Genomic DNA, 288358 nt, shown 5'->3' with positions numbered 1-288358 from the left:
TACAACGGTTTTTTCTGTTCTCGCGTTGATGCCACTGCTACAACGAAAACTGACATAATCCAAGTCAAAATCCTGTTTGTGGATATATCCGAAATAGCACATTGATGTGGAAAAGAAAAGACTCGCGCGAGCTTCGAAAATTTTGTTTTCATCCCTCTAATAAAATCGAAATCGTTACAGTAAACTAAGAAGCGATTGTATAGACAGTGCCAATGCTCGCCCAAACCCCGGTAATCCGCAATAACCAAATCACTACAGCGTGTCTTTACAATACACTGATTATAGCCAGAAAACGCAGAAAAAGTCCACGAAGTCACCGAGTCATAGAGCAATAAAAACTCGACCGTACGCCCCAACATTATTACCATCGTCGAACTCGCACCCGGACCGCCTACCTGCGTATACACAGTAAATTGGTGCCCTACCGTCGAAGCTACAGAGGTGGCTTGGAATCTAGGTGCTATGATCTGAATTACAAGATACGTCAACAAATTTAAATCAAAATATCTGAAGTTTAAGTAAAGCACGACATATTCGAGCGTTCAGAAACGCGGTTTCCAGACCACATAATATGACTGTAATTACTCTGTCCAACAAAATCAATCTTTTTTCATGTTCTACAATTATTGTTGGGTGATTCTTATAGAATTTTTTGCGCTGATTCTGAATCTGCCCTTAATTTTTCCCCCAGATGCACAGTTTTTGAGAAACATGACTTTGAAAAACAAAGGTATTTGTCAACTTTAAACAAATATTGTGACGTTATTATAAAAGATATTGAATTGTTCTTTACAGCAAAAGATTCTATAGACTTCCCGAATCCAGTGATACCCAATACTAATATATTATGATTGTTTAAACATGTTTAAACAATCATTAAAGACGGGGAGACGCCACTTTTGCACCAATTTATGAGGATATTTACCCCTAAAACGAACTTTCTCGTATCGATATCTAATATATGAACATTGCCTCCCAAATGTCCATAGACCTCGGAAATGAAGAAAATAGTACAATTTAATAAATATTATAGTTGTAATAAGCATTGAAAGTTGGACGTTTCAAGAGGAGTATTTTTCACGAGAAAAATTGCTTCTCTTTGATGCAATGCCTTGACGTTGCTATTTAATATTTTCTCTCGCTTTTGTTTTTTAAATTGAAGAGCAGATTTTTGCGATAAGAAATTGTATCTTACATTATTAATTAGTCTGCATAATATATTAAAAAAGTCAATGCTGGACTAAATGTAGAAAATTTTAAAAATTCTTTATATTCGGTAAGGGAGATCTTTCAGGTCCCAGGATATCCCAGTTTCTAACAAATTGGACTATTTTTAGTACACCTTTCTATACATAATCGTAAAGGAATTACTGTCCAGCTCAATCCAGTTCTCAAATTATTCCTGTTTGGAGCTATTGACGTTGGAATAGCGAGCGGAGTGTCTGTCGCGTAGCGAACTCTCTTTCACCTCGTAAAGAATTGTAGGAGCAAGATTTTGAATGTTTTCTGTATGCGTGTTATAATATTTGTATGTGTATGCGTGAGTCAATCGATACGATATCTGGATACTGCGTAACCAATGTAAATAGTTAGACAAACAAAACATCTCGTCGAGAAATCATTACGAAAGACGTGTTCACGCAGTTAGTTGCTCGAAAAAACCACGAAAAAGTTAAATACGATACGATTACGGAAAAAACGAATTACAGTTACGATTATTAAGTTTACATTCATATTGTTGTTTTCAATTGTGTTCAATAAATATTTAAAGTTTCTAATATCCTTCACTCTTACAATTGGGGGCTCAGCCGGGATAACGACTCAAAAGTGCGCGACGGGAATTAACAGTGAAAATAAACGTGAACAGAAAGTGAAATACGTGATCTTTAGTGCGAAATGGCGGACAGAAATGTGCAAAATCTCACCATGTCACGATTGAAAGAGATTTTGTGAAAGAGAGGTCTTTCCACCAGCGGAACGAAGAACGAATTGGTCGCAAGACTGCTCCAAGACGGCGTTGTAGAGAACGACGTTTTCAGCGAAGGCGAGGGCTCGAGCGACGGCGGTTCGAGGAACGAACCGACAATTGGTTTCACAAACCAGACTACGGAGATGGAGATGATGAGGCTCCGGATCGAACTTTTAGAGAAAGAAAAGGATTTGGCCATTCGAGAAGCGGAGCTGAGCAGACGATAACTGGAAATGACACGCCTAGCACCAGGAAACTATAGTCAGCAGACAACGAGTACAGGGGTCACGAGTACGGCTACAACGAGTACAGGGGTCACAATTATGGCTACATCAAACACAGGTGTCACGGGGACGACTCGTGAACCAGTCACAGGTACGACTCGTGAACCTCTCCGGATGAGCATCACAGCCATTGCAGACCTTTTAAATCATTTCGATGGTTCGGAAAGCGCGTTTGAAACATGGGTGAAGCAGTTTCGACTCCTGCGCAACAATTACGAATTACGAGAAGACGCATGTCGAATTCTCATCGCATCAAGGCTTCGGGGAAAGGTACTTGATTGGTTTCATTCTTGACCTGAGCACATGACGATGGCGATCGAGACACTACTGGAGAACATGGAGGCCATGTTCTATTGAGGGCCGAACAAACTGAAGGAGAGGCGACGCGACGGTTTGAGGAGAGGACTTGGCATCGAGGAGAGACCTTCACTGATTTCTTCCATCGGAAGGTTATCCTGGCGAATCGCATCGCTATAGATGGGGAAGAATTCATCGACTGCGTCATCGATGGGATACCGGATCAGACCCTCCAGAATCAGGCACGCGTCCAGAGGTTCAAGACGAATGCAGATATGCTGGAAGCCTTCGGCAAAATCGAGCTTGGGCCGAGGACAACCAACACGATGTTCAAGGGAGGAGAGCCGACGCCGAGGACAACTTACATGACGTTCAAGGGAGGAGAGCCGACGCCGAGGTTCAGAGGTGACTCGAGTTCAGTGATGACAACGACAACGAGGAGGTGCACCAACTGCGGCGATCGAGGACACCCCACATTCAAATGCCCCGTACAAGATAAAGGTCGTAAGTGTTTTCTCTGCAACGAATATGATCATATTTCACGCGATTGTCCGACAAAGAAAGAAAACGTGAAAAACGTCCTCGCTGTCGCGGAATCTTCGGAAACAAAATACCGAAAAGATATTCGCGTTAACGGATACGCCGCGGTAGCCGTTCTTGATACGGGCAGTGATGTATCGCTGATTCGCGAAAATGTATGCCTTGACATCGGGGCACCTCCGCTAACCAACGAAGAAATGCGACTCCGTGGAATAGGCTCTCAAGAATTCAGAACTCTCGGGAAGTTCAACGCGGAAATCATAATCGACGGCGAAATACGCGAAGCCACATTACACGTTGTGGAAAATTCAATTTTAAAATACGGGGTGCTGTTAGGCTACGATTTCATTAACGTCGGGGAGTGGTCGGTAAAGGACGGTACAATGGTACTAGCGAAACGGTCAAACGCGCAAATCATCACGTCCGAAATTCTATACGTGGGCCACGAGCACGAAAACAACGCGATAGACCTTTCCCATGTTAAAGATGAGAATCTGCAACTTGAATTAGAGACGGCCGTTCGCGAATACAATCCCGACGGGAACCGCGATGTCGGGGTAACGATGAAAATTATTGTCAAGGACGACGTACCGGTATACCAGCGACCGAGAAGATTCTCTCCCGTCGAGAGAGAAGGGGTTAACCGACAAATTAACGAGTGGATACTCGACGGTATTGTACAACCCTCTCTCTCTGAATACGCGAGTCCAATTGTTCTAGTTAAAAAGAAAGACGGCACCGCTCGTCTATGCGTCGACTATAGGCAGCTAAACGCGAAGATAATCCGAGACCGATACCCCCTTCCACCAATTAGATTTTCTACGCGACGCTATCATTTACAGTACATTAGATTTACGAAATGCCTTTTTCCACGTTACAGTCGAGCCAGAAAGCCGTAAATATACATCTTTCATAGTACGAGATGGGCAGTACGAATTTTTGAAGGTTCCGTTTGGCTTATGCAATTCACCTGCAGTTTTTCAAAGATTCGTAAACGTCGCGTTTAAAGATCTAATCGAAAAAGGTGGTTTTATCATACATTGACGACTTAGTGGTTCCTGCAATGAATTATGAAAGTGCTACGCAACGATTAAAAGACGTTCTTAAACGGGCGGCGGAATGCGGTCTAGTAATAAATTGGGCAAAATGCGATTTCTTGAAAACGCGGGTGGAGTACCTCGGACATATACTGGAAGGAGGCACGGTGCAGCCGTCAGAAAATAAAACGTAAGCGGTAGCTCGTTTCCCAACGCGACGACGTGCAAGCAATTGCACAGTTTCTTGGACTGTCTGGATATTTTCGAAAATTTATCAAAGAATATTCCACGATCGCACGTCCATTAACGAAATTGTTAAAGTCCAATGTATCATTCAAATTCGGAGTGGAAGAACAAAATGCATTCCAGTCACTCGAGGAAGCTCTACTCGAAAAGCCAGTTTTGCGAATTTACAGGCCCGAGCGGGAAACGGAGCTTCACACCGACGCGACGCATCTATGCACGGCTACGGAGCGATACTTTTACAACGTGATAGCGAGGTACTGTGTACTACGCGAGTGGAATGACAACCACAGCAGAACAACGATATATAAGTTACGAACTTGAAGTATTAGCAATAGCACGAGTTCTAAAGAAATTTAGAGTTTATTTGCTCGATATTCCATTTAAAATAGTAACAGATTGTCGGGCGTTCGCGTTGACCATGCGGAAAAAAGATCTTTGCGTTCGAGTAGCTCGCTGGGCATTGTTGCTCGAAGAATTCGAGTATTCGATCGAACATCGACCCGGAACCTCGATGAAACATGTTGATGCGCTTAGTCGTAACACAACGTCGACATGTCTTACGATCGAAAGCGAGGACAGCATCACGGCTCGCATTCGCAAAGCTCAGGAACGCGATGACGACTTGCGAATAATTAGAAACGGCGTAAACGAACGAGGGATCGATGGTTACGCGATAAAACGGGGGCTTTTACTACGCGAAACAAACGGCGAATTATGTATCGTGGTACCGAAGGGAATGCAAACGCAGGTCACTCGCAAGGCGCACGAGAACGGGCATTTCTCTATCGCGAAAACGGAGGCACTGCTGCGACGCGATTATTGGTTCTCTGGCATGCGAGCAAAAATTGAGAAGGCATTTGAGGCCATATGCCCTTTTTCAGGACGGCCGAGTGTAGGAGCGAGATTTTCAAAATTTTGCATGTGTTTGATTACACTGTCCAACAAATTTCAACTTTTTTTATGATTTCAATATACTGTTGGGTCCTTCTTATAGAGTTTTTTGCGCTGATTCCGAATCTGTCCTTAATTTTTCTCCTATACGCACAGTTTTTGAAAAACATGGCTTTGAAGAAGAAACATATTTTTCAACTTTAAACAAATATTGGGATGTTATTATAAAAGATATTGAATTGTTCTTTACAGCAGAAGATTCTTTAGACTTTCCCGAAAACAGTGATATCCAATATTAATACGTTATGATTGTTTAAACACGTTTAAACAATGATTAAAGACGGAGAGACACCACTTTTGCACGAATTTTTGAGGATATTTTTCAAGTTATCTCAAAAAATTAGGGTCCAGCGGAAAATCGAACTATACCACGCGATAGAGCAGACTTTTACCTTGAAAAACCCCCGTTTGAAGTTTGCGACATCGACGTTTTTTTCGAACCAGAAAGCAAAATATCTTCGCCCGACATGAGTTTCCGCCAGTGGCGCTCGGGACGGGATACGGCGCACGGTGGGTAAAAGTGACTTACCTCGCTTCAAAAAGGAATAACTTTCGATAGAAATGAGGTAGAGCGATGAAATTTTTTAAAAATTAAAGTTGAAACTTGGCAGAATATGGAAAAAAATAGGGAGATTATGATACGAACGTTTTTTAACGTTGAGAAAGTTCGTTAAACTTTCACAATTTTCAGAAAATGTGGTTTCTGCGTTACCACGGGCAGAAAAAAATTTTTTTAATTTTTGCTATACATATATCATTTCCCGTAGATTTTTCACGCTGATTTCAAATCTGATCTCAAAGTTTGTCTACGACCTCAGGATTTTGCAAGAAATCGGTTTTTGTGAACAGAATTAATGTAATCATTTTTTCGTTGAAATGATTTGATAACCCACTAGTTTGAAGGGGTATATTGTATTCTTATACATATAAAACACAATAAAATTAAACATAATGAAGTATTTGAATCACCCGGCGTATCGCCGCGATCGTCGCTGGCACTCCTTGTGGGCTATGTGTGACTGTAATGTAATTTACATTAGATATCTATTTTCCATAATTATATTTTCATTTACACAGAAAGTAAGGTAAGTATTCAATTTTTTTAACTAACTTCTTATCAACGAATTCTTTAACTTCTGGTGATACCTTAGTCTTATTTTTATCACCAATGTCAGTCGATTTCAGGAAAACTGGTACGTATCTTAGAGTGTGCTTGTGATTCGAACGTTAGGTTGTTGGAGGCGTCCCGGGACGTTCTCTCTAGATGTTAGGCTCTTGCACCCTGGTGTCTGTGTGAAGATCGTGTTGCGAATGTGTTGGAGAGCTTGTCTTTTTCCATTTTTTAAATATAGGGCTTGAAAGGTAGGTAGCTTACCTTCTTGATGTGACTGTTTGTTCTAAGTAGGTAGGGGCCGGGGCTAGCTACCGTTTTCTCTTTTAGGTAGGCCGCGATTCGTACGGTAGTTAGTCACTGGAAGAGCACGAAGTTTCGTCTCGAAGCTAAATCGAACAAGGCGTGACGTTCGAATTGATGCTTCGTGCACGATACTTCCTGCTTGTGTAGTTTTTCGCGGACGCGGACGCAAGCGCGCGCGAATTAGGGTTTCGAAACGTTGCGTACCTGCTCGATCGTACCAGGGGAACGATCGGCTTCTCTCGAGACTTGTGATTCGTCTCGGAAGTCGTCGATCGTTTTCACTGCGAGCACGTTTAGGATTTCAGATGTTTGGTGGACCGCCGAAGAAAAAGAAGAGGCAATATGCCGAAGTGTCCCTGACAAACTGTCGCTCAAGAGGGCAACTACAATGGCCTCGCATCTTCGTATGCGAAGTTATTTCATTCGTTACTATCATGTCACTATACTCGTCTGTAGAAGTAGTAGTAGTACAACCCCTGGCAGAATGTTTCCGATCGGAGGCATTGATACGGATTTTAGAGAAAACATTCACAATTTAGAAGTATAAAATATTACTTTATGGAGTTAAGACTGATGGGAAATGAAAATGGGACTTATTGAAGAATGAACAAATTTAAACAAATATTCTGATGTTATTATAAAAGATATTGGATTGTTCTTTGCAGCAAAAGATCTTGTAGACTTTCCCGAATACAGTGATATCCAATATTAATACATTATGAATGTTTAAACAATTAATGAGGATATTTTTCAGTTTATCTTAAAAAATATGGGTCCGGCGTAAAATCTAACTGTATTACACGATAGAGCAAGCTTTTAGCTTTAAAGCTCTCCTTTTGTAACTCCTCAGTTGAGCATTGCTCCTCATAGATGAGGTTGGTGGAAGTTCAACAGATTTCCCTCAATCTTCGCTCAATATACCAAGTGGTAATACTTCCGGATTAAATCGACCTGAGAAGACAACTCCCTAAGAACACTCCCACTCCACAGAAAATTGTACAACAGTTTATCAATCCCTGTGACTTCAATCTTTTTTTACTTTGCCTTTTGTTTTTGTTTTTCATAAACCTACATGATTATATTCAACTATGTAAATAAAAAGCTTACCTTAATGTTATTAGTATGCGTAATAACATAAAAAAAGATAATAAATAAATAATAACCTATGTAACCTAAATACATAGACCACATCGAAGAGTGCAATGCACTCAAACTACAAAAAATAATGGCCAAATTATTTAAATTACATGAACTGCACAAACTTACCTCCATGAGTCGCGCGAATCGTGCGCGATCCACGCGATTTTCCAACTTCGCTGCCGATCGCACGCGATTAGAATCGCGGCGATTTCAATGTGCGGCTCTTTATTTATTTTCATTGGAAATCATGTGGAGGGGGAATCGCATGCGACTGGAATCACGACGGTCGACGATCGACGATCGACCCGTGTGTGGACGGTTCATGCGACGGACGCGTTTCAGTCGAGCCGATTTCAGTCGACCACGAATCGACCCGTGTGTGGCTCTCCATTCATTTGCATTGGAAGTCACATGGAGGGAGGAATCGCATGCGACTGGAATCGCGTCGACCGAATCGACGAACGAACCGTGTGTGGACGGCCTTAAAGTTCATTTATAGGTCTGTGACTACATATTAGTGAACATCAAAAACAGAGGAAAATTAATCGATCCAAATATTTTGTTATACATTTTATTTTATGAAATTCAGAAGTATTTTGAAGAAACAATAGAATGAAAGTTCTGTAACATTTATAAAACTTAAATTAACTTCTGTAACACTTACAACTTCTAACACTTTAAATTTTAACAATTACAAACTTGAATTTAAAAATGCGATACATATACTATACATATGTTCTACGTATATGTATATCCCCAGTTAGCAATATACTCGATTTCGGACGGGCATCTAAGTATCTACAAGCGCATAGGTCGCGCTTTCTGCCGCCAGAAGGACCGAGCATCTGCCCGAGCAGCCTGTGCCTGGGCTGCGCCGGGCCGGGCATATGCCCGGTCTTCTGCCCGGCTTATGCGCGCGTAGATACCCGTCCAAAATCGAGCATCCCATGCTTCGAGCAGCTTCGAGCGACGTTCAGCCAGTATAATGCCCTTCACCTGCTCGCCAGGATGGCCTTGATTTCTGCTCGAAGTAGGCCAGGCTGACTGGGTACATATACATAAAGAAGAAGTGTTAGCACATCGAAAATATTACTATATAAATATGCAAATGCAAGATAGCACTATATACCATATTAAAATTATTATAAATAATAGGAAGTAATGTTTTCGTAAATTTCCGCTGAATCTAAGAATTAGGAACCGGCTTTGTGAGAGCAACTACTACTTGCTCCTCAGATGGCTGTTCTACATTAATGCTACATTTTATTTAAAAAAAGATTCAAAAAACTCCATGGTTAATTTATGTTGATCGTCCCGAATTTTAATATTATTTTCATTTACTGAGCATTTATTTTCCATTACTTCTTTTCTGGATTGACTCAACATTTCATAACTTACATCAGTTTCTCTTTTGTGTAGCAACTTGGCATCTATCAAATGTATTTCACATACTATTAATTCATAACTACCCTTATTATCTTTACGCGCGGTTCTCCCCTTAATCTGCGTCTCTTCTTTTATATGAAGTGACATAAACATCTGTATAACATGCAGTCCGCCTTTCTTTTCCACAGCAACACTTGACTTGAAGTCAACACCACGACCCATACCTCTTGTTGCTAATGTTACTGTCTTTGTAATGCCTGCTTCGTTAATGTACTTCTGTTTGGTCTGCTCTTCCGTATTTTCGTCTAACGTATGTAAGCGATCATATTTACTGCAGAATTTGTTTTTAAATTTATTTATTTCAATATCTGTATCGAAAAATATTAATACTGATCGTCCTGAGGCAATCTTAGAATTTGCATGACTATCAATTTTACTGAGCCAGTGTTCCTCTAACGTTTCACATATAAAATCATTGTGTATATTGAATTGTAACTTGGTATTACCAAAATAGGATGGCATTATAGAATTCTCATGGATACTATACGTATTTCTTACCGCTTTTTTTTCATGATAATTGAGTGTAGTTCAAGTACCGGTCACTCCTAAGATAAGAGGATATTCCTTAGGTAAGTTTGCATAGGAAATTGAACCACTATCAATCAAAAAATAACCATAATTGAAAAATCCTTCAACACTATAGTTCACTTTCTTTAACCTGAGGTAATTAAACACGTTGATATAGCCGTCTAATACATTAGCGTTATAAAATCCATTATTTTCTCTGTAGGTTATCTTTCCAAAGTCATTAATTTGAAAGCGGTAACGATCCCTATCTGTGTCACTTGCCTTTGCAACACGTATTGCATCATCAATCATTCTGTTGCGATGCTCTTCGTAGAGAGATTGATTCGTATATAATTTTTTATTAAGAACATGTTTAGGTCCTTCTTTCAAAAGATAGTAATGTCCAGGTTCAGTCTGGAATTTCTTAAATTCGATGAAATCTTCATTCCTTTTTCTTATTCGTTTCTTAATAAACTCTTCTACCTCGTTCAAGATAATACTTCTTTCATAATTTTTGCTGGCCATCTCCGATATGTATTCCTGGATACCAGCTAATGCTGGCATACCTATTGTCCTAAGTGTAGAATAACAATTTCCATAGAATTTCGGAGAAAAGAAAACGTCTACTTCGTCTATGAATAATATAGTCTTACTCCTATCGTCATGGTTTAGCTGTCCAAATTGCTCTGTGCTGTGATTTAGTATACGATCTTTAACTAATTTTCTGAGGCTTTGCCTCGTACCATTTACCATAGGATTAAGTACTTCTTCTACCATGTCGTCAAATGTGCCATAAGTTATTTTGTGTCCAACACCAAACACCATAAAAAAATTAGCAAACTCTTCTTGATCTCGAGTTGCCAAGTATTTACTATAACACACAGTCTGGACCCTATAACCCATCAATGCAAACAGCGTAGCTGTTAGACCTATTATAAGCGATTTCCCTTGTCCTGTTAAGACTTGCGCCAAACGCTTCTCCACACCTGTATAATCTTTGTCAACACTTAATAACAACAAAATGCACAATATTTGAATACAATGTGGCTTTAAGGTTTTTCTTGTACTAACAATATCTTTTGACGCCTGTATGGACCACACAGCAGCCAATCCAGCCAGAAGTTCTGGTAGAGTTTCCTGTTTGAAGTTTTCCCTCCATTCATCATAATCAACCAATTGCAATTGATCCTTCACTTCTTTAGTAATAGATTCAATCTTATCTACATAATTTTTATTGGAAGTCAATTGAATGTGGGAATTAAATTTATCCAAGTATTTGTGGTAGCAATCCATCAGTATATCCTCTGTTTCCGTTGTCATATTCTCGTTTTCTTGTCTGTATAGCATTAGAGCCTTCCTTATATCGATCTCATCTTGTTTTCTTAGATACCAAAAAGATTCCCCCACGATACTAACGCGATTTATAAAATCCTCGTAAGAGCTACTATTCTCTACTACACAAGCAAATGGCTGTGTACTCTCTTCTTTGAATGTATCAAAAGATATGTAATTGGGTTGTTCCTTCAGATAAAGCAATGACTTTTTAATTGCCAAAACTAACTCACTTGCTGCATTTATATTATCACAATTAGACCATTCATTTTGTCCAAGTAAGTTAGTCACACTATTTAATAGATCATCAATTATTTCAATTAAGTAATGACCAGGAATATCCCCATGTTATTTGATAAAATTTTCAGGATCTGAAACCCTATATGATTTTTTATCTGTGTTAACTAACTCGACTTCTTCGGGAATTACATCACTACTCTCTTTAATAAACCAACTAAATTCTACAGCACTTATATAAGTCTTCTAGAAACTCATTAAACGATCTAAAATAGTTAATTAATTCTTGGGGTTTTACTTCTTTGCTAAGTACAGTATTTACAGTACTGTATAATTTTGTACGTATTGATTCCATGTCACCCTTGAACTTTCCATAAAGGAATTTATCGGGAATTTTTTCTACAAGAGATTCTCTATTCTTCCAATATTGATTATATACATCCACTAAATCTCTAAAATCGATAAATTGTTTATTTGAGATTGTGTTCTGAATAGATGCTATTTGATTTGTTAAAGTAATTCGATCAATTTCTGAAGCTTCTTCCGAGAGATAAAGGATTGACTGTGCGATAAACCTTACAGTATTGTACATCACTATTCGAAACAACTCATAATGAACATCTTCTGTCTCTTGAATGAAACACGTATAACCTTCTAGCAAAGGCTGAAATAATTAAAGACTCTTTTCTGTCTCTCTGGGAAACAGCTCAGCAATGGAATTGTCAAGAACATACATCCATACTAGACGCTCCTCAGGTATATCTGGAGACTTATCACTGACAAACAAGCCCTTGAAAGAGTGCCAAAATGATTTACCACCATACCTTTTTGCCAACTTGAATTGGTACTTAAATTTTTGCTTGACACTATAAACAGGCTCAAAATGTTTCATCAACTTAAAAACAAAGCGATATTGTTGCTCAAGAGATTGGTTAAGAGGGGAAGCTGGCCAGTTTATACAATTTGCCAAAACCATTCTACCGTTTTCATCTATTTTAAGCAAATCATTAACAGACATATCTGTTTTGCCACTAATCTCTAAACTTAGCTCCTGAATGTGTTTACAAAGATGGAAATAAATAGGATGAGTTAAAGGTGCTACCGCCTTCAAAGATACGTGATTCTTCACTTTCATTATTTTATTAAATAATAAGCTCTGCAAATTACGCAAGAATATTGAAAGAGACTCGTCCATTTTATTAGCAAGGTCACAAAATAGATTTATATCTTGCTTGCTTATGTAAAATACTTGTTGTCCAGATAGAGCATTTATATTGGAATCCATTGAATAATCTGATTGAGAAATGGAGGAAAAACATTTCTCAAGTAAGGACGTTTTATGATTTTTTACCGCACTCTCATAAATTTTATATAACTCCGCGAATACGTTCTTGGGTTCAAATCGATCAACTTGAGAAAAGTCTTTTCTTCTTACATCTAAAGCTTTTTCTCTATTTATCAATTCTCGACAAGTGTCTTTAAAGTCCTTTGAAATATATTCATTGTTAACTATAATATTATGCAACATCGATCCTATAGGGGAAAGTCTACAGCCTTCTAATATTATAGAAAGCTGAAAAATGTCTTCTGCACACTCGAGATTCTCAACAGTTTTACCACTCCTATCTTGCAAAAGTTGAATGAATTGCATATAAACAGCATCCCTGCAATTGATTGCTTCGTCTCTTATAATTTCAATGATTATAAGCTTTTTAAGGAAATTTTCCTTGGTGTTCACAACAGGTAATTGGTCAAAATCCAATTCTTGAAGCTTGTCGAAGCTTACTCTTGCAATAAAATCATCCTCATCAAAAGTAAATAGATAACCTGGGCGTTGGTTCCTAATATAAACTGTTTGATTACTATGTGGATGAGTAAATTCGCAAGAATATAACTCTATCAATCGATTTTTCTCCCACTTTCCATCCACATATCCATCGTTACCAAATGGTATTTTTATTCTTCCGTTTTTATCATGCCTGAGTTGATCCTGTCTATCAGGTCGAGTACCTCCCGAAATATGCCTCTCTGATAGTCGTTCCTTTGAACTTCTGACTTGCGAACAAGGACCTGTCTCCGGTTCTTGCTTGTGATCTACTTTAGGATGATGGTTATCAGAAGGTTCGAAATGCTTTTCCTTTGTCAGCTCGGGAATTTCTGAATTAATTTCCTCTCTATTTTGAAATAGTTGCGCATCTTCCTCAAAATCAGTACGGGCTCTTTTCATGTTACTTCCTGTTACATCTGATAATCGTTTTCTTGGATTACTGACTTGTGAAGAAGGACCTGTCTCATGTTCCTGATTCCGGTCTGATTTAGGATCATGGTTATCAGAAGGTCCTAAATGTTTCTCCTCCGTCAGCCTGGGAAATTCTGGAATAATGACTATATCATCATCTTCTTCGTCTTCTTTTTTCTCTAACTTGCCTCTTGCCTCTTCCACCTAGATAAAAAGGGATATGGAGTCTTTAGTTATCAGAACACAGTTAGTATCTAAATGTATTGAGGAAATTAAAGGAACTGATTTATTCAATAAAACATAAATCCTTGAGTTACTTTACATAGAAACTTAACTTTGTACAGCTTTTATCGTACTAACAATAAAATGAATAACACTAGCAATTTTTATGTAGAGCTTACTATCTTGTTTTTGGTTGCTTTTTCCGTTATTAACACGTTCGCTGCCGAGCGACATTTTCAAAAACGGTCCCACCACGCCAACAAATAGTATACTTGTAGTTGGCGTCTAAACACAAACTTCGACCTACGAGATAACTCGTTGTTGGCAGCGAACGTATTAAGTATGAATCTGTACTGTAAAAAGCTCTAAAATTCTATTTCTAAATTCGGTTTATACATATTATAAATTTGTTCATTATTAAAAACCAATTAGCATTAACTTAGTAATACATATCATTGATTTCCTAAACAATTTAGCTATTTGCAACATCAAAAACCATCTAGCGTGGGAACATTTTGTTTTGAAATTCTGAGGTCTACCGCTAGATATGTGAGAAGTTTTATATGTATGTACACAGGGTGTCCCAAGTGGATTTATTGCTGAATAAGAGAGTTTTTAATTCAATCAGTTTTTGCTGCTTCTCTTGTTCTTTGCCGAAACGCTTCTAGGGCGCGCTCTGATTGGTCCGTGTGTTTTCTGTTAATAACTCCATAACAAAGCCGCGGTGAACATTTGTCCAAACGAAATTTCGCTTCCATAGACTGCAAAAACCGCCCATTTCAGGGAAGCTGAAGAGTTTGAGGCCCCTGTATAATGTTTTTCTTTCTGAATCCTTTTATATTGCAAACCTAGCTGCACTAGTCTACTTTCACGAGCTTCATATACGAACTAATTTGTTTAATTTTGTTGTAAAAATTTTATTCTCCTGTACTTTCACAAACCAATTTCTACGCAACCTGTCCTCACAACTATATGTACAGTAATGTCCCAATCTAGGCCGGGGGGGGGGGGCACCGCTCTGTGCCACGTAGCCTACGCCTTCCCCTGGGGGCAAACACCCCGAGGGTCCAAGAAGCTTGAGTTGTCTCGATCGCCGAACTGTGTAAACATGCCGCGTAAGGGTACGGGCACAGTGGAGCCGACATCGGTCGGAACTATGACGTCAGAGGCATCGGGCCCGACCTTCCAAATGTGTGGGTAGGCTCGTCTGTGAGACCTTTCTAGCTTCGACCGACGTCGACCGACAGGACCCCCGCCGCGCGCTTGTATTTCGGTGCAGCGTTCACTTTAAATAATTTTCATGTCGCCAATTTTCAAGTATCAGTATTTTTAAGAACGGGTCCGCAAAGAGGACACTTGGGGCTATATTATCATTATTTTTATTTTTCCAATTTCCTGGCGGTATGATAGCAATGCGCCTGTTTAAAAAACAATTGCAAAATAAACTATGAAAATAAATATTTTTTCAACTGAAATAATTTTTATTAAACACTCTTATGGTTTCACTATGGGCACCCAAAACTAAAATTGTCATTGTTTTGTTAGTTTGGCCGTTATAATTTAATGAAAAAGTTGTGACACCTCATATTCCACCTCCGCGTAGAACCATCAATTTTCAAGATTTCAAAGAATTCTCTTTGAGATACGTTCATGACTTTTTCGGATTATAACGTTCATATTAACGTCCAGTTCTAAACGAAAAAAATTAATAATTAGTTTTGTATTTTTTATAATTTAGAGTAATGCACTCACCGCACTGAATAATATCTACACTATAAATGTTTAGAAAATCAAGGAGTGCATATACATTATAACAACAAAGAAAGTAGAAAAAATTTTTTCCTTCAAATGGATGTCGCAGTTGTTTCCAATGTCAGCGTTTGTGCTTAGGCTCTATCTCTTATAATCTACATATGATCGATGTATTAATACTGTAATGTATTAATATTTTAATGTATTTCAGTACATATAGATTTTTGAAAATGACGTTACCATAGTAAACGAATTATTGCCACGTCTTGGGGATTTTGCACCACTGTGCGACGTACGATAGCGTAGCGGCTATCGGCACGTGCAATAAAACATTTGGCGCGTCCAATTCATAATTCTTTACTGTAAAGAAATTTTTAAATTACTTTACAACTGAGTTAAGTAAAGTACAACTCGTGTTGTCCGAGAAAGTGCCGACTTCCAGCTCAATAGTAATGATCTGTCATAAACCTCTTCATTGAGAACAGCCCCGGGAACGGCACATAAACAAATCGAGCCTATCATCTGTAGGTCTGCCTATCCCCCACCACAGCCGCGCCCGTGGTCCCAATGTTTTGACTTCGACGCTGTACGCTAGATAGTATGTGTGGCCGCCGTAGCCAATATTTCGACAACAGCCGAACATGCCTGTGAAACGAGGCCTGCCTCCTCCACTCTAATCCAATCGGGCGCGCATCGTACCTAGAGACACGTCACTGTGGTCCCGCCTGGGAACCTTCTTCTCACGCTCGCAGCAATACAATGTCGCAAAGTCAGACCCATACGAGATGGCGCCTTGCCACCCCCTACAATCGTGTAGTAGTAGGCGGTAACGGTTTAATATCTTAACCCACTCAGAGTTGTGCTAATTCAATTACACTATTAAATTACATTATATTTCAATTATACAATAGTAATTCAACTACGTCATCACTGAATTACATATTACATGAAAATACAGCTCTTCAAATTATAGTCCAGAACTTTGAAGAAGTGCGGATATATTTTTATGTTTTTCTTTCATATGCTTGTTGGCTGTATATGCGGCGTAGTTTCTATTCCTCGTCCTCTATCCATTTCCTCTGCAAATGGTCGAGCCATTATAGAGCGATGGACAGCGAAGCTGTTTTTAAGAAAGCTGTTTATAGCTCGTCCAATGAATATTGTTGGGAAAAGTATGTTCCGTTCTGAGTTTTCTGCTGTAACTGTAAATCCTGGTACATATCATAAACCCCGAGTTTCCAAAAGGCTTCGCTGAACGTGGTTCGGCGGCCTACACAACTGTTCCGCGAGGGAAACACATCTGTTTCATTTATGATGTCAAGAAGCAAAGGTCTTGATTTATATGTCAAAATTGCGGGCCGGTTCCGAAATCTTTTTAACTGCTTTATGCCCACCGTAGCTCGACAACTGCATTCCAAAACGTCCTATAACCCGGACCTGCAATAGACCAGTGAACGACGACCGGCCATTAATCACGACATCGTCAACACGTGCGAATACGAAAAGTTTTTTATGACATTTTCCCACTGGCGGAAACTCATGTCGTGCGAAGATATTTTGCTTTCTGGTTCGAAAAAAACGTCGATGTCGCAAACTTCAAACGGGGGTTTTTCAAGATAAAAATCTGCTCTATCGCGTGGTATAGTTCGGTTTTCCGCTAGACCCTAATTTTTTGAGATAAATTCGAAACTATCCGCAAAAATTGGTGCAAAAGTGATATCTCTCCGTCTTTAATCATTGTTTAAACATGTTTAAATACTCATAATGTATTAATATTGGATATCACTGTATTCGGGAAAGTCTACAGAATCTTTTGCTGTAAAGAACAATTCAATATCTTTTATAATAACATCACAATATTTGTTTAAAGTTGAAAAATATGTCTTTTTTTTAAACTCCATTTTCTCAAAAACTGGACGTATAGAAAAAAAATGAAAAACAGATTCGGAATCAGCGCGGAAAACTCTATAAGAATCGCATAGTGGGAATCGAAATACTTTTAAAAAGTTGAAATTTGTTGGACAGTGTTATTATCTTGTTCAAAGAGACAAATTCTTCACTACTTCGTCTATGTGTATTAATATACCTATCCGCATTTATAATTCCGCCAATTTGTATGTGCTAGCAAATATTGCCCCGTTCCCGGGGCTGTACTCAATGAAGAGGTTTATGACAGATCATTACTATTGAGCTGGAAGTCGGCACTTTCTCGGACAACACGAGTTGTACTTTACTTAACTCAGTTGTAAAGTAATTTAAAAATTTCTTTACAGTAAAGAATTATGAATTGGACGCGCCAAATGTTTTATTGCACGTGCCGATAGCCGCTACGCTATCGTACGTCGCACAGTGGTGCAAAATCCCCAAGACGTGGCAATAATTCGTTTACTATGGTAACGTCATTTTCAAAAATCTATATGTACTGAAATACATTAAAATATTAATACATTACAGTATTAATACATCGATCATATGTAGATTATAAGAGATAGAGCCTAAGCACAAACGCTGACATTGGAAACAACTGCGACATCCATTTGAAGGAAAAAATTTTTTCTACTTTCTTTGTTGTTATAATGTATATGCACTCCTTGATTTTCTAAACATTTATAGTGTAGATATTATTCAGTGCGGTGAGTGCATTACTCTAAATTATAAAAAATGCAAAACTAATTATTAATTTTTTTCGTTTAGAACTGGACGTTAATATGAACGTTATAATCCGAAAAAGTCATGAACGTATCTCAAAGAGAATTCTTTGAAATCTTGAAAATTGATGGTTCTACGCGGAGGTGGAATATGAGGTGTCACAACTTTTTCATTAAATTATAACGGCCAAACTAACAAAACAATGACAATTTTAGTTTTGGGTGCCCATAGTGAAACCATAAGAGTGTTTAATAAAAATTATTTCAGTTGAAAAAATATTTATTTTCATAGTTTATTTTGCAATTGTTTTTTAAACAGGCGCATTGCTATTATACCGCCCGGAAATTGGAAAAATAAAAATAATGATAATATAGCCCCAAGTGTCCTCTGTGCTGACCCATTTTTAAAAATACTGATACTTGAAAATTGGCGACATGAAAATTATTTAAAGTGAACGCTGCACCGTCCGACGTAGGGCGAAAAACGAAATGATTTGATTCTCCACCGGCGTCGGGACCCCATGGGGTTTGTCCATTGTTACCCTTCTCGAAGGTCTCGAAAAGGTTCGGCTCCCCGCTGAACTTGACCATTTTGCCCGATGTCGGCTCCACTGTGAGCACTTTTCGGTCGAAATCGGTCGAAAAGACACCAACACATGCTTCCCGAACGCTCGTCTGTGTGGGCAAAAGTCGGTCGTCGGGCGAAAACGGGTCCACTGTGCGCGTACCCTAATGCGATACTGGGTCGGGTATACCGATGTGAACCACTTCTAATCCAATTACAAAACTTCTCTTTTTTCATTATTTTTTCACAGAACTTTTACCAACGTATTTGTGAGATTTTTCTAATAAAACTGATTTAAAGTGTGACAATAACTATTGAAACTCTTTCGAGTTTGGTCTTTTTTAACCAAAGAAATCTCACAAATCTATTAAGAAATAATGAATGAAACTAACAACGTCTTGTTCAGTGATCGGTTCTTCAAGCAGTCCACATAATGCGAAGCCTAGATGCGAGTTCGGGTCTTTAAATTTAAATTTAAACAGCTCGATATGCAAAGCCTGGAAGCGAATTTTGACCGCTGAACTTTTGATCTACGCCGGCTGCTGCGACTCTGCTCGTCTATTTCTTTCCACATGCTGTCCTTCTTTGCGTTCGAAACTGTCATTGCTTATTAATCAAATAAGAATTTAAGTATAATCGCAATTCTATCGCGTTTGGTCTCGTTTTAATCAGAAAAAATTCACCAATCCGTTGGTACAGGTTTTGTGACGAAATAACTAAACTTAAGAAAGTTTCATCATTGCATTAGTATTACCTCACACCGATATCCAAGCTTCGGATCGTGTTTGTTTGTAGCGCGATCCACCGCCCAAGGGAGAACCCTCTAGTAGTGGGGATAAAAAAGTAACATCATCCGCATAGACGAATGTCACATCATCCGAAGGAATACTGTATTGACTCACGACAGCCCATTTTCGATGGCTACGCCCTCAAGAATTGGCCGCGTGTCTCGCTCCCCGTGGCAGTCCAAGTGCTCGGAGCTCCTCAGGCTCGTACCATAGGCGCTATTCGTGGCACATTAGAGACACCCGTATCAATGGGTTACGGTTACAACGTTACCGTCGAAGTACTATTGTCAATGCGCTTTTTTGTCAGTAGTGGTGTCCCCTGTAGGCCTATCTCACTATGTTGCACGATAATTTCGGACAACAGCTGTAGAAAATCCAGTAGGAAAATAAATTCGGATAAGTTTCGAAATCAGTTTTTACTTGTATTGTTCAAATTTTGTTAACATCTGGAATAACCTGATTTTCGCGTACGTTTAGACGTGCTTGAAAAATTGGTAAGATATACAGGAAGTTTAGACGCAGCTGTTCGCATCGCAGACGCCAGCGAAGAATCATTGAAGGATGTGCGCTGTTCCGATTTAATGTAGCGCATTTTAGGAAATGAATTGAAGCTGCGCGAAAAAAGATGCTCATTCTCTAAGTTACAATGTAAGCATCGGCGATACGAACAGATACGTCCAAACTTCCTATAAATCTTACCAATTTTCCAAGCACGTCTAAACGTGCGCGAAGATAAAATTATCCCGAACTTTAATAAAATTTGAACAACACGATTAAAAACAATTTTTTAAATTTATCTTCCAAATTTATTTTCTACAGGTATTGCCCGAAATTATCGTGCAACATAGTGAGATAGGCCTACAGGGAATACCACAGACTAGAAAGACCGCATTAGCAATAGTACCTCCTGGGTGATGTGGAAATCAATTAATGCGAGTGTCTCCCTAATTCGCCACGAATAGCGCTTGATGAGCTTCGAGCACGTAGCCTGCGAAAATCGGTCGTCACGAGTCGACAATTCCGAGCGCTGCTTTAAGGGAATGGTAATAAATTATCCTTGGCTAGCTGGTAAAGAAGAAATAGGAGAAAGTGTGGACTATGGCGATTTGACGAAAACTTATACATTACAGTCAAAACTTCACTTACTAGACATGATAGCGATGGTGATGCTTCGAAATCCATGCTTGGAGACCCTGGTGTAAGTGGTTGTTCTGGATGTGGTACGGAGCAATCTTTTTCATGCAGTTGGTTTGTTGATGCTTCACAATCCATGCTTGTTCTGCTCGTAGCAAACAGGGAAACGTTTTGTAGCTTTAGTTAAAAGTTCAGTGGCTGCAAAAAAGGATTAAAAACTGTTAAGACATTCAAAGTGCCTGCGTAAGACGCGTGAGTTCATTTGTTTTCTGTGTGCGGACTCTCGAGCGCACAGTAGTCCAAGAACGCGATTTAACTTGCCAAAAGTCAATTTTCGATGTTCAACATTTTGGAAAACTTTTTCGAATACAAGTAACAACACGTTAGACGTTACTAAGACGTTACATAAGTAAGTAAACACTAACGTCTTGGTACGACAGTAATGGTATTTTAGAGTGATTTAAATTGAAATATCTTCTGAACTACTAACTTTTCGACATACATAGGTTAGTACTTTTTTATAACGAATGTCCAGCTGCATCGATTGATGTATTAAAAAATACCGCATTCCATTTAAAAAAGTGAAGTTGACCTTCATATGGTCCTTTACGCGTCCACCTAAAAAAAGCTACTAACATCAGATTAATGCCCCCTCGAAACCAAGCAAGTTCCATCTGATGCATTTCTTCCTAACACCAATAGCAGCCGTGTTATTCAGGTGGCCTGTTTCTGGCGCATCACCCTGTATACAATGTATTATACATATTATACATACATATACATACATATAATACATATATGTATAACTAAGTTATATGTATATAATAACCGTTAACCGGGATTAAGTTTTTAAGAAAGTTGCAAATTGCAAGGAGACAAATAACCATTGGGCCATGTCCCAGATGGCCACCAAATAACGTGGTTGTATTACTCTTTAGAAAGGTCTCCTAGTCACACACTAATCATAAACCCAGGTACGACGGCAGACCCTCTGTACCGCTATTCCCTCCGCGAAGGCATACGAAAAGCATACGGAAGGCAAAGAATACGATTTCTGCCGATAGACTACAATCTTGTCATAAAAAAGTACGAGGACAAATTCTTTACGAGGTGAAAGAGGGTTCGCTACGCGACAGATGCTCCGCTCGCTATTCCAACGTCAATAGCTTCAAACAGGAATAATTTGAGAACTAGATCGAGCTGGACACTAATTCCTTTTCGATTATGTAGAGGAAGGTGTACTAAAAATAGTCCAGTTGGTTAGAAACTGGGATATCCTTGGACCTGAAAGATCTCCCTTACCGAATATAAAGAATTTTTAAAATTTTCTCCATTTAGTCCAGCATTGACTTTTTTAATATATTATGCAGACTAATTAATAATGTAAGATACAATTTCTTATCGTAAAAATCTGCTCTTCAATTTAAAAAACAAAAGCGAGAGATAATATTAACTAGCAACGTCAAGGCATTGCATCAAAGAGAAGCAATTTTTCTCGTGAAAAATACTCCTCTTGAAACGTCCAACTTTCAATGCTTATTACAACTATAATATTTATTAAATTGTACTATTTTCTTCATTTCCGAGGTCTATGGACATTTGAGAAGCAATGTTCATATATTAGATATCGATACGAGAAAGTTCGTTTTAGGGTTAAATGTCACACCTAGCCGAATTCGGCCCACTGTGCGCCGCGCCGTCTATCCTGCGTCGCAACAGAATGCCTACGTATCGCCACGGGAAAAGTGCTCACACATACCCGACCAGCGCCGACTTTTGACTTTCTTCTATGTAGTTTCAATGGGGATGCACTCACTAGACCGGCAACGGCACAGCACCGATACGACCCTGCAAAGCCTCGACAAAAGGTACATTCTCGGCGAGAATGTTTTGCCGGTTGCTGGATGTGCTGTTCGTACGGTATTCGAACGGAAAACGACTAAACGACTAAAATGAAGATTGTAAACAATAGAATTGGTTCGTCGGTTTCGTATATTTGTCAATTAATGACAATTTTACTTATACTATATTTAGTTATTTATAGTTTTAAATATTTATAAAAGAAATTTTAATCGCATAACTTAAACATACTGCCAATTTCGCGATAACTGTTATCCAGACACCATAAACAATAGTCTCTTTTTAATTTAATAAAAAAAATCATTTGTAAAAAGTTCATATTTTATCACAAGTAATGCAGTAATTGTTGAATTTCACAGAAGTTATTCGGGAAATCTAGTTAATTGAAAATATTAAATTTGCATATGTTCTAGTTACAAATAATCATTATCGATGATAGGCCATTATCTTTGACTGATAAATATCCATTATAAAGGACAACAATTCTTTTTGTTCATAATGAACCGTTATCGATGATGGAAATAATTTTTGGCTATTAGCATTAGTAATTATTGTTGAGGACAAAAATTTTATTGGCCTACTAATTATACTAGTTTACGAAATGAAATTGATTTCATGTACATTTGATGAGAGGTAACTTTTCTCATGGATTTTCTCCCGCTGAATTCGAAAATAAAGGTCAAAATTGTTTTTAAGGAACAGTTTTTGAGGTATTGCGATTTTTTCCATTTTTTTACCCCTTTTCATATTATAAACTATATATGGAGCTAGATGTATCCGATTTGGTCGTTCTTGGTACCAAATGAAAGACATTGAAATGATGAGCAAATACGTATACTTAATGAGATCTTCAATTGGTTAAGCGGTTCAAAAGATATCGATGAAAATAGTCCAGATTAATAAAAGAATTAAATTGTTAAGCATATTCTGTGGCCACGGAAAAATAGAAGCCGATAAAGAACGTCCGGTTTCTCTTCATATACGTAAAGCAAAAAATAACACCAACCAGAAGTAAATCGACCTATAAATGACAAAGTTATTAGCGATTGAGTGAATAAATCCAAACCCCGCATTTTCTGAATATATTAATTTTTTCGACAAGTGGCCATGCCTGCAACGGTTTTTTCTGTTCTCGCGTTGATGCCACTGCTACAACCAAAACTGACATAATCCAAGTCAAAATCCTGTTTGTGGATATATCCGAAATAGCACATTGATGTGGAAAAGGAAAGAAACGACTCGCGCGAGCTTCGAACATTTTCTTTTCGTCCCTCTAATAAAATCGTAGTCGTTACAATAAAATAAGAAGCAATTGTAGAGGCAGTGCCAATGTTCGCCCAAACCCCGGTAATCCGCAATAACCAAATCACTACAGCGTGTCTTTACGATACACTGATTATCGCCAGAAAACGCATAAAAAGTCCACGAAGTCACCGATTCATAGAGCAATAAAAACTCGATCGTACAACCCAGCATTATTACCATCGTCGCACTCGCGAGTGCGACTCGCACCCGGACCGCCTACCTGCGTATACACAATACACACTAAACTGGTGCCCTACCGTCGAACCTACAGAGGTGCTTGGCATCTAGCTGCTATGATCTGAATGACAAGATAGGTCAACAAATTTAAATAAAAATATCTGAAGTTTAAGTCTAAAGCACGACATATTCGAGCGTTCACATAATATGACAGTAATTACTCTGTCCAACAAAATCAATCTTTTTTGATGTTCTACAATTACTGTTGGGTGATTCTTATAGAATTTTTTGCACTGATTCGGAATATGCCCTTAATTTTTCCCCCACATGCACAGTTTTTGAGAAACATGATTTTGAAAAAGAAACGTATTTGTCAACTTTAAGCAAATATTGTGATGTTATTATTATATAAAAGATATTGAATTGTTCTTTACAGCAAAAGATTCTGTAGACTTTCCCGAATCCAGTGATACCCAATACTAATATATTATGATTGTTTAAACATGTTTAAACAATCGTTAAAGACGGGGGGACGCCACTTTTGCTCCAATTTTTGAGGATATTTACCCCTAAAACGAACTTTCTCGTATCGATATCTAATATATGAACATTGCTTCCCAAATGTCCATAGACCTCGAAAATGAAGAAAATAGTACAATTTAATAAATATTGTAATTGTAATAGGCATTGACAGTTGGACGTTTCAAGAGGAGTATTTTTCACGAGAAAAATTGCTTCTCTTTGATGCAATGCCTTGACGTTGCTATTTAATATTTTCTCCCGCTTTTTTTTTTAAATTGAAGAGCATTTTTTTGGCGATAAGAAATCATATCTCACATTATTAATTAGTCGGCATAATATATTAAAAAAGTCAATGCTGAACTAAATGGAGAAAATTTTTAAAGGTAATTGTGCATAAAAGGTCCCACCTCACCGATTTCGATGTTTTTTTAATATGTTGTCAGGGTGAAGATTCTGAACAACTTTTTCCTATACATGTAACCGCCGCTCAGCCTTAGTTTTTGAGAGATTTGCGAAAAACTGCAGCTACTACTGCATTTAATTTTGCCTATACGTGCACGCCCGTGCTGTGCGTATGCTTCAGCATGATGCGACCGCTCGTCGACTGTTTCTACAGATATATCACTACGATCGTCGGACGAGCCGATATACCGCGTGAACTTTTTAAATCATATGATGATGAAGAATGAGTACATATTATATTACGACGACACCACACACACCCACCCAGTGCTTAACACGCACCCAATGTTTCTAAGAAGGAGGTTTCCGTTAAGAAATTAACATTTGTGCAAATTTTCAATATCATGTTCGTAATCAGCACGTGAAAATACGTAAGAATCTAGAGTATAATTTAGAAACAGTGGGTGCGTGTTAAGCACTGGGTGGGTGTGTGTGGTGTCGTCGTAATATAATATGTACTCATTCTTCATCATCATATGATTTAAAAAGTTCACGCGGTATATCGGATCGTCCGACGATCGTAGTGATATATCTGTAGAAACAGTCGACGAGCGGTCGCATCATGCTGAAGCATACGCACAGCACGGGCGTGCGCGTATAGGCAAAATTAAATGCAGTAGTAGCTGCAGTTTTTCGCAAATCTCTCAAAAACTAAGGCTGAGCGGCGGTTACATGTACATATAGGAAAAAGTTGTTCAGAATGTTGAGTTTTACAACATATTTAAATTTTATCAAAATCGGTGAGGTGGAACCCTTTATGCACAATTACCGGACTATTTTTAGTACACCTTCCTCTACATGATTGTAAAGGAATTAGTGTCCAGCTCGATCCAGTTCTCAAATTATTCCTGTTTGAAGCTATTGACGTTGGAATAGCGAGCGGAGTGTCTGTCGCGTAGCGAACCCTCTTTCACCTCGTAAAGAATTTGTCCTCGTACATTTTTATGACAAGATTGTAGTCTATCGGCAGAAATCGTATTCTTTGCCTTCCGTATGCTTTCCGTATGCCTTCGCGGAGGGAATAGCGGTACAGAGGGTCTACCGTCGTACCTGGGTTTATGATTAGTGTGTGACTAGGAGAGACCTTCCTAAAGATTAATACAACCTCGTTATTTGGTGGCCATCTGGGACATGGCCCAATGGTTATTTGTCTCCTTGCAATTTGCAACATTCTTAAAAACTTAATCCCGGTTAACGGTTATTATATATAACGAAGTTATATATAATATAATATATATAACAAAGATTTTAAACAATTCAGAACGAGAAACACTAGAAAGTCTTCCAGAATTGAAACAAACACAGATATATTACACCACCTCCTTCCGACTTCAGATCCGTATATGAGCACTATTAGAATCAAATCGCGTATAAAAAAATGAAGGAATTAGATCCAGAAGCACGAAAATTAATAATTAAATAACAAGAAATGTAATAATAGTGATAATACTAATAATAATTATAACACTAATGTATTTTTTCTTAACACTTTACCTACCGGAAGCCTATTAATAGGATTTTCAATAATTATGCTGTACCAGAAGGAAGCATAGAAATTTTCTTTTACATTGCAATCTTAAATGAAACTATTAGATGACGTTATTGAGGGTGACTTGTTAGTTCACAATGGAAATTGCTGGTGCTGTGGAAGGTTCCATTAAAAGTGTTTAGCCTTGCACCATAGATTTTTCAAAATTATGCAAGAATCACCGGTCGGTAATGTGTTAAGTAATCCGTCATTTGACATTACTACATTGTGCAGTCAACGTTTCGCGTTCATATCTTTTCCGAATTAAAAGTTACGAGGAAATATCACACTTAACCCCAATCCGGCCCACTGTGCGGCGGTGCGGTCTAGTGTGCAAAGACCTCCACCATCACGGGTAACCGGTCAGCAGCAGTCGGCATCGGCCGGACGAGTACGATACTCGAAATTAACTCAAGAAGTCTTACTTGAAAATACGTTTTGTAGATCTGTGTCAATTATATGCATTGTGAAAGTTTCATCGAAATCGGTTGATGCGGGAAATAACGTCAGGCATTGAAAGATGTAAGAATCCTTAGATCTATTGCAGTTAAAGGCGGAAAATCGTGAAAATCTACAATTTTTACCATCTGTAAACGTTTGTAGCTCATTGCAACGTCGACCGATTAATAATTCATTAAATAATAAACTACATTTACCTTCTAAACTATTAGCTCTACTATGCCCTCCGCCTACTTAAGAGGAACTGTCCGTATCCTCTACAATTGATACGATATCAATTGATGATGATGATGCAGAAGATTCAGATCAAGAGGAATTTGAATTACCGACGCTTAAATATTTGGATAACTTAGAACTGACATCAGAAATATATAATAAACAATTAAATAATTATAATTATAAAGTACTATAGAGGGTCCGTGCGATCGCGAATTTGAGAAGCAACTGCCGTTTCGCGAAAAGTTATGCATAAACATCGCGATGTGTCGCGACAGACAAAGCGCCGCGCCGTGTTTTGGTAGAGGAAGCATGAAGAGTGTGCGTGTGAGTGAGAGGAAGAGCGCAAAGAGTGTGCGTGCGAGAGAGAAAGAGTGACAAAAGGACGATTCGAGGAAGACGTTTAAAAGACGTGGAGAATGACGACGAGAAAAGACGATCGCCACGTTCTTTGATTGCGTAAAGATAATTGTGAGAGTAACTTCAGACAGAGCCGAATTTCACCAATCCGAGCGCGAACTCAATTTATATAATTTTTGTGTTTTATAAAGTGCATTATTAAAGTTTTATTCTTCGTTCCTGTGAGTGGCCGGTATTTCCTACCACTTCTGTTCCCACAGTACCTAATTATAACTATATGTGTGAAGGATGCCCGGCGCAAGCGATATTGTAATTCGTAATTTCCGTTAAAGCAAGCGACGGTCAGCGTTGTTTCGGGACGCGCGAATAGATGAAAAACGCAAAGCGACGAGCGAAGAATGAACGTTAGAAATCACACTGTGATTATCACAGTCGTGTCCGATCGTCGCGAGAGCAAACATCACCTTGTAACCTCATCATCCCAAATATCGTTAAAATAAATACGCGTTTGTTACCCACATATTGCTGAATGCCATCTCATTCCAAACCCGATCCTACATGTATATGTATACATATTACTTATGATAGTTAGACTGAACTAAACTATAACTAAAATATATTGCGTTGCAAAATATCGATATGCGTGTCACTTTAATTATGACCACGAAAAACAAGTTCCAAAAATAAAAAATTTTCAAGTTTGATGCGGCAAGTTTTCTCATTATTTGATCGATCTAAAATTTCGTGTCGATTATTTTTTTAGCCAGTATCACAATCCTAGGGAGATATTTCGTCGTAACGCGACGCGATCGCGGATTCATTAAACGCTACTCCACGAAACGAACCACCACGAAATCATTCAAACGCGAAATGGAAACATGGCTGGCACTTACCAACAACAATAACAGGGAGGCGGCGGCTGTTCGGCAGCGATTTCTGTTTCCTGATTGACCCTCGATAACTGGCAGTACTGTTTCTGACACGGGCTTTATTTTCAAGTGCTCTAATCGCCACTTCATCCAACTCACGATTGACTTACTTCGTGGTGGCTCGGGAGCGTGGAAGCGGGGCGTCCCCCACTTTTACCTTAACATTTCCCCCACCGTTACGCTCGACCCAATGCGATTCGCTCGCGCCTAAGGGTGCGCCTACAGTGCATCCTACGACCGACAGACATGGTGACGTCAGAGCCGTCTGGCAGACATTTCAAATGTGTGGGTAGGCCCAGGTAGGCCCGTCTGTGAGAGGCCCTCCTAGTTTCGTCCTGCATCAACCGACAGGACGGCCCTTGCACCATACAATATTTCGGTGCAGCGTTCACTTCAAATAATTTTCATGTCGCCAATTTTGAAGTATCCGTATTTTTAAAAACGGGGCCGTAAAGAGGACACTTGGGGCTATATTATTATTATTTTTATTTTTTTTATTTTCTGGTGCTTTCATAGCAATGCACCTGTTTAAAACAATTGCAAAATAAGCTATGAAAACAAATATTTTCTGAACTGAAATAATTTTTATTAAATACTCTGATGGTTTCACTATGAGTACCCAAAACTAAGTTTCATCAATTTGCTAGTTTAGCCGTTATAATTTAATGAAAATCTTGTGACACACACCTCATATTACACGTCCGTAAAACCAACAGTTTTCAAGATTTCAAAGAATTCTTCGAGATACGTCTATATTTTGCTAAAGACTGCAACATATTCAAATTTGAACAAAATTCGAAACAGTAGTCCTATCTCGCATGGAAAGATTCATGTGCACTAATTGTATACATATGTATATGTAGATTAACTCTCATGGAAGTATGGATGTCCGAACTGGTGACATTGTATTGATGCGAGCTTGAGAAGAAGGGTCCCAGGCAGGACTACGGTGACGTGTCTCTAGGAACGAATGAGCGGCCGATTGGATCAGAGCGGAGGAGGCAGACCTCGTTTCACACGCATTTTCGGCTGTCGACGAAATATTGGCTACAGCGGCCACACATACCATGTAGCGTGCAGCGTCGAAGTCAAAACATTGGGACTACGGGCGCGGCTGTGGTGGCAGATAGGCAGACCTAGCAATGATAGGCTCGATTTGTTTATGTGCCGTTCCCGAGGCTGTTCTCTATGGAGAGGTTTATGACAGGTCATTACTATTGAGCTGGAAGTCGACACTTTATCGGACATGACGTGTTGACTTGTGTTAAATTAAAAAGTACTTTACAGTAAAACATTATGAGTAGGACGCGTTAAAAACAGCTTTCTGGAAAATAGCTTCGCTGTCGATCGCCCAATAATGACCCGACCATTTGCATGCCCAATGTTTTACAGCCGCTACGCTATCGTACGTCGTACAGTGGTGCAAAATCCCCAAAACATGGCAATAATTCGTTTATTATGTCATTTTTAAAAATCTATGTGTATTGAAATACATTACAGTATTAATGCATCGATCATAGATTGTAATAGAACCTAACCCAAACACTGACATTGGAAAGAACTGTGACATACATTTGAAGGAAAAAATTTTGTCTCATTTCTTTGTTGTTTTTGCGTATATGCACTCCTTGATTTTCGAAAGTTTCATAGTGTAGATATTATTCAGTGCGGTGAGTACATTACTTTAAATTATAAAAAATGCAAAGCTAATCATTAATTTTTTTTGTATACATATTATTAAGACCCTATGGTGCCACCGATTTTTATTTGGTTATAATCCAAAAATTTGCGACTTTATGTTACTTTTCCACAAATAAGGTCACAATGGTTTTAGAAAGTGCGAGATAAACGATTATTTCGAATCCACATTTATTAATATTAAGATTTTTAAAACTAAGAAAATATGAAAAAACTATCCGAATACCCAAAGTCACAAGTTTTTCATTAAATTATATCATAGTGTAACCATAAGAGTATTTAATAAAAATGATTTCAGTTGAAAAAATATTTGTTTTCATAGTTTATTTTGCAATTGTTTTTTAAACAGGCGCATTGCTATCATACCGCCAGAAAATTGAAAAAAAAAATTATGATAATATAGCCCCAAGTGTCCTCTTTACGGCCCGTTTTTAAAAATACGGATACTTCAAAATTGGCGACATGAAAATTATTTGAAGTGAACGCTGTTTCGTCCTACGCCGGACGAAAATCAAAATTATTTGATTTTGCTCCTACGTCGTCAGACGTCGATGCCCCATGGGGTTTGTCCATTGTTACCCTTCTCGAAGTACCTGAAAAAGGTTCGGCTCCCCGTGATTTTGACCATTTCGTCAGACGACGGGCCCACTGTACGCACATTTTCCGGCAAAGTCGGCCGTACTGGCACCAACACATGCCTCTCGAGGCGCTCGAAACTCTCGTCTGTGTGGTCGGTTGTAGGACGTAGGACGAAAACGGCTCCACTGTAGGCGTACCCTAAGTAGGTACGAGTGCGCGCGGCCGATTGGATCAGAGTGGAGGAGGCAGGTCTCGTTTCACACGCATTTTCGGCTGTTGTCGAAATATTGGCTACAGCGGCCACACATACTATGTAACGTACGACTATACAATGTATGTATACGGCGTATTCCCGGAAGAATGGAAGGCCGCCAAAGTAATTTCTATAGCTAAAAAAGGCAAAGATCCTACAAACCCAAACAGTTACCGCCCAATCAGCTTACTCCCGAACATAGGAAAAGTATCATTAACTAACATAGTTAGGATATATTATATTATATGATCTCATTAGTAGTGTAACCAAAAACAAGCAGACATCTGCACCCTTATTCTATATTCTTGTTCTTTCTTCTTATTCTCCTCGCTCTGTAAATAGGCTCATTGCATCACTATCTCACCTGTAAATAGCATCATATCATTATCTCACCCATATCTCACTTGTAAATATACATCACCTCACCGCCCATACCAATCACCCTGTACTATCATTCAAAAGTAAGCTCGTAGTTTTATAAGGCGTTTTTCGGGAGCAATACAAGTGCAAGATAAATTAATACGGCTGTGAACCGAATAATGTATTACTGTGATACGCAGTAATTACTACGAGGAGTACAGATAAACTGCTCCTCGACGTACAAAACCGTCACAAGTAGACCTCTAATGTGCCTTTACAATAGTATAATAATTAGAAATTTATTTAGCAGTATGATACTTTTCGTTTATTTCTTTTAGTATTCAACCATTGTTAAACATTCTTATGCCTGAAATAAACAATTTTTAAACAGCAAAACAATGTAGCGTGCGACGTCAAAGTCAAAACATTGAGACTGTTGTGGGGATAGGCAGACCTTGCAATAGGCGCGATATGTTTGGGTGCCGTTCTCAGGGCTGTTCTCTATGGAGAGGTTTATGACACAGGTCATTAATCTATTGAGCAGAAAACCGGCACTTTCGGACAACACGTGTTTACTGTAAAGTAATTTGTGAAGGCCCCGACTTCTTCGGCGAGATATAAAAATGCTATGTCCGAGCAATCTAAAAACCACCACGTTCAGTCGTCCCTGCTATGAATGTTCGCTGTTTCTAATGTATGTATACCTGCACAGTAAATTGTCAACCTTTTTTTATTGCATTATGACGGCTGCACATTTGCCGTGCTTCGAGTTGTTTCAGTTGAAAACCCAAAAAATGAAAATCCCGGCAGAAAATTTCCCGCTACGGTAAATGAGAGATAAGGTACCAGGTAAGAAGAATTACTGCTGGTTTTCCCTAGTTATCACCCCATAATAAAGTATGCCCCCTCGATCTACAGGGTCTATTTGCGATAATTTGTACCAGCGTTTTTTCCGTAAACGGTAAGCGTTAGAAACAAACGAGGAAGAAAAAATGAGTTAAAAAGAGGAGGAAGATGTAATTAGGGATTGCAGTACCGGTATACCGGTATTTCGTGCTATTTTGCAATTTCGTGAAACCGGTATTTGCTAAGGCAAAATACCGGCATTTTCGGTATTAGCTATGAATAATAAATATTTTTTGGGGCATCTACTCTTTTTGAAATACGTTCGCCGCTGAACCAAACGACCTCATCTTTTATAATCAATTAGAAGCATTGGTTGGTTTATGAAATGATATACAAAAAAGATTTTTCAAAAAATTATAATTTACAAGGTTACATACAAAAATAAAAAAGGCATTTTTTTATTCTTTTATTTCTGTCCTTGTACGACCCTGAAGACCATGGTAAACTACCTGGTTAAACTCGTCTTAAGATGCCAGGTTTCATTTGATGTAAAAAAATATGTAGGATTTCATTAAAAAAAATATAAAGGTTACCTTTGTGGTCTAGAAAAATATTTAAAATTTGCTACAATTTCCTCCTCTTCGGTTTTTTTGGTAGTGTTTACCGTTTACGAAATAAACGCTGGCATAAATAATCACAAACACCCTGTAGATCCACACTACTATTGCGGGCACTCCAGTAGTTATTGGCACTTTTGATTTAAACGGCACATATTAAGAATTCTTGGTATAGAAAGTCATTTTATATTGCTTCTTATTTATATTTCAAAATAACGTTGTAAGTTTTCATAACAGAGTTCCACATATGTATGACTGTTAGCAACGATCTAGCAAGACCGACGGATGACCACAGTGCAGTGTAAATACTATTTTATTAAAATTGTTACGAGCAAGTATACTTTATCGCTTTCTAACGTAATTTCGGACTGTACTATTTGTCTTACGATTGTTATTCACTGAATATATTCTATAATAAAAGATTTATCACTCGTAAAACTGTTTGATTTTGCTGAAACATCTCTATTAGCTTATAGTAATAGCAAGTTAAGCTCGTTTAAACATTTCAAAAAAAGATAAAAAGATTTTTACTACGATTTTGGCTTAGGGTGCCAATCATTGTACAGTTTACCTTACACCTAGAGAAGTTGCGAAATACAACTTTCTAACCAGTTGTAATTTTGCACAAAACTTTTTTCGCACAACAACTTTTAAAAAATAGTCCAAGTCGCAGGGTTCAATATTAAACGAACAAGCCATCGCATAGTGGTGGTTGTAGAAACGCTTGCGACTCTTCTGGCATTTCCCTGACCTGGGAAATTCCACCCTCACCCCAGACGTCATTAAATACGGAGTTGCCGGGTATTTAAGAGACTGCGAAGCTAGATTTTCGCACCATTTTTGGCCTACCTCTCGTCTACGAGTCTACAGTCACTACGCGCTCGTTTGAACTCTCGTTATCGACATCGATACGGATATGGATGGTAGTAGTGTGGTACAATTGACGAGCTGTGCCTTGATCATGAGTTCACTCGGAATCGCGCTCGAGGAGCAAGTGAGAGCAGGGCCTACAAGGAGACGGACAAGACTTCGTCGTCGCTACAGCGTCCATCCCCTGTGGAGAAATCGAGGTGCCGAGGGCGAATTGGTTTTATTCCGACAGATGTTAATGGACCACGAGGAGAAATTTTATGGCTATTTTCGCATGAGCAGGGGGTGCTTTAATACGTTGCTAAGCCGAAACGAAGACAAGCTGGTGAAGAAAAGCACGCGATTACGAAGTCCAATTGCTCCGAATGAACGATTGGCAGTTTGTCTACGGTAAGTGATTTTTCAACTACTGAGTGACCGAGTCAACGACTGAGCTTCTTATGTTTTGCCATCGGTGGCAGCTGCAAACCGAAATATTTTTTAATTAATCATCTATCATTGTTTTAGATACCTAGTAACGGGAGACTCGTTCAAGAACTTAAGCTACAGTTTTCGGATGGGGCATACGACCGTGCGTCAAATTGTGCACGAAACATGTCGAGCAATTTATAGTACGTTATTCAAGGAGGTGATGAGACTGCCCAACAGGGAAAAATGGGAAGCCATCAAGCAGAAATTTTGGGAGAAGTGCCGGTTCCCCAATTGTTTAGGTGCGATTGACGGAAAACACGTGAACATTAGGAAACCACCGAACTCGGGATCCCAATATTTTAATTATAAGAAAACCCATTCCATCGTACTGATGGCCCTGGCCGATGCCAGTTGCAATTATATTGCTGTGGAGGTAGGCGGGTATGGCAGAAACAGTGATGGGGGAATACTGGCAAATTCAAAACTCGGCGAGAAACTGGAAGACGGCAGCATTCAATTGTTGCCCGACGCGGACTTGCCGGGCACAACCATTTCCGCGCCCTGCGTAATTCTCGGCGACGAGGCGTTCCCGCTGAAGCGGTATACATACATATAATGAGGCCGTATCCAGGCAATCAATCAGAAGGACACGCTGATAAAACTTTATTTAATCATCGGCTTTCCATGGGGCGGCGCGTTATAGAAAATACTTTTGGGATCATGTGTCAAAAATTCAACATTTTTTACAAACGGATCAATGCACTTCCCGAGAACATTGACTTTATTATTGCGACCGCTTGCATCCTACATAATTATATGTATAAGAATGTACGAGAGATCGACGGTAGGATCGACGGAAGAATCCACGAGCCAGGAGGAGGAGGAAGCGCCGAGTAGGAACTCGCAGAACCCGCAACGAGGCAACGCGGCGGAGGGATTTGAAGCGAGGGAGAAATTAAAAAATTTCTTTTCTGTAAGGGGCCAGCGCACCGAACAATAATTGCGCATGACGAAAGAAGATGCGTTGCGTTGTAGTATGTGTGTGTAATTGTTTTTATCGTGTGTGTGTGTGTGTGTATGTATGTGTGTAAGGAAAGATCTAGAAGGAATGAGAGTGTGTATGAGAGGGAGGGATGCGCGGAAGAATAGAGTATAGAGAGAGCTACTGTGGAGCGCGTACAGAGTGTAAAGAGAGTGTGATTAATAGAGTGAATATAAGAGAGAGAACATTACTTTATGTACTTTATTCGTAATATACATATTGTTAATCATTTACTCATTAACCACACGAGTCTCTTGAACCCGGATCCAACATTGTTACCATCTTTTTATACAGGGTGGTCCACGCAACTTGCACACCTATAATAACTTCGAAAATATGCGTTGCACGAAAATGTTTTGTATACTGAAGTTGCATGGTCTGAAGGGGTACATTATGTAGTGTATTTATTTTTTTTACAGGCGGCCGCGTAAAGGACATATGAAGGTCAACTTAATTTTTTCAAATGGAATGAGGTATTTTTTAATACATCAATCGATGCAGCTGGACACTCGTTATAAAAATGTACTAAAAAAATACCTAGTACTTAGTTTAGTACGAAGTACTAAAAATACCTATGTATGTCGAAAGGTTAGTATAGTTCAGGAGATATTTCAATTTAAATAACTCAAAAATACCATTACTGTCGTACTAAGACGTTAGTGTTTACTTACTTGTGTAACATCTTAGCACGACAGTAATGGTATTTTAGAGTTATTTAAATTGAAATATCTCCCGAACTGCTAACTTTTCGCCATACATAGGTTAGTACTTTTTTATAACGAATGTCCAGCTGCATCGATTGATGTATTAAAAAGTACATCATTCCATTTGAAAAAATTAAGTTGACTTTCATATGTCCTTTACGCGTCCGCCTGTAAAAAAAATTAATATACTGCACAATGTATCCCTTCAGGCCATGCTACTTCTGTATACAAAACTTTTTCGTTCAACGCGTACTTTCGAAGTTATTATAGGTGTGCAAGTTGTGTAGACCACCCTGTATAACTTCGAGCGGCGAAGCCTTTAGAAGACTTAAAAAAGACTTGCTTAAAAATACTTTATTTGTAAAAGGTTGAATTTGATTTGCAGAAGGGAGAAAGTAATTTGCAGACGGGTGATATGGAGTTGCAAAAGGATGAAATTAATTTACAGTATTTAATATATTGTCGTATTTATTTAATATATTAAAATTTTTAATTAATTTTGCACAGGCGCTTTATACCCCTGTTTCGTCACTGCTTGGTGTGTTGGCATCTAAAACGAAAATATTAATATAAATTTAGTGATTCTTTTAATCATTAGTAAAACAACTATTTATTATAAATATAAAATTATACTCACTGTTGGCAAGTGTTTCGTTGTAGATTTCCTCCTGTAGTTCGGACACTTTTGCCAAGAGTGCAGATTTGACGATGTTTTGACGCCTCACGTCAAACTGACAAACCTCCAGCGCCATGCTCTTAAAAAACAGGAGCATTCTGGCTCTTACCGAGTTCTCGGTTTCGCCGCTGCTGACTGTTCTTTCGATCAGCCCGGTACATCTGCTTATGCAGTCTATTAACCCTGCTTGTTTTGTCTCCTCTATTCTGCTTCTTTTGGGTGGTGGTTGACATTCCACATCCTCGTCAGTTTCCTCAAACACAGTGTCCGTCTTTGGGGTGGGTGCACTTGAATTGTCGTCAGTGGAGGCTTCCTGTGAGCATTCCTCGGCACTAGATTTCATTCTCCTCTCTTGAAAACATGGATCTAAAAAATCCAGGGTGTTGCCGAATTTATGAGGTTTGACGGTGCCTGCCGCCTGCCCGCTTCGCGTTTGGGTGCGTCCTCGATGCTTTCTATAGCAACTTCTGATGTTCTGCCACCGCCGTTTACATTCTTCAGAACTGTTAGCTGCAAACGGAAAAATTTTTTAATTAATCATCTGTTATTGTTATTGAATTGTTGTTGTTGGAAATTAAGGTCTACCCTACGTGCACGTGGCGTATTGGGCTCTATTAGACTGTATTTAATATTCGGACACTCTTCAAAAGATGATTTGGGCCCCATTGCACATTAGAATATTACATTTTGTAGATCAGTTTGAATTTTCTTTGCGGTTCCGACCAATTGCAAGTGTTTTTATGAACATTTTTTACTACTTAACTTCTGGATTCTAAGTTCCAGCTTCGCCAAAAATATCCACTTCGCAGAGTCGGACATTACAAATATTGTCGCTTTTTAAAGAGTGTCCGCATATTCAAAATAGGAGCCGCGGCTAGCAGTAATGTAAACGTTTCTATCCAGCCCCCCCCCCCAATTGAGCTATGTCACCATTTTTTAGGACTTTCCGATAATGCAATTAAAAAATGTTTTAGACAAAGGTTTGTCAGTACTAGGCGAGGTAGATGTTCGCATATTCTGAAATCTAAAAAAATGCTTTTTACGTAGAAAAGTAAAGGTCACCTTGAGTTTTTTAAGTGGCACCACATGTTTTTGACATCGTAAGATTGTTGTTGAGATTGTTGCTGACGTCGAGACGAATTCAACAGTGTATTATACTATGACCTTGAAATGACCTCAGACTCGAAAATTTTGTGCAAACGTAACTTTAATGAAAAATGAAAAAATTATTTCTTGCAAAACAAAGCAAGTTACATTAGATGTTCGAAATGCGATCCACCTTCTACGATACAGAGCTCCGCTCTTTGTATCAGACTTTTCGTTGTCACCATAATTATTATAAGGCGTCTCGGTTTATGTTATTACAATGCAGTTGTTATGCGATTCCGAAGTTCTTGAACATTATTGACTTTTGTGTCGTATACAACGATTTGCAGATATCCCCAAAGATAAAAATCCGAGACAGATCCGGAGAACGGTGCACAGTGCGGTATTGGACCTGAAAAGCTGGCCAAAAATCAATATTGTAAATATTTACATAGAATGTTGTAATTACGCCCCAATATAGATAAATAAACATGCCATTACGTGGTGCACTCCTTTTTTTTTGTTTATCCAAACAGTCACCCGTGTCTCCAATTAAAACATAGCACTTGTTCGATACACACGCCTTTGATCGTAGCATTCCATTCATACGCATCTCTTTCTTGTTATAATTTTTATGTTGAAAGTGATGTTTGTGACGAAATTTGGAATACATGTTGTTACAAGAAGGTATCTACATTATATTAAGCATATCTGTGTCAATGTTAAAATTTTTTTATACGTATTTTTACCGATTTCCAATCCCGGTTAAGAGCTCTTAGATTTTCATGACGGTTTTTTTGCATAAATTAGTGTTTTTAAACATATGCAACTCATCGCAACGGCATAAAAGTTATGTGGTGTTAAACTACAGGATATCTAGAATTAGTATACCGCAAAAAAGTTTTCACATTAAAAAAAAATAAAGCTCCAAATATAGCCCCTTTTCATTACCATGGTTTTAGTAACTCGCTTAAGAAAATTTATTAAGAAAATAAAATAATTGTTAAATAATAATAATAATTACTATTATTATTATTATTATTAATTTAATCATTGTTCCTAATTTGGAATCAGATTTTCTAAAAGAAGCGAAATGGACCTACTACAAGGTCTGAAGAGCTTCAAGTAAAAAAAAAAGAAAGATTTTCTAAAATCTGAAAATCATAAATACATTTTATGTATATAACAAAATATAGCAAAATTTGTACCGAACAGACACAAGAAAGCGAGTTACTAAAACCATGGTAATAAAAAGGGAGGCTATATTTGGAGTTTTATTTTTTTTTAATGTGAAAACTTTTTTGCGGTATACTAATTCTAGATATCCTGTAGTTTAACACCACATAACTTTTATGCCGTTGCGATGAGTTGCATATGTTTAAAAACACTAATTTATGCAAAAAACCGTCATGAAAATCTAAGAGCTCTTAACCAGGATTGGAAATCGGTAAAAATACGTATAAAAAAATTTTAACATTGACACAGATATGCTTAATATGATGTAGATACCTTCTTGTAACAACATCTATTCCAAATTTCGTCACAAACATCACTTTCAACATAAAAATTATAACAAGAAAGAGATGCGTATGAATGGAATGCTACGATCAAAGGCGTGTGTATCGAACAAGTGCTATGTTTTAATTGGAGACACGGGTGACTGTTTGGATAAACAAAAAGAAGGAGTGCACCACGTAATGGCATGTTTATTTATCTATATTGGGGCGTAATTACAACATTCTATGTAAATATTTACAATATTGATTTTTGGCTAGCTTTTCAGGTCCAATACCGCACTGTGTGGTGTGGCCAACGAATTGGACCATACGTTCTTATCCAACGATTTCTAAACTTGTTATTAAGATATCCCCTAATTATAATAGCATTGTGGGCAGGACACCCGTTTTGTTGAAGGTACGCCCTAATTATGGCGACAACGAAAAGTCTAATACAAAGAGCGGAGCTCTGTATCGCAGGAGGTGGGTCGCAGTTCGAACATCTGATGTAACTTGCTTTGTTTTGTAAGAAATAATTCTTCATTAAAGTTACATTTGTACAAATCTCTCGCCCGCGGACGACCCAGTACAGTAAACCCGAGATTACTGCAATAATAGCAAGTTAAGCTCGTTTAAACATTTCAAAAAGAGATAAAAAGATTTTTACTACGATTTTGACTTAGAGTGCCAATCATTGTACAGTTTACCCTACTCCGACTCCGTGTGGAATGACCATCAGAAATGTATAAACGAAGTTGTTAATAAAATATAGTGAATACTGACCTGGCAGACCCAATTCATCCGCGATCTCCCTCCAGATGATCGCCTTGAACTTGCTATCCACATATTTTGGATGCTGCAAATTATATAAGCACTCTATATGTGTGTATGTATATTTACAAGTGAGATATGGGTGAGATAATGATATGATGCTATTTACAGGTGAGATAGTGATGCAATGAGCCTATTTACAGAGCGAGGAGAAAAAGAAGAAAAAGAACAAGAATATAGAATAAGGTGTGCAGATGTCTGCTTGTTTTTGGTTACACTACTAATGAGATCATATAATATAATATATCCTAACTATGTTGGTTAATGATACTTTTCCTATGTTCGGGAGTAAGCTGATTGGGCGTTAACTGTTTGGGTTTGTAGGATCTTTGCCTTTTTTAGCTATAGAAATTACTTTGGCGGCCTTCCATTCTTCCAGGAATACGCCGTATACATACATACATATTGTATAGTCGCACGTTACATAGTATGTGTGGCCGCTGTAGCCAATATTTCGACAACAGCCGAAAATGCGTGTGAAACGAGACCTGCCTCCTCCACTCTGATCCAATCGGCCGCGCGCACTCGTACCTACTTAGACCCGTCACCGTGTCCTGCCTGGAAACCTTCTTCTCAGGCTCGCATCAATGCAATGTCGCCAGTTCGGACCCATGCGAGATAGCGTCTTGCCACCCCCTATAATCGCGTAGTAGTGGGCGGTAACGATTTAATATCGTAGGTCTTAGCCCATTGCTGTTCCGCAATCGTAACAACTTGTTGTCAACATTCAGGTAACCTGTCAATTCCCGTATCTCAATGACTAATTAGCAACATGTGTTTTCAATATACAAGTAAAATTACTTGCTTATTTAAAATGCGCCATAACTCTTTCCTTCCAACCTAATACACACATGATATCAAAAATTATTTCGGATACACCGGAAAATAATAAAATGTTCATTTTAGGGAAACCAATAGTGTCATTTCGCCCACTACGATACTTTGCAACTGTACGCATCATGTAAAAATTTCATACGATATACATGAGATGTGAAATACTCCAGTAACTACAAACAGCTGTTAGGTTTGAATTGTTTGTTGTTTCGGGTGAATAAAATTGCTGAATATTCTTTAGACATTACACCTTCGACGTAGTGAAAAATATTTTCAATTTGTGTATGTCCAACAAGTAGTCCAATACACTGCCCCGTAAGTACGAGCGATGGGGGGGAACAGCGCAGTGGGTTCAGATATAATAAACCGCTACCGCCCACTACTACGCGATTGTAGGGACTGTCAAGGCGCCATCTCGTATGGGTCCGAACTGGTGACATTGTATTGATACGAGAATGAGAATAAGGTTCCCAGGCAGGACGTGTCTAGGTACGAACGCGCGGCCGATTGGATCAGAGTGGAGGAGGCAGACCTCGTTTCACACGCACTTTCGGCTGTCGTCGAAATATTGGTTACAGCGGCCACACATACTACGTAGCGTCCAACGTCAAAGTCAAAACATTGGGGCTACAGGCGCAGGGCTGTGGTGGGGATGATAGCAAGACTTAGCGATAGGCTCGCTTTGTTTATGTGCCGTTCCCGGGGCTGTTCTCTATGGAGAGGTGTATCACAGTTCATTACTATTGAATTGGAAGTCGGCACTTTCTCGGGCAACATGTGTTGACTGTAAAATAATCTGTAGGTGCCCCGACTTCTCCGGAGGAAAATAAATGTAAAAATGCTACATACAGAGAGCGACTCCCACTAATATTCGGACGCTCAAAAAAAGACGATGACTTTTTAAATATTCTACTATACGATTTTAACTTTTTTGTGAAGCTAGAGCAATTAGTTTACTACAGGATGGGAAAAGAAATTTTTTTAAAAATTGCAATTGATCGGAGAATTGTAGAAAAAATACTAAAAGTTGCATTTTACAATTTTTTTATGTGGGCCTATATTGAAAATTTAAAAAGTACGTTTTGTAGGTCTGTGTCAATTGTGAAAGTTTCATCGAAATCGGTTAAAATTCGTGAAAAATTGAAATTTTCAACATCTTTGAACGTTTGCAGCTTATTGCAACATCGACTGATTTTGCAGGAATTTTCAGAATTGACACAGATCTACAAAACGTATGTTTTAAATTTTCAATATAGGCAATATAGAAAAACATGAAAGAGGAAAAAGTAGTACATACTGTTTTTTATACGCACAACGCAACGACATATGTAATTTTTTTGTGTTCATGATATTTTGTTAGATATGAAGGTGACCTTCAATTTTTTTAAATAGAATGCTTTATTATTTCTTATGTCACATGAGAGCGCGTGTCTAGTCGAATTCATTCGTATACTGTGCAGTAACCATCAAGGTCATGCAAGGTCAGAAACGAAAGAAGCATTTTGAAATACTTGCAAACACATTGGTATTAAATATTCAAAATGCTTCTTTCGTTTCCGAGCTTGCATGACCTTGAGGGTCGCTGTACAATATACGGATTTACATCTAACAAAATATCATAAACACAAAAAAATTACATATGTCGTTGCGTTGCGTATAAAAAACAGTATGTACTACTTTTTCCTCTTCCATGTTTTTCTAATAATTTGCAAGAGAAACGCTGGCCAGGAATAGATCCACACAACGTGCTCTTCAAATTTTCAATAAAGAGCCACCCCAAAAAAATTGCTAAATACAACTGTTAGTATTTCCTCTGCAATTCCGACCAATTGCATTTTCCACAAATCTTTTTCCACGTCATGTAATCAATTAATAATTGTACTAACTTTTCAAAAAAATCAAACTCTTTGTTATAACGTTTAAATTCCTTAACAACGTATTCGCCACCTATTGACACGACAAACTCTGACAAGTTCTAGTCAATAGCTTTTTAAATAAATACAGCATGTTATATTCTGCCTATGCCACGCCGGAGCGGCGCCGGAAAAATTTCGGAGAGCTTGGAATTTCTCCGGCGACCGGACCGGCTCTAGCATAGGCATCTCCTGAGGTGTAGAGGGGAGTAAAAGATTCAGGGCACCCCTGGGGTTTGTCCGCGAACCCCTGGGGTTAGACACGATCCCCAGCGCTTGACCTTTGTGCGAGCCTCACGAATTACGACCAGCCCACCGGACACAAAACTAAAGGGTCCAAAATGTCCGCGCGCCGGAGACGGTGCAAACTAAAGAGTCCTTTAAGGGAATGGTAATAAAGCATCTTAGACTAGTTGGTAAAGAAGAAATAGAAGAAAGTATAGACTATCGTGATTTGGCGAAAAAATTATTTTATAAATTATAGACAAAACTTCGCTTACTAGACATGATGACGATGGTGATGCTTCGAAATCCATGCTTGCAGACCCTGGTGTAAGTGGTTGTTCTGGACGTGGTACGGAGCAATCTTTTTCGTGCAGTTGGTTTGTTGATGCTTTGCGATCCATGCTTGGAGCACCCCGTCCAATGTGGGTGGTTGTTCTGCTCGTAGCAAGCAGGGAACGTTTTGTAGCTTTAGTTAAAAGTTTAGTGGCTGCAAAAAAGGATTAAAAACCGTAAAGACATTCAAAGTGCCTGCGTAAGACGCGTGAGTTCGTTTGTTTTCTGTGTGCGGACTCTCGAGCGCACAGTAGTCCGAAAACACGATTTTACTGGCCAAAAGTCAATTTTCGATGTTCAACATTTTGGAAAACTTTTTCGAATAAAAGTAACAACACATCAAACCTTCAAAATCCAAAATTCTAAGAACTCGTTATTATACAGCATTATATTAGGCGAAGTAAAAAGTTCTGAACGTTTTTCGCTTTATCAATAAAGCTCAGAACTTTTTACTTCACCTTATATAAGAACAAGTTTAAATAAATGTTTTTTATATATACAATATATATATATGTATATAATATTAAAACAGACGTGTTATCATTATTTAATTAGTTTGTAAGCATTATTTAATACATGTACAAATGTTGCAATGTTGTTGCAATGTTGTTAACAATTTCTACTTTGAGAAGGCTTTTAAAAAAAATGGTTAAGAGTGATAAGCACCAGACTTGTTTTATATAAAATTTTAAACTATTGCGAATAAGAGCATATAAATTTTAAGTGTCACCTCCTGACGCCTTGTAGTTTATACGATAATTATATGTATAGGCTCTTGAAGCGTAGGCTCTTGAATAGTGACTTGCACTCTGATGTAATATAAACTGCGCGAGTCATATCTGCTTGTTAATATTACTTTGTCTAGTCTAAAGTCCAAACTGTTACATAGTATGTACACTCCTCAAAAGAATTAAGGGATCACCTCTGCGAACCCGAAAAATTGCAACTAGTTTACACGATCATAACTCCGGCCAAAATTGCCGTATCGATATCGTTAAACAATGGTTTGAAAGCCTGAAACCTCTAGTTTCAGATGTTCTGTTTCAAATTGTTGCTATGTTGGTTTTTTACAAAGTTATAGCGAGATGAAGACAACATTGACGGTTAACAAAAATTTTGGCAACTTTGTAACATCACACGGGGAGAAAAAATTTTTTTTGATAAATCGTGTTAATATCATTTGGAAGGGCTATCTTTCCTGTGTAAAATGTGTGGTTGTTGATTATTGTGCGACTTTTTTTGTTCGAGTTATTCAACAATGAAGTAAATATTGGCTTTTTAAGTTTAGCTGGCTCCAGAAAACCAAAAAATTATTATTATATTAAAATTATATTATTAAATTGTCATTGATTGACAAATATACGAAATCGACGAACTAATTCTGTTGAAGGCGATGTTCATTTTAGTCGTTTAGTCGTTTTCCGTTCGAATACTGTACGAACAGCACATCCAGCAACCGGCAAAACATTCTCGCCGAGAATGTCCCTTTTGTCGAGGGAAAATTGCGGAAAAAAATAAAATACGAAAAACGCGGGAATTTATTACACAACCCAATAGTTACAAATAATTATTATCGATGATAGACATTATCTTTGACTGGTAAACAACCTTTATAAATGACAACAATTCTTTTTGCTCATAAGGACCCGTTATCGATGATGGAAATAATTTTTGGCTATTAGCATTAGTAATCATTGTCCAAGACAGAAATTTTATTGGCCTACTAATTACACTAGTTTACAAAATGAAATTGATTTCATGTACATTTGATGAGAGGTAACTTTTCTCATCGATTTTCTCCCGCTAAATTCGAAAATAAAGGTTAAAATTTTTTTTATGGAACAGTTTTTAGATTTTGGAACAGTTTCTAGATGTATCCGATTTGGTCGTTCTTGGTACCAAATGAAAGACATTGAAATTATGAGCAAATACGTATAATGAGATCTTTAATTGCTTAAGCGGTTCAAAAGATATTGATGAAAATAGTCCAGATTAAAAAAAGAATTAAATTTTTAAGCATATTCTGTGGCCACGGAAAAATAGAAACCGATAAAGAAGGTCCGGTTTCTCTTCATATACGTAAAGCAAAAAATAACACCAACCAGAAATGACAAAGTTATTAGCGATTGAGTGAATAAATCCAAACCCCACATTTGCTGAATATATTAATTTTTTCGACAAGAGTGGCCATGCCGGCAACGGTTTTTTTTGTTCTCGCGTTGATGCCACTGCTACAACGAAAGAAAGGAAAAGCTCGCGCGAGCTTCGAAAATTGTCTTTTCGTCCCTCTAATAAAATCGTAGTCGTTACAGTAAGATAAGAAGCGATTGTGTAGGGAGTGCCAATGCTCGCTCCAAACCCCGGTAATCCTCAATAACCAAATCACTACAGCGTGTCTTTACAAAACACTGATTATCGCCAGAAAACGCAGAAAAAATCCACGAAGTCACCGTGTCATAGAGCAATAAAAACTCGACCGTACGCCCCAACATTATTACCATCGTCGAACTCGCACCTGGACCGCCTACCTGCGTATACACAGTAAACTGGGGCCCTACCGTCGAACCTACAGAGGTGTCTTGGCATCTAGCTGCTATAATCTGGGTTACAAGATACGTCAACAAATATAAATCTAAAGCACGACATATTCGAGCGTTCAGAAACGCGGTTTCCAGACCACATAATATGACTGTAATTACTCTGTCCAACAAAATCAATCTTTTTTCATGTTCTACAATTATTGTTGGGTGATTCTTATAGAATTTTTTGCGGTGATTCTGAATCTGCCCTTAATTTTTTCCCCAGATGCACAGTTTTTGAGAAACATGACTTTGAAAAACAAAGGTATTTGTCAACTTTAAACAAATATTGTGATGTTATTATAAAAGGTATTGAATTGTTCTTTACAGCAAAAGATTCTATAGACTTTCCCAAATCCAGTGATATCCAATACTAATACAAAATCGTTGTCGATCAAATTCGTTGTCGGTTAAAGGCGTTGTCGGCTAAAGCTATTGTCGGACAAATCTGGAGTCGGAGAAATGTTGTCGGCGAAAACCGTGTCAGAGAAATCTGTGTCGGTGATTTCCATGGGACCCGTGTCAATTATATGCATTGTGAAAGTTTCATCGAAATCGGTTGATGCGGCAAATAACGTCAGGCATTGAAATATGTAAGAATCCTAGATACTCTTGCAGTTAAATAGAGGCCAAAAATCGTGAAAATCTGCAATTTTAACCATCTGTAAACGTTTGCAGCTCATTGCAACGTCGACCGATTAATAATTCATTAAATGATAAACTATATTTACCTTCTAAACTATTAGCTCTACTATGCCCTCCGCCTACTTAAGAGGAACTGTCCGTATCCTCTACAATTGATACGATATCAATTGATGATGATGATGCAGAAGATTCAGATCAAGAGGAATTTGAATTACCGACGCTTAAATATTTGGATAACTTAGAACTGACATCAGAAATATATAATAAACAATTAAATAATTATAATTATAAAGTACTATAGAGGGTCCGTGCGATCGCGAATTTGAGAAGCAACTGCCGTTTCGCGAAAAGTTATGCATAAACATCGCGATGTGTCGCGACAGACAAAGCGCCGCGCCGTGTTTTGGTAGAGGAAGCATGAAGAGTGTGCGTGTGAGTGAGAGGAAGAGCGCAAAGAGTGTGCGTGCGAGAGAGAAAGAGTGACAAAAGGACGATTCGAGGAAGACGTTTAAAAGACGTGGAGAATGACGACGAGAAAAGACGATCGCCACGTTCTTTGATTGCGTAAAGATAATTATGAGAGTAACTTCAGACAGAGCCGAATTTCACCAATCCGAGCGCGAACTCAATTTATATAATTTTTGTGTTTTATAAAGTGCATTATTAAAGTTTTATTCTTCGTTCCTGTGAGTGGCCGGTATTTCCTACCACTTCTGTTCCCACAGTACCTAATTATAACTATACATATGTGTGAAGGATGCCCGGCGCAAGCGATATTGTAATTCGTAATTTCCGTTAAAGCAAGCGACGGTCAGCGTTGTTTCGGGACGCGCGAATAGATGAAAAACGCAAAGCGACGAGCGAAGAATGAACGTTAGAAATCACACTGTGATTATCACAGTCGTGTCCGATCGTCGCGAGAGCAAACATCACCTTGTAACCTCATCATCCCAAATATCGTTAAAATAAATACGCGTTTGTTACCCACATATTGCTGAATGCCATCTCATTCCAAACCCGATCCTACATGTATATGTATACATATTACTTATGATAGTTAGACTGAACTAAACTATAACTAAAATATATTGCGTTGCAAAATATCGATATGCGTGTCACTTTAATTATGACCACGAAAAACAAGTTCCAAAAATAAAAAATTTTCAAGTTTGATGCGTCAAGTTTTCTCATTATTTGATCGATCTAAAATTTCGTGTCGATTATTTTTTTAGCCAGTATCACAATCCTAGGGAGATATTTCGTCGTAACGCGACGCGATCGCGGATTCATTAAACGCTACTCCACGAAACGAACCACCACGAAATCATTCAAACGCGAAATGGAAACATGGCTGGCACTTACCAACAACAATAACAGGGAGGCGGCGGCTGTTCGGCAGCGATTTCTGTTTCCTGATTGACCCTCGATAACTGGCAGTACTGTTTCTGACACGGGCTTTATTTTCAAGTGCTCTAATCGCCACTTCATCCAACTCACGATTGACTTACTTCGTGGTGGCTCGGGAGCGTGGAAGCGGGGCGTCCCCCACTTTTACCTTAACATTTCCCCCACCGTTACGCTCGACCCAATGCGATTCGCTCGCGCCTGAGGGATGGATCGCCGGAGTCTGCGCCCTGGCTTCAGGAGAATGTCTGTATACTCCACGGCAGGTTTGCCAGATGCGGCCCCTTACGTTTCCGTCCCTCGCCAACAAGCTGCGTTAAGCCTACCTTCACTTCCCCCACTCTTACCACTGCCGGTGCCGCGTACCGCGTGGAGCATGCTACCGAGTGGCGCAGAAAACACCGTACGCTTATACAAGCTGATTTGCTTCGGAAAGGTAGGCTATACTGCTATAATGAAATAAATTTATTCGTGTATTGTTAAATAAACACACATTAAGGTTTGAAAAATGTATATTTGCGACCTGCTAATTACAATCACTGCTATTGCTTTCGCTAGTATTCTATCCTACCTAAAGGTAGGCTATACTGCAATAACGAAATAAATTTATTCGTGTATACATATAACAATATACAATGTAGCGATTACATTATAAGCGACGATTTTGTACAAAATTTTAATAGCGATATGTACAAAAAAGAAAGTATACCGCAAGAATTTGCAAATTTAATTATAGAAAGCGAAAGCGAATTTATCAGCGAAAGCGATGATTGTAATTAGCAGGTCGCAAATATACATTTTTCAAACTTTAATTTGTGTTTATTTAACAATACACGAATAAATTTATTTCATTATAGCAGTATACCTACCTTTCCGAAGCAAATCAGCCTGTATAAGTGTACGGTGTTTTCTGCGCCACTCGGTAGCATGCTCCACGCGGTACGCGGGTCGGGTACGCCGTACATCTGGCAACCCTGCTCCACGGTCGTCCTGGACGCGACCTACAGTGGAGTATTTGACCGAAAATCCGGAAAGAAGTCAATTTCTATATTTTTCCGATTGTTGCACATGAAATTTTTGCTGGTGTCTTGTTCACTAAAAATTGCACCAAATAACCCGTGGCAGAATGTTTCCGATCGGAGGCATTGATAGGGATTTTAGAGAAAACATTCACAATTTAGAAGTATAAAATTTTATGGAGTTAAAACTGAGATGGGAAATAAAAATGGGGCTTATTGAAGAATGAAAAACAACAAAATAACACAAGCTTCCATTTATTATAACAAAGAAACGAGAAAATAAACAAAATGTTACACGGAAAAAAGTTCCCGTTGGAAAAACAATTACTGTTGGATGATTCTTAGAATTTTTTGCGCTGATTCCGAATCTGTCGTTAATTTTTCCCCTAGACGCACAGTTTTTGAGAAACTTGATTTTGAAGAAAAACATTTTTCTACTTTAAACAAATATTGTGATGTTATTATAAAAGATATTGGATTGTTCTTTGCAGCAGAAGATTCTGTAGACTTTCCTGAATACAGCCATATCCAATATTAATACATTATAAATATTTAAACATGTTTAAACAATCGTTAAAGAAGGAGAGACACCACTTTTGTCTCAATTGTTGAGAATATTTTTCAGTTTATCTTAAAAAATAAGGATCCGGCGTAAAATCTAACTGTATCACACGATAGAGCAGACTTTTGGCTTTAGAAACCACCCTTTAAAGTTTGCAACGTCGACGTTTTTTCGAACCAAAAAGCAAAATATCATCGCCCGACATGAGTTGCCGCCAGTGACGGGATAGGGCGCGGCGAACGGCAGCCGTACTAATGGCGAACGCCACTGGCGGCAACTCATATTACACGTCCGCGTAGAACCATCAATTTTCAAGAGTCCTATTTTGCATGGAATGATACATGTGCATTAATTGTATGTAGATCAACGTTCACGGTAGTATGGATACTCGAGAATAATTAAAAACTAAAACAATTATAAGATACTGCGATTTTTAGATCAATCGTAAGCAGAATTATTATCTTTAATGGTTGTTTATTTTAATTATCATTTCATTGATCGTCTGATTTTTTGAAAAAACTGAAACACGCCACATCCGGATAGTGTTTTCATTTTCTTAGTTTTAAAAATGTTAAGCTTAATAAATATGGATTCAAGAAAATCGTTTATCTCGCTGTTTTCAAAACGATAGTGACCTTATTTATCGGAAAATTAAAAATGTCGCAAACTGAGTTAAGTAAAGTACAACTCGTGTTGTCCGAGAAAGTGCCGACTTCCAGCTCAATAGTAATGACCAGGGTTGCCAGATGCTGCCCCTTAGGGTACGCCTACAGTGGAGCCGTTTTCGTCCTACGTCCTACAACCGACCACACAGACGAGAGTTTCGAGCGCCTCGAGAGGCATGTGTTGGTGCCAGTACGGCCGACTTTGCCGGAAAATGTGCGTACAGTGGGTCCGTCGTCTGACGAAATGGTCAAAATCACGGGGAGGCGAACCTTTTTCAGGTACTTCGAGAAGGGTAACAATGGACAAACCCCATGGGGCCTCGCCGTCTGACGACGTAGGAGGAAAATCAAATAATTTCAATTTTCGTCCGGCGTAGGACGAAACAGCGTTCACTTCAAATAATTTTCATGTCGCCAACTTTGAAGTATCCGTATTTTTAAAAACGGGGCCGTAAAGAGGACACTTGGGGCTATATTATCATAATTTTTTTTTTCAATTTTCTGGCGGTATGATAGCAATGCGCCTGTTTAAAAAACAATTGCAAAATAAACTATGAAAACAAATATTTTTTCAACTGAAATCATTTTTATTAAATACTCTTATGGTTACACTATGATATAATTTAATGAAAAACTTGTGACTTTGGGTATTCGGATAGTTTTTTCATATTTTCTTAGTTTTAAAAATCTTAATATTAATAATTTATTTTCCACTTATTTGTGGAAAAGTAACATAAAGTCGCAAATTTTTGGATTATAACCAAATAAAAATCGGTGGCACCATAGGGTCTTAATAATATGTATACAAAAAAAATTAATGATTAGCTTTGCATTTTTTATAATTTAAAGTAATGTACTCACCGCACTGAATAATATCTACACTATGAAACTTTCGAAAATCAAGGAGTGCATATACGCAAAAACAACAAAGAAATGAGACAAAATTTTTTCCTTCAAATGTATGTCACAGTTCTTTCCAATGTCAGTGTTTGGGTTAGGTTCTATTACAATCTATGATCGATGCATTAATACTGTAATGTATTTCAATACACATAGATTTTTAAAAATGACATAATAAACGAATTATTGCCATGTTTTGGGGATTTTGCACCACTGTACGACGTACGATAGCGTAGCGGCTGTAAAACATTGGGCATGCAAATGGTCGGGTCATTATTGGGCGATCGACAGCGAAGTTATTTTCCAGAAAGCTGTTTTTAACGCGTCCTACTCATAATGTTTTACTGTAAAGTACTTTTTAATTTAACACAAGTCAACACGTCATGTCCGATAAAGTGTCGACTTCCAGCTCAATAGTAATGACCTGTCATAAACCTCTCCATAGAGAACAGCCTCGGGAACGGCACATAAACAAATCGAGCCTATCATTGCTAGGTCTGCCTATCTGCCACCACAGCCGCGCCCGTATTCCCAATGTTTTGACTTCGACGCTGCACGCTACATGGTATGTGTGGCCGCTGTAGCCAATATTTCGTCGACAGCCGAAAATGCGTGTGAAACGAGGTCTGCCTCCTCCGCTCTGATCCAATCGGCCGCTCATTCGTTCCTAGAGACACGTCACCGTAGTCCTGCCTGGGACCCTTCTTCTCACGCTCGCATCAATACAATGTCACCAGTTCGGACCCATACGAGATGGCGCCTTGCCACCCCGACAATCGCGTAGTAGTGGGCGGTAACGGTGTAATATCTTAACCCACTCAGAGTTTTGCTAATTCAATTACAGAATTGAATTACATTGTATTTCAATTATACATATATTCAGATAATAATATAATTCCGACTTATTCTATTGTATTTAGAGGATGGGGAAGAGGAAAGGAGTGCTAAAATAATTAAGCAAGATAAATAATAAACAACAAAATATTTTATTTGGCAAATTCAATACACGACTTCTTCAGCGGCAATATTAAGTGGACACGCTTAAAATTCGCATAACTTTTTAGAAATTGGTCCAAAGGACTTGAATTCTTTTAAGATGTTAGACCGGTTAGTTCGCTAGAGAATAAGTAAACAAAAATTTATTACGATTGCAATTGGTAGTAATTATACAAAATATTAAAAAATGATGTTTTGACAACTTTTTTATCTGGGCCTGTAACGATAATTTAAAAAATGCGTTTTATAGATTTCGGTAACTTATATGCATACTGAAAATTTCATCGAAATCGGTCAACATTGCAATGAGCTACATACGTTTAAAGATGAGAGCTTAAGGGTGAAAGTCGCAGATTTTCAGCCTTGCCAGGGCATTTCGCCCTTACGTGATCATCTTTAAACGTTTGTAGCTCATTGCAATGTTGACCGATTTCGATGAAATTTTCAGTATGCATATAAGTTACCGAAATCTATAAAACACATTTTTTAAATTATCGTTATAGGCCCAGATAAAAAAGTTGGCAAAACATTATATTTTAAAATTTTGTATAATTCCTACCAATTGCAATCGTAATAAATTTTAGTTTACTTATTCTCTAGCGAACTAGTCGGTCTAATATCTTAAAAAAATTCAAGTCCTTTGGACCAATTTCTAAAAAGTTATGCGATTTTTAAGCGTGTCCACTTATTATCGCCGCTGACTGTAGCTGCCTCAGGGCTCTGCTACATCATCGCATCGGCCGCAACATAGCTACGTTACTGGTTTGACTGGCATGCGCGAAAAAAAACGTGGAATCTGGGCACACTGATGCGCGGCCGATTGGGTCAGAGTGGAGGAGGCAGGCCTCGTTTCACACGCATTTGCGGCTGTGTCGTCGAAGCATTGGCTACAGCGACCACACATACCATGTAGCGTGCAACGTGGAAGTCAAAACATTGGGACTACGGGCGCGGCTGTGGTGGGGATAGGCAGACCTAGCAATGATAGGCTCGATTTGTTTATGTGCCGTTCCCGGGGCTGTTCTCTATGGAGAGGTTTATGACAGGTCATTACTATTGAGCTGGAAGTCGGCACTTTCTCGGACAACACCAGTTGTACTTTACTTAACTCAATTTGCGACATTTTTAATTTTCCGATTAATAAGGTCACTATCGTTTTGAAAACAGCGAGATAAACGATTTTCTTGAATCCATATTTATTAAGCTTAACATTTTTAAAACTATGAAAATGAAAACACTATCCGGATGTGGCGTGTTTCAGTTTTTTTCAAAAATCAGACGATCAATGAAATGATAATTAAAATAAACAACAATTAAAGATAATAATTCTGCTTACGATTAATCTAAAAATCGCAGTATCTTATAATTGTTTTAGTTTTTAATTATTCTCGAGTATCCATACTTCCGTGAACGTTGATCTACATACAATTAATGCACATGTATCATTCCATGCAAAATAGGACTCCTGTTTCGAATTTTGTTCAAATTTGGATATGTTGCAGTCTTTAGTAAAATATGAATGTACCTCAAAGAGAATTCTTTGAAATCTTGAAAATTGATGGTTCTACGCGGACGTGGAATATGAGGTGTCACAACTTTTTCATTAAATTATAACGGCCAAACTAACAAAACAATGACAATTTTAGTTTTGGGTGCACATACTGAAACCATAAGAGTATTTAATAAAAATTATTTCAATTGAAAAAATATCTATTTTCATAGTTTATTTTGCAATTGTTTTTGAAACAGGCGCATTGCTATCATACCGTCAGGAAATTGGAAAAATAAAAATAATCATAATATAGCCCCAAGTGTCCTCTTTATGGACCCGTTTTTAAAAATACGGATATTTCAAAATTGGCGACATGAAAATTATTTGAAGTGAACGCTGCACCGAAATCATACGTACTTCATAATAAGTACCGCTATTTTATAATTGTACTCCAATTGCAATTGCGAATTACATTGTACTTTAATTGAATGAAGATATGAATTATAAATTACAATATGACTGAATTACGATGTAATTCAATTATTTTGTATTAGGTCGGAGAGAGAGTCCTTACGGTTTTTGTTATTTTGATTTTAGTTAAAAACCGTAAGAACTTTCGATCCGGCCTAATAATTTTGATTCCTGGAGTAATTCAATTGTAATTCTGCACAAACTCTGAACCCACTGCTGTTCCTCTACCGCCTCGTACGGCGCATCGTATTGGACTACTTGTTGGACATAAACAAATTGAAAATGTTTTTTCACTATATGAAAGGTGTCTCATCTCAACTTGGCCACAAGTGTCTTCCAGGTGGAAGACAGATAAAAGAGTCGCTGCACACTGTGTTCGGGTTAACGGGAACCCCAAAAATGAATAGCTGCAGCTTACAACTGACCGTGGAGGTCTGCAAGGTTTATAGCACATAATTGCTATTGAGGCATAGGAAGATGTCAGAGTCTTCCTTCGTGGCTCCGACAATAAAGTAATAAAGAACTAAATGTATTTAAGCGAGGCTTTCTCTAAAAAATAGCAAGGAAGTCACGTCCGTAGAAAAAGGTATATTTGCAATGTATATTCCGGTACGTTGTCGAACTTTCGATGCCGTGGGTGTGGTCACGTCGATAAAAACGACCTTGTTATTAGTGTGGTGTATGCATGAGTGAGTGAGTGAGAAAGGAAGTTGGTGAGTGAGAGTGAGCGAATGAGTAAACAGAATGAACGATAGGTCGAATTAGGAAAGAATGTGTGAGAGAATGAGAGAGAGAGAGAAAGAAAGTTCGCGAAGCGAATTCGGCGACAAGCGCGTCGCAGCAGACATCGACTGGTAGTCAAAACCAGCAGACGTACACTTGAAACATATCCTAAACTTGTAAAAGTCTACATACCTTCAATAAAAAGTTACAACAGTTCTCAGAAGTGGGATATGAGACTTCACGTGTCGCGGAAACATATCCGCGATTAAAAAGAAAAAAAAAAAACATCGTTAAAAGACGGTAGAGAGCACGTGGTGCGGCAGAAGTCGTTGTGATTTTCGGAGACGGAAAGCGATTACGAGGGATACTTTCGCGCAGTGAAAAGTAGTGGTCGTGAAGCTTCGTGTAAGTGGACGCGAAGTAGTGGTGCCGAGAGGAATTTCGAGGCCGATTAAGGGGCGAATACTCGATTTCGAAGCGGCGAAGAGTCCGGAATCAACATGGCGGTGCCATGCCAACACTTCCGCAACCTGGAAAACGTGCTACCGAAATTCGATCCGGTGTCCAAGCAGCTGTCTGTAGATGAGTGGATTGAAAAGATCGAGGAATATGGTGATTTGTACCAATGGGATGACATAGCGGTAAGACACTATGCCCTATCTTCACTCGAGGGCGTCGCAAAACGGTGGAGGGATAGCCTCCCGCGCCGGGAACGCACATGGGCAGAATGGAAAATCATACTGCGTCAAGACTTTCCGTGCAAAAGGAACACCCGGGAGATGCGAGTAGAAGCACAAGATTACAAACAAGCCGTTGGGCAGAATATTATCGAATACTTTTACGAAAAACTCGCAAAATGCAACCGCGCATTAATGACGGATGAGGAAATCATCGAGTGGGTTGTAAACGGGTTAAATAATCCGAGATATAAAGATTTCTTAGGTCCGTTAAGACGCTACAACAAACCAAGCGAATTGTTGGCCGATTTGGAAGCAGGGTCTGCATCTATACGTGAGAACCCCGTAGCGTATCAACGTGTAGCACATGGTGGGCCAGCACGGACGGAGAGCAAATGTTTTGTTTGTAAACAGCCAGGACACGAAGCACGACATTGTATGAATAGAAGCAGAGCGGTTACTTGTTTCAAATGTGGAAACACGGGCCACATATCACGTGTCTGCCCGACGACTAATCGAGACGGGTGGGGAAGCGAGCAGACGGTAACATCAACAACTTCCACCGGGGCAGCAAGAACGGGAACGCCAGCCCAAACGTCAGCGGTCATGCACATCACGGAAGACACGCATAGGAAATATTACAAGGATGCCTTCATCAACGGGCATCCGATAAAATGCTACATTGACCTAGGTAGCAGCGTGGTAGCAATGCGGCAGGATGCCGCTGACGAAATGCAGCTCACGTATCATGAGACGGTGCTGAACCCGTTCGTGGGATATGGAGCAGGACAGGTACGTCCGATTGGTGTATTTACTGCTAATATAAGTATCGATGCCGTAGAGTCCCGCGTCACGGTGCATGTGGTACCAAGCCGCTGCCAGGCAATACCGCTCCTCGTTGGACATCCATACACGGAAGCTGAGGGAGTTGTCATACTCAGCCGGGCTGGCGAACTCATAGTCGCCCCTTCATTAGACCAGGTGTATCAGACAACGGCAACAGTCACGGCTCCGTGTCGGGCGACACTCGTAGCAGAAGAACCGCGTGTGATTCCACGAAATTATCTAGGGCATGTGGTGGTGCGCAGCGAGTTACCAGCGCAGGACATTTGCGTTGAAGGAGGACTACGGGAGCGGTCTCTCAGCGTTCCGAGATGCCTCGTCTCAACAGATGCAGAAGGACGAACGGTGCTACCTGTCCTAAACGTAACACACACGCCGATCACCGTGCAAGGAGGCGAGGTGGTCGCTCGGGGTGAAACGTGCGAGGAAGTAGAAAACATCAGTGACTACCCTGACTTGGCACAGGAGGTCAACGACGACGAGGTCGACATCCATGAAGTAGACACCGATCTTGACGGTAAAGAGGCGGAAAAACTTGTAGTTCTGTTAAATGCAAACCGCGATCTTTACGCGAAAAACTTTAGACAATTAGGGAAAGCTAGCTGCGCGGAAATGAAAATAGAAGTAACAACGGACAAACCCGTCGTGTATCGGCCGTATCGTCTATCGTATTACGAACGAAAACAATTAGGCGATCTAACGGAAGAACTAAAAGACGCGAACGTGATCGAAGACAGTCAATCGCCGTTCTCGAGTCCGGTAATACTCGTCAAGAAGCAAAATGGAGATGTCCGAATGTGTGTCGACTATCGGGCACTAAATAAAATCACCCTGAAAGATAAATACCCGTTACCGCGGATTGACGACCAAATCGATTTATTACGCGGCTATCAATACTATAGCACGATTGATCTATTTAGTGGATATTACCAAGTCCCAGTAGAACCGGCATCGCGAGAAAAAACTGCGTTCGTAACGCCAGACGGACATTTCCAATTTCGTCGAATGCCTTTCGGTTTAACCAACGCACCGGCAGTCTTTCAAAGACTCATTAACACGGTTTTGGGATCGCTAAGGTTCGACACGGCAATAGCGTATCTTGATGACATTGTTATACCAGGTAGGAACGTCGATGAAGGGCTGCAGCGATTGCAGCAGATCTTCGACCTTTTGCGGGCGAACGGACTGCGGATCAATTTTAAGAAATGTCATTTTCTGAAGCGCGAAATTGAATATTTAGGTTATGACGTATCGGCGGGGAAGATTCGACCAGGGAAACGAAAGATCGAATGCGTAGTTAATTTTCCCGTGCCAAAGAATATTAGAGACGTTCGAGGATTTGTCGGGTTAAGTAGCTACTTTCGCCGATTCATAAAAAACTTTGCGGTAAGAATGCAGCCGTTAACTGTTCTCTTGAAAAAGAATGCGACGTTCGTTTGGGGGGCAGAACAGAATAAAACTTTCGATGAAATGAGACAGTTACTTTCCACCAGGCCAATTTTAGCTATTTATGAACACGGCGCCGAAACCGAAGTACACACGGACGCGTGCGCGGCAGGGTTAGGTGGCGTTTTGATACAGAAGCAGCCGGATAACACGTGGCGACCTGTTAGCTACTATAGTAGAAAAGCCACCCCCGAGGAGATGAAATATCACTCGTATGAGCTTGAAGCGTTGGCGATAGTATGTGCGCTCGAAAAGTTTCGCGTTTACCTCATAGGTATACATTTCGTTATTCGAACCGACTGCAATAGTTTGAAAATGCTAGCGGACAAACGTGATTTGAACCCAAGGGTTGGAAGGTGGTTCGTAAGACTCTCCGAATTCGACTATACGCTTCAACATCACACGGGCAAAGAGAATCAGGTAGCGGACGCGCTAAGCAGGAGTCCGTCGGGCGAAGCCGAAGATACGGCGGTGATAGGACTTCCGGTATTGGGCGTGCGCATGACGACCGATTGGATAGCAGCGATGCAAAGAGGCGACGCCGAAATTTTACGCGTACGCGATGCATTAGAGAGCGGCGACGCGAACGTACACGCGAAGTTCACAATGTATAACGCGCGAGTTTACAAAACCACGAAAGGAAGGTGGCGATTGTACGTTCCAGCGGAACTAAAACACGAAATAGTGGCAGAAGCGCACCGATCGTTAGCGCACTTAGGTATAGACAAAACCCTCGCAAAAGTGAAGCAGGAATACTATTTCCCAAAGATGCGCGAATTCATCACCCAGTACGTGAATAGATGTATAGCGTGTCTCTATCATAAAGCGCCAACAGGTAAGAAGCCAGGATTTCTACACCCATTGGATAAGGGCGACAGGCCGTTTCAAAGTGTACACATCGACCATTTAGGGCCATTACCAGTTACCGATAGGGATAATAAGTTTGTAGCGGCGGTAATCTGCGGATTTAGCAAATACGTAGTTTTGAAGGCGGTAGAAGATGTAAGCGCGGCCACGACAATAAGATTCGCGATCGAATTCATGGCGCACTACGGGAAACCAATGCGTATTATATCGGACCGCGGGACAGCCTTCACAGCAAACACTTTCGCCCAGTTTTGTAGCGAGCACGAGATACAGCACGTCAAAGTTGCAACGGGTACCCCGCGAGCGAATGGCCAAGTAGAAAGGATAAATAGCGTAATATTAAATTGTCTAGCTACCTCTACGGACACGGTAACGGGCGAAGATTGGGATGAGAAGCTGTACGAAGTACAATGGGCGATTAATAGTAGTTGTCATAGAGTTACTCGTCGTACACCGCATGAGATCATTTTTAACTATAAAATAAACGGATGGCGCGACAACCCGTTAACACTGGAAATTAGAGAACTGAATGACGAATTAGGAGTCGAGGAGGAAAAACGCGATGTTTCGGAACTATTATGCGAAAATAAAGAAAGTATGAAACAACAATATGATAAGAAGCGCAAGGAAGCGAGGAATTATAATAAGAACGACATTGTACTAGTTAGGTGCGAAGCTCCTGCAACAGGAGAAAGCCGAAAGCTAGCACCGAAATACCGCGGGCCTTATGAAATCGCGGAGGTCCTAGATAAAGACAGATATGTAGTGCGAGATATCGAGGGCGAGCAGCAGAGCCAGCGCGTGTATTCAAACGTGGTCTCAGTCGACCGACTAAAATATATATCTTCTGCCCGCGAACAGGCAAATCGAGCCATCACGCGAGCGCATAGCGGCTCCGCAAAGAGTAATACTAAAGATGTAAATTCCGATCGCGCAAATGTGGAATAAGAAAGATTTTGTTTTTGTAATTCGACGAGGACGTCGAATATGTCAGGAAAGGCCGAACTGTGGTGTATGCATGAGTGAGTGAGTGAGAAAGGAAGTTGGTGAGTGAGAGTGAGCGAATGAGTAAACAGAATGAACGATAGGTCGAATTAGGAAAGAATGTGTGAGAGAATGAGAGAGAGAGAGAAAGAAAGTTCGCGAAGCGAATTCGGCGACAAGCGCGTCGCAGCAGACATCGACTGGTAGTCAAAACCAGCAGACGTACACTTGAAACATATCCTAAACTTGTAAAAGTCTACATACCTTCAATAAAAGTTACAACATTAGAAAAAAAATCAAATTAAAAGTTAAATTAGAAAAAATTTGTTCCCTTTCTTTGTTGTTTTTATGTAGATGTACTCCATGTGAGCACATTACTTTAAATTATAAAAAATACAAATCTAATTATTAATTTTTTTCGTTGATTACACTGTCCAACAGCCAAAAAGTATTTCGATTCCCACTATGCGATTCTTGTAGAGTTTTCCGCGCTGATTCCGAATCTGGTTTTAATTTTTTTCCTATACGTCCAGTTTTTGAGAAAATGGAGTTTAAAAAAAAGACATATTTTTCAACTTTAAACAAATATTGCGATGTTATTATATAAGATATTGAATTGTTCTTTACAGCAAAAGATTCTGTAGACTTTCCCGAATACAGTGATATCCAATATTAATACATTATGATTGTTTAAACATGTTTAAACAATGATTAAAGACGGAGATGCACCACTTTTGCACCAATTTTTGCGGATATTTTCGAATTTATCTCAAAAAATAAGGGTCCAGCGAAAAATTGAACTGTACCACGCGAAAGAGCAGACTTTTATCTTGAGAAACCCCCCTGTGAAGTTTGCATGGTCGACGTTTTTTTCGAACCAGAAAGCAAAATATCTTCGCGCGACATGAGTTTCCGTCAGTGGCGCTCGGGACGGGACACGGCGCAGCGACGGGATACGGAGCGGCGAACGACCGCTCTGGTGGTGAGCGCCACTGGTGACAACTCATGTCGGGCGAAGATATTTTGCTTTCTGGTTCGAAGAAAACGTCGACCATGCAAACTTCACAGGGGGGTTTCTCAAGATAAAAGTCTGCTCTTTCGCGTGGTATAGTTCAATTTTTCGCTGGACCCTTATTTTTTGAGATAAATTCGAAAATATCCGCAAAAATTGGTGCAAAAGTGGTGCATCTCCGTCTTTAATCATTGTTTAAACATGTTTAAACAATCATAATGTATTAATATTGGATATCACTGTATTCGGGAAAGTCTACAGAATCTTTTGCTGTAAAGAACAATTCAATATCTTTTATAATAACATCGCAATATTTGTTTAAAGTTGAAAAATATGTCTTTTTTTTAAACTCCATTTTCTCAAAAACTGGACGTATAGGAAAAAAATTAAAACCAGATTCGGAATCAGCGCGGAAAACTCTATAAGAATCGCATAGAGGGAATCGAAATACTTTTAAAAAGTTGAAATTTGTTGGACAGTGTTATTGAGATCCTTTGAGTACCACCGATTTTTTTTTGTTTAGAACTGGACGTTAATATGAACGTTATAATACAAAAAAGTTTGCGACATTTTTAACTTTCCGATAAATAAGGTCACTATCGTTTTGAAAACAGCGAAATAAACGATTTTCTTGAATCCATATTTATTAAGCTTAACATTTTTAAAACTAAGAAAATGAAAACACTATCCGGATGTGGCGTGTTCCAGTTTTTTGAATTCATCAATGAAATGATAATTAAAATAAACAACAATTAAAGATAACAATTCTGCTTACGATTGATCTAAAAATCGCAGTATCTTATAATTGTTTTAGTTTTTAATTATTCTCGATTATCCATTTCAAAGAGAATTCTTTGAAATCTTGAAAATTGATGGTTCTACGCGGACGTGGAATATGAGGTGTCACAACTTTTTCATTAAATTATAACGGCCAAACTAACAAAACAATGACAATTTTACTTTTGGGTGCACATAGTGAAACCATAAGAGTATTTAATAAAAATTATTTCAGTTGAAAAAATATTTATTTTCATAGTTTATTTTGCAATTGTTTTTTAAACAGGCGCATTGCTGTCATACCGCCCGGAAATTGGAAAAATAAAAATAATGATAATATAGCCCCAAGTGTCCTCTGTGCTGACCCGTTTTTAAAAATACTGATACTTGAAAATTGGCGACATGAAAATTATTTAAAGTGAACGCTGCACCGTCCGACGTAGGGCGAAAACTTCTCTCGACAATTACGCCGCTAAAAGCCGGAATCACAGACCCGGATTTATCTCACATCCTAAGTTTCAGGAGGCAGGTTTACGTCGACCCAGAAGATCCCAAAATATACCGACCACTTTTACAATAACAATAGACAATATTACATATAGAATATTTGCTGCAACAGAGAAACAAACATGCTTTAAATGCCAACAAGAAGGACACATTGCAAGCCAATGCCTAAACACGGTAAACTCGGACACATCGAATCCACAAGCCTATACACAAGCACAGACACACCCAAATCCAACCCCATACCCCCCTAGCACCGATCCTATAACTGAAACCAATACACAAACAGAAACGGACGTCACCGAAGAAACTGAAATACAAACACATAATTTCCTCGGAACAGTCAAACCTAGAAATGAGGAAACAAAAGACTCAAAAAGGTATAATGCAGAGAGAAAACGACCACCATCCACAACGTCCGAGGAAAGCATGACGAATTTAGTGAAATTAAGTGATTTAAATCAAACTCCAGTAACAGTAACTACACCACAACCTTTCTTTCCAACATTGACGAGCGTGAAAACAAAATAAAAAAGAAACTTTGCTGCAGGGATAAAAGAAATAATAGATCCAGTAATAAACTCCAATATAAACATGAACGAATTAATCAACTGTCTTCAATTAACAAAAGATTCATCACCGGGTCCGGATAATATTCCTAACAGATTACTAAAAAACCTTCCCATATGGGAAGGAAAAAACTACCTACTCCAAATATACAACTGCATATGGACACATGAGGTTTTTCCTGATAATTGGAGGAAAGCCATAGTCGTTCCAGTCCTCAAACCAGACAAAAGTAAAGATAAACCAGAGAGTTATCGCCCAATCGCCCTAATTAATAACATGTGTAAATTACTGGAAAAAATTATTAATAAAAGACTCCGTTGGTTCCTTGAAAGCAATGACTTTCTATCGCCAATCCAGAGTAGATTTCGAGAATATCACTCCACAATGGATGTACTTACCAATGTGCACACAAACGTATGCGACGCTTTTCAAAATAACGAGTCTCTCATCGCAGTATGCTTGGATATTGAGAAAGCATATGATATGATCTGGAAACCGAAAATCATCAACACTCTCATTGAAGTAAATATCAACGGCCCTATGCTATCCTTCATCATCAACTTTCTATCAAACAGATCCATTCAGATAAGGATAAACAACATACTATCTGATCCGATGGAAGCTGAAAATGGGGTACTCCAGGGTTCAGTCCTCAGTTTCAGACTATTTATGCTTGGAATTAACGACATAACAAACGACATAAGACCACCTGTAAACGTCCATCGGTATGCTGACGACCTCACCCTAACATGTAGTGGGAAAAATACTTAAAGAAATACTGCAAGCATCGATTGATAGTCTGCAAGAATGGTCCCATAGATCTGGCCTCAAATTTTCACCCCAGAAAACCCAGTGCATCTTATTCTCCAACAAACCCAGTCAAGAAAAACCAACATTAACGATGGGAAATAATGAAATCAAATTCGCCGACAACATCAGGCTCCTTGGATTAATTTTTGATAGTCGGTTATCCTGGATCTCCCACATAAAACTCTTAAGAAATTCTTGCATAAAAAGGTTAAACATTATAAAAGTGCTAGCCAGCCATAAATGGGGCTCAGACCAAGAAGTCCTACTTAAAACATACCATGGATTAATCAGGTCCAAGATAGACTACGGCTGCATTCTGTACAACAATAAATACGGCTTATTCCTTACAAATGTCAGAAGTGGGATTGCCATCGTGTTCGACAACGTGTATTTATGGTGACGTGTCGCGATCGGAAATTTTGAAATGTATCGGATTATGTAGTAGTGTATTCGGTTTATGTTACGGTCTCTTGTGCGGTGATTTGATTTAAGTTGTGATATAATTATCTTGCAAATATGGTTATGGTGTCTGAGCTTAAAGAAATTCTAAAAGAAAATGGCTTGTCTACTACGGGGACGAAAAACGAATTGATCAAGCGGCTGTTGGATGCGGGGATTCCGGTGCCAACCCCGGTCGAAACACCGCCTATGTCCCAGATGCAGGCTACCACGAGTGACATCCAGGAAACAGACGTGTCACATCAGATACGAGAGATCGAGATTTTAAGAAGAGAAAGGAATTTAGCGGCTCGTGAAGCAGAACTGCTACGACGAGAACTCGACTTGCTAAGGACGACGCAGCAAGATCGTTCCGATCGTCAAGATTCTGATCGTCCTGTCCGAATCAGGGTGAGGAAATTGCAGGAACTTAAAGGTATGGCTGCCGAATATGATGGTCAAAATTTAGATTATGACAAGTGGGAGAAACAGGTTCTGTCATTGCTCTCCTCGTACGAGCTCGACCAACACGAGAGAAAGGCGTTACTATGTAGCAGACTCACCGGCAAAGTGTTAAGGTGGTATCATTCTAGAATTTATTGTGTGGATTTAAACCCTGATGACCTGCTACGAGAAATGAAGAAAATGTATGGTCTACGGCCTGATCCACTGGTACTACGAAGAGAATTTGAGAAAAGGATATGGAGAACCGGTGAAACCTTCTCAGATTACCTTCACGACAAAGTAATGTTGGGTAATCGCGTCCCTGTAACAGAAGCCGAAATGATTTCCTGTGTCATCGAAGGAATACAGAGTGAGACGTTACGTACACAATCGAAGATACAGCGTTATGAATCCATCGAGGCTTTACAAGAGGCATTCGCAAACGTACCAGCACCAAGGGAGACGTTACGTCGACCATTTATACAACGGGAAAGAGTGTTGCAGCTAAGCAGGGAGCAGCAGATAGACCAGCAGACGCGGAAACAGATGGAGCCCGGTACGCAGAGATGTTATAATTGTAACGAGAATGGACACATCGCTCGAACCTGCCCGAAGACAAAGAAACCGATGGAGCAACCCGGTACGCGAAGGTGTTACAACTGTAACGAGGGAGGACACATCGCGTACGATTGCCATGTTGTATTTGTATCGTTAGATATTTAAATCTTGTTTTAATTTAATTCAATTCATGTTTCTCTGTTAATTTAAGGACAAATTATAACTCTTATTTATGTTAAAACCTGTATTATATTTTATTTAGTTGTGTGATAAATCGGGACGATTAATTATCAGGATGGCCGAGCTATAGGGTTAAAGTCCGAATGATGTGTGTGTATTATATGTATGTACATGTGTATATTAACAAATAACCCTATGTATAGTTAAATTTATAAAATAGAGAATCGGAACAGAAGAATTCTAAAATTGTAATTGCCAACGAATTGTAAAATGAAGATCAGATCGAAACGAGCTTTCGCGAGAAACGCGTCTGTCAACGAATGGTTATCCGTGTGTCATGTTTTACAAATAAATACGGCTTATTCCTTACAGATAGTTGTAAATTGCAAGGAGACAAATAACCGTTGGGCCATGTCCCAGATGGTCACCAAATAACGAGGATGTGTTAATCTTTAGAAAGGTCTCCTAGTCATACACTAATCATAAACCCAGGTACGACGGCAGACCCTCTGTACCGCTATTCCCTTCGCGAAGGCATACGGAAAGATAGACTACAATCTTGTCATAAAAAAGTACGAGGACAAATTCTTTACGAAGTGAAAGAGGGTTCGCTACGCAACAGACGCTCCGCTCGCTATTCGAACGTCAATAGCTTCAAACAGGAATAATTTAAGAATAGGATCGAGTAGGTTACTAATTCCTTTACGATTATGTAGAGGAAGGTGTACTAAAAATATTCCAATTTGTTAGAAACTGGGATATCCTTGGACCTGAAAGATCTTCCTTACCGAATATAAAGAATTTTTAAAATTTTCTCCATTTAGTCCAGCATTGACTTTTTAATATATTATGCAGACTAATTAATAATGTAAGATACAATTTCTTATCGCAAAAATCTGCTCTTCAATTTAAAAAACAAAAGCGAGAGAAAATATTAAATAGCAACGTCATGGCATTGCATCAAAGAGAAGCAATTTTTCTCGTGAAAAATACTCCTCTTGAAACGTCCAACTTTCAATGCTTATTTCAACTATAATATTTATTAAATTGTACTATTTTCTTCATTTCCGAGGTCTATGGACATTTGAGAAGCAATGTTCATATATGTATTAGATATCGATACGAGAAAGTTCGTTTTAGGGTTAAATGTCACACCTAGCCGAAATCGGCCCACTGTGCGCCGCGCCGTCTATCCTGCGTCGCAACAGAATGCCTACGTATCGCCACGGGAAAAGTGCTCACACTATACCCGACCAGCGTCGACTTTTGACTTTCTTCTATGTAGTTTCAATGGGGATGCGCTCACTAGACCGGCAACGGCACAGCACGACCCTCCAAAGCCTCGACAAAAGGTACATTCTCGGCGAGAATGTTTTGCCGGTTGCTGGATGTGCTGTTCGAACGGTATTCGAACGGTATTCGAACGGAGAACGACTAAACGACTAAAATGAAAATTGCAAACAATAGAAATGGTTCGTCGATTTCGTATATTTGTCAATTAATGACAATTTTACTTATACTATATTTAGTTATTTAAAGTTTTAAATATTTATAAAAGAAATTTTACTCGCATAACTTAAACATACTGCCAATTTCGCGATAACTGTTATCCAGACACCATAAACAATAGTATCTTTTTAATTTAATAAAAAAAATCATTTGTAAAAAGTTCATATTTTATCACAAGTAATGCAGTAATCGTTGAATTTCACAGAAGTTATTCGAGAAATCTACCCAATTGAAAATATTAAATTTGCATATGTTCTAGTTACAAATAATCATTATCGATGATAGACATTATGTTTGACTGGTAAACAAACTTTATAAATGACAACAATTCTTTTTGTTCATAAGGAACCGTTATCGATGATGGAAATAATTTTTGGCTATTAGTATTAGTAATCATTGTCGAGGACAAAAATGTTATTGGCCTACTAATTACACTAGTTTACAAAATGAAATTGATTACATGTACATTTGATGAGAGGTAACTTTTCACCCGCTGAATTCGAAAATAAAGGCTAAAATTTTTTTTATGGAACAGTTTTTAAGGTATTGCGATTTTTTCAATTTTTTTACCCCTTTTCATATTATAAACTACATATATATGGAGCTAGATGTATCCGATTTGGTCGTTCTTGGTACCAAATGAAAGACATTGAAATGATGAGCAAATGCGTATAATGAGATCTTTAATTGGTTAAGTGGTTCAAAAGATATTCATGAAAATAATCCAGATTAAAAAAAGAATTAAATTTTTAAGCATATTCTGTGGCCACGGAAAAATAGAAATCGATAAAGAACGTCCGGTTTCTCGTCATATACGTAAAGCAAAAAATAACACCAACCAGAAGTAAATCGACCTAAAAATGACAAAGTTATTAGCGATTGAGTGAATAAATCCAAACCCCGCATTTTCTGAATATTTTAATTTTTTCGACAAGTGGCCATGCCTACAACGGTTTTTTCTGTTCTCGCGTTGATGCCACTGCTACAACGAAAACTGACATAATCCAAGTCAAAATCCTGTTTGTGGATATATCCGAAATAGCACATTGATGTGGAAAAGAAAAGACTCGCGCGAGCTTCGAAAATTTTGTTTTCATCCCTCTAATAAAATCGAAATCGTTACAGTAAACTAAGAAGCGATTGTATAGACAGTGCCAATGCTCGCCCAAACCCCGGTAATCCGCAATAACCAAATCACTACAGCGTGTCTTTACAATACACTGATTATAGCCAGAAAACGCAGAAAAAGTCCACGAAGTCACCGAGTCATAGAGCAATAAAAACTCGACCGTACGCCCCAACATTATTACCATCGTCGAACTCGCACCCGGACCGCCTACCTGCGTATACACAGTAAATTGGTGCCCTACCGTCGAAGCTACAGAGGTGGCTTGGAATCTAGGTGCTATGATCTGAATTACAAGATACGTCAACAAATTTAAATCAAAATATCTGAAGTTTAAGTAAAGCACGACATATTCGAGCGTTCAGAAACGCGGTTTCCAGACCACATAATATGACTGTAATTACTCTGTCCAACAAAATCAATCTTTTTTCATGTTCTACAATTATTGTTGGGTGATTCTTATAGAATTTTTTGCGCTGATTCTGAATCTGCCCTTAATTTTTCCCCCAGATGCACAGTTTTTGAGAAACATGACTTTGAAAAACAAAGGTATTTGTCAACTTTAAACAAATATTGTGACGTTATTATAAAAGATATTGAATTGTTCTTTACAGCAAAAGATTCTATAGACTTCCCGAATCCAGTGATACCCAATACTAATATATTATGATTGTTTAAACATGTTTAAACAATCATTAAAGACGGGGAGACGCCACTTTTGCACCAATTTATGAGGATATTTACCCCTAAAACGAACTTTCTCGTATCGATATCTAATATATGAACATTGCCTCCCAAATGTCCATAGACCTCGGAAATGAAGAAAATAGTACAATTTAATAAATATTATAGTTGTAATAAGCATTGAAAGTTGGACGTTTCAAGAGGAGTATTTTTCACGAGAAAAATTGCTTCTCTTTGATGCAATGCCTTGACGTTGCTATTTAATATTTTCTCTCGCTTTTGTTTTTTAAATTGAAGAGCAGATTTTTGCGATAAGAAATTGTATCTTACATTATTAATTAGTCTGCATAATATATTAAAAAAGTCAATGCTGGACTAAATGTAGAAAATTTTAAAAATTCTTTATATTCGGTAAGGGAGATCTTTCAGGTCCCAGGATATCCCAGTTTCTAACAAATTGGACTATTTTTAGTACACCTTTCTATACATAATCGTAAAGGAATTACTGTCCAGCTCAATCCAGTTCTCAAATTATTCCTGTTTGGAGCTATTGACGTTGGAATAGCGAGCGGAGTGTCTGTCGCGTAGCGAACTCTCTTTCACCTCGTAAAGAATTGTAGGAGCAAGATTTTGAATGTTTTCTGTATGCGTGTTATAATATTTGTATGTGTATGCGTGAGTCAATCGATACGATATCTGGATACTGCGTAACCAATGTAAATAGTTAGACAAACAAAACATCTCGTCGAGAAATCATTACGAAAGACGTGTTCACGCAGTTAGTTGCTCGAAAAAACCACGAAAAAGTTAAATACGATACGATTACGGAAAAAACGAATTACAGTTACGATTATTAAGTTTACATTCATATTGTTGTTTTCAATTGTGTTCAATAAATATTTAAAGTTTCTAATATCCTTCACTCTTACAATTGGGGGCTCAGCCGGGATAACGACTCAAAAGTGCGCGACGGGAATTAACAGTGAAAATAAACGTGAACAGAAAGTGAAATACGTGATCTTTAGTGCGAAATGGCGGACAGAAATGTGCAAAATCTCACCATGTCACGATTGAAAGAGATTTTGTGAAAGAGAGGTCTTTCCACCAGCGGAACGAAGAACGAATTGGTCGCAAGACTGCTCCAAGACGGCGTTGTAGAGAACGACGTTTTCAGCGAAGGCGAGGGCTCGAGCGACGGCGGTTCGAGGAACGAACCGACAATTGGTTTCACAAACCAGACTACGGAGATGGAGATGATGAGGCTCCGGATCGAACTTTTAGAGAAAGAAAAGGATTTGGCCATTCGAGAAGCGGAGCTGAGCAGACGATAACTGGAAATGACACGCCTAGCACCAGGAAACTATAGTCAGCAGACAACGAGTACAGGGGTCACGAGTACGGCTACAACGAGTACAGGGGTCACAATTATGGCTACATCAAACACAGGTGTCACGGGGACGACTCGTGAACCAGTCACAGGTACGACTCGTGAACCTCTCCGGATGAGCATCACAGCCATTGCAGACCTTTTAAATCATTTCGATGGTTCGGAAAGCGCGTTTGAAACATGGGTGAAGCAGTTTCGACTCCTGCGCAACAATTACGAATTACGAGAAGACGCATGTCGAATTCTCATCGCATCAAGGCTTCGGGGAAAGGTACTTGATTGGTTTCATTCTTGACCTGAGCACATGACGATGGCGATCGAGACACTACTGGAGAACATGGAGGCCATGTTCTATTGAGGGCCGAACAAACTGAAGGAGAGGCGACGCGACGGTTTGAGGAGAGGACTTGGCATCGAGGAGAGACCTTCACTGATTTCTTCCATCGGAAGGTTATCCTGGCGAATCGCATCGCTATAGATGGGGAAGAATTCATCGACTGCGTCATCGATGGGATACCGGATCAGACCCTCCAGAATCAGGCACGCGTCCAGAGGTTCAAGACGAATGCAGATATGCTGGAAGCCTTCGGCAAAATCGAGCTTGGGCCGAGGACAACCAACACGATGTTCAAGGGAGGAGAGCCGACGCCGAGGACAACTTACATGACGTTCAAGGGAGGAGAGCCGACGCCGAGGTTCAGAGGTGACTCGAGTTCAGTGATGACAACGACAACGAGGAGGTGCACCAACTGCGGCGATCGAGGACACCCCACATTCAAATGCCCCGTACAAGATAAAGGTCGTAAGTGTTTTCTCTGCAACGAATATGATCATATTTCACGCGATTGTCCGACAAAGAAAGAAAACGTGAAAAACGTCCTCGCTGTCGCGGAATCTTCGGAAACAAAATACCGAAAAGATATTCGCGTTAACGGATACGCCGCGGTAGCCGTTCTTGATACGGGCAGTGATGTATCGCTGATTCGCGAAAATGTATGCCTTGACATCGGGGCACCTCCGCTAACCAACGAAGAAATGCGACTCCGTGGAATAGGCTCTCAAGAATTCAGAACTCTCGGGAAGTTCAACGCGGAAATCATAATCGACGGCGAAATACGCGAAGCCACATTACACGTTGTGGAAAATTCAATTTTAAAATACGGGGTGCTGTTAGGCTACGATTTCATTAACGTCGGGGAGTGGTCGGTAAAGGACGGTACAATGGTACTAGCGAAACGGTCAAACGCGCAAATCATCACGTCCGAAATTCTATACGTGGGCCACGAGCACGAAAACAACGCGATAGACCTTTCCCATGTTAAAGATGAGAATCTGCAACTTGAATTAGAGACGGCCGTTCGCGAATACAATCCCGACGGGAACCGCGATGTCGGGGTAACGATGAAAATTATTGTCAAGGACGACGTACCGGTATACCAGCGACCGAGAAGATTCTCTCCCGTCGAGAGAGAAGGGGTTAACCGACAAATTAACGAGTGGATACTCGACGGTATTGTACAACCCTCTCTCTCTGAATACGCGAGTCCAATTGTTCTAGTTAAAAAGAAAGACGGCACCGCTCGTCTATGCGTCGACTATAGGCAGCTAAACGCGAAGATAATCCGAGACCGATACCCCCTTCCACCAATTAGATTTTCTACGCGACGCTATCATTTACAGTACATTAGATTTACGAAATGCCTTTTTCCACGTTACAGTCGAGCCAGAAAGCCGTAAATATACATCTTTCATAGTACGAGATGGGCAGTACGAATTTTTGAAGGTTCCGTTTGGCTTATGCAATTCACCTGCAGTTTTTCAAAGATTCGTAAACGTCGCGTTTAAAGATCTAATCGAAAAAGGTGGTTTTATCATACATTGACGACTTAGTGGTTCCTGCAATGAATTATGAAAGTGCTACGCAACGATTAAAAGACGTTCTTAAACGGGCGGCGGAATGCGGTCTAGTAATAAATTGGGCAAAATGCGATTTCTTGAAAACGCGGGTGGAGTACCTCGGACATATACTGGAAGGAGGCACGGTGCAGCCGTCAGAAAATAAAACGTAAGCGGTAGCTCGTTTCCCAACGCGACGACGTGCAAGCAATTGCACAGTTTCTTGGACTGTCTGGATATTTTCGAAAATTTATCAAAGAATATTCCACGATCGCACGTCCATTAACGAAATTGTTAAAGTCCAATGTATCATTCAAATTCGGAGTAGAAGAACAAAATGCATTCCAGTCACTCGAGGAAGCTCTACTCGAAAAGCCAGTTTTGCGAATTTACAGGCCCGAGCGGGAAACGGAGCTTCACACCGACGCGACGCATCTATGCACGGCTACGGAGCGATACTTTTACAACGTGATAGCGAGGTACTGTGTACTACGCGAGTGGAATGACAACCACAGCAGAACAACGATATATAAGTTACGAACTTGAAGTATTAGCAATAGCACGAGTTCTAAAGAAATTTAGAGTTTATTTGCTCGATATTCCATTTAAAATAGTAACAGATTGTCGGGCGTTCGCGTTGACCATGCGGAAAAAAGATCTTTGCGTTCGAGTAGCTCGCTGGGCATTGTTGCTCGAAGAATTCGAGTATTCGATCGAACATCGACCCGGAACCTCGATGAAACATGTTGATGCGCTTAGTCGTAACACAACGTCGACATGTCTTGCGATCGAAAGCGAGGACAGCATCACGGCTCGCATTCGCAAAGCTCAGGAACGCGATGACGACTTGCGAATAATTAGAAACGGCGTAAACGAACGAGGGATCGATGGTTACGCGATAAAACGGGGGCTTTTACTACGCGAAACAAACGGCGAATTATGTATCGTGGTACCGAAGGGAATGCAAACGCAGGTCACTCGCAAGGCGCACGAGAACGGGCATTTCTCTATCGCGAAAACGGAGGCACTGCTGCGACGCGATTATTGGTTCTCTGGCATGCGAGCAAAAATTGAGAAGGCATTTGAGGCCATATGCCCTTTTTCAGGACGGCCGAGTGTAGGAGCGAGATTTTCAAAATTTTGCATGTGTTTGATTACACTGTCCAACAAATTTCAACTTTTTTTATGATTTCAATATACTGTTGGGTCCTTCTTATAGAGTTTTTTGCGCTCATTCCGAATCTGTCCTTAATTTTTCTCCTATACGCACAGTTTTTGAAAAACATGGCTTTGAAAAAGAAACATATTTTTCAACTTTAAACAAATATTGGGATGTTATTATAAAAGATATTGAATTGTTATTTACAGCAGAAGATTCTGTAGACTTTCCCGAAAACAGTGATATCCAATATTAATACGTTATGATTGTTTAAACATGTTTAAACAATGATTAAAGACGGAGAGACACCACTTTTGCACGAATTTTTGAGGATATTTTTCAAGTTATCTCAAAAAATTAGGGTCCAGCGGAAAATCGAACTATACCACGCGATAGAGCAGACTTTTACCTTGAAAAACCCCCATTTGAAGTTTGCGACATCGACGTTTTTTTCGAACCAGAAAGCAAAATATCTTCGCCCGACATGAGTTTCCGCCAGTGGCGCTCGGGACGGGATACGGCGCACGGTGGGTAAAAGTGACTTACCTCGCTTCAAAAAGGAATAACTTTCGATAGAAATGAGGTAGAGCGATGAAATTTTTAAAAAATTAAAGTTGAAACTTGGCAGAATATGGAAAAATAGGGAGATTGTGGTACGAACGTTTTTTAACGTTGAGAAAGTTCGTTAAACTTTCACAATTTTCAGAAAATGTGGTTTCTGCGTTACCACGGGCAGAAAAAAATTTTTTTAATTTTTGCTATACATATATCATTTCCCGTAGATTTTTCACGCTGATTTCAAATCTGATCTCAAAGTTTGTCTACGACCTCAGGATTTTGCAAGAAATCGGTTTTTGTGAACAGAATTAATGTAATCATTTTTTCGTTGAAATGATTTGATAACCCACTAGTTTGAAGGGGTATATTGTATTCTTATACATATAGAACACAATAAAATTAAACATAATGAAGTATTTGAATCACCCGGCGTATCGCCGCGATCGTCGCTGGCACTCCTTGTGGGCTATGTGTGACTGTAATGTAATTTACATTAGATATCTATTTTCCATAATCATATTTTCATTTACACAGAAAGTAAGGTAAGTATTCAATTTTTTTAACTAACTTCTTATCAACGAATTCTTTAACTTCTGGTGATACCTTAGTCTTATTTTTATCACCAATGTCAGTCGATTTCAGGAAAACTGGTACGTATCTTAGAGTGTGCTTGTGATTCGAACGTTAGGCTGTTGGAGGCGTCCCGGGACGTTCTCTCTAGATGTTAGGCTCTTGCACCCTGGTGTCTGTGTGAAGATCGTGTTGCGAATGTGTTGGAGAGCTTGTCTTTTTCCATTTTTTAAATATAGGGCTTGAAAGGTAGGTAGCTTACCTTCTTGATGTGACTGTTTGTTCTAAGTAGGTAGGGGCCGGGGCTAGCTACCGTTTTCTCTTTTAGGTAGGCCGCGATTCGTACGGTAGTTAGTCACTGGAAGAGCACGAAGTTTCGTCTCGAAGCTAAATCGAACAAGGCGTGACGTTCGAATTGATGCTTCGTGCACGATACTTCCTGCTTGTGTAGTTTTTCGCGGACGCGGACGCAAGCGCGCGCGAATTAGGGTTTCGAAACGTTGCGCACCTGCTCGATCGTACCAGGGGAACGATCGGCTTCTCTCGAGACTTGTGATTCGTCTCGGAAGTCGTCGATCGTTTTCACTGCGAGCACGTTTAGGGTTTCAGATGTTTGGTGGACCGCCGAAGAAAAAGAAGAGGCAATATGCCGAAGTGTCCCTGACAAACTGTCGCTCAAGAGGGCAACTACAATGGCCTCGCATCTTCGTATGCGAAGTTATTTCATTCGTTACTATCATGTCACTATACTCGTCTGTAGAAGTAGTAGTAGTACAACCCCTGGCAGAATGTTTCCGATCGGAGGCATTGATACGGATTTTAGAGAAAACATTCACAATTTAGAAGTATAAAATATTACTTTATGGAGTTAAGACTGATGGGAAATGAAAATGGGACTTATTGAAGAATGAACAAATTTAAACAAATATTCTGATGTTATTATAAAAGATATTGGATTGTTCTTTGCAGCAAAAGATCTTGTAGACTTTCCCGAATACAGTGATATCCAATATTAATACATTATGAATGTTTAAACAATTAATGAGGATATTTTTCAGTTTATCTTAAAAAATATGGGTCCGACGTAAAATCTAACTGTATTACACGATAGAGCAAGCTTTTAGCTTTAAAGCTCTCCTTTTGTAACTCCTCAGTTGAGCATTGCTCCTCATAGATGAGGTTGGTGGAAGTTCAACAGATTTCCCTCAATCTTCGCTCAATATACCAAGTGGTAATACTTCCGGATTAAATCGACCTGAGAAGACAACTCCCTAAGAACACTCCCACTCCACAGAAAATTGTACAACAGTTTATCAATCCCTGTGACTTCAATCTTTTTTTACTTTGCCTTTTGTTTTTGTTTTTCATAAACCTACATGATTATATTCAACTATGTAAATAAAAAGCTTACCTTAATGTTATTAGTATGCGTAATAACATAAAAAAAGATAATAAATAAATAATAACCTATGTAACCTAAATACATAGACCACATCGAAGAGTGCAATGCACTCAAACTACAAAAAATAATGGCCAAATTATTTAAATTACATGAACTGCACAAACTTACCTCCATGAGTCGCGCGAATCGTGCGCGATCCACGCGATTTTCCAACTTCGCTGCCGATCGCACGCGATTAGAATCGCGGCGATTTCAATGTGCGGCTCTTTATTTATTTTCATTGGAAATCATGTGGAGGGGGAATCGCATGCGACTGGAATCACGACGGCCGAATCGACGATCGACCCGTGTGTGGACGGTTCATGCGACGGACGCGATTTCAGTCGAGCCGATTTCAGTCGACCACGAATCGACCCGTGTGTGGCTCTCCATTCATTTGCATTGGAAGTCACGTGGAGGGAGGAATCGCATGCGACTGGAATCGCGTCGACCGAATCGACGATCGAACCGTGTGTGGACGGCCTTAAAGTTCATTTATAGGTCTGTGACTACATATTAGTGAACATCAAAAACAGAGGAAAATTAATCGATCCAAATATTTTGTTATACATTTTATTTTATGAAATTCAGAAGTATTTTGAAGAAACAATAGAATGAAAGTTCTGTAACATTTATAAAACTTAAATTAACTTCTGTAACACTTACAACTTCTAACACTTTAAATTTTAACAATTACAAACTTGAATTTAAAAATGCGATACATATACTATACATATGTTCTACGTATATATCCCCAGTTAGCAATATACTCGATTTCGGACGGGCATCTAAGTATCTACAAGCGCATAGGTCGCGCTTTCTGCCGCCAGAAGGACCGAGCATCTGCCCGAGCAGCCTGTGCCTGGGCTGCGCCGGGCCGGGCATATGTCCGGTCTTCTGCCCGGCTTATGCGCGCGTAGATACCCGTCCAAAATCGAGCATCCCATGCTTCGAGCAGCTTCGAGCGACGTTCAGCCAGTATAATGCCCTTCACCTGCTCGCCAGGATGGCCTTGATTTCTGCTCGAAGTAGGCCAGGCTGACTGGGTACATATACATAAAGAAGAAGTGTTAGCACATCGAAAATATTACTATATAAATATGCAAATGCAAGATAGCACTATATACCATATTAAAATTATTATAAATAATAGGAAGTAATGTTTTCGTAAATTTCCGCTGAATCTAAGAATTAGGAACCGGCTTTGTGAGAGCAACTACTACTTGCTCCTCAGATGGCTGTTCTACATTAATGCTACATTTTATTTAAAAAAAGATTCAAAAAACTCCATGGTTAATTTATGTTGATCGTCCCGAATTTTAATATTATTTTCATTTACTGAGCATTTATTTTCCATTACTTCTTTTCTGGATTGACTCAACATTTCATAACTTACATCAGTTTCTCTTTTGTGTAGCAACTTGGCATCTATCAAATGTATTTCACATACTATTAATTCATAACTACCCTTATTATCTTTACGCGCGGTTCTCCCCTTAATCTGCGTCTCTTCTTTTATATCAAGTGACATAAACATCTGTATAACATGCAGTCCGCCTTTCTTTTCCACAGCAACACTTGACTTGAAGTCAACACCACGACCCATACCTCTTGTTGCTAATGTTACTGTCTTTGTAATGCCTGCTTCGTTAATGTACTTCTGTTTGGTCTGCTCTTCCGTATTTTCGTCTAACGTATGTAAGCGATCATATTTACTGCAGAATTTGTTTTTAAATTTATTTATTTCAATATCTGTATCGAAAAATATTAATACTGATCGTCCTGAGGCAATCTTAGAATTTGCATGACTATCAATTTTACTGAGCCAGTGTTCCTCTAACGTTTCACATATAAAATCATTGTGTATATTGAATTGTAACTTGGTATTACCAAAATAGGATGGCATTATAGAATTCTCATGGATACTATACGTATTTCTTACCGCGTTTTTTTCATGATAATTGAGTGTAGTTCAAGTACCGGTCACTCCTAAGATAAGAGGATATTCCTTAGGTAAGTTTGCATAGGAAATTGAACCACTATCAATCAAAAAATAACCATAATTGAAAAATCCTTCATCACTATAGTTCACTTTCTTTAACCTGAGGTAATTAAACACGTTGATATAGCCGTCTAATACATTAGCGTTATAAAATCCATTATTTTCTCTGTAGGTTATCTTTCCAAAGTCATTAATTTGAAAGCGGTAACGATCCCTATCTGTGTCACTTGCCTTTGCAACACGTATTGCATCATCAATCATTCTGTTGCGATGCTCTTCGTAGAGAGATTGATTCGTATATAATTTTTTATTAAGAACATGTTTAGGTCCTTCTTTCAAAAGATAGTAATGTCCAGGTTCAGTCTGGAATTTCTTAAATTCGATGAAATCTTCATTCCTTTTTCTTATTCGTTTCTTAATAAACTCTTCTACCTCGTTCAAGATAATACTTCTTTCATAATTTTTGCTGGCCATCTCCGATATGTATTCCTGGATACCAGCTAATGCTGGCATACCTATTGTCCTAAGTGTAGAATAACAATTTCCATAGAATTTCGGAGAAAAGAAAACGTCTACTTCGTCTATGAATAAGATAGTCTTACTCCTATCGTCATGGTTTAGCTGTCCAAATTGCTCTGTGCTGTGATTTAGTATACGATCTTTAACTAATTTTCTGAGGCTTTGCCTCGTACCATTTACCATAGGATTAAGTACTTCTTCTACCATGTCGTCAAATGTGCCATAAGTTATTTTGTGTCCAACACCAAACACCATAAAAAAATTAGCAAACTCTTCTTGATCTCGAGTTGCCAAGTATTTACTATAACACACAGTCTGGACCCTATAACCCATCAATGCAAACAGCGTAGCTGTTAGACCTATTATAAGCGATTTCCCTTGTCCTGTTAAGACTTGCGCCAAACGCTTCTCCACACCTGTATAATCTTTGTCAACACTTAATAACAACAAAATGCACAATATTTGAATACAATGTGGCTTTAAGGTTTTTCTTGCACTAACAATATCTTTTGACGCCTGTATGGACCACACAGCAGCCAATCCAGCCAGAAGTTCTGGTAGAGTTTCCTGTTTGAAGTTTTCCCTCCATTCATCATAATCAACCAATTGCAATTGATCCTTCACTTCTATAGTAATAGATTCAATCTTATCTACATAATTTTTGTTGGAAGTCAATTGAATGTGGGAATTAAATTTATCCAAGTATTTGTGGTAGCAATCCATCAGTATATCCTCTGTTTCCGTTGTCATATTCTCGTTTTCTTGTCTGTATAGCATTAGAGCCTTCCTTATATCGATCTCATCTTGTTTTCTTAGATACCAAAAAGATTCCCCCACGATACTAACGTGATTTATAAAATCCTCGTAAGAGCTACTATTCTCTACTACACAAGCAAATGGCTGTGTACTCTCTTCTTTGAATGTATCAAAAGATATGTAATTGGGTTGTTCCTTCAGATAAAGCAATGACTTTTTAATTGCCAAAACTAACTCACTTGCTGCATTTATATTATCACAATTAGACCATTCATTTTGTCCAAGTAAGTTAGTCACACTATTTAATAGATCATCAATTATTTCAATTAAGTAATGACCAGGAATATCCCCATGTTTTTTGATAAAATTTTCAGGATCTGAAACCCTATATGATTTTTTATCTGTGTTAACTAACTCGACTTCTTCGGGAATTACATCACTACTCTCTTTAATAAACCAACTAAATTCTACAGCACTTATATAAGTCTTCTAGAAACTCATTAAACGATCTAAAATAGTTAATTAATTCTTGGGGTTTTACTTCTTTGCTAAGTACAGTATTTACAGTACTGTATAATTTTGTACGTATTGATTCCATGTCACCCTTGAACTTTCCATAAGGGAATTTATCGGGAATTTTTTCTACAAGAGATTCTCTATTCTTCCAATATTGATTATATACATCCACTAAATCTCTAAAATCGATAAATTGTTTATTTGAGATTGTGTTCTGAATAGATGCTATTTGATTTGTTAAAGTAATTCGATCAATTTCTGAAGCTTCTTCCGAGAGATAAAGGATTGACTGTGCGATAAACCTTACAGTATTGTACATCACTATTCGAAACAACTCATAATGAACATCTTCTGTCTCTTGAATGAAACACGTATAACCTTCTAGCAAAGGCTGAAATAATTCAAGACTCTTTTCTGTCTCTCTGGGAAACAGCTCAGCAATGGAATTGTCAAGAACATACATCCATACTAGACGCTCCTCAGGTATATCTGGAGACTTATCACTGACAAACAAGCCCTTGAAAGAGTGCCAAAATGATTTACCACCATACCTTTTTGCCAACTTGAATTGGTACTTAAATTTTTGCTTGACACTATAAACAGGCTCAAAATGTTTCATCAACTTAAAAACAAAGCGATATTGTTGCTCAAGAGATTGGTTAAGAGGGGAAGCTGGCCAGTTTATACAATTTGCCAAAACCATTCTACCGTTTTCATCTATTTTAAGCAAATCATTAACAGACATATCTGTTTTACCACTAATCTCTAAAATTAGCTCCTGAATGTGTTTACAAAGATGAAAATAAATAGGATGAGTTAAAGGTGCTAACTCCTTCAGCGATATGTGATTATTCACTTTCATTACTTTATTAAATAATAAGATCTGCAAATTACGTAAGAATATTGAAAGAGATTCGTTCATTTCATTAGCAAGGTCACAAAATAGATTTATATCTTGCTTACTTATGTAAAATACTTGTTGTCCAGATAGAGCATTTATATTCGAATCCATTGAATGAGCTGATTGAGAAATGGAGGAAAAACATTTCTCCAATAACGACGTTTTATGATTTTTTACCGCACTCTCATAAGTTTTATATAACTCCGCGAATACGTTCTTGGGTTCAAATCGATCAACTTGAGAAAAGTCTTTTCTACTTACATCTAAAACTTTTTCTCTATTTATCAATTCTCGACAAGTGTCTTTAAAGTCCTTTGAAATATATTCATTGTTAACTATAATATTATGCAACATCGATCCTATAGGGGAAAGTCTACAGCCTTCTAATATTATAGAAAGCTGAAAAATGTCTTCTGCACACTCGAGATTCTCAACAGTTTTACCACTCCTATCTTGCAAAAGTTGAATGAATTGCATATAAACAGCATCCCTGCAATTGATTGCTTCGTCTCTTATAATTTCAATGATTATAAGCTTTTTAAGGAAATTTTCCTTGGTGTTCACAACAGGTAATTGGTCAAAATCCAATTCTTGAAGCTTGTCGAAGCTTACTCTTTCAATAAAATCATCCTCATCAAAAGTAAATAGATAACCTGGGCGTTGGTTCCTAATATAAACTGTTTGATTACTATGGGGATGAGTAAATTCGCAAGAATATAACTCTATCAATCGATTTTTCTCCCACTTTCCATCCACATATCCATCGTTACCAAATGGTATTTTTATTCTTCCGTTTTTATCATGCCTGAGTTGATCCTGTCTATCAGGTCGAGTACCTCCCGAAATATGCCTCTCTGATAGTCGTTCCTTTGAACTTCTGACTTGCGAACAAGAACCTGTCTCCGGTTCTTGCTTGTGATCTACTTTAGGATGATGGTTATCAGAAGGTTCGAAATGCTTTTCCTTTGTCAGCTCGGGAATTTCTGAATTAATTTCCTCTCTATTTTGAAATAGTTGCGCATCTTCCTCAAAATCAGTACGGGCTCTTTTCATGTTACTTCCTGTTACATCTGATAATCGTTTTCTTGGATTACTGACTTGTGAAGAAGGACCTGTCTCATGTTCCTGATTCCGGTCTGATTTAGGATCATGGTTATCAGAAGGTCCTAAATGTTTCTCCTCCGTCAGCCTGGGAAATTCTGGAATAATGACTATATCATCATCTTCTTCGTCTTCTTTTTTCTCTAACTTGCCTCTTGCCTCTTCCACCTAGATAAAAAGGGATATGGAGTCTTTAGTTATCAGAACACAGTTAGTATCTAAATGTATTGAGGAAATTAAAGGAACTGATTTATTCAATAAAACATAAATCCTTGAGTTACTTTACATAGGAACTTAACTTTGTACAGCTTTTATCGTACTAACAATAAAATGAATAACACTAGCAATTTTTATGTAGAGCTTACTATCTTGTTTTTGGTTGCTTTTTCCGTTATTAACACATTCGCTGCCGAGCGACATTTTCAAAAACGGTCCCACCACACGCCAACAAATTAAAAAAAAATGTACTCGTTACGAGTATACTTGTAGTTGGCGTCTAAACACAAACTTCGACCTACGAGATAACTCGTTGTTGGCAGCGAACGTATTAAGTATGAATCTGTACTGTAAAAAGCTCTAAAATTCTATTTCTAAATTCGGTTTATACATATTATAAATTTGTTCATTATTAAAAACCAATTAGCATTAACTTAGTAATACATATCATTGATTTCCTAAACAATTTAGCTATTTGCAACATCAAAAACCATCTAGCGTGGGAACATTTTGTTTTGAAATTCTGAGGTCTACCGCTAGATATGTGAGAAGTTTTATATGTATGTACACAGGGTGTCCCAAGTGGATTTATTGCTGAATAAGAGAGTTTTTAATTCAATCAGTTTTTGCTGCTTCTCTTGTTCTTTGCCGAAGCGCTTCTAGGGCGCGCTCTGATTGGTCCGTGTGTTTTCTGTTAATAACTCCATAACAAAGCCGCGGCGAACATTTGTCCAAACGAAATTTCGCTTCAATAGACTTCAGAAACCGCCCATTTCAGGGAAGCTGAAGAGTTTGGGGCCCCTGTATAATGTTTTTCTTTCTGAATCCTTTTATATTGCAAGCCTAGCTGCACTAGTCTACTTTCACGAGCTTCATATACGAACTAATTTGTTTAATTTTGTTGTAAAAATTTTATTCTCCTGTACTTTCACAAACCAATTTCTACGCAACCTGTCCTCACAACTATATGTATGTACAGTAATGTCCCATTCTAGGCCCGGGGGGGGGGGCACCGCTCTGTGCCACGTAGCCTACGCCTTCCCCTGGGGGCAAACACCGCGAGGGTCCAAGAAGCTTGAGCTGTCTCGATCGCCGAACAGTGTAAACATGCCGCGTAATGCGATACTGGGTCGGGTATACCGATGTGAACCACTTCTAATCCAATTACAAAACTTCTCTTTTTTCATTATTTTTTCACAGAACTTTTACCAACGTATTTGTGAGATTTTTCTAATAAAACTGATTTAAAGTGTGACAATAACTATTGAAACTCTTTCGAGTTTGGTCTTTTTTAACCAAAGAAATCTCACAAATCTATTAAGAAATAATGAATGAAACTAACAACGTCTTGTTCAGTGATCGGTTCTTCAAGCAGTCCACATAATGCGAAGCCTAGATGCGAGTTCGGGTCTTTAAATTTAAATTTAAACAGCTCGATATGCAAAGCCTGGAAGCGAATTTTGACCGCTGAACTTTTGATCTACGCCGGCTGCTGCGACTCTGCTCGTCTATTTCTTTCCACATGCTGTCCTTCTTTGCGTTCGAAACTGTCATTGCTTATTAATCAAATAAGTATTTAAGTATAATCGCAATTCTATCGCGTTTGGTCTCGTTTTAATCAGAAAAAATTCACCAATCCGTTGGTACAGGTTTTGTGACGAAATAACTAAACTTAAGAAAGTTTCATCATTGCATTAGTATTACCTCACACCGATATCCAAGCTTCGGATCGTGTTTGTTTGTAGCGCGATCCACCGCCCAAGGGAGAACCCTCTAGTAGTGGGGATAAAAAAGTAACATCATCCGCATAGACGAATGTCACATCATCCGAAGGAATACTGTATTGACTCACGACAGCCCATTTTCGATGGCTACGCCCTCAAGAATTGGCCGCGTGTCTCGCTCCCCGTGGCAGTCCAAGTGCTCGGAGCTCCTCAGGCTCGTACCATAGGCGCTATTCGTGGCACATTAGAGACACCCGTATCAATGGGTTACGGTTACAACGTTACCGTCGAAGTACTATTGTCAATGCGCTTTTTTGTCAGTAGTGGTGTCCCCTGTAGGCCTATCTCACTATGTTGCACGATAATTTCGGACAACAGCTGTAGAAAATCCAGTAGGAAAATAAATTCGGATAAGTTTCGAAATCAGTTTTTACTTGTATTGTTCAAATTTTGTTAACATCTGGAATAACCTGATTTTCGCGTACGTTTAGACGTGCTTGAAAAATTGGTAAGATATACAGGAAGTTTAGACGCAGCTGTTCGCATCGCAGACGCCAGCGAAGAATCATTGAAGGATGTGCGCTGTTCCGATTTAATGTAGCGCATTTTAGGAAATGAATTGAAGCTGCGCGAAAAAAGATGCTCATTCTCTAAGTTACAATGTAAGCATCGGCGATACGAACAGATACGTCCAAACTTCCTATAAATCTTACCAATTTTCCAAGCACGTCTAAACGTGCGCGAAGATAAAATTATCCCGAACTTTAATAAAATTTGAACAACACGATTAAAAACAATTTTTTAAATTTATCTTCCAAATTTATTTTCTACAGGTATTGCCCGAAATTATCGTGCAACATAGTGAGATAGGCCTACAGGGAATACCACAGACTAGAAAGACCGCATTAGCAATAGTACCTCCTGGGTGATGTGGAAATCAATTAATGCGAGTGTCTCCCTAATTCGCCACGAATAGCGCCTGATGAGCTTCGAGCACGTAGCCTGCGAAAATCGGTCGTCACGAGTCGACAATTCCGAGCGCTGCTTTAAGGGAATGGTAATAAATTATCCTTGGCTAGCTGGTAAAGAAGAAATAGGAGAAAGTGTGGACTATGGCGATTTGACGAAAACTTATACATTACAGTCAAAACTTCACTTACTAGACATGATAGCGATGGTGATGCTTCGAAATCCATGCTTGGAGACCCTGGTGTAAGTGGTTGTTCTGGATGTGGTACGGAGCAATCTTTTTCATGCAGTTGGTTTGTTGATGCTTCACAATCCATGCTTGTTCTGCTCGTAGCAAACAGGGAAACGTTTTGTAGCTTTAGTTAAAAGTTCAGTGGCTGCAAAAAAGGATTAAAAACTGTTAAGACATTCAAAGTGCCTGCGTAAGACGCGTGAGTTCGTTTGTTTTCTGTGTGCGGACTCTCGAGCGCACAGTAGTCCAAGAACGCGATTTAACTTGCCAAAAGTCAATTTTCGATGTTCAACATTTTGGAAAACTTTTTCGAATACAAGTAACAACACGTTAGACGTTACTAAGACGTTACATAAGTAAGTAAACACTAACGTCTTGGTACGACAGTAATGGTATTTTAGAGTGATTTAAATTGAAATATCTTCTGAACTACTAACTTTTCGACATACATAGGTTAGTACTTTTTTATAACGAATGTCCAGCTGCATCGATTGATGTATTAAAAAATACCGCATTCCATTTAAAAAAGTGAAGTTGACCTTCATATGGTCCTTTACGCGTCCACCTAAAAAAAGCTACTAACATCAGATTAATGCCCCCTCGAAACCAAGCAAGTTCCATCTGATGCATTTCTTCCTAACACCAATAGCAGCCGTGTTATTCAGGTGGCCTGTTTCTGGCGCATCACCCTGTATACAATGTATTATACATATTATACATACATATACATACATATAATACATATATGTATAACTAAGTTATATGTATATAATAACCGTTAACCGGGATTAAGTTTTTAAGAAAGTTGCAAATTGCAAGGAGACAAATAACCATTGGGCCATGTCCCAGATGGCCACCAAATAACGTGGTTGTATTACTCTTTAGAAAGGTCTCCTAGTCACACACTAATCATAAACCCAGGTACGACGGCAGACCCTCTGTACCGCTATTCCCTCCGCGAAGGCATACGAAAAGCATACGGAAGGCAAAGAATACGATTTCTGCCGATAGACTACAATCTTGTCATAAAAAAGTACGAGGACAAATTCTTTACGAGGTGAAAGAGGGTTCGCTACGCGACAGATGCTCCGCTCGCTATTCCAACGTCAATAGCTTCAAACAGGAATAATTTGAGAACTAGATCGAGCTGGACACTAATTCCTTTTCGATTATGTAGAGGAAGGTGTACTAAAAATAGTCCAGTTGGTTAGAAACTGGGATATCCTTGGACCTGAAAGATCTCCCTTACCGAATATAAAGAATTTTTAAAATTTTCTCCATTTAGTCCAGCATTGACTTTTTTAATATATTATGCAGACTAATTAATAATGTAAGATACAATTTCTTATCGTAAAAATCTGCTCTTCAATTTAAAAAACAAAAGCGAGAGATAATATTAACTAGCAACGTCAAGGCATTGCATCAAAGAGAAGCAATTTTTCTCGTGAAAAATACTCCTCTTGAAACGTCCAACTTTCAATGCTTATTACAACTATAATATTTATTAAATTGTACTATTTTCTTCATTTCCGAGGTCTATGGACATTTGAGAAGCAATGTTCATATATTAGATATCGATACGAGAAAGTTCGTTTTAGGGTTAAATGTCACACCTAGCCGAATTCGGCCCACTGTGCGCCGCGCCGTCTATCCTGCGTCGCAACAGAATGCCTACGTATCGCCACGGGAAAAGTGCTCACACATACCCGACCAGCGCCGACTTTTGACTTTCTTCTATGTAGTTTCAATGGGGATGCACTCACTAGACCGGCAACGGCACAGCACCGATACGACCCTGCAAAGCCTCGACAAAAGGTACATTCTCGGCGAGAATGTTTTGCCGGTTGCTGGATGTGCTGTTCGTACGGTATTCGAACGGAAAACGACTAAACGACTAAAATGAAGATTGTAAACAATAGAATTGGTTCGTCGGTTTCGTATATTTGTCAATTAATGACAATTTTACTTATACTATATTTAGTTATTTATAGTTTTAAATATTTATAAAAGAAATTTTAATCGCATAACTTAAACATACTGCCAATTTCGCGATAACTGTTATCCAGACACCATAAACAATAGTCTCTTTTTAATTTAATAAAAAAAATCATTTGTAAAAAGTTCATATTTTATCACAAGTAATGCAGTAATTGTTGAATTTCACAGAAGTTATTCGGGAAATCTAGTTAATTGAAAATATTAAATTTGCATATGTTCTAGTTACAAATAATCATTATCGATGATAGGCCATTATCTTTGACTGATAAATATCCATTATAAAGGACAACAATTCTTTTTGTTCATAATGAACCGTTATCGATGATGGAAATAATTTTTGGCTATTAGCATTAGTAATTATTGTTGAGGACAAAAATTTTATTGGCCTACTAATTATACTAGTTTACGAAATGAAATTGATTTCATGTACATTTGATGAGAGGTAACTTTTCTCATGGATTTTCTCCCGCTGAATTCGAAAATAAAGGTCAAAATTGTTTTTAAGGAACAGTTTTTGAGGTATTGCGATTTTTTCCATTTTTTTACCCCTTTTCATATTATAAACTATATATGGAGCTAGATGTATCCGATTTGGTCGTTCTTGGTACCAAATGAAAGACATTGAAATGATGAGCAAATACGTATACTTAATGAGATCTTCAATTGGTTAAGCGGTTCAAAAGATATCGATGAAAATAGTCCAGATTAATAAAAGAATTAAATTGTTAAGCATATTCTGTGGCCACGGAAAAATAGAAGCCGATAAAGAACGTCCGGTTTCTCTTCATATACGTAAAGCAAAAAATAACACCAACCAGAAGTAAATCGACCTATAAATGACAAAGTTATTAGCGATTGAGTGAATAAATCCAAACCCCGCATTTTCTGAATATATTAATTTTTTCGACAAGTGGCCATGCCTGCAACGGTTTTTTCTGTTCTCGCGTTGATGCCACTGCTACAACCAAAACTGACATAATCCAAGTCAAAATCCTGTTTGTGGATATATCCGAAATAGCACATTGATGTGGAAAAGGAAAGAAACGACTCGCGCGAGCTTCGAACATTTTCTTTTCGTCCCTCTAATAAAATCGTAGTCGTTACAATAAAATAAGAAGCAATTGTAGAGGCAGTGCCAATGTTCGCCCAAACCCCGGTAATCCGCAATAACCAAATCACTACAGCGTGTCTTTACGATACACTGATTATCGCCAGAAAACGCATAAAAAGTCCACGAAGTCACCGATTCATAGAGCAATAAAAACTCGATCGTACAACCCAGCATTATTACCATCGTCGCACTCGCGAGTGCGACTCGCACCCGGACCGCCTACCTGCGTATACACAATACACACTAAACTGGTGCCCTACCGTCGAACCTACAGAGGTGCTTGGCATCTAGCTGCTATGATCTGAATGACAAGATAGGTCAACAAATTTAAATAAAAATATCTGAAGTTTAAGTCTAAAGCACGACATATTCGAGCGTTCACATAATATGACAGTAATTACTCTGTCCAACAAAATCAATCTTTTTTGATGTTCTACAATTACTGTTGGGTGATTCTTATAGAATTTTTTGCACTGATTCGGAATATGCCCTTAATTTTTCCCCCACATGCACAGTTTTTGAGAAACATGATTTTGAAAAAGAAACGTATTTGTCAACTTTAAGCAAATATTGTGATGTTATTATTATATAAAAGATATTGAATTGTTCTTTACAGCAAAAGATTCTGTAGACTTTCCCGAATCCAGTGATACCCAATACTAATATATTATGATTGTTTAAACATGTTTAAACAATCGTTAAAGACGGGGGGACGCCACTTTTGCTCCAATTTTTGAGGATATTTACCCCTAAAACGAACTTTCTCGTATCGATATCTAATATATGAACATTGCTTCCCAAATGTCCATAGACCTCGAAAATGAAGAAAATAGTACAATTTAATAAATATTGTAATTGTAATAGGCATTGACAGTTGGACGTTTCAAGAGGAGTATTTTTCACGAGAAAAATTGCTTCTCTTTGATGCAATGCCTTGACGTTGCTATTTAATATTTTCTCCCGCTTTTTTTTTTAAATTGAAGAGCATTTTTTTGGCGATAAGAAATCATATCTCACATTATTAATTAGTCGGCATAATATATTAAAAAAGTCAATGCTGAACTAAATGGAGAAAATTTTTAAAGGTAATTGTGCATAAAAGGTCCCACCTCACCGATTTCGATGTTTTTTTAATATGTTGTCAGGGTGAAGATTCTGAACAACTTTTTCCTATACATGTAACCGCCGCTCAGCCTTAGTTTTTGAGAGATTTGCGAAAAACTGCAGCTACTACTGCATTTAATTTTGCCTATACGTGCACGCCCGTGCTGTGCGTATGCTTCAGCATGATGCGACCGCTCGTCGACTGTTTCTACAGATATATCACTACGATCGTCGGACGAGCCGATATACCGCGTGAACTTTTTAAATCATATGATGATGAAGAATGAGTACATATTATATTACGACGACACCACACACACCCACCCAGTGCTTAACACGCACCCAATGTTTCTAAGAAGGAGGTTTCCGTTAAGAAATTAACATTTGTGCAAATTTTCAATATCATGTTCGTAATCAGCACGTGAAAATACGTAAGAATCTAGAGTATAATTTAGAAACAGTGGGTGCGTGTTAAGCACTGGGTGGGTGTGTGTGGTGTCGTCGTAATATAATATGTACTCATTCTTCATCATCATATGATTTAAAAAGTTCACGCGGTATATCGGATCGTCCGACGATCGTAGTGATATATCTGTAGAAACAGTCGACGAGCGGTCGCATCATGCTGAAGCATACGCACAGCACGGGCGTGCGCGTATAGGCAAAATTAAATGCAGTAGTAGCTGCAGTTTTTCGCAAATCTCTCAAAAACTAAGGCTGAGCGGCGGTTACATGTACATATAGGAAAAAGTTGTTCAGAATGTTGAGTTTTACAACATATTTAAATTTTATCAAAATCGGTGAGGTGGAACCCTTTATGCACAATTACCGGACTATTTTTAGTACACCTTCCTCTACATGATTGTAAAGGAATTAGTGTCCAGCTCGATCCAGTTCTCAAATTATTCCTGTTTGAAGCTATTGACGTTGGAATAGCGAGCGGAGTGTCTGTCGCGTAGCGAACCCTCTTTCACCTCGTAAAGAATTTGTCCTCGTACATTTTTATGACAAGATTGTAGTCTATCGGCAGAAATCGTATTCTTTGCCTTCCGTATGCTTTCCGTATGCCTTCGCGGAGGGAATAGCGGTACAGAGGGTCTACCGTCGTACCTGGGTTTATGATTAGTGTGTGACTAGGAGAGACCTTCCTAAAGATTAATACAACCTCGTTATTTGGTGGCCATCTGGGACATGGCCCAATGGTTATTTGTCTCCTTGCAATTTGCAACATTCTTAAAAACTTAATCCCGGTTAACGGTTATTATATATAACGAAGTTATATATAATATAATATATATAACAAAGATTTTAAACAATTCAGAACGAGAAACACTAGAAAGTCTTCCAGAATTGAAACAAACACAGATATATTACACCACCTCCTTCCGACTTCAGATCCGTATATGAGCACTATTAGAATCAAATCGCGTATAAAAAAATGAAGGAATTAGATCCAGAAGCACGAAAATTAATAATTAAATAACAAGAAATGTAATAATAGTGATAATACTAATAATAATTATAACACTAATGTATTTTTTCTTAACACTTTACCTACCGGAAGCCTATTAATAGGATTTTCAATAATTATGCTGTACCAGAAGGAAGCATAGAAATTTTCTTTTACATTGCAATCTTAAATGAAACTATTAGATGACGTTATTGAGGGTGACTTGTTAGTTCACAATGGAAATTGCTGGTGCTGTGGAAGGTTCCATTAAAAGTGTTTAGCCTTGCACCATAGATTTTTCAAAATTATGCAAGAATCACCGGTCGGTAATGTGTTAAGTAATCCGTCATTTGACATTACTACATTGTGCAGTCAACGTTTCGCGTTCATATCTTTTCCGAATTAAAAGTTACGAGGAAATATCACACTTAACCCCAATCCGGCCCACTGTGCGGCGGTGCGGTCTAGTGTGCAAAGACCTCCACCATCACGGGTAACCGGTCAGCAGCAGTCGGCATCGGCCGGACGAGTACGATACTCGAAATTAACTCAAGAAGTCTTACTTGAAAATACGTTTTGTAGATCTGTGTCAATTATATGCATTGTGAAAGTTTCATCGAAATCGGTTGATGCGGGAAATAACGTCAGGCATTGAAAGATGTAAGAATCCTTAGATCTATTGCAGTTAAAGGCGGAAAATCGTGAAAATCTACAATTTTTACCATCTGTAAACGTTTGTAGCTCATTGCAACGTCGACCGATTAATAATTCATTAAATAATAAACTACATTTACCTTCTAAACTATTAGCTCTACTATGCCCTCCGCCTACTTAAGAGGAACTGTCCGTATCCTCTACAATTGATACGATATCAATTGATGATGATGATGCAGAAGATTCAGATCAAGAGGAATTTGAATTACCGACGCTTAAATATTTGGATAACTTAGAACTGACATCAGAAATATATAATAAACAATTAAATAATTATAATTATAAAGTACTATAGAGGGTCCGTGCGATCGCGAATTTGAGAAGCAACTGCCGTTTCGCGAAAAGTTATGCATAAACATCGCGATGTGTCGCGACAGACAAAGCGCCGCGCCGTGTTTTGGTAGAGGAAGCATGAAGAGTGTGCGTGTGAGTGAGAGGAAGAGCGCAAAGAGTGTGCGTGCGAGAGAGAAAGAGTGACAAAAGGACGATTCGAGGAAGACGTTTAAAAGACGTGGAGAATGACGACGAGAAAAGACGATCGCCACGTTCTTTGATTGCGTAAAGATAATTGTGAGAGTAACTTCAGACAGAGCCGAATTTCACCAATCCGAGCGCGAACTCAATTTATATAATTTTTGTGTTTTATAAAGTGCATTATTAAAGTTTTATTCTTCGTTCCTGTGAGTGGCCGGTATTTCCTACCACTTCTGTTCCCACAGTACCTAATTATAACTATATGTGTGAAGGATGCCCGGCGCAAGCGATATTGTAATTCGTAATTTCCGTTAAAGCAAGCGACGGTCAGCGTTGTTTCGGGACGCGCGAATAGATGAAAAACGCAAAGCGACGAGCGAAGAATGAACGTTAGAAATCACACTGTGATTATCACAGTCGTGTCCGATCGTCGCGAGAGCAAACATCACCTTGTAACCTCATCATCCCAAATATCGTTAAAATAAATACGCGTTTGTTACCCACATATTGCTGAATGCCATCTCATTCCAAACCCGATCCTACATGTATATGTATACATATTACTTATGATAGTTAGACTGAACTAAACTATAACTAAAATATATTGCGTTGCAAAATATCGATATGCGTGTCACTTTAATTATGACCACGAAAAACAAGTTCCAAAAATAAAAAATTTTCAAGTTTGATGCGGCAAGTTTTCTCATTATTTGATCGATCTAAAATTTCGTGTCGATTATTTTTTTAGCCAGTATCACAATCCTAGGGAGATATTTCGTCGTAACGCGACGCGATCGCGGATTCATTAAACGCTACTCCACGAAACGAACCACCACGAAATCATTCAAACGCGAAATGGAAACATGGCTGGCACTTACCAACAACAATAACAGGGAGGCGGCGGCTGTTCGGCAGCGATTTCTGTTTCCTGATTGACCCTCGATAACTGGCAGTACTGTTTCTGACACGGGCTTTATTTTCAAGTGCTCTAATCGCCACTTCATCCAACTCACGATTGACTTACTTCGTGGTGGCTCGGGAGCGTGGAAGCGGGGCGTCCCCCACTTTTACCTTAACATTTCCCCCACCGTTACGCTCGACCCAATGCGATTCGCTCGCGCCTAAGGGTGCGCCTACAGTGCATCCTACGACCGACAGACATGGTGACGTCAGAGCCGTCTGGCAGACATTTCAAATGTGTGGGTAGGCCCAGGTAGGCCCGTCTGTGAGAGGCCCTCCTAGTTTCGTCCTGCATCAACCGACAGGACGGCCCTTGCACCATACAATATTTCGGTGCAGCGTTCACTTCAAATAATTTTCATGTCGCCAATTTTGAAGTATCCGTATTTTTAAAAACGGGGCCGTAAAGAGGACACTTGGGGCTATATTATTATTATTTTTATTTTTTTTATTTTCTGGTGCTTTCATAGCAATGCACCTGTTTAAAACAATTGCAAAATAAGCTATGAAAACAAATATTTTCTGAACTGAAATAATTTTTATTAAATACTCTGATGGTTTCACTATGAGTACCCAAAACTAAGTTTCATCAATTTGCTAGTTTAGCCGTTATAATTTAATGAAAATCTTGTGACACACACCTCATATTACACGTCCGTAAAACCAACAGTTTTCAAGATTTCAAAGAATTCTTCGAGATACGTCTATATTTTGCTAAAGACTGCAACATATTCAAATTTGAACAAAATTCGAAACAGTAGTCCTATCTCGCATGGAAAGATTCATGTGCACTAATTGTATACATATGTATATGTAGATTAACTCTCATGGAAGTATGGATGTCCGAACTGGTGACATTGTATTGATGCGAGCTTGAGAAGAAGGGTCCCAGGCAGGACTACGGTGACGTGTCTCTAGGAACGAATGAGCGGCCGATTGGATCAGAGCGGAGGAGGCAGACCTCGTTTCACACGCATTTTCGGCTGTCGACGAAATATTGGCTACAGCGGCCACACATACCATGTAGCGTGCAGCGTCGAAGTCAAAACATTGGGACTACGGGCGCGGCTGTGGTGGCAGATAGGCAGACCTAGCAATGATAGGCTCGATTTGTTTATGTGCCGTTCCCGAGGCTGTTCTCTATGGAGAGGTTTATGACAGGTCATTACTATTGAGCTGGAAGTCGACACTTTATCGGACATGACGTGTTGACTTGTGTTAAATTAAAAAGTACTTTACAGTAAAACATTATGAGTAGGACGCGTTAAAAACAGCTTTCTGGAAAATAGCTTCGCTGTCGATCGCCCAATAATGACCCGACCATTTGCATGCCCAATGTTTTACAGCCGCTACGCTATCGTACGTCGTACAGTGGTGCAAAATCCCCAAAACATGGCAATAATTCGTTTATTATGTCATTTTTAAAAATCTATGTGTATTGAAATACATTACAGTATTAATGCATCGATCATAGATTGTAATAGAACCTAACCCAAACACTGACATTGGAAAGAACTGTGACATACATTTGAAGGAAAAAATTTTGTCTCATTTCTTTGTTGTTTTTGCGTATATGCACTCCTTGATTTTCGAAAGTTTCATAGTGTAGATATTATTCAGTGCGGTGAGTACATTACTTTAAATTATAAAAAATGCAAAGCTAATCATTAATTTTTTTTGTATACATATTATTAAGACCCTATGGTGCCACCGATTTTTATTTGGTTATAATCCAAAAATTTGCGACTTTATGTTACTTTTCCACAAATAAGGTCACAATGGTTTTAGAAAGTGCGAGATAAACGATTATTTCGAATCCACATTTATTAATATTAAGATTTTTAAAACTAAGAAAATATGAAAAAACTATCCGAATACCCAAAGTCACAAGTTTTTCATTAAATTATATCATAGTGTAACCATAAGAGTATTTAATAAAAATGATTTCAGTTGAAAAAATATTTGTTTTCATAGTTTATTTTGCAATTGTTTTTTAAACAGGCGCATTGCTATCATACCGCCAGAAAATTGAAAAAAAAAATTATGATAATATAGCCCCAAGTGTCCTCTTTACGGCCCGTTTTTAAAAATACGGATACTTCAAAATTGGCGACATGAAAATTATTTGAAGTGAACGCTGTTTCGTCCTACGCCGGACGAAAATCAAAATTATTTGATTTTGCTCCTACGTCGTCAGACGTCGATGCCCCATGGGGTTTGTCCATTGTTACCCTTCTCGAAGTACCTGAAAAAGGTTCGGCTCCCCGTGATTTTGACCATTTCGTCAGACGACGGGCCCACTGTACGCACATTTTCCGGCAAAGTCGGCCGTACTGGCACCAACACATGCCTCTCGAGGCGCTCGAAACTCTCGTCTGTGTGGTCGGTTGTAGGACGTAGGACGAAAACGGCTCCACTGTAGGCGTACCCTAAGTAGGTACGAGTGCGCGCGGCCGATTGGATCAGAGTGGAGGAGGCAGGTCTCGTTTCACACGCATTTTCGGCTGTTGTCGAAATATTGGCTACAGCGGCCACACATACTATGTAACGTACGACTATACAATGTATGTATACGGCGTATTCCCGGAAGAATGGAAGGCCGCCAAAGTAATTTCTATAGCTAAAAAAGGCAAAGATCCTACAAACCCAAACAGTTACCGCCCAATCAGCTTACTCCCGAACATAGGAAAAGTATCATTAACTAACATAGTTAGGATATATTATATTATATGATCTCATTAGTAGTGTAACCAAAAACAAGCAGACATCTGCACCCTTATTCTATATTCTTGTTCTTTCTTCTTATTCTCCTCGCTCTGTAAATAGGCTCATTGCATCACTATCTCACCTGTAAATAGCATCATATCATTATCTCACCCATATCTCACTTGTAAATATACATCACCTCACCGCCCATACCAATCACCCTGTACTATCATTCAAAAGTAAGCTCGTAGTTTTATAAGGCGTTTTTCGGGAGCAATACAAGTGCAAGATAAATTAATACGGCTGTGAACCGAATAATGTATTACTGTGATACGCAGTAATTACTACGAGGAGTACAGATAAACTGCTCCTCGACGTACAAAACCGTCACAAGTAGACCTCTAATGTGCCTTTACAATAGTATAATAATTAGAAATTTATTTAGCAGTATGATACTTTTCGTTTATTTCTTTTAGTATTCAACCATTGTTAAACATTCTTATGCCTGAAATAAACAATTTTTAAACAGCAAAACAATGTAGCGTGCGACGTCAAAGTCAAAACATTGAGACTGTTGTGGGGATAGGCAGACCTTGCAATAGGCGCGATATGTTTGGGTGCCGTTCTCAGGGCTGTTCTCTATGGAGAGGTTTATGACACAGGTCATTAATCTATTGAGCAGAAAACCGGCACTTTCGGACAACACGTGTTTACTGTAAAGTAATTTGTGAAGGCCCCGACTTCTTCGGCGAGATATAAAAATGCTATGTCCGAGCAATCTAAAAACCACCACGTTCAGTCGTCCCTGCTATGAATGTTCGCTGTTTCTAATGTATGTATACCTGCACAGTAAATTGTCAACCTTTTTTTATTGCATTATGACGGCTGCACATTTGCCGTGCTTCGAGTTGTTTCAGTTGAAAACCCAAAAAATGAAAATCCCGGCAGAAAATTTCCCGCTACGGTAAATGAGAGATAAGGTACCAGGTAAGAAGAATTACTGCTGGTTTTCCCTAGTTATCACCCCATAATAAAGTATGCCCCCTCGATCTACAGGGTCTATTTGCGATAATTTGTACCAGCGTTTTTTCCGTAAACGGTAAGCGTTAGAAACAAACGAGGAAGAAAAAATGAGTTAAAAAGAGGAGGAAGATGTAATTAGGGATTGCAGTACCGGTATACCGGTATTTCGTGCTATTTTGCAATTTCGTGAAACCGGTATTTGCTAAGGCAAAATACCGGCATTTTCGGTATTAGCTATGAATAATAAATATTTTTTGGGGCATCTACTCTTTTTGAAATACGTTCGCCGCTGAACCAAACGACCTCATCTTTTATAATCAATTAGAAGCATTGGTTGGTTTATGAAATGATATACAAAAAAGATTTTTCAAAAAATTATAATTTACAAGGTTACATACAAAAATAAAAAAGGCATTTTTTTATTCTTTTATTTCTGTCCTTGTACGACCCTGAAGACCATGGTAAACTACCTGGTTAAACTCGTCTTAAGATGCCAGGTTTCATTTGATGTAAAAAAATATGTAGGATTTCATTAAAAAAAATATAAAGGTTACCTTTGTGGTCTAGAAAAATATTTAAAATTTGCTACAATTTCCTCCTCTTCGGTTTTTTTGGTAGTGTTTACCGTTTACGAAATAAACGCTGGCATAAATAATCACAAACACCCTGTAGATCCACACTACTATTGCGGGCACTCCAGTAGTTATTGGCACTTTTGATTTAAACGGCACATATTAAGAATTCTTGGTATAGAAAGTCATTTTATATTGCTTCTTATTTATATTTCAAAATAACGTTGTAAGTTTTCATAACAGAGTTCCACATATGTATGACTGTTAGCAACGATCTAGCAAGACCGACGGATGACCACAGTGCAGTGTAAATACTATTTTATTAAAATTGTTACGAGCAAGTATACTTTATCGCTTTCTAACGTAATTTCGGACTGTACTATTTGTCTTACGATTGTTATTCACTGAATATATTCTATAATAAAAGATTTATCACTCGTAAAACTGTTTGATTTTGCTGAAACATCTCTATTAGCTTATAGTAATAGCAAGTTAAGCTCGTTTAAACATTTCAAAAAAAGATAAAAAGATTTTTACTACGATTTTGGCTTAGGGTGCCAATCATTGTACAGTTTACCTTACACCTAGAGAAGTTGCGAAATACAACTTTCTAACCAGTTGTAATTTTGCACAAAACTTTTTTCGCACAACAACTTTTAAAAAATAGTCCAAGTCGCAGGGTTCAATATTAAACGAACAAGCCATCGCATAGTGGTGGTTGTAGAAACGCTTGCGACTCTTCTGGCATTTCCCTGACCTGGGAAATTCCACCCTCACCCCAGACGTCATTAAATACGGAGTTGCCGGGTATTTAAGAGACTGCGAAGCTAGATTTTCGCACCATTTTTGGCCTACCTCTCGTCTACGAGTCTACAGTCACTACGCGCTCGTTTGAACTCTCGTTATCGACATCGATACGGATATGGATGGTAGTAGTGTGGTACAATTGACGAGCTGTGCCTTGATCATGAGTTCACTCGGAATCGCGCTCGAGGAGCAAGTGAGAGCAGGGCCTACAAGGAGACGGACAAGACTTCGTCGTCGCTACAGCGTCCATCCCCTGTGGAGAAATCGAGGTGCCGAGGGCGAATTGGTTTTATTCCGACAGATGTTAATGGACCACGAGGAGAAATTTTATGGCTATTTTCGCATGAGCAGGGGGTGCTTTAATACGTTGCTAAGCCGAAACGAAGACAAGCTGGTGAAGAAAAGCACGCGATTACGAAGTCCAATTGCTCCGAATGAACGATTGGCAGTTTGTCTACGGTAAGTGATTTTTCAACTACTGAGTGACCGAGTCAACGACTGAGCTTCTTATGTTTTGCCATCGGTGGCAGCTGCAAACCGAAATATTTTTTAATTAATCATCTATCATTGTTTTAGATACCTAGTAACGGGAGACTCGTTCAAGATCTTAAGCTACAGTTTTCGGATGGGGCATACGACCGTGCGTCAAATTGTGCACGAAACATGTCGAGCAATTTATAGTACGTTATTCAAGGAGGTGATGAGACTGCCCAACAGGGAAAAATGGGAAGCCATCAAGCAGAAATTTTGGGAGAAGTGCCGGTTCCCCAATTGTTTAGGTGCGATTGACGGAAAACACGTGAACATTAGGAAACCACCGAACTCGGGATCCCAATATTTTAATTATAAGAAAACCCATTCCATCGTACTGATGGCCCTGGCCGATGCCAGTTGCAATTATATTGCTGTGGAGGTAGGCGGGTATGGCAGAAACAGTGATGGGGGAATACTGGCAAATTCAAAACTCGGCGAGAAACTGGAAGACGGCAGCATTCAATTGTTGCCCGACGCGGACTTGCCGGGCACAACCATTTCCGCGCCCTGCGTAATTCTCGGCGACGAGGCGTTCCCGCTGAAGCGGTATACATACATATAATGAGGCCGTATCCAGGCAATCAATCAGAAGGACACGCTGATAAAACTTTATTTAATCATCGGCTTTCCATGGGGCGGCGCGTTATAGAAAATACTTTTGGGATCATGTGTCAAAAATTCAACATTTTTTACAAACGGATCAATGCACTTCCCGAGAACATTGACTTTATTATTGCGACCGCTTGCATCCTACATAATTATATGTATAAGAATGTACGAGAGATCGACGGTAGGATCGACGGAAGAATCCACGAGCCAGGAGGAGGAGGAAGCGCCGAGTAGGAACTCGCAGAACCCGCAACGAGGCAACGCGGCGGAGGGATTTGAAGCGAGGGAGAAATTAAAAAATTTCTTTTCTGTAAGGGGCCAGCGCACCGAACAATAATTGCGCATGACGAAAGAAGATGCGTTGCGTTGTAGTATGTGTGTGTAATTGTTTTTATCGTGTGTGTGTGTGTGTGTATGTATGTGTGTAAGGAAAGATCTAGAAGGAATGAGAGTGTGTATGAGAGGGAGGGATGCGCGGAAGAATAGAGTATAGAGAGAGCTACTGTGGAGCGCGTACAGAGTGTAAAGAGAGTGTGATTAATAGAGTGAATATAAGAGAGAGAACATTACTTTATGTACTTTATTCGTAATATACATATTGTTAATCATTTACTCATTAACCACACGAGTCTCTTGAACCCGGATCCAACATTGTTACCATCTTTTTATACAGGGTGGTCCACGCAACTTGCACACCTATAATAACTTCGAAAATATGCGTTGCACGAAAATGTTTTGTATACTGAAGTTGCATGGTCTGAAGGGGTACATTATGTAGTGTATTTATTTTTTTTACAGGCGGCCGCGTAAAGGACATATGAAGGTCAACTTAATTTTTTCAAATGGAATGAGGTATTTTTTAATACATCAATCGATGCAGCTGGACACTCGTTATAAAAATGTACTAAAAAAATACCTAGTACTTAGTTTAGTACGAAGTACTAAAAATACCTATGTATGTCGAAAGGTTAGTATAGTTCAGGAGATATTTCAATTTAAATAACTCAAAAATACCATTACTGTCGTACTAAGACGTTAGTGTTTACTTACTTGTGTAACATCTTAGCACGACAGTAATGGTATTTTAGAGTTATTTAAATTGAAATATCTCCCGAACTGCTAACTTTTCGCCATACATAGGTTAGTACTTTTTTATAACGAATGTCCAGCTGCATCGATTGATGTATTAAAAAGTACATCATTCCATTTGAAAAAATTAAGTTGACTTTCATATGTCCTTTACGCGTCCGCCTGTAAAAAAAATTAATATACTGCACAATGTATCCCTTCAGGCCATGCTACTTCTGTATACAAAACTTTTTCGTTCAACGCGTACTTTCGAAGTTATTATAGGTGTGCAAGTTGTGTAGACCACCCTGTATAACTTCGAGCGGCGAAGCCTTTAGAAGACTTAAAAAAGACTTGCTTAAAAATACTTTATTTGTAAAAGGTTGAATTTGATTTGCAGAAGGGAGAAAGTAATTTGCAGACGGGTGATATGGAGTTGCAAAAGGATGAAATTAATTTACAGTATTTAATATATTGTCGTATTTATTTAATATATTAAAATTTTTAATTAATTTTGCACAGGCGCTTTATACCCCTGTTTCGTCACTGCTTGGTGTGTTGGCATCTAAAACGAAAATATTAATATAAATTTAGTGATTCTTTTAATCATTAGTAAAACAACTATTTATTATAAATATAAAATTATACTCACTGTTGGCAAGTGTTTCGTTGTAGATTTCCTCCTGTAGTTCGGACACTTTTGCCAAGAGTGCAGATTTGACGATGTTTTGACGCCTCACGTCAAACTGACAAACCTCCAGCGCCATGCTCTTAAAAAACAGGAGCATTCTGGCTCTTACCGAGTTCTCGGTTTCGCCGCTGCTGACTGTTCTTTCGATCAGCCCGGTACATCTGCTTATGCAGTCTATTAACCCTGCTTGTTTTGTCTCCTCTATTCTGCTTCTTTTGGGTGGTGGTTGACATTCCACATCCTCGTCAGTTTCCTCAAACACAGTGTCCGTCTTTGGGGTGGGTGCACTTGAATTGTCGTCAGTGGAGGCTTCCTGTGAGCATTCCTCGGCACTAGATTTCATTCTCCTCTCTTGAAAACATGGATCTAAAAAATCCAGGGTGTTGCCGAATTTATGAGGTTTGACGGTGCCTGCCGCCTGCCCGCTTCGCGTTTGGGTGCGTCCTCGATGCTTTCTATAGCAACTTCTGATGTTCTGCCACCGCCGTTTACATTCTTCAGAACTGTTAGCTGCAAACGGAAAAATTTTTTAATTAATCATCTGTTATTGTTATTGAATTGTTGTTGTTGGAAATTAAGGTCTACCCTACGTGCACGTGGCGTATTGGGCTCTATTAGACTGTATTTAATATTCGGACACTCTTCAAAAGATGATTTGGGCCCCATTGCACATTAGAATATTACATTTTGTAGATCAGTTTGAATTTTCTTTGCGGTTCCGACCAATTGCAAGTGTTTTTATGAACATTTTTTACTACTTAACTTCTGGATTCTAAGTTCCAGCTTCGCCAAAAATATCCACTTCGCAGAGTCGGACATTACAAATATTGTCGCTTTTTAAAGAGTGTCCGCATATTCAAAATAGGAGCCGCGGCTAGCAGTAATGTAAACGTTTCTATCCAGCCCCCCCCCCCAATTGAGCTATGTCACCATTTTTTAGGACTTTCCGATAATGCAATTAAAAAATGTTTTAGACAAAGGTTTGTCAGTACTAGGCGAGGTAGATGTTCGCATATTCTGAAATCTAAAAAAATGCTTTTTACGTAGAAAAGTAAAGGTCACCTTGAGTTTTTTAAGTGGCACCACATGTTTTTGACATCGTAAGATTGTTGTTGAGATTGTTGCTGACGTCGAGACGAATTCAACAGTGTATTATACTATGACCTTGAAATGACCTCAGACTCGAAAATTTTGTGCAAACGTAACTTTAATGAAAAATGAAAAAATTATTTCTTGCAAAACAAAGCAAGTTACATTAGATGTTCGAAATGCGATCCACCTTCTACGATACAGAGCTCCGCTCTTTGTATCAGACTTTTCGTTGTCACCATAATTATTATAAGGCGTCTCGGTTTATGTTATTACAATGCAGTTGTTATGCGATTCCGAAGTTCTTGAACATTATTGACTTTTGTGTCGTATACAACGATTTGCAGATATCCCCAAAGATAAAAATCCGAGACAGATCCGGAGAACGGTGCACAGTGCGGTATTGGACCTGAAAAGCTGGCCAAAAATCAATATTGTAAATATTTACATAGAATGTTGTAATTACGCCCCAATATAGATAAATAAACATGCCATTACGTGGTGCACTCCTTTTTTTTTGTTTATCCAAACAGTCACCCGTGTCTCCAATTAAAACATAGCACTTGTTCGATACACACGCCTTTGATCGTAGCATTCCATTCATACGCATCTCTTTCTTGTTATAATTTTTATGTTGAAAGTGATGTTTGTGACGAAATTTGGAATACATGTTGTTACAAGAAGGTATCTACATTATATTAAGCATATCTGTGTCAATGTTAAAATTTTTTTATACGTATTTTTACCGATTTCCAATCCCGGTTAAGAGCTCTTAGATTTTCATGACGGTTTTTTTGCATAAATTAGTGTTTTTAAACATATGCAACTCATCGCAACGGCATAAAAGTTATGTGGTGTTAAACTACAGGATATCTAGAATTAGTATACCGCAAAAAAGTTTTCACATTAAAAAAAAATAAAGCTCCAAATATAGCCCCTTTTCATTACCATGGTTTTAGTAACTCGCTTAAGAAAATTTATTAAGAAAATAAAATAATTGTTAAATAATAATAATAATTACTATTATTATTATTATTATTAATTTAATCATTGTTCCTAATTTGGAATCAGATTTTCTAAAAGAAGCGAAATGGACCTACTACAAGGTCTGAAGAGCTTCAAGTAAAAAAAAAAGAAAGATTTTCTAAAATCTGAAAATCATAAATACATTTTATGTATATAACAAAATATAGCAAAATTTGTACCGAACAGACACAAGAAAGCGAGTTACTAAAACCATGGTAATAAAAAGGGAGGCTATATTTGGAGTTTTATTTTTTTTTAATGTGAAAACTTTTTTGCGGTATACTAATTCTAGATATCCTGTAGTTTAACACCACATAACTTTTATGCCGTTGCGATGAGTTGCATATGTTTAAAAACACTAATTTATGCAAAAAACCGTCATGAAAATCTAAGAGCTCTTAACCAGGATTGAAAATCGGTAAAAATACGTATAAAAAAATTTTAACATTGACACAGATATGCTTAATATGATGTAGATACCTTCTTGTAACAACATCTATTCCAAATTTCGTCACAAACATCACTTTCAACATAAAAATTATAACAAGAAAGAGATGCGTATGAATGGAATGCTACGATCAAAGGCGTGTGTATCGAACAAGTGCTATGTTTTAATTGGAGACACGGGTGACTGTTTGGATAAACAAAAAGAAGGAGTGCACCACGTAATGGCATGTTTATTTATCTATATTGGGGCGTAATTACAACATTCTATGTAAATATTTACAATATTGATTTTTGGCTAGCTTTTCAGGTCCAATACCGCACTGTGTGGTGTGGCCAACGAATTGGACCATACGTTCTTATCCAACGATTTCTAAACTTGTTATTAAGATATCCCCTAATTATAATAGCATTGTGGGCAGGACACCCGTTTTGTTGAAGGTACGCCCTAATTATGGCGACAACGAAAAGTCTAATACAAAGAGCGGAGCTCTGTATCGCAGGAGGTGGGTCGCAGTTCGAACATCTGATGTAACTTGCTTTGTTTTGTAAGAAATAATTCTTCATTAAAGTTACATTTGTACAAATCTCTCGCCCGCGGACGACCCAGTACAGTAAACCCGAGATTACTGCAATAATAGCAAGTTAAGCTCGTTTAAACATTTCAAAAAGAGATAAAAAGATTTTTACTACGATTTTGACTTAGAGTGCCAATCATTGTACAGTTTACCCTACTCCGACTCCGTGTGGAATGACCATCAGAAATGTATAAACGAAGTTGTTAATAAAATATAGTGAATACTGACCTGGCAGACCCAATTCATCCGCGATCTCCCTCCAGATGATCGCCTTGAACTTGCTATCCACATATTTTGGATGCTGCAAATTATATAAGCACTCTATATGTGTGTATGTATATTTACAAGTGAGATATGGGTGAGATAATGATATGATGCTATTTACAGGTGAGATAGTGATGCAATGAGCCTATTTACAGAGCGAGGAGAAAAAGAAGAAAAAGAACAAGAATATAGAATAAGGTGTGCAGATGTCTGCTTGTTTTTGGTTACACTACTAATGAGATCATATAATATAATATATCCTAACTATGTTGGTTAATGATACTTTTCCTATGTTCGGGAGTAAGCTGATTGGGCGTTAACTGTTTGGGTTTGTAGGATCTTTGCCTTTTTTAGCTATAGAAATTACTTTGGCGGCCTTCCATTCTTCCAGGAATACGCCGTATACATACATACATATTGTATAGTCGCACGTTACATAGTATGTGTGGCCGCTGTAGCCAATATTTCGACAACAGCCGAAAATGCGTGTGAAACGAGACCTGCCTCCTCCACTCTGATCCAATCGGCCGCGCGCACTCGTACCTACTTAGACCCGTCACCGTGTCCTGCCTGGAAACCTTCTTCTCAGGCTCGCATCAATGCAATGTCGCCAGTTCGGACCCATGCGAGATAGCGTCTTGCCACCCCCTATAATCGCGTAGTAGTGGGCGGTAACGATTTAATATCGTAGGTCTTAGCCCATTGCTGTTCCGCAATCGTAACAACTTGTTGTCAACATTCAGGTAACCTGTCAATTCCCGTATCTCAATGACTAATTAGCAACATGTGTTTTCAATATACAAGTAAAATTACTTGCTTATTTAAAATGCGCCATAACTCTTTCCTTCCAACCTAATACACACATGATATCAAAAATTATTTCGGATACACCGGAAAATAATAAAATGTTCATTTTAGGGAAACCAATAGTGTCATTTCGCCCACTACGATACTTTGCAACTGTACGCATCATGTAAAAATTTCATACGATATACATGAGATGTGAAATACTCCAGTAACTACAAACAGCTGTTAGGTTTGAATTGTTTGTTGTTTCGGGTGAATAAAATTGCTGAATATTCTTTAGACATTACACCTTCGACGTAGTGAAAAATATTTTCAATTTGTGTATGTCCAACAAGTAGTCCAATACACTGCCCCGTAAGTACGAGCGATGGGGGGGAACAGCGCAGTGGGTTCAGATATAATAAACCGCTACCGCCCACTACTACGCGATTGTAGGGACTGTCAAGGCGCCATCTCGTATGGGTCCGAACTGGTGACATTGTATTGATACGAGAATGAGAATAAGGTTCCCAGGCAGGACGTGTCTAGGTACGAACGCGCGGCCGATTGGATCAGAGTGGAGGAGGCAGACCTCGTTTCACACGCACTTTCGGCTGTCGTCGAAATATTGGTTACAGCGGCCACACATACTACGTAGCGTCCAACGTCAAAGTCAAAACATTGGGGCTACAGGCGCAGGGCTGTGGTGGGGATGATAGCAAGACTTAGCGATAGGCTCGCTTTGTTTATGTGCCGTTCCCGGGGCTGTTCTCTATGGAGAGGTGTATCACAGTTCATTACTATTGAATTGGAAGTCGGCACTTTCTCGGGCAACATGTGTTGACTGTAAAATAATCTGTAGGTGCCCCGACTTCTCCGGAGGAAAATAAATGTAAAAATGCTACATACAGAGAGCGACTCCCACTAATATTCGGACGCTCAAAAAAAGACGATGACTTTTTAAATATTCTACTATACGATTTTAACTTTTTTGTGAAGCTAGAGCAATTAGTTTACTACAGGATGGGAAAAGAAATTTTTTTAAAAATTGCAATTGATCGGAGAATTGTAGAAAAAATACTAAAAGTTGCATTTTACAATTTTTTTATGTGGGCCTATATTGAAAATTTAAAAAGTACGTTTTGTAGGTCTGTGTCAATTGTGAAAGTTTCATCGAAATCGGTTAAAATTCGTGAAAAATTGAAATTTTCAACATCTTTGAACGTTTGCAGCTTATTGCAACATCGACTGATTTTGCAGGAATTTTCAGAATTGACACAGATCTACAAAACGTATGTTTTAAATTTTCAATATAGGCAATATAGAAAAACATGAAAGAGGAAAAAGTAGTACATACTGTTTTTTATACGCACAACGCAACGACATATGTAATTTTTTTGTGTTCATGATATTTTGTTAGATATGAAGGTGACCTTCAATTTTTTTAAATAGAATGCTTTATTATTTCTTATGTCACATGAGAGCGCGTGTCTAGTCGAATTCATTCGTATACTGTGCAGTAACCATCAAGGTCATGCAAGGTCAGAAACGAAAGAAGCATTTTGAAATACTTGCAAACACATTGGTATTAAATATTCAAAATGCTTCTTTCGTTTCCGAGCTTGCATGACCTTGAGGGTCGCTGTACAATATACGGATTTACATCTAACAAAATATCATAAACACAAAAAAATTACATATGTCGTTGCGTTGCGTATAAAAAACAGTATGTACTACTTTTTCCTCTTCCATGTTTTTCTAATAATTTGCAAGAGAAACGCTGGCCAGGAATAGATCCACACAACGTGCTCTTCAAATTTTCAATAAAGAGCCACCCCAAAAAAATTGCTAAATACAACTGTTAGTATTTCCTCTGCAATTCCGACCAATTGCATTTTCCACAAATCTTTTTCCACGTCATGTAATCAATTAATAATTGTACTAACTTTTCAAAAAAATCAAACTCTTTGTTATAACGTTTAAATTCCTTAACAACGTATTCGCCACCTATTGACACGACAAACTCTGACAAGTTCTAGTCAATAGCTTTTTAAATAAATACAGCATGTTATATTCTGCCTATGCCACGCCGGAGCGGCGCCGGAAAAATTTCGGAGAGCTTGGAATTTCTCCGGCGACCGGACCGGCTCTAGCATAGGCATCTCCTGAGGTGTAGAGGGGAGTAAAAGATTCAGGGCACCCCTGGGGTTTGTCCGCGAACCCCTGGGGTTAGACACGATCCCCAGCGCTTGACCTTTGTGCGAGCCTCACGAATTACGACCAGCCCACCGGACACAAAACTAAAGGGTCCAAAATGTCCGCGCGCCGGAGACGGTGCAAACTAAAGAGTCCTTTAAGGGAATGGTAATAAAGCATCTTAGACTAGTTGGTAAAGAAGAAATAGAAGAAAGTATAGACTATCGTGATTTGGCGAAAAAATTATTTTATAAATTATAGACAAAACTTCGCTTACTAGACATGATGACGATGGTGATGCTTCGAAATCCATGCTTGCAGACCCTGGTGTAAGTGGTTGTTCTGGACGTGGTACGGAGCAATCTTTTTCGTGCAGTTGGTTTGTTGATGCTTTGCGATCCATGCTTGGAGCACCCCGTCCAATGTGGGTGGTTGTTCTGCTCGTAGCAAGCAGGGAACGTTTTGTAGCTTTAGTTAAAAGTTTAGTGGCTGCAAAAAAGGATTAAAAACCGTAAAGACATTCAAAGTGCCTGCGTAAGACGCGTGAGTTCGTTTGTTTTCTGTGTGCGGACTCTCGAGCGCACAGTAGTCCGAAAACACGATTTTACTGGCCAAAAGTCAATTTTCGATGTTCAACATTTTGGAAAACTTTTTCGAATAAAAGTAACAACACATCAAACCTTCAAAATCCAAAATTCTAAGAACTCGTTATTATACAGCATTATATTAGGCGAAGTAAAAAGTTCTGAACGTTTTTCGCTTTATCAATAAAGCTCAGAACTTTTTACTTCACCTTATATAAGAACAAGTTTAAATAAATGTTTTTTATATATACAATATATATATATGTATATAATATTAAAACAGACGTGTTATCATTATTTAATTAGTTTGTAAGCATTATTTAATACATGTACAAATGTTGCAATGTTGTTGCAATGTTGTTAACAATTTCTACTTTGAGAAGGCTTTTAAAAAAAATGGTTAAGAGTGATAAGCACCAGACTTGTTTTATATAAAATTTTAAACTATTGCGAATAAGAGCATATAAATTTTAAGTGTCACCTCCTGACGCCTTGTAGTTTATACGATAATTATATGTATAGGCTCTTGAAGCGTAGGCTCTTGAATAGTGACTTGCACTCTGATGTAATATAAACTGCGCGAGTCATATCTGCTTGTTAATATTACTTTGTCTAGTCTAAAGTCCAAACTGTTACATAGTATGTACACTCCTCAAAAGAATTAAGGGATCACCTCTGCGAACCCGAAAAATTGCAACTAGTTTACACGATCATAACTCCGGCCAAAATTGCCGTATCGATATCGTTAAACAATGGTTTGAAAGCCTGAAACCTCTAGTTTCAGATGTTCTGTTTCAAATTGTTGCTATGTTGGTTTTTTACAAAGTTATAGCGAGATGAAGACAACATTGACGGTTAACAAAAATTTTGGCAACTTTGTAACATCACACGGGGAGAAAAAATTTTTTTTGATAAATCGTGTTAATATCATTTGGAAGGGCTATCTTTCCTGTGTAAAATGTGTGGTTGTTGATTATTGTGCGACTTTTTTTGTTCGAGTTATTCAACAATGAAGTAAATATTGGCTTTTTAAGTTTAGCTGGCTCCAGAAAACCAAAAAATTATTATTATATTAAAATTATATTATTAAATTGTCATTGATTGACAAATATACGAAATCGACGAACTAATTCTGTTGAAGGCGATGTTCATTTTAGTCGTTTAGTCGTTTTCCGTTCGAATACTGTACGAACAGCACATCCAGCAACCGGCAAAACATTCTCGCCGAGAATGTCCCTTTTGTCGAGGGAAAATTGCGGAAAAAAATAAAATACGAAAAACGCGGGAATTTATTACACAACCCAATAGTTACAAATAATTATTATCGATGATAGACATTATCTTTGACTGGTAAACAACCTTTATAAATGACAACAATTCTTTTTGCTCATAAGGACCCGTTATCGATGATGGAAATAATTTTTGGCTATTAGCATTAGTAATCATTGTCCAAGACAGAAATTTTATTGGCCTACTAATTACACTAGTTTACAAAATGAAATTGATTTCATGTACATTTGATGAGAGGTAACTTTTCTCATCGATTTTCTCCCGCTAAATTCGAAAATAAAGGTTAAAATTTTTTTTATGGAACAGTTTTTAGATTTTGGAACAGTTTCTAGATGTATCCGATTTGGTCGTTCTTGGTACCAAATGAAAGACATTGAAATTATGAGCAAATACGTATAATGAGATCTTTAATTGCTTAAGCGGTTCAAAAGATATTGATGAAAATAGTCCAGATTAAAAAAAGAATTAAATTTTTAAGCATATTCTGTGGCCACGGAAAAATAGAAACCGATAAAGAAGGTCCGGTTTCTCTTCATATACGTAAAGCAAAAAATAACACCAACCAGAAATGACAAAGTTATTAGCGATTGAGTGAATAAATCCAAACCCCACATTTGCTGAATATATTAATTTTTTCGACAAGAGTGGCCATGCCGGCAACGGTTTTTTTTGTTCTCGCGTTGATGCCACTGCTACAACGAAAGAAAGGAAAAGCTCGCGCGAGCTTCGAAAATTGTCTTTTCGTCCCTCTAATAAAATCGTAGTCGTTACAGTAAGATAAGAAGCGATTGTGTAGGGAGTGCCAATGCTCGCTCCAAACCCCGGTAATCCTCAATAACCAAATCACTACAGCGTGTCTTTACAAAACACTGATTATCGCCAGAAAACGCAGAAAAAATCCACGAAGTCACCGTGTCATAGAGCAATAAAAACTCGACCGTACGCCCCAACATTATTACCATCGTCGAACTCGCACCTGGACCGCCTACCTGCGTATACACAGTAAACTGGGGCCCTACCGTCGAACCTACAGAGGTGTCTTGGCATCTAGCTGCTATAATCTGGGTTACAAGATACGTCAACAAATATAAATCTAAAGCACGACATATTCGAGCGTTCAGAAACGCGGTTTCCAGACCACATAATATGACTGTAATTACTCTGTCCAACAAAATCAATCTTTTTTCATGTTCTACAATTATTGTTGGGTGATTCTTATAGAATTTTTTGCGGTGATTCTGAATCTGCCCTTAATTTTTTCCCCAGATGCACAGTTTTTGAGAAACATGACTTTGAAAAACAAAGGTATTTGTCAACTTTAAACAAATATTGTGATGTTATTATAAAAGGTATTGAATTGTTCTTTACAGCAAAAGATTCTATAGACTTTCCCAAATCCAGTGATATCCAATACTAATACAAAATCGTTGTCGATCAAATTCGTTGTCGGTTAAAGGCGTTGTCGGCTAAAGCTATTGTCGGACAAATCTGGAGTCGGAGAAATGTTGTCGGCGAAAACCGTGTCAGAGAAATCTGTGTCGGTGATTTCCATGGGACCCGTGTCAATTATATGCATTGTGAAAGTTTCATCGAAATCGGTTGATGCGGCAAATAACGTCAGGCATTGAAATATGTAAGAATCCTAGATACTCTTGCAGTTAAATAGAGGCCAAAAATCGTGAAAATCTGCAATTTTAACCATCTGTAAACGTTTGCAGCTCATTGCAACGTCGACCGATTAATAATTCATTAAATGATAAACTATATTTACCTTCTAAACTATTAGCTCTACTATGCCCTCCGCCTACTTAAGAGGAACTGTCCGTATCCTCTACAATTGATACGATATCAATTGATGATGATGATGCAGAAGATTCAGATCAAGAGGAATTTGAATTACCGACGCTTAAATATTTGGATAACTTAGAACTGACATCAGAAATATATAATAAACAATTAAATAATTATAATTATAAAGTACTATAGAGGGTCCGTGCGATCGCGAATTTGAGAAGCAACTGCCGTTTCGCGAAAAGTTATGCATAAACATCGCGATGTGTCGCGACAGACAAAGCGCCGCGCCGTGTTTTGGTAGAGGAAGCATGAAGAGTGTGCGTGTGAGTGAGAGGAAGAGCGCAAAGAGTGTGCGTGCGAGAGAGAAAGAGTGACAAAAGGACGATTCGAGGAAGACGTTTAAAAGACGTGGAGAATGACGACGAGAAAAGACGATCGCCACGTTCTTTGATTGCGTAAAGATAATTATGAGAGTAACTTCAGACAGAGCCGAATTTCACCAATCCGAGCGCGAACTCAATTTATATAATTTTTGTGTTTTATAAAGTGCATTATTAAAGTTTTATTCTTCGTTCCTGTGAGTGGCCGGTATTTCCTACCACTTCTGTTCCCACAGTACCTAATTATAACTATACATATGTGTGAAGGATGCCCGGCGCAAGCGATATTGTAATTCGTAATTTCCGTTAAAGCAAGCGACGGTCAGCGTTGTTTCGGGACGCGCGAATAGATGAAAAACGCAAAGCGACGAGCGAAGAATGAACGTTAGAAATCACACTGTGATTATCACAGTCGTGTCCGATCGTCGCGAGAGCAAACATCACCTTGTAACCTCATCATCCCAAATATCGTTAAAATAAATACGCGTTTGTTACCCACATATTGCTGAATGCCATCTCATTCCAAACCCGATCCTACATGTATATGTATACATATTACTTATGATAGTTAGACTGAACTAAACTATAACTAAAATATATTGCGTTGCAAAATATCGATATGCGTGTCACTTTAATTATGACCACGAAAAACAAGTTCCAAAAATAAAAAATTTTCAAGTTTGATGCGTCAAGTTTTCTCATTATTTGATCGATCTAAAATTTCGTGTCGATTATTTTTTTAGCCAGTATCACAATCCTAGGGAGATATTTCGTCGTAACGCGACGCGATCGCGGATTCATTAAACGCTACTCCACGAAACGAACCACCACGAAATCATTCAAACGCGAAATGGAAACATGGCTGGCACTTACCAACAACAATAACAGGGAGGCGGCGGCTGTTCGGCAGCGATTTCTGTTTCCTGATTGACCCTCGATAACTGGCAGTACTGTTTCTGACACGGGCTTTATTTTCAAGTGCTCTAATCGCCACTTCATCCAACTCACGATTGACTTACTTCGTGGTGGCTCGGGAGCGTGGAAGCGGGGCGTCCCCCACTTTTACCTTAACATTTCCCCCACCGTTACGCTCGACCCAATGCGATTCGCTCGCGCCTGAGGGATGGATCGCCGGAGTCTGCGCCCTGGCTTCAGGAGAATGTCTGTATACTCCACGGCAGGTTTGCCAGATGCGGCCCCTTACGTTTCCGTCCCTCGCCAACAAGCTGCGTTAAGCCTACCTTCACTTCCCCCACTCTTACCACTGCCGGTGCCGCGTACCGCGTGGAGCATGCTACCGAGTGGCGCAGAAAACACCGTACGCTTATACAAGCTGATTTGCTTCGGAAAGGTAGGCTATACTGCTATAATGAAATAAATTTATTCGTGTATTGTTAAATAAACACACATTAAGGTTTGAAAAATGTATATTTGCGACCTGCTAATTACAATCACTGCTATTGCTTTCGCTAGTATTCTATCCTACCTAAAGGTAGGCTATACTGCAATAACGAAATAAATTTATTCGTGTATACATATAACAATATACAATGTAGCGATTACATTATAAGCGACGATTTTGTACAAAATTTTAATAGCGATATGTACAAAAAAGAAAGTATACCGCAAGAATTTGCAAATTTAATTATAGAAAGCGAAAGCGAATTTATCAGCGAAAGCGATGATTGTAATTAGCAGGTCGCAAATATACATTTTTCAAACTTTAATTTGTGTTTATTTAACAATACACGAATAAATTTATTTCATTATAGCAGTATACCTACCTTTCCGAAGCAAATCAGCCTGTATAAGTGTACGGTGTTTTCTGCGCCACTCGGTAGCATGCTCCACGCGGTACGCGGGTCGGGTACGCCGTACATCTGGCAACCCTGCTCCACGGTCGTCCTGGACGCGACCTACAGTGGAGTATTTGACCGAAAATCCGGAAAGAAGTCAATTTCTATATTTTTCCGATTGTTGCACATGAAATTTTTGCTGGTGTCTTGTTCACTAAAAATTGCACCAAATAACCCGTGGCAGAATGTTTCCGATCGGAGGCATTGATAGGGATTTTAGAGAAAACATTCACAATTTAGAAGTATAAAATTTTATGGAGTTAAAACTGAGATGGGAAATAAAAATGGGGCTTATTGAAGAATGAAAAACAACAAAATAACACAAGCTTCCATTTATTATAACAAAGAAACGAGAAAATAAACAAAATGTTACACGGAAAAAAGTTCCCGTTGGAAAAACAATTACTGTTGGATGATTCTTAGAATTTTTTGCGCTGATTCCGAATCTGTCGTTAATTTTTCCCCTAGACGCACAGTTTTTGAGAAACTTGATTTTGAAGAAAAACATTTTTCTACTTTAAACAAATATTGTGATGTTATTATAAAAGATATTGGATTGTTCTTTGCAGCAGAAGATTCTGTAGACTTTCCTGAATACAGCCATATCCAATATTAATACATTATAAATATTTAAACATGTTTAAACAATCGTTAAAGAAGGAGAGACACCACTTTTGTCTCAATTGTTGAGAATATTTTTCAGTTTATCTTAAAAAATAAGGATCCGGCGTAAAATCTAACTGTATCACACGATAGAGCAGACTTTTGGCTTTAGAAACCACCCTTTAAAGTTTGCAACGTCGACGTTTTTTCGAACCAAAAAGCAAAATATCATCGCCCGACATGAGTTGCCGCCAGTGACGGGATAGGGCGCGGCGAACGGCAGCCGTACTAATGGCGAACGCCACTGGCGGCAACTCATATTACACGTCCGCGTAGAACCATCAATTTTCAAGAGTCCTATTTTGCATGGAATGATACATGTGCATTAATTGTATGTAGATCAACGTTCACGGTAGTATGGATACTCGAGAATAATTAAAAACTAAAACAATTATAAGATACTGCGATTTTTAGATCAATCGTAAGCAGAATTATTATCTTTAATGGTTGTTTATTTTAATTATCATTTCATTGATCGTCTGATTTTTTGAAAAAACTGAAACACGCCACATCCGGATAGTGTTTTCATTTTCTTAGTTTTAAAAATGTTAAGCTTAATAAATATGGATTCAAGAAAATCGTTTATCTCGCTGTTTTCAAAACGATAGTGACCTTATTTATCGGAAAATTAAAAATGTCGCAAACTGAGTTAAGTAAAGTACAACTCGTGTTGTCCGAGAAAGTGCCGACTTCCAGCTCAATAGTAATGACCAGGGTTGCCAGATGCTGCCCCTTAGGGTACGCCTACAGTGGAGCCGTTTTCGTCCTACGTCCTACAACCGACCACACAGACGAGAGTTTCGAGCGCCTCGAGAGGCATGTGTTGGTGCCAGTACGGCCGACTTTGCCGGAAAATGTGCGTACAGTGGGTCCGTCGTCTGACGAAATGGTCAAAATCACGGGGAGGCGAACCTTTTTCAGGTACTTCGAGAAGGGTAACAATGGACAAACCCCATGGGGCCTCGCCGTCTGACGACGTAGGAGGAAAATCAAATAATTTCAATTTTCGTCCGGCGTAGGACGAAACAGCGTTCACTTCAAATAATTTTCATGTCGCCAACTTTGAAGTATCCGTATTTTTAAAAACGGGGCCGTAAAGAGGACACTTGGGGCTATATTATCATAATTTTTTTTTTCAATTTTCTGGCGGTATGATAGCAATGCGCCTGTTTAAAAAACAATTGCAAAATAAACTATGAAAACAAATATTTTTTCAACTGAAATCATTTTTATTAAATACTCTTATGGTTACACTATGATATAATTTAATGAAAAACTTGTGACTTTGGGTATTCGGATAGTTTTTTCATATTTTCTTAGTTTTAAAAATCTTAATATTAATAATTTATTTTCCACTTATTTGTGGAAAAGTAACATAAAGTCGCAAATTTTTGGATTATAACCAAATAAAAATCGGTGGCACCATAGGGTCTTAATAATATGTATACAAAAAAAATTAATGATTAGCTTTGCATTTTTTATAATTTAAAGTAATGTACTCACCGCACTGAATAATATCTACACTATGAAACTTTCGAAAATCAAGGAGTGCATATACGCAAAAACAACAAAGAAATGAGACAAAATTTTTTCCTTCAAATGTATGTCACAGTTCTTTCCAATGTCAGTGTTTGGGTTAGGTTCTATTACAATCTATGATCGATGCATTAATACTGTAATGTATTTCAATACACATAGATTTTTAAAAATGACATAATAAACGAATTATTGCCATGTTTTGGGGATTTTGCACCACTGTACGACGTACGATAGCGTAGCGGCTGTAAAACATTGGGCATGCAAATGGTCGGGTCATTATTGGGCGATCGACAGCGAAGTTATTTTCCAGAAAGCTGTTTTTAACGCGTCCTACTCATAATGTTTTACTGTAAAGTACTTTTTAATTTAACACAAGTCAACACGTCATGTCCGATAAAGTGTCGACTTCCAGCTCAATAGTAATGACCTGTCATAAACCTCTCCATAGAGAACAGCCTCGGGAACGGCACATAAACAAATCGAGCCTATCATTGCTAGGTCTGCCTATCTGCCACCACAGCCGCGCCCGTATTCCCAATGTTTTGACTTCGACGCTGCACGCTACATGGTATGTGTGGCCGCTGTAGCCAATATTTCGTCGACAGCCGAAAATGCGTGTGAAACGAGGTCTGCCTCCTCCGCTCTGATCCAATCGGCCGCTCATTCGTTCCTAGAGACACGTCACCGTAGTCCTGCCTGGGACCCTTCTTCTCACGCTCGCATCAATACAATGTCACCAGTTCGGACCCATACGAGATGGCGCCTTGCCACCCCGACAATCGCGTAGTAGTGGGCGGTAACGGTGTAATATCTTAACCCACTCAGAGTTTTGCTAATTCAATTACAGAATTGAATTACATTGTATTTCAATTATACATATATTCAGATAATAATATAATTCCGACTTATTCTATTGTATTTAGAGGATGGGGAAGAGGAAAGGAGTGCTAAAATAATTAAGCAAGATAAATAATAAACAACAAAATATTTTATTTGGCAAATTCAATACACGACTTCTTCAGCGGCAATATTAAGTGGACACGCTTAAAATTCGCATAACTTTTTAGAAATTGGTCCAAAGGACTTGAATTCTTTTAAGATGTTAGACCGGTTAGTTCGCTAGAGAATAAGTAAACAAAAATTTATTACGATTGCAATTGGTAGTAATTATACAAAATATTAAAAAATGATGTTTTGACAACTTTTTTATCTGGGCCTGTAACGATAATTTAAAAAATGCGTTTTATAGATTTCGGTAACTTATATGCATACTGAAAATTTCATCGAAATCGGTCAACATTGCAATGAGCTACATACGTTTAAAGATGAGAGCTTAAGGGTGAAAGTCGCAGATTTTCAGCCTTGCCAGGGCATTTCGCCCTTACGTGATCATCTTTAAACGTTTGTAGCTCATTGCAATGTTGACCGATTTCGATGAAATTTTCAGTATGCATATAAGTTACCGAAATCTATAAAACACATTTTTTAAATTATCGTTATAGGCCCAGATAAAAAAGTTGGCAAAACATTATATTTTAAAATTTTGTATAATTCCTACCAATTGCAATCGTAATAAATTTTAGTTTACTTATTCTCTAGCGAACTAGTCGGTCTAATATCTTAAAAAAATTCAAGTCCTTTGGACCAATTTCTAAAAAGTTATGCGATTTTTAAGCGTGTCCACTTATTATCGCCGCTGACTGTAGCTGCCTCAGGGCTCTGCTACATCATCGCATCGGCCGCAACATAGCTACGTTACTGGTTTGACTGGCATGCGCGAAAAAAAACGTGGAATCTGGGCACACTGATGCGCGGCCGATTGGGTCAGAGTGGAGGAGGCAGGCCTCGTTTCACACGCATTTGCGGCTGTGTCGTCGAAGCATTGGCTACAGCGACCACACATACCATGTAGCGTGCAACGTGGAAGTCAAAACATTGGGACTACGGGCGCGGCTGTGGTGGGGATAGGCAGACCTAGCAATGATAGGCTCGATTTGTTTATGTGCCGTTCCCGGGGCTGTTCTCTATGGAGAGGTTTATGACAGGTCATTACTATTGAGCTGGAAGTCGGCACTTTCTCGGACAACACCAGTTGTACTTTACTTAACTCAATTTGCGACATTTTTAATTTTCCGATTAATAAGGTCACTATCGTTTTGAAAACAGCGAGATAAACGATTTTCTTGAATCCATATTTATTAAGCTTAACATTTTTAAAACTATGAAAATGAAAACACTATCCGGATGTGGCGTGTTTCAGTTTTTTTCAAAAATCAGACGATCAATGAAATGATAATTAAAATAAACAACAATTAAAGATAATAATTCTGCTTACGATTAATCTAAAAATCGCAGTATCTTATAATTGTTTTAGTTTTTAATTATTCTCGAGTATCCATACTTCCGTGAACGTTGATCTACATACAATTAATGCACATGTATCATTCCATGCAAAATAGGACTCCTGTTTCGAATTTTGTTCAAATTTGGATATGTTGCAGTCTTTAGTAAAATATGAATGTACCTCAAAGAGAATTCTTTGAAATCTTGAAAATTGATGGTTCTACGCGGACGTGGAATATGAGGTGTCACAACTTTTTCATTAAATTATAACGGCCAAACTAACAAAACAATGACAATTTTAGTTTTGGGTGCACATACTGAAACCATAAGAGTATTTAATAAAAATTATTTCAATTGAAAAAATATCTATTTTCATAGTTTATTTTGCAATTGTTTTTGAAACAGGCGCATTGCTATCATACCGTCAGGAAATTGGAAAAATAAAAATAATCATAATATAGCCCCAAGTGTCCTCTTTATGGACCCGTTTTTAAAAATACGGATATTTCAAAATTGGCGACATGAAAATTATTTGAAGTGAACGCTGCACCGAAATCATACGTACTTCATAATAAGTACCGCTATTTTATAATTGTACTCCAATTGCAATTGCGAATTACATTGTACTTTAATTGAATGAAGATATGAATTATAAATTACAATATGACTGAATTACGATGTAATTCAATTATTTTGTATTAGGTCGGAGAGAGAGTCCTTACGGTTTTTGTTATTTTGATTTTAGTTAAAAACCGTAAGAACTTTCGATCCGGCCTAATAATTTTGATTCCTGGAGTAATTCAATTGTAATTCTGCACAAACTCTGAACCCACTGCTGTTCCTCTACCGCCTCGTACGGCGCATCGTATTGGACTACTTGTTGGACATAAACAAATTGAAAATGTTTTTTCACTATATGAAAGGTGTCTCATCTCAACTTGGCCACAAGTGTCTTCCAGGTGGAAGACAGATAAAAGAGTCGCTGCACACTGTGTTCGGGTTAACGGGAACCCCAAAAATGAATAGCTGCAGCTTACAACTGACCGTGGAGGTCTGCAAGGTTTATAGCACATAATTGCTATTGAGGCATAGGAAGATGTCAGAGTCTTCCTTCGTGGCTCCGACAATAAAGTAATAAAGAACTAAATGTATTTAAGCGAGGCTTTCTCTAAAAAATAGCAAGGAAGTCACGTCCGTAGAAAAAGGTATATTTGCAATGTATATTCCGGTACGTTGTCGAACTTTCGATGCCGTGGGTGTGGTCACGTCGATAAAAACGACCTTGTTATTAGTGTGGTGTATGCATGAGTGAGTGAGTGAGAAAGGAAGTTGGTGAGTGAGAGTGAGCGAATGAGTAAACAGAATGAACGATAGGTCGAATTAGGAAAGAATGTGTGAGAGAATGAGAGAGAGAGAGAAAGAAAGTTCGCGAAGCGAATTCGGCGACAAGCGCGTCGCAGCAGACATCGACTGGTAGTCAAAACCAGCAGACGTACACTTGAAACATATCCTAAACTTGTAAAAGTCTACATACCTTCAATAAAAAGTTACAACAGTTCTCAGAAGTGGGATATGAGACTTCACGTGTCGCGGAAACATATCCGCGATTAAAAAGAAAAAAAAAAAACATCGTTAAAAGACGGTAGAGAGCACGTGGTGCGGCAGAAGTCGTTGTGATTTTCGGAGACGGAAAGCGATTACGAGGGATACTTTCGCGCAGTGAAAAGTAGTGGTCGTGAAGCTTCGTGTAAGTGGACGCGAAGTAGTGGTGCCGAGAGGAATTTCGAGGCCGATTAAGGGGCGAATACTCGATTTCGAAGCGGCGAAGAGTCCGGAATCAACATGGCGGTGCCATGCCAACACTTCCGCAACCTGGAAAACGTGCTACCGAAATTCGATCCGGTGTCCAAGCAGCTGTCTGTAGATGAGTGGATTGAAAAGATCGAGGAATATGGTGATTTGTACCAATGGGATGACATAGCGGTAAGACACTATGCCCTATCTTCACTCGAGGGCGTCGCAAAACGGTGGAGGGATAGCCTCCCGCGCCGGGAACGCACATGGGCAGAATGGAAAATCATACTGCGTCAAGACTTTCCGTGCAAAAGGAACACCCGGGAGATGCGAGTAGAAGCACAAGATTACAAACAAGCCGTTGGGCAGAATATTATCGAATACTTTTACGAAAAACTCGCAAAATGCAACCGCGCATTAATGACGGATGAGGAAATCATCGAGTGGGTTGTAAACGGGTTAAATAATCCGAGATATAAAGATTTCTTAGGTCCGTTAAGACGCTACAACAAACCAAGCGAATTGTTGGCCGATTTGGAAGCAGGGTCTGCATCTATACGTGAGAACCCCGTAGCGTATCAACGTGTAGCACATGGTGGGCCAGCACGGACGGAGAGCAAATGTTTTGTTTGTAAACAGCCAGGACACGAAGCACGACATTGTATGAATAGAAGCAGAGCGGTTACTTGTTTCAAATGTGGAAACACGGGCCACATATCACGTGTCTGCCCGACGACTAATCGAGACGGGTGGGGAAGCGAGCAGACGGTAACATCAACAACTTCCACCGGGGCAGCAAGAACGGGAACGCCAGCCCAAACGTCAGCGGTCATGCACATCACGGAAGACACGCATAGGAAATATTACAAGGATGCCTTCATCAACGGGCATCCGATAAAATGCTACATTGACCTAGGTAGCAGCGTGGTAGCAATGCGGCAGGATGCCGCTGACGAAATGCAGCTCACGTATCATGAGACGGTGCTGAACCCGTTCGTGGGATATGGAGCAGGACAGGTACGTCCGATTGGTGTATTTACTGCTAATATAAGTATCGATGCCGTAGAGTCCCGCGTCACGGTGCATGTGGTACCAAGCCGCTGCCAGGCAATACCGCTCCTCGTTGGACATCCATACACGGAAGCTGAGGGAGTTGTCATACTCAGCCGGGCTGGCGAACTCATAGTCGCCCCTTCATTAGACCAGGTGTATCAGACAACGGCAACAGTCACGGCTCCGTGTCGGGCGACACTCGTAGCAGAAGAACCGCGTGTGATTCCACGAAATTATCTAGGGCATGTGGTGGTGCGCAGCGAGTTACCAGCGCAGGACATTTGCGTTGAAGGAGGACTACGGGAGCGGTCTCTCAGCGTTCCGAGATGCCTCGTCTCAACAGATGCAGAAGGACGAACGGTGCTACCTGTCCTAAACGTAACACACACGCCGATCACCGTGCAAGGAGGCGAGGTGGTCGCTCGGGGTGAAACGTGCGAGGAAGTAGAAAACATCAGTGACTACCCTGACTTGGCACAGGAGGTCAACGACGACGAGGTCGACATCCATGAAGTAGACACCGATCTTGACGGTAAAGAGGCGGAAAAACTTGTAGTTCTGTTAAATGCAAACCGCGATCTTTACGCGAAAAACTTTAGACAATTAGGGAAAGCTAGCTGCGCGGAAATGAAAATAGAAGTAACAACGGACAAACCCGTCGTGTATCGGCCGTATCGTCTATCGTATTACGAACGAAAACAATTAGGCGATCTAACGGAAGAACTAAAAGACGCGAACGTGATCGAAGACAGTCAATCGCCGTTCTCGAGTCCGGTAATACTCGTCAAGAAGCAAAATGGAGATGTCCGAATGTGTGTCGACTATCGGGCACTAAATAAAATCACCCTGAAAGATAAATACCCGTTACCGCGGATTGACGACCAAATCGATTTATTACGCGGCTATCAATACTATAGCACGATTGATCTATTTAGTGGATATTACCAAGTCCCAGTAGAACCGGCATCGCGAGAAAAAACTGCGTTCGTAACGCCAGACGGACATTTCCAATTTCGTCGAATGCCTTTCGGTTTAACCAACGCACCGGCAGTCTTTCAAAGACTCATTAACACGGTTTTGGGATCGCTAAGGTTCGACACGGCAATAGCGTATCTTGATGACATTGTTATACCAGGTAGGAACGTCGATGAAGGGCTGCAGCGATTGCAGCAGATCTTCGACCTTTTGCGGGCGAACGGACTGCGGATCAATTTTAAGAAATGTCATTTTCTGAAGCGCGAAATTGAATATTTAGGTTATGACGTATCGGCGGGGAAGATTCGACCAGGGAAACGAAAGATCGAATGCGTAGTTAATTTTCCCGTGCCAAAGAATATTAGAGACGTTCGAGGATTTGTCGGGTTAAGTAGCTACTTTCGCCGATTCATAAAAAACTTTGCGGTAAGAATGCAGCCGTTAACTGTTCTCTTGAAAAAGAATGCGACGTTCGTTTGGGGGGCAGAACAGAATAAAACTTTCGATGAAATGAGACAGTTACTTTCCACCAGGCCAATTTTAGCTATTTATGAACACGGCGCCGAAACCGAAGTACACACGGACGCGTGCGCGGCAGGGTTAGGTGGCGTTTTGATACAGAAGCAGCCGGATAACACGTGGCGACCTGTTAGCTACTATAGTAGAAAAGCCACCCCCGAGGAGATGAAATATCACTCGTATGAGCTTGAAGCGTTGGCGATAGTATGTGCGCTCGAAAAGTTTCGCGTTTACCTCATAGGTATACATTTCGTTATTCGAACCGACTGCAATAGTTTGAAAATGCTAGCGGACAAACGTGATTTGAACCCAAGGGTTGGAAGGTGGTTCGTAAGACTCTCCGAATTCGACTATACGCTTCAACATCACACGGGCAAAGAGAATCAGGTAGCGGACGCGCTAAGCAGGAGTCCGTCGGGCGAAGCCGAAGATACGGCGGTGATAGGACTTCCGGTATTGGGCGTGCGCATGACGACCGATTGGATAGCAGCGATGCAAAGAGGCGACGCCGAAATTTTACGCGTACGCGATGCATTAGAGAGCGGCGACGCGAACGTACACGCGAAGTTCACAATGTATAACGCGCGAGTTTACAAAACCACGAAAGGAAGGTGGCGATTGTACGTTCCAGCGGAACTAAAACACGAAATAGTGGCAGAAGCGCACCGATCGTTAGCGCACTTAGGTATAGACAAAACCCTCGCAAAAGTGAAGCAGGAATACTATTTCCCAAAGATGCGCGAATTCATCACCCAGTACGTGAATAGATGTATAGCGTGTCTCTATCATAAAGCGCCAACAGGTAAGAAGCCAGGATTTCTACACCCATTGGATAAGGGCGACAGGCCGTTTCAAAGTGTACACATCGACCATTTAGGGCCATTACCAGTTACCGATAGGGATAATAAGTTTGTAGCGGCGGTAATCTGCGGATTTAGCAAATACGTAGTTTTGAAGGCGGTAGAAGATGTAAGCGCGGCCACGACAATAAGATTCGCGATCGAATTCATGGCGCACTACGGGAAACCAATGCGTATTATATCGGACCGCGGGACAGCCTTCACAGCAAACACTTTCGCCCAGTTTTGTAGCGAGCACGAGATACAGCACGTCAAAGTTGCAACGGGTACCCCGCGAGCGAATGGCCAAGTAGAAAGGATAAATAGCGTAATATTAAATTGTCTAGCTACCTCTACGGACACGGTAACGGGCGAAGATTGGGATGAGAAGCTGTACGAAGTACAATGGGCGATTAATAGTAGTTGTCATAGAGTTACTCGTCGTACACCGCATGAGATCATTTTTAACTATAAAATAAACGGATGGCGCGACAACCCGTTAACACTGGAAATTAGAGAACTGAATGACGAATTAGGAGTCGAGGAGGAAAAACGCGATGTTTCGGAACTATTATGCGAAAATAAAGAAAGTATGAAACAACAATATGATAAGAAGCGCAAGGAAGCGAGGAATTATAATAAGAACGACATTGTACTAGTTAGGTGCGAAGCTCCTGCAACAGGAGAAAGCCGAAAGCTAGCACCGAAATACCGCGGGCCTTATGAAATCGCGGAGGTCCTAGATAAAGACAGATATGTAGTGCGAGATATCGAGGGCGAGCAGCAGAGCCAGCGCGTGTATTCAAACGTGGTCTCAGTCGACCGACTAAAATATATATCTTCTGCCCGCGAACAGGCAAATCGAGCCATCACGCGAGCGCATAGCGGCTCCGCAAAGAGTAATACTAAAGATGTAAATTCCGATCGCGCAAATGTGGAATAAGAAAGATTTTGTTTTTGTAATTCGACGAGGACGTCGAATATGTCAGGAAAGGCCGAACTGTGGTGTATGCATGAGTGAGTGAGTGAGAAAGGAAGTTGGTGAGTGAGAGTGAGCGAATGAGTAAACAGAATGAACGATAGGTCGAATTAGGAAAGAATGTGTGAGAGAATGAGAGAGAGAGAGAAAGAAAGTTCGCGAAGCGAATTCGGCGACAAGCGCGTCGCAGCAGACATCGACTGGTAGTCAAAACCAGCAGACGTACACTTGAAACATATCCTAAACTTGTAAAAGTCTACATACCTTCAATAAAAGTTACAACATTAGAAAAAAAATCAAATTAAAAGTTAAATTAGAAAAAATTTGTTCCCTTTCTTTGTTGTTTTTATGTAGATGTACTCCATGTGAGCACATTACTTTAAATTATAAAAAATACAAATCTAATTATTAATTTTTTTCGTTGATTACACTGTCCAACAGCCAAAAAGTATTTCGATTCCCACTATGCGATTCTTGTAGAGTTTTCCGCGCTGATTCCGAATCTGGTTTTAATTTTTTTCCTATACGTCCAGTTTTTGAGAAAATGGAGTTTAAAAAAAAGACATATTTTTCAACTTTAAACAAATATTGCGATGTTATTATATAAGATATTGAATTGTTCTTTACAGCAAAAGATTCTGTAGACTTTCCCGAATACAGTGATATCCAATATTAATACATTATGATTGTTTAAACATGTTTAAACAATGATTAAAGACGGAGATGCACCACTTTTGCACCAATTTTTGCGGATATTTTCGAATTTATCTCAAAAAATAAGGGTCCAGCGAAAAATTGAACTGTACCACGCGAAAGAGCAGACTTTTATCTTGAGAAACCCCCCTGTGAAGTTTGCATGGTCGACGTTTTTTTCGAACCAGAAAGCAAAATATCTTCGCGCGACATGAGTTTCCGTCAGTGGCGCTCGGGACGGGACACGGCGCAGCGACGGGATACGGAGCGGCGAACGACCGCTCTGGTGGTGAGCGCCACTGGTGACAACTCATGTCGGGCGAAGATATTTTGCTTTCTGGTTCGAAGAAAACGTCGACCATGCAAACTTCACAGGGGGGTTTCTCAAGATAAAAGTCTGCTCTTTCGCGTGGTATAGTTCAATTTTTCGCTGGACCCTTATTTTTTGAGATAAATTCGAAAATATCCGCAAAAATTGGTGCAAAAGTGGTGCATCTCCGTCTTTAATCATTGTTTAAACATGTTTAAACAATCATAATGTATTAATATTGGATATCACTGTATTCGGGAAAGTCTACAGAATCTTTTGCTGTAAAGAACAATTCAATATCTTTTATAATAACATCGCAATATTTGTTTAAAGTTGAAAAATATGTCTTTTTTTTAAACTCCATTTTCTCAAAAACTGGACGTATAGGAAAAAAATTAAAACCAGATTCGGAATCAGCGCGGAAAACTCTATAAGAATCGCATAGAGGGAATCGAAATACTTTTAAAAAGTTGAAATTTGTTGGACAGTGTTATTGAGATCCTTTGAGTACCACCGATTTTTTTTTGTTTAGAACTGGACGTTAATATGAACGTTATAATACAAAAAAGTTTGCGACATTTTTAACTTTCCGATAAATAAGGTCACTATCGTTTTGAAAACAGCGAAATAAACGATTTTCTTGAATCCATATTTATTAAGCTTAACATTTTTAAAACTAAGAAAATGAAAACACTATCCGGATGTGGCGTGTTCCAGTTTTTTGAATTCATCAATGAAATGATAATTAAAATAAACAACAATTAAAGATAACAATTCTGCTTACGATTGATCTAAAAATCGCAGTATCTTATAATTGTTTTAGTTTTTAATTATTCTCGATTATCCATTTCAAAGAGAATTCTTTGAAATCTTGAAAATTGATGGTTCTACGCGGACGTGGAATATGAGGTGTCACAACTTTTTCATTAAATTATAACGGCCAAACTAACAAAACAATGACAATTTTACTTTTGGGTGCACATAGTGAAACCATAAGAGTATTTAATAAAAATTATTTCAGTTGAAAAAATATTTATTTTCATAGTTTATTTTGCAATTGTTTTTTAAACAGGCGCATTGCTGTCATACCGCCCGGAAATTGGAAAAATAAAAATAATGATAATATAGCCCCAAGTGTCCTCTGTGCTGACCCGTTTTTAAAAATACTGATACTTGAAAATTGGCGACATGAAAATTATTTAAAGTGAACGCTGCACCGTCCGACGTAGGGCGAAAACTTCTCTCGACAATTACGCCGCTAAAAGCCGGAATCACAGACCCGGATTTATCTCACATCCTAAGTTTCAGGAGGCAGGTTTACGTCGACCCAGAAGATCCCAAAATATACCGACCACTTTTACAATAACAATAGACAATATTACATATAGAATATTTGCTGCAACAGAGAAACAAACATGCTTTAAATGCCAACAAGAAGGACACATTGCAAGCCAATGCCTAAACACGGTAAACTCGGACACATCGAATCCACAAGCCTATACACAAGCACAGACACACCCAAATCCAACCCCATACCCCCCTAGCACCGATCCTATAACTGAAACCAATACACAAACAGAAACGGACGTCACCGAAGAAACTGAAATACAAACACATAATTTCCTCGGAACAGTCAAACCTAGAAATGAGGAAACAAAAGACTCAAAAAGGTATAATGCAGAGAGAAAACGACCACCATCCACAACGTCCGAGGAAAGCATGACGAATTTAGTGAAATTAAGTGATTTAAATCAAACTCCAGTAACAGTAACTACACCACAACCTTTCTTTCCAACATTGACGAGCGTGAAAACAAAATAAAAAAGAAACTTTGCTGCAGGGATAAAAGAAATAATAGATCCAGTAATAAACTCCAATATAAACATGAACGAATTAATCAACTGTCTTCAATTAACAAAAGATTCATCACCGGGTCCGGATAATATTCCTAACAGATTACTAAAAAACCTTCCCATATGGGAAGGAAAAAACTACCTACTCCAAATATACAACTGCATATGGACACATGAGGTTTTTCCTGATAATTGGAGGAAAGCCATAGTCGTTCCAGTCCTCAAACCAGACAAAAGTAAAGATAAACCAGAGAGTTATCGCCCAATCGCCCTAATTAATAACATGTGTAAATTACTGGAAAAAATTATTAATAAAAGACTCCGTTGGTTCCTTGAAAGCAATGACTTTCTATCGCCAATCCAGAGTAGATTTCGAGAATATCACTCCACAATGGATGTACTTACCAATGTGCACACAAACGTATGCGACGCTTTTCAAAATAACGAGTCTCTCATCGCAGTATGCTTGGATATTGAGACAGCATATGATATGATCTGGAAACCGAAAATCATCAACACTCTCATTGAAGTAAATATCAACGGCCCTATGCTATCCTTCATCATCAACTTTCTATCAAACAGATCCATTCAGATAAGGATAAACAACATACTATCTGATCCGATGGAAGCTGAAAATGGGGTACTCCAGGGTTCAGTCCTCAGTTTCAGACTATTTATGCTTGGAATTAACGACATAACAAACGACATAAGACCACCTGTAAACGTCCATCGGTATGCTGACGACCTCACCCTAACATGTAGTGGGAAAAATACTTAAAGAAATACTGCAAGCATCGATTGATAGTCTGCAAGAATGGTCCCATAGATCTGGCCTCAAATTTTCACCCCAGAAAACCCAGTGCATCTTATTCTCCAACAAACCCAGTCAAGAAAAACCAACATTAACGATGGGAAATAATGAAATCAAATTCGCCGACAACATCAGGCTCCTTGGATTAATTTTTGATAGTCGGTTATCCTGGATCTCCCACATAAAATTCTTAAGAAATTCTTGCATAAAAAGGTTAAACATTATAAAAGTGCTAGCCAGCCATAAATGGGGCTCAGACCAAGAAGTCCTACTTAAAACATACCATGGATTAATCAGGTCCAAGATAGACTACGGCTGCATTCTGTACAACTCAGCAAAACCGCACATCCTAAAAATGATTGATCCCAAATTCATAATGCAGCACTACGACTAGCTATGGGACTATACCGCACATGCCATATTAATGGAGTACTATTTGAAGCCGGCGAGATGTCACTTGACCAGAGGAGGAAAAATTCCTAAGTATAAAATATGCACTCAAAATGTCTTCCACTCCTAGAAATCCGACCTACCAATACATATTCAACAACAGATATTACGAACTATACGAAAAAAACCCAAAGCGGCCATCACCACTATATTACAATTTAAAAAAAACCTCCCCTCAATCGTGACACAAAAGAAATCATCATAGAACGTCAGCAAGATAAAATCCTCCCCTGGCACATCAAAACTCCGGAAATAGACACACCCCTCGCAGACTGCAACAAGGACAAGATCAAGTCTAATATAAAAAAAAAATTTTGTGCAATTTTGTAACATCACACGGGGAGAAATACATTTTTTTTTTATTAATCGCGTTAATATCATTTGGAAGGGCTATCTTTCCTGTGTAAAATGTGTGGTTATTTGATTATTGTGCAATTTTTTCTATTCGAGTCATTCAACATTGAAGTAAATATTGGCTTTTTAACTTTAACTGACTCCAGAAAGCCAAAAAATTATCGTAAAATCTTGTGCAAAAAAGCAATAGAAAGAGCGTTTCCTTCTCTTCAAGGCACTTCTTTTGTTTCTTCAATTTCATTAACATTTCGATATACCAGGTGTTTCCGAACATATGCTTAAAATATGCACAATTTCCATTTTTCCTTTAATTCGCTATGTCTCGGCAAGAAATGATCGCAATGCCATAATCCGAAAGTCAGATTGAAGCAGAGATTCTGCCGATTCGATTGAGTACCCCATGAACTCGCAGCGACAATTTTTTACCTATGGCTGCCATAGTATGGCAGCTGTGTTTGAAGTTAGTGATTCGCAGAAATTACCGTGCCAAGTACGGCGGCTGCCTGACATCTCTGAATACACTACCGTTGGCGTTTGTAGAATTGGTTGATCATTGTCAGACACGTCAGACGATTCCTATGCAATATGTAGCACGTTTATTCGCTAGTAGCGTGCGGCCACCCGACAGTCGAATCAAGCCAAAAAGTCCGGCGGGGTCGAGCGAGTACCCGAGACATCTGAATACAATTTGGGTAGCTTGATCGCATCGGGTGCTTCAAGGACTTTGCACACTAGACCACACCGCCGCATAGTGGACCGGATTGGGGTTAAGTGTGACATTTCCTCGTAACTTTTAATTCGTAAAAGATATGAACGCGAAACTTTGACTGGACAATGTAGTAATGTCAAATTAAGGAATAGTTAAGAAAAATACGTTAATGTTATTACTATTATTATTATTATAATTATTATTGCCATTAGTGTTATAATTATCACCATTATTACATTTTGTGTTATTTAATTATTAATTGTCGTGCTTCTGGAGCTAATTCCTTAATTTTTTTATACGCGATTTAACTCTAAAATGCTCACGTACCGATCTGAAGTCAGAAGGAGGCGATGTAATGTATCTGTGCTTGTTTCAATTCTGGAAGACTTTCTAGTGTTTCTCGTTCTAAATTGTTTAAAATCTTTGTTATACATATACAATAACTTTGTTATTGATGAACAGAAGAATATGAACAGAAGAATTCTAAAATTGTAATTGCCAACGAATTGTAAAAAGAAGATCAGATGGAAACGAGCTTTCGCGAGAAACACGTCTGTCAACGAATGGTTATCCGTGTGTCATGTTTTACAAATAAATACGGCTTATTCCTTACAAATGTCAGAAGTGGGATTGCCATCGTGTTCGACAACGTGTATTTATGGTGACGTGTCGCGATCGGAAATTTTGAAATGTATCGGTTTATGTAGTGTATTCGGTTTATGTTACGGTCTCTTGTGCGGTGATTTGATTTAAGTTGTGATATAATTATCTTGCAAATATGGTTATGGTGTCTGAGCTTAAAGAAATTCTAAAAGAAAATGGCTTGTCTACTACGGGGACGAAAAACGAATTGATCAAGCGGCTGTTGGATGCGGGGATTCCGGTGCCAACCCCGGTCGAAACACCGCCTATGTCCGAGATGCAGGCTACCACGAGTGACATCCAGGAAACAGACGTGTCACATCAGATACGAGAGATCAAGATTTTAAGAAGAGAAAGGAATTTAGCGGCGCGTGAAGCAGAATTGCTACGACGAGAACTCGACTTGCTAAGGACGACGCAGCAAGATCGTTCCGATCGTCAAGGTTCTGATCGTCAAGATTCTGATCGTCCTGTCCGAATCAGGGTGAGGAAATGGCAGGAACTTAAAGGTATGGCTGCCGAATATGATGGTCAAAATTTAGATTATGACAAGTGGGAGAAACAGGTTCTGTCATTGCTCTCCTCGTACGAGCTCGACCAACGCGAGAAGAAGGCATTACTATGTAGCAGACTCACCGGCAAAGTGTTAAGGTGGTATCATTCTAGAATTGATTGTGTGAATTTAAACCCTGATGACCTGCTACGAGAAATGAAGAAAATGTATGGTCTACGGCCTGATCCACTGGTACTACGAAGAGAATTTGAGAAAAGGTTATGGAGAACCGGTGAAACCTTCTCAGATTACCTTCACGACAAAGTAATGTTGGGTAATCGCGTCCCTGTAACAGAAGCCGAAATGATTTCCTATGTCATCGAAGGAATACAGAGTGAGACGTTACGTACACAATCGAAGATACAGCGTTATGAATCCATCGAGGCTTTACAAGAGGCATTCGCTAACGTACCAGCACCAAGGGAGACGTTACGTCGACCATTTATACAACGGGAAAGAGTGTTGCAGCCAAGCAGGGAGCAGCAGATAGACCAGCAGACGCGGAAACAGATGGAGCCCGGTACGCAGAGATGTTATAATTGTAACGAGAATGGACACATCGCTCGAACCTGCCCGAAGACAAAGAAACCGATGGAGCAACCCGGTACGCGAAGGTGTTACAACTGTAACGAGGGAGGACACATCGCGTACGATTGCCCGAAGCCGAAGAGGGAAAGAGGCTCCTGCTTCAAATGTGGAAAATCTGATCATCAGGCAAACCAGTGCAGTTCATCATCCAACATAAATTACGTGGGAGAACAACGAGACGACGATGACGACTTCTAACGTCGGGTGGAGATGCGTATTAAAAACAGGGACAGTATTTTTAGTGTTTCTGTTAATGCGTTGATTGATTCGGGGAGTCCAATATGTTTTATTAAAGAACGATACATTCCTAGGGATTTCGTGACAACTGATTTATATGACAATCGGTGTTGCGGTATTAATGGCAGTAATCTAAATGTTTTTGGTTACACAGAGGCGACGGTTATTTCAGATAACACAGAGTACGATGTACTCTTACGGGTAGTACCGGATCGAACAATGCAAAGTCCAATGATTTTAGGTCGTGACTTCATAAAACTAGCAAAAATGTCTTTGACTGTTAAAGACGAAGTGAACGAGATCATGAATATAGAAATAGAAAAGCACGACAGTGACAGTAAAACGACTTCGCAGGACATGAAAATTAATCCAGGTATTCCTACTGATATTCAAATGCGACTGCGCGAATTATTTGAGACACATTACGTTAACGTTCAGATACCATCACAACCCGCGGTAGACAACGTTATGAAATTAACACTCGTGGACGTAAGACCATTCTCGTACACTCCACGTAGACTATCTTATGACGAGAAAGATAAATTACGAAATATTTTAGACGAATTACTTGCTAAAGGCATCATTAGGGAAAGTACTTCTGAATATGCTTCTCCGATAGTATTAACTAAGAAAAAGAACGGTGAAATAAGGTTATGCGTGGATTTTAGAACCTTGAATAAAATTACGACGCGCGATAATTTTCCACTTCCATTAATAGAAGATCAACTTGATTTACTGAGAGGGAAAAAATATTTTACAAGTGTAGATCTTAAAGTCGGTTTCTTTCACATCAAAATGCACGAGGAATCGATAAAATATAATTCATTTGTAACGCCTTTAGGCCAATACGAGTATACGAGGATGCCTTTTGGGTTAAAGGGAGCCCCTCTGAAATTCCAACGGTTTGTGACACAAATTTTTAGGAAAGAAATTGATAGAGGCGAAATATCGGTGTATCTAGACGATTTTTTAATTATGACAGAAACGATCGAACATCACTTGCAAATGCTAGAACACGTCTTCAAATTACTCGTAGCTAACAAACTTAAATTACGACTTGACGAGTGTAATTTTTTACAAACAAAATTAGATTATTTGGGTTATACAATTAACGACGAAGGAATTAGGCATCTAATATGCGGCCATGGACACCGGGTTAAATTTAAAATTCGATCATTGTTTTCGTTATGTTGTATTTGTATCGTTAGATATTTAAATCTTGTTAACTTCCCGATTTTATAGGGAAGTTATTGTAATGACCCCGAAAATCGAAAATCGATTTTTTAGCAGATCTTCACGTTTCATGGTCATTGCAGTCATTTTAGACTATTTTCAGCAAAATGTTCGTATGTGTGTGTGTGTGTGTGTGTGTGTGCGTATGACCGTTTCTATGCAATCAAATTTTTCGTTAACGTTTTCAGAAAAAGTAACAACGCGATCAGGATGATGAATGATGCAATCGATGTGCCCCGCTGTAACTTAGAGCTGATTAGATTTTGGTCCATTTTGGTCAAGCAGTTTTTTAGTTTTTTCGAAAGAAGTTCATTCAACAATGCAATTTATACGAGAGAACGGAAAGTTTCCACCGAAGAAACAAACGTAATTACACAAAAAAATTTTTTTCGATTTTTTTAAAGTTTAAAAAAAAAAATTTTTTTGAAATTCTTTTTGTACCTTACGATGATGTTTCCGCTTACAATAATCGAAAATTATCCCAATGCAAGAGTGAGTTAATCATCTCTACTCCCGAGAATACATTTTCAAAGAATATCGATGAAAGTATAAAAAAAAATTTATATTACAATCTTTAAAAAAACAATCACTTTAAAACGAATTATTAACTGAGATTAAATTGAAAATTAATATAAACTATATGATAATTATTAATAACATTGATGTTGAAAACAGATTGGTTAATGGAGCACACATGCGGAATATTAAAATTTATTACTTTTCAAGAAAATACTAAAATTCCGTCTATATTGTGGTTAGATTTTCAATTGGCCAGAGTAGGAGTGAAAGTAAGAACTCATTATCGTGATTATATGAAAAATGCAAATATTGATCAAAATTTTACACCAATAATAAAAATATCGAATCAAGTAAATATGTCGAGTGAGGAAAAATATCAAATCACACGTAGTCAATTTCCAGTGGTTTCTGCTGAAGCGATTACGATTCATAAAAGTCAGGGACAAACATACGAGAAAAGTATGTTTGAATTTTAAAACATCAGAAAAACGAACTTTACAAATGTTATATGTAGCACTGAGCAGAGTTTCAAAATTGAGCGCGGTTTATATATTTTGGGACAATTTAAATTAACAGTATCGAAGAAAACCAAGATCAATACTGCAAACCCGGATAATGAGGAGTTGTATCATTTGCGAAAAACTAATCAAGACAATTTATTTTGCAACATTAGTACGCTATAACAAGGAACCAAGCGAACAACGAACCTGCGATGTTCGTTTAATGCGACGCCATATAGCAAACATTTTGATAAGTAGAAAACTATTGAATTTCCCTGAAAACGTATAATCTTCTTAAAACGTACACTTAATAATGATAATAATATACTGCAACTAACGAATCGGGAAGTTCTTTGTGTGGCTCGTGGAGAGTCACACACCAAATAAAAAAAAAAACATTAATAGCTATAGGTACTACTAGCTATGCGTACCACTAACCCTTTCGCAAGAGCAGTCCTATCCGCGAGCTCGCGAAGCGAGCGAGCAAAAACAACCCTACTCGCGAGCGAGCGAAGCGAGCGAGCAACAATAATCCTCTTGTTTTAATTAAATTAAATTCGTGTTTCTCTGTTAATTTAAGGACAAATTATATCTCTTATTTATGTTAAAACCTGTATTATATTTCATTTAGTTGTGTGATTATTCGGGACGATTAATTATCAGGATGGCCGAACTATAGGGTTAAAGTACGAATGATGTGTGTGTTTTATATGTATGTACACGTGTATATTAACAAATAACCTTATGTGTAGTTAAATTTATAAAATAGAGAATCGGAACAGAAGAATTCTAAAATTGTAATTGCCAACGAATTGTAAAATGAAGATCAGATCGAAACGAGCTTTCGCGAGAAACACGTCTGACATCGAATGGTTATCCGTGTGTCATGTTTTACAAATAAATACGGCTTATTCCTTACAAATAGTTGTAAATTGCAAGGAGACAAATAACCATTGGGCCATGTCCCAGATGGTCACCAAATAACGAGGTTGTGTTAATCTTTAGAAAGGTCTCCTAGTCACACACTAATCATAAACCCAGGTACGACGGCAGACCCTCTGTACCGCTATTCCCCTCGCGAAGGCATACGGAAGGCATACGGAAAGCATACGGAAGGCAAAGAATACGATTTCTGCCGATAGACTACAATCTTGTCATAAAAAAGTACGAGGACAAATTCTTTACGAGGTGAAAGAGGGTTCGCTACGCGACAGACGCTCCGCTCGCTATTCGAACGTCAATAGCTTCAAACAGGAATAATTTGAGAACTGGATCGAGCTGGACACTAATTCCTTTACAATCATGTAGAGGAAGGTGTACTAAAAATAGTCCAATTTGTTAGAAACTGGGATATCCTGGGACCTGAAAGATCTCCCTTACCGAATATAAAGAATTTTTAAAATTTTCTCCATTTAGTCCAGCATTGACTTTTTAAATATATTATGCAGACTAATTAATAATGTAAGATACAATTTCTTATCGCAAAAATCTGCTCTTCAATTTAAAAAACAAAAGCGAGAGAAAATATTAAATAGCAACGTCAAGGCATTGCATCAAAGAGAAGCAATTTTTCTCTTGAAAAATACTCCTCTTGAAACGTCCAACTTTCAATGCTTATTACAACTATAATATTTATTAAATTGTACTATTTTCTTCATTTCCGAGGTCTATGGACATTTGAGAAGCAATGTTCATATATTAGATATCGATACGTGAAAGTTCGTTTTAGGGTTAAATGTCACACCTAGGGGTACGGGCACAGTGGAGCCGACATCGGTCGGAACTATGACGTCAGAGGCATCGGGCCCGACCTTCCAAATGTGTGGGTAGGCTCGTCTGTGAGACCTTTCTAGCTTCGATCGACGTCGACCGACAGGACCCCCGCCGCGCGCTTGTATTTCGGTGCAGCGTTCACTTTAAATAATTTTCATGTCGCCAATTTTCAAGTATCCGTATTTTTAAGAACGGGTCCACAAAGAGGACACTTGGGGCTATATTATCATTATTTTTATTTTTCCAATTTCCTGGCGGTATGATAGCAATGCGCCTGTTTAAAAAACAATTGCAAAATAAACTATGAAAATAAATATTTTTTCAACTGAAATAATTTTTATTAAACACTCTTATGGTTTCACTATGCGCACCCAAAACTAAAATTGTCATTGTTTTGTTAGTTTGGCCGTTATAATTTAATGAAAAAGTTGTGACACCTCATATTCCACCTCCGCGTAGAACCATCAATTTTCAAGATTTCAAAGAATTCTCTTTGAGATACGTTCATGACTTTTTCGGATTATAACGTTCATATTAACGTCCAGTTCTAAACGAAAAAAATTAATAATTAGTTTTGTATTTTTTATAATTTAGAGTAATGCACTCACCGCACTGAATAATATCTACACTATAAATGTTTAGAAAATCAAGGAGTGCATATACATTATAACAACAAAGAAAGTAGAAAAAATTTTTTCCTTCAAATGGATGTCGCAGTTGTTTCCAATGTCAGCGTTTGTGCTTAGGCTCTATCTCTTATAATCTACATATGATCGATGTATTAATACTGTAATGTATTAATATTTTAATGTATTTCAGTACATATAGATTTTTGAAAATGACGTTACCATAGTAAACGAATTATTGCCACGTCTTGGGGATTTTGCACCACTGTGCGACGTACGATAGCGTAGCGGCTATCGGCACGTGCAATAAAACATTTGGCGCGTCCAATTCATAATTCTTTACTGTAAAGAAATTTTTAAATTACTTTACAACTGAGTTAAGTAAAGTACAACTCGTGTTGTCCGAGAAAGTGCCGACTTCCAGCTCAATAGTAATGATCTGTCATAAACCTCTTCATTGAGTACAGCCCCGGGAACGGGGCAATATTTGCTAGCACATACAAATTGGCGGAATTATAAATGCGGATAGGTATATTAATATACTAAATGAAAACACATAGACGAAGTAGTGAAGAATTTGTCTCTTTGAACAAGATAATAACACTGTCCAACAAATTTCAACTTTTTAAAAGTATTTCGATTCCCACTATGCGATTCTTATAGAGTTTTCCGCGCTGATTCCGAATCTGTTTTTCATTTTTTTTCTATACGTTCAGTTTTTGAGAAAATGGAGTTTAAAAAAAAGACATATTTTTCAACTTTAAACAAATATTGTGATGTTATTATAAAAGATATTGAATTGTTCTTTACAGCAAAAGATTCTGTAGACTTTCCCGAATACAGTGATATCCAATATTAATACATTATGAGTGTTTAAACATGTTTAAACAATGATTAAAGACGGAGAGATATCACTTTTGCACCAATTTTTGCGGATAGTTTCGAATTTATCTCAAAAAATTAGGGTCTAGCGGAAAACCGAACTATACCACGCGATAGAGCAGATTTTTATCTTGAAAAACCCCCGTTTGAAGTTTGCGACATCGACGTTTTTTTCGAACCAGAAAGCAAAATATCTTCGCACGACATGAGTTTCCGCCAGTGGGAAAATGTCATAAAAAACTTTTCGTATTCGCACGTGTTGACGATGTCGTGATTAATGGCCGGTCGTCGTTCACTGGTCTATTGCAGGTCCGGGTTATAGGACGTTTTGGAATGCAGTTGTCGAGCTACGGTGGGCATAAAGCAGTTAAAAAGATTTCGGAACCGGCCCGCAATTTTGACATATAAATCAAGACCTTTGCTTCTTGACATCATAAATGAAACAGATGTGTTTCCCTCGCGGAACAGTTGTGTAGGCCGCCGAACCACGTTCAGCGAAGCCTTTTGGAAACTCGGGGTTTATGATATGTACCAGGATTTACAGTTACAGCAGAAAACTCAGAACGGAACATACTTTTCCCAACAATATTCATTGGACGAGCTATAAACAGCTTTCTTAAAAACAGCTTCGCTGTCCATCAATCTATAATGGCTCGACCATTTGCAGAGGAAATGGATAGAGGACGAGGAATAGAAACTACGCCGCATATACAGCCAACAAGCATATGAAAGAAAAACATAAAAATATATCCGCACTTCTTCAAAGTTCTGGACTATAATTTGGAGAGCTGTATTTTCATGTAATATGTAATTCAGTGATGACGTAGTTGAATTACTATTGTATAATTGAAATATAATGTAATTTAATAGTGTAATTGAATTAGCACAACTCTGAGTGGGTTAAGATATTAAACCGTTACCGCCTACTACTACACGATTGTAGGGGGTGGCAAGGCGCCATCTCGTATGGGTCTGACTTTGCGACATTGTATTGCTGCGAGCGTGAGAAGAAGGTTCCCAGGCAGGACCACAGTGACGTGTCTCTAGGTACGATGCGCGCCCGATTGGATTAGAGTGGAGGAGGCAGGCCTCGTTTCACAGGCATGTTCGGCTGTTGTCGAAATATTGGCTACGGCGGCCACACATACTATCTAGCGTACAGCGTCGAAGTCAAAACATTGGGACCACGGGCGCGGCTGTGGTGGGGGATAGGCAGACCTACAGATGATAGGCTCGATTTGTTTATGTGCCGTTCCCGGGGCTGTTCTCAATGAAGAGGTTTATGACAGATCATTACTATTGAGCTGGAAGTCGGCACTTTCTCGGACAACACGAGTTGTACTTTACTTAACTCAGTTGTAAAGTAATTTAAAAATTTCTTTACAGTAAAGAATTATGAATTGGACGCGCCAAATGTTTTATTGCACGTGCCGATAGCCGCTACGCTATCGTACGTCGCACAGTGGTGCAAAATCCCCAAGACGTGGCAATAATTCGTTTACTATGGTAACGTCATTTTCAAAAATCTATATGTACTGAAATACATTAAAATATTAATACATTACAGTATTAATACATCGATCATATGTAGATTATAAGAGATAGAGCCTAAGCACAAACGCTGACATTGGAAACAACTGCGACATCCATTTGAAGGAAAAAATTTTTTCTACTTTCTTTGTTGTTATAATGTATATGCACTCCTTGATTTTCTAAACATTTATAGTGTAGATATTATTCAGTGCGGTGAGTGCATTACTCTAAATTATAAAAAATACAAAACTAATTATTAATTTTTTTCGTTTAGAACTGGACGTTAATATGAACGTTATAATCCGAAAAAGTCATGAACGTATCTCAAAGAGAATTCTTTGAAATCTTGAAAATTGATGGTTCTACGCGGAGGTGGAATATGAGGTGTCACAACTTTTTCATTAAATTATAACGGCCAAACTAACAAAACAATGACAATTTTAGTTTTGGGTGCCCATAGTGAAACCATAAGAGTGTTTAATAAAAATTATTTCAGTTGAAAAAATATTTATTTTCATAGTTTATTTTGCAATTGTTTTTTAAACAGGCGCATTGCTATTATACCGCCCGGAAATTGGAAAAATAAAAATAATGATAATATAGCCCCAAGTGTCCTCTGTGCTGACCCATTTTTAAAAATACTGATACTGGAAAATTGGCGACATGAAAATTATTTAAAGTGAACGCTGCACCGTCCGACGTAGGGCGAAAAACGAAATGATTTGATTCTCCACCGGCGTCGGGACCCCATGGGGTTTGTCCATTGTTACCCTTCTCGAAGGTCTCGAAAAGGTTCGGCTCCCCGCTGAACTTGACCATTTTGCCCGATGTCGGCTCCACTGTGAGCACTTTTCGGTCGAAATCGGTCGAAAAGACACCAACACATGCTTCCCGAACGCTCGTCTGTGTGGGCAAAAGTCGGTCGTCGGGCGAAAACGGGTCCACTGTGCGCGTACCCTAGCGCGTCTGTCCTGCGTCGCAACCGTGAACCTACAGGACTGAGCATAAGGTAGGGTTTTTGGCGAGAGGGGGCACCAAGCGAGCGGGGAGGGATGGTCGCATGAAATTACGGACCACAAGTGTTGCCATCTATATAAAGTAGCGGGAACATTTAAAATGTACAAATGAATCACGTATATTCACCGCATATTTTAAGGTGATTCTAATTGTAAGTCAATTGTGACATGCGTAATAATGTTATTTCTATTTACGTATGTCTTATCATAAAGGATATATAAATGTTTTGAAAAATTATCAGTGATTTTATAAGAAATATGTAAAGGATCAATAACAACACGATGTACTTAATGGCCAGAAAACAATATTAATTTATTAAAATAATTTCGTTTGCTATTAGCAACATTGTTTTTCTGCTTACAGATATAGTTGTATCTGACCTTAACGTAATTATTGATTATACACTTGATTAGGTGTATCCTATGGTCGTATAACTCATACTGATCATTACTATTTTTCGTTTGTAATGTCTGCAAAACTGTTTGCAGATTCGTAATTTTTTGGTTTCTTCTATTAATTTTGGCGTTTAAGTTTGCCAATTCCAATTGGTGTTTTCTTTTTAAGTTAGATATATGCTTCCATAACATTTCCTTTCTTGGGGAATGAAACAATTTTTCCGGAGATATACACGTATGTTTGTCTGCCACAGACACTTTTGCTTCAGCCGATTTATTTGACGTTTGCAATAATGCACCCATCTGCAATATAATACTACTAGTTAATAAATGATCACATTAGGGTACACCTTACCGATTGTAATAAAATTTTGATATTGAAAGTCATTTTTACTTTTTATAAATAAACCTATCATTTCTTTACCATATTACATGACGCCACATAACTTTTCATTTTAAACAGTATATATTAGATAGTAAAAACTTATACATGTTCATTTTTGGATTCGGATGCAATTGTTAATACTTTTTCACTAACTTCATGTGAACCAGTGTCTACTAAATGTTTTCTCTTTCTTCCTGTAACGCTCATTGATTCAGTAAATCCAACTGAATCACCAGTTTGTAGTATTATTACTGCAGAACTCGTCTAAAATAATAATATTATCACAAAATGAGTTTGTTATTTCAAATGAGTATGTAAAGTAAAAGTCTTATGTTATAGCTATCTAAACATACAGAAGTTGAAGGCTCCTCGGTTGAAATGTCTTCGCATACATTAATATTTTCTTCATTATAATCTCAGAAGTTGAAGACTCCTCGGTTGAAATGTCTTCGCATACATTAATATTTTCTTCCTTTATAATCTCAGAAGTTGAAGGCTCCTCGGTTGAAATGTCTTTGTTTAGTCGTAATGTCTTAAATATGCTGTATTCTTTAGTGACCTATGAACAAGCAAACCAATGAAAATGAGTTTTTGGGAACTTGTAGTGAAAACATAAGAGTATCTTCTAACAATGTTGTTATTTGACTCCAAAAACGCATGGCATAATATAAAGAGTTCATAAAATGTTACATACATACGGTACAGCATGCTTCTTCAATTTGACATATACTGAAGATGTTCTATCTATATCTTCGTGTCTAAAATGAACCGAACATACAATCGGACGTGTTGGTAAAACTGTATTTTGGAGTCCCAGACTGTTCAGCCACAATTGGCGTTTCATAGGACATTTGGGAAATCTGAAAATTAAATTATACAATAATCCTTCTTTACGTAGATTAATGAGACATGCAATAAAAGTTTCACAAGTTTCACTATTTTATTATTGTTACTTACACATGGAAAGTAATTTTTATTGTTTCTTCCAATTCTTCTTGACGATAACATGGGCGAGATGTTCTATTTGAGCATCCTTTCACAATACACGATGGCATTTTTATAAATTAATGTGTATCAATGTTCAAAAAACACAAAGCCACGACGATTCACCGACGCATGTATTGTAAATACAGACCACGTGCTACAGACCACTACAGACGCTACTACACTAGTATTTAGAGTCGCCTATAGAGCGCACCACATGTGGTCCGTAATGATACCCCTTCCGTCTTTTCTTGCACCCCCGCAGGCTAATGCTCAGTCCTATAGGTCCATGGTCGCAACAGAATGCCTACGCATCGCCACGGGAAAAGTGCTCACACTATACCCGACCAGCGCCGACTTTTGACTTTCTTCTATGTACATAGTTTCAATGGGGATGCGCTCACTAGACCGGCAACGGCACAGCACGACCCTGCAAAGCCTCGACAAAAGGTACATTCTCGGCGAGAATGTTTTGCCGGTTGCTGGATGTGCTGTTCGAACGGTATTCGAACGGAGAACGACTAAAATGAAAATTGCAAACAATAGAATTGGTTCGTCGATTTCGTATATTTGTCAATTAATGACAATTTTAGTTATACTATATTTAGTTATTTATAGTTTTAAATATTTATAAAAGAAATTTTACTGGCATAACTTAAACATACTGCCAATTTTGCGATAATTGTTATCCATACACCATAAACAATAGTCTCTTTTTAACTTAATAAAAAAAATCATTTGTAAAAAGTTCATATTTTATCACAAGTAATGCAGTAATCGTTGAATTTTACAGAAGTTATTCGAGAAATCTAGCCAATTGAAAATATTAAATTTGCATATGTTCTAGTTACAAATAATCATTATCGATTATGTTTGTAGACATTATGTTTGACTGGTAAACAAACTTTATAAATTACAACAATTCTTTTTGTTCATAAGGAACCGTTATCGATGATGGAAATAATTTTTGGCTATTAGTATTAGTAATCATTGTCGAGGACAAAAATTTTATTGGCCTACTAATTACACTAGTTTACAAAATGAAATTGATTACATGTACATTTGATGAGAGGTAACTTTTCTCCCGCTGAATTCGAAAATAAAGGCTAAAATTTTTTTTATGGAACAGTTTTTAAGGTATTGCGGTTTTTTCAATTTTTTTACCCCTTTTCATACTATAAACTATATCTGGAGTTAGATGTATCCGATTTTGTCGCTCGTGGTACCAAATGAAAGACATTGAAATAATGAGCAAATACGTATAATGAGATCTTTAATTGGTTAAGTGGTTCAAAAGATATTTATGAAAATAATCCATTTTTAAGCATATTCTGTGGCCACGGAGAAATAGAAACCGATAAAGAACGTCCGGTTTCTCTTCATATACGTAAAGCAAAAAATAACACCAACCAGAAGTAAATCGACCTATAAATGACAAAGTTATTAGCGATTGAGTGAATAAATCCAAACCCCGCATTTTCTGAATATATTAATTTTTTCGACAAGTGGCCATGCCTGCAACGGTTTTTTCTGTTCTCGCGTTGATGCCACTGCTACAACGAAAACTGACATAATCCAAGTCAAAATCCTGTTTGTGGATATATCCGAAATAGCACATTGATGTGGAAAAGAAAACACTCGCGCGAGCTTCGAAAATTTTCTTTTCGTCCCTCTAATGAAATCGTAGTCGTTACAGTAAAATAAGAAGCGATTGTGTAGGCAGTGCCAATGCTCGCCCCAAACCCCGGTAATCCGCAATAACCAAATCACTACAGCGTGTCTTTACAATACACTGATTATAGCCAGAAAACGCAGAAAAAGGCCACGAAGTCACCGAGTCATAGAGCAATAAAAACTCGACCGTACGCCCCAACATTATTACCATCGTCGGACTCGCACCCGGACCGCCTACCTGCGTATACACAGTAAACTGGTGCCCTATCTTCGAAGCTACAGAGGTGTCTTGGAATCTAGCTGCTGTGATCTGAATTACAAGATACGTCAACAAATTTAAATCAAAATATCTGAAGGTTAAGTAAAGCACGACATATTCGAGCGTTCAGAAACGCGGTTTCCAGACCACATAATATGACTGTAATTATTTACTCTGTCCAACAAAATCAATCTTTTTTCATGTTCTACAATTACTGTTGGGTGATTCTTATAGACTTTTTTGCGACGATTCGGAATCTGCCCTTAATTTTTCCCCCAGATGCACAGTTATTGAGAAATATGACTTTGAAAAACAAAGGTATTTGTCAACTTTAAACAAATATTGTGAAGTTATTATAAAAGATATTGAATTGTTCTTTACACCAAAAGATTCTATAGACTTCCCGAATCCAGTGATAGCCAATACTAATATATTATGATTGTTTAAACATGTTTAAACAATCATTAAAGACGGGGAGACGCCACTTTTGCACCAATTTATGAGGATATTTAGCCCTAAAACGAACTTTCTCGTATCGATATCTAATATATGAACATTGCCTCCCAAATGTCCATAGACCTCGTAAATGAAGAAAATAGTACAATTTAATAAATATTATAGTTGTAATAAGCATTGAAAGTTGGACATTTCAAGAGGAGTATTTTTCAAGAGAAAAATTGCGATAAGAAATTGTATCTTACATTATTAATTAGTCTGCATAATATATTAAAAAAGTCAATGCTGGACTCAATGGAGAAAATTTTAAAAATTCTTTATATTCGGTAAGGGAGATCTTTCAGATCAGGATATCCCAGTTTCTAACAAATTGGACTATTTTTAGTACACCTTCCTCTATATAATCGAAAAGGAATTAGTGTCCAGCTCAATCCAGTTCTCAAATTATGCCTGTTTGAAGCTATTGACGTTGGAATAGCGAGCGGAGTGTCTGTCGCGTAGCGAACCCTCTTTCACCTCGTAAAGAATTGTAGGAGCAAGATTTTGAATGTTTTCTGTATGCGTGTTATAATATTTGTATGTGTATGCGTGAGTCAATCGATACGATATCTGGATACTGCGTAACCAATGTAAATAGTTAGACAAACAAAACATCTCGTCGAGAAATCATTACGAAAGACGTGTTCACGCAGTTAGTTGCTCGAAAAAACCACGTAAAAGTTAAATACGATACGATTACGGAAAAAACGAATTACAGTTACGATTATTAAGTTTACATTCATATTGTTGTTTTCAGTTGTGTTCAATAAATAATTAAAGTTTCTAATATCCTTCACTCTTACAGAATTTGTCCTCGTACTTTTTTATGACTAGATTGTAGTCCAGGCATGCACAGCTCTTTGCTCTCAGAGCAGCTCCCGTGCTCCCAAGTTGCTCCCCGTATGCTCTGAGAGCAGATCGGACGTATGGAAGGGGAACCCACTAAGCGTGAGAAGACGAGCCCACTAAGAGCACGAGAGAAGACGAGTGGGAGGGGCGTGGGGAAGTGGAGAGCGCGCCGGAGTGGTCAGACTACAACAACGTAGACGCCGCCCCCACTCTCATACGCTCTTCTTCTCGTCTTCTCTCGTGCTCCGTTTACAATTGGTGGGTTCCCCTTCCATACGTCCGAGCAAGGTCACTGCTCCGACCCTGCTCAGGAGCAGGGATGATTGCTCCTGCTCCCAAATCGTCCACCTGTGCATGCCTGTTGTAGTCTATCGGCAGAAATCGTATTCTTTGCCTTCCGTATGCTTCCCGTATGCCTTCGCGAAGGGAATAGCGGTACAGAGGGTCTGCCGTCGTACCTGAGTTTATGATTAGTGTGTGACTAGGAGAGACCTTTCTAAAGATTAACACAACCTCGTTATTTGGTGACCATCTGGGACATGGCCCAATGGTTATTTGTCTCCTTGCAATCTGCAACATCCTTAAAAACTTAATCCCGGTTAACGGTTATTATACATATATATAACAAAGTTATATACAAATATAATATATATAACAAAGATTTTAAACAATTTAGAACGAGAAACACTAGAAAGTCTTCCAGAATTGAAACAAACACAGATATATTACATCACCTCCTTCCGACTTCACTATTAGAGCACTATTAGAGTGAAATCGCGTATAAAAAATGAAGGAATTAGATCCAAAAGCACGAGAATTAATAATTAAATAACAAGAAATGTTATAATAGTGATAATACTAATAATAATTATAACACTAATGTATTTTTTCTTAACACTTTACCTACCGGAAACCTATTAATAGGATTTTCAGTAATTATGCTGTACCAGAAGGAAGCATAGAAATTTTCTTTTACATTGCCATCTTAAATGAAACTATTAGATGACGTTATTGAGGGTGACTTGTTAGTTCACAATGGAAATTGCTGGTGCTGTGGAAGGTTCCATTAAAAGTGTTTAGCCTTGCACCATAGATTTTTGAAAATTAAGCAAGAATCACCGGTCGGTAATGTGTTAACTAATCCGTCTCATTTGACATTACTACATTGTCCAGTCAACGTTTCGCGTTCATATCTTTTCCGAATTAAAAGTTACGAGCAAATATCACACTTAACCCCAATCCGGCCCACTGTGCGGCGGTGCGGTCTAGTGTGCAAAGACCTCGACCATCACGGGTAACCGGTCAGCAGCAGTCAGCGTCGGCATCGGCCGGACAAGTACGATCCTCGAAATTCACTCAAGAAGTATTACTTGAAAATACGTTTTTGTAAGCGAAAATATACGGAAAATCAAATGATGTTTATTTTATCGTCGTCGATTGACAACTGAAATTCAAGACCCGCTTTTATTTCTCAAACATCGAAACGGCTCGAGCAGTCGTCGCGGCAACGTGCACCGATCAACAACCACTCACACACACCTCACACATACCACCAGCGGCAACCTCTTACAACTCGGCCGTCCTGACAATAGACCGTCCTCGGTCTATGCGCATAACATTGTACATACATATTATCAATTCTAATATAACTTGAACATAACTTAACACGCAATATATAACCCAAACAAGTATAGCTAAAATTATATGTATACGTCAAATAGGATATAACTAAAACAAGGATGGCTAAAATACATGCATCAAACAGAATAATTACTTACACATCTAATAATCTTACATACTACCGACGCTGGGTATGTTTGCTTCCACCCAGGATCGCATGTTCTTTGGTTCCCATACGCCCTGATACCGTTTTTGTGTATTTTGAAACCCGTCTATATCCGCTACAACGCGCAGTGGTCTAAACTGCCGATTTAGGAGAGCAAAAGTCAAAAAACCAAACATGAAGTAGGCATTTAATACTGTTTCTTACATCAACACATATGTCTGTAGAAGCTAAAAAATCGACAATTTTACTTCTCAAATCAATTATTGTTAAGTGTGGCATAAGTTGAAAGTAGCAGTATGACAAGTACATCGATATAAAGGATATCCTTTTCACCTATTATTTATTGTTTAGAACGTTAATATTGATTTCTAATTATAATAGCCGTGTTCAGAAGCATTAGGAAGATATGAAAAAAGATATAAAACATTTTTCGGAAATTTTTAAATAATGTTCCTCAAGGAAGTATTAAGAAATTTATTTTTTAAATTTGTTGTAGGAAATACTAATGATATTCGCCCGTATTCGCGCTAATTTTTGCATGAATATTAGGAATGGAATATATAGTTTATGGTCTCATCAAATTTATTAGCAGGAAATTGCAGATTAGCAAGTTATTTTATTTTTCCTGGTACAGTTCGATGACGAATACGCGTGGAAAGAAGAGGTTTTAAGAAATTCATTTCTTAAGTTGGTAGGAAATACTAACGATACTCGCCCGTATTCGCGTTAATTTTTGCATGAATATTAGGAATGAAATATGTAGTTTATGGTTTCATCAAATTTATTTGTAGAAAAATGCAGATTAGCAAATTATTTTATTTTTTCTGGTACAGTTCGATGACGAGTACGCGTGGGACGTACATTAGACGTATTATTATAATAATATATAATAGACGATTAATAGACGTATTAGGCAATAATGTCCAAAGAATGCCTGGGGTTGTGGCATTGTTGTTGAAGCGCCGATTGGCAATTATTTTCGCGAGTCGTAGAGAGCGTAAACAAAAAGAGATTGATTTTCTATTATTATGGGCCTTCCACATGAATGTTTCCCATTCTTATTGTGTCGAAGAGATCGTTAACAGCTTGGATTGTGTCAGGTTATATAATTATATCTAATTAGATGTAAATAGTATAACTAGATATAAATATTGTTTTGTTTTTATTTTTATTATTATTGTGTTTTTTATATGTATTATTATTGTTGTTGTCGTAAATTTCATTTCTGAAAATTATACTTTTGTAAAAAAATAAGAATTGTGTGTACAAGTTTTTCTTTTCTATCACTGTACATTAAAACTGGCATTATAAATTGAAATATATGTTGCTTCATCTACTATATTTTAAGAAAAAAAAATTTCAATAAACTTACGGAGCTCAATTAGCCTTTTTTATACTTATCTAATGTGTATAGAATACATGTAACACAGAATTGTCGATTATTAGAAGCGTTTAGACTTTTGCACTCCTAAATCGGCCGTTTGGACCACTGTGCAACGTATCGATAATTTCTTAACTCTTTCTTGATTACATACGGTCCTTTAAATTGTGGAATTAATTTTTTCGAACTTCCCGCCGTAGAATCAAAATTTCGTATCATAACATAGTCTCCTTCTCGATACTTGCGAGGTTCCTTATGTATTTTGTTAAAGTACTTGGTATTATAATTTTGAGCTTTAACAATTTTATCAGCAGCTTTAGTTCGCATGGCATCTAAATCTCGACCTGTTTCATTGCTTATACTATTTAGATATTCTTTGATCTCATCATTAATTTGACCTCGCTGGTCCACACCGAACATTAATCTACTGGGAGTTTCACCAGTACTTTTGCTTACAGTATTATTGATACAATATTCTACATCTGATAATATTTTATACCAATATTGTCCAGTATCATTGTCGGCTAATTTGCTTAACATAGGCGCTAATACACGATTCACTCTTTCCACTTGTCCATTAGCTTGTGGAGAACCAGTAGCTATCAACACGTGTTTCACATTATTATTGCTTAGGAATTCACTAAACTCCTGTGAGGTGAAACATGTTCCACGATCGGATACAACGCACTGCGGTTTGCTATAATTTTTAAAATATTCGGTTAAACATGCTACAACCTCGCGACTAGCAGTCGTTTTAGTCGCATACAATTTGACAAATTTAGTAAACGCATCTATTACTATGAATACATGCCGCTTTATCAAACGCTGCTCATCGACCGGACCAAAATGATCAATATGCAGAGTCGTAAACGGAACATTTCCCTTTGAAATCGCGTGTAACACACCTTCCTTTTTCCCGACTGGCGGAGAATAAACTATACACTTCATGCAATTTTTATATGATTTTGTACCTTTAATTTTATATTCGGAAACCAATAGCTTTTCAATATCGTATCGACTGTTTTTTCCACGCCTAAATGACCCATTTGGTCATGATATTTAAAAATAATGTTCCGTTCCATATTTTCTGGTACATAAAATAGCAACTCTGACTTTCTTTTTTGTATAATACCGTTCCGCATTTCAAACAATGAATCCTCTTGTTTACTCAATTTATCAACTAATTCTTTTATCTTTTTGTCCTGTAACTGAGAAACAGACAATTTGTATTCAAACGGACTATCTTCTACTATTAAAATACCTATTGTTCTGCTAAGAGCATCTACATGTCTCATCCGATCAGCAGGCCTATGCTCTACACTCTACGGTATAGTCGTACGTTGCTAGTTCTAATGCCCATCTTGCAATTCGGGGGTTCATATCTTTTTTCTGCAGTGTTAACTTGAGAGAGTTACAATCTGTAATTATCTTGAACGGAATTTCTTGCAAATAGATCCGAAATCGTTTAAGCGCATAAATAATTGCCAATGTCTCAAGTTCAAAATTATGATACCTACTCTCAACATCTGTGTAATTTTAAATCCTTCTTCTTCTGCATGAGCACAGCACCAAAACCCAATGAGCTAGCATCACAATGCAGCTCGGTTAGATCACGAGGATCGTAAATTGCCAATATAGGTGCAGTAACTAATTTTGATTTTAATATTTCAAATGCATTCAACTCGACTTCCGTGAATTTAAAATCAGTATTCTTTTTCATCAAATCGTAAAGTGGTTTAGCTATTATCGAAAAACCTTCTATAAACTTTCGAAAATACGCACAAAGACCTATAAAACTTTGTACATTACGCATGGTTTTAGGCACCGGAAATCTTAATACCGCCTCAATACCGCTATCCGTCGGACTAATTCCTTCGGCTGTAACCATATAACCGAGATACTGAATCTTCGTATATAAAAATTTGCATTTATCAATTCTCAAATTAAGTCTATTCTCCACCATTAGTTTGAATACACGTTTCAAAATGCTTAAATGATATTGTAACGTCTCTGAAGCGATAAGTATATCATCGATGTATACAACTATATCACCGGACCTAATCAATTCGTCAAATATCTGATTAATATAACGCTGAAATTTTGTTGGCGCCGGTTTTAGGCCAAAAGGCATTTTTATAAACTCGAACTGACCGAAATGCGTAATAAACGAGGTATACTTAATTGATTCTTCTGCAACTGGTATATGATAAAAACCGTCTTTCAAATCAAGTAAACTGAAATAAACTTTTCCCTTCAATACATTCAACTGGTCCTCAATTAATGGAATTGGATAATTATCCCTCGCAATTTGTTTATTCAGCACTCTATAATCCACACACATCCTATATTCACCGGTTTTTTTCTTAAATAATACAATAGGTGATGTGTATTCTGATTCACTTGCACGAATTACTTCTTTTTCTAGTAGGTTATCTAATATTTCTCGTAAACTGGTTCGTTCCGCATGTGAAAGTTTGCGCGGAGAAAAACTAAAGGGTTTCAATTCTGTCACATTTATTTTTAATTCAGTTTTAATTTTTGGCAATTTTGGACGCTCAGGCTGCAAATATTCTGCTGCAAAAATATTTTTAACGCATAATTGATCCGACTCAGGTATTTCTCCATTAATTAATAAATTATCACTACTGCTAACACGCGTCTCTTGAGTGTCTATATTTAAAATTTCTGAAATCGCTTCATCTACAGTAACTGCCGATGGTACTATTAATTTCATGTTGAATTTTCTCATCACGTCTCTACCTAATACTACCGAAACAGTCATAGTATCATCTGGTACTACATACAAAAATATTTCATTTTCTACCTTTTTGTCTAACTCAATATTTACTACTACAGATCCCAAAATAATCAATCTACTACCATTAAGGCCACAGAACGCCTTGTCAGAAACACTCGTGCAATTGATCAGATGTCGCGGTGCAAAAGTTTCTTTCACAAAACTAATCGGGCTACCCGTATCAATTCGCGCATCTAATAGTAATTTTGACTGTACATCAGTGTCACATATTTCTAACCCGATAGATTTAACAAATTCATCCCGCTGTTCGGATACATGATCTACACACGCTACTTGTTGTTTGTCTGACTTACTTTTACAGTCCGTATACCTATGACCCATTTCGCCGCATCGGAAGCAGGAACCCTTCTCTCGCCGCGGCTCCTTGCAGTCTTTAGCCATGTGCCCGTATCCGCTGCAGTTGTAACACCTTAACTTATCTTGATTCACCTCCTTCAGCGAGCCACTTCTAATTTGATGCTGTCGTTGGTTTTCTTGCACTTCTGTCTTGCTTCCGCCCACCAATTCTCGATGCATCCGCTGCTTTCCGTCGGTCAATGTAATGCTCTCGAATGCCGCCCATAAATCCTTAGTCGACTGGAAATTCTGAATCCGCGCCTGGTTCCGCATCTGCCGATCCGGTATTCCATCAACCAGATATTCGATCATCTCCTCTTCGCCCACAGGTATGTAATTACCCAAAACAATTTTGTCATGGTAATATACCGCAAAGAGTTCGTTCGGTTTCCAAACACGCTCTTCAAATTTTCTTCTTAATTCTAGTTTGGTTTCTTTCTTCTCGAACATCTTCTTCATTTCCTGCAGTAATTGGGTTGCATCCATTTCGACGTGCTCTGGACGGGATTGAAACCACCGAAGAGCTCGTCCCCTCAGTCGCGTGCCAATTAAAATTTTGGTAGCATTGTCGTCCAAGTGGTATGATGTACGCAGCAGCGTAACTTGCTTTTCCCAATTTTTGAACACAACGTTCACACCATCGAAATCACCAAGCAAGTCGCTTATCGCTTTGATGCCAATTTTTGTATCAATTGTAGTACTGCTGGATCGAGATGAACCGCTACCGCGTAACAGTTCATTCTCCCTCTGAATTAATCTCAATTCTCTTTCCATAAGTTGTTTTTCTCTCAATAGAAACTCATAATCGTTAGCCGTCACATTGGTCCGAGATGTACTTGGTTGTACCTGAGATGTACTTGGTTGTTGCACATCCTCCAGAGACGGCATGCTGATATTGTTTACACATTCACCAGTGGGGTCTGCTTCCTGAATTCTACTGATCAATTCAACCTTTGTTCCCGTAGTGGACAGTCCCATTTCCTGCAGTATTTCCTTTAACTGCACAACTTTCAATTCAGCTAGATTCACCATTTCGTCACTGAATTATGTCACACACGCACAGACGTACACGGAAAAAAAAAATTGTATTATCTATAATTACTTTCAAGGCGAGTGTCGCACGTCAATATTACTTAAAATCACTTAATTTTGGTTCAATCAATCCCACTTCTGAAGTTTGTAAGCGAAAATATACGGAAAATCAAATGATGTTTATTTTATCGTCGTCGATTGACAACTGAAATTCAAGACCCGCTTTTATTTCTCAAACATCGAAACGGCTCGAGCAGTCGTCGCGGCAACGTGCACCGATCAACAACCACTCACACACACCTCACACATACCACCAGCGGCAACCTCTTACATTTTGTAGATCTGTGTCAATTATGTGCATTGTGAAAGTTTCATCGAAATCTCTCGGTTGATGCGGGAAATAACGTCAGGCATTGAAATATGTAAGAATCCTTAGATTTATTGCAGTTAGAGGCCGAAAATCGTGAAAATCTGCAATTTTTACCATCTTTAAACGTTTGTAGCTCATTGCAACGTTGACCGATTTTGACGAAATTTTCAGGATATGTTTAATTGAAACAGATCTACAAAATGTATTTTTTAAATTTTCAATATAGGCCCACATAAAAAAGTTGTAAAATGGATCTTTTAGTATTTTCTCTACAATTCCCACCAATTGCAGTTTTATAAAAAATTTCTTTTCACATCCTGTAGTGAGAGAGAACTAAGTGCTCTAGCTTCCGAAAAAAGTTTGAATCGTATAGTTCAATATTAAAAAGATTATCGCGTTTTTTAGAGCGTCGGAATATTAATGGGAGTCACTGTACATATTACTTATGATAGTTACACTGAACTAAAATATAACTAAAATATACTGCGTTGCAAAATATCGATATGCGTGTCACTTTAATTATGACCGAGAAAAACAAGTTCCAAAAATAAAAAATTTTCAAGTTCGATGCGGCAAGTTTTCCCATTATTTGATCGATCTAAAATTTCGTGTAGATTATTTTTTTAGCCAGCAGAGATGGGCAAAATTTTTATTTTAATAAAAATTCCGGGTACTGAATAAAAGATACAAAATTTTTATTCTTTATTCGGGGGCTTGAATAAAAAAGTAACTATTATTCAAAAATTATTAGAATAATTTTTTATTCACCGAGAATTTATTCAAGCTTAGAATAAAATTTTTATTCTTTATTCTTATTCTTTTTTCTCGAAAATGAATAAATCCATGAATACTTTCGGCCAGCTCGAGGCTACAATGAACACGACCGACGCCCGAGGGTCGAGCCCTGAGGCCTGAGCCCAGAACACAATAGTAGTGCAATAAACACGGCCCGACAATCCCCCGGCGAGCCAGGTAGCTCGGCATGAAACCGCTAAGGAGCGAATGGTGAACTTATTTATTTTCCGTGCTACCCTCACGAAAGTCACACGAGCCAATTCGTGGCGTTCTGCCGATTAAGAAAAGCCTAAACTCGACGGAATTAGGACCGTTTCTAGTGGTTTTATTAATTAAAGTATGCTCGAAATTTTTATTCTAATAACTTTCTGCCCATCACCGTGATTGTCACCGGGATTGTCGGGCCGTGTTTATTGCACCATTTGGCCAAGGCGTCCCAAGTCCCCGTCGCTTCGTCGCGCTAGCGCGGTGATGGGCAGAAAGTTATTAGAATAAAAATTTCGAGCATACTTTAATTAATAAAACCACTAGAAACGGTCCTAATTCCGTCGAGTTTAGGCTTTTCTTAATCGGCAGAACGCCACGAATTGGCTCGTGTGACTTTCGTGAGGGTAGCACGGAAAATAAATAAGTTCACCATTCGCTCCTTAGCGGTTTCATGCCGAGCTACCTGGCTCGCCGGGGGATTGTCGGGCCGTGTTTATTGCACTACTATTGTGTTCTGGGCTCAGGCCTCAGGGCTCGACCCTCGGGCGTCGGTCGTGTTCATTGTAGCCTCGAGCTGGCCGAAAGTATTCATGGATTTATTCATTTTCGAGAAAAAAGAATAAGAATAAAGAATAAAAATTTTATTCTAAGCTTGAATAAATTCTCGGTGAATAAAAAATTATTCTAATAATTTTTGAATAATAGTTACTTTTTTATTCAAGCCCTCGAATAAAGAATAATAGTTATTTATCTTTTATTCAAAAATTTATTGAATAATTTTGTATTTGAATACTGCCCATCTCTGTTAGCCAGTATCACAATCCTAGGGAGATATTTCGTCGTATCGCGACGCTATCGCGGACTCATTAAACGCTACTCCACGAAACGAACCACCACGAAACGAACCACCACGAAATCATTCAAACGCGAAATGGAAACATGGCTGGCACTTACCAATAACAATAACAGGGAGGCGCTGGTTGTTCGGCAGCGATTTCTGTTTCCTGATTGACCCTCGCCAACTGGCAGTACGGCAGTACTGTTTCTGACACGGGCTTTATTTTTAAGTGCTCTAATCGCAACTTCATCCAACTCACGATTGACTTACTTCGTGGTGGCTCGCGAGCGTGGAAGCGGGGCGTCCCCCAGTTTTACCTCATCATTTCCCCCACCGTTACGCTCGACTCAATGCGATTCGCTCGCACCTAAGGGATGGATCGCCGGAGTCTGCGCCCTGGCTTCCAGAGAATTTCTGTATCCTCCATGGTCGTCCTAGACGATCTAAAGTGGAGTATTTGACCGAAAATCTGGAAAGAAGTCAATTTCTATATTTTTCCGATTGTGTGTTACACATGAACTTTTTGCTGGTGTCTTGTTCACTAAAAATTGCACCAAATAACCCGTGGCAGAATCTTTCCGATCGGAGGCATTGATAGGTATTTTAGAGAAAACATTCAAAATTTAGAAGTATAGAATATTTGTACTTTATGGAGTTAAAACTGATGGGAAATGAAAAGGGGCTTATTGAAGAATGAACAAATTTAAACAAATATTCTGATGTTATTATAAAAGATATTGGATTGTTCTTTGCAGCAAAAGATTCTGTAGACTTTCCCGAATACAGTGATATCCAATATTAATACATTAGGAATGTTTAAACAATCGTTTTAAACAATTGCTGAGGATATTTTTCAGTTTATCTTAAAAAATATGAGTCCGGCGTAAAATCTAACTGTATCACACGATAGAGCAGACTTTTAGCTTTAGAAACCGCCCATTAAAGTTTGCAACGTCGACGGTTTTTCGAACCAAAAAGCAAAATATCTTCGCCCGACATGAGTTGCCGCCAGTGACGGGATAGGGCGCGGCGAACGGTGGCCGTACTAATGGCGAGCGCCACTGGCGGCAACTCATGTCGGGCGAAGATATTTTGCTTTTTGATTCGAAAAAACGTTGGTGTTGCAAACTTTAAAGAGTGGTTTCTCAAGATAAAAGTCTGCTCTATCGTGTGATACAGTTAGATTTTACGCCGGACCCTTATTTTTTAAGATGAACTGAAAAAAATATCCTCAACAATTGTGGCAAAAGTGGTGTCTCCCCATCTTTAACGATTGTTTAAACATGTTTAAATATTTATAATGTATTAATATTGGATATCACTATATTCGGGAAAGTCTTGTGACGTGGCAGATTCAGCCTACGTCACTCCGAACCTTAGGCGAAAGACCGGGTCACCGAAAAAGCGGTATAATAACGAAACGGCTATAACGAGCGCTCTCCCTGGGACATCCGAACGACCAAAGAATAGAGTTATCGCATTTGAATGTCGCGCCGCGGGGCGCGACAAGAGTTTTCAGAAACTACCGAAATCGGCGAGGAGCCCGATACCTGTCTCCGGCCGCCGATTGGCGGAAGGCCGCAAGCGAAGACGCTCGGAACACCAATCACAGGGCGCCGCTGGCGAGGAAGACGGCGAGGATTGGACCGAGCCCGGATCTGTCACCCGGAGAAAGCGACGAGGCTGCTACAAATAAGGACGACCAGCAGTCCACACTCGTCGACGTCTCATCCGGAAAGGCCATGAGAGCTACACCGGAACGGCTCGGAGCCATGGATGCCGCCCAACCACCTTATATCGGCCGGGCTTCGGAAAATATAAAATACCGAAGGCCCGGGCCGACATGTCATCGAGGCGTCCCTGCGTTCAGAAACGACGTGATTGGCCCGAGCGTCGCCGAAGGCGAGAGTGGGGGGGGGTAACTCGCTTCCGCGTTCCGAACCAGTGATGCCAGAATCGGGGACGCGAGGACGCTTCCCCTCCAGCACAGGTTCCCCCTCTCTGACGGACCGTCCTCGCCGTAGCTTCTGCTGCGCACGCGCTACACACGAACGTACTTCAACTCTGCCCGTGTGAGTGCATGCTCGATTGCACGCGCGCTACACACCAAGCGTACCTCTACCATGTCCGTGTGACTACCTGCTCGACCGAACGCGTCAGCGACGCGTTCCTTCGATTTTCACCAATTTTCATGTTGCCGAAGTTTCGGAAGCACGAGTCGGAAAGTCGGGATCTGGAGACGGCGCGCATTTGAATCCCGGGACGGCGCGGCGCGGCGCGGTGCACATTTTGCTATAACTTTTGATCTAAAAAAGATATCAAAGCGAAATTTGGACTAAATTTTTTTTTTAAAAACCGGGTTTAATGGTTCATCCTAAAATATGTTTTGTATTTCTTAAAAAATTTTTCTCGTTGATTTTTAAAGTTAAGGTAGTCCAGAGGGCCCCCAACACAAATTGATTTTTAGTCGAACCATGCTCAATAAACAATTACGAAAAAATTTATAAATATTCCATTTAATAGCACACATGATTGAGATTTTTTTCAGATTTTTCAGATTATGCAGACATGTTTAAAAAAATTGAAAATCTCGAAACATTCGAAGAAAATGCATATTTCGTATTGAACTTTTCGAGATACCAGTTTTATAAAAATTCATTAGTCCGATATTATTGAAACAATTGTCCTTAATTTTTCTCAGAATTTTTTATAAATTGTATCGTTAAAAAATCAAAATCAATTTTTTCGATACTTCTTTGTTGATGTATTATGTAATACTGAATATTTTTATAATCAGAAAAATAATGTACAGACTTGATAATGCAATATAAAATATTTTATTTACGTTATATTTCAATATACATATGTGCATCACTCCTAACAATTTTGGTAATCACATAATTATTGTAACGACATTTTACATATATCAGGTCGTTAAGTATGAAACTAGACAAATAAAACACAAATTTCAAACACATTTGTCAAGTTTCATACATCTCCGGTTACGAAAATCGATTTTAAATGGTCCCTGCCTTTCTATAACATAACAAAAAAAAAAAATTAGTTAAAGTCATGATTGTAAAGTATAGAATAAAATATTAATGTATAACTTTATAGTATGGTTTATACTTATCTTTTTTCTTTCAAGTCATTCTTGAATCTGCTAATATTGATTTTACGTTATCGCGATTTTAAATGGTCCTCTGCCTTTCTACAACATAAAAAGAAACACATAGTTAAAGTTATAATCACAAAGTACTTACAGAATGAAATATTAATGTAACGGTACACTTCGCTTTTGTTTGAAGTCATTCTTGAATCTGCTATTTCATTACCGCTGATACCCACGTGTTGCTATATTCAAGGAAAAAGTAGACATAATTAAAATCGTAATTCTAATTGCAATCTTGTAGGACTCAATATAAATAGTAACGTATACTTATCTTTTTTTATCGATGAATATGGTCACTCACTAAAATAAATTCCTAATAAGATAAAAAAATGTTAAAAACCCATTAAAAAGTATTAAAAACGCGACAAAGAAACTGGAGGCTGTTTACTATAATAATAATAATAATAATAATAGTATTTTATTTCCCATTTCGGGGTACAAACGCGGACCTCCGCTCCGCTTAGAAACTTCACCTTCCTTATCTCTTCATTCTTGTAGAATGTAGACATCTGTAACCAAACAGACCCGAATCATGTTCTTCGTTTCCCCCTTTTAACTTCTCTAATAAACACGGTCAGATGTCTTCCGCACTCGAATGCCGAGGCCGAGCGAATTTTCTCTTTGCTTCCCGACATAAAATCTCGAAAAAGGAATAAAATAGGCGCTGGCCTATTAAATTCCATGTGTGTGGTGCGCACATCCTTGAAAGCTAGACAGGAGTCTAGTCGCACCATGTCTGTCGATGACAGACATTTATCCCTTATGTCGAGAAAGCATTTATATGAAAATTCATTGCCCTCGCAAAGTTATAAACAATTAACTTTGCACTCGTTTACGAACTAGTGAGGTCGTGTTTTCTTCGTTAATCGTTCGATAGTTTAGTTCATATAGTAAACAGCCTCCAGTATGGATGAAGAGAGTGGAAGAGATGAGAGAAAGGATGAGCAGCGGAACCGGGGGTCCAGAGTATGTGAATGAGTGAAGAAGAATGTGTGAGGAATGAGTGAACGGTGGGCTCTCTCTCTATCGCGTTTAAGTGTAAATTTAAGTTAAGAATGAAGAGATAAGCAAGGTGAAGTTTGTAAGCGGAGCGGAGGTCCGCGTTTGTACCCCGAAATGGGAAATTAAAATCTATCATTATTATTATTATTATTATTATAGTAAACAGCCTCCAGTTTCTTTGTCGCGTTTTTAATACTTTTTAATGGGTTTTTAACATTTTTTTATCTTATTAGGAATTTATTTTAGTGAGTGACCATATTCATCGATAAAAAAAGATAAGTATACGTTACTATTTATATTGAGTCCTACAAGATTGCAATTAGAATTACGATTTTAATTATGTCTACTTTTTCCTTGAATATAGCAACACGTGGGTATCAGCGGTAATGAAATAGCAGATTCAAGAATGACTTCAAACAAAAGCGAAGTGTACCGTTACATTAATATTTCATTCTGTAAGTACTTTGTGATTATAACTTTAACTATGTGTTTCTTTTTATGTTGTAGAAAGGCAGAGGACCATTTAAAATCGCGATAACGTAAAATCAATATTAGCAGATTCAAGAATGACTTGAAAGAAAAAAGATAAGTATAAACCATACTATAAAGTTATACATTAATATTTTATTCTATACTTTACAATCATGACTTTAACTAATTTTTTTTTTTTGTTATGTTATAGAAAGGCAGGGACCATTTAAAATCGATTTTCGTAACCGGAGATGTATGAAACTTGACAAATGTGTTTGAAATTTGTGTTTTATTTGTCTAGTTTCATACTTAACGACCTGATATATGTAAAATGTCGTTACAATAATTATGTGATTACCAAAATTGTTAGGAGTGATGCACATATGTATATTGAAATATAACGTAAATAAAATATTTTATATTGCATTATCAAGTCTGTACATTATTTTTCTGATTATAAAAATATTCAGTATTACATAATACATCAACAAAGAAGTATCGAAAAAATTGATTTTGATTTTTTAACGATACAATTTATAAAAAATTCTGAGAAAAATTAAGGACAATTGTTTCAATAATATCGGACTAATGAATTTTTATAAAACTGGTATCTCGAAAAGTTCAATACGAAATATGCATTTTCTTCGAATGTTTCGAGATTTTCAATTTTTTTAAACATGTCTGCATAATCTGAAAAATCTGAAAAAAATCTCAATCATGTGTGCTATTAAATGGAATATTTATAAATTTTTTCGTAATTGTTTATTGAGCATGGTTCGACTAAAAATCAATTTGTGTTGGGGGCCCTCTGGACTACCTTAACTTTAAAAATCAACGAGAAAAATTTTTTAAGAAATACAAAACATATTTTAGGATGAACCATTAAACCCGGTTTTTAAAAAAAAAATTTAGTCCAAATTTCGCTTTGATATCTTTTTTAGATCAAAAGTTATAGCAAAATGTGCACCGCGCCGCGCCGCGCCGTCCCGGGATTCAAATGCGCGCCGTCTCCAGATCCCGACTTTCCGACTCGTGCTTCCGAAACTTCGGCAACATGAAAATTGGTGAAAATCGAAGGAACGCGTCGCTGACGCGTTCGGTCGAGCAGGTAGTCACACGGACATGGTAGAGGTACGCTTGGTGTGTAGCGCGCGTGCAATCGAGCATGCACTCACACGGGCAGAGTTGAAGTACGTTCGTGTGTAGCGCGTGCGCAGCAGAAGCTACGGCGAGGACGGTCCGTCAGAGAGGGGGAACCTGTGCTGGAGGGGAAGCGTCCTCGCGTCCCCGATTCTGGCATCACTGTTCCGAACCATCTCGAACTGGGCCACTGGGTCGAAAGACTACGATTAGTGAAGACGTGCGAACATTTAGACCGCGATCATAGAAAAGTAATTTTGCGACAGCCGCCATCCCAGCGATATTGGTAAGTGCCGGTCAGGCTTTATTCCGATAATATTGTGACCAGGTCGTGTTGGTTCGGGGACGTTATTCGAGTTCGCGAAAATTCGTACCGCGGTGTACCGTGTGTTCCCCCGCGTTTACCGTTGACCGGGAGTCGCTCTCCTGAGAGGTTCGCGAGGCCACGGATCGTGTGTCGCCGAATCCTCGTGCACGAGCTATTCGGGACCCATGATATTCGTCCGGTAATTCTTTGGGCTACCCTCGGATCGTTCCACGGGAGGATAACACGCCGTATTCGTTTCGTATTGTTCACCGTTCGCACGTCTCGCCCAGTCTCGAATTAGGTACGTGTACGTTACCGGAGCTCGGTCGAGTTCGTGCCCTCGTGGCTTGTAAATTCACGCGAAGTCCTGTGACGACCGAGCTCGACGCGATCGAAATTATTCCGCGCGATCGGCCGAACAACCGCCGTCATTTTCGTGTTCGCGCCGGCAAAACTATTGACTGCAGCCGGCATCGGCCGGCGGATTGTATGACCACCTCGTTTTAATAAACGACGATATTTTGCCCGAGAACTATCGAGTAATTTCATTCCTCATGAGAAACGTTCCCGTCGCGGGGAATGCCCCGTCCCTTTCCTCACGTGGTTCCCTGGACCTGTTCGTGGCCGTCACCGGCCAAAACGATGTTCGCAGATTCGATGTCATTCTGAAAACCGAGCGAATCGTTCGAGAGTTTCGCGTGGTACGGTATCGTACCTGGCGCCTGTTCACTTCGCGTACAATTTTGTCGTTCCGTTAGAGTCTGCGAGGATCTTTTGTCTCGAGAGGACCACGTGTCGCGCGACCGAGCATGGCCCGGTCGCAAGGCCATAATTTCTCGAAGTCGGTTTTCTCTCTGTTCGCAGGGAAATAACCGGCGTGACAAATTGGCGCCCGAACATTGCGGAAATCTCGCCGTAAAAAGCGATTTGAAATACGTTTCTTTTAAAAGAGACGCGTGAGGAAGCTCGGGGCTCTCACGGGAAAATTCTGATTTCGAAAGTGAAACGTGTAAATTCGAATCGGGCGAACGAAACGGTCGCGTAGTAGAGAAGCACGACCCGTCCTTGAGCGGTATTTTCTTTGTCTCGCTCGAACCAACGAACCAGCACCTAGTAAGCACAGCAACAGTCACGTCGTATTTACAACAGCCTGTTCTCTGTTCAAGGTCCTCTACGAGGGTCTTTGTTCATTGTATTTTCGAATTTCGTGTGCTATTCCGCCGTTACAATATACCGGGTGTGAAATAAGAATTTATTTTCAGGTTTAATAACACTGTCCAACACCAAATTTGATTTCAATATACTGTTGGGTCCTTCTTATAGAGTTTTTTGCGCTGATTCCGAATCTGGTTTTAATTTTTTTCCTATACGTCCAGTTTTTGAGAAAATGGAGTTTTAAAAAAAGACATATTTTTCAACTTTAAACAAATATTGCGATGTTATTATAAAAGATATTGAATTGTTGTTTACAGCAAACGATTCTGTAGACTTTCCCGAATACAGTGATATCCAATATTAATACATTATGATTGTTTAAACATTTTTAAACAATGATTAAAGACGGAGATGCACCACTTTTGCACCAATTTTTGCGGATATTTTCGAATTTATCTCAAAAAATAAGGGTCCAGCGAAAAATTGAACTATACCACGCGAAAGAGTAGACTTTTATCTTGAGAAACCCCCCTGTGAAGTTTGCATGGTCGACGTTTTTACCGAACCAGAAAGCAAAATATCTTCGCCCGACATGCGTTGACGCCAGTGGTGCTCTTCCACTAGCGCGGTCGTTCGTCGGGATACGGCGCGGCGCGCTGCATTATTTACACTATTTACAATGCTAATATATATGTATGTGTACACTATTCAGATATAATACACTATATCGATTTAATATGGAGCAAACTATTTTAATTATGTATTTAAGTCAATAAAAATAGTCCCGTTTATATTGTGTTTGGACTTATTTTACTCGGAAGAATCTCGAGTGTTCATTGGCACTATAATTACAATACATAGATAAGACGACAATTACTGAAAATAAAATTTTTCAGTCACCGCATTGCAGACTTTCCTTACATTGAATGTATTCCGTTGTCCGTAGACCGTCATTTATTTCAAAATATCGTGTTGGTTCTTAAGAAAACTGATGCCAGAGTTCAGTTTCGGCTTTGTGTTTGTTGAAATCAGTCGTGTCAAGCATTTCAAATCTGCATTGCTACGTATAAAACTTCATAAAAAACATTTATAGTTATTTATAGTATTTTAGTTGTTGTGTATATAATATATGTATTTTAGTAGTGTATTATATCTGAATAGTGTACACATATATATTAGCATTGTAAATAGTGTAATAGTGTAGTGTGTGAATAAATTATTTTTTTGTTACAAAAGGTCTTTTTTGTATTAAATATACTATAAACGAGAGACTAACATTAAAAAATACATAAAATAATTTATACAGAATAAATATACTAATAAATAATAAATAACAATAGTATAACACATTTAATAAAATATTACATTTAAGTAAGCTGACATAATTGCGCGCTTATAGCCACGCGCCGTTTCACCGCAGCACGCCGCGCCGTATCCCGACGAACGACCGCGCTAGTGGAAGAGCACCACTGGCGTCAACGCATGTCGGGCGAAGATATTTTGCTTTCTGGTTCGGTAAAAACGTCGACCATGCAAACTTCACAGGGGGGTTTCTCAAGATAAAAGTCTGCTCTTTCGCGTGGTATAGTTCAATTTTTCGCTGGACCCTTATTTTTTGAGATAAATTCGAAAATATCGTCAAAAATTGGTGCAAAAGTGGTGCATCTCCGTCTTTAATCATTGTTTAAACATGTTTAAACAATCATAATGTATTAATATTGGATATCACTGTATTCGGGAAAGTCTACAGAATCTTTTGCTGTAAACAACAATTCAATATCTTTTATAATAACATCGCAATATTTGTTTAAAGTTGAAAAATATGTCTTTTTTTAAAACTCCATTTTCTCAAAAACTGGACGTATAGGAAAAAAATTAAAACCAGATTCGGAATCAGTGCAAAAAACTCTATAAGAAGGACCCAACAGTATATTGAAATCACAAAAAAAGTTGAAATTTGTTGGACAGTGTAATCAGAGAAGGAAACGTGATCGCGTGTTCTATCAACACAATTTCATATTACGTATTTTTAATAATATTAACGATTTTAATAGTTTCAATCTGTTCCATCTGGATAACATTGTTTATTCCACTCTCGATTTAGTATTTAATAAATATTAACGGACCTTCGGGTAATCTGAGGCTAATAGTTATAATGTGATTTTGTTTAAGTAAAAATACAAATATTACAGACAAATAATCATATTGGTAGAAGACTAAACAAAATTAAAAACCAATAGTAAATTCACGCTATTCGATTAATATCGATCACGCCTCCTTCGCAGTCTGATTTTTTTTTATTACAAAATTTTTTTTTGAATATACTGTGCATATTTCTTGTGTTCATTTAATTGTGTTTGGACCTCGTTATTGGCGGAGGGGTAACACTTGATTTCGTGGGAGAGGGACACACCACCGAGTGTAACCCGCCCAAGAATCTTGAGTTTCGCCCCAATAATCCCCAATACGAGGGACAATTTATAAATTGTTTATTGTGGGTAATACCGCTACGGGACTAGGATCGCCCCTAGAGGTGGTCCGCCCGTAGAGGTCCACAATACCGACATACATTTATACATTTTTATATTGTTCCCCTTTGGTATACCATTCCGCTTTCCTCAATATTCACTCACTCCTAATATTTAAATATTGAATTTATTGTCATAATGCATAAAAATTTGTTTTTCGGAATGGCACACGGTTGTTTATTTGCAATCATTTGAAATTGGAAACATTGAGAAATTCTCGGTCGCGGGGAAGGTATCGCAAACGGCGTAATCCACCCGCGGCTGCGATACTCTCGCATAATTTGATTTCGAACCGTTGATGTGTTTCGATTACTGTAATAATATCCCACATGCAAACTGCTTTTTTTGTATAAAATTTTTTTTTATGTAATACATGTGGTGGAGGAATCTGGTTGGTTGTCCGTATATCGTCCGTAGTCTAGACGAGTACAACCCATTTGCGGTTGAACTCAAAAGATTTCAACAATTAACTAAAAAATTTGCGGGGCCCTTTTATAAAATATTTTGGCGAAACGACTAGCGCTGGTCGGAAATAAAGAGATTAGCGGACAATTTGCGATAAATACCGGTTTTTTCTCTTTGCGAACGCGCAGAAACGTTGTCGACGGGCAACGCGCGTGAAAGATTTGCGAAAAGGGTCCACCCAGCGTTTCGATTGGGTTGTTGTTTTCTCCCCCGCGCGTTAAACAAGACGAGAAAGGGCTGGGGGAAGTGGCAAGTAGAAGTATAGTCGGAATTCGTGTCGGCAAAAGAAAAGTTCGCGTCGTTACGAGAAAAATTAGCGGAACGGAGAAGAAGACGCGCTCTCTCTGCCTAAAGCGTGATATATCGGAAAAATTTCGTTTCAAGTCACACAGCTACGGTTACGGGAACTCTGTTTCGAAAGTGGTATCGAGGTTCCCGAATTAAAATGAGAAGTTGGTTGAATTTACCGAAACCGGAACGCGGGAACGACGGCGGAGAATCGGACTACGGGGACGCGTTAGATCATATAGCGGCCTTGCGCATTAACCCGCAAGGGGAGAATGAAGGCGACGGCAGATCACCGCCCCGCGAATTTAGTTTAAGGGTACCGCAGAACCAAAGGTGGAGACCTTGGTCTCCCGAACGACAGCGCGGTCCGGTATCAGAAATGCCGAGAGCAAATCCCGAGTCCCATGACGACCCCGACGCGAAAGTGCCACGCGGAGCGAGACCCCGAGAATTAAATTATAGAGGAACTCCCATCGCCGAAATAATTAGGCGATGGAGGTTAAAGTTCTCCGGTGAAGTGGGAGAGGACCCAGAAGAATTTCTGGAGGACCTCGAACAACACCAACAGTATCACGGCATAGAGGACTTAGAGTTAATCGACTGCGTAGCAGTGTGTCTCGGGGGAACAGCAAAGCGTTGGCACAAACGCAAAGGAAGTCGCTGTGGGAGTTGGGAAGAGTTCGCGGCCGCGTTTCGAGAATTTTTCGGGGACCCCGAATATCAATTCAACCTGGAACGGAACATTAGGGAACGATTCCAGGATGACGCAGAGCCCGTCCGCGAGTACGTAATGGCAATGACCACGATGTTCGATAAATTACAGCCGCGGTGGTCAGAGGAAAGAATGGTGAGGACTTTATATGAAGGCGCGAAACAATCACTGCGACAAATGATAGTAAGAGAGTCGTTAAGAACGGTTGATGACGCGGCGGACAGATTAGTAGAGGCGGATCGTATAGAAGAACGTAGGAAACGGGGGAATCCCAAACCATCGGAAATGGTACACCCCAGTTTAGCATTTTATCCGAATAGATATCCACGCGCAAAGTCACCCGGAAGGGGTAGATCGGTCACGTTTGGGTACGCGAACGCGGTATCCTCCGCCAGTGGTGGAGAAAGTGACGAATCGGGCGATCGACTTCCCCGATCATTCCGCAGAGAATCTCGACCCGGATCGGCACTTCGCAAACCTCGGGAGCCTGTCGCGAATAAACAACCGTTGACGGCACCGGGGGGACGCGATAGATACCGATCCGGGAGCGGAGCACGTAGTTCATCCCGTGATCCCCCAACTCGAAAAACAAAAGAGACTGCAGCCGTGGCAGTGCAACAGTGGCCACGACGCGATAAACCGCGTGCTACCGGGAAGTACCAGCATCAATGCTGGAATTGTCGTAAGACTGGTCACCTATCCCGAGACTGCCGCGAAGAACCGCGATTGCACTGCTACGGATGCGGAGCGGAAGGGATCACGATAAATCGTTGCCGAAGGTGCAGTAGGCAATCGGGAAACGAGGGGGGAAGTCGATCAAGGGGTCAAGAGAGACTTCACCCGAATTAATATCGGCACGCGTAATGGTAAATGGGGATACATACCGACCGCCGCTGCTGACTGTCGACGCGTATATCGGCAATTTCGCGACCCGCGCCTTAGTAGACTCGGGCTCATCGTTGACCTTTGTGAGCCGAGAAACCCTCGAGAACGTCGAGGATAAAGCTATCGAAATTACAACGACGGATAAACCTTGCTATTTCCTCCTCGCCACTGGCGCAGTGGATCGAGCAGTCGATGAGGCACGTTTTTCGTTAAAGATAGGCAGAGAGAAACGTGATGTATTTGCGCGAGTCTTAGACAATCTGGTGACACCCCTGCTATTAGGAACCGATTCGATCGCGAAGTTCGGCATAGTAGCCGAATACCATAATTCGGTGTGGTATTTTGCGAAACGGCCAAATGAGAAATTCCCTTTCGAGAATACTAACCCCGACACCGTATGTTGTGGTCTGCAAACGATAGAGGAAGCCGAAAAGCGACAATTAAAACAGCTTCTCGAGACCACGTTACCGGAATTTAACGATATGACCGGAATGACGAACTTGACGAGCCACAGAATCGATGTGGACGACCATCCCCCGATTAAACAACGATATTATGCCGTCTCCCCGAAAGTACAGGAGGCCATATATAAGGAAGTAGATAAGCTACTGGCCGACGGCATAATAGAGCCATCGCAAAGTGTTTGGTCAAGTCCGATCGTGATGGTTAAGAAACCCAACGGTAAATACCGTTTTTGTCTCGATTTCCGAAAAGTTAACGAGGTCTCGAAGAAAGATGCGTACCCGTTACCGCTCATGACGCAAATCCTAGACAAATTACGAGCCGCGAAGTATATCTCGACCATCGACCTCAGTCAAGCGTATTTCCAAATTCCGTTAGAGGAAGGAAGCCGCGAAATAACAGGTTTTACGGTACCGGGAAAAGGTCTTTTCCATTTCCGCCGCATGCCGTATGGTCTGACAGGAGCGTCCGCAACTTTTCAGCGATTATTGGACCGGTTAATAGGCCCAGAAATGGAGCCTCACGCGTTTTCGTATTTGGACGATATAATTATCGTCACCAAAACGTTCAAAGAACATCTCGAATGGCTCAAACGCGTATTAAATAGGATCAAGGAAGCCGGTCTGATAATAAATCCTGATAAGTGCGAGTTCTGCTGTCAAGAAGTTCGGTACTTAGGTTTCGTGGTGAGCCGAGAGGGATTAAAGGTGGACGCGGAGAAAATCCAACCCGTTTTATCGTACCCTCCGCCAAAAACGGTGAAGCAGGTGCGGCGTTTTCTCGGGATGGCCTCCTGGTACAGGAGATTTATTCCGGGATTCGCCACACTTGCCGAACCACTTAACGGTTTATTACGTAAAGATCGCGAATGGGAGTGGAAGGACGCCCAACAAAGCGCCTTCGAATCCTTACGGGACGCGATCGCTTCGGCACCTACCCTCTCGTGCCCAGATTTCGAAACCCCATTTACCCTGCAGACGGATGCGAGCACGGTAGGTTTAGGCGCGGTATTAACGCAAGAGGTCGAGGAGATCGAACGCGTAATAGCATTCGCGAGTAGATCGCTCACATTACCGGAGCGAAAATATTCCGCTACAGAGCTCGAATGTCTCGCGATTGTCTGGGTGGTACAAAAATTTCGTCCATATTTAGAAGGTTACGCATTTACGGTAATCACGGACCACAACAGTTTACGGTGGCTTCGGACTCTAAAAAACCCTACGGGTCGGTTAGCGCGTTGGCCCCTGCAACTACAAGAATACGATTTCCAAGTAGTGTATCGGCAGGGAGCCCTAAATAAAGTGCCAGATGCACTTTCGCGTATTTACGAGGGGGAGGGGGATACCGAAGGGGAAACTCATATCGCGGCTGCGGTTTGCCCAAAGTGGTACGAGGAAAAATTTGCGGAAGTCGAGAAGAATCCCGAGAAATTTCCGGACTGGGCAATTCGAAGCGGGGAGCTGTTTTGCCGAAGAACAGATCCGTTGATCGCGGAAACGCTGGGTTCCGACGGGAACGAGTGGAAACTAGTTATCCCGGAGGAACGGAGAACCGAAATCCTGCAGGAGGCGCACGACAACCCGCAGGCAGGGCATTTAGGGGTCGAAAAGACCTATCATCGTATCGCCACCCGCTACTACTGGCCGGGCATGTATAGAACGGCAGTAGAGTACGTAAGACGGTGTAATACCTGTCAACTCACGAAGGTGGAACAAACACTCCCACCGGGGTTGATGGGTCGGCGCAGAGTCGACATGCCCTGGACAGTAGTAGCTGCCGACATTATGGGTCCGTTCCCTCCGAGCAGGTCCGGCAACTCGTACCTTCTCGTTATGCAGGATCTGTTCACGAAATGGATAGAGTGCACCCCGCTTCGACACGCTACCGGTCCGAAAATAGCGGAGGCCCTAGAAGGGTTAATTTTTTCGCGATGGGGGACCCCGGATGTCTTGTTGACGGACAACGGTACCGAGTTCGCAAACAAGACTCTGAGGGAACTCGCCGACGAATACGGCATTCGATTAAGCACCACCCCCCGTACCACCCGCAAGCGAACCCTGTAGAGCGAGTGAATCGGATCCTTAAGACGATGATCGTCGCTTATACAGGGTGTCCCAAACTAAGTGTAAGTCCTTGAAATGGGAGGTTCCTGAGACCATTCTAAGAGACATTTTCCTTTGCACCAATGTCAACTGCGGCTTTGTTTAGGAGTTATTAACGAAAAACACGACCAATCAGAGCGCGCCCTGGCCCGGCGCGCCAAACCGCGCCGGCAAGCGAGTGTCGCGGTACGCCGTGACATCGCATCGTGACGGCGCGGCGGCCCAGGGCGCGCTCTGATTGGTCCGTGTTTTTTGTTAATAACTCCTAAACAAAGCCGCAGTTGACATTGGTGCAAAGGAAAATGTCTCTTAGAATAGTCTCAGGAACCTCCCATTTCCGGGACTTACACTTAGTTTGGGACACCCTGTATAGAGAGGGACCACCGTGATTGGGTCTTAAATTTACATCAATTTCGTTTTGCGTATAATACCGCGCACCATTCCGTTCTACAAGCCTCCCCAGCGTTTCTCAATTTCGGGCGGGAGCCGCGACCGGCAAAATGTGCGAGGGCTAACGTCGAGCCTCCGATCGACCTCGAGGTGACATCCAATAACACCTGGAAGAAGCGGGTGTCGCAATTACCGACGCTGCGGCATTGGATGTTGGAAAACCTCGAGAACGCATATCAGAAACAATCGCACCATTATAATTTGCGACGGAGAAACCGAGAATTTAACGTAGGGGACAGGGTTATGAAACGACAGCGAGTGCTTTCGTCGGCCGCGAACCATTTTGCGGCGAAACTGTCACCGAAATTTACTGGTCCGGTAATTATAACGAAAAAACTGTCACCGGGAGTCTATAACTTGGCGACGGAAGAGGGAAAGAACCTCGGCAAAGCGCATATATCGGACCTCAAACCATACTTCCCCACTCAAACACCGACAGACAAGTATTAACACCATAGCCTCTCTTTTCTCAACAGACTACCGAATCCAAAGAGAAAATGGACTCAACTAAAGCTACAATGGAGTCGATTGTGGAAAGACTGCAAAGGCTCCACCCATTACCGAGGGGTATCCGTACAGCAACAGCATCAATAGCTTGTCGACCGCACGGACCCCCACAACTGGCCCAGGAGCAATTGTCAGACTTATTGGGAGAAGCCTTACCGTGGGGAGACCTACTGAGGCCACCTTCCCCACCGACGACCTATGTAACCACGGCCACCCTTCATCTAAGGCCGATACCGGAGGAAGCGGAAGAACAGGGGAAGCCACAGGCCGACCCAGCCGTGAGCACAGAGCAGCCGAAAGAGGATACCCCAGAAGTAGGAGCGGAGCCATTACAGCCCCAACCGTTAAAAACTAAGGTCCGACCGCTAAGGGTTCGAGACCAAACCATCGACAAAATGCTCTTCAACGAGGACGTATGGAGCAACCTGGGCCGCGGAAGGGTGCACGACCGTAGGAAGATTGTCGGAATAGTAAAACCGGGCCCAGAACCAGGACCGGTATTACCGCCGGCAACTATACCAACCCCGGTCAAAGTAGCAGCACCCGCGAGGGGAAGATCACCAACGCCTCAACCGACCGCCGAATCCATCAAAGAACGAATGGAGCGGGTGCGAATCGAACACCGCCCGACGACGATGGAGGAAGCGGAAAGCAGGATCCGGAGAGCGATCGCCGCCGACATAACGCACCAGCCAGTCCAGAAAGCTGGACTGAACATCCAGGCGCACACCATGCACGGTACCACGGTGTCCGTGCAGATGCCACCAACACCAAACACGGCAACGCACACAAGGCCGGCCCAGAGCCGAAGAGAAGTAGCCACAGTCCGTCCTCAACAACGAGGAACCGCGAAAAGGCGCGGAAAAGTGGGTCGACGAGGCGCAGAAGTGGAGGCAGTGGAGGAACGTATAAGCAGAACCCTCCCGGGGAATCATACGAGCCAACCGGTACAAAGAGTGGGCCTGAATATACAGGCACAAAACATGTTCGGCACTTCGGTAACGATTGAGGCGAGGCCGACCAGGGGGGGAATCTCCACCGCACCACCCCGAAGAGGGAACAGTACAGCACCCAACAACAACCGAGCGGCTCAGAACCCAGGACGGCGGGAGGCGAACGCAATACCGATGCGGCAACGAGGAACCCCGAAGAGACGAGGGAAACCAGGTCGGCGAGGCGCAGAGGTAGAAGAAGGGTGTTGGCGATGCCATAAGATCGGGCACTGCCATTCTGAGTGCTTAGAGCCTCAGAAGTGGCAATATTGCTACCGATGCGGCCGCCCTTATTACACCGTAGAAACGTGCCCAGAGTGCAGCGGCACGAGGTATGGTCGGTACTAAGAGGGCCAGACCACCAAGGAAGGTCGGCAAGTTACCGCCAATAACCGGACCAGTACCGGGACCAAAGTTTTTTTATATAAATAATCAAAAACTGAAAATAAGTATTATAGTTTACCGGTCCCTCCCCCCTTCGATAGCAATATCGTTTATTTTCTTTATAAGACTGAAGTTTCGGAGGGTGGGAGGGACACCAGCATTAGAAGCGCTCGAGGGGCGCGAATAAAAGATTATCGCCCTCAACTGTGGTTTCGTCATTTCACCCTGATCCCTATGTTTCCCCGGGTTCAGCGGAACCCAACTTGAGCGAATCCGGTTTCTCCCATAGGTACCGGTAGTGACAGCAGGCTCCGCCCACATCAGGGAAAACAACGATTTAAAGGATATATTCGCCTGGATTGGTGATGGGGAACTCGTCCCCGAACTCGCGAACAAGCCTGGCTGGTAACTGCCACCGGTGCCCCGGTCTCCGTCGGGGGGGGGGGGAGTTGTGACGTGGCAGATTGAGCCTACGTCACTCCGAACCTTAAGCGAAAGACCGGGTCACCGAAAAAGCGGTATAATAACGAAACGGCTATAACGAGCGCTCTCCCTGGGACATCCTAACGACCAAAGAATAGAGTTATCGCATTTGAATGTCGCGCCGCCGGGCGCGACAAGAGTTTTCAGAAACTACCGAAATCGGCGAGGAGCCCGATACCTGTCTCCGGCCGCCGATTGGCGGAAGGCCGCAAGCGAAGACGCTCGGAACACCTATCACAGGGCGCCGCTGGCGAGGAAGACGGCGAGGATTGGACCGAGCCCGGATCTGTCAACCCGGAGAAAGCGACGAGGCTGCTACAAATAAGGACGACCAGCAGTCCACACTCGTCGACGTCTCATCCGGAAAGGCCATGAGAGCTACACCGGAACGGCTCCGAGCCATGGATGCCGCCTAACCGCCTTATATCGGCCGGGCTTCGGAAAATATAAAATACCGAAGGCCCGGGCCGACATGTCATCGAGGCGTCCCTGCGTTCAGAAACGACGTGATTGGCCCGAGCGTCGCCGAAGGCGAGAGTGGGGGGGGGGGAAACTCGCTTCCGCGTTCCGAACCATCTCGAACTGGGCCACTGGGTCGAAAGACTACGATTAGTGAAGACGTGCGAACATTTAGACCGCGATCATAGAAAAGTAATTTTGCGACAGCCGCCATCCCAGCGATATTGGTAAGTGCCGGTCAGGCTTTATTCCGATAATATTGTGACCAGGTCGTGTTGGTTCGGGGACGTTATTCGAGTTCGCGAAAATTCGTACCGCGGTGTACCGTGTGTTCCCCCGCGTTTACCGTTGACCGGGAGTCGCTCTCCTGAGAGGTTCGTGAGGCCACGGATCGTGTGTCGCCGAATCCTCGAGCACGAGCTATTCGGGACCCACGATATTCGTCCGGTAATTCTTTGGGCTACCCTCGGGTCGTTCCACGGGAGGACATGTTTAAAAATTAATGATATATTCATATTGGATATCACTATATTCGGGAAAGTCTACAGAATCTTCTGCTGCAAAGAACAATCCAATATCTTTTAGAATAACATCACAATATTTGTTTAAAGTTGAAAAATATGTTTTTTTTCAAAATCAAAAACTATGCTTCTAGGGGAAAAATTAACGGCAGATTAGGAATCAGCGCAAAAAGCTCTATAAGAAACATCCAACAGTAATTGTTGAACAAATTTGGTGATCGGCAGTGGTAATCGAATCGGAAACTTTCTTCCAGCGGATCTATTAATCGGGAACTTGTTTCTGTGTAACATTTTGTTTATTTTCTCGTTTCTTTGTTATAACAAATGGAAGCTTGTGTTATTTTGTTGTTTTTCATTCTTCAATAAGCCCCATTTTCATTTCCCATCAGTCTTAACTCCATAAAGTAATATTTTATACTTCTAAATTGTGAATGTTTTCTCTAAAATCCGTATCAATGCCTCCGATTGGAAACATTCTGCCAGGGGCTGTACTACTACTACTTCTACAGACGAGTACAGTGATATGATAGTAACGAATGAAATAACTTCGCATCCGAAGATGCGAGGCCATTGTAGTTGCCCTCTTGAGCGACAGTTTGTCAGGTTCACTTAGGTATATTGTCTCTTCTTTTTCTTCGGCGGTCCACCAAACATCTGAAACCCTAAACGTGCTCGCAGTGAAAACGATCGACGACTTCCGAGACGAATCACAAGTCTCGAGAGAAGCCGATCGTTCCACTGGTACGATCGAGCAGGTACGCAACGTTTCGAAACCCTAATTCGCGCGCGCTTGCGTCCGCGTCCGCGAAAAACTACATGAGCAGGAAGTATCGTGCACGAAGCATCAATTCGAACGTCACGCCTTGTTCGATTTAGCTTCGAGCCGAAACTTCGTGCTCTTCCAGTGACTAACTACCGTACGAATCGCGGCCTACCTAAAAGAGAAAACGGTAGCTAGCCCCGGCCCCTACCTACTTAGAACAAACAGTCACATCAAGAAGGTAAGCTACCTACCTATCAAGCCCTATATTTAAAAAGTGGAAAAAGACAAGCTCTCCAACACATTCGCAACACGATCTTCACACAGACACCAGGGTGCAAGAGCCTAACATCTAGAGAGAACGTCCCGGGACGCCTCCGGCAGCCTAACGTTCGAATCACAAGCACACTCTAAACTCTAAGGCCTCGTACAGAGTAGAACATTTCGACGATCGGTGCCACGAATGCCGCACAGTGGGAACTTTCGACCAAACTCGATTCAAAATTAAAGAACTTTCGATAGAAATGAGGTAGAACGATGAAATTTTTTAAAAATTAAAGTTGAAACTATGCAAAATATGGAAAAAATAGGGAGATTATGGTACGAACGTTGTTTAACCTTAAGAAAATTCGTTAAATTTTCACAATTTCAAAAACATGTGGTTTCTCCGTTACCACGGGCGGAAAAAATTTTTTTTTGACAGGCTATATGTATGTTACGAGCCAGGGCCGCGAGCAGCACGAGTGGCCGGCGAAGGGTTATTACCCTAGGAATATGATATAAATTTGTTAGTTAAGGAACGCGGACGAACCCAATGCGAAATTGGGGAGCCGCTAGGATTATTGACAGCGAGGACGAACCTGACGCGAAGTCAGGGAGCCTCTAGGAATGGAGTCAAACGCAGACGAACCCGATGCAAAACCGGGGAGCTGCTAGGAGGTTGTATAATAGCACAGACGAACCTGATGCGAAATCAGGGAGCTGTTAGGATGCGGACGAACCCAATGCAAAACTGGGGAGCCGCTAGGTTGGATAAATCTCTGTTCGGACAATTGGAATGTCGCGAAAGAACCTGATGGTTAATCAGGGAATTGCTAGGATAATTAGTAAGCCTCGTAACTAGTATAATTTAATTGATACAATCCGAGCGGTAAGATTGTATCATGTGGGGACGTTCAATTACTTGGTTAGGATATTGGACGATAATTATGGGTTTAATGAATTTAAGTTAATTATCAAAGAAGACAAATATATTCTTACTATAGAGTTTCGTTCTACAAGTGTACTTGTGTCGCGAATGAACTGAATTTAGAATAGGAAAGAAATTGAAAGGTGATATTACCTAAGCTAAGACGCACGGTGTTGACGCACTGGCAATGCGGGGGACTCGGGGCAACCTTGTCACTGCCTAACAGATTTTAGACCGAACTCGCGGAATCTGTACGGTTAAACTTTGATTCAAAAGGAACGAACGTCCGATCTCACTGGTAGTTGACTTCCGAGATGCAGCACGACGCGACACTATTCGTGATTACGACAGTACTAGCCCACGAGAGTAGAAATGTAAGGGCTTATATAGCCCTGCAATGACGGGTGGTACTTGTCAGTACCCTTCAAGTGAACATTCGTATTTTGTCAACGACCGTCGTGCGTACGTTTGGGCCCTAAACTAACCTAAACAATTATGTAGATTTATCTAGGGTAGCTCTGTTCGTTTATCTAGGACGGTTTCTGCCAGAGATGATATTGAACACCTGTTCGTCATCCGTAACATGTATATCATTTCCCGTAGATTTTTTCACGCTGATTTCAAATCTGGTCTCAAAGTTTGTCTACGACCTCAGGATTTTGCAAGAAATCGATTTTTGTGAACAGAATTAATGTAATCATTTTTTCGTTGAAATGATGTGATAACCCACTAGTTTGACCAATGAAGTATGTGAGGTTATAGGTACGCAACTTGACCAGAGTGGTTTTTGCGTATTGCGTAATTGCGTATGAAAGAGTTTCCGTTTGTTATTTGTCGAAGACTGGATGAAGTGAAAATAACAGTGGTTACACTTTGTAATATTATTTATTAACTTCCCGATTTTATAGGGAAGTTATTGTAATGACCCCGAAAATCGAAAATCGATTTTTTCTTCACGTTTCATGGTCATTGCAGTCATTTTAGACTATTTTCAGCAAAATGTTCGTATGTGTGTGTGTGTGTGTGTGTGCGTATGTCTGTTTCTATGTGATCAAATTTTTCGTTAACGTTTTCTAAAAAAGTAACAACGCGATCAGAATGATGAATGATGCAATCGATGTGCCCCGTCGTAACTTAGAGCTGATTAGATTTTGGTCTATATTGGTCAAGTAGTTTTTTAGATTTTTAGTTTTTTTCGAAAGGAGTTGATTCTACAATGCAATTTATACGCGAGAACGTAAAGTTTCCATCGAAGAAACAAACGTAATTACACAAAAAAATTTTTTTTTCATTTTTTTTAAATTTAAAAAAAAATTTTTTTTTTGTACCTTACGCTAACGTTTCCGCTTACAATAATCGAAAATTATCCCAATGCAAGAGTGAGTTAATCATCTCTACTCCCGAGAATACAGTTTCAAAGAATATCGATGAAAGTACAAAAAAAAATTTATATTACAATCTGTAAAAAAACAATCAGTTCAAAACGAATTATTAACTGAGACTAAATTGAAAATTAATATAAACTATATGATAATTATTAATAACATTGATGTTGAAAACGGATTGGTTAATGGAGCACACATGCGGAATATTAAAATTTATTACTTTTCAAGAAAATACTAAAATTCCGTCTATATTGTGGTTAGATTTTCAATTGGCCAGAGTAGGAGTGAAAGTAAGAACTCGTTATCGTGATTATATGAAAAATGCAAATATTCATCAAAATTTAACACCAATAATAAAAATATCGAATCAAGTTCATATGTCGAGTGAGGAAAAATATCAAATCACACGTAGTCAATTTCCAGTGGTTCCTGCTGAAGCGATTACGATTCATAAAAGTTGTATGTACCACTGAGCAGAGTTTCAAAATTGAGCGCGGTTTATATATTTTGGGACAATTTAAATTAACAGTATCGAAGAAAACCAAGACCAATACTGCAAACCCGGATAATAGGGAGTTGTATCGTTTTCGAAAAACTAATTAAGACAATTTATTTTGCAACATTAGTATGCTATAACAAGGAACCAAGCGAGCAACGAGCATACGATGTTGGTTTAATGCGACGCCATATAGCAAACATTTTGATATGTAGAAAACTATTGAATTTCCCTGAAAACGTATAATCTTCTTAAAACGTACACTTAATAATGATAATAATATACTGCAACTAACGAATCGGGAAGTTCTTTGTGTGGCTCGTGGAGAGTCACACACCAAATCAAAAAAATCCTATCCGCGAGCTCGCGAAGCGAGCAACAATAACCCTCTAGTTATAATGATTTAATGTGTAGACTATATTTTAATACATGTTTCATTGAACAAATTAAGAATACAGCGAAATCTATTTCATTAAATAATTGAGACAATTTGAAATATAAATTGAGAGCGAATATTCGTTGAAATCTGTTCATCACTGAAGAATGTGAAGATTTTTCAGAGGAATCGATGAGCAACGGATTGTTCCACGATCTGTGAGATGCGCAAAGAAATATGATCCATCCAGGAGGATGATAAAATATGAAATGTGTTTACTAGAATGCAGGTAGGTTCGAAACTGCGTTGTATCTCAATTCTAATCTTTAAATTAAACTATTCCTCTTTCGAACGTCCACCTTAGGACGCAACACAGATTACGCTACTGAATAATGTAAATTACGCCTCGTAAACGTAAAAATAAGACTTTTGAGGAAGATCGCGACCTAGACTGATCTTTTATCGAGCTCTTTTGACTACTGAAAAACCCCATCTTTGCATTATCGCAAAGAAAGGGATTATGAAAAATGGGAGTACATACCATCGTACGTTTTTAACACTAGGTTTACGGAGGTCTAATGCCTCGTACAGACCTAAACATTTCGACGAACAGAACGCCGCGCGCCGCGCCGAACGGCGAACGACGATCGGAAGAGATTTCTGTTATTATCTGATTTTCTTGCGAACAACTATGGGAGCTGCAGCGGCGTATACTACACAAAGAAATACAGAAAATGATGGCAGTTTATTGAGTGAATTAAAGATTCAAAGTGAAATGTTCAGGTCTGTACGAAGCACTCAAAGTAATTAAAGACATCAGATTCGAGATTAAATGACTTGAATTTTTTGAGCTGTTATGACATTTCGAAGAACGGTGCCACGAACGCCGCCGCGCTCATTTCGGCGTGCATTCGTGCGCGCGGTGGATCCATTAGATTTGTGCTGTTTCCAGAATGGCACTTATAAACAAGTACTTGGGGTGCGTTCCGTTTCACGCTTCAAGCGCATACACTGTATAGTGTATGCATAGAGACTCTTATACTACGCTATACAGTGTATGCGCATTATGCGTGAAACGGAACGCACCCTTGATCATCTTTGACAATGAAATGTTGTTAAGATATGAAGCACAAAACAAAACAGTGACTAATAGTTACTCAGATATTCTTTAAATGGTTTTTAATGAAAGTAATGATCTTTATATGCTCATAAAAAAACGAAACAGGAAAAAATTAATTATTACGTGACATGCTACTACCGCTGTTACGTTTAGAGCCAGTGACAGCGTCGTGCAGACTATAGTGCAAAATTCGTTGAGAAACATGAAATGGATCGCAGCCTACGGACGTATATTCGATGACTGGTTGCTTGACAATGAAATGTTGTTCAGATCCAGCGGCACTGAAAAGACGTTCATGTCATTGCTACTGATCTTTTCGATATTTAACACGATGCTATTCAAAATATTTCTCTAAACTTCTTGTATGCTACGGCAAAATGCCTCTTATAGACAAGTACTTATAATCAATTTTACTTATAAGCACCAATATTAATCCACCGCGCGCACGAATGCACGCCGCAATGCGCGCCGTTTTTCGAAATGTCATAACTCCAAAAATTCAAGTCATATAATCTCGAATTTGATGTCTTTAATGCTTCGTACAGACCTGAACATTTCACTTTGAAACTTTAATTCACTCAATAAACTGCCAACATTTTCTGTATTTCTTGATATAGTATACGCCGTTGGAGCTCCCACAGTTGTTCACAAGAAATTATGGAAATAGCACAAATCCGTTCGTCCTTCGGCACAGCATTCTGCGCGCCGAAATCTTCGCCGAAATGCGCGGTTCACCTGTACGAGGCATAAGAACCTAGAACAGGAATATCTCCGGAGCTGGAGGACTGTCGAGTAGAATTGCGAATAGCGCACTGATCCAGTGATGGGATGGGATATACGCGGGCCGAGAGTGAGAGCCGAGTCGCTGGTTCCCCTTCCCCGTGTTGGCGCCTGTTTGATTGCACGCGCGCTACACGCAAGCGTACCTCCACCCTGTCCGTGTGAACTACCTGCTCGACTGATCGACACCAACGAACGAAGCTTGCAACTAACGAGGTTCTACCGTAATATTAGGTCGTCCCAAAAGTTCCTTCCGGAATGTGTTCCTTTAATGTTGTTAAATAAATACAAACAATGCGATAATCTTTATGCTGATGTTACTGTACTTCCTAACATGAATTTGCATTATGTGCATGAATCGAAAACCAACTTTTGGGACAACCTAATATTTATTTAGCAATATTAAAAGAATACATTTCAGAAGAAACTTTTGGGACAATTTAATAGCTTATTTTGTAGGCAGGTATTAAAACAACAATTTAGTACTATTTTTAAATGGCAAACCGCACAAATTAACGCGCTGGACAGTACGCATTCCATTTAAGTGAGCATCGACGATTATATGTATAAGCATTCAGAATGATTCAGTTTTCAATTACACTGTCCAACAAATTTCAACTTTTTAAAAGTATTTCGATTCCCACTATGCGATTCTTGTAGAGTTTTCCGCGCTGATTCCGAATCTGGTTTTAATTTTTTTCCTATACGTCCAGTTTTTGAGAAAATGGAGTTTAAAAAAAAGACATATTTTTCAACTTTAAACAAATATTGCGGGAAAAAAATTAAAACCAGATTCGGAATCAGCGCGGAAAACTCTACAAGAATCGCATAGTGGGAATCGAAATACTTTTTGGCTGTTGGACAGTGTTATTTATACTGTGTATTTATTAAGAATCACACACGCGCCAATCCCCCAATCAGACTCTACTAATCGGAAAAGACGAACAGTATTGAAAAATGAGGGGTCAGACATTGTGCTTCATCAGCGCTTTTAACGCTGCAAATTGCAAGTAAAGAGGAGCCGTATGATACGATGTGCTGCATCATGTAATTTGTGACACGATATAAAATTTAACAGTGAACTCCTATACCAATCGTTACTACCTAGACTGTGAATTCTTGTGCAAAATGAAAATTGTCTGCGTTAATTTCGAGCTACAGGAACTACATGCATTTATTTTCTTAATAATTGAGAGGTCCGCTGCAAAATGGAGCTATGCCACTTGTTTCACAAGATATCAAGAATTTAGTGAATAGTATTTCAGTAGAAATATATTAAAGTTGGGACTACAATTCTTTTTTATGTAAACTAATCAATACAAAGATAATGTAATTGGACAAGGATAGTTCGTCCTTATACAAGCTCTCCTTCACTGAACCTGCAACAAGGTCATGTTTATGAGGTTGTAACGAGTGGAACTTGCCGGGGGATGCAACCCAAGGTCACAGTGCCCTAAAGAAAAAGGACTTTGTTCGAAGAGGATCTGGCCACGGAGTGGGGAAGGCAGGGTGTCTTTTGGTGAGAGGACTGTGTCGTGCCGGCCCCCACGGCACTCACCCCAGAACCGTCTCACTGTCAGAGTAAAGTCGCGATCACTAAAGTTCACATGTAGAAATATTAAAAATTTTTCTCGTGGAGAAATCTACTATTTTGTTAAATCTTGAAGCTTTCCGTTTATAACGATTCTTTAAAACTAATATATTTAAGAACCAAAAACATCAATTTATAAATGTATAATTTATTCCATATATTTGGATATACATTGAATTAAGCTTGCATACATAAATACACATTAGTTGATAAGATTACATATACAGTTATGCACACAAATGAACACTAGACTGCGGATCTTTATGCAAACTAAAAATTGTTTGCATCGGTGCAAAAAATATAAACCAATCTGCATGTTATTTTTTCCCTTAATGATTTTAATAGAGGTGAAATGATACCGTACATTGACATCTTCAATTTGAAAAATTTTCCAACAATTTTGAATTTCATCTACTGAATTTGGCTTTAAATGAATAAAGATCCGCAGTCTACTGATCACAAAGAAGTAAGATCAACTGATCACACTGTGTAAGGTTAGAAAATGGTGAAAAACAATAGTAAAAATCGATTTCTACAACTGTTTTAGCTGTCTCAATAACGAAAATGTAAAAGATATGTTTTGTAAACTCGTATAAATTATTACTCGTAGAAATTGATTAATTGGTTAATTATTCATGTATTTTACAATACTATTATATAATCATATAATCATGTATATATTCCATAATTACATAATCATATACTATAATTAATACAATTATATAGATATTAATAATTATATGTATAATATATATATACATATATATATTAATAATTATATGTATAATATATAATTATTAATATTGATTAACTATGTTTTTTACTTCTGGCCTTACAGATAAATTGAAGTCGTTTGTGCGTGGTCTATTCATAAAAAAGGTATTTTATAATCCTATACATTACATATAATTAAAAATCCGTATAGATAAAAAGTGTGTGTGATCAGTTATGTGCGTGACTGCAAAAATGCACACAATGTTTTAAACACACTAGTTGATTAAAATACATATAAAAATGATAAAAATACATATAAAAATTATAAAAATAGGATCGTGTTAAATATTGAAAAGATCAGTAGCAACGACATGAACATCTTTTCTGTGCCGCTAGATTTGAACAACATTTCGTGGTCAAGCAACCAGTCATCGATTATACGTCCGTATTTTGCGATCCATTTCATATTTCTCAACGAATTTTTCACTACAGTCTGCACGACGCTGTCACTGGCTCTATACGTAACGGCGGTTTTGGAAAACTGCGAAAGAAAACAATTAGAAAACGAGTTATAACCAGTACCTCCAAAATGTACGTATGGACGAAAATAAAGAAACATTATACGCTGGTTGGGGTAACAAATACGTAACACGGAAAGGTAACATTCCAAACCTAAATGTAGAATAAGATTTATGTATTTCGATTATGCAGAGTGATTCAACTAAGTGCGCCATCTAAACAACTTGTAAATTATTTAGTATATGAACACATAATAATTAATTTTTTTCTGTTTCGTTTTTTTGTGAGCATATAGAGGTCATTGATCATTACTTACATTAAAAACCATTTAAAGAATATAGGAGTAACTATTAGTTTTTTATCCTGTACACACAGTTTTGTTTTGGGCTTCAAATCTCGATAAAAAAGCGAAACAGAAAGAAAATCAATTGTTACATGGTACGCTACTAGTGAAACCATTTCGTTTCAACCATTACTTCGTATATCAAATGATTTAAAAGTAAGTTAAGTGGCATACTTGTTAGCTAAATCACCCTGTACTATAAAAAAATTGTATTGTATGTTTATGTTTGGAATGTTATCTCTTTGTGTTATTTTTTATTCCATCCAATCTAGGAAAAGCTTCATTTAAAAAACACTAGTAGCGGTGTACCAGTGAAAATGATAGAACAAAAACATTTGGTCACCGTACCTTCAGGAAGTCATCGTTTCTCGTTGTTATGGTTGAAACAGTCCTTGCAACGTTTGCTAGTTGAGCATCAAAATCATGCCTGAAACAATAAAAAGAGTATCGTATCAATCAGTTGATGCACGCCGATATCGGGTCACTATTTTCTCACTTACATATTCCCAATCTTCATCATCTCATAATCAAGCACGTACTGAACAATCTGAGCACCCGTCACATTACTATTCTCTACGATGGCTCTGGCCGCAGTTTCGAATCTGATATACGCGTCTGTTCGTCCGGAGTAGATCAGGAATTTGTGGAGAATCGTACGGTTATTGGAGCAACCCAGAACTTCGAGCGGGCTGGTTCTCCCATCTCTATCGAATATCCCTTCTGACAGCTTATTTAGAACTTGATCCCATACCTCTTCGCTAGCGGTCCTCAATCCAGTGCAAAGAATAGCGCTCTTCACATCTGGATCGAGACTACAACACATCATCGATATTCTCGTTTACTTAAAGGGGCAGACTAGAGAAGAGACAAGAACAGGAATGGCTCCGGAGCCGGAGGACAGACTTTCGTGTAGAATTGCGAATAGCGGGCCAACGAAAGTTTATAGTCTCCGGCTGGAGTACTGGAGGACGAGGGACCTCAGAAGGGGCCCGTGGGCGGTGGGTTATTAGTGCGGATGCATTCGGCTTTAGTTTTTCTCAGGCAAGGTGAGCCCCACACTATCCCCCGCGACCATCATCTGGAGGGGGGTGTGCGTAAAATGTATTTCCCCACCGCCTTTAAAGAAAAGAGAAAGGTTTACGGAGGTCTAGGAATAACTATTTCACATTATTTTGTAAACATAACAAGAATGTGTCCATCCAAATTTTTGGTCATTTTTCCCATAGTATATACCCCAAGAAATAAATATGGTAAATAATTCCTCAGGGAAGTGCATTTACAATCTTAATAATCGCAAGTTAAGAATATTAAAATCCGTCATTTTTGGACGGGTCCCATAAACCTAGTGTTAAAGAAAGGTGGCCAGGTTACAAGAATGACGGCGACCTTGAGATCTCTAACAAAAATATTATAAAAACAAATATTTTCATGGCATCGTATGAGCCCCATTCAACCATAGAACTGTGTCCCAGACATCGTTTCCTTGTAGAAGTATATGGTGACAAAATTTTCAATTAAAATTATAATATGGACGATGTTTCTACTTTTCGCTTAAAACTTACCGATGCTTTGGATTCTTGAGCCATTCATTGAATTCTTTATGAGCCTCATCCAAGCATTCTTTAACGTCCGCTAGGCAAGCCCATTTCATCGCGTTCATTTTGAGAACTTTCGTGGGGTGATCGTCCTTTGGCGAAGACACATACGTCACATTCTTCGTCAGGCTCTGCATTATGTACCTGATGTAATGCTGAAAAGATTTATAAAATATATTACTCTGGGGTTGAAATAAATGAACAATGTTATTAGAGGAGAGAGGGACCGATTTGGAAAACCACGAATATAATTGAAAGTTTTTTATTTATCAACAAAAATGTTTCGTCATCTGAGGAAGCAGAAAAAGTAAAATGTAAAAGTTATATTTGATATTGAATTTATTAATTGTAGCTTTTGATGGATCATCAATTATATCACAAGATGAAGCGTTGCGATCGTCATTTTTACGAAAGCTTACCTTTAGTTATCTAGAGTTCAACGCTTTGGGTTGGAACGAGAGTTCGTAGCGTTTTTAAATTAAAATTTATTGATAAAATTAGGATATTCATACATACACACATTTGTTCAATAACATATTTTCCATTCTCTTCTAGTACTTTTTGCCATTTTTAGTTGACTTATGTTATTCAATAAACCTATGTGTGAATAAATATCTTAATTCTATCTTTGAATTTTGATTTAAAAGCGCTACGAACTTTCGTTCCAACCCAATACTTTGTATACGATAAAATACATTACGCCACAATATTGCACTGTAGCGGATCCCCCACTACCAGTGTGCCGGTTCCCCCACTATCAACTATTTCATATTGCCGCTACCAGTGGCGCGTTATCCAATGTGCAGCTTGGACAAATGCCCGGGGTCCCAAGCAAAAGAGGGCCCCGAACACAAACCAAGATCCAAGATCCAAATTCTACGTTTTTCTCATAAATTTATTTAGTTGGGGTTAGGGGCCCCGAAATTCTACTTTGCCCAAGGCCCCAACTAGTTATAACGCGCTACTGGACCCTACCGTGCTTTGCCTCGCATGTCTGCGAGGATATGGCCTCCGAATATCCCCAACCCCCTCCTACACTCCACAGGAGTTTGGGAAGAGAACCCAGGAGAGAGTAGGGAGAGGAGTCTACGTCTCGCGAGCCGCAAGTTGTGCAGGTCTGACCTACGCGTTTTCGTACCTTGAAAATGTCATAATTCTTGGAGGTGAAGATTAAGGGGCGCAAGAATTCCAGATTTTTGGAGGTAGTCATCCACGGAATGTAATCTATTTCACGATGCAAGTACAACGTTAGGGACATTGCAGTCTCGTACTTGGTGTGGTTGATGCGAGCCATTGTCAAAGCGTCGTCAATCAGTTGAGCACGGTTCACCGGATGTATGTGATGCATGTTACCACTGTTCAAGTACTTTGTCAAGCTCTGCCATATCCTATCATCATAATTTACACGATAGTAACCTGCAATATAACAAGTCAACAAATTTTAACACTTTACCTACCGGAAGCCTATTAATAGGATTTTCAGTAATATGCTGTACCAACAGAAAGCATAGAAATTTTATTTTACATTGCAATCTTAACACCAAACCTACCGAGCCTCAAAAGTAACTGGTACATGTTCCTTTATAAAAATGAGAAGATTGATTTTATTTAAACTTTGTGCGGCTTCTATTGTACTACGTGCACTACTAAAGATATCTATACAATTGCTTGTTATGAAATCAGTTTCATTACTTTCCCAATTGTCAAATAAAAAACCTGGTGCCGGTCATTTTGACCGGTGTTGGTAGGTTTAGTGCTAAATGAAACTATTAGATCACGTTATTAAGGACGATTTGTTAGTTCACAATGAAAATTGCTGTTGCTATTGAAGGTTCCATTAAATAGAGTTTAGACGTGTACCATAGATTTTTCAAAATTATGCAATAATCACCGGTCGGTAATGTGTTAAGACTGTTTTGTTGTTGCTGCTGGAAGCAGACAGTACTCTTCATGGTCTCAAATGAGTTTCCACTGACAGTAATAATGGACATACAATGACACGCGCAATTATTTAACCCTCATTCGTTCCTCGTGTCAATTTGACACATTTTATTGACGCAGTCTAATAAATAATCCCGATATAATTACTTTTAACACTGCTCGTACCTGTTTGTTGCTTATTCAGAATAATCCAATCCGCCTTCGGTTCTGAAATCGTTGGATTCCTGACTTTCGGATTCATCCAATGGGTTACCGAAGTGTCCGTGAAATTCAGATTATGATTCGTTGTGTATGTGATGGGTACCCACCACATCTTCTGTATATCAGTATCGTAATATAAGAATTGTTTTTGACTTAGCGTGAAGTATCCGGGGCCGGTCTTTTTCACGGTCACCATCGGGTATCCCGATTGCATAATCCAAGTCGCAACAATTTTCGTAAGGGGTACACCGCCCCAGAGCTTATCCTTTCCAGCAGCATTTTGCAAGTGTCTGATCAGATTATCGGAATCGGCGACCTTGTATGAACTGCAAATATTATTAGCATGAGTAACTGAATTCCGATGATTTCTTTATGAAACACTAGCCAACGTATTCGTGACACTTTTCTGAGTGAAATGAGACCAAACATGATACAATTCGGATTGTAATATATATTTGATCGTTTAATCGATCGGTCGGTTTTATGGAGGTAGAACGAGTAATATCTCATCTAACAGTTTCGAGATTTTTGGGTATTCATTTAGACTTGTTTTGTTCTTCAAAACATCTGGTTATCATTTATCTTTAGTGAAACGCTAAGAGTATATGAGCTTGAAATGAGTACATAGTTTAGGTGTCTTCAGTATCTAAACTGTTTAATTTAATTAAGTTATCTTAAATACTCTAGAATCTGATAACGATTCCTAAAATTTACGTAATACAATTTTAATTTGTATCCTTTATTGTAATAAGTCAGTATAACATAGACAACAAATATTTGTATATGTCTAACATCGGTATTTGATGATAGAATGCTAAACTCTTTGAATCTGTCCTTCCTACTTCTTCCGTGCACTATTTAAGTGACGATAGTAATACAATCCTCATTTGCTGTCCGGGGTCGTCTGTGCAAGCATTGTCCAGTGTCTACCCACCCCACTGGCGGCCAACGTCGCGCCGCACCTCAGGGCAGCTTGATTGATCTCGGCTCGGGTATATCGGTGTGAACACCAGTGCACTGACACCATGAATCGAATGTTCAAACGTTTTAATTTTCATTATTTTCTTATGGGACTTTCACTAACTGATTTCTGGCATTTTTCTGTTTAAAACAAGACCAAACACGATATAATTTCAATTGTATTTAGTGGTTAAATCGATGATGAAAGTTTCGAACGCAACGAAGAACAGCATTCTTTGATCTGTGTCGGCGACGGCGACTATCCACGTCTCTTCCTTTCCCATACGCTGTTCTTCCTTGTGACCGAAACTCTCGTCGTCGATTAAACCGCTATGTAAATACAGTTGAAATTATATCGTCTTTGGTCTTATTTTAATCAGAAAAATGCCAGAAATAAGTTAGTGAAAGTCCCATTAAAAAGTATATAATGAAAAATAAAGCATTTTTAATTGGCATTATATTGTGAGAACACGCGGGCCTTTAAACTGTGCCAGCGACGGCGACACGCTTCGGCCACGCGATCTGTATTTCATTCTGTCCTTCTCTATGTACGGCTCTCTATGTATTGAAGTCTAGGCGTGGTCGGCGCGGTAGACGAAGTCATAAAAAATAGTGTCCCTATGCTACCTTTGCCCGTGCAGAACAATGCTGACGGCTGTTGGACAGCAAATGAGGATTTACTGTATAATATACTTAGTATATTCTAGTAAATTCTAAGTATATTCTCGTATATTATGGATTATGATACATTATTGTATATTCTAAGTGCATTACAGTATATTCTAGCATATAATACCAGAGTCTGATAATACTATATTCCAGTCTATTACAGTATATTCCAGTATACAGGGTGTCCCAAAATTCCTTCAACAGCCGGAAATCGAAGGTTCCTGAGATCATTTGAAGCAACATTTTCCTTTGCAAAAATGTTATCTGTGGCTTTGTTTAGGAGTTATTAACGAAAAACACGGACCAATCAGGGCGCGACCTAGACGCCAGTTGGCACAGTCGGCCAATAGACAGTTGGCGCGCCGGGCCGACTGTGCCAACTCGCGTCTAGGTCGTGCTTTGATTGGTCCGTGTTTTTCGTTAATAACTCCTAAACAAAGCCGCGGATAATATTTCTGCAAAGGAAAATGTTGCTTCAAATGATCTCAGGAACCTCCGATTTCTGGCTGTTGAAGGAATTTTGGGACACCCGGTATAAGTGTAGGGTGGTGATGCCGTTGTGAACTCCGCTGAATGTAGATATTAGGAACAATACCGACGCGACGTCGTTACCGTTATTGATTTTGGCTTTCAGATGTTGATTGATTTGATTTGGAATCTGACGGTTAATAGCAAAAGACGTTTTTTGTAAATCTCAAACGGAGATTTGTGAATATTCTGACGAAAGATATGTTTGATCCTACGCAGGAGTATACATACTGGTATATGTATATATGATATATTTCAGTATACTATAATATATTCGAGATAGTGTAAAGTATATTCCACATTATAGGTTACTCTAATACATATTGTATTATACTAGAATGAAATTCAATACTCTAATAGAGTATAATACATTATAATATACGTAGTATAATACATATAATTGTTAATTGAATGTACAAATACGATCCGAATTACCTCGCGTTTAGGGCTCATTTTCATTAGATATGTTGATTTATCGATATTGTTTATGGTACTTACTTTTCACGCAAATAATTTTTCACGGCAGTGTAGAAAACCTTTTCTGTCACAATGTGGGACAACATTCGAATAACGCATCCACCTGAAAAAATGCGATGAACATAATTTTTTAATTTACTGGTATCTCATTTCTCGATAATGCGAACACGGGGTTCTTCAGTAGTCAAAAACTCTACATAAAAGATCGATCTAAGGCGCGATCGACCTCAGAAGTCCTATTTTACGTTTACGAGAATTTGCATTATTCGGAAGCATGTTAATGTCGCAGCTTTATGAAAATAAAAAACGAAAAAAGTAAACGAAAAAATATGACTTTTGAGGACGATTGCGGCCTAGATCGATCTTTTATCTAACGTTTTTACTACTAGAAACCCCATCTTTGTATTGTCGACAAATGAGAACGCGCATTCCGCACCCTTGCAATCCTGGAAAAACGAGTTTACCCCCTTAAACCTTATGCATTTCTGGCGGTACGACCGTCGATTGTGGCCAGTAGTGGGGGAACGTCACCTCCCATCTTAGCGGAATGAAGAAGTGGGGGAATGGGCCAAATGTGGCTCGAGGGCCGCGAGTTAGCCAGATCTGACCTACGGGATACTTACTAGAGCTGTTACTTTTCCGAAGCTTCGACTCTTCGACGATTTCGAAACATTGAAGCTTCGAAGCCTTCGAAGTGTACGAAGTTTCGAAGTCTTTGAATCGTATGAAGTTGTAACTTAATCAATCTTTTAGCTGTGGTGGCGTATTTTTTTCGAAATGTAGGAGCGTCTGTAACTGTATCAAATATAACTTAGTAGCGAAATTTCGAAGTTCAAAGCTTCGTGCTCTAATAATTTACTACGGAGGTTCGAATTTCGAAGCAACGAAAAAACGATTCTCATCACCTTCGTAGTTTCAGAAATCAAAGCTTCGAAGCTTCAAAATCTTCGACCTTCGAAGGAAAGTAGCAGCCGTAAGATTATCGTTATTAATGCTTTTACCTTTTTGATACGAGATAACGTCAAATAAGGCGCTAATTTCTTTCGGGTGGGTTGCTTTTTGGTTCATGGGACGTGAGTCCTTCCCGTCCAAGACGAACGCGCCCCATTGCATGGCCTCTACAGGTAACAAATCCATGAAACGCCATGTTGGCTTCACCTGAAAGCGATTATTGTTATGGTGCGGTACGTTGCCATCTTTTATTTACATTTGCTTATTTTTATAAATACTGTTCATTCACAACTCAAAATATATTTCTAACAAAAATATAATGATAAATATATAAATTGTGGTGTACTTTTTTCATAACTAATATATATGACAATTAACCCAGTATCTAACAACAAATTATTTTATATTTCTTTGGGATCCTTGACTTATGGGTCCTACGAACTATACATATATGTATAGATCTTAAGGAGTGCGTGTCCATGTTGACACGCATGTTGAATGAGTGTGTGTGTGTGTGTGTGTGTGTGTGTGTATGTGTGTATGTGTGGTGAGATCGTTTTCGGGGATTGAGATGCAGAGCAGTGCGTTGTGAGTCGTGAGAGCGTGAAGAGTCGTGCGAGAGATCGTCTAGCGAGTTTAGAGTGAGAAAGTGAGCGAGCGAGTTCATGTCATATCATTTTGTTTTCTTAATTTTCTGTATTGTTAAATATTATTGCTTTCACTTTCGTGTCTGCGAAAGAAAACTGTCTATACACCAAAAATCCCTACTTTTCTAAGGTGGTAATATACAATAATAATAATTGGAAATTTTAGGTAATTTTCAAATGGTTTTCCTGTTAAATATCCTTTTCTTGACTTATGTCACTTTCTTATGAATGAACGGTTATATACTTTGTACTTACTTTATCCGTAATGAAATACTGAAAGTAATTGGCGAATCCCTCGTTCAGCCAAATGAACTCCCACCATTTTGGGCTGACCAAATTGCCAAACCATTGATGTGAAAATTCATGGGATATGGTTGTTATTACATTCTCTTTGTCTACACTCGTGGAGACGCCCTCCTCGTACAAAAGGTAGTCTTCCCTTTAACGTAAATGAACAAAACGAATGATTTAAAGACATTCAATGTACCTTTATAAAATGTTTCAGCGAATAGTTGTTCTGCATATGCAAAATAATTTGTTTTACACACAGGTGAAAAAGAAAACGGTGTAAACCTGGTCGATAGCGGAGGCCGGGTCCATTTGACCCAGAATATTAAAATTTGTCATTCAATTATTTAATTTTCTGGCGACTGAACTGAACGAATAAAATGTTATATGTATATATGGCAAACAACATTAATTTTTATAGTTGATATCAAATAAAGGAAAATGTAATGAAAAGCATGCGTCACAAAAAATGGATGTATTTAAAAATTGCCGACAATTTCAGATTTTTTTTAGCTTCAATGGTATGTAGTTTGAAGTGTCAATAATAAAGTGAAAAAATGCGAATGTGAATACTCGAAATGAATGAATTAATTAAATTAAATTAAATTAAATGAATTAATTAAATTGCATTTGTGCAAATAAGTTCCTTCCCCTTTCTTTCTACGATTATAACTTCTGACTGAATTCGAATTACTTCCTGATTTTGGTGCCATCTCAAGGAGCGTTCATTTAGTTTTAAGAAGAATCGTGATGAACGCTCTAAGAGTTTCCAGTCCTATGAAACAATTTCAAGCAATATGGCATGCGAGAAGCATCATTTGCGTCACTGCTTAATCTTTGCATTCTAGCTTAGGAAATCAGCTGTTGAAGCTACTGAAATTGTTTGTGCGGTACTGTTAGAGAACGCTGTATCTTACAGAAGATGTAAAAAGTGGTACCAAAGATTTAAAACCGGAAATTTTAATTTGGAAGACGACGATCATTCAGGTGCACCGAGAAAGTTTGATAACGCTGGTTAGTAGAATAATCCGACCCAGACGCAAAAAGAATTGGCAGAAGATTGGGAGACGCCGGACAAGATTTGATTATGTTTTATTTTCATCAGTAATCAATTGTTTTATTTCAGTTGAATATCAACCCATTGTAAAAGTAAGATGAAGATGAAAATACAAGTTATGCTGGAAGCAATGAAGAACGAAGCCTCCAGTAATGTTAAGATCACCATAAAGGGAAAACAAAGCTCGCAGCCAAGGAACCCTACCTACAAGTTTAAAATGCAGTAACGGAATGATTGAAAAGTCCAGAAACTATCTGAACACTCAAAATAAAAATTAGGAGTAATATTTTTAATTTATTGTTTAATGTAATCTAGTTTTCGTGATAATAAATGTTATTTTCTTTTGCTACTATTATTATGGGGCAAATTGAATTCATCAACTCATACTATTATTAGTGGACAGAGGGAGTAAAATCTTGAATTTGGAAAGAAAGGGGAAAAGAAACTTATTTGCACACCTAATATTTCTCTATTTACAAGTTCGACACAGTAATACGTATTATCAGTGAAAGACCTGCTCGATTAAGAACCGACAGAAATGATATCAGGAAGCAGGAAATGATTACCCGTAGGTGCAAATGCCCCAGTTCTCCATAGCACTTGGATTGAAGTCTCTGACGGTGACTTGGTCCATCTTTGGATTCATTCTGAAGTATGGAATTTCGGTGTACTCGTCCAACACTTTCATCGCTTCCAAGCTGAAGTTATACGCTAAGTCCGTCTTATGTATGGAGTCTGGTTTCGTGTAAATTTTGAATCTGTTGTCGTCATGCATTTTATAATCGTAATCGGACACAATGAACGCCACCAGGTAAGTAGACATCGGCATGCTTCGTTCGAAATAGGTTGTAATAGTCTTGTTCGCATGGTATGTTCTGTTCGATACTGGCATATTCGAGATCACAGTCGTATAGTTGCTTAAATGTTTGATTGAAATATCGTAAACTGCTTTATACAGGGTGTCCCAAGACCCCTTCGACTCCGGGAAATGGGAGGTTCCTTAGGTCATTTGAAGCAACATTTTCCTTTGCACCAATGTCAGCCGGGGCTTTGTTTAGGAGTTATTAACGAAAAACACGGACCAATCAGAGCGCGACCTAGACGCGCGATGGCACGTTCAGCCCGGCGCGCCGGGAGACGAGCGCGGTGTAACGCCGCGATGCCGCAACGAACAAGAGTTTCTCGAGATTATGTGAATCTTCCCCGATTTGGATGAGCTTTGGATATGTTGTCAAGACCATGATTCTGAACAACATTTCCCTTTACAGTTTTTGTCGACCGGCTTTAGTTTACGCGATAAGTAACTTGTAATTGTAAATCGATCGATGTACTATCTGAACTATCTCCTCTCCGATTTCGATGAGCTTTAGATATGTTGTCAAGACCATGATTCTGAACAACATTTCCCTTTACAGTTTTTGTCGGCCGGCTTTAGTTTACGCGATAAGTAACTTGTAATTGTAAATCGATCGATGTACTATCTGAACTATCTCCTCTCCGATTTCGATGAGCTTTGGATATGTTGTCAAGACCATGATTCTGAACAACATTACCCTTTACAGTTTTTGTCGGTCGGAAGAACTTTACTTGTCAATTCATATGGGTGGATCTCTTTACCCGACTTACGGCAACTTTACCCGAACGAGGGAAAAAGCAGAAACTGATTGTATTAAAACCTCACTTATTCAGCCGTAAATCCATTTGCTGCTTCGAAATGTGTGTCACTGGGTCACTCGGTGACGAACTGCACAGATGTCTTCAGGTATACGACAGTACCGAAAGCTAAGGGACGTACGGCCAGGTCGACGAACTGCACAGCCGGTGGTAAAAGGCCTAAGGGATGCGCGGACAAGTCGACGATCCAGAATTTCACTTTCACTTTCGAATCGATAAATAATTCGTATGTTTATTTCACACAGATGCCTTGAAATTTTTCCACACTCACAATCACTGTTCACATTTGTCAACACATAGTTATGCAGTAATAATAATTGCCATATCCCTTGTCCTGCTGCACAAATCACAACAATCAGGTAATGCAATCACTAGACTGCGGATTTCATGCATTTGTAGCAAACATGAGTAGGTGCATTTTAAGACACTAGAGAGATTAAAGTAATGTCAGAACACCAATGTATTATTTTCAACTTCTTAAAATGATCACAGTAAGAATCAAATATCTGTCTGGCTCCTGTCCCTTGTAATAGCGGCAGCCAACTTTCATTTTACATAAAGATCCGCAGTCTAGTGATTAGATTAAATAATCGTTTAATTAGTTTAAGCAATTATTATTAGTGCATAACTATGTGTTGACAAATGTGAACAGTGATTGTGAGTGTGGAAAAATTTCAAGGCATCTGTGTGAAATAAACATACGAATTATTTATCGATTCGAAAGTGAAAGTGAAATTCTGGATCGTCGACTTGACCGCGCATCCCTTAGGCCAGGCCTGGGCGCGGTTGGCTCGGGGAACACATGTTGCTGCTTCTCCTCTTGGCTTGGTCGGCAAGTAAGTCCCCACCACGGCCGCTCCGACTCTTCCCTTAGCTTTAGCCTTAGCCTTAGCACGAGCACCCCCGCGATGCTGCACCGGCAGGTTACTCACCACTACTATGTAAACATGTACACGCACATAAGACTCTTGCCCGAAGCTGTGGAACTAGCGGCATTTACCAATTCCTTTAATTTTTATGATAGAGGTGATTCACAGGTACAGGTGAACTCAGGTAAAAAATTCGCAGAGCCGAAAGAATTTGAAGAAAAGTTTGTAGCTGCGACTAGTAAGTCGCTTGCTATCGTACGCTACACACCGTCTCTTCATCGCTGTTTTTTGTTGTTTTCGTTAATTTTGGTTATTGTGTTATCTCATTTTTTGTTATTGTTGTTGTGTTGTTATTCATTTTATTTATTGTGTGGTGTTATTGTCCATATTTTTGTTGTGTTGATACACACCATGGCCAGTGAAAGCAGAAATCGTAATGCAGATGGAGAGGTGCGCTCATTTCAAGAAAGCTGGGAGAAAGAATTCTTTGTTGTTGATTGGAACGGTCAGCCCCGATGCTTAATATGCAACAAGAATTTGTCTATGAAGAGAAGCAATCTTTCCAGACATTATGATACGCACCATGCGGAATTTTACAAGACATTCCCTGCATCGTACCGAGCAGAACTATTGAAAAAAATGAAAGAGCGACGTGGATATGTGGAAAAAGAAATACGAACGCACCAACAGCAATCTGTCGCAGCATCGTTTGCAATCGCCTTAGAAATTGCGCGCAGCAAAAAAAGTTACACGGATGGTGAATTTGTTAAAAGATGTGCCATTGAAATGGCAAAGGCATTTGGCGATGAAATAGCTGCCAAGAAATATGAAGCGGTGCCATTATCGCGCCGTACAATTACCTCGCGTATTGAGAGCATAAACGTACATATTTCTAAAAAATTAAAAGCGATGTTAAGTGATTGCAAATATTTTTCCTTGTGCTTAGACGAGAGCACTGATGTCGTCGACATAAGTCAATTGTGTATTTTTGTGCGGTCGATAGACGATAAATTCCAAATTACGGAAGAGCTGCTAGAAGTAGTGCCGCTGCTTGAAACGACACAAGGAAAAGACATATTTGCAGCATTCTACAAGACGGTAGAAGAGTATGGAGGATTTTCAAAATGCACCGCAATTGTTACGGACGGCGCAAGGGCAATGGTAGGACAGGAAAAAGGGTTGAGAGGCCTATTACGGAAGCATGGAATCAATTGCCCGACGTTCCACTGCATTATACGTCAAGAGGCATTATGTGGAAAAATTATCAGTGTGGGCCCCACTATGAAGATTGTGACAAAAATTGTAAACACAATTAGGGGTGGAAATAAATCTTTATCCCACAGGAAGTTTAGATTATTTCTCGAAAGCGTTGATGCTATTTACAATGACCTCTCATTGTATTGCGAAGTCCGCTGGCTCAGCGCAGGAAAAACTTTAGAAAGATTCTTCGCTTTGAGGAAGGAGATTTTGGAATTTCTCCAAACAAATTCGAAGTTAGATGAAGACATCATCAAAAAAATGGATAATATTGAATTTTTATGCAATTTAGCATTTATCACAGATATAACCAAGCACCTAAATTGCTTAAACAGTAGATTGCAAACGCAGAATCAAACAATTTCTGATTTGATATGTAACATTTATGGATTTAGGAACCAAATCGACTTATTCATAGCAGAAATTAAATCGTCCGAGCTGCACAATTTTCCAGCATGCAAAGCAGATTGCTGATGAATACAGAACTGCAAATTTTGACAAAATAGTGCCAATTTTAGAGGAAATAGCAAAAGAATTCAAATCAAGGTTTCAAGACTTCAATACATTGGATCAGGATCTTCAATTATTTAATAATCCGCAAGGATGTGAAATCAGGAACCAGAAACAAGAATACCGTCTGGAATTGTGTAATTTGCAAGCAGATCCATTTGCAATGAGCAGAAGAGAGCATGGCCAAGAATTTTTTAAACTACTTCCTATGGAGAAATATCCGAAATTAATAGATTTCGGCCTGAGAATATGCTCGATGTTTGGAACGACATACAAATGCGAAGCGGCATTTTCAACGATGAAATTTGTTAAATCCAAATATCGCTCCAGCTTGTCAAGTTGGTCATTGTCATCTTTGATGAGAGTGGCAACCTCAAGGATTTCAGTGGATATTGATGCACTGGTCAATGATGTGATGCGCTAGGAATAAATAAAAAATCACGTAAGTATATAAATATTAATTTGCATGAATTATTATATGTACGTCCATGGCCGCGACTTACTAGTCGTAGCTACAAACTTTCCTTCAAATTCTTTCGGCTCTGCGAATTTTTTACCTGAGTTCGCCTGTACCTGTGAATCATCCCTATCATAAAAATTAAAGGAATTGGTAAATGCCGCTAGTTCCACAGCTTCGGGCAAGGGTCTTATGTGCGTGTATATGTTTTCTTAGTAGTGGTGAGTAACCTGCCGGTGCAGCATCGCGGGGGTGCTCGTGCTAAGGCTAAGGCTAAGGCTAAGGGAAGAGTCGGAGCGGCCGTGGTGGGGACTTACTTGCCGACCAGGCCAAGAGGAGAAGCAGCAACATGTGTTCCCCGAGCCAACCGCGCCCAGGCCTGGTCTAGATGACCGACGACAGCACGATCAGTGAGAACAGCCCGAAGGCTGTCATCGCTGTCATCTTGAACCGCTTTGCTGCCGAAGCTCTATGCAATGGAAGGTCCTCCTTCGATGATCCTGTCTTGACAAAACGCATCTGTTAGATCTTTCATAGGAATGTAACACTCTGTTAACACTCTCAATTAATTTATTCAGAATATGTCATCCAGTCAAGAGAAAATTTATATTCATTGCTTTAAAATTTTACTGAGAAGAAAGAATAGTAAGCCTGGAATATTATTTCGATATCTCGTTAAACATTAGATCTAGGACATATGAAGGTTACTAAATTTTTACGCAGAATTCTCTACCCCACCGATTCATGATATAAAACGTAGGTCTTTCTATCTTAAAAAATCAAGATAAAAAGTTACATCACAATATTTCCCCCTCTATACCATGCAACTTCTGCAAGGTGGACAACGTTGTTGCCCACCCTGTACAGTAGATCTCGCTCGTTGCACGAAACGGGACCGAAACCGCGTGCAACAATCGAGGTTGTGCAATGAAAGAGGCAACCCAGTCATAGTGATTCGTAGTGTCGATCTTCTTTTGTTTCTACGTAGCCGTCATAGAATCACTAGACAGAGCGGATCGTCATGCCAAATAAAAATTTTCTATCTGAATTGCAACAAACTGGAGTGACATAGAAATTTGTGTTCTTTCTTAACCCTTTGCACTCGGTTGTCCCCCCTCTGAGGCCCCACTAAAAATTGCTGTACCATTATTCAAAATATTGTTTACATTATTAAATATACCGGTATCTAATCAATTACTAAACATGTAGGTATTGTATGAGGTATTATACCAATTTCATATCTACAAAATTTCAAGAGAATCATAGGGAATGGAAATATTCTAGATCGGAAGAAATGTTTAATTTTCCAGTTAAAATAGCTCCGAGTGCAAAGGGTTAATATTGTTAACAGGTTGGAAATAATATAACCGTATTTCTAAATTCTTCTAATGTCTTCACTGTTGTCAATTAGACCTACTCATTGTTGTTATAAATATATAAAATCCGCTGTCTAATAATCATCATCGCGAGTTCCACAACTGTGAACACCTTGTGATGGGAGCCACTGGTTGGCAACGAACGAAGCTAGCAACTAACGAGGTTCCACCGTAATAGCTTATTTTGTAGGCAGGTATTAAAACAACAATTTAGTACAATTTTTAACTGGCAAACCGCACTAATTGACGAGCTGGACATTACGCGATTCCATTTAAGTGAGCATCGACGATTATATGTATAAGCATTCAGAATAATTCAGTTTTCAATTATTTATACTGTGTATTTATTAAGAATCACACACGCGCCAATCCCCCAATCAGACTCTACTAATCGGAAAAGACGAACAGTATTGAAAAATGAGGGGTCAGACATTGTGCTTCATCAGCGCTTTCAACGCTGCAAATTGCAAATAAAGAGGAGCCGTATGATACGATGTTGTGCTGCATCATGTAATTTGTGACACGATATAATATTTAACAGTGGACTCCCATATCAATCATTACTACCTAGGCTGAATGAATTCTGAGTGAATTTTTGTGCAAAATGAAAATTGTCTGCGTTAATTTCGAGAGCTACAGGAACTACATTCATTTATTTTCTTAATAATTTAGAAGTCCGCGCAAAATGGAACTATGCCACTTGTTTCATGATATATCTAAACTTTAGTGAATAGTATTTCAGTATTAAAGTTGGTACTACAATTCTTTTCTATGTAAACTAATTAATACAAAGATAATGCAATTGGAGAAGGAATATTATTAAAATTTCATGAAGATTTTTGCAACATTAGTGAATTTTAATAAAATATAGTTAATTTGTATAATAATTATATATTTAATGAGGAAAATTTCATTGTTTTTAAATTTTAGAAGTGTTTAATTAAAAATCAAGATATATTTCATAGAAAAACCTCCTCCTTGTAATTGTAAGAAATTGAAAAGAATACAACAATACAAAGAAACAATACAAAAATTCGTAAATATTAATAAATGCATAATAATCAATATCATCATCAATAATCTGTTCACTTGTGATGTAAAGAATGATAATTTTTAATTGTGAATACAGAAATTCCGTAACTCATTTCACAGTATCAGTAATCATTTGAAAATATTCGACATGTACAGTGGCTCACGAAAGTATTCGAACTCCCTTTAAAACAGAATAACTTTTTTATAATTGTAACAAACGACCTGATTTTTTATAATCAATTAGAAACACTGGTTTATGAAATGATATGCAAAAAAGATTTTCCAAAAAATTATAATTTACAAAGTTACATGCAAAAATGAAAAAGGCGTTTTTTTAACTTTTTTATTAAGGCCCTTAATGAAAATTTAAAATATATGTTATGTAGATCTATGTTAGTTATACACATGCTGAAAATTTCATTGAAATCGATTGACACAGGAAAAAACGACACGCATCGAAAGATGTATGATGTTGTGGATTTTAAGCAGAAACTGATCAAAAATCATGTAAAACTACGATTTTCAACATTTTTAATTGCTTGTAGCTCGTGTGTATGTTAATCGATTTTTACGAAATTTTCAGCATGTGTACAACTAACATAGATCTACAAAACATATACTTTAAATTTTCTTTAAGGGCCCTAATAAAAAAGTTTAAAAAATGACTTTTATTTTTGCATGTAACTTTGTAAATTATAATTGTTTGGAAACTCTTTTTTGCATATCATTTCATAAACCAGTACTTCTAATTGATTATAAAAATCAGGTCGTTTGTTACAATTATAAAAAAGTTATTCTGTTTTAAAGGGCGTTCGAATACTTTCGTGAGCCACTGTATATGGAAAACAAAATTTTAGAAAATTGCTATTGGTCGGAATTGCGAAGAAAAAAAGTAAAAGTAAGATTATTTCATTTTTTGCAACAAAGTGGAGTGAAATAGATATTTATTCTCTTTCTTAACATGGTGAACAGGTTGGAAATAATATAACAGTATTTCTAAATTCTTCTAATGTTTTCACTGTTTTGAATTAAATCTACGCATTTTTGTTATAAATACATAAAATCCGCTGTGTAATAATCACTAGTAGTAAACCTATATCTTGAGTTTCAATCTAACTTCGTAGATTTGTCAGTTACATACGCGGTGAGAACGTCAACAAAATCGGTCGACGTTGTTATGAATAACAAGCATTTAAAGGTGATATCAAGCAAGGGCAAAATTCGGATTTCTCCATCGAGATTGTTCGGGATTCGAATCGAGAGGTTTACCGGTCGATTGAGACACGCCGGGTTTTTCTACCAATTTCAAGAACACACGCCGCGTGTTATTATTTTCGACACCGCGTTCTCAACGGCTCGCCGTCGTGACCCGTAAACTACCTCGATTCGAATCCCGAAACAATCGACTCTGCGATCGATCCGCCAATCGCGGACCACCGCGTTCGTCGACTTGGGCCTATTCGGGAACCCCCTCGGCGAAGCGGGGTCACTCTCTTTGTTCATCGCGCTCCGAGAACACACTCTGGTTCAAAACTCATTGTAACACCTGCTTTTCTGGAATTCACGCGTGTCAGAGCCGTGCGCGCTCCACTTCTTCATATCAATAAATCAACGTTCGTCATTGATCTCCATCACATCGTCCACCGCGAGTCTTCTTTAATCCTTGTGTCGTGACCGTTACCTTTCCTCGCGCGTCCAAACCTGGGCGATCCCGGCACTCAGGCTTTCCGACCGTCGGTCGAAGTCGAAACATTGGTCCTTCGAGCCGGATCGCGAGAAAGTGTACGGTGCCACATCGAGAACGGAAATATCCACTATCATGGCGGGGGTAGAGGCAATCGAAAGCCAACTCCAAACGAAGCGAGCCATCGGACGCAGTCTTCTCAATCTGAGGAAGCTGGGGAAGGAGAAATGGACCAAGGCCACACTGCGTACGAGAATCGCCCACCTGCAGGACCACTGGCAGAAATTCAACACCGGAAACGACCGAGTCTGCTCCATCATCCCTCCCGCGGACCAGACCAAGATCCCGTACTTCTCCGAGAATCAGTTCGAGGAAACGGAGGAAACATACTTGGAGACCCTGGCGTTCATGACGTCTCAGCTCGACGATTTGACCAGCGTCCCCGTAAGTCACCCTTCAAATCCTTGCGACGGGCAAGTGCTTCCGCCTGTACCAGCCGATCAGCTTCCGCGTTTAAACTTGCCAGAATTCGATGGCCGATACGCGACGTGGGAATCGTTTCGCGACCGTTTCACCGCCCTCATTATAAAAAACCCATCGCTCCACGACGTATCGCGCCTCCATTATCTGACGTCGTCCATCACGGGTCGCGCTCTCGAATGTATCGAAAATATTCCCATTACCGAGGATAATTTCACAGTTGCCTGGACTGCTCTTATGAAGCGTTATCAAAATCCGCGACGTCTCATCAACGCACACCTTCAATCATTGTTCGACCTGCCCGCGCTTTCTCACGAGTCGGCGGCCGACTTACAAAGACTTCGCGATCGCGTCTGCGTCATCACCGCGTCGCTGAAAAATCTAGGAAGGAAACCGGAAGATCTCTGGAACGATATACTGGTCCATCTAGTATCCCAGAAGCTGGACACGTCGTCGCGAAAAGCCTGGAAACTAAAAATCAGCGACGACGTTGCACCGCCGCCCTTCGAGCTGCTGTCGAATTTTGTTGATTCTCGCGTTCGTGGGCTCGAAGAATTTTCCGAAAGCGAGTCCGTTACCGCCGCTGTGTGCCCCGTCGCGACGATGCAACCAGCCGCCGGTCCTTCCCGCGTGCATGCCGTCACAACATATCAGACGTCGACGAAAACGTTTCCGCCATGCCCGGTGTGTCGAGCATCTCATAATTTAAGCGCATGCCCGCAGTTTACATCGCGGAACCCGCACGGTCGGCGCGAACTTATCAGTAAACTCAATCGTTGTTTCAACTGTCTGAGCAACGCGCATACCACTTTGGACTGTTCAAGCAAATATTCGTGTCGCGTATGTCACCGACGACACCATTCTCTCCTACACGAAGACGGAGCACCGCCACCATCCGGAAACTCAGCGCCCGTGTCAGCCAGTTCCGAGGTGAGCGCTCACCTCGCGTCTACCCGCGAAGAGCCGAGCTCCGCGGTCCTATTAGCCACGGCCCTTGTAAAATTAAGCGTCTCCTCCGGTCGTTGCGTGACCGTCCGAGCCCTGATCGACCAAGGCTCCGAAACAAGTTTCGTCACCGAAGCGATGGTGCATATTCTGCGAGCAAAGCGCACCCGCGTCAATACTTCGATTTCAGCAGTCGGCGGCGTCCACGCCGGGAGCGTGCGTCACGCTGTGCACCTCCAGGTAGCCCACCGCTCGCGCGCGACTCCCGCGATGTCAACCGTCGCCCTCGTGCTCCCTGCGCTTTCAACGTACGCGCCGAAACGCATCCGTGACTCGCGAGTTCTAGCGCACCTTGCGGATTTGGAATGGGCCGACCCCGATCCGTCAAACCGATCCGCAATTCACCTGATTCTTGGCGCGGACGTTTACCCCAGCATCGTTCTCGATGGGGTGCGGAAATGTCGCAGCGGATCGCCAGTAGCGCAGGAAACCATCTTCGGGTGGGTCATTTCCGGACCCACAGCATGTCAGTCCGGCGAATCGGATACAGTCCATGCTGCCCGTAGCGACTTCCGCGAGTTCTCAAGAATATCTATGCACCATTGCACTCAAGACGACCCTCTCGCTCAAGACCTCAAACGATTTTGGGAACTCGAAGAGGTTCCCCGTCGCTCCTTTCTCACCCCGGACGAGGAACAGTGCGAGTCGCACTTCCGCGCAAACACCACTCGTACCGCCGACGGTCAGTACGTGGTCCGTCTTCCGTTCCGTGCCGGCCCCCCAATAAACATCGGGCAGTCGCGCCCGTTAGCGGACCAAATTCATCGCTCGCTGCAGCGAAAGTTCCGCCTGAACTCTTCGCTCGCTTCGGAATATCGAGCGTTCCTCCACGAGTACGAAGAGCTCGGCCACATGCGACGCGCGCTCTCCTCTACATCTCCGACGCAAGCGGTGTACATGCCCCATCACCCCGTGTTTCGAGAAGGCAGCGCGACGACACATCTCCGCGTCGTATTCAACGCGTCCAGCGTCACCTCAAACGGAACCTCTCTTAATGACCATCTACTCTCCGGTCCCAAGCTGCAGTCCGATCTGCCCTCCGTTCTGCTTCGATGGCGGAAATTTCGATACGTGTATACCGCCGATATCGCGAAAATGTATCGCCAGATCCTCGTCAATGACCGCGACCTCGACTATCAGAGGATCATTTGGCAAAATTCACCCGGCGACGAGCCCGCTCCCTTTCAGCTCCTGACTGTCACTTACGGAATGACCTGCGCCCCGTTCCTAGCCCTTCGAGTACTGCAGCAACTTCTCGAGGACGAAGGCTCTCGCTTTCCCCTCGCGCGTCCCATCCTACGGTCGAACATTTACGTAGATGACGTGCTATTCGGCGGCGATGACATCCCTTCTCTACGCCGGTCCCGCGATCAACTAAACGGCCTGCTGCACTGCGGGCATTTCAAACTCCGGAAATGGGCTAGCAACCATTCCGAACTTCTCACCGACATGGATCCGTCGGATCACGGCCTAGCGTGCTCAAAATTCCTCACGCCCGATGATGAGGTTAAAATCCTCGGAGTCAGTTGGAATCCGTCTCGCGACGCCTTCCAATTTCAAGTCTCGCTTTCCAACACGCTTCCCTCAACGAAACGGACAATTTTATCGACAATTGCCAAATTTTACGATCCGTTGGGGTGGGTCACCCCTGCCATTATCTCCGCCAAGGTTATCATTCAGGACCTGTGGCGCCTCCGAATCGCATGGGACGATCCGATCTCCGGCCCTGCACTCGATCGCTGGACCGCGATTTACACTCGCCTTCTGTCACTAGCAGAGGTTCAAATTCCACGGTGGACCGGCCACTCTCACTCTAACGGTCACCTCGAGCTTCACGGCTTCGCGGACGCTTCCAACATTGCATACGCCGCTGTCATCTATGCTCGCTGCATTTCTCCGACAGGTCAGATCACCGTGTCACTGCTAGCAGGCAAATCCAAGGTCGCGCCCCTCACACCTGTGACAATCCCGCGGCTTGAGCTACAGGGCGCCGAGCTTCTGTCCCGTCTCATGGCGTTCGTTCTGTCCGCTTTCGAAAACGCCACCGTTAAGTGTTTCTGTTGGACCGACTCGACTGTCGTCCTAGCATGGCTCAGATCGCACCCGTCCAAGTGGAAACCGTATGTTGCCAACCGCGTCGCGAACATTCAGACTCGACTTCCGAATGCAAGTTGGCAGCATGTGCCTACTGCAGAAAACCCCGCCGATTGCGCTTCCCGCGGGCTCCTCAGCGACGATCTCCTTCGACATGAATTGTGGTGGCACGGTCCCGAGTGGCTCGGACTCGATGCTTCCGCGTGGCCGTCTCAGGCGCCCCTTCCGGAAGGCTACGACCTGCCGGAAGTCAAACTGTCGTTCCACAGCGCGGCCACCCCTTCAATCGAGTGGGATTTGGCCTCTCGATTTTCAAAATGGCCCAAACTCCTACGAGTCACGGCCTATATTATAAGATTCAGCCGTCTCTGCCGCCGCAACATCTCCGACACTCCTAGTCGACCTTCCGGACAGGCTCTCTCGACCTCAGACGTCTCTCTAGCTCGAATCTTTTGGATTAAGCACCTTCAATCCGCGGAATTCCCCGAAGAACTCCACGCGCTCCAGCAAGCCCAAAGTCTGTCGCCAAAGAGCCCGCTACTCTCGCTCAATCCGTTCCTCGATGCTGACGGCATTCTTCGCGTCGGAGGCCGATTGCGTCACGCCGCTCTCCCACACAGAGTGAGGCATCCAATTCTGCTTGCACCGCATCCCATCGTGCGCCTCCTCGTCGAGCAGGTCCACACTCAAACGTTGCACGGCGGCGTGCAACTAACCCTACACACCCTCCGCCAGAACTATTGGCTCCTCCGCGCCCGAAGCATGGTGAAGTCCATTATACACTCGTGCGTTACATGCGTTCGAGAAAGAGCTGCGGTCCCCGAGCAAATCATGGGAAATTTACCCGACGCCCGCGTATCCCCGCCAGCCCGCTGTTTTGCGCACTGCGGGGTGGATTATGCCGGACCCTTCCACATTCGTGCCTCGGCCGGTCGCGGTATCACCTCGCGAAAAGCCTACATCGCCCTTTTCATTTGCATGGCCACGAGGGCGATTCATCTGGAACTAGCCGTCGATTACTCCACTCCGGCATTCCTAAACGCATACCTTCGGTTCTGCTCTCGACGGGGTCTACCGGAGGCCGTCTATTCAGACAACGGCACTAATTTCGTAGGCGGCTGCCGAGAACTCTCCGCAGCCTATCGCGCCGCCATAAGAAACCCAAATTTTTTAAATAAAACAGCGTCCGATGGCACGACGTGGCATTTCATCCCCCCTTCGGCGCCGCATTTCGGAGGCCTATGGGAGGCGGGGGTTAAAAGTGTGAAACATCACCTTCGCCGCGTTCTCGGCGATCGCATGTTAACTTTCGAGGAGTTCACGACACTCCTCTGCGCGATCGAAGCCTGCTTGAACTCCCGCCCCCTTGCTCCGATCTCCGATACCCTCGACGAGTACGAAACCCTCACCCCCGGGCATTTTTTGGTAGGCTCCTCGCTCACGGTACCGCCTCAGCCTTCATACCTTGACCTCGGCGAAAACCGCCTTTCCCGCTGGCAGCTAGTTCGCCACGCAGCGGAACGTTTCTGGAGGTTATGGCAGGATGATTATATCAATACCCTCCAACAGCGAAGCAAGTGGCGAAAACCGTACCCTCCAATCTCCACGGGGCAACTAGTCCTAATTCGGAATCCCACACTCCCTCCGTGTAAGTGGGAGCTCGGTCGCGTAACTCAATTGCATTCCGGCGACGACGGTCACACCCGAGTAGTCACCGTCAAAACGGCAACGGCGACATTCAAGCGCCCGTTGGTAAAATTATGTCTTTTACCCGTTCAACGCGCAGCATCTGCGACGTAAATCCAGCTCCGTTCGGCTGCGGTCGGGCGCGTTCATTCCCAGCGTCATTTCCCTCGCACCCCCCTCGCGAATCAATCGGATGACGCCGCCGACCGGTAACCCTGCGTTTCTCGTGCGACCCGATGCGTTCCGTCATGGCGGGCGGCGTTCGCGCACGTTACTCCGCGACCAACCGAGCGACCAGCGTAATTTGTTAATTCGTCCATTATTGTACCTCCAACCAAGCGATCACGGCGACACCGAGTTGCCTCTCATGCGTGCGTTCTGGGTTTAGCGTTACCGGGCATTGTAAAACGCACTCCCACTATCGTTTACGTTTTTCCTTTTTTTGATACGTTGCGTTTCGAAACTGTGTTTCGAGGCGGGCGGTATGTTCGGGATTCGAATCGAGAGGTTTACCGGTCGATTGAGACACGCCGGGTTTTTCTACCAATTTCAAGAACACACGCCGCGTGTTATTATTTTCGACACCGCGTTCTCAACGGCTCGCCGTCGTGACCCGTAAACTACCTCGATTCGAATCCCGAAACAATCGACTCTGCGATCGATCCGCCAATCGCGGACCACCGCGTTCGTCGACTTGGGCCTATTCGGGAACCCCCTCGGCGAAGCGGGGTCACTCTCTTTGTTCATCGCGCTCCGAGAACACACTCTGGTTCAAAACTCATTGTAACACCTGCTTTTCTGGAATTCACGCGTGTCAGAGCCGTGCGCGCTCCACTTCTTCATATCAATAAATCAACGTTCGTCATTGATCTCCATCACATCGTCCACCGCGAGTCTTCTTTAATCCTTGTGTCGTGACCGTTACCTTTCCTCGCGCGTCCAAACCTGGGCGATCCCGGCACTCAGGCTTTCCGACCGTCGGTCGAAGTCGAAACAGAGATCCTATTTTGAAATTTTTGTTACTCGTAACTGATTTCGATGAAACTTTCTTCGTGTATACATATACATATGTATACATATATGTCTAAACGCAAGGTATAAAAAATAAAGTCGGAGAAGATATCATTTCTTTCATTTACGTTACTAGCAAAAATACGAAACCCACCGGAAAGGTAGCAGACATTTCGTGTGGTACGTGCGTGCACACAAGCGATTCGTTTCCTCGTAATAATATAATCGTTAATTATAATTAATCGTCAACGTTCCTCGCGCATTCCATGTGACATCAACATTGCCTTCGCACGCTCTCTCTCTCTTTCTCTCTCTCTCTCTTTTCGTCGTCAGTTTTTTATCCCATAAAGAGTCCTCTCTCTAGAAACACAGAAAGATTCCGAAAGAAACAATTCGAAACTCAAAGGATCACGTATCCCCACGCAGCGACAAATCGCGTGTAATGTTACATGGAGTGTCGGGCAAACAGAATCCGGAACCGGAAACTCGTCGAGTCACGAGAGGTCGTCACGTCGTGGACCTTCTGCGCGGCGGAAGTGGTCACGACCTCGCGGATCAGGGAATATTGCACGGAGATCACGAATTATACAGAACAAGTATAAAGGACTCTTTAGTTTGCACCGTCTCCGGCGCGCGGACATTTTGGACCCTTTAGGCTGCGTTTATAGTTCCTGACTCGCGTGCTTTTCGTCTCGCGTGCTTTTGGTCTCGCGAGACAGCGGGTCAGAAATTTCGAGCGGGGTCGACGGGCCCACTGTGCGAGGCACAAAAAAAGGTCTCTACGGCTTCACGGTTCGTTTAGGTAAACTACCGATAGCTTTCCTTTAAGGCGATGGGATATCTTCGGATTGTAAGTAGCAAATAACTAGAATCTTACTAGAAAAATTGGGTTTGCGAATTTTCGCTTTATGTCCGTATACGAGCAAACACACCATCTAAAAATTTCATACGGTACACAGTGAGCAATTTGGACGAAATCTGTGTCAAAATGAAAGAACTTCCTCCTTATTTTTGCTATATTTTGCAAAGTTTCAGCTTTAATTTGAAAAGAAATTTCATCGCTCTATATCTCATTTCTAATAGAAAGTTCTTTGATTTTGGCGCAGATTTCGTCCAAATTGCCCACTGTGCGGCAGAAATGAGATGCGAAACACTCCAGTAACCACAAACAGCTGTTAGGTTTGAATTATTTGTTATTTCGGGTCCATAAGATTGCTGAATATTCTTTATTAACTTCCCGATTTTATAGGGAAGTTATTGTAATGACCCCGAAAATCGAAAATCGATTTTTTAGCAGATCTTCACGTTTCATGGTCATTGCAGTCATTTTAGACTATTTTCAGCAAAATGTTCGTATGTGTGTGTGTGTGTGTGTGTGTGTGTGTGTGTGTGTGTGCGTGCGCGCGTATGTCTGTTTCTATGTGATCAAATTTTTCGTTAACGTTTTCTAAAAAAGCAACAACGCGATCAGAATGATGAATGATGCAATCGATGTGCCCCGTCGTAACTTAGAGCTGATTAGATTTTGGTCCATATTGGTCAAGTAGTTTTTTAGATTTTTAGTTTTTTTCGAAAGGAGTTGATTCTACAATGCAATTTATTCGAGAGAACGTAAAGTTTCCATCGAAGAAACAAACGTAATTACACAAAAATTTTTTTTTCATTTTTTTTAAATTTAAAAAAATTTTTTTTCTGTACCTTACGCTAATGTTTCCGCTTACAATAATCGAACATTATCCCAATGCAAGAGTGAGTTAATCATCTCTACTCCCGAGAATACAGTTTCAAAGAATATCGATGAAAGTACAAAAAAAAATTTATATTACAATCTGTAAAAAAACAATCAGTTCAAAACGAATTATTAACTGAGACTAAATTGAAAATTAATATAAACTATATGATAATTATTAATAACATTGATGTTGAAAACGGATTGGTTAATGGAGCACACATGCGGAATATTAAAATTTAGTACTTTTCAAGAAAATACTAAAATTCCGTCTATATTGTGGTTAGATTTTCAATTGGCCAGAGTAGGAGTGAAAGTAAGAACTCGTTATCGTGAATATATGAAAAATGCAAATATTCATCAAAATTTAACACCAATAATAAAAATATCGAATCAAGTTCATATGTCGAGTGAGGAAAAATATCAAATCACACGTAGTCAATTTCCAGTGGTTCCTGCTGAAGCGATTACGATTCATAAAAGTTGTATGTAGCACTGAGCAGAGTTTCAAAATTGAGCGCGGTTTATATATTTTGGGACAATTTAAATTAACAGTATCGAAGAAAACCAAGACCAATACTGCAAACCCGGATAATGAGGAGTTGTATCGTTTTCGAAAAACTAATTAAGACAATTTATTTTGCAACATTAGTATGCTATAACAAGGAACCAAGCGAGCAATGAGACTGCGATGTTCGTTTAATGCGACGCCATATAGCAAACATTTTGATAAGTAGAAAACTATTGAATTTCCCTGAAAACGTATAATCTTATTAAAACGTACACTTAATAATGATAATGATATACTGCAACTAACGAATCGGGAAGTTCTTTGTGTGGCTCGTGGAGAGTCACACACCAAATCAAAAAAATCCTATCCGCGAGCTCGCGAAGCGAGCGAGCAAAAACAACCCTACTCGCGAGCGAGCGAAGCGAGCGAGCAACAATAACCCTCTAGTTGTTGTTGGGGTGTCTCGTACACTCCGAGTGTGCAGTGCAGCACAGGTTAATACCGTCCATAGAAATCGCCGGACGCGAAATGATTTTCTGATGAAATGTTGATTTAACAAATCGATGCAAATGGGTTTTTGGGAGTTTATAGTGAAAACATTTGACATCAGAATTCCTATCCGTAAAGACCTAACGATGATTTATCTCCTACATTGTTCAAAATCAATGGCTCCGAAAAGGAGTACTGCATTGATTATTCAGGTAAGTTCTTCCACTCGGCGAGGTATGGGGCACGTGGCAATAATGAAGGTAGAAGGCGTTGTACCGTTCGTCCGTTAGCCTCTGCCCTAAGCCCGTCAATTTTATTACGGGTAAGGACGGCTACTGGTGAGGCTGTTGTAAAGATTAGTTGCTTTGACGAGCATGAATTACTTTATGACCACCGTCCGACGAAAACACGAAGGAAAACGCGTGGCCAACGCGTGTTGGAAGGGACTTCCTCATACCAAATTATAATGCACATCGTATTGTTTATGTTCCGAGTAGTATGTAGTCGAATACATTGGCCCGTACGTGCGATAGCGAAACAGCAGTGGGCTAGGACCTAAGATATTAAACCGTTACCGCCCACTACTACGCGATCGTAGAAAGTGGTAAGACGCCATCTCGCATGGGTCCGAACTGTTGACATTGTATTGGCGCGTGCCTTTGAAGAAGGTTTCCAGGCAGGACAACGATGAACGGTCTAGGTACGAGTGCGCGGCCTATTGGACCAGAGTGGAGGAGGCAGGTCTCGTTTCACACGCATTTTCGGCTCTTGTCGAAACATTGGTTACAGCGACCACACATACTATGTAGCGTGCAACGTCGAAGTCAAAACATTGAGACTACGGACCTTATGATGGGCGCGATTTGGTTAGGTGTCGTTCCCAGGGCTGTTCCCTATGGAGAGGTTTATGACACAGGCACTTTTTTCGGACAACACGTGCTCACTGTAAAGTAATTTCTGTAGGCCCCGAGACTTCTCCGGCAAAATAAAAATGTGCTATATCCGAGCAATCTACGAAAAAGCACGTTCAGTAGTCCCTGTTATAAATATTCGCTGTTTCTACGTACCTGCAAAGTTAAGTGTCAACCGTTTGCGGCGCTTCCCGCCCGGGAAATTTCACCCCCGCACCCGACGTCACTTAATGTATTTCAGCTGTCGAAAATGTATTTAAGAGACTGCGGAGCCAGATTCCGCACCATTTTTTTGGCCTCCGTCGAAACAGTAACCTCGTGCGCGTGTTTTCTCGATATGGATATGGATATGGATTTGGACTTGGACTTGGAATTGGATTCGGACTTGGACTTGGATTCTGATATGGATATAGATTCGGATGTGGATATGGATATGGATTCGGATTTGGATTTGGATTTAGATATGGATATGGATATGGATATGGATATGTGTATGGATCGTAGTAATGTGCTATGGCTAACCTTTCTATTAATGATATTGAACCTTTTACGCGATGATTACGCGGTGGACCAAGAGGATCCGCTCGAGGAGCAAGAGGGAGCAGGGCTAATACGAAGGCGAAGACGACGCTACGACGTGCATCCACTCTGGCAAAATCGAGGCGCCGAAGGCGATTTGCTGTTGTATAAACAGATGTCGATGAGCTACGAGGAGAAATTTTACGAATATTTCCGAATGAGTCGTGGCTGTTTTGATTTGTTGCTGAGCCAACTCAAAAACCAGCTGACTAAACCGACGAACAGCAAAAATCCAATTGGCCCGGATGAACGATTGGCCGTTTGCCTGCGGTAGGTGATTTTTCAATAATTGATTGCTATTAAGGCGGTAGACTGAGTTCCGTTAATTAATCATCTCTAATTGTTTTAGATACCTAGCAACGGGAGATTCGTTCAGGTCGATAAGCTTCGCTTTTCGGATAGGGGTTACGACCGTGCAAAAAATCGTGAACGAGACATGTCGCGTTGTGACAGCCACGTTGCTGAAGAAAACGATTAGACTGCCCAACGGAGCAGGATGGGAAAAAATCAGACGCCAATTCTGGGAACAATGCAGGTTTCCCAATTGCGTAGGCGCAATAGATGGGAAACATGTAACAATTAAGGCTCCACCGAACTCGGGGTCGCTCTACTATAATTACAAGAAGACGTTTTCCACGGTGCTGATGGCCCTGACCGACGCCGATTATAATTTCCTTTCCGTGGTGGTAGGAGGGTATGGGCGAAACAGTGATGGGGGCATTTTTGCCAAATCAAAACTAGGGCAGCGACTCGAAAACGGTACGATACAATTGCCCGACGCCTGCTTGCCGGGCACAAATATTAGCGCGCCCTGCGTCATTGTTGGCGACGAGGCGTTTCCATTGAAGCCATACCTTCTCAGACCTTATCCGGGATCGCAAGCCGAGGAACATGAGGATAGAACAAATTTTAACACGTCCCTTTCCAGGGCAAGGCGCGTAGTGGAAAATACGTTTGGAATTATGGCACGGAAATTTAATATTTATAACCGCAGAATTGATCTAAGCCCCGATAACGTAGATTATGTAGTCTTGGCCACATGTGTATTACATAATTTTATTAGGGCCTATGAAAGACCAGCATCAACGAGTAGGACAGAATCCCCACCCCCCCCCCAGAGAACCCCCGACGAGGCAACGGGGCTAGGGATGGTTTTGACGTCCGGAGGACGTTCAAAAATTTTCTATTTTCCCCCAATATTTGAAAACTCCGTAATTTTTATGTACTTCATTATTGTAAACTATATATGTAGCATTATATAAATAAATGTATTTCACAATTCCTTAATTGGGCTTATATTTATTAAGCGTGAAACTTTTTATTTCAGAGCGATTGAATACTTTCGTGACTCATCTTATGTTAGGATGCGGACGAACCCAATGCGAAACTGGGGAGCCGCTAGGTTGGATAAATCTCTGTTTGGACAATTGGAATGTCGCGAAAAGACCTGATGCTTAATCAGGGAATCGCTAGGATAATTACTAAGCCTCGTAACTAGTATAATTTAATTGATACAATCCGAGCGGTATGATTGTATCATGTGGGGACGTTCAATTACTGGATTAGGATATTGGACAATAATTATGGGTTTAATGAATTTGAGTTAATTATCGAAGAACACAAATATATTCTTACTATAGAATTCGTGTTACAATTGTGTGATTGTCGCGAATGAATTGAATTTAGAATAGAAAGAAATTGAAAGATAGCATTACCTAAACTAAGATGTACGGTGTTGACGCACTGGCAATGCGGGGGACTCGGAGCAACCTTATCACTGCCTAACAGATTTTACACCGAACTCGCGGAATCTGTACGGTTAAACTTTGATTCAAAAGGAACGAACGTCCGATCTCACTGGTAGTTGACTTCCGAGATGCAGCACGACGCGACACTATTCGTGATTACGACAGTACTAGTCCACGAGAGTAGAAATGTAAGGGCTTATACATATAGCCCTGCAATGACGGGTGGTACTTGTCAGTACCCTTCAAGTGAACATTCGCATTTTGTCAACCACCAGTTAGTTGGTCGTGCATACGTTCGGGCCCTAAACTAACCTAAACAGTTATGTAGATTTATCTAGGGTAGTTCTGTTCGTTTATCTAGGACGGTTCCTGCCAGAGATGATATTGAACACCTGTTCGTCATCTATAACACTCTATATGTATATGAAATTCTCGACGCTCGAAATACTTGCTGTTTCGCTCTGACCGTGGTAGGCCGCGACCTACCTTGCGTATATGTATAGGCCGATCGCCACAACACCTACGTGCGAATCGGCTCTCGTATGGAGTTCGCGGCTGTCGCACCTTCGTCGCTTTCTCTCTCACACACACATTCACGCTCTCACTTTTTCGCACACGCTCGCTAGGGCATTCACCTGTCAGCTGTTTATTATTTCGTCGATACAATAAAGACAGGCTTTGAAAATATATCGAAAACTAATAACTTTTTCCATGGTACCCTAATCATTTTTTACGTAGAATGAATAAAAAGAAATTGAATAGCGCAACAAAAAATATGCATTCCTATTTAAAGAAATGATTATTATCAACTTTTTATTATTATCAACAAAATATTACCAACTTTTTATCTTAAATTATTTTTTCTTAGGAGGTACGAATACAGAAATGTATGGATTCGAGAGCCCCCGTTGGCAGTCCGAAAAGGATTGGAATTTGGGAGTGCTAGGGTCAAATAAACAATTCAACAACGCCTGTCTAGACTTTCAACTCTTTTTAATAAAATTTATTTCTTACGAATACATACGATGAAAAAGAAAATGTATTTTGAATAATAAGTTATTATTCGCGGTCGTGGAGTTCTCGTTGTCGTTCTTCTTCGTCCCGTTTCTCCGATATATCCCGTAGGAGGTTCATTTTTATGGTGTCTTGCGTCCTCCGGCTCAATTGAAAAACTTCAAGCGCCATCGTCTTGAAAAACCTCACAAGCCTTACTTTGGCTTGGAAAGCTTGGCTCGCATTTTCGTCGTTCCCGGTTATCGATCTCTCGATTAAATCGGCACATCGATTTATGGTGTCCGATACATCCCCCCCTCTTCGTCCCCTTTTGGGCGGAGGTTCAAAATCGTCCTCCTCCCCCTCGCTTAGGAGGCCAGAAGCAGTGTCTGTGCTCGCGGTTGTAGCCGCTGTCACATCCTGGCTAAGGAAGCCAGAATCCGCGTCTTCGCTCGCGGTTGTAGCCTCTGTCACATCCTGGCTAAGGAAGCCAGAATCCGCGTCTTCGCTCGCGGTTGTAGCCTCTGTCACATCCTCACTAGTCCCGGAGATCTCCTCATCGTCCAGGCTGGACACCATAGCCCTCTCTTCAAAGGAAGGGGCCAAGAAATCGAGAATGTTCCCGAATTTGAATAGCCTCGCGTTGGCTGCCGCCTGCCCGCTCCGCGCTGCATTGTCGCGGGCGCGATGCTTTCTATAGCTGCCCCTGATGCACTGCCAGCGTTTTTTGCAATTGTCCGCTACAGAGAAAAATATGTTTTAATTAATCATCTGTCACTGTTTGTGGCTCATTGCAACGTCGACCGATTTCGATGAAACTTTCACAATGAATATTATTGATATCCATCTTTGGCAAAATCAAAGAACTTTCGATAGAAATGAGGTAGAGCAATGAATTTAAAAAAAAATTAAACGGACTTTTGCTAATCTCGAAAAAATTCGTTAAACTTGCACAATTTCCAAAATAATGTGGTTTATCTAACACCACGCATCCAAACATTTTTTTGTCACATGCTATACATCATTTCTTGTGGATTTTCCCACGCTGATTTCAAATCTGGTCTCAAAACTTGTCAAGGAACCTCGCGATTTTGCAAAAAATCAATCTTTGTGAACAAGTAACCCACTAGTTTGAAGGTATGTTGTATTCTCATATACAGGGTGTCTCACCTGATTTTGACATATTGATTTTCTCGCTATTGTTACGCGTAGCAAAAAAATGTTTTTTACTGGAATGAGGTATTTTTGAATACATCAATCGATGCTTCTGGACATTCGTTATAAAAAAGTACTAACCTATGTATGTCGAAAAGTTAGTAGTTCACGAGATATTTAAATTTAAAAAACCCTAAAATACCATTACTGTCGTACTAGACGTTACATAAGTAAGTAAACACTAACGTCTAGTACGACAGTAATGGTATTTTAGGGTCTTTTAAATTTAAATATCTCGTGAACTACTAACTTTTCGACATACATAGGTTAGTACTTTTTTATAACGAATGTCCAGAAGCATCGATTGATGTATTCAAAAATACCTCATTTCAGTAAAAAACTAGAGGGTTATTGTTGCTCGCTCGCTTCGCTCGCTCGCGAGTAGGGTTGTTTTTGCTCGCTCGCTTTGCTCGCTCGCGGATAGGACTGCTCTTGCGAAAGGGTTAGTGTTACGCATGGCTAGTAGTACCTATAGCTATTAATGTTTTTTTTTTATTTGGTGTGTGACTCTCCACGAGCCACACAAAGAACTTCCCGATTCGTTAGTTGCAGTATATTATTATCATTATTAAGTGTACGTTTTAAGAAGATTATACGTTTTCAGGGAAATTCAATAGTTTTCTACTTATCAAAATGTTTGCTATATGGCGTCGCATTAAACCAACATCGTATGCTCGTTGCTCGCTTGGTTCCTTGTTATAGCAGAGTAATGTTGCAAAATAAATTGCAAATGCTCCACAATCAAACGTATTGTTTTGATATTGTACTCTGTGATATATATATTTCTTATTATATTTGTAAAGGGCATTCAAATAATCTATTACATCATGGTTCAAATGATTAGCATTAAAACTATCATAAATGTGTACATTGCCGTTACCATCAGATCTTGTGCAAATCCAATGTCCTACTACCTTTTTTCCAATTTCACCACTGTATATTATCTGAATATTCGTCTCATGTTCTGGGATCTCTTGTAAATTATTCAAAAAAGCTCGAACGTAACCAGTATCTTGAGCAAAGTTGTATATTCCACGCTCGTTTAGATTTCTGTTCATAATTTCGTGAAATAAATTAATATGTTTATCTTGTAAATAACAATCAGGTTTTATGACTTCTTTACATTCGGCTGTTTCTAAAGCATAGTTATAACCATCATTGAGGAAACATTCTGCAGGCACTGCATATTCATGATTAATTTGCTCGATATGCTGGTCCGAGATCATTATACATTCATCAAAATTTGTAAAATTTTCAGGATTCATTTTTTGATTTGTGATTGTTACATCTGTTATCTCTACATTCTCTTCTTTTCTATATTTGACAACCTTCTTATCGAGGATTGCATAAATGGGCTTATGATAGCTGAAATATGTTTCATAAACACCGCAATCTATATCATCAACATTTGAGAAAATGATATCTATTTGCGTATTCAAATTGGTCGTTATACTATTGGATGGTAATTTAGTTTTTAAATTGTACTTGTTCAAAAGGTTAATCAAATAATTATTATCATTATCCTTGCAATTTAATATATTGTAATTGAAATCACCTATCAAAATCTTTTCACTTTCAATTGTAATTTTATTCATTATTCGTTGTACAACGCTACCAAACATAGAATTAGTAGCTTTTGGTGATTTATAACCACTTATTATATAATAATTTCTGATTCTAAAAGTAAACAGTTCTACATGCGCATTTGAACTAAATTCCTGTTCAACAAATAATTTTTCTATTAATAATTCTGTTTTTCCATAACAAATTAATCCGCGGCTGTTGTTGTCAATGTCGGATCGGAATAATATGTCATAATTTAAAATATTCAACTCATCATCTGTTTTCGTTAATGTTTCACTAAAAATTAATATATCGCTTCGCTGAAACCATGAATCTTTATTTATATGAATTAATTTACTTGTCAAAGTACCAATATTTTGATATATAACTATTAATCCGTTCTCATTGACCAAATTATTGAATGATAATTTTAATTGTTTAGTTTTTCGCAAACGATACAATTCATCGTTAGCCGGGTTTGCAGTATTGAACTTGGTTTTCTTCGATACTGTTAATTTAAATTGTCCCAAAATATATAAACCGCGCTCAATTTTGAAACTCTGCCCAGTGCTACATACAACATTTGTAAAGTTCGCCTTTCTGATTTTTTAAAATCCAAACATACTTTCTCGTATGTTTGTCCCTGACTTTTATGAATTGTAATCGCTTCAGCAGGAACCACTGGAAATTGACTACGTGTGATTTGATATTTTTCCTCACTCGACATATTTACTTGATTCGATACTTTTATTATTGGTGTTAAATTTTGATCAATATTTGCATTTTTCATATAATTACGATAACGAGTTCTTACTTTCACTCCTACTCTGGGCAATTGAAAATCTAACCACAATATAGACGGAATTTTAGTATTTTCTTGAAAAGTAATAAATTTTAATATTCCGCATGCTCCATTAACCAATACGTCTTCAACATCAATGTTATTAATTATCATATATTTTATATTAATTTTCAATTTAATCTCAGTTAATAATTCGTTTTGAACTGATTGTGTTTTTAAAGATTGTAATATAAATTTTTTTGTACTTTCATCGATATTCTTCGAAAATGTATTCTCGGCAGTAGAGATGATTAACTCACTCTTGCAGTGGGATATTTTTCGATTATTGTAAGCGGTAACATCATCGTAAGGTATAAAAAAAAATTTTAAAAAAAATTTTTTTTTTTAATTTTAAAAAAATCGAAAAAAAATTTTTTTGTGTAATTACGTTTGTTTCTTCGGTGGAAACTTTCCGTTCTCTCGTATAAATTGCATTGTTGAATGAACTTCTTTCGAAAAAAACTAAAAAAACTAAAAAACTACTTGACCAAAATGGACCAAAATCTAATCAGCTCTAAGTTACAGCGGGGCACATCGATTGCATCATACATCATCCTGATCGCGTTGTTACTTTTTCTGAAAACGTTAACGAAAAATTTGATACCATAGAAACAGACATACGCACACACACACACACACACACACACACACACACACATACGAACATTTTGCTGAAAATAGTCTAAAATGACTGCAATGACCGTGAAACGTGAAGATCTGCTAAAAAATCGATTTTCGATTTTCGGGGTCATTACAATAACTTCCCTATAAAATCGGGAAGTTAAAAAAGTTAACCTTTATATGACCTTTACGCGTCCAATCACGAAGAAACTAATAACATCAAAATATGCTCCACTCGATACCATTCAAGCCTATGCTGCAAAATTTATTGCTACGATTAACAATAGCGAGAAAATCAATGTCAAAATCAGGTGAGACACCCTGTATAAGACACATTAAAAATAACAATAATAAGGTATTTGAACGTTTAGTTGACGTACAGTGGCTCACGAAAGTATTCGAACGCCCTTTAAAACAGAATAACTTTTTTATAATTGTAACAAACGACCTGATTTTTTGTAATCAATAAAAAGCACTGGTTCATGAAATGATATGCAAAAAAGGTTTTCCAAAAAATTACAAAGTTACATGCAAAAATAAAAAAGGCGGTTTTTTTATAACTTTTTTATTAGGGCCCTTAATGAAAATTTAAAATATATGTTTTGTAGATCTATGTTAGTTATACACATGCTGAAAATTTCGTCAAAATCAATTAACATACGCACGAGCTACAAGCGATTAAAAATGTTAAAAATCGTAGTTGTACACGATTTTTGATAACTTTCTGCTTAAAATCCACAAAATTATACATCTTTCGATGCATGTCATTTTTTCCTGCGTCAACAGATTTCGATGAAATTTTCAGCATGTGCATAACTAACATAGATCTACAAAGCATGTATTCTAAATTTTCATTAAGGGCCCTAATAAAAAAGTTAAAAAAATGCTTTCTCTATTTTTGCATGTTACTTTGTAAATTATAATTTTTTGGAAAATCTTTTTTGCATATCATTTCGTAAACCAGTGCTTCTAATTGATTATAAAAAATCAGGTCGTTTGTTACAATTATAAAAAAGTTATTCTGTTTTAAAGGACGTTCGAATTAATACAGAAAATCAAATTTCAAAAATAAACAATTTTCAAGCGCGATGCAGTACGGTTTCCCATTGCCCGATCGAACTAAAATTTTACACACATTTTTTCACCAAGTGTCATATTGGGACCTAAGGCCAAAAAAATTCGAAAGTTGCAAAATAAGGACCACCATAATGTATAAACGAAGTTGTTAATAAAATATAGTGAATACTGACCAGGCACACCCACTTCTTTCGCGATGTCTCTCCAGGCGAGAGGTCCGTAGTCTCAATGTTTTGACTTCGACGTTGCACGCTACATAGTATGTGTGGTCGCTGTAACCAATGTTTCGACAAGAGCCGAAAATGCGTGTGAAACGAGACCTGCCTCCTCCACTCTGGTCCAATAGGCCGCGCACTCGTACCTAGACCGTTCATCGTTGTCCTGCCTGGAAACCTTCGTCAAAGGCACGCGCCAATACAATGTCAACAGTTCGGACCCATGCGAGATGGCGTCTTACCACTTTCTACGATCGCGTAGTAGTGGGCGGTAACGGTTTAATATCTTAGGTCCTAGCCCACTGCTGTTTCGCTATCGCACGTACGGGCCAATGTATTCGACTACATACTACTCGGAACATAAACAATACGATGTGCATTATAATTTGGTATGAGGAAGTCCCTTCCAACACGCGTTGGCCACGCGTTTTCCTTCGTGTTTTCGTCGGACGGTGGTCATAAAGTAATTCATGCTCGTCAAAGCAACTAATCTTTACAACAGCCTCACCAGTAGCCGTCCTTACCCGTAATAAAATTGACGGGCTTAGGGCAGAGGCTAACGGACGAACGGTACAACGCCTTCTACCTTCATTATTGCCACGTGCCCCATACCTCGCCGAGTGGAAGAACTTACCTGAATAATCAATGCAGTACTCCTTTTCGGAGCCATTGATTTTGAACAATGTAGGAGATAAATCATCGTTAGGTCTTTACGGATAGGAATTCTGATGTCAAATGTTTTCACTATAAACTCCCAAAAACCCATTTGCATCGATTTGTTAAATCAACATTTCATCAGAAAATCATTTCGCGTCCGGCGATTTCTATGGACGGTATTAACCTGTGCTGCACTGCACACTCGGAGTGTACGAGACACCCCAACAACAACTAGAAGGTTATTGTTGCTCGCTCGCTTCGCTCGCTCGCGAGTAGGGTTGTTTTTGCTCGCTCGCTTCGCGAGCTCGCGGATAGGATTTTTTTGATTTGGTGTGTGACTCTCCACGAGCCACACAAAGAACTTCCCGATTCGTTAGTTGCAGTATATCATTATCATTATTAAGTGTACGTTTTAATAAGATTATACGTTTTCAGGGAAATTCAATAGTTTTCTACTTATCAAAATGTTTGCTATATGGCGTCGCATTAAACGAACATCGCAGTCTCATTGCTCGCTTGGTTCCTTGTTATAGCATACTAATGTTGCAAAATAAATTGTCTTAATTAGTTTTTCGAAAACGATACAACTCCTCATTATCCGGGTTTGCAGTATTGGTCTTGGTTTTCTTCGATACTGTTAATTTAAATTGTCCCAAAATATATAAACCGCGCTCAATTTTGAAACTCTGCTCAGTGCTACATACAACTTTTATGAATCGTAATCGCTTCAGCAGGAACCACTGGAAATTGACTACGTGTGATTTGATATTTTTCCTCACTCGACATATGAACTTGATTCGATATTTTTATTATTGGTGTTAAATTTTGATGAATATTTGCATTTTTCATATATTCACGATAACGAGTTCTTACTTTCACTCCTACTCTGGCCAATTGAAAATCTAACCACAATATAGACGGAATTTTAGTATTTTCTTGAAAAGTACTAAATTTTAATATTCCGCATGTGTGCTCCATTAACCAATCCGTTTTCAACATCAATGTTATTAATAATTATCATATAGTTTATATTAATTTTCAATTTAGTCTCAGTTAATAATTCGTTTTGAACTGATTGTTTTTTTACAGATTGTAATATAAATTTTTTTTTGTACTGTCATCGATATTCTTTGAAACTGTATTCTCGGGAGTAGAGATGATTAACTCACTCTTGCATTGGGATAATGTTCGATTATTGTAAGCGGAAACATTAGCGTAAGGTACAGAAAAAAAATTTTTTTTTTGTTAAAAAAAATGAAAAAAAAAATTTTTGTGTAATTACGTTTGTTTCTTCGATGGAAACTTTACGTTCTCTCGAATAAATTGCATTGTAGAATCAACTCCTTTCGAAAAAAACTAAAAATCTAAAAAACTACTTGACCAATATGGACCAAAATCTAATCAGCTCTAAGTTACGACGGGGCACATCGATTGCATCATTCATCATTCTGATCGCGTTGTTACTTTTTTAGAAAACGTTAACGAAAAATTTGATCACATAGAAACAGACATACGCGCACACACACACACATACGAACATTTTGCTGAAAATAGTCTAAAATGACTGCAATGACCATGAAACGTGAAGATCTGCTAAAAAATCGATTTTCGATTTTCGGGGTCATTACAATAACTTCCCTATAAAATCGGGAAGTTAATAAAGAATATTCAGCAATCTTATGGACCCGAAATAACAAATAATTCAAACCTAACAGCTGTTTGTGGTTACTGGAGTGTTTCGCATCTCATTTCTGCCGCACAGTGGGCAATTTGGACGAAATCTGCGCCAAAATCAAAGAACTTTCTATTAGAAATGAGATATAGAGCGATGAAATTTCTTTTCAAATTAAAGCTGAAACTTTGCAAAATATAGCAAAAATAAGGAGGAAGTTCTTTCATTTTGACACAGATTTCGTCCAAATTGCTCACTGTGTACCGTATGAAATTTTTAGATGGTGTGTTTGCTCGTATACGGACATAAAGCGAAAATTCGCAAACCCAATTTTTCTAGTAAGATTCTAGTTATTTGCTACTTACAATCCGAAGATATCCCATCGCCTTAAAGGAAAGCTATCGGTAGTTTACCTAAACGAACCGTGAAGCCGTAGAGACCTTTTTTTGTGCCACGCACAGCGGGGGGCACAGCGGGCCCGTCGACCCGCTCGAAATTTATGACCCGCTTGTCTCGCGAGACCAAAAGCACGCGAGACGAAAAGCACGCGAGTCAGGAACTATAAACGCAGCCTTAAGGACCAGTTAGTTTGCCACAGCATCCGGCCGCCACCAATGCTTAAGGATAGGGCGACGGACATCGGCAGCACCGGTCCGATTTCTCTCCGAAATTTTTCCTCGCGCCGGGCCGCAGCCGTCAGGTCATAAACTCTCGACGGGGGTCGCGGCTGCCTGCTGTGCGTAGCACAAAAAAAAGGTTTTTATGTGCTCTACAACTCCTTAGGTAAACTATCGGTAGGTCTCCTTTGGTAAACTATCGGTAGGTCTCCTTTATAACATCATGGAAGACGGAAGCGTTCCTACCGCTTGGTGAATTCTTCTTAAATAATGATTTAAAATAATTGCTAAAAAATATATTAGAGACATATCTTTGTTCTGCAAATTTTCCACCGGATCTAGTGTGAAAAAATGTTTAAATATATGGTCGTATTCTACGATTCTTGCTCTTTGAAATACCGTTCTTTTTTCATTGTTCGTAACAACTTGTTGCCATCATTCAGGTTACCTGTCAATTCCCGTATCTCAATGACTAATTAGCAACATGTGTTTTCGATATACAAGTAAAATTACTTGCTTATTTAAAATGCGCCATAACTCTTTCCTTCCAACCTAATACACATATGATATCAAAAATTATTTCGGATACACCGGAAAATAATAAAATGTTCATTTTATGGAAACCAATAGTGTCATTTCGCCCACTACGATACTTTGCAACTGTCCGCATCATGTAAAAATTTCATACGACACACATGTGATGTGAAATACTCCAGTAACTACAAACAGCTGTTAGGTTTGAATTGTTTGTTGTTTCGGGTGAATAAAATTGCTGAATATTCTTTAGACATTACACCTTCCACGTAGTGAAAAACATTCTCAATTTGTTTATGTCCAACAAGTAGTCTAATACACTGCCCCGTAAGTACGAGCGATGGGGGGGAACAGCGCAGTGGGTTCAGATATAATAAACCGCTACCGCCCACTACTACGCGATTGTAGGGACTGGCAAGGCGCCATCTGGTATGGGTCCGAACTGTTGACATTGTATTGATGCGAGCCTGAGAAGAAGGTTCCCAGCCAGGACGTATCTAGGTACGAACGCGCGGCCGATTGGATCAGAATGGAGGAGGCAGACCTCGTTTCACACGCACTTTCGGCTGTCGTCGAAATATTGGCTACAGCGGCCACACATACTACGTAGCGTCCAACGTCAAAGTCAAAACATTGGGGCTATAGGCGCGGGGCTGTGGTGGGGATGATAGCAAGACTTAGCGATAGGCTCGCTTTGTTTATGTGCCGTTCCCGGGGCTGTTCTCTATGGAGAGGTGTATCACAGTTCATTACTATTGAGTTGGAAGTCGGCACTTTCTCGGGTAACATGTGTTGACTGTAAAATAATTTGTAGGCGCCCCGACTTCTCCGGAGGAAAATAAATGTAAAAATGCTACATACAGCGACTCCCACTAATATTCGGACGCTTAAAAAAAGACGATGACTTTTTAAATATTCTACTCTACGATTTCAACTTTTTTGTGAAGCTATAGAGCAATTAGTTTACTACAGGATGGGAAAAGAAATTTTTTAAAAAATTGCAATTGATCGGAATTGTAGAAAAAATACTAAAAGTTGCATTTTACAATTTTTTTATGTGGGCCTATATTGAAAATTTAAAAAGTACGTTTTGTAGGTCTGTGTCAATTGTGAAAGTTTCATCGAAATCGGTTAAAATTCGTGAAAAATTGAAATTTTCAACATCTTTGAACGTTTGCAGCTTATTGCAACATCGACTGATTTTGAAGGAATTTTCAGAATTGACACAGATCTACAAAACCTATGTTTTAAATTTTCAATATAGGCCCACGTAAAAAAGAAAAAATTTCCTTTCGCGTCGTGTAGTAAACTAATTGATCTGACTTTCTAAAAAAGCTCAAATCATATAGTCCAATATTTGAAAAGTTATCGTCTTTTTTGGAGTGTCCAAATATTAGTGGGAGTCATTGTATGTAGTCTTCGAGAATACACGTAGAGGGGAGTATGCACAGGAAAGTAGTAAGTAAATTGTTCATTTTACACTGCGACACTTTGCAACTTGATTGACCTTGTACACACCGTTTAAAAATTTCATACGGTACACATGGAATGTGAAACACTCCAATAACTACAAACAGCTGCACATAGAAGGTGTTCTCCTGTTCGTCCGTTACCTTAAGTTCATAAATTTTATTACAGGTAAAGACAGGTATAAATGAGGGTAGCGTAAAAATAAGTTTCGTTGACGAGCATAAATTACTTTATGACCACCGTCCGACAAAAGCACGAAGGAAAACACGTGGCCAACACGTGTTGGAAGGGACTTCCACATTCTAAATTATAATGTACCAGCTCAAAAATCACACCAATAGATTGCAACGTTGCCCGAAAAGGCGTGTTGTGTTGCTCGCGGATTTGTTTATGTTCTGACTAGTTCAAAACACTGCCCCGTACGAATGATAGCGGGACAGCTGTGGGCTAAGATATGAAAACCGCTACCCGCGAGTTTAATTTTTTTGAAAAGTTAGTACAATTAATTGACAACATGACGTGAAAAAGATTTGTAGAAAATTGCAATTGGTCGGAATTGCAGAGGAAATACTAACAGTTGTATTTCGCAATTTTTTTGGGGTGGCCCTTTATTAAAAATTTCAAGAGCACGTTGTGTGGATCTACAGGGTGTTTCACGCTATTCCTGGCCAGCGTTTTTCTTTCAAATTATTAGAAAAACATGAAAGAGGAAAAAGTAGTACATACTGTTTTTTATACGCAATGGAACGACATATGTAATTTTTTTGTGTTTATGATATTTTGTTAGACGTAAATCCGTATATTGTACAGCGACCCTCAAGGTCATGCAAGCTCGGAAACGAAAAAAGCATTTTGAATATTTAATACCAATGTGTTTGCAAGTATTTCAAAATGCTTCTTTCGTTTCTGACCTTGCATGACCTTGAGGGTCACTGCACAGTATACGAATGAATTCGAGTAGACACGCGCTCTCATGTGACATAAGAAATAATAAAGCATTCTATTTAAAAAAATTGAAGGTCACCTTCGTATCTAACAAAATATTATAAACACAGAATAATTACATATGTCGTTGCGTTGTGCGTATAAAAAACAGTATGTACTACTTTTTCCTCTTTCATGTTTTTCTAATAATTTGAAAGAAAAACGCTGGCCAGGAATAGCGTGAAACACCCTGTAGATCCACACAACGTGCTCTTGAAATTTTTAATAAAGGGCCACCCCAAAAAAATTGCGAAATACAACTGTTAGTATTGCCTCTGCAATTCCGACCAATTGCAATTTTCTACAAATCTTTTTCACGTCATGTTGTCAATTAATTGTACTAACTTTTCAAAAAAATTAAACTCGCGGGTAGCGGTTTTCATATCTTAGCCCACAGCTGTCCCGCTATCATTCGTACGGGGCAGTGTTTTGAACTAGTCAGAACATAAACAAATCCGCGAGCAACACAACACGCCTTTTCGGGCAACGTTGCAATCTATTGGTGTGATTTTTGAGCTGGTACATTATAATTTAGAATGTGGAAGTCCCTTCCAACACGTGTTAGCCACGTGTTTTCCTTCGAGCTTTTGTCGGACGGTGGTCATAAAGTAATTTATGCTCGTCAACGAAACTTATTTTTACGCTACCCTCATTTATACCTGTCTTTACCTGTAATAAAATTTATGAACTTAAAGTAACGGACGAACAGGAGAACACCTTCTATGTGCAGCTGTTTGTAGTTATTGGAGTATTTCACATTCCATGTGTACCGTATGAAATTTTTAAACGGTGTGTACAAGGTCAATCAAGTTGCAAAGTGTCGCAGTGTAAAATGAACAATTTACTTACTACTTTCCTGTGCATACTCCCCTCTACGTGTATTCTCGAAGACTACATACAATGACTCCCACTAATATTTGGACACTCCAAAAAAGACGATAACTTTTCAAATATTGGACTATATGATTTGAGCTTTTTTAGAAAGTCAGATCAATTAGTTTACTACAGGACGCGAAAGGAAATTTTTTCTTTTTTACGTGGGCATATATATTGAAAATTTAAAACATAGGTTTTGTAGATCTGTGTCAATTCTGAAAATTCCTTCAAAATCAGTCGATGTTGCAATAAGCTGCAAACGTTCAAAGATGTTGAAAATTTCAATTTTTCACGAATTTTAACCGATTTCGATGAAACTTTCACAATTGACACAGACCTACAAAACGTACTTTTTAAATTTTCAATATAGGCCCACATAAAAAAATTGTAAAATGCAACTTTTAGTATTTTTTCTACAATTCTCCGATCAATTGCAATTTTTAAAAAAATTTCTTTCCCCATCCTGTAGTAAACTAATTGCTCTAGCTTCACAAAAAAGTTAAAATCGTATAGTAGAATATTTAAAAAGTCATCGTCTTTTTTTGAGCGTCCGAATATTAGTGGGAGTCGCTCTCTGTATGTAGCATTTTTACATTTATTTTCCTCCGGAGAAGTCGGGGCGCCTACAAATTATTTTACAGTCAACACATGTTGCCCGAGAAAGTGCCGACTTCCAATTCAATAGTAATGAACTGTGATACACCTCTCCATAGAGAACAGCCCCGGGAACGGCACATAGACAAAGCGAGCCTATCGCTAAGTCTTGCTATCATCCCCACCACAGCCCCGCGCCTGTAGCCCCAATGTTTTGACTTTGACGTTGGACGCTACGTAGTATGTGTGGCCGCTGTAACCAATATTTCGACGACAGCCGAAAGTGCGTGTGAAACGAGGTCTGCCTCCTCCACTCTGATCCAATCGGCCGCGCGTTCGTACCTAGACACGTCCTGCCTGGGAACCTTATTCTCATTCTCGTATCAATACAATGTCACCAGTTCGGACCCATACGAGATGGTGCCTTGACAGTCCCTACAATCGCGTAGTAGTGGGCGGTAGCGGTTTATTATATCTGAACCCACTGCGCTGCCCCCCCCCCCCCCCCCCCATCGCTCGTACTTACGGGGCAGTGTATTAGACTACTTGTTGGACATAAACAAATTGAAAATGTTTTTCACTACGTGGAAGGTGTAATGTCTAAAGAATATTCAGCAATTTTATTCACCCGAAACAACAAACAATTCAAACCTAACAGCTGTTTGTAGTTACTGGAGTATTTCACATCACATGTGTGTCGTATGAAATTTTTACATGATGCGGACAGTTGCAAAGTATCGTAGTGGGCGAAATGACACTATTGGTTTCCCTAAAATGAACATTTTATTATTTTCCGGTGTATCCGAAATAATTTTTGATATCATGTGTGTATTAGGTTGGAAGGAAAGAGTTATGGCGCATTTTAAATAAGCAAGTAATTTTACTTGTATATTGAAAACACATGTTGCTAATTAGTCATTGAGATACGGGAATTGACAGGTTACCTGAATGATGGCAACAAGTTGTTACGAACAATGAAAAAAGAACGGTATTTCAAAGAGCAAGAATCGTAGAATACGACCATATATTTAAACATGTTTTCACACTAGATCCGGTGGAAAATTTGCAGAACAAAGATATGTCTCTAATATATTTTCTAGCAATTATTTTAAATCATTATTTAAGAAGAATTCACCAAGCGGTAGGAACGTTTCCGTCTTCCATGATGTTATAAAGGAGACCTACCGATAGTTTACCTAAGGAGTTGTAGAGCACATAAAAACCTTTTTTTTGTGCCACGCACAGCAGGCAGCCGCGACCCTCGTCGAGAGTTTATGACCTGACGGCTGCGGCCCGGCGCGAGAAAAAATTTCGGAGAGAAATCGGACCGGTGCCTCCGATGTCCGTCGCCCTATCCTTAAGCATTGGTGCCGGCCGGAGGCTTTTTTTTTTTTTTATCGTGTGAAAATGCGTTACGCATACCCCCTCCCGAGGCCTACCGCACTAAAAACACACGCCCGCCCTAAGCTACAGGGGAAGTGCCTGGATCACGCGAGTACTCTACAGGACACTTCCCAGCTAACATGCAACCCGAGGGAGGGGTTAACCTCCCCCATAACCTAATCTAACCAGACGCCGAGCGGAGGGACCCGCTCGGTGTCCCCATCCCTGGAGCCTTCGAGTTGAGCTTCCCGAGCCCCAGCTCGGTCCACCCACAGCTCCCGGTACCCTCGTGCCCCGCTCGGAGCGGGGAACCCGAAGGTCCCCGCCCCGGCCAGGGCAAGAGGGCGCCGACACCGGTAAGGGAAGGTCGTCGGAGGCGCATCCGAGACGCCCCGACCCTCCCCCCCCGCGCCAACCCCAGAGCTCAGCTCCGGGGGTGGCCGGTGCCCCATCAAGGTTTAGTCTAACGGCACCGGTCCACCCCGGGAGGAGTTAAACCCCTCCCTTGGGGCCGGGGTCAGCTCATCCCCCGGCTCCTCTCTCCCTCCGCCCCCCGGGACGGGGGCATACGAAGGTGCGGGGGGCGGACCCCCCGCCCCGTCAACGGGACACCCAACCCCCCAGAAGGGGGTGTTAGAATTTGACGCGAGGAGGGGAACACTCCCCGCACCCTCCCCCCAGACACCGCCCCACTCGCATCGGAGGGGCTCGCCGCGTCACGGGAGGACGTCCCCCGTGATGCTACCCCCGCCACCGCCGTTCCTCTTCTCCTCCCAGGAGGGGGGGGGCGGTACTCGGCGGGTGCCGGCCGGAGGCTGTGGCAAACTAACCAGACCTTAACTGATGCCGTACGATTTCCTGATCGTGCGGCGGCGATCCTTTTGGTCCGTATAACGTGCTTATTTATAAATTACAAACGTTCCTATCACACACGTGTAAAAATCGTTTTTTCGTTGCGTCGACTGTTGCGGAGAGAGTCCGCGGCTTTGTCCTCCATTTCGAACGACAGCGATCACTGTAGTCACCCGAGGACTGCTGCGCGCCGGTCGAGGCGACAAGATGGCGTCGACGGCGACACGATGGATGTTGATGAGGAACCAGGAAGAACATCCTGGAAAGACTTCGATCTTTCTAAACATTGATCGAGGTGGTTCGCTTTAAATATTTGTCCAGGAAGAAAAAATATCCTGAAAGGAGACCTTCCTGTTGTCCTACACGATCTTTACGAAAAAATTTGAATTTTTTAAAAAATTAATTGCATTTGTTAATTTGAAATAATAGTCCTAAGAATAGTGTAGAAACAGGAATGTCCTCGATGGATGTTCATCTTCCAGAACAGTCTCCGCTGAAAGGATTCGATTTTGGTCCTGGAATAATTTCAGGTACGTCCTGAGAGGATATTCGTGTTCCAGGACGACCGGAAATGATTCGAGTTCTTTTCAAGGGTTCCTCGGTGCAAGATGGCGGTCGCCATGCGACAGACTAGTTAAGTGTGTACGCAGATCGCTCGCGGTCTCGCGTTTCCGTTTTGCGCGATTTTTAGGAGCTCGATTCGATGATTTTCGAGGACTCGCGAGGTCGGTGCGTCTACCGAGACGTTTTATCGTTACATCGGTGGTGGCCCGTTCAGGTAAACGAGTCTTGGCGTGAAACTTCTCGCCAGATTGTTCGACAGCATGCAGCTGTAATCTTCTTCGGCGGATGGGACCAGAGAGGCGAAGCCGAGGACCACCAACATCAGAGCTTGGATTGGTAGCGAGATGCGCAGCACTCGGCCCAGGAAACGGTATCCCCGAGACAATACCGTAGGATGGCCATCGTCACCACTGAAATAGGTTAGCAGTTAAGCTTGCCAGTTTTGAGGTCAAATATTTTTTCGAGCCACTTTACTTCTTTCAAATTAAGGCGGTAGACTCCGTTTCCAGAATTGCAAGAATGCGAGATGCGCGTTCTCATTTCTCGAAAATACAAAAAAAAAGATGGGGCTTTTCAATCGTCAAAAGCGCTAGGCCGCAATCGTTCTCAAAAGTTCTATTTTTATGTTTGTGAGGCGTCATTTGCATTATTCGGCAGTATGTAGCTATGAAAATAGCTACAGTCAGCGGCAATAATAAGTGGACACCCTTAAAAATTGTATAACTTTTTAGAAATTGGTCCAAAGGACTTGAATTTTTTTAAGATGTTAGACCGGCTAGTTTGCTAGAGAATAAGAAAACAAAAATTTATTACGATTGCAATTGGTAGGAATTATACAAAATTTAAAAAAAAATGATGTTTTGTCAACTTTTTTATCTGGGCTTGTAACGATAATTTAAAAAATGCGTTTTATAGATTTCGGTAACTTATATGCATACTGAAAATTTCATCGAAATCGGTCAATATTGCAATATTCAATTTCAATTTCAACTTCATTTTTTCAGTTTCCATTCCCATTTTTCAGTTTTCAACATCAATTTCTCAATTTCAACTTCAATTTCAACATCAATTTTTCAAATTCCACTTCACTTTCAACTTCGCTTTCTCAATTTCCACTTCCATTTTACCACGCTTATTTCAGTTTTCAACATCAATTTCTCAATTTCAACTTCTATTCCAACATCAATTTTTCAATTTCAACTTCAATTCTTCAGTTCCAATATCAATTTTTCAATTTCAACTTCACTTTCAATTCAATTCTTCATTGTCAATATCAATTTTTCAATTTCAACTTCAAGTGTTCAATTTCCACTTCAATTTTTCAGTTTTCAACAACAATTTCAACTTCAATTTTTCAATTTCAACTTCAATTTTTCAATTTGAACTTCAAATGCACGTAGAAGGTCCCCCGTTTCGGTTTTCCGCTTATATCTCGGAAATTATGCGTCCTAGCGATAAGACCATTCTATGTATACAAAATTAAAGGTGATAAAGTGTGCCATAAGATTGACTGCATTCAGTTTTTCGCTATCTCGCATAGTTTCCGACATATCCGCGCTCAAAGTTCACTAATTGTGCTGACGTGTCAGCTAGTCAAATAATGCAGAAAACGTGAGGCAAAAATTTCTTTTTCACAATTAGTGAACTTTGTGCGCAGATATCTCGGAAACTATGCGGGATAGCGAGAAACTGAATGGAGCCAATCTTATAGCACATTTTGTCAGCTTGAATTTTGTATAGAATGGTCGTATGGCTAGGACACATAGTTTCCGAGATATAAGCGGAAAACCGAAAAAGGACACCTTCTACGTGCCCCCTTGCATCCCGCTCATCTCCTTGGAGTAGGGACTTTTAGTATGTTTACCTCCTAACTAGTCCAAACAAAGTCCGAAAGTTAAATCTACATGAAAAGAGTTGTTATATGAAGCTGAGATGGATCGGAAGCATCATGGATAATATATCTGTGATGAAAGAGATATCTATCTTTTCAGGATTAAATATGAACAGAACAAGGTCGCAAAGTGTAAGTAGGTTCGACGCGAGGAAAACCGGGTCTAAAACGAATGGAGAACGTTAACGATCGTTAACGAGAAACTGTTAGCGCGAAAGGGGGAACGCTCGGCAGCCCTTAGGTGGAGGTGTATAGCACACGTCGGTGTTAGGTGACCTGTGTGCGAAGAACGTCTCGTTTAATATTGGCCCAATGGTCTTAATGTGGGGAAGCCCCGCTGATTAGTCGCTATTAAACAGTTACGATAATTATCTGGGACAAGGTTCCCACCTGAGCTCACGGATCTGTTGTTCCCGGGTCCCTGCCAGTTGCAAAAGAGTCTCGTATCTGTCCGTCAACGCCTCCACCTCGACGCTTTTGGCAGCTTGCGGTGTCCACTTGCCGTCCGCTATCAACAATCCGTGAAGATGTCGAACCAGCTCGATCGAGGACTGACAGGTTCCTATTAATTTACTCTGCAATGAAATTTACAAATCTAATTTTAAAGGATTCTTATAAAATACTAACTTGTCAGCTGCACTAGGGGTTTCGTTACATTTGAAAGAAGTTGGAAACCTTATTCTAGGCCTAAAGCCATAGCTTATTCAAGTTAATTCTTGAAATATTTTTCTTTTTCAAAATACATGGTGGGTGAACCAAGATGCCGGTCAAAATTAGGCTAATCTCCGCTATCATTCTTTCACAAAATGAAAGACATGCGTGAATACGATACTAGACACACTTGATCCTCCAGTTCAAATCATCAAATGACCAGAAACTCTATAAATGCATCAAATCCAGAAAATCAAAAATAAAAATTCAGAAACTTACAATGTTCTTGGCAGCCGCGGTGAGTCCAGGTCCAGCGACAGGATCGGGCGTGACAGCCACCTCGAAGGTGTCCAAAGATTCGGCGCATTCGACAAGAGCAGCTTCCAGCTCCATCAAGTACGCATCGCTGGAAGTCATCCTCAACAATCTAGGCAACGTGTCAACCTGAACAGCACTATCCTGCTCGAACTTCAAAGTCTCCACCTGCACAGCCTCGTCGACTACCCTCTCCTGCTTGACTTCCGTCCACAACGTCGCCACGCGGTTGTTGATATCTTTCCACAGCAACTGATACTCATCGACGAGTTCCTTTATCGCAGCGACCTCATCCGGATGGCACTTCTTCATCGTCTTGAGCGCCAGTTCGTCGGCTTCTTGAAGCGTGATGTTCTGTTTCCTGAGCTCCTCTTCGATCTCGTTTAGTTGATGCAATCTATTCTGCGCTAGGTCCGGGGTAGCCAAATGCTGAATCCTCGTCAAGAGCGCGTTCACATGGGTCAGGCCGAAGATTGCCATGCCGTGCGTCACTATAAACCTGCGATAGTTCGTGGTGTCTTGTTCGAGCGCCAGTAGCACGGTATTGATCCTCGGTTTAAACGTCTGCCACTTATCGATAAGCCGCCGGTTGTCGCTGATAAGCGATTTCAGGTTATCTGGCTCTAGTCCGGTCCTCGACAAGCGTCCGAAATTCTGCTCGACTTGTTTCATCGTCACTTCCCTCAGCTCTACATCGTCGGCTATCACCTTGGCCTTCTGGATGGCATCAGCGGATTCTTCTTGCGAGATCTCTTCTAGATTACCTTCCAATTCTGCGATCGACTGATCAGTCCCGCGAACCCAGTCATCGTTCTCCTCTTTGAACTTCTTCAACTTCTGCAGCAAGTTCCAAGCTAGGAGGATGTTCTTATTCCTCTCGGTAGACTTTACACAAGCAGCAGTCCATCTATGTTCAAGACCCTCGATCCCCGTTCTAATGGCCTCAGTGTTGAAGGCCTTGTTCCACGCGTCGCAGTCGTTTAACAGAATTTTGCACAGCGTTAGCACCTCGCTGATGTTCGCTTGCTCCATCATGATGCTGTTTTGCAGGTGCTTGTGATCCTCCAGCTTCCTGTCGATGCAGCTCTGCGTCACAGTTTCGATCACGAACGTCTCCGACAGCTGAGACTCGACGCCGGCCAGCCAGCTCTTCACCTCGTTGATCCTCTTCTCCAACGAGCTGATCCTCCTCATCAGATCAGCTAGTTTGGTGGCTCGAGCCTTCCCAGCAGCTAGGAGACTGTCCCACCTCTCGTTCACCTCGTCCATCTTGGGTTTTGACTAGACGAGTCGAGAGACGATGGTATTGTTGGAAGGTTTCTCTGAAGACTCTTTGCCACAGTTGCAGCACTTATACCACTAATGGCTCCTGAATCGTTACTTCCAAGCTGCGTTCCTTGATCGACTGCAGCTGAGGCTCTGTGCAGGTCAGTGCTAGGAGGTGGTTGCGCAACACGTTCAACTGCTCCTTCGAGTCTCCTTAGTTCATAGCCGCCAGGCTCTGAAATGGGAAACAGAAGGGTTAGGAGGAGTGTCCTTTTTTCGAAGCGGTTTTTTCTGAATTGTCTTTTGGGGGTCTGGGTTAGGTAAGCCACGAGGCAGGCAAGTCATTTTTGTCTGTTTAACATTGAGCTTTCCGAGCATAAAAAGTGACTGGCATGTGCTGCTTTATGTGACTGGCATGTTTTAGTGTATCTACACTGTTTGCTATTTTTATAACATAACAGAGTTTTATAACATACAGAGTGAGACACCTAAGCACGAATATGGTCTTCGTACGTTGGGTTATGCTTTTTGAAGAATAACTCCTTCGAACGTCATTCGAAGGTCAATTATATCATACATGGTTGAATTTGTCATTAGTCCTGTCAATGAATGCTCGTAAGCAGGGTGTAAATTTGGGAAATGGAAGGAACACAATTTTTAACTTTGGGACTTTGTTTGGACTAGTTACGAGGTAAACATACTAAAAGACCCTACACCTTGGTGGTGAACGGCGTACAGGGGGGCATGTAGAATGTCACCTTTTTCGGTTTTCTGCTTATATCTCGGAAACTATGTGTCCTAGTCATAAGACCATTCTATACAAAATTAAAGCTGACAAAATGTGCCACAAGATTGATTCGATTCAGTTTTTCGCTATCTCGCACAGTTTCCGAGATACCCGCGCTCAAAGTTCACTAATTGTGAAAAAGAAATTTTTGCCTCACGGCTTTTGCCTTCTTTGACTATTAACTCTTCAGTACAATTAGTGAACTTTGAGCGTGGATATCACGGAAACTATGCGAGATAGCGAAAAACTGAATGCAGTCAATCTTATGGCACATTTTGTCACTTTTAATTTTGAAAACCGAAAAGGCGGACCTTCTACGTGCATTCGAAGTTGAAATTGAAAAATTGAAAATGAATTTGAGAAATTGATGTTTAAACTGAAAAATTGAAGTTGAAATTGAGAAATTGATGTTGAAAACTGAAAAATGGAAGTGGAAATTGAAAAAGTGAAGTTGAAATTAAAGTTGAAATTGGAGTGTTGAAATTGAAATTGAAGCAAACACACTAACTCGAACAAATAATACCAAAGTGAACTTTGAGTCCGGATATCTCTGAAACTATGCGAGATAGCGAAAAACTGATTCGAATCAATCTTGTGGTACATTTTGTCAGCTTTAATTAATTTCCCGATTTTATAGGGAAGTTATTGTAATGACCCCGAAAATCGAAAATCGATTTTTTAGCAGATCTTCACGTTTCATGGTCATTGCAGTCATTTTAGACTATTTTCAGCAAAATGTTCGTGTGTGTGTGTGTGTGTGTGTGCGCGCGCGCGCGCGCGTGCGTGTGTGTGTGTGTGTGTGTGCGCGCGCGCGCGCGCGCGCGTGTTTAAACAATACCACTGGATTACATGTCGTTTATTGTTTTATCAGCAGCTAAAGAAGGTGGCGCAGGTACCAGCGTGACGCGGTGCTAATTACCGCGGCGGAGTAAGGGTACCGACTGGTATGTATAGCCAATTCTCCTGCAAATTTCTCCGGTTGTTGGGTGTTTCCTTGTTATTATTGCTGTGATATGTTTCCATCAAAATGTTTATAATGTTCATCAGATTGACCTTCATGTTTGTAAAAACGAATCTAAAAATAAACAATCAGTAAAAGTAAATTATTTGAAGGATCCACAGTGTATTTGAAAAGGCTCCAGGTATATTTTGACCGAAAGCCCAACGACCGCAGAAATTCGCAGACGAATTGGCTATACATACATGTCGGTACCCTTACTCCGCCGCGGTAATTAGCACCGCGTCACGCTGGTACCTGCGCCACCTTCTTTAGCTGCTGATAAAACAATAAACGACATGTAATCCAGTGGTATTGTTTCAAATACTATATACGTTTATACTAAATGCTTATATTTCGAGAAAACAAGCCAGAATTCCCCCACACGCCAGGTGCAAGACTATATTCCATTATGCATAATTATTGTTAAATGGCAAAAAAAAAGAAAATCCTGAAACATGTATCCCCTATTTTGGATCAAAGATCACGCACCCAAGTTTACATTAAAATTAACTAACAATAAATAAGAGAAACTACAAAAAGATATCAAATTTTTAATATATTGTTTAAACAAAAAACTTTTGTGAAAATTTTCTTGCGCGACTACATTGCCCATTGAAAAACACACAATTTAAAAAAAATTCAAATTTTTTCGACCTCTGGTTTCCGAGATATCTCAAAAAGTATGGTTTTGACCCCCAACTTTGAGGGCTGTTTTCACCCCTTCAAAGTGGATGGTTGCCGATAAAAAAAAATACGTGTCAAATATTTTTCAAAGAACTATAAACTCCCAAAGTTTTATCAAAATCCGAATTTCACATCTGAATATGTTCCCTTGTTAGAGCTGATTAGATTTTGGTCCATTTTGGTCAAGTAGTTTTTTAGTTTTTTTAGTTTTTTCGAAAGAAGTTCGTTCAACAATGCAATTTATACGAGAGAACGGAAAGTTTCCACCGAAGAAACAAACGTAATTGCACAAAAAATTTTTTTTTTATCTTTTTAAAATTAAAAAAAAAAATTTTTTTTTAAATTTTTTTTTGTACCTTACGATGATGTTTCCGCTTACAATAATCGAAAATTATCCCAATGCAAGAGTGAGTTAATCATCTCTACTCCCGAGAATACATTTTCAACGAATACCGATCAAAGTACAAAAAAAAATTTATATTACAATCTTTAAAAAAACAATCAGTTCAAAACGAATTATTAACTGAGATTAAATTGAAAATTAATATAAACTATATGATAATTATTAATAACATTGATGTTGAAAACGGATTGGTTAATGGAGCACACATGCGGAATATTAAAATGTATTACTTTTCAAGAAAATGCTAAAATTCCGTCTATATTGTGGTTAGATTTTCAATTGGCCAGAGTAGGAGTGAAAGTAAGAACTCGTTATCGTGAATACATATATGAAAAATGCAAATATTGATCAAAATTTTACACCAATAATAAAAATATCGAATCAAGTAAATATGTCGAGTGAGGAAAAATATCAAATCACACGTAGTCAATTTCCAGTGGTTCCTGCTGAAACGATTACGATTCATAAAAGTCAGGGACAAACATACGAGAAAGTATGTTTGGATTTTAAAAAATCAGAAAGGCGAACTTTACAAATGTTGTATGTAGCACTGAGTAGAGTTGCATAATTGAGCGCGGTTTATATATTTTGGGACAATTTAAATTAACAGTACCGAAGAAAACCAGGATCAATACTGCAAACCCGGATAATGAGGAGTTGTATCGTTTGCGAAAAACTAATTAAGACAATTCATTTTGCAACATTAGTATGCTATAACAAGGAACCAAGCGAGCAACGAGCATACGATGTTGGTTTAATGCGACGCCATATAGCAAACATTTTGATAAGTAGAAAACTATTGAATTTCCCTGAAAACGTATGATCTTCTTAAAACGTACAGTTAATAATGATAATAATATACTGCAGCTAACGAATCGGGAAGTTCTTTGTGTGGCTCGTGGAGAGTCACACAGCAAATAAAAAAAATACATTAATAGCTATAGGTACTACTAGCCATGCGTACCACTAACCCTTTCGCAAGAGTAGTCCTATCCGCGAGCTCGCAAAGCGAGCGAGCAAAAACAACCCTACTCGCGAGCGAGCGAAGCGAGCGAGCAACAATCACCCTCTAGTTTTTGTAGAATGGCCTTATGGCTAGGACACATAGCTTCCGAGGTATAAGCGGAAAACCGACAAAGGGGACCTTCTACGTGCCCCCCTGCACCCCGCTCACCTCCTAGGAGTGGGGACTTTTAATATGTTTACCTCCTAACTAGTCCAAACAATGACCCAAAGTTAAAAATTGTGTTCCTTCCATTTCCCTCTACAACTTTTCGTTGACTGGAACTACATTGAATGTTACACTAATGAAAAAGCTTCTCCGTCACCGATCCGAGCATTTTTTCGTATTACTAAAAACAACGGAGATATTTTGTACGTTTGATTTAAGAAATTTATTCAATTGTTTCCTAGGAAAGAGTTTTCCTTATTAAAACAATTCTTCCGGGGGATTTTTAGCAGTCAACATGTTAACCCTTTGTGAACGAATTTCGTCGTACAGGTGACATCAATAAATGATCAGCCCAATTGTATATACAACAACAATCCAACACTTAAAGATTGTTCCTTTATCAATGAATTGTTATCCTGAGCGTGCTCAATATCCTCAAGAGATCGTCCCACGAGTGCCTAAGATTTCGTTCGACTTCCGGTTGCGGTATCGAATGAACGAGCAAGCAAAACGGAGCCAACTGATAACGCGGAGAAGTTCAGCCATTATTAATTGCATCTCGGCTCCCTATATCAGCTGTGCTCCACTTGGTTGTGTTACATTTTCCCCTATCGACGTTCCAGCGAGTCTCCGGCCTATTCTATTCGCGGTTTCGCTCGTCCTTGGCTATCTCCGTCGACAACGTTGCTCGAATCATCGTGGCGATTCGTAAATCCATCCAAAGCAGCCATCTACAAACCCGAACACTATTGCAAACCACAGAGGAACATATTCGAGCCAAGCAAATTCTCCGGGTAACAGTCCTTCCGGAAGAATACGACATTTCAGTACGACATTGACCAGATTATGAAAAAGTAATTCCGACAAAAGATGAAGATCCTAAATTTCTTATTATAAAATAATTTAATCGGCGGAACTGAGACTAGAAACTTCAAATTTATCATAACAGGCGCTATTTCACCCTTCTGTATCCTAAAAATCCACATCAAGCTCAGAGCCACCACTATGGGCCAAACCGACAAAATCTGTGTCAAAATCAAAGAACTTTCGATAGAAATGAGATAGAGCGCGATGAAATTTTTTGTAAATGAAATCTGAAACTTTGCAGAATATGGTATAATTGTGGAGATTGTGGTACGAACGTTTTTTAACCTTGAGAGAATTCGTTAAACTTGCACAATGTCAAGAAAATTGTGGTTTTTCCTATACCACGCGCGGGAAAAATTTTTTTTTAACATGCGACACATCATTTCCCGTAGATTTTTTCATGCTGATTTCAAATCTGGTTTCAAAATTTGTCTACGACCTCAGGATTTTGCAAGAAATCGATTTTTGTGAACACAACTTATGAAATCGGAGTCGCGGTTTGACCGCTGAAGTGACAGGACGTTTACGGTGAGGCTCTTGAGTGAACGTCTACGTGTTCGAAGGTTTATACATATTTTACAGTGTTGATGATCCTGTATACTTTAGTTAAATAGTGATATATTGTGTCTTTCTATTGTCTTCCGTCTTACCAAAGGGTGCAATATGCATCCCTCTCCATATCCAATGACTTCTGACTACAGGAGTCAGATGGAATCTTCAAAACCAATGTATTCAACTCTACAGAAACACTCCTCGTCTCAAGCTCCCAATTATGCAGCTGCTGTACAAACCACACTCTTTCCTACAAGAGAACAAGCCATTGTCATTGACGCCTTAGAAGGTGTACCCATCAAGGATTATGTTAAAGCGGTTAGTTCACTGATTAATTCATCTGATATCAGATTTGTGTCTAAAATATCATTGAACAGAATCTGTATGTATCTGGCCAATACGGCTACAGCCAACAAACTCACGGAATCAAACGAAGTAATTCTTATCAACAATAAGACATTACAAATCCGACCACTAATATCCAAATTTAAGAGGATTATATTATGTAATGTGTGCCCTATTATTCCACACAACGTTCTGGAGGATCAGATTTCAAAGATGAACATTAAATTGGGTTCAAAAATGACTTTCCTACGTGCAGGCCTTTTCTGAAGCTGGCTTTTCTCATATCATGAGCTTTCGGCGTCAAATCTTCATTCATCCTGACGATGTAAATAAACTACCTGAGTCACTACAGATAGTTTTCGACGACGCAACCTTCCGGATGTATTTATCTTCAGATGCTGTCATGTGTTTCAACTGTAAACAGTCGGGCCACTTGGCAAAAAATTGCACCGTAAGCACAACAAACATCGAATGCACTGAAAATTCAAGCATACAAGATATTCCTCCTTTTCCCGCACCTGAAGGTGTGACTCCTCCGAAACATAACTTCGTCCCACCTGCAACGTCTAATTACAATGTCTTAGACACGACACCCATTCCTCCTGTTGGTAACTCAAAAAGACCACATTCCATCTCTGATTCAAGTTTACATAGTACACAGAAGATTCCCCACAAAACATGGGAAAGGAATTATTCTTCTGACAATCTGTCTGACTCCAGTGAGAAGCAGAATAATAGTGACAGGGCTCTCACTCCTAAGAAGAAGAAAACAAAACCTGAACCATTAGACATCGATCATCATCTATCTCAAATTAAAAAATTCTTGGACGAAAACAAAGACCCGAAATATCTTCAATACATTCAGCTCAAAAGTTTCATTGACAAATCTATAGGATGTGCCAACATTGAACCAATTTGCCTAGAATATGGGGAGGATATGGTTAAAATAGAACACACTCTTAGGTCCACCTACCCTTTCCTTAAGGAGAGAGTCATGAAGAACAGATTCAGCCGACTGATAAGAAAAATTTCATCTATTGAAGCCAGGCTGACAGATGTCAACATGGTAGCTGGAATCTTCGACGAAAACGTAGAAGACCGCCTAAACTTATTTTCAACTTTAGTGCCTGACGAAAATGTCTGAATCTGTTTGCAATGGAATATTAATGGTTTTTATCCTCAAAGGGAACAATTAGATTTATTAAAAAATAAACTAAACTCTAGTGTCATCTGTATTCAAGAAACTAATTTTAAAGATTTGTACTGTCCGACGATTAAAGGGTATCGATCATTTAACAAAAATCGCTCAATAGCTTTACACGCTAGTGGGGGTGTAGCTATATTCATAAAGAATAATATTGCTAGTCAGATAATCCCTCTTAATACAAATTTTGAAGCAATAGCTAATTCTGTATTATTTTTTTTTGGTTATGTATCTATATGTAACATCTACTTATCACCCTCCTCCCGCGCAGCTTTCCCAGCATAGCAAAACGTAAAAAGTCAGGTCAGAAGTGACTACAGAAGCTCTTGAGACGCGATCCTCTCGACTTTTACTCGAGTGTCACCACGAGTAACGCGCGGCGGTTTTGTAGTGACCAGTGACATAGCGACATCATGAATAACGTAAGTTTGAAATTTCTACAATTTCTAGTAGCCAAAGTTCGTGAAAAACGTCCGCCCCATAATCTCCCTATTTGTCATTAACCGCTTCGTTCTCATGGACGTGTTATATCGCAACGTCGAAACTGGTCACGCGACGCAATACCGTTAGCGCGGTGCTACTGACGACATATCTCGCGTGCTTCATTATTACATGAGCTTTTTCGAAAAAATGTTACCCTGAAAGCAATTTTATTCTTTTCCTGTCCATTTCCAGCCGGAAACGTTGCTTTCCATTTGCTTTCCATCATTTTATCATTGCCCGTAACATTTCTTCGAAAAAGCCCATGTAAGCACGCGAGATATGTCGTCTGTAGCACCGCACGAACGGTATTGCGTCGCGGGATAACATGTCCGTGGCATCGGCACAAGCGACATTGCGTCGCGTGATAACACGTCTCTGATCTGTACAGAGAGTATCGGCGCACAGTGATCCAAATCGAGAAATTTAGTGACTTTTTGTTATAACTTTTGAACCATAAGAGATATCGAGATTAAATTTGCACTAAAATTCATTTAAAAAATAGTCAATTTGAACTATAGACATATATTTATATTGTTAAACAATAATTTTAAATTAATTTTCATTCATATTTTTAACTAAAAAAAAATTGTTTAAATACAATCTTCCAAACCCTTTTTTCTTCCTAGTGTGTATTTTATATTTATGTTTCACACATACAATGTTTGATGGAATGGGTAAAATGTAAATTTGAGGAATCTGTTCTTAATCAACGTATACAAAAAGTACCAAGAAGCCAAAAACGCCTCATAACTGTGTCAAAAGATATTTTTTATATATAATTTTTATATATAAAAGATATTTTTTAATATATGTATAATGATTTAGTAACATTTTTATAGATCTTTTGTTATAAAAATGTGATAACAATAACGGTTTTATAATATAACAATAATAACATACAACGAATAACATGAAATATAAAAAAAACAATATTTGTAACAAAAAAAAACAATAACAAATATCAATTTTATTTAACTGCATATCTTTTGAAGCTATTTAATGATTAATTTTATAGCTTCCGCATCTATTATGTTCTTTCTTCAAGTTTATTCGTGCAGTGGATACATACGGATCAGATGTAAACAGAAGTCTATAAAATAAATCTTGATTCGTAAAGAATCTGGAAAATTTTCTTGTATTTTTCAATCTAAATTTTTTAAAATCTTTGTGTCTGCTTTCTAAAGCTTCTTCCGTAAAAAAAAGAATCTAAACAAATCTTTCCAATGTCTTACATTAGTTCGTTGCGGAGTTTCGGCGCTGGATCCAAACGTATACGCATAAGATGACATGCCGCGGATGGATTAAACTATAATAACTTTAACGCTGGGATTGCATGGGAAATGATATTTACACGATCTTATAGGGGAATAGATTAAATAGATTTTTGTTTTATAGCAGTTTTATTAGCTAAGTATAATACAATTCAATATCTTTTATAATAATATCACAATATTTGTTTAAAATAGAAAAATACGTTTCATACATTTCAGAAGGAACGCCCGAAAAGAAATGCGCCGAAACCGGAGAGGTATAAAAATGCCATATCCTCCGACAACGACCGTCTTGTCAAAAAGAGGCAGCGCCTTGTATCGCTTGCGAAACAAAATGAGAGCGATTACGACGCCATGCGCAGGAGGTTGGAAGCCCTACAGAACGAGCCGGAGGTGAAGTTTCCGACTTGTTCATTGCCTCCTCTCAACGAAGCAAGAAGCGCTGAACAGTGTCAAAAGTAAGTTGTATACATATTTTTAAATGCAGCAATAATTATAATTGAATTTTGTAGTACACGGTGTAATGTTTGCATTTGTTTTAGCGGCCAATTTGATTTGGTACTGCAAAATCAGGGCCTCATGATGCAAGGCATGGACCAATTGGTGGAGCACGTGGTCAAATTGAAGGAGCAGGTGAACGACCTTCAGAATGGAAATGCAGAGGACAAACAGGTCCAGGCCTAACTGCTGCGCAACCAGGCCACATTGAGCGACGATCTGGAGTGAGTCATCCTCAGAATTAGTTGAAATTATATGTTTGTCGAAAAGATGTTTCATTTACTAATCCTTCTTTGCTCCTACAATCAACAGGGGGCAACTTCGAGGGCCTATGGCTGTTGAACGAGGGGTGCAGGTGGAGCGGCCGCAGTTTCTACCTCTACGCTCCGTAGAAGAGGTAGAGAGCTTTGCGGTAGGTCCTGCAGAGGACTTTAACAGTGTAGTAAGTATATTGGAACAGAGAAATAATAAAATTACGTATATCAAATTTATCAATATATAAACTAATATTTATTTTTTATTCAGGTTCGGTACTTCGCCAGATGGGGAGGATCGACGTTAAGAGAGGCGATCAGTACCTGCTTTAAGGTAAGCGCATACTAGAGGGTCGCGGGAAGGCCGCGGATCGTCTCGGGAAGGCCAAAGCCACCGATGGACGACCATGCGGCAAGGGAGCAGGGCTACCTGCTGTGCGTGGCAGAAAAAAAGGCCTCCGTGGGCTCCCCACCTCTTTTAGGGAAAGGGACCTTTCTTTCAGGGAGCCCTGCTCCCTGCTGTGGAGCCGTCGGCCCGCTAGAGATTTCTCCCGCGTGGACGTCCATCGGCGGCTTTGGCCTTCCCGAGACTATCCGCGGCCTTCCCGCGACCCTCTAGTATGCGCTCACCTTTAGGGTACGATCACAGTGGGTCCTACATCAGACAGACTTGGTGACGTCAGAGCCGTCTGGCAGACATTTCAAATGTGTGGGTAGGCCCAGGTAGGCCCGTCTGTGAGACCCTTCTAGTTTCGTCCTGCATCGACCGACAGGACGGCCCTCGTTATGGAAACCCGGAGTTTATTGTACCAGCATTTGCTGGCCGTTCCCGGGGTTGTTCTCTATGGAGAGGTTTATGACAGATCATTACTATTGAGCTGGAAGTCGACACTTTCTCGGACAACGCGTGTTGACACAGTAAAAAATTATGAATTGGACGCGCTAAAAACAGCTTTTTGAAAAATAGCTTCGCAGTCGATCGCCCAATAATGCAAATGACCCGTCCATTTGCATGCCCAATGTTTTATTGCACGTGGCGATAGCCGCTACGCTATCGTACGTCGCACAGTGGTGCAAAATCCCCAAGACGTGGCAATAATTCGTTTATTATGGTAATGTCATTTTGAGAAATCTATGTGTATTGAAATACATTGCAGTATTAATACGTTACAGTATTAATGCAACGATTGTAGATTATAATAGAACCTAAGCACAAACACTGACATTGGAAACAACTGCGACATATACTATTGAAGAAAAAAATTTTTTCTCATTTCTTTGTTGTTTTTGTGTACATGCACTCCTTGATTTTCGAAAGTTTCATAGTGTAAATATTATTCAGTGCGGTGAGTACATTACCGCCGGACCTCGTTCAGCGAAGCCTTTTAGAAACTCGGGGTTTATTGCACCAGCATTTGCTGGTGTAGCAAAGTTTTTATTTTTTACAATGACCATTATCATAATGTTTTTAGCGCGTCCAATTCATAATGTTGGACAAAGCAAATGCTGGTACAATAAACTCCGAGTTTCCAAAAGGCTACGCTGAACGAGGTCCGGCGGTCTGCAACAGCTGTCTTGCCAGGAAAAACCATTTGCATCTTGTATGATTCATCTTGAATCAAAGTAACAAAAATCAGATTGAAGCACTACACGTATGCCCCCTAGGAACCATGCAACATTTATTTGAACATTTTTTTCGCACGAGAAATAGCTTGCGAATTATTTGAGATCGTCGTGTTGTCAGGCTCACCCTGCAAACTACAAACAGCTGTTAGATTTGAATTGTTTTTTATTTTGAGTCCATAAGATTGCTGAATATTCTCTAGGCATGCTGAAATAAGGGTCTACAGCATTTGTCCTAAAATTACACCTTTCACGTAGTGAAAAATCATTTTTAATCGGTTTATGTTCAACAAGTAGTCGAATACACTGCCCCGTACGAGCGATTATACCGTTACCGCCCACTACTACGCGATTGCAGGGGGTGGCAAGGCGCCATCTCGTATGGGTCCGAACTAGTGTCATTGTATTCATGCGAGCCTGAGAAGAAGCTGTTTAGGGCTGGAGTACGGTGACGTGTCTAGGTTTGAATGCGCGGCCGATTGGGTCAGAGTGGAGGAGGCAGGCCTCGTTTCACACGCATTTGCGGCTGTGTCGTCGAAACATTGGCTACAGCGACCACACATACCATGTAGCGTGCAACGTGGAAGTCAAAACATTGGGACTACGGGCGCGGCTGTGGTGGGGATAGGCAGACCTAGCAATGATAGGCTCGATTTGTTTATGTGCCGTTCCCGGGGCTGTTCTCTATGGAGAGGTTTATGACAGGTCATTACTATTGAGCTGGAAGTCGGCACTTTCTCGGACAACACGAGTTGTACTTTACTTAACTCAGTTTGCGACATTTTTAACTTTCCGATAAATAAGGTCACTATCGTTTTGAAAACAGCGAGATAAACGATTTTCTTGAATCCATATTTATTAAGCTTAACATTTTTAAAACTAAGAAAATGAAAACACTATTCGGATGTGGCGTGTTTCAGTTTTTTTCAAAAATCAGACGATCAATGAAATGATAATTAAAATAAACAACAATTACAGATAATAATTCTGCTTACGATTGATCTAAAAATCGCAATATCTTATAATTGTTTTAGTTTTTAATTATTCTCGAGTATCCATACTTCCGTGAACGTTGATCTACATACAATTAAGGCACATGTATCATTCCATGCAAAATAGGACTCCTGTTTCGAATTTTGTTCAAATTTGGATATGTTGCAGTCTTTAGTAAAATATGAACGTATCTCAAAGAGAATTCTTTGAAATCTTGAAAATTGATGGTTATACGCGGACGGGGAATATGAGGTGTCACAACTTCTTCATTAAATTATAACGGCCAAACTAACAAAACAATGACAATTTTAGTTTTGGGTGCACATACTGAAACCATAAGAGTATTTAATAAAAATTATTTCACTTGAAAAAATATTTATTTTCATAGTTTATTTTGCAATTGTTTTTTAAACAAACGCATTGCTATCATACCGTCAGGAAATTGGAAAAATAAAAATAACGATAATATAGCCCCAAGTGTCCTCTTTATGGACCCGTTTTTAAAAATACGGATACTTCAAAATTGGCGACATGAAAATTATTTGAAGTGAACGCTGTTCGTCCTACATCAGACGAAAATCAAAATCATTTTAACTTCCTCCTACATCGTCCAGCGTCGAGGCCCCATGGGGTTTGTCCATTGTTACCCTCCTCGAAGTACCTGAAAAAGGTTCGGCTCCCCGTGATTTTGACCATTTCGTCCGGTTTCTGGCCCACTGTGAGCACCTTGCTGGACGAAAACGGACGAAAAGACACCAACACATCCCTCCCGAACGCTCGTCTGTGTGGGCTGATGTCTGATGTAGGACGAAAACGGGTCCACTGTGATCGTACCCTTATGCGAATTTCAGAAGGATATCACTAATCCCATTATATTCCAAAATATCTTCTACGAGGTTACCCAAAAATATCCTGATCATATTCATGTTTTTACTGATTGTGATGTTTAAAGGTCTTTGCACACTACACCGTCACGGCAGGTAACGGCAACGGACCGCTAGGCCGTTTTGGGTCTCTCCTCTGTATTTCAATGGGGATGCGGACAATAGGCCGCATCGCCGCAGCAGGTAGACGGGATAGAGAGGCAACGTATCGGGACGGGAAAAAGTGCGCACACGATATCGGCAAGCGCCGACAGTTCACTTTCTTCTATATAGTTTCCATGGAGGTGCGCGCACTAGACTGGCACCGACACGACGCGCAACGTCTTGGCAAAAGGGACATTCTCGGCGAGAATGTTTTGCCGGCCGCTCGATGTGGTGTTCGAACGGAAAACGACTAAATGAATAAAATGAAGATCGCAAACAATAGAATTGGTTCGTTGATTTCGTATATTTGTCAATTCATGACAATTTTAGTTATACTATAGTTAGTTATTTAAAGTTTTAAATATTTATAAAAGAAATTTTACTCGCATAACATAAAAATACTGCCAATTTTGCGATGATTGTTATCTAGACGCCATAAACAATAGTCTCTTTTTAATTTGATAAAAAAATCATTTATAAAAAGTTCATATTTTATCACAAGGAATGCAGTAATCGTTGGATTTCACAAAAGTTATTCGGGAAATCTAGTTAATTGAAAATATTAAATTTGCATTTATCGATGATAGACATTATCATTGACTGATAAATATCCATTATAACGGACAACAATTCTTTTTGGTCATATGGAACCGCTATCGATGATGGAAATAATTTTTGGCTATTAGTATTAGTAATCATTGTCGAGGACAGAAATTTTATTGGGCTACTAATTACACTAGTTTACAAAATGAAATTGATTTCATGTACATTTAGGAGAGTACACGGTGGGAGATTTCACCAATAAATTAAGACCATTGAGCGATGCTATCAAGGGTTTTACATATCGTTCCTCGCGAGAGAAACGGATCCCAAAACCAACCGAAGACAGAGCAAGAGCCAAAACTATTACTAAAATATTCTAAAGAATAAAGAGAGTTGGGTTCTTTCGTATGTTTTTTGCAATCAAAAATGTGTTGTTTTATTCAAAACGAAATAAGTTTTCGCTGTAGCAGTGGCATCAACGTGAGAACAAAAGAAACCATTGCCGGCATGGCCACTTGTCGAAAAATGAATATATTCAGAAAATGTGGGATTTGGATTTATTCACTCAATCGCTAATAACTGTATCATTTTTCAGCCGATTTACTTCTGGTTGGTGTTATTTTTTGCTTTACGTATATGTATAAAGAGAAAGCGGACGTTTTTGTCGGTTTCTATTGCCACAGAATAAACTTAAAAATTTAATTTTTTTAAAAATCTGGACTATTTTCATCAATATCTTTTGAACCGCTTAACCAATTAAAGATGCCACTATACATATTTACTCATCATTTCAATGTCTTTCATTTGGTACCAAGAACGACCAAATCGGACATATCTAGCTCCAGGTATGGTTTTTAAAGTGAAAAGGAGTGAACAAATTGAAAAAATCAAAATATCTTAAAAGCTGTTCCGTAAAAAGAATGTTCACCTTTATTTTCGAATTCAGCAGGAGAAAATCCATAGGAAAAGTTACCTCTCATCAAATGTACATAAAATCAATTTCATTTTGTAAACTAGTGTTATGCGAGAGTCAGAATAGATCCAAGTCAAGATCCTGTTTGTGGATATATCCGAAATGGCACATTGATATGGAAAAGAAAAGAAACGACTCGCGCGAGCTTCGAAAATTTTCTTTTCATCCCTCTAATAAAATCGTAGTCGTTACAGTAAAATAAGAAGCGATTGTGTAGGCAGTGCCAATGCTGGCCACTCGAATGTAACTGCGCCCAAACCCCGGTAATCCGCAATAACCAAATCACTACAGCGTGTCTTTACAATACAGTCATAGAGCAATAAAAACTCGACCGTACGCCCCAACATTATTACTATTGTCGGACTTGCACCCGGACCGTCTACCTGCGTATAGTGAACTGGTGCCCTACCGTCGAACCTACAGAGGTGTCTTGGCAAAATATCTTCGCTCGACACGAGTTGCCGCCAGCGCAGTGGTGTTCACCACTAGAACGGTCTGGATAAGGTCGTTCGATGGGTTACGCTACGGCCAGTTACGGCGCGGCGAACGCCCGCGCCAGTGGTGAGCGCCACTGAAAGTGTCGTTCAGTGACGTTGCGGTGCCGATCAGTAGTGTACGGAAAAGACCACCACCGCGGTGCCTTTTTGACCGCGCGGTCCGTTGCCGTTACCTGCCGTGACGGTATAGTGTGCAAAGACCTTAAGAGTAAACAAATGGAGGCGATATCGTTACAACTTAACGCGTTTATTTAGATAATAATAGTCAATGATAATAGCCAGGCTTTCTCCAAGAGAGACTCTTATAATTTTATCTACTTTATCTTTAAACGTCCCGACGAAATTTTCCGCAACTTCATTTGTGGCTGGGTGATATGGTGGAGAAGAGCTATGTTTGATCGAGCATCGACTCACAAAGTCTTGAAATTCAGCGCTTGTAAATTGTGACCCGTTGTCAGTGACTAGGTGTAGAGCTAGACCATAACGTGCAAATAAATCTTTGAATTTGCTTATTACTTTAATTGCAGTCGTATTATTACCCATGTCGAAAACCTCTGGCCATTTTGAATGCGCGTCTATAATTAACAAAAACATTTTTCCGTGAAATGGACCACAAAAATCACTGTGAATTCGAACCCAAAATTTATCGGGCCATGGCCAAGGTGTTGAAAAAATTGTTGCAGGCTGTTTCCTAGTACTCACGCAAACTTTACACGATCCACTCAAGTCCTCTATCTCTCTGTCAAGCGTCGGCCACCAGACATAGGATCCAGCTAACATTTTCATTTTTACTATCCCGAAATGCGATGCGTGTAATTCCTGTAAAACCTTGGCTTGCAAAAGTTGTGGCACCACTACTCGATAACCCCAGAGTATACAACCTTTATCCATAGATAGTTCGTTCCTTTTGCGCCAATAGCATTTTTCTTTGTCCGAGAGTTGTTTCTCGTTTGGCCATCCATTCATTATATGTATACTTAATAATGTTTATCAATATTTTATCTTTTTTTGTTTCCGACTGTACTGTGACGAAGTTCAACACTGGTAAGCCTTCGCTTATATGTATAATTCAAACAAGTACACTCGGAGTCAAACACCTGTGTGTTATCCTCCACGGGTAATCTCGACAACGCGTCACAGTTTCCATTTTGTGCCGATGATATATATTCTATTTTATAGTTAAATTTTGACACAAAATATGCCCATCTCTGTAATCTACTTGCAACCGTTAATGGAATCTCTTGCTTTGGGCCAAAGATATAGATCAACGGCTTATGGTCTGTCCGCAACAAGAATTCATGACCAAAGACATAGTTATAAAATTTTTTTAAACCAAAAATGATAGCTCCCGCTTCTTTGTCGATAGGTGCTCTATGTCGTTCATTTTCTGGAATAATCTTAGATGCATATGCTAAAGGCTTTTCAGTGCCGTCACTATACATATGCGAAAGTATTGCTGATATAATCCGTATGACGACGCATCGCACGCTACCATTAGTTTCACGTTTGGATCATAATGCGCCAACACTCTTGGTTCAATGAGTTCGTTTTTTAACCAGTTAAATGCTTCTTGATATTCTTTTGACCATACAAACTTTTCGTTTTTTGTCGCATTATACAAAGGCGCAAGGCGCTCCGCGCGATTAGGTAAAAATCTATCGTAGTAAATAATTAAGCCTAATAATGACAATAATTGTTTCGAATTTTTCGGCGTAGGGGCGTCGATCATGGCTCTAACTTTTTCAATCCATTTGCGTATTCCATTTTTGTCAATCGTGAACCCCAAAATATCAATTTCATCTTTGAAAAACTTGCACTTATTGATATTTACCTTGAACCCTTTACTTTCAAGTCTTTCAAAAACCTCATATAAGGTAGTTAAGTGTCCTCCAAAAGTCTCGCCCGTGCAAAAAATATTATCCAAGTAAATTTTAATGTTTTTTATACCCCTTAACGCCTCTTCCATAATACGCTGGAATTCTTCTGACCCCGCCGATACCCCTTCGGCTAGTTTCGTGTAACGAAATAAACCGATATGCGTTATAATCGTCAATATATCTCGTGACGATACATCAACCGGTATTTGCATATACGCGTGCGTCAAATCAATTTCAGAAAACTGCTCGCCACCTCCTAGATCTGCCAATACTTCATTTATCAACGGTAATTGATATTTGATTTTTTTTAACCAGGGATTGACCGTTAGTTTGAAATTACCGCAAATACGCACTGATCCATCTGATTTAATTACTGGCACTATGGGCGTGGCCCATTCGCTGAATTCTACTTTTTCTAAATGGCCCAGCTTAGCTAATCGATCGATTTCCGCTTTTACTCTATCCCTTAACGCAAAAGGTAAAGGCCTCGCTTTAAGGGCTTGCGGCTCAGCTCCTTCTTTCAAGCGTAGTTTCAACATTTCGCCGTTATACATACCCGGACCTGGACTGAACAATCGCGGAAATTTCACTCTGAAATTCTCGGTTATTTTGTTAATCCTGTTACCTTCTATGTTCTGAAAATTTTCAATACTAGCTATCTGATCTGTATCTTTAAATAATGGCCATAAGCCTAAAGCGGCTAGCCAGCATCTACCTATGAGAGTCGGTCCAGTTTCTGGCATGACGTAGAGTTTCAATTTCATTGTTTTCTTCTTATATTTAACGCAAATATCTTCGAATACTCCAACCGGACGGAGTGGAACATTACCGTATGCTTTCAATACCATATCCGTACTACTTAACTTAACATTCGGAAAAAGATTCTCAGAATTATTTTTATATATTACCGATACGTATGCGCCCGAATCTACTTGCATTTTAAGCTTTCTTCCGCCTACGCTTACATCTAGATACATCGGCTCTGCAACAGCCTTTTCAGAGTCTGTAAAGTTTATACCTGAATCGTACTTCTCCGTTACCTCCATAAGCAGGAAATCTTCGGGCTCCACCTCATCGTCGCCATCTGTCACTTCGTGGCAATGTATATGCCTCTTTGTATTATCACTGCTCCGACATACAACATCCAAATGACCTCTCCGCTGACATTTGTTACATCTCTTGAACCGGTGTACACATTCTCTTGCGAAGTGATTAGATTTACCGCAGCAGTAGCACTTAGTTTCACCTCGGTTGTCTTCCTTCTGGAATTTCCGCTCGTCTCCGCCACGTTGCTTGTTAGGGTGGAACGTTCTCGATTTTTCTTCTCGTCTTGGTGGATATCGGCTGCGTGACCCCCTACTTGAGCTCATTACTTTTAAAGCATTTACTTCGCTATTGCTCTGCCGCTGCTTCATTTTATCCTGTCTCTGTCGAGGTTTGTTTTGCCTCATGGAAATTACAACGTTCCATCGCTTCTGACGGCTTCGGGCATAGGTGGTCAGATATCAATTTCACGAGCTCCGTGTAAGATTTCGTAGACGGTTTAGCTGGTGAGCACAAATTCCGAATCAATTTGTACGTCCTTGCTCCTACTTTTGTCAACAATGTTGCCGTTTGCTTCTTCGCATCGGTGATATCCCGCGCGACGAAATACATATCCATACGCTCTGTATATTCCTCCCAGTCGTCTTTGTTTACGTCGAATTCCCATTCGCGGCCTCTGCTTTCTTCCATTTCGCTGCTGCTACTACCTTCTCGTGTGCGCTCGTTAATACGTGTCCCTCTTTTTAAACTTTTCACCAATAATTTCCGTAGTTCGTCTACCGTTGCGGGTGGACTAAATGGGACTTGGTTTTTTCCCAAATAATCAATCAACTCTTCCTTTTTTAATTCGTACACCCACGAAACTTTTATTTTCTTTGTCTCCGAGTCAGCACTAGATTTCGCACTAGAGTCACTTTCCGACGACATGCGTGTAGACTATCGCCACACTATCATTTCTTTCGCACTGGCTTTTCCGTTTGCTAAATACACTCCCCTAACAAGATTCCCGATTTTTCCTCGTCGCCAAATTGTGATGTTTAAGAGTAAACAAATGGAGGCGATATCGTTACAACTTAACGCGTTTATTTAGATAATAATAGTCAATGATAATAGCCAGGCTTTCTCCAAGAGAGACTCGAGCGAACTGCCGAATTCTCGCATACCGCACTCTCACGTCCAGCTCACTCGTGTTTACCCACGTAACCTACACACACACGCACACACACATAATCACGCATACACTTACACGCATACTACGTACGTGTTCAATACACTACACTGATGGATCCAAATCTAACGATGGATGTGGATGTTCTGTTATATTCCCTAATTTTCGTAAATTATTTAAACTTCATGACTCCTGTTCTGTTTTTTTCTGTGAAGCCTATGCCATATTACGAGCTGTTCAATCTATTATCTCTTCTCAAGACTCCAACTTTATAATATTCACCGATTCCGCCAGTGTACTTGAGAGTCTATCCTATCCAGAAAAACAAGACCCCATTATCATTCACATCTTCAATGCCTTAATTAAAGCTCAAATCAATAACAAAGTAATCATCTTTTCCTGGATCCCCTCTCACGTAGGGATATCGGGAAATGAAATAGCTGATGCCGCTGCTAAAGAGGCTTCTAAAGAAACGTCAACAGAATGTTTTTCTTCGCACAGAGATATGGTAAAACAAATTAAAAGAGAAATTAGAGTTGAATGGAATGCGAGATTGAATAGGTCCCCTCCCTCTAATCTATTCTTGGTAAGGCAAGACCTCCTAAATAATGAATGTCCCCAGATTATTAACAGAAGAGATCAGGTAGTTCTCACACGACTTCGTATAGGTCATACTAACCTAACTCACTTATATGTATAGAATTTTGAAAGATCCCCCTCCCATGTGTACTCGATGTAATACTATACTTTCGATTGAACATCTTATATTGCACTGTTCCCTTTTCACCTTCCAAAGACGTCGCTTTGCTATCCCTAACAATTTAAGTGAATGCCTTAATGTTCATAATAATATCAACCAAGTCATAAAATTTCTAAAATCTATCAATTTGTAACACACTATATGTATAATTAATATAGGTCTACAAATTTTTGAATAAAGTTTCATTACATCTACAGATAACAAAGCTGAAAAAACTGATCATTACTTTCTTCTACACAAATTCGACCATTACCAATTTTTCCAACATTTTATGTACCCGTTATTCCGTAAACTAATTCTTCTAACATGTCAAATTATCTCAAGGTCTTTGGTTCGATTTTTGAAAAACCACAGGGTTGTGTAAAGTAATACTTTTTGCCACGGGTTAAATAAAGAGTAACGTACAATGAATCCAAATAATATTGCGTTTTAACATTGGATTATAGGACTTGGATCTTTTATAGAAGTTAGAACAATTAATTTACTACATGACGCGCAGAAAATATTTTGAGAAAATTGCAATTGGTCGGAGAATTACAGAGAAAATTCTAAAACTTGTGGTTTATAACTTGTTTATGAGGTTCCATAATGAAAATATAAAAATACGTTTTGTAGATTTGTGTCGGTTATACATATTCTGAAAATGTCATCGAAATCGACCAACACGTTGCTACCAACTTTTAAAGATGGTAAAAATTTCGATTTCTATAACTGTAATAAATCTAAGGATTCTTACATCTTTCAATGCCTGTCATTTTTTCAACATCAACCGAGTTTGATGAAATTTTCAGAATGTGTACAATTAACCAACAACTTTTAGTATTTCCTCTGCGATTCCTACCAATTGGTTTTGTTGAAAAACCTTTTTCATATCATAAAAATTAATTGTTCGAAACTACACTAAAAAGTCTGCCAATATTATTTTGATTCACTGCATTAACGAAATATACTTTAACATTTTACATAATTACACTACAATAATATTTGCAAAGACAACAGTTATTTATTTATTTAATTGCCCGCTATACCGTATAGCATTCGAATAAAAAATATTGAGAAATTGGGAACTTCAATGCTGAATATCTTCACACGTTTTACGTCTCCATGGATGTGCCACGGGTGGAATAAAAGTTCCCTTTTTAAAACACATGCTCGCATTCGGGAACAGTTTCTTGCAATTATGTTTCAATTATGCTCGCGTAACTAGAGAGATAGCAGTACACAGACCTTGTATCGAAGATCCTTTTGGCCGATCGCTATTTCACTTGATTAATTTTGCAGAAATTGAACACAGAGGATTCGCCCGATTATATCGACGATAACGCACCTCGCGAAACGATTACTATTTCCGACGATCTGTGCTGTTAGACGTGCCAGAGAGCAACTGATTGCGGTCGAACAATTTTGCAAAATTCCGTTCAGCGTTTGAATACGCTGTTTACATGCTAGGAGATGTCGGTGTTGTACGGTGTGTGTTTATAAATATCGATGGAAGAATGTTGTGATGTAAAACCGTTATTCTTTGATTCCTACCTGCCACACGATCAATTTCAAATTAATCTCGCAAAACAGATCACATCGAATTTCCGTGCTCTTTGCGGGTGGGTGGACGTAGCTTCCTCGATTCTTGCGTCTGATGGACAGTGGAGTATTTGCAGGAACAGAGTGACCAATCTTTTTTAAATTGTACTCGAAAAGGAACAGCTTTATTGGAAAAATCACTTTCTTTCACAGTTTCTTTGAGTGTTCTCGATGATGTAGACGCAAAGATTTAATTAATTCGTAAAATTAATTTAGTTGTAAGTAGACTGTGGATGTTTATACAATTTTTAATTTTCGTAGGCGAATTATAAGAAAGTGGAATCATGTAATATCTTATTTTCATGTAGTAGTCTTTGTGGTTCTTAAATAAATATAAATCGTATTAAATTCTCTGGAATTTTATATTCTAGCATTTTTTTGATAATTTTCAGAAGCTACGAATGCATTAAGAAGAATGTAATATTTGCACGCATATTTTTCTCTTTAGGTTCTGCAGGTTCGGTATCTTGCAATTTATCCAATTCTTATTTTGCAGAAATCCACAGTCTAGTAATAATAAACACAATAATGTATAAGTGGGAACGACATTTTCAAAATCAAAGACGGAAAAATCACGTTTTATCGAAAATCTAGAAAATTTCTAATTTAAATTGCTAATTTCTTCGTGAAAAAGTTTAGTGTAATAATTATATAAATCCTTTTTTGAGAAAAGTTGATCATTTGCTGCAAGAAACTGTGCCTTCGAAAAATTATAAAAATAAATCTATGCAAATGTCAAACACAGCAATTGTGAATAATTACTATTGCGTTAAATAATATTCGAGTACAATATTTGCTATTACGAATAAAATATTTGAATTCGAATAAGATTCGTTACATGTTTCCTTGAGTTTCATTTACCGAAACCATGTACAAAGAGAATGTGATTGACAACAATTTTTTTCAGTTAGACCAGCCGCTTAAGAGCACCGGCGATGATGGGTGAATATTTCTCTGTTCAATCGACATTTTCCGAAGCGACAGACTTCGTCGAGTTCCTCGAGATTTTCCTCGACAAACTTTCGTAACTGGAAAATAGAGATGTGAATTGTAATTAAACTGTAGATTTTAACGCATTTACGTACCACGCACAATTTTCAAAATTTCATAATTTTACAGTAAATCTAAATAGTATTTGGACACTAAAAGCTCTCATTCTCAAGAAATCGTCGACTTTTTCGATATTTTCAAGAATTCGGAATATCGATTTGTTTTGAAATGTTAGAACAATTGGTTTGCTACGTGACGTGCATAAAATATTTTGAAAAAATTGAAATTGGTTGAAATTACAAATAAAATGATAGAAGTTGTTGTCTAGAACTTGTTTATTTGGGCCTATTGAAAATTTTAAAAATACGTTTTGTAGATCGTAGATGAATAGATTGTAGATGTGAAAATTTTATCAAAATCGGTCAACGTTGCAATGAGATACAACCGTCTGAAAATCGAGAAAATTGTAGTTACTATAACTGTCATAAATGTAAAAGTTGTAAACAACAACGGTTAGTAGATTTTTGTAATTCCAACCAATTGCAGTCATTAAAAAATTTTTTCTAACTTCTCAAAAAGATCCACGTCGTATGGTCCGATATTAAAAAACTATGGTCGTTTAACACTAAACCTACCATCGCCGGTCAAAATGACCGGTTCCAGAATAGTATTTTATAATACGATTATTGATATGATGAGAACATTTCACAAGAAATCTTTAGTGGAGCATATATTACAATAGGAGCTGCACAAAGTCTAAATAAAATCAATCTCCTCATTTTTATAAGGGAACATGTACCACAGTTACTTTGAAGGCTCGGTAGGTTTAGTGTTAAAAAATGTGCGAATATTATTTTGACTGACTGTATGAGAAATTTAATTGAAAACATTAGTGACTAGTACCTGTTCCGTTTGCTTCTGCGACGTAATCGCGTTCCCGATCGCTGTGATCACTTTCCTCAGAAAAACGTAATCTCTCCTAAAACGACCGAAAATTATTTCTATCGCGAGGCAGCAACGAGTCGATGTTAATGCAGATACATACACTACTGTGCAAAAGAAAAAAGCACCCGGCCATATTTAATAGAAAAGCTTAGAAAATCAAATAAGAACACAGTAAGTTTTGAAAAAAGATTCCGCTGTTTAATTGAATAGTTCTGAGAATATGTGTTATTGCGGATTATCTAATACTTTCTACATAAAGATATTGTTTTTGTCATTATATCTTATAATTATACTGGGTGCTTCTTTCTTTTGCGCAGTAGTGTGTAGCAGGTAGCGTGTACGTTAGGGTGGTCCATATTTTTTGACCAATGAATTAAATGCACCGCACCCCCCAGAATTGTTCCTTTAGGTGAGAAAAAAATTTGTGCAAAGTTTGAGATCGATCGAAAAAAAGGATCACGTGCCCCAAAGCGACTGAAAATTTTGAAAATTTTGAAATTCACCTCAACTATGGAACATGGCACATCGTTGGATTTGTCCTTTTTTTCTTAATAGGAATATGAAAAAATTATATGACCTCCTTTAAATAAAAATAACAATGACCTTGAAATTTCAAAAATATGATTTCCAAAAAATTTTTTTTATTTTGCCATTATATTTACCTTATTGAACAATGCAAATTTCTCCTCTGACATTTTTTCGTACAATCACAAATAACAGAGATATTTAAACATTTCCATGTATTACATTTTATTTATATCTGTACTGAAACAAGACTTTAAGAAGCCTAAAGTGACAGTTTAGCTACATTAGCATTGAACAATCAACAAAATCAACTTGTACTTTGCATTACGAAGTACTTTTGTCAACTGTTAAGTAAAATTATTAAGTAAAACTATTTCTGTTACCACAATTTTTTGTCAACTGGCTTTGGTTTGCAAAATATGAGCTGAAAACCACTTTCGCAAGGCAGAAGAACCTTGAAATAAGGGTACGCTCCTGCTAGTATGCTCTGAGCAGTGATCGTAGTCTTTTATATTCGATAATTTATGTACACGCCAACGCATCATGATTACTAAGCCGTAGAGACACGTCAGCCAAAACATCTGAGTCACTAGGACCAAACAACCCTTAGACCTTCTCTTCCACGGCATACCATTCCTACTCCTTTCCACATTTTCCTCTCCAAAACCAATTATACATATACATATAGTAGCCCGCCGAAATAGTAGTGCAGCAGCCTGCTATGGGCGAAGGTTTATGGTAGGGATAGCGCTATTAGTCCTTGGTCCCGGGGACTAATAGCCCTCTACTAAGGGTGCGCCTACAGTGCATCCTACGACCGACAGACATGGTGATGTCAGAGCCGTCTGGCAGACATTTCAAATGTGTGGGTAGGCCCAGGTAGGCCCGTCTGTGAAAGGCCCTTCTAGTTTCGTCCTGCATCAACCGACAGGACGGCCCTTGCACCATACAATATTTCGGTGCAGCGTTCACTTCAAATAATTTTCATGTCGCCAATTTTGAAGTATCCGTATTTTTAAAAACGGGTCCGTAAAGAGGACACTTGGGGCTATATTATTATTATTTTTATTTTTTTTATTTTCTGGTGCTTTCATAGCAATGCACCTGTTTAAAACAATTGCAAAATAAGCTATGAAAACAAATATTTTCTGAACTGAAATAATTTTTATTAAATACTCTGATGGTTTCACTATGAGTACCCAAAACTAAGTTTCATCAATTTGCTAGTTTAGCCGTTATAATTTAATGAAAATCTTGTGACACACACCTCATATTACACGTCCGTAAAACCAACAGTTTTCAAGATTTCAAAGAATTCTTTGAGATACGTCTATATTTTGCTAAAGACTGCAACATATTCAAATTTGAACAAAATTCGAAACAGTAGTCCTATCTCGCATGGAAAGATTCATGTGCACTAAATGTATACATATAGATTAACTCTCATGGAAGTATGGATACTCGAAAATAATTAAAAATTAAAACAATTAGAAGAAACTGCGATTTACATAGATCAATCGTAAGCAAAAAAATTCAAATTGCAATTTTTGAGAGAAAACCTCTCTTAAATCCATTTAGTTCGTTATTACTTTATTGTCGGAACCACGACGATAGACTCAGACATCTCTCTATACCTCAATAGCAATTATGTGCTATAAACCTTGCAGACCTCCACGGTCAGTTTTGGGCTGCAGCTAATCATCTTGGGGTTTCCCGTCAAACCCGCACACCATGTGCAGTGACTCTTTTCTCTGTCTTCCACTTGGAAGACACTTTTGGCCAAGTTGAGATGGGACACCTTTCATGTAGTGAAAAAACATTTTCAATTGGTTTATGTCCAACAAGTAGTCCAATACAATGCCCGTACGAAGCGATAGCGGAACAGCAGTGGGTTCAAAGTAGTGCAGAATTACAATTGAATTACTCGAGGAATCGAAATTATTAGGCCGAAAAGAAAATTCTTGCGGTTTTAATTAAAATCAAAATAACAAAAACCGTAAGGACTTTCTCTCCGACCTAATACAAACTAATTGATTACATTGTAATTCAGTCATATTGTAATTTATAATTCATATCTTCATTCAATTAAAGTTCAATGTAATTCGTAATTGCAATTGGAGTACAATTATAAAATGGCGTTACGTATTCTGAAGGAGGACGAGGAATAGAAACTACACCGCATGGACAGCAAACAAGAGCATATGAAAAAAAAACATAAAAATATATCCGCACTTCTTCAAAGTTCTGGACTATAATTTGGAGAGCTGTATTTTAATGTAATATGTAATTCAGTGATGACGTAGATGAATTACTATACATATGTATAATTGAAATACAATGTAATTCAATTGTGTAATTGAATTAGCAAAACTCTGAGAGGGTTAAGATATTAAACCGTTACCGCACACTACTACACGATTGTAGGGGGTGGCAAGGCCCCATCTCGTATGGGTCCGAACTGGTGACATTGTACTGATGCGAGCGTGAGAAGAAGGTTCCTAAATAGGCAGGACTACGGTGACGTGTCTCTAGGTACGATGCGCGCCCGATTGGATCAGAGCGGAGGAGGCAGACCTCGTTTCACACGCATTTTCGGCTGTCGACGAAATATTGGCTACAGCGGCCACACATACCATGTAGCGTGCAGCGTCGAAGTCAAAATATTGGGACTACGGGCGCGGCTGTGGTGGGGATAGGCAGACCTAGCGATGATAGGCTCGATTTGTTTATGTGCCGTTCCCGGGGCTGTTCTCTATGGAGAGGTTTATGACAGGTCATTACTATTGAGCTGCAAGTCGACACTTTCTCGGACAACACGTGTTGACTTGTGTTAACTTAAAAATTACTTTACAGTAAAACATTATGAACAAGACGCGCTAAAAACAGCTTTCTGAAAAATAGCTTCGCTGTCGATCGCCCAATAATGACCCGAACATTTGAATGCCCAATGTTTTATAGCCGCTACGCTATCGTACGTCGCACAGTGGTGCAAAATCCCCAAGAAATGGCAATAATTCGTTTATTATGTCATTTTTAAAAATCTATGTGTATTGAAATACATTACAGTATTAATGCATCGATCATAGATTGTAATAGAACCTAACCCAAACACTGACATTGGAAAGAACTGTGACATACATTTGAAGGAAAAAATTTTGTCTCATTTCTTTGTTGTTTTTGTGTATATGCACACTCCTTGATTTTCGAAAGTTTGATAGTGTAGATATTATTCAGTGCGGTGAGTACATTACTTTAAATTATAAAAAATATAAAGCTAATTATTAATTTTTTTGTATGTTATTGGGTCTCCGAGTCCCACCGATTTTTATTTGTTTATAATCCAAAAGTTGGCGACTTTTTGTGACTTTCCAACAAAATAAAGTCACGGTGGTTTTGGAAAGAGCGAGGTAAACGATTATTTCGAATCCACATTTATTAAGATTAAGATTTTTAAAACTAAGAAAATATGAAAACACTATCCGAATACCCAAAGTCACAAGTTTTTCATTAAATTATATCATAGTGTAACCATAAGAGTATTTAATAAAAATGATTTCAGTTGAAAAAATATTTGTTTTCATAGTTTATTTTACAATTGTTTTCAACAAGTCCATAGCTATCATAGCACCAGAAAATTGAAAAAAAAAATTATGATAATATAGCCCCAAGTGTCCTCTTTACGGCCCCGTTTTTAAAAATACGGATACTTCAAAATTGGCGACATGAAAATGATTTGAAGTGAACGCTGTTTCGTCCTACGCCGGACGAAAATCAAAATTATTTGATTTTCCTCCTACGTCGTCAGACGTCGAGGCCCCATGGGGTTTGTCCATTGTTACCCTTCTCGAAGTACCTGAAAAAGGTTCGGCTCCCCGTGATTTTGACCATTTCGTCAGACGACGGGCCCACTGTAAGCACATTTTCCGGCAAAGTCGGCCGTACTGGCACCAACACATGCCTCTCGAGGCGCTCGAAACTCTCGTCTGTGTGGTCGGTTGTAGGACGAAGGACGAAAACGGCTCCACTGTAGGCGCACCCTTAGGCGTCCAGACAAACAGGTTCAAAATATTTAATAGCCTTAAGGACTCTGCAACAGAAAGAATAAATTCAGTTAATCTCGATAGGAAATAAATATAATTACAGTTAAATATTTATTAAGTGTTATTATTTATTAATTGTACTTACGCTCACGTCCTCTCCTGCTTGAAGAAAGCACCGAGTAGCATCGATTAATGGATTCATTTCCCTCGGAATCTGTAACAGCAAGAATAAATATTCATTAATTCCAATTGACCGACACAATCAGAAACTAAATCCAAATTAATAATAATTAAATAATTCAAGTTGAATAAAAATCCAAATTAATATCAACGGAAATTAAACAAACTTGATTTCTATCGCACGACTCGAATTCAAATACAATTGATCGTCACGACAGAGTTGTAAATTCGAATTAATACGAAATGAATAATTTAAGTTGAATATTTAATTATTGTTCAGTAATTTTTTGAAAACAGATGTTCAATAACACAGTTTAATTAGAAAGATTATTTGTACTTACGCTCACGCTTCTGCTGCTTGTTGAAAGTACGCCACGAGGCTGCGTCTTGATTTCGATAATCGAAAAGAATCGATCTCGGCTAGCAATATGGTTTTTCGATCGATGTCCTAATTTCCTTCGGAATCTGTAACAGAAACAACAAATTCATTAATTTCAACTGACAAACAGTCAGAGATTAAATCAGAATTAATTTAATTGTGCGACACGAATTCAAATACAATTACGTATTTCGTCACGACACAGGAGTAAATCAACAGAATTAATAGAAAATACATAATTCTAGGTTAATATTTATTAGTTTTCATTAATTGTTTGAAAGAAGATATTCATATAACACAGCTTAATTGGAAATATAATTTGTACTCACGCTCGCGTCCTCTCCTGCTTGAACAAAGTACGCCATGACACTATGACATGCTTTCGATTATCAAAAGCATCGAGTAGTATCGATTTTGGCTATCTATGTATATCATCTTTCGATCCATGGAAACTTTTTCTCTCGGAATCTGTAACGGAAACAACAAATTGATTAATATCAATTCACAAACAATCAGAAACTAAATCAGAACGGAAAAATGCATAAAATCCGCTGTCTAATAATAACCGGCAATTATACATAATCATCAGTTTAATACATTTATCGTCCGACGAGTTTCTCCGGTTTCTCGTCGGTGTATAAAGTTTTATCACAGACGATATATAGGAATAAACCTGACACCTAATCACCGACGCCCCTGTGTTATTCCGCGGGACCAGTAAGTGGGCGCGAGTGGGCGCGGGGATAACGTGAAAGTTACAGTGATCTGATATACCACATCGCTAAAAATTCTAAATAGTGCTAAAATAGTGCCAAAACATCGTCTGAAATATGGCGGAGAATGTAACATTTAATAATAATCGATATGGTTTCGTAATAATTCGCATTCACACCGATGCATCGCGACGAGAATCTCCTCAGTGGTCTTCTTTACCGACAAAATGCCGTCGTTGGCCTTCTGTTTCTCTGGATGGAGCTAAAATATATCCTAGAGGGCGTAAGAAATACCGAAAAATTCGAGTCCCGCCAACTCCCATAAGGCTGGCTGTCTTTAACAGTATCTCGTCGGTGCTATATCTCGTCTGTGGTTTTATAAGGCAATTACAGAATCGGTAATGTCAGCATTCTACTATATCATTATTCTTTAACTTGACGAATATCTCGTCGATGGTGGAACTTTTAGCGATGTTACCGGCAGCCAAACAGTATATCCACCATCGATAACGCTGCTTTATGGACAAAAAGAATTGTTGTCATTTGTGTAATGGTTATTTACCAGTCACAGATAATGTCTATCATCGATAATGATTATCTGTAACTAGAACATATGCAAATTAATATTTTAGAAAAACTAGATTTTCCGAATAATTTCAGTGAAATTCAACGATTACTGCCTTCCTTGCGAGAAAATATGAACTTTTTACAAATGATTTTTTTTTATTAAATTAAAAACAACTATCGTTTACGGTGTCTGGATAACAACTATCGAAACATTGGAAGTACGTTACGTTGTGTGAATAAAATTTGTTTTATAAATATTTAAAACTTGAAAATTAGTATGACTAATATTGTCATTAACCCGGCGTTAGTTAGGTGGGGTCTCACATACCCCAGAGATTTTAGATTGATTGTAACATTGTAAAGATGTTTCATTAGTCAAGTATTTTTGAATAATAAAAATTTAATTTCGTGGATATGCGTTCTTACTCTGATAAATTGCAAGCCTCTTAAGCAATACCCAATCTTATAATTATGAAAAAGGTATTTATTTCTATAATGCAATATATTATTTCGGTGGGTCTGTGAGACCCCACCTTACCACTTGCGATACATTTTCCCACCTTACCAACGCCGGGTTAATTGTCAAATATACGAAATTGACGAACCAATTCTATTGTTTGCGGTCTTTATTTTAGTCGTTAGTGTGAATCGTTAAGATAGTCTCTCGTATACCGTACGAGAGCAGCACATCCAGCAACCGGCAGAACATTCTCGCCGAGAATGTCCCTTCTGTCGAGGCGATGATGTGTAGGAGTGCCGGTGCTGTGCCGTTGCCGGTGGAGCGTGCACGTTCACCATTGAAACTACATACATAGAAGAGAATCAAAACGTCGAGTTGGTCGACGCTGGTCAGGCGGCGGTGCTGCTAAGTGTGGACAGATTTTCCCGTGGCGATACATAGACGTGCTGGTGCTGCGCTATTACCGCTAGGTGTGCGCAATCCCCATTGAAACTGCATAGAACAAACCCAAAACGGCGTCGGCACGCTATAATACATCGTGGACGTCGATGGTGCGATGCTGGTCAGGCGACGGTGCGTGTGCAGTTAGGTTAGTCTGCTCAGTACTCGTGTACTCGTAGTCCTCGTCCAGAGTCTCTTTCAAAATTGTTAACTTCACTTGTGGCAAAATGGATGCGGACAAATTGATTGAACTGATCCGCGAATTTCCAGTTCTGTATGACTTGACGCATCCGAAGTACAGCGATTCAAAGGCGAAGGAAAGAGTTTGGATGCGGATAGCGGAAAAGATGAAGCAGCCAGGTAACTATGATCAACTGTAATATTTTTCAATGAAAAAAGACAATATTATACATACATTGTATATTATTTTGCCAAGCAACTGCTCCATGAGGTGACACAAAGCATTCAATTAATCATTCTTATTGTTTGTTAGATGCCTCTTGCAGAAAGACTTGGAGCAATCTGCGCGAAGCATACAGGCGGGCGCTGAAGCGTAGAATAGGTGCGAGCGGCCAGGCAGCGAATCGGAAGTGGAAATATGAAGAGGAGATGTCCTTCCTCGGCCGCTATTACAAAGAGCGGTCAAAAGTAACAACCGTCGGCGTTACCTCGGAGAATACCGAGGATACCGAGGATACCAAGCATACCGAGGATACTAAGAATACCGAGGATACCGAGGATACCAAGCATACCGAGGATACTAAGAATACCGAGGATACCAAGGATACCGAGGATACCAAGGATACCGAGGATACCAAGGATACCGAGGATACCAAGGATACCGAGGATACCAAGGATACCGAGGATACCAAGGATACAATTCTTGAACAGGACATCTGCGAAATAGTGGATATGGAAACACCGGGGACACCAAACACATCGCGCTCCGAATCCTCTTCGCCGGAGAATATGCCCGCATCCAAGAAAAAGAAGAAGGTGGAGGAGACGAGGACCGCTGCCGCGACGGTTATGGATTACCTTATTGAGAATAACAAAGAGAAGGAAGGCGACGAAGTCGAGCAATTTTGTCGCTGCATTGGTACCGTGCTGAGAAAATTTAGTCCGTATGATTTGGCGGTGGCCAAGAAAGAAATTTTCTTATTAATCTCCGGAATGGAGTTTCGGCACTTGAGAGTCAGCGGCACCTCTTCATTCCCCGAGCATCTCGAGGACGGAAATTTATGAACTTTTTATGTCTTCTTATTTTATAAAATACTTATTGTTTATTGTATAAAACTATTATATAAAATAGGTTATTGGTGAGCGCCGTGAACAGGGGGCGGAGACTCCTAGTTGACAATAAAATTGAATGTACATTCCTTTAACAGACTGTTAATTTTTCTGTAAGCGTTACCCCTTTCCCTAAACTTAGTGTTAGAATATAAAATATTTTTATTTTTATCGACCCGCACCACAAAAAGTTGTTTTTTAAAAATTTGAAAGTATTTCTACAGCATTAACATTACATCTGGAAATATTAACCACCTTCTCAATAGCTTCGTTGCCTCAATCCGTTTGGCGTTCGACTGTGGACCTGCTTATACTAACTTCGCGCCCGTTCGTAGGCTCTATTCTTTTTTTATTTGAGTAATTCTCTTTTTTTTATTGCTAACTATACAATAATAAATGGTATTTTTTTAGAAATTTGTCACGTTCGCATGCAGATAGCATTCAACGTGCCTAAATATCCAGTTCGGCGCTCCTGGCTCATGCTCAACGCGGCCGCTCCCCACCTACGCAGAGTAACGGTACTATAGTGCTGTCTCTTTCGCTCCAATAACCGAGCGCACCCTCTCGCCTCCACTGTCAAGCCTAGCGCTGTCCCTCTCGTTCTAACGTCCGAGCAAACCGCTTTCACCGGCACAGGCCTAGTGCCTTTCCCCTCGCTCCAACGACCAAGCGAACTCTCTCGCTCTACACAGCCACCAGACTTCTATCCCGCACTCACTACCCTAAAAATAGTGCTCTTACCTGTACCTAGATGGTTTTTTCCCGCACTTTCCCTCTCGAAAGTGGAAACATCAGTGCCGTAACGAGGGTATGAAGCGCCTGTGGCAAGTGTCTAACTTGCGCCACCCCGTAACCCAATAATGACAAAAAAATTAGAAATTTTAATGTAACAAGTTAAATTTTACTAAATGCAGTATATTAAATACTATTAACCTCATCAAAATGAGTTGCCTGTATATACAATAATGTATTTGTCAAGGTATTTGTATGAATAAATAATCTATTACCTAAAAAGAACAAATTTTTATTCATATTCAATGACGACTAAATAAAAGAAATACAAAACATAGGTATATGTATGTTAAAATAATACATATAATAAAAACATAAAACAGTTCAGCATATTTTATAAAATAATTTTTCTCGTTTTTTCATTTGCAAACATATCTATTATATCGTCAAAATTTAATGCTTTGGCAACATCTTTTTCAATTGATATTATAGACATGTTTGTTAATCGCTCTTGTCCCACAGAAGGACGAAGGTACGATTTTACAATTTTTAATTTGCTAAACGAACGTTTGCAGGAAGCTGTTGTTACAGGCATTATTATGAAAATCCTTAATTCTACGTCTAGATTTGGATACGTGTTTTGTAATGAGAGTATTCTTTGTTTTGCGCCCCAAACCTAGTTGCGCCAGTGGTGGGCGCCGCTTTCGCCACGCCCTCGTTACGGCACTGGAAAACATCTTCTCCGAACTACCCTACCTGAGTTTCTTCCTAGTAGAAATGTGCAGCGACCCCCATAAATACTGACCCAAGAAGCAGGCAAAATCGGAATTCACCTAGCGTGATCCCCGGTATTGTACAAAGTTCGCGTCCACGATTCTGGCATCACTGCCGGTGGTTATTACCAACAAGGTGCTGTTGCTTACCCCTTCCTGCATCTTGAAGGAGAACACCGTCTTCACTCCATCGTACGAGAAGAAGATTGTCGGAAGAGACTATGAGGAAACTTCGCCACTGCCACTGTCCTCCCTTGATAACTTTACCTCTATCTCCCCTTTCACTGTTTTCACTTATACAATAATATTTAGAGTCTAACCCTTATTTTGTTAAACGCTTAGAATCACCCCCTTTCGTTTTAAACATTTAAAGTATACTCTTTCTATTTTTACTACTACTCTTTCTAGACGCGTACACGCACTTCTTTCATTCACGAAACGTACAGCAAATTTTGCATCATTACGAGAATGTTGAGTGACGATAAGGACGTGCTTGTTCTATATAATTATATTCGAAACAGAAGGAAATTCTAGGTGGACCCCTTATACAGACAAATATTGATTGCAGAACGTTTATAGCTGCAAAAGAATGATCAGAAGATAATGGTAAACGCGAGATATGTATTTCGTTTTCACGATGTCGAAGAAACGATGCTATGGACAAGATATCTCGTCATCACGATTTCGTCGTACAATGCTATGGACGAGATACTTCGTGCATCTTTATTATTTATATAAAGTGATTTATTTGAAAATATGACACATGTAATCGATTTTTAAGACATGTCATCGTTGGTGAAAGGTGCTTTAAAGATGATAATTTTTATTGTTTATTTTGTATGTGTGGATACAGAGGGATAATTGTAATCGATGTAGAAGATCTAATATACAACAGTACAACCAACAGAAAAAGATCTCATCCAACAATAGAATGTGTAGTTTGCAAAAAAATATAGGTCGATGGAAGGAAACCAGATATTTCTGTAAAAATTGTTCCGTCACATTATGCATTTTACCACGCTTTGGAGTATTCCATACAAAATAGACAATACAAACTTTAATTGTGTCAAATAACATAACAACATTACAAAATTAAACCGAGACCCTTTCTTTAATGAAAAATAATAGTATCTACGCAACGTGTAGGCGAAAAAACATCTTCAAGGTTAATGTAAAATAATGAAAACCCGCTCATGAAGCGATATCTCGATACTGGTCGCAATCTTCATTCATCATGACTCCTACCGTACGACAGTGTCGTACGCTGGGCCACCGCATACTAGAGGGCTCGGGAAGGCCGCGGATCGTCTCGGGAAGACCAAAGCCACCGATGGACGACCATGCGGCAACAAATCTCTAGCGGGCCGACGGCTCCACAGCAGAGAGCAGGGCTCCCTGAAAGAAAGGTCCCTTTCCCTAAAACATTTTCTGCCACGCACAGCAGGTAGCCCTGCTCCCTAGCCGCATGGTCGTCCATCGGTGGCTTTGGCCTTCCCGAGACGATCCGCGGCCATCTCGAGACCCTCTAGTATGCGCTCACCCTTATACGCTGGGCGTACATTGACGTCAATCTACATACAGTGAGGGACGAAAGTATTCGTACACCCTTTAAAATAGAATAACTTTTTTATAATTGTACCAAACGCGACCTAATTTTTTATAATCAATTAGAAGCATTGGTTTATGAAATGACATGCAAAAAAGATTCTCAAAAAATTATAATTTACAAGGTTACATGCTAAAATAAAAACGGCATTTTTTAAAACTTTTTTATTTGGGCCCTTAATGAAAATTTAAAATATATCTTTTGTAGATCTATGTTAGTTATACACATGCTGAAAATTTCATCGAAATCCATTAACATACACACGAGCTACAAGCGGTTAAAATGTTGAAAATGTAGTTTTACACGACTTTTGATTAGTTTCTGCTTAAAATCCACAGACAATCCACAATTAGTAGTTTTTCAGATAACTTAAATCACCAATGTCTTTGATTATTTTCTCTGTATTTATTGACAATATTGACAATAATTAACAAAACTCTGAATTTATCCTTCATATTATAAATATTTCATATTTTCAATATATGTAGGAAAAAGAAACGAGCGAGGCGATTTAAAATCATCGTGCGACAGCCGACAGTTGGAGCGTCCGAAAAACTGTACGCGTTTTTCGGAACAGTTCGCCCGTTACTTGTCAGCGACAAAGGTGAGCACACTGACAAGTAAACAAACAATAGAGTCAATGACCCAGAGCGATGGTATGAGAGAGTGAGAGTTAGAATGTAAGAGAGAGAAGAGTGTAAGGTGCGACAACCCGAGTATACATGTGTGTGTGTGTGTGTGTGTGTGTGTGATTCGCGGCCGATATAAATAAGGCAGGCCGTGGAACCAGCGAGAGTCCTTTATCGAAAGTAAAAGAGTAAGCGAGCAAACGAGTAAAGAGTAAAAGTGTATCAGAGTAGATTATTAAATAAAGTTCTGATTAGTTAAATCCCACTTCTGACACCCAATTATTTTATAATCCCACATATATAGTACTTATATTAGATTTTTCCAAGAAACGACGCTGCAGAAAAGGCACGGAATAAAATAACGCGACAGGAATTAAATGATCTGATATGAATATATTTAACTAGAGGGTTATTGTTGCTCGCTCGCTTCGCTCGCTCGCGAGTAGGGTTGTTTTTGCTCGCTCGCTTCGCGAGCTCGCGGATAGGACTGCTCTTGCGAAAGGGTTAGTGGTACGCATGGCTAGTAGTACCTATAGCTATTAACGTTTTTTTTTATATGGTGTGACTCTCCACGAGCCACACAAAGAACTTCCCGATTCGTTAGTTGCAGTATATTATTATCATTATTAAGTGTACGTTTTAAGAAGATTTATACGTTTTCAGGGAAATTCAATAGTTTTCTACTTATCAAAATGTTTGCTATATGGCGTCGCATTAAACGAACATCGCAGGCTCGTTGCTCGCTTGGTTCCTTGTTATAGCATACTAATGTTGCAAAATAAATTGTCTTAATTAGTTTTTCGCAAACGATATAACTCCTCATTATCCGGGTTTGCAGTGTTGATCTTGGTTTTCTTCGATACTGTTAATTTAAATTGTCCCAAAATATATAAACCGCGCTCAATTTTGAAACTCTGCTCAGTGCTACATACAACATTTGTAAAGTTCGCCTTTCTGATTTTTTAAAATTCAAACATACTTTCTCGTATGTTTGTCCCTGACTTTTATGAATCGTAATCGCTTCAGCAGGAACCACTGGAATTGACTACGTGTGATTTGATATTTTTCCTCACTCGACATATTTACTTGATTCGATATTTTTATTATTGGTGTTAAATTTTGATCAATATTTGCATTTTTCATATAATCACGATAACGAGTTCTTACTTTCACTCCTACTCTGGCCAATTGAAAATCTAACCACAATATAGACGGAATTTTAGTATTTTCTTGAAAAGTAATAAATTTTAATATTCCGCATGTGTGCTCCATTAACCAATCCGTTTTCAACATCAATGTTATTAATAATTATCATATAGTTTATATTAATTTTCAATTTAATCTCAGTTAATAATTCGTTTTGAACTGATTGTTTTTTTAAAGATTGTAATATAAATTTTTTTTGTACTTTCATCGATATTCTTTGAAAATGTATTCTCGGGAGTAGAGATGATTAACTCACTCTTGCATTGGGATAATTTTCGATTATTGTAAAATTTTTTTTTAATTTTAAAAAAATCGAAAAAAAAATTTTTTGTGTAATTACGTTTCGTTCCTTCGGTGGCAACTTTCCGTTCTCTCGTATAAATTGCATTGTTGAATGAACTTCTTTCGAAAAAAACTAAAAAAACTAAAAAACTACTTGATCAAAATGGACCAAAATCTAATCAGCTCTAAGTTACAGCGGGGCACATCGATTGCATCATTCATCATCCTGATCGCGTTGTTATTTTTTCTGAAAACGTTAACGAAAAATTTGATTACATAGAAACGGCCATACGCACATACACACACACACATACGAACATTTTGCTGAAAATAGTCTAAAATGACTGCAATGACCATGAAACGTGAAGATCTGCTAAAAAATCGATTTTCGATTTTCGGGGTCATTACAATAACTTCCCTATAAAATCGGGAAGTTAATTATAAAAAGTCACGTCCTCCTCGTCACTCGACATCTTTGTTTGCTTTCCGTAACTGACGTGAAATTTGTAGCGTATCTATTTATAATTATTCCTTTAACTGTTTGTTATGGTGGACCTACATATAATATACAGTGAGCCACGAAAGTATTCGAACGCCATTTAAAACAGAATAACGTTTTTATAATTGTACCAAACAACCTGATTTTTTCTAATCAATTAGAAGTATTGGTTTACGAAATGATATGCAAGAAAGATTTTCCAAAAATTATAATTTATCCTAATTATAAAAAAGGCATTTTCTAAAACTTTTTTATTTATTTTATTTTTTATTTAATATATCTTCAATTTTTATAACTACATTCGACGGAGAAGAAGAACTAGAAAATTCTGGGTGCACCCTTACATTCGTAATAATATTAACTGCAGAATATTTGTGGCTACAAGAGAGTTACCAGAAGACGCAAGCATTTTACAGAATGCGGAAGACTACGTACAAGAATCTTATCGTTTCAGGTGTGTATTTTTTAATTAATACAGATATTCCATTGCCATAGCAAAGCAACCTGTGGTTTTAAAAAATAATTCGCTAAGTAGTCGGGAAAAAGTAGCGGAGAATTGAAAAGAAACAAAAGAAACTGTTGGATTATTATTTGTATTAATTCGGTATGGGAGTCCATCATTTCTTCGTATGTAATTATGAAGTACACAAGCACATTTCATTATAAAACTATAGTTTCATATTTACGGCATCGAATAGGAGGCAAAAACACTTGAAATTTTTGCGTTAACATACCAAATGTGCATTCTATATTTTTTCTGCCTCGGCTTAATCGGTAATTAAAAATCCTTCTTTTATTATTGAGGCCTCTCTGGGCATACGGTCTCGTTAAATTTTTTCGCAAAGGAAAAGCGTTATCGGCAACGAAGTAATACGGAAATGGGTTATCTTCTTCATCATGTGGTAATCGCGACGACATAGGAATATTGATGCCATCTCTTTCCAACCAACGCCGATGTGCGGAATATACCTCCATCGCTATTTCTTTCTTGCGAAACCACATTCGATAGATATAAAGCAGCCGTCTGCATCACTGCAATCCAATTAAATTGGCGGAATGATATCCTTTATAATTGAAGTTTGTGGACACCGAATTTCGAAATTTCTGAATTCTTATATGCTTTCCATCAATAGCCCCCAAACAATTTGGTAGATTCCACAATTCCGAATATTTTTGTGCAATTTCTTCCCACTTTTCCATACTAGGAATGGGCATATACGAATCCTTTAGGGCAGTCCATATGACTTGCGTGGTTTCCGCTACAACTCTCGCTATAGTACATACTCCTCTTGCAAAGTAGAGTCCCAGTGATACGAAAGTACAACCTGTTGCCAGGTATCTGAAAACGAAATATCTTTGACCTTGTCTTTGCTATATGTATATTTTAGTATAGTATATTTTAGTATAGTATATAATTTACAATTATTCTGGAACCTGAATTCGAAACTCAGTCCTTTATTTATATATATATGCATAATATTAATAATTTATTATTGTTCACGATTGGAACAAAAGCGAGTTCGAATTACTCGTTACTAGATGGACGAGTTCGCGTTAACTTGTACAGGATTTAGGAGATGATTAGGATTACGTAACGCGCACGTGTTTTGTACGTTCACTTTAATAAAGAACTTTCACGTTACAATAACTTGTTTCTCCTTTGAGAATCGTCACTTTACACAATTAAACGCGTAGGTATTTTATTAAATGCTCGTTTGAATTAAAGCTGTTCTATTCGCGCAGAGTTGCGAATAGAATGTGATCTCCGCGTGGCCGTTTGAATGAAGCCGAGTTCGATCGTGTTTGAAGGAGCGATTGCGATACGAGACAATTGCGAAGAAGTACTTTTGCTAAGACAGGGAGGAACGAGCATGCGGTTACTCTACTTATTGACTGACAGGATGCAAAAACCGACTTCCTGTTTGTACGACTATATCCTTCTAGAAGGATCTGGATGCTCTGTCAGCCAATAATTCGCTCGATTGACCGGATGCTCTTTCCTCAGGCGTTCCGATTGGTGGTCGAACGTAATATGTACGAAGCAGCGTTCGCAAATGGTATACGCGCGGCGGCTAGTGTCTGACGTACATAACTTGACGCGCGCATCTGGAACAATTATAAACAATTTAATTTTATTTGCCTACCTTAACGTTATCAAAATCCTTTCTTCAGGGCTTACACATTCTTGCATATTTGTATCCTGTCTTGCTATACTTGGCCCTTGGCTTTGGCCTTGGCCCTCTACTTTTACTTGGTAAAATGCTTGAAATTTAGCATCGTCTTCTGCTAATTTTCTTGCAGCCACAAATATTCTGCAGTTAATATTATTGCGAATGTAAGGGTGCACCCAGAATTTTCTTGTTATTCTTGTAGCAGCTAAACAACGATGAGGAAAAAAGACGGCGTTCTTTCCTCATCATCGAGTCAGCCGTGGCCCGAACATCACCTCCGGGCAACGAACCGACTCCTAAAAAACATCGACACAAACAAGGAGAAACAGATCGCGTCCTTCTCCTTGTCACCAAGTCAGCTGTTTCCCAAACACGAACACAGCCTAGGCCCGCGAAGACAAAGGTCCCCCGTCTCTCCCCGCGACACCGCGAGCGAGTATATGTATAATATCACGCAACTGTCATCGCGACACAGATTATCGAGTAAACACTTCGTAGAGTCAAAGATTGTATAACAGTGCAGTACGATCTCTTACGATTTGTATAACGGATTTTATATAGTGACCTAATAAAGAACAATAGTCCATATACCGTCTCCGATCATTTCCACATTCTCCTTCTCCGGCGAATATAATTATAAAAAATCACATTCTCCTCGTCGCTCGACATCTTTGTTTGCTTTTCGTAAATGACATGAAGTTTGCTCTACGCTTCGTGTATAAACGATTGCGGCATCGTACGCTAACCATAATGACGACTGCCGCGTGTACCTACGCGTCTCTGACGCGACGCATCGTGGACAGAGGGCCTAAAGGTTGGCGCACACTAGACCGCACCGCGGCGACACGCCGGGCCGCCTGTCCGCCTCCGCCGTTTTGACTTTCTTCTATGTAGTTCATATGTGTAGGATCGGGTTTGGAATGAGTTGGCCTCCAGCAATAGGTGGGTAACAACGCGTATTTATTTTAACGATATTTTGGAAGATGAAAAGGTTACAAGGTGGTGTTTACGCTCGCGACGATCGGACACGACTGGACACAACTGAGATTTCTGACGTTCATCTTTCGCTCTTTATTCATTTGTTCGCGCGTCGCTTTGCGTTTTTCATCTATTCGCGCGCCCCGAAACAACGCTCACCGTCGCTTGCTTTAACGGAAATTACAATTTACAATATCGCTTGCGCGGTGCTTCCTTCATATACGGGGTGTCCCACGCAACTGGAACAGTCTGTACCTCCTAAACGGTCGGGAATAGAGGAAAATGTTATAAGAAAAAGTTGAATGACATTAGACGGTGCATACTACGTAACTAATTTTATGCACTTTTGTGCATCTGTGCATGAGAAAAATGCAACTGCACTTTTAAAAAAAATGGAAACCTACATTTTTGACTGCACCAATCGATGCAGTTTGTTGTGCTCTACATAAAAGTACTAACATACGTATGCCCTAAACTTATTCGTTAGGAAGTTATCGAAGCTAAAAGTTCTCTGATTTATAATGGAACGTAACGTAGGTACTCCGGATCACTTGCCGAGGCCGAAATAATTCAGTGAACTTTTAGAATCGATAACTTCTTAACGAATAAGTTTAGGGCAGAAGTATGTGGTACTTTTATGTAGAGCACAACAAACTGCGTCGATTGGTGCAGTCAAAAATGTAGGTTTCCATTTTAAAAAAAGTGCAGTTGCATTTTTCTGATGCACCGATGCAAAAAAGTGCATAAAATTAGTTGCGTAGTATGCACCGTCTGATGCCATTCAACTTTTTCTTATAACATTTTCCTCTATTACCGACCGTTTAGGAGATACAGCCTGTTCCAGTTGCGTGGGAGACCCTGTATAGTTCTATGTTTTACATAGGGGTGTCCCACATCAGGCATGAGCAAATTGTTGCTCGATCGGAGGCATTTTCAAGGGATACCCCCACTTCTCCCGGCGGCGCGTCTCGCTCCCCATGGCGGCCGTAGTGCCGTATCTCTTGAAAATGACTCCGATCGAGCAAAAATTTATCCATGCGCGATGTAAAACATAGAACTATGAACTACATAGAAGAAAGTCACAACAGCGGAGGCGGTCTAGTGTGCGCCAATCTTAACTCGTCTGACCTCAACCCGTTCGACTTCTTTTTGTTTCCGCGAATGAAGAGGGACACGAAAGGACGCCGATTTGACAATGTATCATACATGGAAGAGGTGAAGAAAAAAAAACGAGGAAGACGCTGCGCTGGCAGCCATCAACAACAGATGAGCTTGAAAGATGTTTTCAGCAATGGAATCACAGATTGAACAAATAATTTTTTAATTGTAATTGGGGAGTACTTTGAAGGTGATAAGGTTCTTTTTATAAAAGAAATGAAATACATAGCTTTAAAAAATGAATTTCAGTTTCTTTTGGGTACCCCCTCATTAGGGTGTCCTTTAAAAGACGAAGGTGCGATAAAATGTTAGGACGCCCTCTAATTTTATTCCTTTTCATGTTCTAAGTAAGTGTGTAAAATATTAGCCTAATCGGATTATTCTAAACCCTGCCTCAAGTGGCTCAAAGTTAGGATATTCTGTAAAATTTAGAAGTATTTAGTATTTTTGTCGTTTTGAGTGAAAAACTGCTTACAATAGATAAGTTTCACAATAACAGAATATAATCACACAATTTATTTATATAATACAATTTTTAAACAGAAAAAAGGTTGGTTGAAAATGATTTTTTGGTCAATGTTTTCATGGGCATAGCTCTCCGTGTATGCTGACTGACCAAGAGGAGGTTCTGAAAGTTTTCTTCGTTTTTTACTTCGCCTAAATATTGTCCCGTAAGCTCACAGCTCTTTCAGCGGCATCATTTGTAACTGGAAACTTCCGGAAAAAATCTCGGGCTTCCTGAAAGACCTTACAGTCACTCCAGTCCACTGGGTTTAAATTTAAAAAGCCATAAGACAAGTCAAATCTCCGGAAAGTTTCTAGGGACTTAGGCGAAATAAAGTCGCTGATGCCTTTACGTAGGAAATGAACTACGGCTTCTTGATTTAGGGACAAACCTTTGTACCCAATAGAGAGGGAGCTATGACCATCAGCCATTTCAAAACGTAGGACTGCAGCCATTTTGCGTGTATGTTCCAGAGGAACAGCATCATCTAGTAGGGCCACCACGGACCACTCAGGTGTCAGATACCATAGATGGCCACAAAACTTTTTCACGGCTACGTCCGAAATTTTTTTATTGACACTCGCATAGTCATAAAGTTGTTTCAAAAATTGAAGGTCATGGTACGGAGCCTCAATGCCGTTGGGTGCGGTGAACCACGCTCTCACATATACCGTTGACACAAATAAACAAAATTGACGTAGTGGTGTCTCCTCATGGCGTGTTAATGTTTTAAAGAATCCAGCGCCCGAGACATGAAGCGGGCATCTTGAAGGCAACCACAAGTCGCAAACTTAACTGCTCTTGGGGGTGTTCCACCCAAATAAATGCAAACAAGCTCGAGCAGTTCTCGATAATCATCGCGATAGTGACGCTTCTTCTTCTTCTTATATTTAGGCGAAGTAAAAAACGATGAAAACTTTCAGAACCTTCTCTTGGTCAGTCAGCATACACGGAGAGCTATGCCCATGAAAACATTGACCAAAAAATCATTTTCAACCAACCTTTTTTCTGTTTAAAAATTGTATTATATAAATAAATTGTGTGATTATATTCTGTTATTGTGAAACTTATCTATTGTAAGCAGTTTTTCACTCAAAACGACAAAAATACTAAATATTTTTAAATTTTACAGAATATCCTAACTTTGAGCCTCTTGAGGCAGGGTTTAGAATAATCCGAGTAGGCTAATATTTTACACACTTACTTAGAACATGAAAAGGAATAAAATTAGAGGGCTCCCTAACATTTGATCGCACCTTCGTCGTTTAAGGGACACCCTACCCCTCGTATTACCATTAACCTACTAAAATTATTAAGGGGGCCGGCGCGGCCGTGCAAGAGTGTGTGGGCACACGCACACATCGCTAAATTCGCATATACGTATATGCAATTACAAGGTTTACGACTTTTCGAAATTACGCTTCAGCATTGCAAGGAGTAGTTCAGAATTGGTCAATTATGATTCCTAAAAGTCAGATACAGGTCGGTACGGTGCCCAAAATGCATATTTTTACGTTATAGAGGAATAATTTGTAATATTCGGCGGAGACAAATAACAATACGGCCTGTCACAAACGACAATACAGCACCTCGAGGTTCCGAAATTTTGCACCAGTAGCATGACAATCTGATTCCGAAATTTGACGGCTGGACGTTACAAATGTTCCAATAGAATATGGCTGATAATGCAGGTCGTACGTTATACCGTTATACCGTTATTAGAATAATTTATAATATTCGGCAGATATTGCCTGTCCAACACCACTGGTATTGGCCTGTCACGGGGCAACCGAAGTAAGCAAGACGTCAGAAGAATATTACAAATTATTCCTCTATAACGTAAAAATATGCATTTTGGGCACCGTACCGACCTGTATCTGACTTTTAGGAATCATAATTGACCAATTCTGAACTACTCCTTGCAATGCTGAAGCGTAATTTCGAAAAGTCGTAAACCTTGTAATTGCATATACGTATATGCGAATTTAGCGATGTGTGCGTGTGCCCACACACTCTTGCACGGCCGCGCCGGCCCCCTTAACACCACCGTAGCGGTACAAAATGTGTCGGATATACATTGTTTTATAAAAATTACAAGACTGTGACCTTATTGTACACGGTGTTTCACGCAACTGTTTCAGGTCATAACTCCGTTATTAATGCATTTACAAAACAATATCAAAGAAGAAAGATAAATGGTTCGGAGAACGCTACACTCATAGGCCCTTCGATTTCTTTTTAAGTGCAACTGTGCATGTGCAATTAACAATTGCATCGTTTCTTTAAATAGAAAGGCATATTTTTGGTTGCACTAATTGTTAGAGATTTTTCCTGTATATATTATATATGTTAACTCTCACATTGTACATTATTTGGCTTAATAAAATGACTCCGTCATAGCGATCTGTTCGGCGCGTCGTCGTCCCCGCACCATCCCACTGTTCCCGCGAGCTCCTCAGGTGGATCAGTGGATCGAGCAGCTCGGGCCTCGCGGGTGCGGCAGGGGGAGCGGACGCGGTGGATCGACGCGCCCAGCTGATCGCTTAGTTTCGCTATTCGACTTGATAACACGACATTCGTTTCGCTTTGATTTCTTTTCGTTCATTTGTGTAAACGTCTCGCACGATCTGTCAATCGACTCGCGCTCAACCCAGTTGATTAATATTAGAGTCCCGGTATCGATCCGATTTCCCGAATCGACCTAGATTCTAAAACACTAATCGATTTCTCTGTTCGTTCTACGTACAAAATTATTAGGGTACCATGGCAAAAAAATTATTAGTTCTCGAGATATCTTCAAAACCTGTCTTTATTGAAGAAGATGCTCATTAGTTTTCGGGATAAACATCCGAAAGCGACGACCCTCCGATTTTTTTTTATACCCTGGACTCTTACGTACTTTGACGTGCTGATTACGAATATGATAGTGAAAATTGGCGCAAATTTTATTGTAATGGCGGAAACCATTAAAAAACCATAAAAATCATAGCTTTTTCCATTTATTTCCGTAAATAATGGTAATTTTGAAAAATACTTCAAATAAAAGTTGCAGGTCTCATTAAAATACACATTTTATGTCGTATTGATTTTTGTCATAAAGACAGTAGGTTTTGAGAAAAACGATATTAAATGTTCAAAGCTTCATATAATTCATATGACCTGGATTTTGGTCTGCGTGCTCTCTGCCCCCACCGCCACCTAATCCTAACTAATTCTAATCGCATAATCTTTGCATTCTATATAGCCGTCATACAGAATTTGAACTAAATAGTAATGAATAAATCATGCGATCATTGAAATCGAGGGTAGCTCCGTATAAGTTACCTATCATTTTTCCCAGAAAGTGTTATCTTTATGACAAAAATCACTACAACATAAAATATGTATTTTGATGAGGTCTACAACCTTTATCTGAAGTATTTTTCAACATTCCCATTATTTACGGAAGTAAATAAAAAAACTATGATTTTTATGGTTTTTTCAAGGTTTCCGCTATGAAAATAAAATTTGCGCCAATTTTCACTATCATATTCGTAATCAGCACGTCAAAATACGTAACAGAATCCAGAGTATAAAAAAAATCGGAGGTGACAGAGTTAATTTGACCCTCGCCAAGTTATTTTGGGTCATAACAGCCAAAATAATAGGTTTACGTAAAAAATGTGTATAACCTTTTTGTAGAGCTTTTTATGAGCTTCATTTTTTGTTTGAAACTTTTTTCTCTAAAATCAATATTTTCGAAAATATTTAGTATGACCTGCCAAAACTTTGAAGGGGGCTGGGGGGCAAACGAGGCTTTGCCGCCTAAAATCCTTTTAGAGACTTTCTTCTCCAATCAAGGATAAGCTTTGGCAAAAATTTCAGCAAAATCAGAGGGTTGTCGCTTTCGGAAGTACACCCAGTTTTCGTACTCAACTTACGCTACGTAAATTGCTACTGAATGACGAAATGCTTACACGTACAAACCAGTTTCTGTTATAACAACAATGTCGAAACGTTGTTTACGTTTACTACATTGTCGTGAAGCGTCTCAGCATCTTCTTCAATAAATGCAGGTTTTGAAAATATCTCGAGAACTAATCATTTTTTCGCCATGGTACACTCATAATTTTTTAAAAAATATGTATTTCTATTTCTATTTAAAGAAATGATGCAATTGTTAATTGCACATGCACAGTTACACCTTAAAAAAATCTAAAGCGGCCCCTACACGTTCAATAATATTGTCAATGTAGATTGACAATAATGTTGAAGCTCCCGTCAATACGTTTCAATATAATCTCGTCAATCTAGCTATCAATGCGGCGACTGCGCATTGTGACGAATTTGTTACGACGCGACGTGACGTGGCGATTTTCAAATTAGAAGTTAACTTTTTAAAATGGTTAACAATACAGACGTGGCGTTACTTTTAACTTTGGCAGTCTGTGGAATAAAAAAATAAAAAAAAAGGAGTAGACGCTGGTCTAAAGAGTGGTATAAACTACGATCACTTTATACTCATGAAAATTTATTAAATTTTATCAGAGTTACAGAGCCAAACGATTACAGAAACTTCCTCCGCATGGATGAAGCGTCGTTTAATTATTTATTAGAGCTAATTAGGCACAAAATTGAAATAATAATAATCAGTGCGCTAGCCATTTTGTCTTACATGATGCGATATGGTGCAAGATTTCTCGCGTATGCGCAGCGTTTTTTTTTTCTTTATATATATTTAGTAAATTAGATTAAATGTGGGGTACCTTGAGCACCCCGCAGAATTTTAAAAAAGTAGTATGATTTGATTTTGCAAAATGAATGTATAAAATGTGTATTTCTGTATGTTTTGTAACTCGTAGGACATGTCCTGGAGTCTTTCTGTCCGGAACAGATCGTTTCGGTACATTCCTGCCAATATAATTGCCTCAGGGTTCTGCTACCTGCTGCTACCTCATCATAGTAATATAGATACGCCTGCACATGTGCGAAAAATTTTGAACCATATCGCATCATTTTCTAGTGACATTGACGAAATATTGACAATAAACCTCCTAAATGTCAATGCACGCATCAATATGGCTCCCGTCAATGCGCTTCAATCAAAATTTCTATCAATATGCTTCAATATATTGATCAATGCGTTTGAACCCCTTCTAAACGGTCAATATGCCGTTTCAATGCGCCTCGAGAATATTATTGACGGGCGTATTGACAATATTATTGAACGTGTAGGGGCCGCTTAAGGGCCTACGAATGTAGCGTTCTGCGAACCATTTATCTTTCTCCTTTGATATGTTTTCGTAAATGCATTAATAACGGAGTTATGGCCTGAAACAATTGCGTGAAACACCCTGTGTGTATAGAGTCCTCACAATTTTTAAATACATGTTTGAATAAAGAATTTTCTTGAATAATTCCTATTAACGAACTTACTTGCCAACCCAATATAATGCTAAAAAGAGAAAGAAACTCTTAAATGACTCTTGTATCTCACAATAGATGCATAAAGCTTTTATTTTACATAAAAATCCACGATCTGGTTGTCACGCCCTCATCTCTTCCCTCAATCTTTCCAGTCTGTTCTACCTCGAGTCATTGGCGATCAAAGTTTCACACTTCATGGACAAACAAAATTTTCGATGGAGCCTTTCAAAATAAAAGTTCTGAAGTTTTTGTACTGGAAATTGCGCGGCTAACTTTAATACAGTTGAATTGTGAAAACGAAGCTGCACACAAGAAACTACGCTATAACAATGAATGACGACTCCGATCTTGGCTCCGTCGATTCCTATGAACGGCCCACCTCATATTATCTGGTGAAAATAGGTTTCTCTTTAAATACATTGCAATCAGCAAAGATTGAGATGTGTTTCACCTTATAACCTGATTTATCAAGACATAAACGTTACATCCTGAATGTGGCTTCTCAACCCGTAATCACAGACATGTGTCGACTAACGCTGTGTGAACTTTCACTCTGCCTGTAATTTTTCATAATTAAATTCTCGTAGGAGGTTTAACGCGGAAATAGTTCTATTTATGCATTCCTAATTTCACGCCTGTGATTATCGGTTAATCATCTGACTCTCTCTCTCTCTCTTCATTTCAAAGAATATTGTTCTTGACTGAGATGTGTAATAATTTAATTTATTAATTAATCTATTGATTATTAATAAAGTAGTAAAATTTACCCGAACAGAGTCCGGTGGCGCCGCACTACACTGCCTCGGTGCGGGATTTGCGGCAAGATGTTCACAAAATGATACAGCATGGAGGTGAATTCTTCTTCATCTCCAATTAAAAAAAGCGTTTTTTTAGATGACAGTATGTAAAAATACTAGGTGTACCGAAAATCGTGATACGACCGGACGAGAAGTGATTCTATATGCAAAAATAAGTCGAAAGAGAGGAATAACATTTTTTCGTTTAATGCTTCGTTTTTGAGAAAATCGAGTTTGAAGATCCGTCGGCCTTGCGTGCTTCAGGATTAGTATGTACTAGAGTTGGGAAAAATATGTATTTAGATGCGAATAATAGATACGAAATTTTTAATTCGTTACTCGAAGCTTTAGATAGAAAAGCATCTTGTATCCGACGTTTAATTAGATACTTTTGTATCCGAAGCAGAAGGATCCGAAGCTACGGATACATTTGTAACTAGTATCTGTATCTAATTAAAAGATCCTGTCGGATCCTTTCAGATCCTTTTGGCCAGCTCGAGGCTCGAATGAACACGTACCGAGGACCCAGGCCCGAGGGTCGAGCCCTGAGCAGGCTTGCCATATTCCGCGCGTGCCAGGCCCCTTACCGCTGCACCCCTCGCCACGCTACTACGCTGAGCCCGCCCCACTCTTCCCACTAACACTGACGCGTATCGCTAACTTAGCTTGCTCCACGCGGTACGCGTCAGTGTTAGTGGGAAGAGTGGGGCGGGCTCAGCGTAGTAGCGTGGCGAGGGGTGCAGCGGTAAGGGGCCTGGCACGCGCGGAATATGGCAAGCCTGGCCCTAAGGCCCGAGCCCAGAACACAATAGTAATGCCATAAGCCCGGGTAACCCGACGGCCAGCCAGGTATATCGGTGTGAAACCGCTAAAAATGCAGTTGCTGGTCCGGGGCGTTCCTCCGGAACTAAACTCGATAGAATTCGAACAGATTTTCACGATTTATTGCCGAAAATCGTGAAAATCTGTAATTTTTACCATCTTTAAACGTTTGTAGCTGATTGCAACGTCGACCAATTTTGACGAAATTTTCAGAATATGTTTCATTGACATAGATCCACAAAACGTATTTTTTAAATTTTCAATATAAGCCCACATAAAAGAGTTAAACATTCAACTTTTGGTATTTTTTCAACAATTCCGATTAATTGCAATTTTTGAAGAAATTTCTTTTCACATCCTTTAGTAAACTAATTGCTCTAGCATCCCAAAAAAGTTCAAATCGTATAATACAATATTTAAAAAGTTATCGTCTTCTTTAGAGCGGTCTTAAACTTTTGTCCGCTACTGTACGTATCTTTTAGTTGAGTCCGGATTTAGATACTTTTATATTTAAATACTGCCCATCGCTGGTATGTACAGTAAAGTCCCAATCTAAGCGCGATTGAGGTGACCGTTCTAAGTCAGTCCGTCTACCCCTTCCACTGGAAGCAAACTTGAGAGGGGCCAAGAAGCTCAAGCTGTCTCGGTTGCCGAGCAGAGTAAACATGACGCGTAATCCGATACCGGGTCGGATATATCGATGTGAACCACTACTAATCCAATTACAAAACTTCTTCATTTTTCATTATTTATTAATGGTACTTTGACCAACATATTCGTGGCATTTTTCTAATGAAAATGATACCACATATGATATAATTCCGATGATATTTACTTGTGTAATGAACGATGAAAGTTCCGAACGCAAGGAAGAACATCGTACGTTATGGTAATATCTTCTAAATTGTTGACCGCATCGAAAAATACATTGAACAAAACCTGTAGATCTGGACAGGCAACGTCTTTTATGTCCTATTACTTTCTTTCGTAGAACAAACGGTTTTCGAAAAAATTGAGAAAGATGTCGGACCAAAACTTGAAAACTAAAGTCTGTTTTCATTATCTTTTATCAATAAACATTAAGGAAAAATCTGTATTTTTTTTAACGTGGGGAACTTACTTTTTTTAATTATATATTATTTTGCAGGAAATTCCGTATATTTCTTTTATTTAAAGATAAAAAGATGTTCTGGTCCTCTTTATCAAGGGTAAAAGTCTTTTAAAGAAAACTACGTTTCGAAAAACCGTCTAAAATGAACCGTTAAATAAATATGAGCGAATCCGTAGAACGTTGTCCGTGCGAGGCAACCAATACGCCGCAGAGAGGGGTAAACCGATGAATTTTGTGTAAAAATCCAAAAACTCGATAGAAATGAGACAGAGGGATGATTTTTTTTAAAATTAAAGCTGAAATATTGCAGAATATGGCAAAACCCCAGGTTCAAAAAATACCTCAAAAACCATACCCAGGTTTAGCATGAAACAGAACCTATACCCATATTGAACATGTTACAAGTGGGTATACAGGGTGTCCCAAACTAAGTGTAAGTCCCGGAAATGGGAGGTTCCTGAGACCATTCTAAGAGACATTTTCCTTTGCACCAATGTCAACTGCGGCTTTGTTTAGGAGTTATTACCAAAAAAAGAACACAGACCAATCAGAGCGCGCCCTGGGCCGCCGCGCCGCGCCTAGCCGGCAAGCGAGTGTCGGTGGTACGCCGTGACATCGCAACGAACAAGAGTTTCTCGATTATGTGAATGCTCTCCGATTTCAATGAGCTTTGGATATGTGGTCAAGATCATTATTCTGAACAACATTTCTCTTTAGACTTTTTGGCGATCGGCTTTAGTTTACGAGATTATCGCGAGAAACTTTACTTGTAAATCCATGGGATCGATGTACTACTAGCTTCTATCCGATTTCAATGAGCTTTAGATATGTGGTCAAGACCATTATTCTGAACAACATTGGCTTTAGTTTACGAGGTTATCGTAAAAAAAGAGAAGAAGCAGAAACTGATTGTATTAAAAACTCACGTATTCAGCCGTAAATCCATTTGCTGCTTCGAAATGTATGTCTTGAAATTTCTCCACACTCACAATCACTGTTCACATTTGTCAACACATAGTTATGCACTAATAATAATTGCCATATCCCTTGTACTGCTGCACAAATCACAACAATCAGGTAATGCAATCACTAGACCGCGGATTTCATGCATTTGTAGCAAACATGAGTAGGTGCATTTTAATACAGTAGAGAGATTAAAATAATTTCAAAACACCATAGTGTTATTTTCAACTTCTTAAAACGATCACAGTGAGAATCAAATATCTGTCTGGCTCCTGTCCCTTGTAATAGCGGCAGCCAACATTAATTTTGCATAAAGATCCGCAGTCTAGTGATTAGTTTAAATATCACTATCAAAAACACAGCTAATAGCAACCGTTAGCTTTGAATTGACAAGTCTTTGGAGATGTTCTCTCTACCGCGGCTCGAACGACACTGATTTTCCGCAAGATTTTTCTAAAGAATTTAGGAAGGGCATTTAGAGTGTCGAAATTCGAAATGCACGCTGTAGCACGTTTACGAAAGCGAAGAGACGGTTAGACGAAAAACAGAACGCGAGAAGGACCGCTGTAAGATTTACGGCAAACACATGTTTAGTTTTTCCTGCAGATTGGTACGCAGAGTCGATGGGTAACCGCGCGTTCGAAAACGTCATCCGTCCTTTTACCCAGCAAGGGGTAAAAATGTCAGGTCAGCGTACCATCCCTATTGTCCTATACCTTCCTTAAGAAACTTTCTAAAAGAAGGACAGACGACGTTTTCGAACGGTTACCCATCGACTCTGCGTACCAATCTGCAGGAAAAACTAAACATGTGATTGCCATAAATCTTTAAGCGGTCCTTCTCGTATCCTATTTTTCGTCTTCGCTGTCGTAAACGTGCTACAGCGTGCATTTCGAATTTCGACACTCTAAATGCCCTTCCTAAATTCTTTAGAAAAATCTTACGGAAAATCAGTGTCGTTCGAGCTGCGGTAGAGAGAACATCTCCAAAGACTTGTCAATTCACAGCTAACGGTTGCTATTAGCTGTGTTTTTGATAGTGATATTTAAACTAATCACTAGACTGCGGATCTTTATGCAAAATTAATGTTGGCTGCCGCTATTACAAGGGACAGGAGCCAGACGGATATTTGATTCTTACTGTGATCGTTTTAAGAAGTTGAAAATAATACATTGGTGTTTTGAAATTATTTTAATCTCTCTACTGTATTAAAATGCACCTGCTCATGTTTGCTACAAATGCATGAAATCCGCGGTCCAGTGATTGCATTACATGGATTACCTGATTGTTGTGATTTATGCAGCAGTACAAGAGATATGGTAATTATTATTAGTGCATAACTATGTGTTGACAAATGTGAACAGTGATTGTGAGTGTGGAGAAATTTCAAGACACACATTTGGAAGTAGCAAATGGATTTACGGTTGAATAAGTGAGTTTTTAATACAATCAGTTTCTGCTTCTTCTCTTTTTTTACGATTATCTCGTAAACTAAAGCCAACCGCCAAATAGTCTAAAGAGAAATGTTGTTCAGAATAATGGTCTTGACCACATATCCAAAGCTCATTGAAATCGGATAGAAGCTAGTAGTACATCGATCCCATGGATTTACAAGTAAAGTTTCTCGCGATAATCTCGTAAACTAAAGCCGATCGCCAAAAAGTCTAAAGAGAAATGTTGTTCAGAATAATGATCTTGACCACATATCCAAAGCTCATTGAAATCGGAGAGCATTCACATAATCGAGAAACTCTTGTTCGTTGCGATGTCACGGCGTACCACCGACACTCGCTTGCCGGCTCGGCGCGGCGCGGCGGCCCAGGGCGCGCTCTGATTGGTCCGTGTTTTTCGTTAATAACTCCTAAACAAAGCCGCAGTTGACATTGGTGCAAAGGAAAATGTCTCTTAGAATGGTCTCAGGAACATCCCATTTCCGGGACTTACACTTAGTTTGGGACACCCTGTATGTTCTGTTCGATGCTAAACTTGGGTGCGCTCTGTCTCTGTCTATTTCTGAATGTAGAAACACTAGCCGGCAGGTTGTTCTACAATTTTCGGTACACGTTGTATGTAGTAGTTAAATTTGATTGAATAATTTTGTTTTGGGGATACCATGTACAAATATTTTTGCAATGAACAATAACTGATCCGATTCGATCGGGAAAATGAAGATGAGCTCGACGAGAAGCGAAGGTTACGAGCGATAGAGTTGAAATTGGAGCACCATACGAAAATATTCGCTTCTATGTGTCCGGATGAAATTCTGGACCATTACGACAACTATCGAACTAGAATGTACTATACCACTTTGATGCTTGGCGACATATCAGGTATCAGACGCGATATCGACATTACTACACGTTTAAAAGAGAGACCAGGAGTAATCTTTTCCTTGCGTCACCACAAAGTTTCGCCTTTCTCCTATAAATTTTCACCCTCTTCCTTTGCTATATTCCTTTGCTACTCCTTGCAGTAGATTTTGACTAGAAGATGTGAGAAGTCCACATTTCGATCCTGGAGGATCAATGGAGGATCAAAGATATAAACGTTTAAAGTTGAGCGATTTCCAATGTTTTCGAGAAGTTACCGCCGCCATGTTGTGTAGAGCGGAGGCACTAGGTAGCAAGACAACACGCGGTAATGCCGATAATTAATTAGTTGATTGGTGGTTATGTTGGGTGGGGGAGGCGGAAAGGGCTGGCTTGGAATTCTATGTGAACAACATCAACGTGTGCTTCTGGTGCCAGCTAGCGACTCCACTCAGTAAGCCACTACAACATGGCGGCGCTAACCTATCAAAAACACTGGAAATCGCTCAACTTTAAACGCTTATATCTTTTGAACCATTGATCCTCCAGGATCTAAACGTGGATTTCTCATATTTTCTCATCGAAATCTACTGAATAACATAGGGAAAAGGTATTTCTTGTTACGCAAGGAAAAGAGCAACCTGAAACTGATTAGAACGAATTGAAAGAGTGTGCGTGAATAGGGTTCACAGATCTCGCCGAAAAGTACACGAAAACAGGTAAAGGTGGGCCCTCGAAGTTGACGGAAACACTGAACAGCTATATCGGCGCCATGGTGCAGGAAATACTATCGCATAACGGCGATGTATTGAAGTTCTCTGGCGACGCGTTCATAGTCATGTGGAAATTAAACAACGGCACGATGATGCGCGATTTGGCGATAGAGGCGATGCAAACTGCCTGTATCATCCAGAAACACTTCGGTACTTACGATACCGACGTTGGTGTCACACTCAGAGGTTCGTACTCGTTGATCCAAACCAGGCCTGGACAACTTGCGGCTAGCAAGCCACAGACGATTCCTCTCCCTACTCCTTGGTCCTCCCCACCAAACTCCTGTGGAGTGTAGAAGGGCTCATTGTACAGGGGAAACTTCAAGGAATATATACCATATTTCTTTTGAAATTTAAATCACTCTGACCCCTCATCGAAAAAGAATTTGTTTCAATTTTTCGACATTATAAAGTTGATTTTCGAGGTTGAAAGAATTATTTTGTAATAGCCCAATCCTTTCCAAATAAAACAAAAACTAGAGGGTTATTGTTGCTCGCTCGCTTCGCTCGCTCGCGAGTAGGGTTGTTTTTGCTCGCTCGCTTTGCGAGCTCGCGGATAGGACTGCTCTTGCGAAAGGGTTAGTGGTACGCATAGCTAGTAGTACGTATAGCTATTAATGTTTTTTTTTTATTTGGTGTGTGACTCTCCACGAGCCACACAAAGAACTTCCCGATTCGTTAGTTGCAGTATATTATTATCATTATTAAGTGTACGTTTTAAGAAGATTATACGTTTTCAGGGAAATTCAATAGTTTTCTACTTATCAAAATGTTTGCTACATGGCGTCGCATTAAACCAACATCGTATGCTCGTTGCTTGCTTGGTTCCTTGTTATAGCATACTAATGTTGCAAAATAAGTTGTCTTAATTAGTTTTTCGCAAACGATACAACTCCTTATTATCCGGGTTTGCAGTATTGATCCTGGTTTTCTTCGATACTGTTAATTTAAATTGTCCCAAAATATATAAACCGCGCTCAATTTTGAAACTCTGCTCAGTGCTATTATACATACAACATTTGTAAAGTTCGCCTTTCTGATTTTTTAAAATCCAAACATACTTTCTCGTATGTTTGTCCGTGACTTTTATGAATCGTAATCGCTTCAGCAGGAACCACTGGAAATTGACTACGTGTGATTTGATATTATTCCTCACTCGACATATTTACTTGATTCGATATTTTTATTATTGGTGTAAAATTTTGATCAATATTTGCATTTTTCATATAATCACGATAACGAGTTCTTACTTTCACTCCTACTCTGGCCAATTGAAAATCTAACCACAATATAGACGGAATTTTAGTATTTTCTTGAAAAGTAATAAATTTTAATATTCCGCATGTGTGTGTGTGTGTGTGTGCTCCATTAACCAATCTGTTTTCAACATCAATGTTATTAATAATTATCATATAGTTTACATTAATTTTCAATTTAATCTCAGTTAATAATTCGTTTTAAACTGATTGTTTTTTTAAAGATTGTAATATAAATTTTTTTTTGTACTTTCATCGATATTCTTTGAAAATGTATTCTCGGGAGTAGAGATGATTAACTCACTCTTGCATTGGGATAATTTTCGATTATTGTAAGCGGAAACATC

General features: G+C 39.4%; 8 protein-coding genes and 2 long non-coding RNA genes across 11 annotated transcripts in view; 4 read left to right on the top strand and 6 right to left on the bottom strand.

Annotated features, from left to right (window-relative positions):
* Positions 1-36327: 36327 nt before the first annotated feature.
* Positions 36328-48050, bottom strand: LOC143210566 (uncharacterized). The gene is made up of 5 exons (XM_076427520.1): positions 47930-48050; positions 43286-43497; positions 39991-40063; positions 36587-37135; positions 36328-36499 (listed from the first exon to the last, which is right to left on the bottom strand). Exons 2-5 carry the CDS (start codon positions 43409-43411, stop codon positions 36462-36464), a joined length of 786 nt encoding a protein of 261 aa, XP_076283635.1. The 5' UTR covers positions 43412-43497; positions 47930-48050; the 3' UTR covers positions 36328-36461.
* A 51648-nt stretch (positions 48051-99698) lies between these two features.
* Positions 99699-111421, bottom strand: LOC143210565 (uncharacterized). Its single transcript, XM_076427519.1, has 5 exons — positions 111301-111421; positions 106657-106868; positions 103362-103434; positions 99958-100506; positions 99699-99870 (listed from the first exon to the last, which is right to left on the bottom strand). Exons 2-5 carry the CDS (start codon positions 106780-106782, stop codon positions 99833-99835), a joined length of 786 nt encoding a protein of 261 aa, XP_076283634.1. The 5' UTR covers positions 106783-106868; positions 111301-111421; the 3' UTR covers positions 99699-99832.
* A 26919-nt stretch (positions 111422-138340) lies between these two features.
* LOC143210548 (uncharacterized) lies at positions 138341-139898 on the bottom strand. The gene is made up of 4 exons (XR_013009278.1): positions 139745-139898; positions 139404-139609; positions 139156-139314; positions 138341-138968 (listed from the first exon to the last, which is right to left on the bottom strand). It is a non-coding gene; the product is annotated as an uncharacterized LOC143210548 (long non-coding RNA).
* Positions 139899-158811: 18913 nt separating this feature from the next.
* LOC143210543 (uncharacterized) lies at positions 158812-241760 on the top strand. 2 transcript variants are annotated; one of them, XR_013009276.1, is made up of 5 exons: positions 167878-171065; positions 240886-241124; positions 241209-241388; positions 241477-241606; positions 241690-241760. XR_013009276.1 is itself a non-coding variant. In XM_076427469.1 (2 exons), exon 2 carries the CDS (start codon positions 168511-168513, stop codon positions 169858-169860), a length of 1350 nt encoding a protein of 449 aa, XP_076283584.1. In that variant the 5' UTR covers positions 158812-158945; positions 168490-168510; the 3' UTR covers positions 169861-176646. The 2 variants fall into 2 exon arrangements, 1 of the variants encoding a protein (XP_076283584.1); XM_076427469.1 differs by lacking the exons at positions 240886-241124; positions 241209-241388; positions 241477-241606; positions 241690-241760 and adding an exon at positions 158812-158945 and having other exon boundaries at positions 168490-176646.
* LOC143210493 (aminopeptidase N-like) lies at positions 180972-190900 on the bottom strand. The gene is made up of 9 exons (XM_076427383.1): positions 190513-190900; positions 188857-189040; positions 188005-188161; positions 187025-187106; positions 184334-184695; positions 183366-183643; positions 182195-182382; positions 181133-181444; positions 180972-181059 (listed from the first exon to the last, which is right to left on the bottom strand). Exons 1-9 carry the CDS (start codon positions 190836-190838, stop codon positions 180972-180974), a joined length of 1977 nt encoding a protein of 658 aa, XP_076283498.1. The 5' UTR covers positions 190839-190900.
* LOC143210492 (uncharacterized) lies at positions 198941-203540 on the top strand. The gene is made up of 2 exons (XM_076427382.1): positions 198941-203062; positions 203499-203540. The coding sequence occupies exons 1-2, from the start codon at positions 198941-198943 to the stop codon at positions 203538-203540; spliced, it is 4164 nt and encodes a 1387-aa protein (XP_076283497.1).
* LOC143210491 (muscle-specific protein 300 kDa-like) lies at positions 227204-232041 on the bottom strand. Its single transcript, XM_076427381.1, has 3 exons — positions 230598-232041; positions 230058-230242; positions 227204-228186 (listed from the first exon to the last, which is right to left on the bottom strand). The coding sequence occupies exons 1-3, from the start codon at positions 231900-231902 to the stop codon at positions 227967-227969; spliced, it is 1710 nt and encodes a 569-aa protein (XP_076283496.1). The 5' UTR covers positions 231903-232041; the 3' UTR covers positions 227204-227966.
* Positions 241761-259600: 17840 nt separating the features above from the next.
* Positions 259601-262841, bottom strand: LOC143210490 (uncharacterized). Its single transcript, XR_013009264.1, has 5 exons — positions 262812-262841; positions 260894-260943; positions 260527-260650; positions 260151-260219; positions 259601-260052 (listed from the first exon to the last, which is right to left on the bottom strand). It is a non-coding gene; the product is annotated as an uncharacterized LOC143210490 (long non-coding RNA).
* On the top strand, positions 262577-264151 carry LOC143210217 (uncharacterized). Its single transcript, XM_076426865.1, has 2 exons — positions 262577-263105; positions 263239-264151. The coding sequence occupies exons 1-2, from the start codon at positions 262973-262975 to the stop codon at positions 263988-263990; spliced, it is 885 nt and encodes a 294-aa protein (XP_076282980.1). The 5' UTR covers positions 262577-262972; the 3' UTR covers positions 263991-264151.
* Positions 264152-272683: 8532 nt separating this feature from the next.
* Positions 272684-288358, top strand: part of LOC143210489 (adenylate cyclase type 10) — a 46508-nt gene continuing 30833 nt past the window's right edge. The window contains exons 1-3 of the mRNA XM_076427380.1: positions 272684-272747; positions 285845-286003; positions 286666-286941. Of these exons, the coding sequence (XP_076283495.1) occupies positions 272684-272747; positions 285845-286003; positions 286666-286941 (499 nt within the window). The remainder of the gene's footprint in view (positions 272748-285844; positions 286004-286665; positions 286942-288358) is intronic.

This window comes from Lasioglossum baleicum, chromosome 7 (assembly GCF_051020765.1).
Source record: "Lasioglossum baleicum chromosome 7, iyLasBale1, whole genome shotgun sequence".
Classification (NCBI taxonomy): domain Eukaryota; kingdom Metazoa; phylum Arthropoda; class Insecta; order Hymenoptera; family Halictidae; genus Lasioglossum; species Lasioglossum baleicum.
This window is presented reverse-complemented; position numbering and strand designations above follow the sequence as displayed.

Bases quoted from the DNA above. Each gene is read 5' to 3' on its own strand.
- LOC143210566 (XM_076427520.1), bottom strand. From the start codon at position 43,411: ATGGATCGCAAAGCATCAACAAACCAACTGCACGAAAAAGATTGCTCC. The intron at 40,064-43,285 runs GTAAGCGAAGTT...TATAATTTGCAG, and splicing joins CACCATCGTCATCATGTCTA to CATCCAAAATATGTGGATAG. The intron at 36,500-36,586 runs GTGAGTATAATT...TTTTCGTTTTAG, and splicing joins CAACGAAACACTTGCCAACA to ATGCCAACACACCAAGCAGT.
- LOC143210565 (XM_076427519.1), bottom strand. From the start codon at position 106,782: ATGGATCGCAAAGCATCAACAAACCAACTGCACGAAAAAGATTGCTCC. The intron at 103,435-106,656 runs GTAAGCGAAGTT...TATAATTTGCAG, and splicing joins CACCATCGTCATCATGTCTA to CATCCAAAATATGTGGATAG. The intron at 100,507-103,361 runs GTCAGTATTCAC...TTCCGTTTGCAG, and splicing joins GGATGAATTGGGTCTGCCAG to CTAACAGTTCTGAAGAATGT.
- LOC143210543 (XM_076427469.1), top strand. From the start codon at position 168,511: ATGGACTCAACTAAAGCTACAATGGAGTCGATTGTGGAAAGACTGCAA.
- LOC143210493 (XM_076427383.1), bottom strand. From the start codon at position 190,838: ATGCCAGTATCGAACAGAACATACCATGCGAACAAGACTATTACAACC. The intron at 187,107-188,004 runs GTAAAAGCATTA...GCATTTTTTCAG, and splicing joins CGTTATCTCGTATCAAAAAG to GTGGATGCGTTATTCGAATG. The intron at 183,644-184,333 runs GTACGAGCAGTG...GTTATATTGCAG, and splicing joins TCTGAATAAGCAACAAACAG to GTTACTATCGTGTAAATTAT.
- LOC143210492 (XM_076427382.1), top strand. From the start codon at position 198,941: ATGGCGGGGGTAGAGGCAATCGAAAGCCAACTCCAAACGAAGCGAGCC. The intron at 203,063-203,498 runs GTCCACACTCAA...CTAATTTCGTAG, and splicing joins TGCGCCTCCTCGTCGAGCAG to GCGGCTGCCGAGAACTCTCC.
- LOC143210491 (XM_076427381.1), bottom strand. From the start codon at position 231,902: ATGGACGAGGTGAACGAGAGGTGGGACAGTCTCCTAGCTGCTGGGAAG. The intron at 230,243-230,597 runs GTAAGTTTCTGA...ATTTCATTGCAG, and splicing joins CCGCGGCTGCCAAGAACATT to AGTAAATTAATAGGAACCTG. The intron at 228,187-230,057 runs GTGGGAACCTTG...AACCTATTTCAG, and splicing joins CAACAGATCCGTGAGCTCAG to TGGTGACGATGGCCATCCTA.
- LOC143210217 (XM_076426865.1), top strand. From the start codon at position 262,973: ATGGATGCGGACAAATTGATTGAACTGATCCGCGAATTTCCAGTTCTG. The intron at 263,106-263,238 runs GTAACTATGATC...ATTGTTTGTTAG, and splicing joins GGAAAAGATGAAGCAGCCAG to ATGCCTCTTGCAGAAAGACT.